The sequence below is a fragment of the Taudactylus pleione genome, unplaced genomic scaffold (genome assembly GCF_031769625.1).
Source record: "Taudactylus pleione unplaced genomic scaffold, aTauple2 ptg000170l, whole genome shotgun sequence".
Lineage (NCBI taxonomy): Eukaryota > Metazoa > Chordata > Amphibia > Anura > Myobatrachidae > Taudactylus > Taudactylus pleione.
In genome coordinates this window covers 10,853,423-11,141,780 of record NW_028284572.1, presented here as the reverse complement: position 1 = coordinate 11,141,780, position 288,358 = coordinate 10,853,423, and the positions used below count along the sequence as shown (strand labels likewise).

General features: G+C 43.1%; 1 protein-coding gene across 1 annotated transcript; it reads left to right on the top strand.

Moving 5' to 3' along the window:
• Positions 1-57,566: 57,566 nt before the first annotated feature.
• Positions 57,567-192,786, top strand: TMEM131L (transmembrane 131 like). Its single transcript, XM_088475318.1, has 35 exons — positions 57,567-57,844; positions 58,390-58,460; positions 77,217-77,260; positions 104,073-104,135; positions 107,374-107,497; positions 113,093-113,209; positions 114,126-114,236; positions 115,941-116,018; positions 116,108-116,258; positions 116,389-116,444; positions 122,364-122,469; positions 122,589-122,691; positions 124,040-124,190; positions 125,456-125,626; positions 126,303-126,372; positions 127,327-127,447; positions 127,532-127,667; positions 128,596-128,705; positions 128,892-128,964; positions 130,853-130,980; positions 131,266-131,408; positions 136,280-136,466; positions 142,686-142,871; positions 143,531-143,680; positions 152,565-153,196; positions 154,275-154,393; positions 157,644-157,768; positions 158,805-158,962; positions 159,648-159,830; positions 160,260-160,338; positions 164,506-164,588; positions 176,010-176,130; positions 178,442-178,530; positions 188,896-189,065; positions 192,055-192,786. The coding sequence occupies exons 1-35, from the start codon at positions 57,727-57,729 to the stop codon at positions 192,328-192,330; spliced, it is 4,803 nt and encodes a 1,600-aa protein (XP_088331444.1). The 5' UTR covers positions 57,567-57,726; the 3' UTR covers positions 192,331-192,786.
• Positions 192,787-288,358: the final 95,572 nt, after the last annotated feature.

Sequence of the window (288,358 nt, the reverse complement as noted above, 5' to 3'; positions counted from 1 at the left end):
GATCCGCAGGGCACCCTTCATGACGCTCCTGGCTTCTATGGGTTTATTCTCTTGGTCACTTGTTTCCTTATCTGTGTGAGAGTGAGAGTGTGATTCTTCAGTGTACCAGTCTTCCTTCTCTCCTATCCTGCTCTGCCTTGGCTTGTTAACAAAACTGAGTTGCCCTCAGGCTGTGGGCGAGGTATAGGGGGGAAGGACCGGGCCATCCTGGGATTGAAAAACCTTTACTGTTGGTGTCCGGTCCTCCAAGTCCCACCTACACCCCATTGTCTCCCTGTGGATCCTATGGACTTCGAAGAAAGAGTTAACAAGGGTAAGTTTTACCATTACTCTCCTTTTTACTTGTGGCTTATATTTTGGAGGTACATGTGTCCAGCTTTAGCTGCTTCGAGGTTCAGCTCTGTTTAAAATGTTAGCGCATTACGGTATATTAAAACATTGGTTGGACAGGGTCACCTCAATGCCATGCTTCAGTGTGTGCAATCTGCCTGTAAGATGATAGACTGTTTGTGCAGTACTAGTAGACAGCAATATTATGGTGTTTTTGATACTTACCCTGTGACTGACAGATAAACAAACTGATTTCTTTTGACAACTCTAATCATACTTCGTAGTTATTGTTGTGATACTTATTTTTGTTAATATTACAATTGTACTGTAAGTGCATGTATTTATGTGATTTCTTTGTCACCCCTTTTCCTGGTAAGGACACCCGTTTAATAACAGTGGATTCTAAAAACATTCCAGCAGGCTGCAAGCATAATAGAATAAGATGAAAGTAACAAAGAAGAAACAGTCCACAAGTCTTTATTTGGGGAAATGGAAAATGTACGCTCTTATAAGCTTTTAACTCTCATTCTTTGTATAACCATATCTATACTTTCAGTAAAAATTTTAAAATATTTGCTAATAACTATTCCGTCTCCCAGACATAGTAACAAAAGGTTTATTTTTTTTCTTACTGTATGTACTTAAGACTACGTCAATAAAGGAAAAATTTGTAAGTATAATTTTAAAATGACATGTTGGGGCACTTTTCATAATGGAGGACTTTATTAAAATACTTGCAATCAAATTGTCTTTGGATAATAAAAAAAGATAAGTGGCTTGAGCTGCATAGTGCTTTAAATAATGAAAATTATTAATTCAAAAATCTGCATAGAAAACCTCTAAATGGGTTATTTTTCTTGGACCCAGATTAATTCCTCAGCTTCTTTCCTCGTGTATATCAAGTAGAACTGTTGCATTGGTGTCTAAGTTAATTTTTATATAACAATGCATTAATGTACCTCAGATCTAGAATAATCCTGCATTTCCCATCTACATAATTAATCACACTAGTAATTTACCATGTGAACTATTATCATAGCCATACTGGTTGTGCCCCATTGGGGCTTGTATTCACATATATATGCCAAATTAGACATATACTGTCTATAAAACAGTGGGCAGTATGGTCATGACCATCAGAAAGAATCAAATTGACTTGCCAATATCAATTACAATTTAAGATGGAGGACCACCTTCATTCTAGCAAATACCACAGCTGACTTGATGTGACTTTGCTCAGTATGTAATCCTTGATTTGACTATGGGCCTGATTCAGAGCCGCTCGCTGTTTGCGAGTGCTTGCTCTGAATCAGGGCAGGGATTTTTTATACGTTTTTTTTCTCCTGCCCGCTCGCTTAGCTGTGGGTGCCCACCCACAGCTTGTGCGAGCGGGCTGGAGATTGTCACGATTATTGCGACTATCGGGCTTGCGAGGAGACCCTGCGTTAGGGTCTCGGCTCCCGCAAGCCCGAGTGGACTTCCTGCTCTAATAGAGTAGGAAGTCCACTACTGACATCACGAGTGTAGTCAGTAGGGCCGCCCATCAAACAGCAGGCGTTCCTAAGGGAACGCCTGTGTTTGTGCAGCTACCCCCCCTCCCCGCTTACAAAACGTGGTGAGCTGTCACTCACCATCGACAGCCGCCCCGTCTTGTAGCGAGCCCCAGAGCGACTGAACTTCAGTCGCTCGCTGGTGCTAGCGCACACCGGACGCGGCGCATGGGCACAACATCGACCCGCTTGCGAGCGTGTCTGAATCAGGCCCTATATCCTCACTCATTAAGTTACTGGGAGCTAAAATTACAATGTAGACAGAGTTAAAATGAGAACTTAATTTCACGTGCTTGGCGTAAGAGGTTTATAGATAGATGCACATTGTGAGATAAACCATTATGCAACCTATGAATTTGCAACAAATCAGTGGAATCACTGCATGACTAACATTTGTGATTCTGTGATTTCTAGTAAATTAATAGCTACAGTCTTATATTAGTTCAAACGGTGCCATAGAAGAGACAATGTAGTTTAAAGGTGCACTCGGTCTGTAATAAGGTTAAAATATTACTTTTATTAGTTTAATATAAAGTATAACTTATATTAAATAAAAAAATGCTTAATTTCTAGAAGGGATTGCACCTCAAAATGGGAAATCAGTGTTCCCAAACGCTGTAATACTTACTTCTACCAGTTCCATGTACGGCAGTTTTTTTCTGCGGCTTCAGCTCGCTTCATGCCATCTCTGAGCCGTGGCAGCATTCGCCTCTGCTATAGGGGCAGGTGCACGACACTTCCCTGGCTTTATCCCAGCAGTCATGTGATCACTGCCATCATTAGATACTGGTTTATTGGCTTCCATATTTATACACTGCTCTGGCTGTAGATGGTTGCCAGAGTATTGGACTAACTACCTAGCTCCATCATATTGAGACTCTGTGTATTACTCGGATTGTTAGTGATTTGCATTACCCATGACCTATATTTGATCTCCTGGTATCTTGACCTTGGCTTTGTTCCCTAATCCATGTGTCTATTCTGAGACCTTCCAGTTTACAGATCTGGCTTTGTGTCAGTAAGCCAGATGCTGGCTTGCTGACACCTTAGTGATTGCTATCTCTCATCTATCACACCATTAACCACTGCAGGTGACCACAACCTAGGTGCAGAGCTGGATTAAGGCTTTGGGGGGCCCGGGGCACTTAAGACAGGGGGGCCCTAAAGTCTAAAATTAAAATCATTCATCATCAATCACTAGAGAGAGAATTACGGTACAATTCGGTGGTAAATATTAATATTATATATAGCATATAGGTATCCTGTAGAAAGGAAAAAGCTGCACTCCACAGACTTTTAAAATAGTTAAAATTTGTTTAAATAGTTACCGATATTTCAAGACCTCTATGAATCTTTTCCTCAGGGTACATATTTACACTAATTTAAAAGTATGTGGAGTGATGCTTCTTTCTTTCTACAGGATACTGTACCTATTTGCGTCTACTAAAGTAGGAGTGCACTCCGGCATACTGTTTCTTTTCCAGAGTGCCAAACTTCACATTTAAAAAAAAGTGACTTACCGATAACCTACATCTCCAACTCATTTAGCCAACTGAAGCCATGTTACTTTTGTGGCATCATAGGCATTGTATAACACAGCGCGTTTGCTGCGTGCTGAACAGCGATGCGTTCCACCCGCGGCACGCAAACCCCTGCGCACGTGACCAGTGTGTGTTAACCAATGGGCGCTTCAAAAGAGAGTTGCTATTTAACATGATAAATACACAATCTCGGTATAAAGAAGCAGGGATAAGCACTCAAAAAAAAACCTGTATAATCCAGGCAGACTATCTTGTCCAGGGGGTAAAATAATATAGGGACTTGGCCATAGGGACACACAAACCAATCTCCAATTATTGTGTTAAAGTACAAGCATATCACTTCTAGCTATACCAGATATATATATATATATACACACACACATGTACATATACTGTGTGTATATATATATACATACATACACACACACACACACACACATCTATCTATCTCTCTCTATAGCTCTATATATAGATATATATGTATTATATATATATATATATATATATGGAGAGAGAGATTTATATATAGATTTATATGTATATGATATAGATCTATATATATATATATATCTATGTATATATATATATATCTATGTGTATATATATATATATATACACATAGATATATATATACATAGATAGATAGATATATATATAAATCTATATAACAAAAATTGAGCTGCCTAAACGAATAAGGTCTGTCACTGACTTACCCTAACACTGGGACAGACAGTGCACAGACCAGGCTCCCTGCTGTCGTTGTTGAGCCCAGTGCCCGCTCCTCAGTGGTGAATAAGAAAGGAGGCCAGAGTGGAGGACCGGCGCAGGCAGTCGCGCAGCGTCATGAGATGGGATTGAGTTCATGACGCTGACGCGGCGCCGCGCATCACATTGCCAATAGAGAGTATGCGCAGTGCAAGCATCTGACCTCTGCCGGCGGCGCCCACAGCCCATTCAAGTAAGAAAGACGGGGGCCAGGGCCGGCGGTGGAGGCGATGCAGAGTCTCCACTTGGAGCCTGGCTTTCTGCCGCGGAAACGCGGCAGAAAGGTGCTTGGTGCCCTGAGCACTCGGGGCCCCTCTGAACTTCGGGGCCCAGCACAGATGTGCCCCTAGTCCCCCCGTCGCCGGGCCTGGTGGCAGGGGGCCCTCTCCGAGAGGGGGGCCCGGGGGTACATGCCCCCAATGCCCCCCCCCTTAATCCGGCCCTGCCTAGGTGCCTGGTTCAGCAAAGTGCAAACCTGCGTGGGTCTCTGGCGAAAACCACAGGCGCATTAGACTCCGCACCCTTGTTATTGGTTGCTCTGTTTCTGGTTGATAGCATCAAATCCATTAATACTCATATATCGATGACATTTAAAAGGTGCATGTGTCTCTTCTGAGAGAGTCTAAATTCTTTTAAGATAGAGTAATACAGAGTAATACATACAGTAATGTCTAACCTTTTTACAATACAGGGTAAGCATACCATTTGATTTTTTCACAGAATAATATGTCAAGGCATAATCAATTTTATATATTTCTTAATCCAGGTGTCCAGAGATACTTTTAAACTTTCTAGCAGATATTCCAAAATAAGGATATGGATTTTTGGAGAGGAAAAGGGACTAATCACTAGGTTTTATTTTGAACAGACTGTTATGAAACACCAGAGTATATAAAGGGGCCTATCCATTACCCAACTTTGTGAACAATTTGGTCGCATTGTTCACAAAGTCGGGTAATGGATAGCCGGCAAGGACCCGCGATGCGCATGGACGCTGGGTACTTGCTGTCCCCGACTATCTACTGAACATGCCCGTCAACCTGACGACGCTTATCAGGTTCGGCATGTTTAGAGATAGGAGGTTGGGCTCCTTCACTGAATGATGTTCAGTGAACGCCGTTCAGTGCGGGCACTGCACCTCGGCGACCTGAAGGTCTTAACGCTAGACGTTCAGACTTTCAGGTCGCCTAATGGAAAAGCACCTTAAGATGCCTAAAACCATGTTACAGAGGTATTCTGCCCAAAACAGCCGCCCATTGTTCCCTTAGAGTAGAGTACACTCACCGGTACTTCGCATGCCACCAAGTTTTAAATTCAGGACAATAGGAACTTATACAATACTATAGTGATCGCAGAATAATTGGCTGGTATAGTATTAACAAGGCAATATACAGGCAAAAATAGATATAAATGCTGAAAGCACCTACAGGGTAAGTACAGAACAGGACTGATAATATATTGCAAGCAGATGGTTTAAACAGCAGAGGTGGACAATCACTGTGAATAGCAAGTGCATGCAGATGGTGATTCACAAGAGATATGAAGAAGATAAAAATACACAAAAGCTCGCGAATGTAGAGACGGTGTCAGGAATTGTGTGCTTAGCTGCCCATACAGGGATAAACATATATTCATTGCTGTGTCTAAAACCCCCAAAAGACTATCCCAGTGATTACCGCTCACCTGTCTGCTCAATTGGTCAGCCTGACCAATTACCTGTTACCACTCCCTATATATTTGCAGACCTAGGAAAGACTCATGGCCTGACCAACTGTGTGTTTCTTCCTGAGGATCGTTCCAGGCTCAGTGTCTCCTGTGTTTCCAGAGCTTTCACCCGTGGATTCTCTCCTTGCTGAAACTCAACCATTACATACTTGTACCATCGCTGTTTGCCTCACAGTGCTGCAGCTTCCATGCCGCATACAGATAACCACCGGGACTGTTTACCATTGGTGCTGTATACCATTTCAGCGCCGCATCTTCCACGACGCACACAGACCGCTTGCTGTTGTCTGCATTCCATCTACCGCTGTGTACCACCTATCAGCGCTGCAGCTCCACACTGCACACAGACCGTTTTCAGCTCCAGTTCTGCAGCGGTGAGTTGTGATATATCATCTGTAAGCACCCGCTGCCAGTGAATTTATTGGGGAGCCTGTATGAACAATAAATAAGGAATATTCTCCTCCTACTCATTATATTGGAGAAGAGATAATTTCTGCTTAGCCGGAAGCGGCTGTAGCTACATACTTCATGCTCCATAAAATAACCACTCTCTCACCGAAACGTGTTTAGTAGATAACAAGTGCCACATCCATAACATTTGTTTATTTCATTTTTCTCCTAATTGTCCTGGAAGACTTATTTCTATTTCTCATTTATGTGGACAAATGTTGACAGGAATTATTATCGGAAACATTACTGCGGCTGCAACCAAGGATACACTAAAGAACTGACAATTGTAACTTTCATATGATACATAATCACCGACACTCAATCAGACTGATTTAGTGCTTGGGTTCACAGCTTCTGAATATTAATCTTTGCATACTGTGCAATGTGTATTGGACCTACATTAGATTATGTATAAATCTTTATGATTTTTTATTTTTTAACTTTTTTAGCATATACAGTCAGGTCCATAAATATTGGGACATTGACAGAATTTTCAGATTTTGGCCTCTATTCACCACCACAATGGTTTTGAAATGAAAAAAGCTATTTCTTGGACAGGTGTGGGCCATTCCCTCGTTATTTCATTATCAATTAAGCAGGTAAAAGGTCTGGAGTTGATTCTAGGTGTGATATTTGCATTTGGAATCAGTTGCTGTCAACTCTCAATATGAGATCCAAAGAGCTGTCACTATCAGTGAAGCAAGCCATCATTAGGCTGAAAAATCAAAACAAACCCATCAGAGAGATAGCAAAAACATTAGGTGTGGCCAAATCAACTGTTTGGAACATTCTTAAAAAGAAAGAGCGCACCGGAGAGCTCAGCAATACCAAAAGACCCGGAAGACCACGGAAAACAACTGTGGTGGATGACAAAATAATTATTTCCCAGGTGAAGTAAAAACCCCTTCACAACAGTTGGCCAAATCAAGAACACTCTCCAGGAGGTAGATGTATATGTGTCAAAGTCAACAATCAAGAGAAGACTTCACAAGAGTGAATATAGAGGGTTCACCACAAGATGCAAACCATTGGTGAGCCACAAAAACAGGAAGACCAGATTAGAGTTTGCCAAACAACATCTAAAAAAGCCATTACAGTTCTGGAACAACATCCTATTGACAGATGAGACAAAGATCAACTTGTACCAGAGTGATGGGAAGAGAAGGAAAGGAACTGCTCATGATCTAAAACATACCACCTCATCAGTGAAGCATGGTGGTGGTAGTGTCATGGCGTGGGCATGTATGGCTGCCAATGGAACTGGTTCCCTTGTATTTATTGATGATGTGACTGCTGACAAAAGCAGCATAATGAATTCTGAAGTGTTTCGGGCAATATTATATGCTCATATTCAGTCAAATGCTTCAGAACTCATTGGACAGCACTTCACAGTGCAGATGGACAATAACCCGAAGCATACTGCAAAAGCAACCAAAGAGTTTTTTAAGGCTAAAAAGTGGAATGTTATGCAATGGCCAAGTCAATCCCCTGACCTGAATCCGATTGAGCATGCATTTTACTTGATGAAGACAAAACTGAAGGGAAAATGCCCCAAGAACAAGCAAGAACTGAAGACATTTGCAGTAGAGGCCTGGCAGAGCATCACCAGGGATGAAACCCAGCGTCTGGTGATGTCTATGCGTTCCAGACTTCAGGCTGTAATTGCCTGCAAAGGATTTGCAACAAAGTATTAAAAAGTGAAAGTTAGATTTAGGATTGTTTAGTTTGTCCCATTACTTTTGGCCCCTTAAAAAGTGGGAGGCACATATAGAAACCGTTGTAATTCCTACATCGTTCACCTGATTTGGATGTAATTACTCTCAAATTAAATCTGAAAGTCTGCAGTTAAATCACATCTTGTTTGTTTCATTTCAAAGCCATTGTGGTGGTGAATAGAGGCCAAAATATGAAAATTCTGTCAATGTCCCAATATTTATGCACCTGACTGTATATTCACTATTTTGTATTGATCGGTTTATTAAATTATTAACAGCACATTTGCATTTTTATATAAATTTTTACTGATTCATTTATTTATTAATTTATTGTAGTGATGTGTACATTGGATTAGTTCCACACCTACAAATAAGGGATTAAGAGATTCTTCCCAGCGCTGTGTTTTTTGTATATTGATTTGGGTCTTTTGCTGACAACTTTTATCATAGCAGCTCGGTGTATCCGTCCCTCTATTTTGTCTTTGTAATTTAAACCTCATTTTTACATATTGGTTTCCATAGCGCCATAGGTTATTTTCTTTCTTTTGTTGTCTAGTTCTTCCAGTGTACCTGCGGTACATATCATCTGCTGTTGCCACACATCTTATCATCTACTTGGATTCCACTATGCGTTGTGCAGGCATCATCTGGGCTGTGTTGCAAGTATCACTACACTTTGTGGCTATAGTGGGTTACTGCATAATCTAGGTTGAATATTTTGGTTATCCTGTACTGTGTGCTCTAGCCTTGGGCTGACATTCAGCGTTGGGGTTCCAGGTCTGAAGGGCATGATCAGGTCAGAGTCTTTTAGCATCGAGGTGTTCAGTACAGCCTTTGGTCAAATTGTAAATTCATATCATAACCACTGAAGGCTCACTGAAGCCTGCTGTAGGGGATGGAGGGCTTCAGTAATATGTGAGCAATGAGATTCAACTGATAGATGCAAAAATGTCTCCACCACACTATTAAGGCTAGTGGTGTTTGGAATGGATGACTGGTAAAGTCTCTTTAAGGATTGGTATGTGAGTTCAAAATTAACCTCGGAAACCAGCGTTTTCTGAGAGATGTCCCATAAGATGCAGATGAATACAACTGACTGAAACGAACTTGAGCACATCCCTTCAGATTGCACAAATTGCTCAATTTATAATAACTACAAGAATTTAGAATCTGTCCCTAACAGTTTATCTAATTTTAATGATCACAGTTGCAAAGTATTCAGCTTCTTTATGAGCAGAGTGATCAGTGGTTGTTTGGGCATAATGACTTTTAATACACTTGCCAGTAATAGGATGAGACAGTCACACATTTGTTTGTTTGCTTTTGTTATCCATAGAGAATTTCACTGGAGATAATTACATAGGTTGGTTTGTGCTAAGAGCTTTTGTTCTTCAGTCACACCTCTAAGTGCACTGAGCTGTGTAATAGTCACAGGGAGACTGAGGCTGAATGGGATTAGGAAACTGCAGGGACCAGTTTGTGGAGTTTCTGCTACTGTATTCCTGATGGGATTTTTGTATTTATTTCTGGTAATAAAGTCGTGCTTGTGTGTACTGTCTGCCATGAAATGATAGGGTAAGTTAGTAGTCACATACATCTGGGGATAGAAAATCAGAAATAACCATAGCCCAGTGCAATCCTTTAGATTGTAAGTTTACGAGCAGGGCCTTCCTACCTATATATCTGTCTGTTATTACCCAGTTTTGTTCTATTTATGTTTCCAATTGTAAAACGCAATGGAATATGCTGCTAAACTGTTAATAAATAAAATAAATAAATAAGTGTTCCAATCATAAGAGCAAAAAGAGGAAGATACAATGAGATGTAGTTGTTTTACATTATTTATGTATAGTGGTAGAATTGTATACTAATGGATGGATATATACATTATTTACTTAATAATAATTTAAAATAGATATATTTTAATTTGGATAAACATAAACATGCTTTTTATTATATCTAAAATGTATTTATTATTTAACAGATATTTATATAGCACATCTTTTATAATATCTAAAATGTATTTATTATTTAACAGATATTTATATAGCACACACATATTATGCAGCTCTTTGCAGAGAACATTTAGTCACATCAGTCCCTGCCCCAGTAGAGTTTACAATATATTCTGAAATATACACACATTAGGGTTAATTATTTGTCAGAATACAATTAACCTATTAAATAGCTTGGTAGGAAACTGGAGTACCTGGTGGAAGTACACACAAACACGGGGAGAACTTACTAACTACACACCAATTGGGCCCTGGTTGGAATCTAGCCCATGACCCCAGTGCTGTGAAGGAACAGTGCTAAACACTAAGCCACCGTGCTGCTCCAAATATATTTTGTGCTAATTTATTATACAGAATTGGTATACAGGTGTAGGATCTATTACTCTGACCTTAGAGTTGTCCAGGTACATTTTTTTCCCCCTAATAATGTGGAATACCACACCTAGGGCCCGAATCTTGAGTTGGATACAGATGTGGCCATGGGCGGAATGCTGATACTGTAACTTGCAGCTTCTTGAGATGTGCATTTCCATCTCAGAGCGTCTTTAGGTGCACCATCTGTGCAACAACAGACACACCGTCTAAATGTGCACCAGCCCTATGGCAGGTGCAGCTTCCCCATATGAGTATGGTCTCCTGTATGAGTGGTTCAGCGTCTTTGGATGCAGCCGATATCAGCGACATGCCCATGGCTGCTTAGCCACTCTCTTATTATCTTCCAGGAACACACACTAAAATCCACAGACCCTGCATCCGATTCTGTACTGCATCTCTGAGCGATAGAAATGCGGACGCATGCGCAGACTTACAACATTGTACGTTTGCATGTGACATCACCACGGAATCGGCTCTCTTATGTATGTTAAATTAAAAAATGAAACCAGTCCTGCTATCCCCCTTTTAAATAGTTTGACAATGCTCCTGAAAGTCACTATCGCTATATTAATCTGGTTTTCCTATCTTTGGGGTGTTTTTGACTTTCAGCATCATTTACATTTATCAGTGTGTGATAGAGTAAATGTAGCAAAGATCACTGAAAAGGGTACTTTTAGATGTTAATGCTTGTTAGAACCAATTAGGCATTTTATTTTCTATAGCTAGGCAGCTGAAGTCACTGATCCATGGATGATACTTAATTCAACTGTACAGAGGAAAACGTATAGAAACTCTCTACATAATAATAAATACAAAATGCTGTTTGGGAAGAGTTCATCCATAACCTAAGCCCCCTTTAGAAGAATAAGTAGCGCATACCTGCAAATGACATTTGTCATACATAAAACAAGGAGTTAATGTTTTCAGGTCAGCCATAAACTAGCTGCTCATACTCAAATTAAGTTATTTTGACTATTGCCATGTGTTGCCTCATCCTGATTTCAAAATCTGCTCTAGACAGGTTGGTATTGACCTGACACAGGATGAACTCCATATTTAAGGTCATTGACTGACCTCTAAGAGAGGAGCAGTGCAGAGGCCTAGTGTAATCCAGAGAGGAGCCTAAACAACTGGCCCTGTGCAATTTGTCCACATACTGTATGGGGATCGGTATGATTTACCGCCGGCCGCAAATCCTGACAGCGGAAGCCCGGCAGAGGTGAAGATCCCGGCAGGGGATTCAGGTAAGTAAACTAACCTAACCCCTCCCCTAACCCTCCTTTAGGGGTGCCTAACTCTAACCCCCCTCTAAGTGCCTAAACCTCCCCTTCCCCGCAGCCTAATCCTACATCTCCTGGGGGGGGGACCTAACCCTACTCCCCCCCCCCCTCTGGTGCAAAACCCTAACCCCTCCTTCACCTAGTCTAACCCTCCCAGGGGGGGTCCCTAACCCTAAGTCCCCCCCGGGAGCCCCTAACCCTCCACCCCGCGGCTGTCCACGCCCTGCGCCCGTCTTACCTTCGATCGGTTGCCGGGCGTCGGGCTCCCAGCGTAGCTACAATGACAGGTGTCAGGATTTCGATGCCTGTCATTAGACTCTTGCCGGGATTAGACAGTCGGGATGCCGATGGTCGGCATTTAGACTGCATACCATTGTATGACTGTGGCCATATTATGTACACAACTTGCCATTCGACACTTGGGATGAACCATGGAATTGTACTATGTCGTCTTCTTTACTCCAACGTTCACCTACAGCAGACAATTTTCTAAACTGCCAACCCTCTGTGCATAAAGAATGTAAGCATTTTAACTGGGGCTTAACCACAGCTTTGGACAACACAACAGAAAGCGACTAATTCAGAGGTGGACAAGGAAGCGGCAGTGGCTGCATCTACTGGCAGCCATCCGTCTGCTACTGTATACAAAGTCTTCCCTGCTGTACATCCTGGCGTCCGAATGTACAAGGACTAAGACGCCTACTCTCAGCATCTGTACATGCTGCAATACCGATTGGTGTCTCTTTAGACGCACCATCACCCACGCCAGGCCTATGGCAGGTGCATTTTCTCTATGAAAGGAAAATGGAGAAAGTAGTCTTTTGATGGGGGGCACAATTATCTTTTTATTTTAACACACAAAACTTAATAATAATGATGTTAATAAACATTCAAAGTAAGTGGAAATATATTACAATACAGTGAAATAAAACAAAATAGTAAAGTAGGAAATAATTAAAATAAAATCTGTGCAAAGTCGCAAACCCTTATCCAGTGTCCACCTGTCTTTATCATTCCTGATATTTGTTTCAAAAGCTTAGTAATGTGTTAGGTATTCCGTCAATATTCCAGCTGCAATGGACTATGGCTTAGACAACGTGCCCTGCCATATATTTCAATTGGGCATGTACATTTATTATACAGATTTTTATAAATGACATAAACTGTATTAAATTGGATACACATTTGTCGATATACAATTTGTTTGATCGCCGACGATATATTGCGAGTGCATTGTCGGGGGTGTATACCCGATATGTCTGAACGACGTTGTTCACAGACTTATCAGGTCGGCCGTGCAGCACAGCCCATGCCGATATATCTTACAAATATCTGGCTGTGTGTACGGGCGACCCGCCAACACCGACATCACAACTGGGCAGGCAAAATTAAATGCCTGCCCAGTTGTGGCAAGACATATGGTGCAGCCGATTGGTAAGTATGTATAGCTTACAAATCGGCCGCTATGGCAGTGTATCTGTTTACTGACCGTTCCTTCGTTTATGTGTTTACCCAGCATTAGTTACTGTTGCTACTTTACCCAATTTAGAGCCGTATTCAATTTGAGCGGACCCCCGATACTTTTCCGCCTCCCGGACTTTTTGCCTACATCGCGTGTTTTGTAGGCGGAAAAGTATCGCACGCGTGCCCGCGTATCCCCGCATTCAATTTGAAAGTACGCGAAAACAGGACCCGGCAAAACTTGAACAGGTGGAAAGTACTGTCAGATTGGGGGAAATCAGCCTGACACCCCCAAAAGATGCTCTGACATGGGGGTTAGCTATGGTTACCCCTGATTTGGCTTGCTGAAGGTATTTGTTGTTTTTAAATGGGCTCAATACCTGCTAAATAGCGTTTTTGTATAAGTGGTGCAGAATAGTATTCAGGAGGTTTTTTAACTTATCCCAGTAAATTTGGGGTATTTGAAAATGGGGGTCAGCATATTTTAAAGTTGCTAAAGTTAAGTTGAAAAAAATCATGAAAAATCCACCTGCCGCAAGCCCCTGCAATGAAAAAACACATGGGGCATACTTGGGGACCCCCCCAGAGTATAGTTTGCTAGTTTTTAACTTACTTTGTCCCCCCAAATTTTTCTTGTTCGGCCCCAAATTCAAAATGACTTTTTGGGGTGTCCTTCAGTGTTTTTAGGGTTAGGCACCACTGTGGGGAGGTTAGGCACCCACCGGGAGGCTTAGGGTGCAGGAAGGGGGGGTTAGGGTTAGGCACCACTAAGGGAGGGTTAGGGTACTTACCAGCCCCAGTTGGGATCTCCACTGTTTGGGCTTCCGGCGTCAGTATTAAGTCCGCCAGGAACACATCCGACGGCATTACATACCGATTCCATAACACTACGTCACTCAGAAAGCAGAGACTTTAACTTAGGCGTTCTAATTCCAACACTCCATTCAGCATGTTTCCTAAATATAGTGTTAGTATTAATGATGCATGTGCAGTCCAATAAACATAGTCATTCGTGACCGAATCTAAACTGCGTCCACCTCTGGATTAGCCCCTCTGTACAGACACAATCAAGATGCATGCGCAGTAGTAAAAAAAAATTGTTCCACTACGTCTGACATCAGCCGTGCGTCCACCTCTGAATCAGGTAGCAGTGCCCTAGTTCACATGATACACAGTGTCCTCAGTTCCCCTTGTGCTTGTAGAAAAGGAAAGTCTATTGCCACAGTCTAATTAGTCAACACACTGTACTGAATACACTCCACTCCACTAGTAGACTGTTTCCAATACAGTGCCGCCTGTTCTTACTGCTCCATTCAGTACTGATGCCGATGTGAACTGAGTGCAGTTGAGGTGGGGTCTCTGGGCCTCATAGCATCGGCATACCCAATATTGTTAAGCCCTTGCTATTGAACCAGACATAAGCTTTCCACTTCTGTCAATGGGATAGATAACATAATGACCAGATGAGCTATTAGATCCAACTTTAGATCCTCCTTTTTTTTGAATAGCATTATAGCAATAAAATTTTTAAGAAAATGGCTAGCAAGAGATTCAAGTACTTAAAAAAATATAGAGCAACATATCAAGCTTTACTTTGCTTAGTTTGCGTTGATCCATAGTTGTCATACTGTTGAACAGAGATTCAAACTGATCTCAATGTGCCTATACCCCTGAAGGGAAGCGGTATGAAATACCGCCGGCCGCATGGCCTTCAGTTCGATTCCCGGCAGCGTGAGGCAGACAGCTGGAGAGATCCCGGCAGCGGCAGCCCGACAGCGCTGGAAATCCCGATCGTCCTAAAGATAAGTACTTACTAACCTAACCCTCCTTAGGGGGGCCTAACCCTAACCTCCCCCCTGTGCCTAACCCTAATCCCCCCTCTAAGTGCCTAAACCTAACCCCCCCTTCCCCGCTGCCTAACCCCAAGTCCCCCTAGCCTAACCCTCCCGGGGGGTGCCTAACCCTAAGTCACCCCGGGAGCCCTAACCCTCCCCCCCCCGCGTGGCTGTCCGCTCGCGGCACCTGGCTTCCCTTCGATCGAGATGCCGGGCGCCGGTCTCCCGGCGTCGGAAAAATTACAGGCGTCTACATTTAGATGCCTGTCATTTAACCCTCGCCAGGATAAAGCAGTCAGGAAGCCGGCTGTCGGGCTTACGTCAGCCGGCTTCCCGATTGCATCCCCACCTGAAGAGTGTTCCATGCCTCCAAGATTTTGCCCGTGCTGCTCCACACGTTTGGAACTTTCTCCCCATCAGACTCTCCACCTCTCTGTAATCCTTCAAACGGGCTCTCAAAATCCACTACTTCATCAAAGCCTTCCAGCTTTCATCCTAACCCGCAACTCCATGCTCCCTCCTCCCTGTCTACCCCATCTGTGTCACACCTGTTTGTCTGTACCTCCCCTTTAGAATGTAAGCTCTTATGAGAAGGGCCCTCTACCCTCTTTTGCTTCTCCTTACTTTATTTTCATCTACTTCTTACACCAAACTAGGGCACCTAACACTTGGTTGCTTAAGCTATGTTGCTTATTTGGATGTTATGGGAAGGATACTGGATTTCAACCTCTATACGCACCTACCTATACCTTCTAAACCCTGCCTATAAACCTCTAAAATTGAAGCTATTTGCATACGCAGTCATACAATAAAATAAAGACTTTAGACCTTGAACATGTGTTTCCAAAGCACAAAGTATTATTCAAGTAAAGTACAGTCAGTTACACGCTGTGATCTAAGTACAATTTAGCGCAAAGAATTATACAGACCCAAGATACAGTTATACATACGCACGCGCTCTGGACCAGATACCGGCATCAGCAAGAAATCTCTGTCAATCAGCAAGAAGACTCCAGACTGGGGTCATAACACACACATGTATACCCTTACAGAAATAGACAACACAATAGAGAGGTTTGTTGCTGATCCCATTGGTTCCCAGTGCAGGTGCATCTGTTACAGGATATTTAACAGGTTGATTCAAATGGACACAGGTCAGCCTCCAACAGCCTATTGTCTCCTCTATTCCCCCTGCATGCAAATCTAAGCTTTTAGTTTCACAAAATACATTTTGGTGCTTTATATCTCTACGGTCCATAAGTTGAGAATGCATGTTGCGATCTTCACACCGATGATACCGGAAAGCTGTTGAGAAAGTGCATATCATTATAGTACATGGCTTACTTATCACATATTAAACCATAGCTACCAAAATAGCCTTTATTTCACAGCATTTGTAATAAATGAATAAAACTTGGATCTTATACTTTAAAGCTATGGAGCCTTTTATGTGAGTGTGCATTATGTAAGTATTAGGGGTTTGGGAAAAGACGCTAGTTAGGTTTATCTGATTTGGGGCAGATGTGCACGCATACAGCTAATAAACAGCGTTCGCATGCAGGATATTGTGCATTCGCTAATGTGCGTCATGTGATTCTATTTATGATAGACTTAATATATATATATATATATATATATATATATATATATATAGTAGAAAAAAAGAGTCAGCACATCCATATAAATCCATAGAAAAAATATCTAATAATCCAATATTCATGGCAATGTCAAGGTTTAGAGGGTCTTGTGAATAAATAAACTGTGCAGCAGCAGTTCATCATAGTAATAGCAGCAAATCATCATGAGAAATACTCATCACAAGTCCTCCCTCCAGTGTGTAGCGCCCGACAGCCGTTTCGGTGTCAATCCGACACCTTCATCAAGGGCATATCACACAAACATCAACCCATAGTTATATATACACTCAACAATCAATGCAAATCATAATCACCTGTACAATCGCACACATTGGCGGGTCACGAGACCATAGCTCAGACACAGGCCGAACATGCCGTAAGTGACTGTCCGAAACCGGAACTAGTCACTGGTAACCAAGACAACGCGACAACAGTAATAGCACTGGAAGTGACGATCCAGGACTGGATCTAGTCACTGGTAACTGGGGCAACACGACTCCCTAGGTAGTATCAACTGGTAACCATAGTATCCAACCAGCAAGCATTAAATAAATATTAAACCAACGCAGTACTCGCTCCAACAAACATAGACACTACCACAAAGAGAACACCAATCTAAAGGCGCCATAATAAAAAAAATATAATAGGTTACTCCAGCATATTGGTGCATAATGTAACAGGGCGAATAAGATCCACATTATTGGTGTGTGCATAATAAACAGCAAAAAAATTACAAAGGAAACCTAAAGAAAAAGCAGTGTGACAAAAAACAAACAAAAAAATACACAGTGAGACCACCAAAAATATAAGGGTAGCTATAAAAAACTGCTCAATGTCAATCCCTCATTAAGTCCATGTGGGGTTATAGTATTTAGTCGACTAATCCAAAAACACTTGCGTTGTAGTAACAATTTATTGCGGTCTCCCCTCCTTAGCGGAGTAATGTGGTCAATAGGAAAAAATAAAAAATCTCTCCTAGTATGACCGTGTGCTGCAAAATGTCTCGCTACCGGAGGCGTGTTAGCATCAACCACCCGTAAAGCCTTTTTAATTGATGACCGATGTAACGCAATCCTCTCCTTAAGGAGCCTTATAGTTTTTCCAACATAGAGCAATAGACAAGGGCACTTAATGAGATAAATAACAAAACGGCTGTCACAGTTCAAATGGTATCCAATATCATATGAAATGTTAGTACTTGGATTCGTAAATTGTGCTCCAGTCTGGAGAAACGGGCAATTTACACAACCATGACATTTGAAAGCTCCATTTTTCCGTTGCAACCATGTGTTAGGCTTATTAGCTCCAATATCAGTTTTGGCTACTACATCTCTAATATTGCTGCTTCATTTATAGCAGAATAAGGGTTTTTCTGTACAGAGATGTCCTATGGTGTCATCAGCCTGAATAATATGCCAATGCTGCATCACGGCTTCTCGTATATGTCTAGACGCAATGGAGTAAGTAGATGTAAACACCAGACGCGTAATCTGGTCACCACGATCACTACTGACCAATGCTTCATCCTGCGTCAAAGTTGCGCAATATGAGATAGCCTCTTGAATCTCCTTCTCAGGATAGCCCGTCTATGAACCTCTTGCCCATCTGTTGCAATGCCACAGGAACCTCATTGATATCAGAAGTAATGCGCACAACTCTCAACATTATTAGCCTGTATACTAACATTGGGCATAGAGATGGTTTGGATGCAGTGAGGGGTCTCATTACTGGCAGTCCACACTATGGAGGTCCTAACATTGAATTCTTACTACTGCTTATGGAAATAGTTTTACGTAAGAACTACTTTCTTTTTGAGAATTCCTTTTTTTGCAGTTAACGGGAACTGCTATGGGGTCTAATAAGGCCCCAGCATTCGCCAATCTGTATATGCATATGTATGAGAATCAACATATTTTTGCACATGAAGCATTTTCTCAATACATACATTTTTTTGTGGGCTACATTGATGATCTCTTTTTGGTGTGGACTGGCAGTGTGAGTCTCCTGATGAATTTGTTGATTCACTTAATGCATTGGATACCAGTATCAGATTCACTTTATCTTATAGTGAAACCACCATTTGTTATCTAGATGTCTGTGTTTACAAATCTGGGGATATGTTGTCGACTAAACTATATAGGAAATCTACAGATAAAAATACACTGTTACAAGCGGACAGCTTCCATCCTCTACCACTCAAGCAAGGACTTCCTTTGTCACAGCTATTGAGAGTTGTGCGCATTACTTCTGATATCAATGAGGTTCCTGTGGCGTTGCAACAGATGGGCAAGAGGTTCATAGACAGGGGCTATCCTGAGAAGGAGATTCAAGAGGCTATCTCATATTCCGCAACTTTGACGCAGGATGAAGCATTGGTCAGTAGTGATCGTGGTGACCAGATTATGCGTCTGGTATTTACATCTACTTACTCCATTGCGTCTAGACATATACGAGAAGCCGTGACGCAGCATTGGCATATTATTCAGGCTGATGACACCATAGGACATCTCTGTAAAGAAAAACCCTTATTCTGCTATAAACGAAGCAGCAATATTAGAGATGTAGTAGCCAAAACCGATATTGGAGCTAATAAGCCTAACACATGGTTGCAACGGAAAAATGGAGCTTTCAAATGTCATGGTTGTGTAAATTGCCTGTTTCTCCAGACTGGAGCACAATTTACGAATCCAAGTACTAACATTTCATATGATATTGGATACCATTTGAACTGTGACAGCCGTTTTGTTATTTATCTCATTAAGTGCCCTTGTCTATTGCTCTATGTTGGAAAAACTATAAGGCTCCTTAAGGAGAGGATTGCGTTACATCGGTCGTCAATTAAAAAGGCTTTACGGATGGTTGATGCTAACACACCTCCGGTAGCGAGACATTTTGCAGCACACGGTCATACTATGAGAGATTTTTTATTTTTTCCTATTGACCACATTACTCCGCTAAGGAGGAGAGGAGACCACAATAAATTGTTACTACAACGCGAGTGTTTTTGGATTAGTCGACTAAATACTTTAACCCCACACGGACTTAATGAGGGATTGACATTGAGCAGTTTTTTATAGGTACCCTTATATTTTTGGTGGTCTCACTGTGTATTCTTTTGTTTTTTTGTTTGTTTTTTGTCATACTGCTTTTTCTTTAGGTTTACTTTGTAATTTTTTTGCTGTTTATTATGCACACACCAATAATGTGGATCTTATTCATCCTGTTACATTATGCACCAATATGCTGGAGTAACCTATTATATTATTTTTTTATTATGGCGCCTTTAGATTGGTGTTCTCTTTGTGGTAGTGTCTATGTTTGTTGGAGCGAGTACTGCGTTGGTCTAATATTTATTTATTGCTTGCTGATTGGGTACTATGGTTACCAGGGAGTCGTGTTGCCCCGGTTACCAGTGACTAGATCCGGTCCCGGATCGTCACTTCCGGCACTATTACTGTTGTCGCTTCGTCTTGGTTACCAGTGACTAGTTCCGGTTTCGGACAGTCACTTCCGGCATGTTCGGCGTGTGTCTGAGCTATGGTCTCGTGACCCGCCGATGTGTGCGAGTGTACAGGTGATTATGATTTGCATTGATTGTTGAGTGTAAATATAACTATGGGTTGATGTTTGTGTGATATGCCCTTGATAAAGGTGTCGGATTGACACCGAAACGGCTGTCGGGCACTACACACTGGAGGGAGGACTTGTGATGAGTATTTCTCATGATGATTTGCTGCTAGTACTATGATGAACTGCTGCTGCACAGTTTATTTATTCACAAGCCCCTCTAAACCTTGACATTGCCATGAATATTGGATTATTATATATTTTTTCTATGGATTTATATGGATGTGCTGACTCTTTTTTTTATACTGCGTAACATATTATGTGTTTGCACTGCGCATTGTTGCAATTTTTAAGTGAGTGCTGCTGGTTTCATATGTATTGCTATATATATATATATATATATATTCTCATTTCTTACTAACATTTTCAAACTGCAATGCAAATGTGTTATGGGGAGTGAGCTTCACTCTCAAACAGGGTGGAGACCCCCAACCGTGCTGGTGCCAGCCTGTCTGACAGTGAGTTTAAAAGAGCAGATTTAATTCAAGTGTCTGGGCCATATTACAATTGCCACAGCTACACCTGAAAACATGTGGAGTCTCTCCATTTACATGCAAAAATACCCACAGTTTCTGGTGTATTGTTTTTTTCTAATACCTTTTCTCAGGAAGCTGTTTTTCTAGTTGCTAGCTGATACTGTGTTTGTTTTGGTATTTCTCTATGCAAGGTTGTCCCCAGAATGGGTCTGTCATGGCTTCTAAAAAGATTATCAAAAACATTGCCATCTGTACTTAGCTCGTGAGTTGCAACTTAAAATGGCGCTGGTCGCAAAATGACGTCTTGCAGATTCTTATTTTTAAGATGGAGTCTGGTTTCCATTCGCAAGATGGCATCGCTCCAAGCTAATTTTACACTGATTCTGTCTCAGCCACTAAACCAGCTTTGACAATGGTAGCAATGTATATTATACCTGTCCTTGTCCTCCATTGTATTTGTTTTGTACTGTTAGTCACTTTTTTGGTTATGTACTTTGTAAGGCGCTGCGACACACTTGTGGTGCCATATAAATAAACGATAATAATAATAAACCCAGGTGTTGACTAGACCTAACCAGAGGTGCGGATTCTAACCCACTTGGTGGTCTTCACCAATGACCCCTCCTATTGGGATTTGGGTTTCGCCGCAATGGGTGAGCAGGTCGCTACCCTTTGGTTAGGTACCTGGGAGTGATGAGGAGACTAGTGAATGACACTAATACAATGAATGGAATGATGCGTTGGTATGCTCTATGAAACGTTGCAGGATTCAGAGGCAGGATACACCAGGAAGTGACACAGGAGATGCAGGCACAGACTAGTTGGGAGTGATGAGGAATAATGGAAGGTCAGACACTGGTTGCTTTGGGTAACTCAGAAGAACTGGATGAAGGGTAGTGTAAAGGAAGCTCAGTAATCTAGACACAGGGTGTACAGTGAACCCAGGCGCAGGGTAGTGTAAAGACACTCTGTAGATCCAGTTGCAGAATGGAGATAACTGTGCAGGTAACTCAGTCGCAGGTTTGTGCATAGGCACTCTGTAGATCCAATCACGGAATACAATAACTGTACAGAGAACTCAGACGCAGGTTAGTGAACTTGATACACTGTAGATCCAGTCACAGAATACAAGTAACTGTGCAAGGAACTCAGGTGCGCGTTAGGGAACCTGATACACTGTAGTTCCAATCACGGAATACAATAACTGTGCAGAGAAAGCTACTGAAACTAGTGCTTAAGAATGAGGAGACACAGGAAACTGGTAAATGAGCCAGAGCTGGGTAAACACAAGAGGATTAACTGGAGCAAAACTTGAAGTTAAACAAAAGTAAGTCACTAGGAATCCAGACTCTGATATGCTCGGAATGGCACAGGTGATGGAGACGCGACATGACTCCAATAGTACTAAAGAACCAGATGCAGACTAGCTGTGGGATATGCTATGAAAGTATCCTAGAGCCTGGAACAAATACTGGCATCATAGTCACTGGGAAAGCAAAGTTGAACAGCAACTTCCTGTTCCTGGAGTCAGACTAAATACCCTTAGGTAGTTGGTCATTGGATCAGAGGATCAGCTGAGTGACCACAGGACTACCATTAGGAGAGACAAGTTGGGTTATATGGTCCAACATGGCTGCGCCCATGCCCGCCTACACGGGAACCAGGATGTACGCACTTAAGCCCTAGCAGACCCCGGGGAGAATACTCAGCCACCACTCACCTCCACTCCTGGCGACTGAACACCTAAGCCCAAGGACGCCGGCGCGGAGGGGAGTAGCGGCCGATCCCAGGCCGCATCCTCACATGCTGTTTTCATGTTGATGTAACAGACCAGTCATCTTCTGACATGCCCTGTGTATTCCTCTCATCCCAAACACTCTATCAAATTTATGGAAACAAAAGTTTGAATAGTTCACTGATAACCACTTGTGTAAGATGTGCTTCACTGTGAGGGAGGTTGGGAAGAGCTTTCTTAAATAGAACCAGTGGGTTGTACGTACTCATTTGAATAGAAATATCAGTTTTCTTGAAGAGTGAGACACGTACTGTTGTTGCTGGGTGCATTAAGCTTATGTAAAAAAAAAGCATCTGGGGAGCCATTACAGACAAATTGCTGCCTTTAGCTTACTTTTGCAGCCTGACGAAATTGAATGTAGTTCATTTGCTAAGTTTCTCCTAATTATTCTGGTGCCTCTAAATGCTTTCTTATGACCGTGTTCATGTATTATTACTTTATTTGTTTGAGAATTGTCTTAGGCTTTAATTTGTTTGGTCACCGAAGGAATGTTTCCTATTAAAGTGATCAAATATAATTATATTAAGTCTGGTTTCTTTATGAAGTGTGGTCTTGCTCCCTGGCTGTCTTCATTATTTATTACCATTTATTTATATAGCGCACAAATATTCTGCATCGCTTTACAGAGAATATTCATGTATAGCTATGGATTGTATGTTTTCAAAGTAACAGTGCAGGTTTGGTTATATTTCTGAGGCTTACCAGAAAATAATGCTATTCTTGGATTAAGTCCTGTAAAGTGCGAGGTGAGGCCTCCAAGGCTTTGGTTTTCCAGCACATCCCACAGATGCTTAATCAAATTGAGATCTGGGGAATTTGGAGGCCAAGTCATCACCTTGAACTCATGTTCCTCAAATCATTCCTGAACACTTTGCAGGGTGGCATGGCGCATTATGCTGCTTAAAGAGGCCACTGCCATCAGGGAATACCGTTGCCATGAAGGGGTATAATTGGTCTACAACAATGTTTAGGTAGATGGTACGTGTCAAAGTAACATCCACATGAATGCCAAGAACCAAGCAGAACATTGCCCAGAGCATCACACTGCCTCCATCAGCTTGCCTTCTTCCCATAGTAGTGCAGTCTGGTGCCATCTCTTCCCCAGGTAAATGACACACACGCAGGCACCCGGCTGTTCACATGATGTAGAAGAAAACTTGATTTATTAGACCAGGCCACATCTTTCAATGCTCAAGAGCCAATTTAGGCGCTTTCTGTGGTTGACAGGTATCAGCATGGGCACTCTGACTGATCTGCGGCAACGCATCCCCATACGCAAGAAAGCAGTGATGCACTGTGTGTTCTGATACCTTTCTATCATAGCCAAAATTTACTTTTTCAGCAATTTATGCTACAACGGCTCTTCTGTGGGATAGAATCAGATGGGCTAGCCTTTGCTCAACACACGAATCAATGAGCCTTGGGCGACCATGACCCTGTCACCGGTTCACCAGTTGTCCTTCCTTGGACTACTTTTGGTAGGTATTAACCACTGCATACCTGGAAAACTGACATTTTAAAGATGCTCTGGCCTAGGGGTCTATTTACTAAGCAGTGTTAGGAGACAGAGTGAAAAGTGATAAGGTGCCAGCCAATCAGCTCCTAACTGTCATCTCACAGACTGTGTTTGAAAAATGATAGTTGGGAGCTGAGTGGCTGGCACCTTATCACTTTTCACTCTGTCTCCTAAAACTGCTTAGTAAATACACTCCCTAGTCTTCTAGCTGTCACAATTTGGCACTTGTCAAAGTTGCTCAGAACTTTACAATTGCCATTTGTCCTGCTTCCGACACAACAACTTCAAGAATTGAGTGCTCACTACTGCCTAATATATCTCACCCCCTGACAGGTACCATTGTAATGAGATAATCAATGCTATTCATTTCACCTGTCAGATGTTTTAATGTTATGGTTGTTCAGCATATATATATATATATATATATATATATATATATATACACATATATATATATATTCTTAATGATCATAGCCAGTGGCGTCTGACCAGAAATGTCTGTGGTAACAGACAAGCGACACTAATCACATTCAATGCAGGTGTGCCAGACACATATACAGCAGGTCAGTGCAGCTTTCTTTAGCTTCCATAGGATATAGGAGCAGAAGACCCTTCAGAGTGCCCATGTTAACACTACCACACTGGACACAGTGCCTCACCTGGGTTTATGATGTTGCTAATTAGATACTGAAGGACTGGCAACATGTTGCGTGGCATGAACACGTCATTGACCTGTAACTGCTATATTGCATTGTTTGATGACCATTTGCAACCCTTCATGGACTTCATGAACCCCCACAACTATAGAATATTCCAGCAGGATAATGCACCATGTCATCAGTCCCAAGTTATCCAGATTTGGTTTGAGGAGCGCTCTGGAGAGTTCCGGTAAATGGTGTGGCCACCACGTTCCCCCCACATAAGTCCAATTGAGCATTTATGGGACGTGGTAGAGAGGTTCATTCGCACTCAAAATCCTGCACCTACAAATATCATAGAGCTGTGGTAATCTATCCTGGTGTTATGGGTCTCCCTCCAGAGGTCTTTCCTCCACTTGTGAAATTGATGCCATGTTGAGTTGCTACACTTCGCTGGGCTAGAGGGGGTCCCACACGATACTAGGCATCCATCCCATGACTTTTGGCACTAATTATATATATATATATATATATATATATATATAAAATGTGTATATAAATATATAAATTATGCACATACTGTATCTGGTACACGTCTATACTATAGAAACAGGGTAATACCTGAAAAATTGGATCAATAAAGACATTTCAAAGTTATCTACAAGCCTCAGAGTGTCGCCAGATTGCTGTTTTGTGTGTGTGTGTGTGTGTGTGTGTGTGTGTGTGTGTTTGTATATATATATATATATATATACATATATATACTGTGTGTGTATATGTATATATTTATATAAAGTAACGCAACCCAGGTCACCTTAATCTGCTCCCTGTCCCACTCCTGAGTCCTGCCACCATACTTACCCATGCCCAGCATTGTGAGAGGTTGAAGGGTCATTGTGCGCCACTACGCAGCATATTGTTATAGATATATATACAAATTCCTTATTGCTCAGAGGATCTACCTAATAACAAGCAGTTTTAGTTCCAGTTGCCTGTATATAAGTAACACTGGTCAGAGATAAATTTCATACCTAGTACATGTGTTTCTATACTGCTATACCTGACCTGACAGCCCTATCTACATCAATGGAAACTTGGCGAGGTGAATTTACCCAAGCTTTCCACTGCCCAACCTGACCATTTAAATGAGAACATTTAATTCAATGTTTCTGGGGTTCCCTCCTAACATTTCTTATAAGAAATACCCTGGAGTATACTACAAAATTCTAACAAAAGCTTTTGTTGGACATTTTGAAAGGTGCAAAGAAACAAAAATCATTAGACATAATAAAAATATGAACAACAAAAAATGAACACCACAATGAGAAATTCAAAGGGCAACAGCCCAACAAGATATATGGATAATAGACAAATGGAAAATACTGTAGCAATTCAATGGTATAAGTGATGACAATAGAAAATGTATGTACATTACATAAGACGGTATAAACAGTATGGTTTGAACAAATATAAAGCCAAAAACTAAAAATAGAGAAAACGTTGGCTCTAAAAGTAACATATACTAGTATTAAAGAATGACTGAATTGATTATATATATTAACACAGCTGCAGCAACTTTATAATGAGCCAGTGACTGCTCAATTAAACTAACCGAAACACCAATAAAAATAAGTAAGAATTGCGCTAATAAAAATTGGAAATGGCAGAAAATATATCAGTTGGGAAACACTTCAAATTAATATTATAATATTTGATCTGTAAAATGCACATAACATTATAAAAAATGCACAATTCAATAAAGAATATAAAACTGCATCACATCTTAGTGACAGATTGGCTATATTAGGCACGTAGTCTCTCTAATTGAGTATTCTGCACACAAAATAAATTGTGTGACTTTAATCAATGAAAAGCCAGTTATTTGTAAGTCCAATTGATATCGGCATAAACTAGCATATATGTCCACTCACAGAGCGGCAATAAGCATAGTTAAAGTGTATATAAAATAATTTTGATTGTATTATGGATAAACCTCCAGATAATTACCCAGTCTTTTCTGCTATTTCCAATTTTTATTAGCACAGCTTATTTATTTTTATTGAACAAATATAAAATATCAACAGAGACATCACACCACAAAAATCAGGGGGGGGGGAGGAATGAGAAGGTGGGATCACCTCTGGAACTCCCAAAGGAGTTTAAAAAAATAGATGATTCCAGGAACACGGTGTAGAGGGATGATTGCCAAAAAGATACCACACCTTATCAAAGTTATTAGGGCATTTGTGCTTAATATACATAAACCCTTCAGAGTCAATAGAGGGACAGTCTCACCAATACATCGGATCACTCCAGACTAGAACTCCAATACAAATGGACATGACCACAGCAGATGCCAAAAATCAACATCAGGAGCATTGCATTTAGGGCAGGAGCTAGAGGTAAACCTTACAAGCTTAGCAAAATGCACTGCGGTCCAGTAGACTCTGTGCAGTATATAAAATTGTATCTGCTGAAAACGGGCATGGGCCAAAATGGGGGAGCCAAGTACCACCATTCAGTCATCTTCCTTAAGGAGGACTAAGTCATCCTTCCACCATAATTGCAGTGATTGTAATCCCCCATCACCTAAATGTAGTATCAGGGATTAATAAACAGAGGAGATATGCTTCTAGGAAGCGAGGGTGTGAAGCAAATTATATACAGGCGACTCAGATATAACCGGGACAGCACCCCCCCAACTGAGCACAAAGAGCATAATGGAGTTGAAAATATCTATATACATACTGGTCGGAAGACCAAAGTCAATCCTAATCTGAGAAAATGAATGGTGCACACCATTCTAATACTGCTAACCCACAGTTCCATTCCATAAGACAACCAGAGGGGCCCACCCTCAAGAGCAAGGAGTTCAGAAAAAAAATGGTTACCCCAAAGAGGAGAACAATGATCAATAGCAGAGTCATACAAAATCTTGGCTGCTGACTGCCAGGCTCTATAAGCCTGCACCAAAATAAGAGAACAGATAGCAGAAACTGGACTGCCAGCCTGGTGACGCAAAGCCCAGTGTGCATCCCCATGGTCAAAGTCAACAACCCATTCCTGGATAAGTACCAAGTGAGCAGCCATATAATATAACCTCATATCAGGTATGCAATAAGAGGTTCCTTTTTCCCCCAGTAAAGGAAGTCACATATCAGGCAACTAAGGAGCATATGGAAACAGAAAGTAAACCAGAGAATGTTGCAAAATAGAGTAATTTAGGTTGTATATACATATTCAACAGGTTTATCCTATACCATAGCTGACAGAGGAAGCCACCAGACATGAGACCGAGACCTGAAATAGTCAAGCTTAGGTTGTACATTAAGAAAAACATAATCATTAGGAGAGTGAGTAACTTGAATACCTAAGTATTTAAATTGTAAATACTAGCATAAAGGGAAATTATAAGACTGGTTTAGAGCAAGTAGGCCGGACAGGGACAACCAGACACGACCAAAGAATCCTCCACACCATTATAGGCAGATAAAAAACAAAACACTTGACGAAAATTAATAACAGTCGATTTTCCTGGCATAGATCCGGTTTAATCTGGATGGATAATTTATAGCACAACTGTATTAATACATAAAGCAGAGGTTCCCAAACGCGGTCCTCAAGGCTCCCCAACAGTACACGTTTTAGAGATATCCATGATTGAGCACAGGTGGTTAACTCAAATTGACTCAGGTACTAATTAAGTCGCCTGTGTTCAACCATGAATATTTCTAAAACGTGAACTGTTAGGGAGCCCTGAGGACCAAGGGCCTGATTCAGACCCGCTCGCAAGCGCTATGCGCTCGCTAGCGGGTCGATGGCCGGGCAGTGCACACGCGAGCCCCGGAGCGAGCGAGAAATCACTCGCTCCGGGGCTCACAACAAAACGGGGCGGCTGTCGATGTTGATCGCCAGCTCACCCCGTTTTGTAGGCGGGGAGTGGGGGTGGCTGGCCAAACGGAGGTGTTCCCGATGGAACGCCTGCCATTTGAGGGCGGCCCTACTGACATCACTCGTGATGTCAGTAGTTGAGCTTCCTGCTCTATTAGAGCAGGAAGCTCACTGGGGCTTGCGGGAACGAGACCCTACCACAAGGGTCTCATCGCAAGCCCGATAGTCACCTACAGCTTAGCGAGCAGCGAGGAGGCCAGCTCCAAAAAAACCCAAAATGCCCTGATTCAGAGCGAGCACTCTGAAAGAGCGTCCGGCTCTGAATCAGGGCCCAAGTTTGGGAACTTCTAACATAAAGCAATAATTTTTGTCAGTATTTTAATATCAGTAGATAAAAGGAAAATGGGGTGCTAGGAGTCCGGACAAGCCAGATCTTTACCTGATTAGGGAAATATCACTCGGAGCCTCCGCAATAGACGGGGGTAACTTCAAGGAGCGCAGAAAAGACCTCCAACAGCTTAGGGCAGGGCTGGATTTCCCACTAGGCAACCTAGGCATGTGCCTAGGGCCCAGCAGGATCCAAAGGGCTCGTGGACGGGCCCCTTTGCCCAAAGGAGCATGGCACAATACCGCGTGACGTCACACAATCCCGCCTCCACTCCTCTGTCTGTACAGTCCTCTCTCGGTGAGTGTGTGCAGTCAGTGTGCTGCTGCTGCTGCGGCCACCTGTGCATAAAAAAAGGGTGACAGTGACACCCACGCACATCATTCTGACTCACCATCACCGGGTCCACAGCCCACTGCTGCCCTATCCCAGCTGCTCCAGCTAGCTCCGCTCGTGGCCTGTCCCAGCAGCCACTCTGCCAGCCTGCCAGGCCCACCGCTCACCAGCAGCAATCAGCAGCAGCACCTAGCAAGGCCAGGCAGGTAGGTAATTACTCTGATGAGCTGCCTGCAACTGGATGGGAGAAAGGTGCTGTGAGGGGATGGGAGATGGATCTGTGCTGTGAAGGCCGGGACAAAGAAACCCAGTATATATTCTACTATTCAAAAGGAACCCATCAATACCAGAAGCTTTGCCAGAAGGAAAGCATTTAGTTGTATCCGCCACCTCCTCCTTAGAGATGGGGGAGTCTAAAAAACCATACTATCCTCTGTCAATGTGGGGAGAACAAACTGACCTAAATAAAAAGTAAGATCAGTCAGCAAGTAACTAGCCTGAGGATCATATGTCTTCCGAAAGTAATCAGAATACCACAGCCAGGGCTGCCATCAGAGATTGTGGGGCCCAGGACTGACAAAATAAGCAGCCACCCCCCCCCACCCCCTCTGTGTTTCTGCAACTCCAGCCCCGCATTGGCTCTCCAGCTCCAGCCATCCCACTTCTGTCTCTCGAGCACCTTTTCTGTCTCTCTGGCCAGCACCCCTATTGTCTATCTGGCCGGCATCCCTTCTGTCTCTCTCAGTCAGCACCCCTTCTGTTTCTCCAGCCACTCCCTTATCCACCCCCTGCAGTTCACAGACACTTACCTTCTCCTGTGTCTAATGGCTTCTTCTCTTAGCCCTGCGGATGGCTCAACTGCTATAACCTCACGCACCATTTGTCTCATTAAAAAAATAGCTATTGCAGGCAAGCGGCTGCCCTGAAGGACCCAATGGTAATGGATAGGATAGATCCATCTATAACTGCTGCCTGCACCGCTGCAGTGATCAGCAGGGTGCAGGCAGCGGTTATATATGGATCTCTCTGTGCCCTCCAGAGAGCTGGCTTCCAGAGGCCATGGCCAGTTCCCCTTCTTTGTCTGGGCCCGTGACTCCAGTCCTAGCAGTCCCCTGATGGCAGCTCTGACTACAGCTATTGATGGGGTCTGAGCAACCTCACTGTCATGCAGCAATCTGTGGACAGTGGAGGAGGCAAGTCAACCCTAACCACATATGCCATACATTTGCTTGCCTTATTCGTCTTGATGTAGTGATTGTGAGAAGAGAAAAGAAGTTTCTGTCTGGGCTTATCCAAAAGGAAGTCAGGCCACTTCTTATTCACAATAATCTATAGCAAACTATTAGCCCACAGGCAACTAGTAATGTATCTCTCTGCACACATTTTTTCCAAATCTTCCTCCAGTTTCTTGTGAAACACCTTAATCTGAGCCACCCGAGATATCAAAGTGCCCCAGAGAAAGGCCTTAAATGTGTCCCAGACTAGTGGGGCAGACTGTCCTATGGGGTTGTCAGCAAAGAAACTATCCCAGGTCACCAGGAGTTCAGATGCACCATCTGTGATAGCCAAACGGGGTTCCCTCGGAGATTGCCAGGAGGAGAACTGGTAAACTAACAGTATGTCAATCCTAGAAAAGGAGTGGTGAGACAACAAGAAACAGGAGAAATATCTAGGACCTCATTCAGAGTCGGTCGTAACCAGCCGCTCGGTTGTACGCCTAATGACCGAGAAACTGAAAAAGGAAGCAATCGCACGACCAGTCGGTCGCAACCAAAGTGATGCCCATACGTGAACAATGCACCTCCTCTAGCTAGCGAGTGATAGGAGCTAACGATCGAGTCAATCGTAGTCAGGCGCTGTCAGTCGCTGTATGTTAATTTAGTTCTGATGGTTGCGGCCGTATGTGTTGTATTGATGGCCACAAGTCATGTTTATCTGGTCTATCGATCAGCTTGTTACTAGCTTGTTGTGAATTATGTAATTAGTGAGCTCAATTGTTGCTGCTCTTTTTTTAAACCCTCTTGCAATTTGTCAATAAACTTTATTGTTCAAATGTAATTTAGTTAATGCTGTTGTTTGACTGTGAGTGTTTATTTGTTTTAAAACAATAAATAAATGTTTATTACTTCTAAATGCTCTGATGTTATTTGAAAGTTTTAATTTGCAAATGTTTTTTCCGTTTGTTTATTTAGCCCTGTTAACTTTGCCATCGCACAGTGCGTATTTTTTTCAATCAGATTTTTTTTTTTTTGGGTCACATGATTAATGCATTGTCCAATAGAATTTTTTTTTAGAAAAGACAGTATATATTTTAGCCAATCAATTTTCATGTCACCCATGTATATTTCTTGTTTACTGTAAAACCTGCCATTGCCATCATGAGAGCGGTGGCATTTACACAGCGTGAGTTGGCCATCATGGTGTCCATTTGTGTGTGTTGTTCTCCATGTTGTGGTTGTTCAGATTGACCAGCTAATATTTGTTAAACTTGGCCTTTTAAAAAGTATGGGTGTGTGAATGTAGGCACAGTAATCATGTCACATAATATATTGATGTTAGGTTTTGATGCTGTGACCTTTCAAACTTTACATTGTTCCTGCTTTATCATGGATTTTTTGGTTTTACTTACCTGCATGTAGAGGGATTTGTTTGGAGTTGCAATTTTTAAAGGGATAAGCTAGGGATAATGTAAAGTTTATAAATGTCTATACAGTCGCCCATAATGTAACGTCACTGTTAACACTTTATACAGTGTCCATTTGAAAGCTATAGGTTTTTAAAAATTACATCGGCATCCTCATGTCTTCTCCAAGTTACCCAGTTGTTTAATAAAATTAGTAGTGACAACTTTATAGTGTACACTGTAATTGGTTGACAAATGCAATAGATTATGTAATTAATTTAAACACACATAAGTATTATATCTTGAGGATTTAGCCAGTGTTGTTAGTCACCAAACATTATTTTTGTTTCTCATTGGCCCTAAAAAAAAAAAGGAAGATTCTCTCACCTAGGCCATGCCACAGGACTTGGGGAGGTGATAGTAAACTGATTAACTTTGGGAATGTTGTTAACACTATGGGCCAAATGTAATAGGGTGAGAGTTTAGAAAATGTGAGAGTTTGGCAGTAAACTCTCACATTGGTTGAGTTTTATCTTCAAAATGGGAAAACATCTGAATGAGATTTTAAATCGTGAGAGTTTTTTAAGTCTAAAAAAACATGCAAGTTCACTCTGTTACTTTGTTTTTGGACTCTATTACATTGGCAAAGTTTAAAAAGTGTCAGAAACTCTCACTTTTCTAAACTCTCACCCTATTACATTTGGCCCTATGTATTATTTGGTAAGCAACATAGATTGGAGTCACCTGTGTAATGTGCTTCTTTAAGTAGAGGCAATTTTTTAAATTTGTGTTTTTAGAATCCAATAACATTCTGATTTTACATTGATTTAGATAATCCATCTGTTTGATGGTTTTGCAGTTTCAAGCCATCCAACATTACTACAATGTGGCTAAGCCCCTGTCCTTCAGTTGTTTTTTGCCTAGGCCTACAAATGACCATGTTTTTTTTTTTTGGGCTTAAAAATTTACATATAGGAAACACCACAACTTCATTGTGACAACCCCACTTTGTAGGGCACTTAATAATGTTGTTTTTTTCAATGTTGGATTCTGTTTTGAAATGATGTATCTAAACATTTAAAATCTCATCTCTACAGATACCCAAAGGCTCATAGAAAGCCTGAGAGAGGAGCTTCGGATATCCAGGCATCATTTGCTTGAAATGTGTGACTCTTTTGGCCGCATGATCGCCTCATTGGACTACTTTGGGGTCTAAGTTTAGGCTGACATTGCTTTTGTTAATAAAAATGTTAATACGTACTACCTTTGTCATCATTTGTGAAAATAAGGGAAAACCTCTTTTATTAAGTTGTTGTCATTCCCATAGTGTTCCATTACCCAAAATATGTAACATATGTTTACCAACCTTGATTTAATGTGTGGCCGTTTATTGCTTTGTGTTTGCTACATTTGCAACAAGAAAACACAACCTCAAATCCAGACTTGGGACTCAAAAATCCAACATATTACATGCCACTAAAAAGTGGGGACAACATGGTTTTAGGGTTGAACCTAATTGAAAAACCTTAAAACACGAATAAATTGGTATGTGTTGTGTAAAAATTACATTTATTGTTTTCTCAAACACCAACAAAACACATAAAGAACATTCAAATGTAAACAAGCACAAGGTCCAAACAAAGGTTGTTAATAACAAAATCACGAACTGATCCAAATGTACATTCACATGGTGGTCCAATCCAGCAAAATTGTGTTTTTTTCCAAAAAAACATACCGGGGTATTGGCAATGTGTTGTTAATGTTTTTTCGTTTGGAAAATTGTGGTTGGGAGAAGAAAGACAAAGTAAGAATTCAAAATTAGTACAAGACATTGTACAAACTTCAAAGTCAAACAAGGAAAAACACACAAATGAAATGCTTTAAATTTTAAAAGTTTTTTTTAAAAAAAGGAAATTTCAAACATACCTGAAATATCTAGCAACCACATCATTGCGTCTGGCCCCCCCGGACAGTCTCACACCACCTACCTCATGGGGGGTATAATCAGGCAAGGCATCCTCTGGCTGCATGGGTACTCGACTCCTTATGGCGATGTTATGAAATATCCCACACAGGACCACGATCCTCGAAACCATATCCGGCGAATACATTAGGTTGCCACCAGAGTGGTGGAGACATCTGAATCTGCCCTTCAATAGACCAATGCAGTGCTCCACCACCTGCCTGGTGGCAGTAAACGCGGCATTAAATTGTGTTTGTGCCCTGGTGTGGGTGCCAAATAAGGAGTCAGCAGCCAGGGCGTGCAAGGAAAACCACTGTTGCCTGTAGGAAAGGGGACACCTTAAGAAAACACTCTAAAAAACACTTTGAAACACTTGTATTAGAAAAACATACCAAAGAATCACTTACCCAGAAGCCACGCGTCACCAGCTTGCAGTGTGGCTAATTTTGGCCAAATCCCTGAATGCTGTATCACGTATGCATCATGTGAGCTGCCTGGAAATGTAGAATTCAGGCAGAGGCTCTGGAGGGAGGCATCATATAGCAACATCACATTCAATGAATGGTAATGTTTTCAGTTCCTATAAATGTGTTCATTTTGTGCTGGTGGCTGAAGTGCTATGTGAGTGCCATCCACTACCCCTATGACGTGTGGAAAGCCAGCAATGTCCCTAAACGGCTGCTTTACCACAACAAGGGCTTCCGTATCCAAAGGCATACTAATAAATTGAGCAATATGTTTAAAAAAAGCATCCAGCACACGCCTCATTATCCGGGAGAATAATGGCTGGGAGATGCCAGCCACCAGACCCACAGTGGTCTGGAAGGATCCTGAGGAGCAAAAATATAACACCGCCAACAACTGTGTTAGTGGTGGTATTGATGTAGGAATGTGAATTTGACTTTCTAGATCATTCTTTATTAATGAAAGAGTGTCTAGGATAATTGTGGGTGGGAGGCGGTAAGTCGTTCACACCACATCATCTGGCATTCCAAAAAGGGTGACATGTGTTTTAAATATCTTGGGCCTTGCACGCCTCCTATGCCTATGCCGAGGAGGAGGAGGTAGGTTAGGTTGTGGCAGCATGGCGACGATTAGCTGGCCCACGTCGCTCTGAAATGTGTGTTAATAAAAATGAGTGGGCCAGATAATTAATCTTTCAAAATTTATTAAAAATACTTAGCTTAGTCAAAATGAAGCAGATTCTTACAGGGTTGGGTAGGGCCATCTTGGGTAACACCTCCATGTGTTGTAAATTTTTGAAAATATCTGCAAAACACATAGAAACTCAAATTTTTCAAGGATAAACAAACAGAAGCATACTTTTTAAACCATTTTGTACAATGCTTAATTTATCTAAAACGTTTCTAAACCAAAAACATTGCAAAAACACTTACCAGGACCCACTATAAAGTGTGAAAAACAAACCACATTCCAAACCACAAAAGCAAACACCGAAACTACATTGTGAAAAAAAAAAAAAAAAGGAAAACATGTAATGGCCACTATGGAATGATGCAAGCAGGAGTCAGATACACTTACCTGGGACCTCTATAAAGTGGCCTGCAAACCGCCTTAAACCCCACAAACACAAACACCAAAACTACATTGGGTCAAAAAAATGACAAAAACAGTTTTAATATTGGCAAACATGTAATGGCCACAATGGAATGATGCAAGCAGGAGTCAGATACACTTACCTGGGACCTCTATAAAGTGGCCTGCAAACCGCCTTAAACCCCACAAACACAAACACCAAAACTACATTGGGTCAAAAAATTACAAAAACAGTTTTAATATTGGCAAACATGTAATGGCCACAATGGAATGATGCAAGCAGGAGTCAGATACACTTACCTGGGACCTCTATAAGGTGGTCTGCAAACCGCCTTAAATCCCACAAACACAAACACCAAAACTACATTGGGTCAAAAAAATTACAAAAACAGTTTTAATATTGGCAAACATGTAATGGCCACAATGGAATGAAGCAAGCAGGAGTCAGATACACTTACCTGACTCTCAAGCCAAAGATGTTTTGTACAAAACTGCTCTGCACGCAAAACACAAACCAACCAACCAACCGCCAACCACCAAAGAATGCACAAGTAATGGACCATTTAGCTTAGACTTAAATAGGTTTGCAAATAACACTTAGATTGATTAATGAAGTAAAGGTGTGCATTCTGCGTAGGGAAACCTGGATGCATGCCCATCCAAACCATGGATGCGCTCACATCTCAGCCAACCCCCGCATTGATTGATTAATGAAGTAAAGGTGTGCATTCTGCATAAGGAAACCTGGATGCACACCCATCCAAACCATGGATGTGCTCACATGTATAAATTTGGCTCAAAAACACAGTACTATTCATGCTTTCTCTATCTTTTGAACAATGGCTACCGAGGAGCATGCTAACCAGAGCACAACCAACCCAAGTAAGTTTGGTTAACAATGTTTGCAATTGTCACCTTTACATTTCAAATGAATTCAACATGCATCAGAAAGGTAATTTCAAACTAACATGTTGTAGGTACCCAAACTCTACAAACTCCAACAGAGGAGGAGGAGGCAGGCCCAAGCCAAAGAAGGAGTCGTAAGCCTCCATTTTCTAGGGCGGAGATGGAGACATTTTGACAATGACGATGGATAATTTAGTCCATGCCCCAAGAAATATGGGGGCTGGACAAAATTACAGGATATGGGATGAGATAACCAGGGCTGTCAATACTGTGGGGACCACACACAGATCCGCTAATGTGGTTCGCAAAAGGTACGTAATTGTTATTGTGAATGTTGTTTAAGAAATAATTTGAAAAATGTGCCTGGAATAACCCAAACAAATTAAATAAAAACATTGACAGATGGACGGACTTCAAATATCGGCTGAAGAAGAAGTTACGAAATAGGGTGGACCATGCCGGGGGGACAGGTGGCAGTCCCATCCCTGAGGAGCTCAGCTTAACTCCTTTGGAGGAGTTGGCTCAGGGGTGTGTGGAGGAAGAGGAGTTAGTCGGTGTGTCCACTATAGACACTGACATGGCCAACTTTAACACTCCACATGGCCGAGAAGGTACGTATTTACTGCTAAAAAGCACATTGAAAGCTAAAACATGTGTGCCTCAAAAAACAAAAAATAAAACCATAAAAATGTGTGTTTCTTTACAGACCCAGAGGAGGAAGTGCCTGCTCCGGAGGTGAGGTCTGGGGCCAGCACAGATGGAGACTCTGCAGGGGATGATCCAATTTCTCCATCTGGGGACCATGTGGAGGCCACTCCAGGGGCACCAGCCACCCCAGCATTGTCTCTCTTCACAGAGTTTGTCGGCCAAACTCAGGAGAACAGATCTGTTCTCCTGAGGATGGAGACCACTCTGGTGAGGATTGATGGCAAATTGCCGAGGGTGGCGGAGGCCCTGGAGACCTGTGCTGTGGCCCAGGTTCGTTTGGCCAATGGCCAGGAGCAGGCAAACTGAATTGCCATGATGGAGCGAGACTCCCTTCCTCCCATGACCACCACCTCTGGCAGCCCAAAAGCCACCCTCCCAAGTATGGCAAGCCCTACGCCTAGGCCAGAGGCTATTCCATCTACCTCTGGCCAGGCCAGTCGGCGTGTTACACGCCAGTCGGCTGTTCGTAACAAGCCTCTTCTGCCGAGCCGTCCAAAACAGCGAAAGTAGCCCTGGCTATCTCATCCCTCACCTGTTGATGTCCAGTCCCCATATTTCTAGTCACCAATGTCTCCATATCCGTATTTTTTTTTTTTTGTTTATTTTTTTAAGGGGTCAATATTTACAAATGTCTGTTTTATGTTTCATTTAGGCATGCTGAAAAATGACACACAATATGCATGTGTTGAATGCATAAACAAATTAAATAAAAATATAAACCTGAAAAACAAAATGTGCATTAATTTCCATTGCAAAGTATACATGTTTTAAAAAGCATTGGATCAGCAAACCCTGCTTCTGGCAAATCAATGCTAATTTGTCTTTGAAAACCAAAACAAAACCATTTACTAAGGCATACACAATAAATTTAAACTTGTAAAAACATTATTCTAATGCAAACGCACCTGAATCAGTTACCTGCCAATTAGCAGTGTTATTAGTAACAACTAGGGGTGTGCACCGGCCACTTTTCGTGTTTTGGTTTTGGATCTGGATCTTTCTTCGTGTTTTGGATCTGGATTGGTTTTGCCAAAACCACCCTTCCGTGTTTTGGGTTCTGGGTTTTGTGTTTTGGATCTGTATTTTTTTGAAAAAAAGCATAAAAACAGCTTAAATCACAGAATTTGTGGGTTTTTCTGCTCCTATGCAAGTAGTAACCTCAATAACCTTCATTCCACTCATTTCCAGTCTATTCTGAACACCTCACACCTCACAATATTGTTTTTATGGCCAAAAGATTGCACCGAGGTAGCTGGATGACTATGCTAAGCGACACGAGTGGGTGGCACAAACACGTGGCCCATCTAGGAGTGACACTGCAGTGGCAGACAGGATGGCAGTTTGAAAAACTAGGCCCCAAACAGTACATACTGCAAAGAAAAAAAAGAGGTGAAAGATGGAATTGTCCTTGGGCCCTCCCACCCACCCTTATGTTGTATAAATAGGACATGCACACTTTAACAAACCAATCATTTCAGCGCCAGGGTCTGCCACATGACTGTGGCTGAAATGATTAGTTCATTTGGGCCCCCACAAAACAAGCTGGCAATTAATGTGTCCCTGCACAAACTGGTTCTACGGAGGCAAGATGTCGTCCTCATCCTCCTCATCCACCGATTCCTTGGATAAAACAGGAAAAAGGGATTTAGGTGTCCCTGGACTGCTTACGGTCTTAGCCAAAGTTTCTGAACTTGACAGTAACTTTTTATGAACGCGCTGCAGGTGCCGTATAAGGGAGGATGTTCCTAGGTGGTTAACGTCCCTACCCCTACTTATTTCACCTTTACATATGGTACATATGGCAAGACAGTTGTTGTCCGGATTTGGATAGAAATATTGCCAGACCAAAGAGGTGGAATGTTTGGTCTTCTGCCCAGGCATGACCGTGATGGGCTTTTTCATCCCACGGACAACAACTGTCTCCCCCGGAGCCTGATTTAAACAAACCACATCACCATCAGAATCCTCCTCGCAAACTTCCTCCTCAGCGCCAGCTACACCAGTATCCTCATCCTGTTGTACTTCAACAGTGACATCTTCAATTTGCATATCAGCAAGTAGACTGTGGGTGCTCCTTTCAGCACTTGCAGGGGGCGTGCAAATGGTGGAAAGAGCCACCTCTTCCCGTCCAGTGCTGGGAAGGTCAGGCATCACAACCGCCACCACACTTGGACTCTCCTTGGGGATTTGTGATATCTTCTTAGAACGCACAGTTCTTTGCTGTGCTTTTGCCAGCTTAACTCGTTTGATTTTTTTAGCGGGAGGAGGGCTTCCATCGTCATGTGAAGCTGAACCACTAGTCATGAACATACTAGTCATACTAGTATGACACACACTAGTCATAGAGAAAGACCTTAGCCGTTCCTTGCCACCCCGTGTCATAAATGGCATATTGGCAAATTTACATCTCTCTTCAGATGATTTAAATGTTTTTTTCAAGGTCATTTTCCTGAACTTTGTCATTTGGGATTGTATGTGGCCTCTACTATGACATTGGGCATCGGCCTTGGCAGACGACGTTGATGGCATGTTATCGTCTATGTCATGACTAGTGGCAGCAGCTTCAGCACTAGGAGGAAGTGGTTCTTGATCTTTCTCTATTTTATTTTTATCGGTGAAAGTTTGGTCCTCCATTTATGTTATATCGATTTGATATATACGTGCGGCTAAGGCGCACACAAACACAGAAAATATTTTTTATTTTTGCTGGAGAGTAGTGCACTTTGTAGGTTACACCACCCTTTAAGAAATGAGCCAGCCGGCTCTTTACTTATGGTACACAGGCGCACGCTTGGCGCTGCTCCTTTGTTGATACACGTGCAGCCACAGTGTACACAATTCACAAACACAGAAAATATTTTTTTATTTTGTTTGGAGTGTACTTTGGGGGTTACAGCACCCTTTAATGGTCAAGCCAGCCGGCCCTTTACTTATGACACAGGCGCACGCTTGGCGCTGCTCCTTTGTTGATGCACGTGCGGCTACTGCGCCCACAATTCACAAACACAGAAAATATTTTTTTATTTTGTTTGGAGTGTACTTTGGGGGTTACAGCACCCTTTAACGGTCAAGCCAGCCGGCCCTTTACTTATGACACAGGCGCACGCTTGGCACTACTTTGTTGATGCACGTGCGGCTACTGCGCACACAATTCACAAACACAGAAAATATATTTTTTCTTGTTTGGAGTGTACTTTGGGGGTTACAGCACCCTTTAACGGACAAGCCAGCCAGCCCTTTACTAATGGGACACAGGCGCACGCTTGGCGCTGCTCCTTTGTTGATGCACGTGCAGCCACAGTGCACACAATTCACAAACACAGAAAAAAATATATATTTTTTTAGCACTTGGGGGGAGTACCCTGACGGACAGAGCACCCCCTGGAGAACACTACAGCACCCCTTTAGGACTGGGACACTGCACAGGACTTTGGAGTGGACACAGCCCCTATGGACAACTGACTGCACAACACAGTCCAGCCAGCCCCTATGGACTTTGAAGTAGTGGACACAGCCCCTATGGACAACAGCAGCACAGCACAACACAGCCAGCCCCTATGGACTTTGAAGTAGTGGACACAGCCCCTATGGACAACAGCAGCACAGCGCAGCACAGCACAGCACAACACTACACTACACTACACAGCCCAGCCAGCCCTAACTCCCACCCTTCCTCTTCACTGTCCACAGCCGAGTGAGAAAATGGCGCCGACGCGGGTACCTTATATAGGATCCAAAACCCGCGAGACCCGAAAGGCGGGATGATGAAGTTTTGCCTCGATTTCAGATCCGAGTCAGGCGGGAAAAGTCGAGCCTGACTCGGATCGGCCTCGGATCGGGGGGGCTCGGGGGGGTTCGGATTTCAGAAATCCGAACCCGCTCACCCCTAGTAACAACTAACGATTATTAGTTGCTTGCATTGTGTGGTTCCAAATAGATACATCACTCATAACATCAGTTACATTTGATACTATCGATTGTACTGTGTGGCTTGCGGGAGCTCCTACTCTACATTAAGATGTGCGATCAGCCAGCCCTCGAACCTGCTCGCAGAGTGACTTTTTACTACTTCCGGCCTTCTATGTTGGTCATAGCAGTGGTGTAACTAGGGCAGGGCGAGCAGAGTGCGTGCCCTGGGTGCCGTGGGACCGGCGGCGCAGGGGGGCGCCGCCGGCCACGGTACCAGCCCGCCCTAGTTAGCCAGTGTAGAGCCGAGTGTGCGGTCAGCGCTACACATTTACACAGGACCGGCGCTAGGCTTCCAGGGCCGGTCCTGTGCTGCACAGCTGAGCCCCTTCCCTCCCCCTGAGCGCTTGCCCAATAGCGCCAGGAGGAGGGTGGCAGGCGGGCTCAGACTGTGCTAACACGCACATCGCCGCCAGCATGGCAGCAATGTGTGTGTTATTCAGCAGCCAATGAGAGTCAGATAGACTCTCATAGACTGCTGCGCGTCCACTGCAAGAGCCAGCTCCCTTCCGGCTCCTGCAGTGGGTAATGTGAGAGACATCATGACGTCATGATGTCTCTCCCATAATGCAGAGCGCGCCAGCCCAGGAGGACTGACGTGGATTCAGGTAAGTGTATTTTTTTACATTTTTTTTGTAACTTGTGTGTCTGCACTACGGAAAAGGGGGGGGGCTACTACTACTGGGTACACTATCACTTGGGGGGGCTACTACTACTGTGGACACTATCACTTCAGGGGGCTGCTGCTACTGGGGACACTATTACTGGGGGGCTGCTACTACTGGGGACACTATTACTTGGGAGGCGCTGCTACTACTGGGGACACTATTACTGGGGGGACTGCTACTACTGGGGACACCATTACTGGGGGGGGCTACTACTGGTGACACTATTACTGGGGGGGCTGCTACTACTGGGGACAGTATCACTTGGGGGGCTGCTGCTACTGGGGACACTATTACTGGGGGGGCTGCTACTACTGAGGACACTATTACTGGGAGGTGCTGCTACTACTGGGGACACTATTACTGGGGGGGGCTGCTACTACAGGGGACACCATTACGGGGGGGCTACTACTGGGGACACTATTACTGGGGGGGCTACTACTACTGGGGACACTATTACTTGGGGGGCTGCTGCTACTGGGGACACTATTACTGGGGGGGCTGCTACTACTGGGGACACTATTACTGGGAGGTGCTGCTACTACTGGGGACACTATTACTGGGGGGGGGGGGGCTGCTACTACTGGGGACACTATTACTGGGAGGTGCTGCTACTACTGGGGACACTATTACTGGGGGGGCTGCTACTACTGGGGACACCATTACTGGGGGGGCTACTACTGGGGACACTATTACTGGGGGGCTACTACTACTGGGGACACTATTACTGGGGGGGGCTACTACTGGGGACACTATCACTTGGCCACAATGGAATGATGCAAGCAGGAGTCAGATACACTTACCTGGGACCTCTATAAGGTGGTCTGCAAACCGCCTTAAACCCCACAAACACAAACACCAAAACTACATTGGGTCAAAAAAATTACAAAAACAGTTTTAATATTGGCAAACATGTAATGGCCACAATGGAATGAAGCAAGCAGGAGTCAGATACACTCTCAAGCCAAAATGTTTTGTACAAAACTCCTCTCCACGCCAAACACCAACCAACCAACCGCCAACCACCAACAATGCACAAGTAATGGACCATTTAGCTTAGACTTAAATAGGTTTGCAAATAACACATAGATTGATTAATGAAGTAAAGGTGTGCATTCTGCGTAGGGAAACCTGGATGCATGCCCAAACAAACCATGGATGCGCTCACATCTCAGCCAACCCCCGCATTGATTGATTAATGAAGTAAAGGTGTGCATTCTGCATAAGGAAACCTGGATGCACGCCCATCCAAACCATGGATGTGCTCACATGTATAAATTTGGCTCAAAAACACAGTACTATTCATGCTTTCTCTATCTTTTGAACAATGGCTACCGAGGAGCATGCTAACCAGACCACAACCAACCCAAGTAAGTTTGGTTAACAATGTTTGCAATTGTCACCTTTACATTTCAAATGAATTCAACATGCATCAGAAAGGTAATTTCAAACTAACATGTTGTAGGTACCCAAACTCTACAAACTCCAACAGAGGAGGAGGAGGCAGGCCCAAGCCAAAGAAGGAGTCGTAAGCCTCCATTTTCTAGGGCGGAGATGGAGACATTGGTGACAATGACGATGGATAATTTAGTCCATGCCCCAAGAAATATGGGGGCTGGACAAAATTACAGGATATGGGATGAGATAACCAGGGCTGTCAATACTGTGGGGACCACACGCAGATCCGCTAATGTGGTTCGCAAAAGGTACGTAATTGTTATTGTGAATGTTGTTTAAGAAATAATTTCAAAAATGTGCCTGGAATAACCCAACCAAATTAAATAAAAACATTGACAGATGGACGTACTTCAAATATCGGCTGAAGAAGAAGTTACGAAATAGGGTGGACCATGCCGGGGGGACAGGTGGCGGTCCCATCCCTGAGGAGCTCAGCTTAACTCCTTTGGAGGAGTTGGCTCAGGGGTGTGTGGAGGAAGAGGAGTTAGTCGGTGTGTCCACTATAGACACTGACATGGCCGACTTTAACACTCCACATGGCCGAGAAGGTACGTATTTACTGCTAAAAAGCACGTTGAAAGCTAAAACATGTGTGCATCAAAAAACAAAAAATAAAACCTTAAAAATTTGTGTTTCTTTACAGACCCAGAGGAGGAAGTGCCTGCTTCGGAGGTGAGGTCTGGGGCCAGCACAGATGGAGACTCTGCAGGGGATGATCCAATTTCTCCATCTGGGGACCATGTGGAGGCCACTCCAGGGGCACCAGCCGCCCCAGCATTGTCTCTCTTCACAGAGTTGGTCGGCCAAACTCAGGAGAACAGATCTGTTCTCCTGAGGATGGAGACCACTCTGGTGAGGATTGATGGCAAATTGCCGAGGGTGGCGGAGGCCCTGGAGACCTGTGCTGTGGCCCAGGTTCGTTTGGCCAATGGCCAGGAGCAGGCAAACTGAATTGCCATGATGGAGCGAGACTCCCTTCCTCCCAGGACCACCACCTCTGGCAGCCCAAAAGCCACCCTCCCAAGTATGGCAAGCCCTACACCTAGGCCAGAGGCTATTCCATCTACCTCTGGCCAGGCCAGTCGGCGTGTTACACGCCAGTCGGCTGTTCGTAACAAGCCTCTTCTGCCGAGCCGTCCAAAACAGCGAAAGTAGCCCTGGCTATCTCATCCCTCACCTGTTGATATCCAGTCCCCATATTTCTAGTCACCAATGTCTCCATCTCCTTATTTTTTATTTTTTTTGTTTATTTTTTTAAGGGGTCAATATTTAATGTCTGTTTTATGTTTCATTTAGGCATGCTGAAAAATGACACACAATATGCATGTGTTGAATGCATAAACAAATTAAATAAAAATATAAACATGAAAAACAAAATGTGCATTAATTTCTGTTGCAAAGTATACATGTTTTAAAAAGCATTGGATCAGCAAACCCTGCTTCTGGCAAATCAATGCTATTTTGTCTTTAAAAAAAAACAAAAAACATTTCCTAAGGCATACACAATAAATGTAAACTTGTAAAAACATTATGCTAATGCAAACGCACCTGAATCAGTTACCAGCCAATTAGCAGTGTTTTTAGTAACAACTAACGATTATTAGTTGCTTGCATTGTGCGGTTCCAAATAGATACATCACTCCTAACATCAGTTACATTTGATACTATCGATTGTACTGTGTTGCTTGCGGGAGCTCCTACCCTACCTTAAGCTGTGCGATCAGCCAGCCCTCAAACCTGCTCGCAGAGTGACGTTTTACTACTTCCGGCCTTCTATGTTGGTCGTAGCAGTGGCGTAACTAGGGCAGGGCGAGTAGGGTGCGTGCCCTGGGTGCCGTGGGCTGCGCGGGGGGGCGCCGCCGGCCACGGTACCAGCCAGCCCTAGTTAGCCAGTGTAGCGCCGAGTGTGCGGTCAGCGCTACACATTTACACAGGACCGGCGCTAGGCTTCCAGCGCCGGTTTTGTGCTGCACAGCTGAGCCCCTTCCCTCCCCCTGAGCGCTTGCCCAATAGCGCCAGGAGGAGGGTGGCAGGCGGGCTCAGACTGTGCTAACACACACATCGCCGCCAGCATGGCAGCGATGTGTGTGTTATTCAGCAGCCAATGAGAGTCAGACAGATTCTCATTGGCTGCTGCTGCACACACAACACATCCTCCGCCAGCGCTGGCGGAGATGTATGTGAATCAGCAGCCAATGAGAGTCAGATAGACTCTCATTGACTGCTGCGCACCCACTGCAAGAGCCGGCTCCCTTCCGGCTCCTGCAGTGGGTAATGTGAGAGACATCATGACGTCATGATGTCTCTCCCATAATGCAGAGCGCACCAGCCTGGGAGGACTGACGTGCGGCGGTGGGAGCGGTGTCCGGAGCAAGAGCGTGGATTCAGGTAAGTGTATTTTTTTTTTACATTTTTTTTGTAACTTGTGTGTCTGCACTACGGGAAAGGGGGGGGGCTACTACTACTGGGGACACTATCACTTGGGGGGGCTGCTGCTACTGGGGACACTATTACTGGGGGGCTGCTACTACTGGGAACACTATTACTGGGAGGCGCTGCTACTACTGGGGACAATATTACTGGGGGGGCTGCTACTACTGAGGACATCATTACTGGGGGGGCTACTACTGGTGACACTATTACTGGGGGGGCTGCTACTACTGGGGAAACTATTACTGGGGGGCTGCTACTACTGGGGACTCTATCACTTGGGGGGCTGCTGCTACTGGGGAGACTATTACTGGGGGGGCTGCTACTACTGGGGACACTATTACTGGGAGGTGCTGCTACTACTGGGGACACTATTACTGGGGGGGGGGCTGCTACTTCTGGGGACACCATTACTGGGGAGGCTACTACTGGGGACACTATTACTGGGGGGGCTGCTACTACTGGGGACACTATTACTGGGGGGGCTGGCTGCTACTACTGGGGGCACTATTACTGGGGGGGCTGCTACTACTGGGGACACTATTACTGGGGGGGCTACTACTGGGGACACTATCACTTGGGGGGCCTGCTGCTACTGGGGACACTTACTGGTGGGGCTGCTACTACTGGGGACACTATTACTGCGAGGGGCTGCTACTACTGGGGACACTACTACTTGGGACACTATTACTGGGGGGGCTGCTACTAATGGGGACACTATTACTGGGGGGGCTACTACTACTGGGGACACAATTACTGGGGGGGCTGCTACTACTGGGGACACTATTACTGGGGGGAGCTACTACTACTGGGGACACTATTACTGGGGGCAAGCTACTACTGGTGTCACCATTACTGGGGCGAGCTACTACTGGGGGCACTGCATCAGGAGGGGGAACGTCTACTGGGGGGGACTACTACTGGTGGCACTATTTAAGGGGCTTACTACTAGGGGACCACTACTGGGGGCACTAAATAGGGAGGACCACTACAGGGGGCCCTGTATAGGGGGCACTGGATAGGGGGGATCACTGCTGGGGGCCTGCATAAGGGGGACCACTACTTGGGGCACTGCATGTGGGGGCTACTGCTGGGGGCACTATATAAGGGGCTTACTACTAGGGGACCACTACTGGGGCACTAAATAGAGAGGAGCACTACAGGGGGCATTGTATAAGGGGCACTGGATAGGGGGGGATCACTGCTGGGGGCCTGCATAAGGGGGACAACAACTGGAGGCACTGAATAAGGGGAACTAATGAGGGGCTGCATAAGGGGGACTACTACTGGGGGCATTGCATACTGGGGGTACTGTATAAGGGGAACTAATGGGGGGCTGCTTAAGGGGGACCACTTCTGGGGGTACTGTATAAGGGGCACTACTATAGGCCTGCATAAGAGGAACACAACTGGGGACATTGCATACTGGGGGTACTGTATAAGGGGCACTACTGGGGTTAAGGTGCATATGGAAAGTAATGTGATGTGTGTCATGTTGACACGCCCCATTTTTAAGTGACTATGCCCATTGTTCGCCGGCGCGTGCACATGGGGGGCTCCATTTTTACATTTGCCCTGGGCTCCAAATACCCTAGTTACGCCACTGGGTCGTAGTAGGTAATTTATGTACGCCCCTAAAACGCCCTCAAAACGCTGAGGCACGCCTGCGTTTTCAGACCACCACCCCCGTCAACACCCACAAATGGCCTTTCATGTCAATCAACTCTAGGAAGCCACTTCCTGCTCGTAAGCCGTACGATCTAACAGTATTTTGGATCTTAAAGCCTCATACGCACATGCGCACAACTAACCGTGCGCATGCGTGGTTTGGAAACATCGGATGCGTACGACCGAGTGGTCGCTTACGACCGACTCTGAATGAGGTCCTTAGTCTCAGGGAGCTTGATACCAGGCATCCACAAGACCCAGCCCCACCACTAACTGTGGGAATATGGTAGAACCACATGAAGGGGCAGCATATTCTTCCTCCACTTATCTAAAGTGTCATCTAATGCAGAATTAATGTCTACACAAATTATAAGGGCATTGAGGAAGTCAGTCAGGAAATCACAACGTTTAGAGGAAAAAGGGGGGGATATAAACAACCAATGGAATGTACCACTAAGAAAAACAATAGACTCAAAGGATCTTTCTGGTCTTTAAGGCAAACCAAACATAAAGACTTATTTATAAGAACCGATACCCTCCTGGAATTAGAATGGAAAGTAGAATGACAGGAACATTCCACACATGTTTTTTTAGGGAAAGGATTTTTCTACCCACCATGGGGGAATTCAATTCAACGCGCTATTGAATAGCGACTGGAGGGACTCCCGCAGCTATTCAATACACCCCGCTGTTTGGGCTAGCTAAGGATTTTGCACCCCCCTGGGGAGGTGAAGAGAAATCCGACCAAAGTGCCGGGTGCGCGGCTGTTTTTCTACAGAGCGGCGCTAACAGCCGTGCGCCCGGCACTTTGGTCAGAGAATGCAGGTTACCGCGCTTTAACAAGGGTGACCGCGATAAGCGGCATTCTCCGACCACACAGCGCACTGAATTGAATACAGTTTGCATTGAATTGAATTGCCCCCCATGTGTGCATCTAGGAGGCAAACAATACCAGAGACATGGGCCTTAACCTGACGTAAAAACAGTGAGCGTTTTATCTTATCATTAAGACCCTGGAAATTCCATGAAAAACTTTTAACATATCCGATGAAGAAGGGACATAGTGAACATCAATATATATACAGATTACAGTTATATATACATTTTTTAGAGATTAGGTTGTCCTCTGCGTATGTCGAAAATATAAATAAAAATATACAGTATATGTATGCATGTGTGAAAAGTTGGATAAATTACGTGATATAATTAGTACTCTATGAGGAAAGAAGAAAATATTGGATTAATTGAAAGATGTAATATGAAATTTCTATCTGTACAGTGAAGGAATAACTAAAATAAATGAATATGTAAAACAATAGATATCTGTATATACAGTCAGGTCCATAAATATTGGGACATTGACAGAATTTTCAGATTTTGGCCTCTATTCACCACCACAATGGTTTTGAAATGAAACAAAGAAGATGTGCTTTAACTGCAGACTTTCAGATTTAATTTGAGGGTAATTACATCCAAATCGGGTGAACGGTGTAGGAATTACAACAGTTTCAATATGTGCCTCCCACTTTTTAAGGGGCCAAAAGTAATGGGACTATCAACTCAAAAGCTATTTCATGGACAGGTGTGGGCTATTCCCTCGTTATTTCTTTTATAAATTAAACAGGTAAAAGGTCTGGAGTTGATTCTAGGTGTGACATTTGCATTTGGAATCAGTTGCTGTCAACTCTCAATATGAGATCCAAAGAGCTGTCACTATCAGTGAAGCAAGCCACCATTAGGCTGAAAAATCAAAACAAACCCATCAGAGAGATAGCAAAAACATTAGGTGTGACCAAATCAAGTGTTTGCAACATTCTTAAAAAGAAAGAACGCACTGGAGAGCTCAGCAACACCAAAAGACCCGGAAGATCACGGAAAACAACTGTGGTGGATGACAAAAGAATTATTTCCCTGGTGAAGAAAAACCCCTTCACAACAGTTGGCCAAATCAAGAACACTCTCCAGGAGGTAGATGTATATGTGTCAAAGTCAACAATCAAGAGAAGACTTCACAAGAGTGAATATAGAGGGTTCACCACAAGATGAAAACCATTGGTGAGCCACAAAAACAGGAAGACCAGATTAGAGTTTGCCAAACAATATCTAAAAAAGCCATTACAGTTCTGGAACAACATCCTATGGACAGATGAGACATAGATCAACTTGTACCAGAGTGATGGGAAGAGAAGAGAAGGAAAGGAACTGCTCATGATCCAAAACATACCACCTCATCAGTGAAGCATGGTGGTGGTAATGTCATGGCGTGGGCATGTATGGCTGCCAGTGGAACTGGTTCCCTTGTATTTATTGATGATGTGACTGCTGACAAAAAGCATAATGAATTCTGAAGTGTTTCGGGCAATATTATATGCTCATATACAGTCAAATGCTTCAGAACTCATTGGACGGCGTTTCACAGTGCAGATGTACAATGACCCGAAGCATACTGCAAAAGCAACCAAAGAGTTTTTTAAGGCTAAAAAGTGGAATGTTATGCAATGGCCAAGTCAATCCCCTGACCTGAATCCATTTGAGCATGAATTTCACTTGATGAAAACAAAACTGAAGGGAAAATGCCACAAGAACAAGCAGGAACTGAAGACATTTGCAGTAGAGGCCTGGCAGAGCATCACCAGGGATGAAACCCAGCGTCTGGTGATGTCTATGCGTTCCAGACTTCAGGCTGTAATTGCCTGCAAAGGATTTGCAACAAAGTATTAAAAAGTGAAAGTTAGATTTAGGATTGTTTAGTTTGTCCCATTACTTTTGGCCCCTTAAAAAGTAGAAACCGTTGTAATTCCTGCACTGTTCACCTGATTTGGAGGTGATTACCCTCAAATTAAATCTGAAAGTCTGCAGTTAAATCACATCTTGTTTGTTTAATTTCAAAGCCATTGTGGTGGTGAATAGAGGCCAAAATCTGAAAATTCTGTCAATGTCCCAATATTTATGGACCTGACTGTACATATATATATATATATATATATATATATATATATGTACACGTATGAAATGTCTATGTGTATGTGGATATACATGGACATTTGTGTGTGGATATGTGGATATGAGAATGATGGGGAATAGAGAAATAATAATAATAAAAATAATATAAATTTGAAAAGGATAGAACAATGGATAATATAGGTAGAAGTCTAAATGGATTTTTATATATATGCAAAAAAGCAGTATTGTTAACTCAATTATGGATGAGAATTTAAAGTGGGATGAATAACAGGTGGGATTATATGTATTATATTATGTATGTGAATTTAGTTTTGATTTATATACTGTATATATATTTATTTAAGTGCATGAGCATCTATTACTATAGATTTTCTATATGTTTTATATAAGATAATATGTTAATTATTATCTGAATATACGAACGATTGAGGTATATTAGTAGCCGAGAGCTTCTCTGAAGCAGTATAAAATGTAATTGAAATAATCTAATTCAGCTGATTTTACTTGATTAATTGAGAACCCTATTTAAGGGAAGGATATGGATTGAATATCCCTATCTTGAAAAAGCTCCAAGAGGGGAGCGAAACGCGTCGAAGGGGTTAACACTCTGTGATCATTGTTCTGCAACTCTCAGCACACCTTGCTGCTCACCGCTACCATCTACACACACGCAGTGAGGCGTGAGCTCCGAATTGGACTGGAGCATCAATAGCCGGCAGCTAGGATGTGGATCAGTGCTGCCAAAACACATTGCTGCCGGTAACAGGAGACCGTCACTCAGACCACGGTGTCGGACGGATGTTTGCCTTACTACAGCCGCCACTCCGCCCCATGTGCTAGGTGGATATTTCACGGCTTTTCCTACTGTTGAGTGCAATGCTGTTCTGCTGAGTCTCCCATTACATCCAGCGCTCCTTCCACTAGTCATTTCCACCAGTGAGCTCCAGCGCACTACAAGTGCCAGCTGGACGCTAACTCACATCAAGTATTTGCTGGACATTCAAAGCATTCATATGCGGAACCAAGCAGTGAGTATTTGAACTTTAATATTCACAAACTGACCCAAATCAAGACTCAATTCTTTTACTGGAAAATAATTTATTGAATGGATACATTCTAATGGCTGTATAAGTTGTTTTAACAATTGTATCATTGTGATATATATATACTCTTATTTAAGAGTCACATTTTATGATATTTTACAGTGTTATTGTATGTTTAATGAATACATGTTATTATCTTTTATGATTCAGAGAGGCTAAGGTGATTTTTGATCAATCAAGCACATGCAATTACACAGTCACAGCAGCACAACTTATTTCTTTTTATATGGTTGTAGTTTTTCATGTCAGATTGGCAACTGACATTAAGATTTGCAGCACTGTGCCTTGTGGAAGATATAGATCTCAATTTATTATAATTTATTTACAATTTATTTCATTTTTTTCTCCCAATTTTCAATGATCAACTCAGCTGTGTTCTTCTGAGTGCCAGGTACAAGCTGAGGACGTCTGATTTTCTGACTAGCCTCAGGTTATTTAGTCTGCTATAGTGAACATCAATAGACACAACACTAATCCCCAGTCAACAACAGAGGAACAAGAGGCCCGCTGGTGCCCCGCCAAGTCCAATAATACAAAAAGAGATGTGATGCGCAAAGTAAGAAATTAAACAAATCACATAAGGAAAAGAAACCTATATAACAATAAGACAAAACAATTGCTTAACCCATCACACCAGCATAACGAACCCCAACCTATATACAGCTTGAGTCTCCCATATCCAAAATGCTTGGGACCAGGGGTATTTTGGATAATGGAATATTCCGTATTTTGGAATAATTGCATACCATAATGAAATATCTTGGGAATAGGACCCAAATATACACAAAGAATGCATTTATGTATTATATGCACCTTATACATACAGCCTGCAGGTAATTTTATACAATATTTTCAATTATTTTGTGGCTCAAGCAAAGTTTGTGTACAGAATGAAAATCATTTATGTTTCATATACACCTTATACACACAGCCTGAAGGTAATTTTATACCATATTTTTAATAATTTGTGCCTTAGACAAAGTTTGTGTACATTGAACCATCAAAAAGCAAAGGTTTCATTATCTGAGTCATGCCAAAATTATTCCGTATTTCGGAATATTCCATATTTCAGAATATTTGGATATGGGAGACTCAACCTGTATACCTAAACCCTAGTAACAAACAAAACCCTAAAAATTAAATAACTATCAAAACTAAGAACAAATGAGAAAATAAAGTACCTAATATAGGGGAATTACACCTGTGTGCCTTAAGGGCATGATTCAACCAGCCCAGGAGTAAAGAGTAAGCAAATTCACCCTGAAATACTAAGCAGATAATACTCCGGACGTAGACAAATTACAAAGACAAGATAAATGAAGAAACATTTAGAATACAGAGCCTGCCCACATAACAGTGATGGAAAACGCAGAAAAACAGAATGGACTATAATAAAAGCATATACATAGGCAAAGTAACAGTGAAGGTTGAGGCAGGAAGCAGGATCCGCAGGAGAAGCGATAAAATTGGCCAGCACAGTCTAAAGACATAGGGTCTCATTCAGACCCGCTCGCGAGCGCAGGAAGCTCGCAAGCGGGTCGATGGTACCCAAATGCGCATGCGCACGATGGAGGGAGCTCCGTCGTGTGCATGCGCGAGACCCGGATAGCGACAGCCAAGCTGTCGCTCCGGGTCTCGCACCAAAGGGGGCGTGCTGTCGATGGTGATTAACAGCACGCCCCCTTTGGTGGGCGTGCCGGGGGCGTGGCTGCCAGACGGAGGCGTTCCCATGGGAACGCCTACCGTCTGGGACCGGCCCCATTGACATCACTAGTGATGTCAGTGGGAGTGATTTTGGCTCTGATAGAGCCAAAATCACTCCAGGACTAGCGGCAGCGAGACCCTACTGCAGGGTCTAGTCGCAAGCCCGATGGTCACGATGGTCTTGACCATCGCGACCATCATCATGGACGCTCGCATAAGCTGTGGGTGGTAACCCACAGCTATGCGAGCGTCCAAAAGGGCGCTCCAAATTTAAATAGGACGGCCCTGATACAGAGCGTCCGGCTCTGAATCAGGGCAATAGGCCTGATTTCATAGACGGATGGTAATGCAAACGCAACTGCACTTTCTCACAGATCACAGTTCAGTTACTAAATATGCTAGTGCTTCCCAAAGCACAGCCGAGCATAGGGACGCCCAGTGCTACCTTCTCATAATAGTACAATGACGTGCAACAGTGTAAACATCCGTACCATCGATGCATAGCAGGCAGCCATGCTTCATATATGGCAAGTCTGACCAACTGCAGACTCGGCAGCTCGCCTGACACGCAGTGAGCTCTCGTGCTGCTAAAGAGATTGCAATGCCTAATTTATGTATGCCCATGTAACATGCATTTAAACGGTCAGACCTGCCTGTGTTTTTCTAACCCCCCCCGTTACCACCCTCAAACGCTGACTACCTGTTACCACTTGCAAATGGTTCCTTTGTACAAACGTAGTTGCAAAACAATCGCTGCGCATGCACAGTGCGGTGTTCACACATTAGCAAACAATCGCTCGACGTGCATAAAAATCGCCACTGCATCCGTCTCTGAATCAAGCCCTTAAACCACATTGAGCTGGTTTGGGTCGGGATGAACTCAACAGAAGGGTGTTGGAAAGAACTTTCAAAGCAATATTTGATTTCCAATCTAGAAAGCATGCCACAAGTGTGTTTGGCGGCTATAACTGCAAAAGGTGGCTACTTTGATGAATTTTTATTACATTTTGTCAAAATGATTCCACGATTCTCCTCCTCCTCCTCCTCCTCCTCTTCCTCTTCCTCCTCCTCTTCCTCCTCCTCCTCCTCCTCCTGATGCAGGGAGAGTTTGGGATGTTGGGACCCATTTATCAAAGTGCATTTGAGGTAAATTCCCCGAAAACACCTGTTTTCGGGGGTTTACCTCAAATACTTAGTATCCCCTGGATGTTTCAAGGAGGGACCCCTCCATTGCCCTCCATTGCGATCCCTCCATTGCCGCCGGCAGCCGCCTCCCCCATAGGTTTCTATGTAGGATGCAATGCTGCCAAATGTATCAATATCGGGAATTTTTTCAGAGTACATGGAGACATTAGACTGCATAAACCTTATCAAAAACTGGAAAAACTGGTAATGTAGACTAATAACATTATTATGTTAGGAAATTACAATTTTAGCTAAACTTATGGCTAATTGCCTATAATTGGTTTTACACAAAATTTTTACCCCCTCCCCCATCAGCTTTGATTCACCACAATAGTTTTTTCTGTGAAGGATGTCAGCACTGTACTAGCAGCAATTACATTAAATTTAATATCTTGCAAGCTGGAGCTTGATATCCTTTTGAGATTTGTTGCGGAAAAGACAAATGACAGAGTGTTGTGGGTTCATTTTAGAGAATCACCAAGGCATTTGGACACCCATTTTCTCAGTTTCTCCAATATTTGTATCCTGCACCAACAGCCTCTCTTATGGCCTACATAGCTCTCCTATAGCCATGGCCAGGTGAATGAGACAGGCAGGGCTGGATTAAAGCTTGTGGAAGCCACAGGGCAACTAAGTTGTGGGGGCCCCTCCAAAACAATTGACACCCCGCCACCACTATGCCCCTTACCTTGCCCCACAGTGCCCCCCAATATGCCTCACTGTGCCCTGTTTGCTACACAGTGCCCCCCACATGCCTCCAAGTACTCTCCTCCTGTGGCATTGCCGGCTCCACTTGAATCTTTTCGGTTCTTCTGTGTTCTGCATGCACAGTCACAGTGCATACAGCGCAGAGTGGCTCTCGGGTCCCCTCATCAGTGCCACGGATGCGATTTGTCATGTGACACCGATGAAGGGACTCGGGAACCGCTCTGCGCTATATGCACTGTGCATGCAGAACACAGAGCTGCGGCTGACCCTGTGTGAGGGAGCCCAGGGGCGACCGCCCCTGTCCCACCCCCACCCTGGATACATGAATGTCCCCTCTCCCCGTTATAAATTAATATAGCCTTTGACCCCATGTTTCGAATCATTCAAACATGGGATAACTTTCATAGATTTGGATTCATTTAGCTCATGTAGTAAAGCTCGTAGCCTCTGTGGATGACTTATTTTATATAGCACTGAATTGAAGCATTCTCTGCTTACAATATAAGATTTGTTTACTGACTTTGTTCCGGGTTCTGTTTTTACTATAAATTTAAACAAGTCTCTGGCAAAGCAATTGGGTCCCTCAATTGCACCTTCTGCCATTATTTCTCTCATGGGGACCTTATGGAAATGTAGAGGTATCACTTTGGATAAAGCTTTTGTAGATGTTCAGTGGTGGCTCTTACCTTCCTTCAGGAGGGGCGCTGCCCGCCATGCTGCTTCCGGGCCCGGACTACACTGGGCACTGCAGATTGCAGCTGATGTGCGCACTGCACTGGGCATATCAGCTGCAGCCTCTGAGCCAGGTAAGGCTGGCGGAAGGGCAGGAGAGTGACTTCCTACTGGAAGCACACTCTCTGCTAATCACGCCCTGGAATGGCAAACCCAGGGGGAGAAAATACCTCCCCCTGTGAATGTCTGTCCTATGTATGATTGGCAGGTAGCGCTTCCAATGGGAAGTTACTTCTAAAAAAAACCCTCTATTGATTGGATGGCTCATAGACAAGTACAAAATACTCAGAGCTGAATTAAATTAGTGTTAACCCATTAACTAGGGTCATTTTTCGCTATTCAATTAGCCGCACACATTAACTCGCATTACCGTTCCATAGGAATTAATGTGGCTTTTTGTTCGACCTGGAGCAGGTAATAAGTTGGGGAAAATAACTACTTTAAAGTAAAAATGTTGGGACTTGATTCAGAACCCCTGGGTCTCACCAGTAATTATTAATTATGCACTTAGAAGTTTTTAGTTAGCATAATTGGGCCAATAATGAGATGTCATTTTTGATGTGATATTCTACAAAATGCAGAATAATGGGTTAAATGATGAGGGACAGGTATATGAGGGTGCTGTATTGATGGGACAGGTATTTTTAAGCTTGCTGGTGGGAATTGCAGGTGTTTATTAAAAAATAAAAAAAACTGACACAAAGATTTCCCCATTTTCCCCCACACTTAAGTGGGCTACAATTATAGAAAGTTACCGAGCAATCACCGGGATAAGCCATTTGCGATTGAATCGCGCAACTACTGGGAGTGCGCATACACAAGGTAAGTGGGATTACTATGCAGTATGCACGATAAGTCAAGTTGCGGTGAACCAAGAGTTTACTGTGGCTAATTGAATTTGGGCACCAGAGGGAAAGTTATATGGCTAGATTTATACCCCCTTTCACATATAACATGTTTTCACAAATGGACCATTTTTTTTATCATCTGCGAGTACGTATAAGTCACACTGCGCATGTGCCACGATGGTCCTGCGATGTCGGTCGAAGTGAAGAATTATTTGAAAAGTGATTGACAGGAAGGGACTGTTTGGGGGAGCAACTAAAACTCAGGCATGTCACAATCATTTTTGTGTCTCAGTCTGCGACTGCGATCCTGTAATTGCAAAGAAAGACACACACACACACAAAACATAAAAATCTTAACCTTATCTTTATTAAAAGTGACGTTTTAATTTATTCACTAATAGTACTATAAGAGTGCTCCTAGCTGGGAGTCTCCCCCCCCCCCCCCCTTTTTTGGATCACTACTGCCTGACTCAAGAGAGCATCACCCACTACTTTATCTGTTATCATTGTGTATTTATTCATTCAAAGGTTGGTTTATCATAATTATATAACACACATCAGATACCTGACTATTGCCACCTTTTGGTAATCTAGGATATAGGAGGGATATCCTGTGCGGAATCCATGTCCTGTTCTTAAGCATCATTATGTCAAATTCTGGCCAGCTGAAGGAGAGATGCCCCCAGCATGGCCACTTAGCACCCTGTGACGCCTGCAAGGGAACATAATGGCACTCATGCCTGGCTATGCTCCCTTAAGGGATCTGTATGCCTCATTAGGCAACAGACGGGTTCTCCATGATGATTTTACTACAGCTTATATCTATAAGGTTATATATGTCTTGGTTCTCTAACAGTGAGAGGGAATGAGTGAGACACTGCTAATGATTAGTGACTGGGAGCCTGGGGACAGGCAACATGTCACTCATTGATGGTCCCTGAGCACTGCTGCCACTCAGAGCCTGAGGTGCTCGGTCAGCCAGGTCCGGCCAGCGCCACCCAGCGGTGCAGGAGTGCAATGCCAGAGCCAGCAGCTGCCGGGGCGCGTTCACATACACACACACAGTCACACATACATACACACACACACACACAGCCCCACCACGTGTGCACGGGGGCCGCCCGCTTCTCCGCTGCAGCCGCCACTGACACCCGACCCGAGCACAGACAGAGAGCGCCCGAGACTCAGCAGCAGGATGGCGGCGCTGCTTCTCCCTCACCGGGGTGGCCACTGCTGTGCAGCCACGGCCGTCAACATTATGCTGGGGGTCTTCCACGTTCTGCTGCCCTGCTTTCGGCAGGGAGGGGGGCAAGGTGAGGGCAGTGCCAGGGGGTATGGATACAAAATGTGGAATGTGGGTGCCCATCTCCCAGTGCCTGCTGCAGTTGCATGGGGTGTAGGAGGTCGCACTGGGGAGGATATGGGCCTCACTCTGGGGCCATGCATATGCTATGGGCAGATAAAGCAGGCTCTGTGCTGTGCCCCCCGTGTGTTGTGCTTTGTTCCTGTGCAGCGTGTGCATGGTATTGGCTTAGGAGCTGGCATGCCTGGGCACCATCACAGGTGTAGAGAAGGAGTTTGTTGTCCTCTAGTATATACCTTGTGACATCCCAACTCCTGGATAGTATTGTTTCAGCACCTAGTAACCATTTGTATACATCTCTTGCTTGGCACATGTGTGCATGGTTCCTTAATGCCCCAGGCAAAGCTGCTAGGTTGAAGTGTTGCTGTTAGCTGCTATGCCTGTGTGCATTGTTACATATGTTACTGTAATGTTAGGACTAGGCCTTGTTGGTGTATCTCTTTTGTCCTGATTACAGAAATAAAATTAGATTCTTTTGTTTTGTGCCACCTCTAGTGATCGAGCCTGTACCCAGCATGGTGGAGCTGTGGCAAGCCGAGGATGCTGAGCTCATGCTTCCTACTCAGGTGAGAACCAGCGTTGAGTATCTGCTCACAACAAAGCTTACAGACTACCATCATTTGTTTTATAGACCGTTTGCTATAAAGCAGTTTTCCTGTTATAGTGTGACTGTTTAGCTGTTGCAATTTTACTTTTATGAAAGGGTGTGCATAATTGTATGGTGTTATTCCTGTAACGTGAAGAATAACATGTATTTGACGTGACAATGAACTTCCAAGATGATGCTTCTGTAAACAAAAGGGGTGACTTCGCTGGACACAATAGGGTCTACGTGTGCAGCAGCCTCTTGTTATGGAATGTAGGAGATTCTTCATTGTCAGCATCACTATAGAAATGTGTTTTTTTTTTTTATTTTTTATTTTATTTTATTTTTAACTTTCTTTTGCCAAGTGTGTTTGACCTAAGAGATCAGCAACGGGAGATTATATGAACAGACTGCGTAATAATTGCTGCTTGAGCCTCCTTATAAAACAGGCCAGGTCTTCTTGCCAGAATTGAATTAAGCTCACCCATGAGTCATTCCATTAACACAGGAGATGCATTTTCAATATACTTAAAGGGTTGCAAAACTATTGGGATCCTGAGCATTGTTTAATAAATCTACATGCTCTATGCTTGCATAGAATTTATTTAACATATTATATGTAGTAAAATGTAAATATAGAACCATTCCTTCCCTTATGTGTTTCTAAATAAGTGGTAGTCATTAAAAACACTTTTCGACTTGCCATGAGCCTTGATTTACGCAACCGCACCTAGCTTTCAACTTGGCCTCATAGATTTGTGGAGCAAATTGTGTGTATTTACAAAGGGGAGGAGTTGCATAGAGTGAAGTAGTTTCTAGCTATAATAATAAATAAGAAACCATCATGGTGAGGTGGTGAGGCTCTATACAAAATTATTTAATCTTTGCTGCTACAAAAATATGGGTTATAAAAACTAGTGCATTTTCCCACATGCTGATTGATTGAATACATACATAATCTACCTGTCTCCAGTTCTGTCAATGTAATCTTTACAATAGTTCCAGAAACCATTTTATTTGCAAACCGTGTAGATGTTACCACCGGAGAGCATAGGTGTGCCAACATACAGTTCTGCAGCATTACTGTTGTAGGAATATGGGGTCTTATATGTCAAGCAGTGATAACCCCTTTTTCAGGTGATTTCTCTGAAAATGGGAAGATCACCGCTCCACTGACTTCCTTTTAATTTTGCAGAGTGTCCTGGTGTAGGTACTGACTGTGATGTCTGAGAAATGTATCAAACTGCTCTGGATGATATGTATACTTACTGCCTGGGCCGCTGTCCAAACTCGTCTTCAGATGTATTGCACATGCACAATCTCCTCTCTTGCATATGCGCAGTACAGAATCCAGTACAAATTTGCTGGTCATGTGAGGCCTTATTGGCTCATACTTGCCCAATATGGAGCTAAGGAAAAATATCTGAGCATGCGTGGCCTCACAGGCACATATGGCATGTGTTAGGCCGGGGACACATCAGGCGATATATTGGACAATGTAGAATTCCATATTGCTCAGTGTGTACTATCAATTGCGCGTTCACGTGTGTCGTTAGCGACATCGGATGCACGTCAAGTGGGCCGACCAGGCTGGCGACCGCATGCAGGTGAATGCAGGATGAATGGGTATATCGCACTGTCGTGTGTATGGCCGCCCGATATAGCCCTTCATCGGGCGCCTGGTCGGCTTGGTTACACATCGTTCTAATGTGTAACTTACCTAAGTGTTTTACTTGAAATGTATATTTAATACTAGCTTAAGAACCTGGTGTTGCTTGGGTTTAAATCTTTAAGTTATTAAGTTAGGCACCCCAGAGTATTGCCACCCCGCTGTGAAGTTTTTATCCAGATGCATCCAGTGGAAGGCCCATAACAGGATCCTCGGGTCAAAGTTCTGCCCAGCGTACACCAACGGGAGGTCCGACCGGGACTCTAACCTGCCTAAAATCTGGCCAGGATCAAACTGGACCACCTCGCATTGGTTTCATTCCAATCAGTGCAGGGGTGTCTGAATGCATAACCGGACAAACAAACAGACCAATGAATTTTATATATAAGATAGAGCATAATAATTAAGGTTTTTTCTTTTTATATATTCTTGCTTTATTTAGTGGGTCCTTTTGTTTGGCGTTTTTTACGTAAATAAGTGTGTATATGCAATCGTACTTACAAACATTCATGTGGTGCCACACAGGCTTTGCACATCTGCTTTTCTTAGCTACATATTATATATAATATATATTAAAATGATGGATCTTTCAGCACTAACAAAGGGACACAAATGTATCAGACTCGTAGCATACAAATATTGCCATCACCACTTGGTTGCATCTAGCCTGGGAGGGGAACTGTGTGACTGTGGCCCAACCCAGGCAACCAGCAGCAAACACTGTGCCAGATAAGATTATAGCAGGGTGGAGAGAGGCTCGTTTTACAGAGTTGATATCTGTATGTACTACTGCACGCTGATGTTAAAATTGTGTTTTTAGATGCATTTATGACAAGTTAAATTGATTGGAAAAAAGTCTGTATGCTTGCATTAAAGTGCATTTTATTTTTGAACTCTTACTGCTGGATTTCAAAGCATTAGACATGTGTGAATGCTACATTCATTTATATGGAAGCACATTGCAAACTAAGAGAGGTGCAGTTATAAGCATTTAGATTAGGCTTGAACAAGAAAACAACCCCCTGTTTTGTCACAGATATGTGTTAGAAAATACAATATTAATGTTTTTGCAAATCTTTCTTGTATAGTAAATATTTATTTTGGAAGCCTCAGAGAGACCTTATCAGTATTTTAGGTATCCAAATTCTAGACCAGTGGCGTCAAACTTGGGCCATCCAGCTGTATTGGAACTACACATCCCAGCATGCACTGCAACAGTTCTGCTCTTGGGGCATGCTAAAACTGGCAGGGCATGCTGGGTTATGTAGTCCCACAGCAGCTGGATTGCCACGAGTTTGACACCCCTGTTCTAGACTAAAGGTGGGTACACACTGCAAAGATATATCTGCAGATCGGCTGCATTTGTACAAGTGATCGGCTGATCGCCCGTACACCCTTGCCGATGGACAGATATATCTGCAGATATATGTCCATCGGCTGTTCAGCACAGCCGACGCGATATGTCTGTGAACGACGTCGTTCACAGACATATATCGTTGGTACACACTGGCCGACTGGCACCAGCTATATTGGCCGATCAATTGATCAGCCAATATATCTGTCAGTGTGTACCCAGTTTAAGGTTTTTAGCAAAGCAGATGCCCTTTTGTGAATTTATTTTCTTTGTGTGCACTGGTATATAAAGAACTTTGTTCTTTCCAATGGCACCGAATATGGTCTGTTTTTTTTAGTGGCTTGGCAACGTTTGTCTGTGCGAGGAAGGTGGCATGAACTTAACCTAATGGGCACATTCTACATGACCGTTTTTGTCATTGCTTTGGCATAGGTGTCTGACATGATTTCAGATCACTCTCACAAAGGATGGAGACAAATAAACCAGCTGTTCCCCGAATGGCCAGTAATACAGCAACCTCCAAGGGGTAAATTTACTAAAGTGAGCGTTTTTAGAAGTGAGTTTTAAAAGTGATGTTGCCCATAGCAACCTATCAGATTCTAGCTATTATCTTCTAGAATGTGCTATTTAAATGTTAAGTAGAATCTGATTGGTTGCTATGGGCGACATCACTTTTAAAACTCACTCCTAAATAATCTCACTTTAGTAAATTTACCCCCTAGACTGTTTACAAGGAAATAAAACTTCATGGATGGTAATCCTGGATTTAAGAGTTTTTGTTAATCCCAATTAGCTGCCCTTTGTGCTAATACAGTTTTAATTGGTATAAGATGAAGAAACACTTTTCTTAGGAATGGCTGTCCAGACAGTTCACGTCTGAAGGTAAAATAGTAATAAGCATCCTTTGTGCTTGGTTATCTCTGCTAAGGGGATTTCTTTGTCCTTTTTCTAACTCCCTGACCATGCCATGACCCTGTTTAGAGGTGTGAAGCACATTGTAAAAGTAGACAGTCATCAACCCATTTTTTTTCATTGTGCCCCTATTCATTGCAGGAGTGATGATCTGTTTGTACGATCAGATTACCAGAACGATGTTATGTGCACAGAGGCTGTAGCTAGCGAGCGCACAAGCCCATCATTGGTGTCTCTATGTAATTGTGAGCGAGCTGTCACACAAAGGGAGCAGCAAGATTACTGTACTTCCCTTCCAGTTGTGGGAGGAGGGGGAGCAGATGCTAAATCCTTGATGTACTCGCTAAAATACCAACACAATGAGTAAAGCCTGCATTCATTATTATTCTGCATGGCTGCTAGAGAGTGTGAACAAAAGGTTTGAAGCTCTACTTGTATTTATTTGTTAGATAAAGCATTTAGTAATATATATATTTTTTTATTAAATGCTACTAACCACAGAGCAAGTAGGAGTAAAAATCACTTTCATAAAATGAACTGAATCCGGCTCGTATTGTTGCAAGGAAACCGTGTGAAATGATGTCACAATGACTTTTTCTTAGGTTAGGTAGATGTCGCTTCATTGTGGACATGTGCTAGCAAATGTCTTAAGATGCCTCCAAACGGGAATATGGCAGCAAGTATCTGGCATTTGGCCCGATATCTATGTATGTGTGGCTTGAAAATGTCAGTGATCTCTGATAATAATCTTCTCTCCTCTTCCTGCTGTGTTGAGAGTTTGTAGTGGATCAAGAACAGGACAATGAATGGGATCTTGTCTATTATTGCACATCTATATAAATGTTATGGTCTGTGCCATCTCCGTCATGCGCTGTGGGAGTCAAAGCATGTGCTCCTGGCTGTAGGGGAGGGAGTTAAAGTGCCTACACACTAGGCGATGTGGTCATGATGCAATATCGTGTACAATTTCACCTTGAACTCTCCCCGGCAGTCGTGGGCATGATTTGGTGTTAAAAACTGTCCAAATTGACCCACGATCTATCGTGCATCCTAACTATTTCCAGTGCTTCGTGACTGAGATTGTCAGATCTTGCCTGCAGCAGACAAGTTCTGGAGATGCTATGTACGACCAGCGGGTATGCGCATTGGCAACATGTTCGTGAGTGGACACTCACGATTAGGACCTATTTTACACAATCTCTCGTTCCAATGTATCGGAATCGGGCGGATCGTGTAAAATATTGCCTAGTGTGTAGGCACCTTAAGCAGCATGGCTGGGAGCCATGGCTTGGCAAAAAGGTGGCATGGCTGTTGCAAGTATGTGTGTGGGGGGATTATAAACCCCTCAATTGGGTGAATGACGGGCCCAATATGTTAGTTGAATAATAACACTGTTTCTCCTTCATCCACTAGGGCACACTGGAGTCTCCGTACAGTGGGGTATAGATGTGGAATAACTGGGAGCTGGCACTTTAATAAATCAGAATAATAGCTAGCTCCTCCCCCTCTATATCCCCCTACAGGCCAGTCTTAATTTTGTGCCAAGGGGGCTGGTCACATACAAATAGCTCTCTGCTAAAAATCAAGGATCATCGATCAGCAAGAGGATCAGACAGGCAGCTAACTGTCCCTGCCTGTCTGCTTCGTTGGAGCTGCTGGGGAGACCTCACCGCCACTGCTTGCGGCGTGCGCTGGGGTCTTCAGCTACAGAGACCACTGTCTTTGGGGGGTACCCAGACGCGCTGCGTGCAGCACTCGTCGCGGCCCCCCATTAGCTCAGCCCGCCGCCGGCTCCATTTGGCAGCAAGAAGGTTAGTGACTCCTGGCACCCTGAGTAGCAGGGTGGACAGGAGAAAATGACAGGCGGCCATTAAGAAGCAGCAACTAATACCGCGCTGAAAGGCGCCAGAATGGAGGGGGCGGAGCCTAACACAGTTCTGCTCCTGCCTCCCAGCTGCCCCAGCGTTTCCAGAAGAAGGCTGGTGGCCATTTTAGAAGACACAGGCTGCTGACAAACGCAGAAAAGAGACCTGTCTGCCCAGATTGTGACTGCACAGTGGGTTAGACTTGTGAAGAGCAGGTCAGACTGTGTTTACACAGCGATTACAACACACAATATACTGTGTTACACAGCGCTGGTCTCTGCATCAGCGCTGGTTGGGCTGGGTTAATAGCATAATCTCCCTCTATGCCCTTAATCTCTTCTTTCTAAACAGTCTCTCTGTGTGTGTTTGTGTGTTTCACTACATTCTCTCTGTGTGTGTGAACAGTGAATTGGTAACATCAAAGGGGTCTAAGACTGCACAAAAAGCTTTCTCCTGTAAGAATTGTGCAGAGAAGTTTACACAAGGAATATCATCCAGTTCCCTGTTGTGTGAGAAGTGTGTTTCAGAACACAGACTGCAGCATCCCCACAACACCCTATTTGGGCTGATCAAATGACATCAGTCATGTCTCAAATGTCTGCAGAGCTGGAAGCTTCTCACAGGAAGAGAGAGGTTGAAAGATCTCAGAGGTCTGCCTTCTCTGAACCAGACTGGGCGCGGTCTTTAGCCAGGTCTGTAGAAGGGCTCACAAGGGTTATGTAAGTACAGGTTCCTCCCGTGGCATCGTCCTCTAGTGTCCCTGCTAGGAGACTATTACCGAATCCCCTTATGTGGGATGATCCGGAAGAGGACGACATGTCTGATACAGAGTAAGGGGAGGTACAGAACCCTATAGAGGAACAGGCACCAGAGGAAGCGGAGCCTGTATCTCAGGGTGTAGAGGCGCTGATTGCAGCTATACGCCAGGTGTTACATGTTGAGGACATGGACCCTGTGGAAGTTAGGCCGGCTATCTTTAATAAGAAACAAAGAAGTTTGGATCAAGTCTTGCCAGGACGCGTGGGTTCGGGACATCATTATTCAGGGGTTGAAGTTGGATATTCCTATCCAACCTCCTCGTTTTTTCACAACTGGTTTGCCGGCATCTGAGGACAAACTGGTCGTAATACAGGAAGCAACAGAAAAGCTGGCTTCTCAAGTAATAGTGCATGTCCATATCCATCAGCAGGGTCAAGACTTTTATTCCAGCTTGTTTGTAGTTCCCAAGCCGGACGGCTCAGTGAGACCCGTTCTGAACTTCAAACATCTCAATCCTTATTTGCGGACCTTCAAGTTCAAAATGGAGTCCCTGCAGTCTGTCATTGCAGGGGTCGAGAGGGAGGAGTTTCTCGTATCCTTGGACATAAAGGATGCCTATCTCCACATTCCCATTTGGCCTCCTCATCAGGCATTCCTTCGGTTTTCAGTGCGGGCCTCTCATTTTCAATTTCAGGCCTTACCTTTCGGTCTTTCATCAGTACCAAGAGTGTTCACGAAGGTCATGGCAGTAATGATGGCTCTTCTTCAGATTCATGGGGTACTATCATCCCGTACTTGGATGACCTGCTTCTCAAGGCTCCGTCGGTCACTCAATTACTGCAGGACATCTGGGTAACACAGAGTCTTCTGTTACAACACGGATGGATCCTGCATTACCAAAAATCTGCATCTTCCATCTACTCATTGTCTGCCTTTCCTAAGGATGATTTTGGTCACCGTGGAGCAGAAGGTGTTTCTTCCGCAGGAAAAGGTCACCTCCATCCAACACATGGTGCAATTGATGCTGCGTCATCGCAGGGTGTCAGTACACCTGTGTATTCGCCTTCTGGGGAAGATGGTTGCGACCTTCGAGTCCATCCAATATGGGAGGTTCCATGCCTTTCCATTTCAACTGTCCCTTCTCTCTCAGTGGTCAGGATCCCACCATTTTCTTCACCAGCGAGTTCAACTGGTCACCCAGGACTCGAACATCTCTCCTTTGGTGGCTGAATTCCTCTCACCTGTTGGCAGGCAAGCGGTTTGCAATGTGGGAATGGATTCTCCTTCCCTCGGACGCCAATCTGAGAGAATGGGGGGCAGTGACTGGGGGAAAACACTTCCAGGGCCGCTGGACTCGACTGGAGGCAGTACTGCCCATAAACATTCTGGAGCTAAGGGCCGTGCCATCAGAGTGCAGTCCGACAACGCTTTGGCGTACATCAAGGCGACACCAAGAGTCCACCACAAGGGAGGTAAGCCGTATTCGCATTCTTCTCTGGGCAGAGAAATTTGCTGTAGCGATATCAGCAATTTTCATCCCAGGTGTAGAAAATTTGGAGGCAGACTACCTCAGTCAACAAGACATTCATCCAGGAGAATGGATGCTCAATCCACAGGTCTTTCAACAACTGATTCAGCGTTAGGGTCTCCCTCAGGAAGATCTCATGGCGTCGAGGTTGAACCATCAACTGCCACTTCACTGCTCACGGACGAGATCCACAGGCGGTGGAAGTGGATGCTCTAACAACTCCTTGGCGGTTTCAGTTTGTTTACCTGTTTCCTCCACTCCCACTTCTTCCTCGTCTGCTTCAAAGAATCAAACGAGAAAGGGAAAAGGTTCTGTTGGTGGCTCCAGACTGGCCCAGACAGGCATGGTATTCCAACCTACGTCCTCTACTGATAGATGACCCATGGCCTCTTCCTTTGCAAGAAGATCTACTGCAACAGGGTCTGTTTATCTATCAGGATAAACTTCTTTATTGCGGCTTAGTTTGACAGCGTGGTTGTTGAAAGGGCTATCTTAAGAAGAAAGGGTATCTCTTCCACGGCGATTCCTAGTATGTTAAGGGCTAGAAAGGAAGTTACCTCAAAGCACTATCATCTTATATGGAAGGCGTATGTCTCTTGGTGTTAACGTAAGGGTGCACCACCGTCAGAATTCAACTTAGCCAGGCTGCTTCTTTTTCTACAGGCTGGTTTATCAGCAGGTCTTCGTCTGGGATCTTTGAAGGTTCAGATATCGTGTCTGTTGATTTTCTTTCAGAAGAAACTAGCTTTATTGCCGGATGGCCAAACATTTCTCCAAGGGGTTGTCAGGTTACAACCTCCATTTGTACGCCCAAGGGCCCCATGGGATTGGATTTGGTCCTCTTTTCTCCAGTCTTCACTATTTGAACCTGACTGTGGAATTAAAATTTTTATTATGGAAAGTGGTTCTCCTTTTGGCGCTTGCACTGCTAGGCGTATGTTGGAGCTAGGGGCGCTTTCTTGTAGTCTGCCTTACCTAATTTTTCATGAGGATAGGGCTAAGCTACGTACGCACAACAGATTGTGGTTCCAGTGTTTAAAGACGATTCTTCGGCTTCCAGATCCCTAGACTTCTTTTGGGCTCTTCGGATTTATGTTGATAGGACTGCATCCCTTCGGAAGTCGGATACGCTATTTGTTCGAGATGATATGGTGCGTCCGGGCTGGCCGGCTTCTAAGACAACTATTTCTAGATAGGCTTGTCTGATTGTCAGACAAATCCATCTGGCTGCATCAAAACAACCTCCTACTTCAATCACAGCGCATTCGACGTGCTTGGTGGGTCCTTCGTGGGCGGCTGCCCGTGGTGTTTCCCTGACCCAGTTTTGTCGGGCGGCCACTTGGTCAGGCCGGCATACTTTTGCAAAGTTTTATCGTTTTGACATGTTTGCGGCATCTGCTTCACAGTATGGCCGTGCTGTTTTGCAGGGCTCTTAGCGCTCTCCAGCCCGGGATGAGAGCTCTGGGATGTCCCCTCTGTACTGAGACTCCAGCATCCCCTAGTGGATGAAGGAGAAAACAGGATTTTGGTACTTACGATAAATTCCTTTCTCCGATTCCACAGGGGACACTGGACGCCCACCCGGCGCTGTTCCACCTGCATTGGTTATTGTTCTTCCTGGTTTGGACAGTCGTTTTTTCAAGGTCTGCTTGATTTGTTTGCATATTTGCTTGTTTGTTCATGTATGTTCTAGCTTCTCTTCTCCTCTATTCTATTTTACAGCTCCCCTCGGGCACAGTTTCTTAAGACTTACCTGTAGGGGGTATAGAGGCGGAGGAGCTAGCTACTATTCAGTTTTTTTTTTAAAGTGCCAGCTCCCAGTTATCCCACATCTATACCCCACTGTACTGAGACTCCAGTGTTCCCTGTTTAATCGGAGAAAGGGATTTATCGGTAAGTACCAAAATCCCGTTTTTACATTTATAGAATGTACTACATAAATTATATATTTTTGTTGATAAATTGCCACAAAAGGGGAAATTCCATTCCTGATATCATGGAATGGCACATTGCGTAGCATCATATTCTGGGGAGCAAGGGAAAACTTGCAATTTCCACCACTACCGAAATTGGTTGATATGCAGGCGGGCAACGCAGCAATGCCCAGCAGCATATTGTGCCGAATTGAATTCTCTCAAAAAGATTACTATATTTTATTCATTGTTCTCTGATCAACATCTTATAAAATCTTGTTTTTTTATGTTGCTACTCTAAAACTTTACTTATGACTTTGTTACTTCCAGTATCTCTATAATGAAAATTAATGATTTTATTCCCTTTTTTGTTTCCATTGGGCAACTATATAGTTCTTGCATCATAAGATGTTTTGTGGCACTTTGGAGTAGTGGTCTTTGGCCCATTTCCCGTCTGTATAATACATCCTGAATATGTTCACCTGACCAGGGCTTAAGGCGCACATCCACTTGCCGAATTCTATGAGCGATTGAACGATAACAATATCGTTAACGTTCAGTCGCTCAATAATCGTGCACATTAATGTCGGAAACGACCAGCGATGTGCGCACCCGCTGGTCGTTTCCGACATCAATCATCGGCCGAACATGTTGAACAACCTGACTATAACGTCAGGTTGAGCATGTTAGGGGATGATTGATGTGCCTACACTGACCGACTGATCGTTCAGTGTAGGCACAGCACAGACCATGAAACGACTTCACGATTACAATGTCGTAATCGTGCAGTCGTTTCAAAGTCTGCTAGTGGATGTGTGCCTTTACTTTGTTAGCATGCAGTAGTAAAGCTAGGTATACATTGTGCAATCAGGCTGCTTGTACACAGAACATAGGGGCTCATCTGATCTGGTCTGCTGCATAACATTTGTCTGTAACGATGAGCAATTATCATGCCGAAATTGTATCGTGTGCATGATCGGTCCAACTTTTTTGCCCTATAGCTCATTTAAAAATTTAGTTCAGTTGAAAGGGGCGATATATTTTGTGTGCGTCGGCCAGTGTGTACAGACGAAATGTCTGTGAATGACGGCGTTCAGACATATCACGTCAGCTGTGCAGCACTGCCGATACCCAATATATCTGCAGATATATTGGTAAATCGCACTGTGTACAATTGCTGCAGAGACCGCCAGTGACTGACCGCTAAACTGGGCGGGCACACGTAAATGCACGCCCAGTTGTGACGTCAGTCACGACACATCCGGGCCAATTATTGGTAAGTGTGTATGCAGATAATTCTTCGGATCGGAAAGATAATGGCATAGTTTGTACACCGGAAATCCGATGTTCTCAGGATTGATCTCGGGGGGGGGGGGGGGAAGTTAAAATCTTTCAGGTATGTACTAGCTTACCCTTAAAGGTGCGTACACACTGGACGATTTTTTCAACGATTTGTCGTTAAAAATCGTTCAGTATTTGCCCCAATAGCATGAATGAAAACTACAAATGCGCGCTCCTGTTTGCCGTTTTCGTTCATCGTCTGAACTTCCTGTCCAACCTGACGGTATTGTCAGGTTGGACATGTTCGGGGATGAGGGAGGGAGCCCGGCACTGAACGAAATTGTTCTTGATTTCGTTCAGTGTGTGTGCTCAGTGTCACACCCCTGCTGGGGACACACGGGACGATGTTCGTTCAGGGCGCACATCGTCCTGTGTGTATGCACCTTAAGTGTACTGCATTGAGGCTTTTATCAAAGTCACATATATTTCCCTTGTAGGTTGTTTAACAGTCCATGGAAGTCTTTATCATCTGATCCTGATCCTGGTCTCAGTCTCTGTATTGTCTATGACCCAACTCCTGGACAGCCGTCCTTGTATGCTGCAGTGGTCCCAGATGAGATTCCATTGTTCCGTAGGGTTGTTGGTAATCTTCGCTACTTCACTCTCTCTGTTCTGAGTTCTCACTATCCCTAATATCTATGATTACTTTCTTCACTTCACTTCCCACTCCAGTGCTAATCCTAATAAATGACCATACCCTCCAACTGTCCAACATGACCCCTTCCACCAGGTACAAAATCCTCTGCTCCTGGACTTCTCACCTAATGTATAATTGCAGTCCACCTGTGCTAAGCTAGTTAAATGAGAAGTAGGGTGTTGTTACACAGGTCGCTGTAATCATAAATGAAGAGGGGAGCAGATTCTCTTGTACTTGGCGAAAGGGGTCATGTTGGATGGTCTGAATTACCCTTTGTGCATGTGTGTTGGTTTAACCCAGAAGTTCCCAAACGCAGTCCTCAAGGCACCCCAACAATTCAGGTTTTAGAGATATCCATGGTTGAGCTCAGGTGGTTAAGTCAAATTGACTGAGGTACTAATTAAGTCATCTGTGGTCAAACATGGATATCTCTAAAACCTGAACTGTTGGGAAGCCTTGAGGACCGCATTTGGGAACCTCTGGTTTAACCTTTTTGTTACTGTTGCTTGCACCTAGGTACTCTCGCTCTCTTTAGGGTTTATTTAATGAGGTAGGATATTACTAAACCAACAATTTTTGCAGCAGGATTTAAAACAGCATTTTTTTTGTATTCTACAAGCAACATGTTTTGTTGTGGATCTGTGACTATAGACCTGAATTCTGTTTACCCCAGCACAACTGCACTGTAGCTCATGTTTCTTATGCTTTCTAATGAGATTGCTATGTATTAAGTACATATTTTGGTGTGGGTGTGTTGAAATTGTTTGCATGACTCCTTTGTAGCAAAGCGAGATTCTAGAGTGTATTAAACTGGTTTGTGAGCAGGGTCAGACATGAGTACAGCTTCACTCTTGTGCTGGAGAGTAAACAGGAGTTTTCCCAAAGCTTATAATTCACGTGCATGTTGTAAGAAGCCATCTGTGGTTGATGTTGTGGAAACATTTAAATGCCCTTCACAGTACATGTGAACATTTACCATATAAATGAATGTGGACATTTCTACTGACAAGTTAGTCTCATACAGCTTATCTTTCTGCTTAGTGAGAAATGTGAAGCCACTTCCTGTTAATGAAGAAACCCTCAACATTGCTGGTTTCCTATGTACATCTTGTATATTGCTTCTCTTTTCTGCTCATTGGTACTGTGTCATCCACATGCATTTTCTACTCTGAAACATTTTAATAAGGAGTGGGAATATCTGGGGTAATTTTGAGAAATATGGGTTATTTTTAAATATAACTTAGCCAAGTTATATGGAAACTTTTTTATCTTGCAGACCCTAAGTTCCAAGCAGGGCATAACCTAGATCCCATACCTGTATCATTGGTAGTTACGAAAAGAAAAAAAGCTATCTCTTTATCTGCTTGCCGTTGTTAATATGCTGGGTGAGAGGATAGCTGACACAGGTAGGTGTAGGGCTGTGTATTTCATCCCCCAACCATTAATACCTCTTTTCCACCAAAAACCCAGGTCCGACCTGGGTTTTTGGACATGGTTCCAACCCTGGTCAGACCCAGATCAGACCCATTTACACTGCAGCTTCGATCTGGTTTACTCCCAGGTCAGCCCTGTTCACACTGAACTCAGGACTGCCCTGCTAAACCTGTGAGGTCATAAAAAGTGGGAGGTGAATGCCCCACAACCACCAATCAGCTCATTTTAGGCATGACCCAGGTCAGATAACCCGGGTTGAACCGTTTACACTGCACCATTACCCAGGTCCAACACTGGTAGCTACCTGGGTTGGATTGCTGGGTCACTTGACCTGGGTTATTTTTCAGGAACCCTTTTACACTGAGCTGTGATCCGGGTAGACCCAGCAAAAACCCAGGTTTTTGCTCTGGTGTAAAAGGGGTATAAGTTTTCCTAACAGGTGATGTTTTGAGGAGATCTGTCTGTGGAACCAGGTGGGATAACTCACCTGATCATGCAGCAAAGTAACTCACCTGATTAACCCACCTGTGCCTGATTAAATAAAACCACAAAACATGACCTTTTGGGGGTCCTTGAGGACTGGAGTTGAGAACAAAAACTGGTTGTGGATGTGTGATAAAGCAGAAGTAGGCTGTACATGGCTCTCATACTGTTGGAGAGCTACAAATACTAGCATGTAGTGCTTCCCTGCAGTTTGAAGAGAATCTTCTCACTTTTAGGTCTACAACTAAATTAGCACCTCAGGTTTGTGATTTCATAAATATGTATATCTTCCTAGGAAGCCTGGCACTCTGGATTATGTGATCAGCGCAGGGGTGCCTTCCCAAACAAATGCAATATCCAAGGGTCCCTTTTAAAGAACAAGGCGTCACTCCCAGTTGTTATGGTACAAATAAGTGTATTTAAACCATTAAAGTGACATTCATATAATCGACATTTCAAAGTCCTTAGAGTTTTTCATCAGGATGGGTCACACATTGTGTACCAAGACTATCAGAATCGTCAGTGCACATGTCTTAAGGACCCATACATCAGAGATTGATTGCAGCAGTCGTGTAATTTGCAATCGATTCTGTATAAAAATCTTTCCCTTTTTCAATCGATTGCAGAATTGCCACAATCGAATGAAGCTGTTTATTACGGGCGCACCGCAAGTCACAGCCTACTGCCCCCCACGTCCTTGTACAACTTACTGCCCGCCACTCTCCCCAATGCCGGATGTGTCGCTAAGCTGCGCTGATGTCATATGTTCTACCCATCAGAGGCTCCTAGTCCGTCTGGCATCTGTGTCCACTGACACAGTAGGGGTTTTGGGCGATGGGACGCGTCGCATTGAGGCGTGGGGGAGTGCCAGGCAGTAGGTTGTACGGGAAGCGGCACATTGGGGTGGGGAAGAGTGCCGGGTAGTGCAGCAAGGGCCCGTCACGATGTATGGTGGTGTCAGGCTGTAGGGTAGAGATCCCTCCCTCTGTATAAAAGCATGGGTGCGCTATTCGGATGGGAACAGTCGCCTGAACACCTTAAAGAGTAGTCCTGCGTCCACTCTCTGTCTGTGTAGGAGCTGAAAAAAATATCTGTGGGCACAGTATCTGGGAGCTGTATAAAAAATAAAAAAAATTATGTGGGGACAGTATCTGTGGAGCCTGCAAGTGGGTCACTACTCTAAAACTAATTAAAACCTGTTTAAGGAATCGCATGAAGCAGAGCACACTAAATAACCTGATGCTGATTTCACTAGAAAAGTGGTTCTCAAACTCTGTCCTCAGGACCCCACACAGGTTATGTTTTTTAGGTCACCTAGCAGGTGCACAGGTGTATTCATTACTCACTGACACATTTGAAAAGATCCACAGGTGGAGCTAATTACTTCACTTGTGATTCTGTGAGGAGACCTGGAAAACATGCACTGTTTGGGGTCCTGAGGACCGAGTTTGAGAGCCTGTGCACTAGAGGGACCAGATCCTACAGACTTTGATTAGATTGAAAGCTGCAGACGACTGGGCCTCTAAGAAGAAGAGGAGAATTAATATATAAAATGTTATCTCAAGTTTAAATTATTAAAAGGTCAGGATTTAAAACATTTTATTGCGAATGCCCCCACCCGGCTGCTACTTGATGCCACCGTGCTGGAAAATAAATAAATATATATATAAAATATATTTCACATACACACAAACCAATCTGTGTAACTGGTTAGCAGGTATTTATATGCAGAATATGCAAGTGTTACAGACTGTAATAAAGAAATCTGACATATCAATGTGACTTCTGGGTGAAGTTATTTTCCACCAGCTTCCGAAAGCTGTTTGGATTGTACTGTCACAACACAATTCTGCAGAGAGCTATATATCCATCATCTTGCTTCTGCTGTTTTTAATGTGCCGATAAGAGTTGGGGCAGAGAATAGAAGCTGGAGCCATAATGGCATTAAACAGAGGAGATGTCCAATAGAACATAAAGCAGGAATTAGTTGCAAATGAGGCTATACGTTCAGAATTTCGACATAATCTGAATGTCGACATTCAATATGTTTACTTTTACCATGTCGACCATGACAGAACGTTGATGATGTGAATGTCGACAGACTATTTGATTTGATTTTTTTAGGGTTAGGCATACTCTCCTCCGAAATGGAAATCCACATGGTCGACATTCACAGTGTTGACATTCGGGACATGTCTACTTCTTGAACGTCGACATATGCTACAACACCGTGCAAGTGAAGGTTTGGCACTGCATTACAGTGTACTGTACTTGATAAATCGTTACCATGACAAGGAGATACAAGTTAATAAGGTGTTAAAGTGTCTAAATCAGTTCCTCAGTTATGTTATTCTGTTAGAATTTCCATGCCCAAAAGTTGTACAATAATCATTAGACACATGGGAGCAATTAATTTGTTTTTTTTAAGTCGCGGTAATTAATGGGCGCGCGATGTTGCAATTCAATTGTTGTGGGTGCCCAATAATTATTGCGCTTATTGCTACAGCCACGTAAAACTCCCGTTTGGGTGCCCCAAGCCAGGACTTACTGCACATTTCTCCTCGCCTCCTCAGGAGAGATGAGCACAAATGCCGTTGGCTGTTCACGCCTGAATGAAGCAATACATGAATTGCTCTGTCGGGTGTCCCATACTGACGGTTGCCGGCAATTCAGTTGTGTTTTTTTGGGCGCCCAAATGCAATGAGCGTCCAACAGAGGAATTCAGTTGTTGCATTGTTTGGCCACCGTGCCGCATGTGCGCTACCGGCAGCTCTGGGTTTAGCCGTGCAAATCGGCTAATTCCTGCTTTTGGCGCCAAACTCCCGACTTATCGCACATTTCTGCTCGCCACCTCAAGAGGCTGCAAGCAGAAATGTGTCTACCCGCCACTGCTCGCCCGAATGGAGCAACAATTGAAATGCTCTGTCGGGCACCCATTAGTTAAGACATCCAATAAAAGAATGGAATTACCCCCATATTTATACCATGCTTGTTAAAACTGTCTGTATGCAATCTTCAAATGCACAAACAATTATAATACACTTGATGCGTGATCTACAAACTATAAGAAACAATTAAAAACACTGAACCAGATCTTTTGGGAAAGTGATCAGAAAGTTTGGAAAGTGTCTTTGTGTCACATTTTTTTCAAGTATTGAGGAATTGATTTTGTGGTTAGGGGATCAGATCACTGGCTATTTTATACAAGTTAAATTGGTCACTGATCAGCAGATGAATTGCTTGACCAGAAATCATATTTTATGGAAATCCTGGCTTTTTGGAGCCACAAAAATCTATTGTGGTTCTAATTCTGATTTATTGAGAAAATAGGTTTTGTCACTTCTTTTTTTTTTTTTTTTTTTTATTGTTCATATATTGAAATTCCTGTCTAGTTTTGAAGAGTCTACATACAGGCCAGTGAACTTTTCCAGCTTATAACTAGCTGAGATATTTATATTAAAGGGGTTTTACAACTTTATACAGCCCTTGATAACTAGGCACCTACTAAAGCGTCCCATCAATGCACCCAGTGGCTGCAGGATGAAGGGAGTGCCTACCTAGCAGGGGTTACACAAAGGTGCACAGCGTATTTAGATTAATAATTTTACTTTAGATCATAGCAGTCGACTGGAATTATGTTATTGTAATTATTATTTTTTTTAAATATTCTTTTGGAATGCCTTCCCCCGCACAACAAGTCTTTCTTCTGGTCTCCAAACCTTCAAGCATTCCCTGAAAACTCAATTCTTCAGGCAAGCTTATCAAATCCCAGAACCACCCATGCAACTTATATAAGCTATTCTACTATTACCTCCCCTCAGCGCAATTCACACAAGACTCATCTGTTCTTTACCCTGACACATCCCTCTTGCCAACATTGCTACGTGACTGGATCATATAGCCCAGGGCTCGACAAATCCCGGGGGCCAGGTCGCCATGGCGACCAGATTTTGGTGCCTGGCGACCAGATTTTACAAGGAGGGAAGAAGCAGATCTATCAGCCCCAGCTGAGATTATTGCGGTGGGCATTTCATGCAGTGATCGCAGTTTTAAAAATTGATGGTGTTGTGGCGGCAGCGCCTCCCCCCAGCCAATCGCCGCGCGGCGCCTACCCCCAGCCAATCGCCGCGCCTAGCAAACCAATCGCCGCGCGGCGTCACCCCTGCTAATTGTCTTCTCCACTGCACCTGTTTGCACAGCATCCATCAGGCAAGTGTATTGTTGGTGGTGCCGGGCCCATCTAGTAGCTGGCGCTCCTTCAGCAGTGCTGAGCTCTGTGCACGAAGGAGGCAGGGAAGGTGGACACTGCAGAGAGGAGGGAGCTGCAACAGTGACCTGGCCGGGAGCTCCCAGCAAAGGCAAGGAGTTAACCACTACCCATGTGCAGTGTAACAACTGCATAACACAATTTTAATCCTGGGGGGGTGGGGTGGTCTGGCTCCTACACTTTCGCCCTGGCTCCTAGATTTTAGAAAGATTTGTCGAGCCCTGATATAGCCCACCAAAAACCTTTTACCTTTGCAATCTGGCTGGACCTATAAGCAATATGTAGCACTTATCCTCCTACTGTATTTCAAACTCCTATATCCCTATAGATTGTAAGGTTATGATCGGGGCCATAATATGTTTTATTTTCTATATTGTTCCCAATTGAAAAGTGCAACGGAATACACTGGTGCTGTGTAACTAATGGTAATAATAATACATGTTCCTATGGATTTACAATACAGCTATTTGTCAGCTGTATTTTATTGTTTAACTATATATGAAGTTTATATGGCTTTTTTTTGGTGATGAGTCTGTAAGGCAATATTGAAATTTTTTTGTGTTGTCTTTTTCAGTCTGATTCTGATCAGAACACAGAGGAACATTTGCAGGAACAAAAGTAAGTCTGTGTGTATGTGTTGCGCAGTTTTGTTCCCTTGTCAGCCTGCAACCTGAATTACCTCGACAGCAGAGTGCCATAAACTGTTCTGTGGTGTAATGTAACTATAGACTAAATTGGTGTCGCCGGAGAAATTTGCACTTCAGCCATATCCCTTTTTTATTACATTTTATTTAACGCTAAATGAATATTATGGGACAAAAGTGTAACAACATAAGATGAGAGCGAATTGCATAATCTGAGCTACGACTGTGACTTATAAATGGCATTGTCAGATGTGACGGCTCTGCCAAGTGGACATGGAACAATTGACACAAAAATACTTTTTTCATACAACATACACAGTTTGCACTATATACTTTTATAGTAAAGACTTACCTTATTGTCCGTTATCTACCTCTGAAAAGTGTAGAATTGCTCAACTAATGAAAGAAAACATACCATGCATGGTATGTACAAATTTAAATGCTTGTAAGACACTTATAATACAATATTAACCACTGTTTTATACTTCATTGACATTCAGCGAACGGAATGATTACATTACTGTATTTTATCTCTATTTTTCCAGAAAAGTGGAACTTCTCTATGATACAAAGATATTTATTGTGATGCTCAGCATATTTGGATTAAGCAGAAATGATTCAGCAGATCTTCAGTACATGCTGCCATATTTCTAAAGCTGCCCATCCACTAGGCGATTAAACCTAGCGGTGGAGCGATAACGACGGTCGTTATCGCTCCATCGCTTGGTAATCGCCCGCAAATCGGGCAGTAAAAGGTTAAAAACGACCAGCGATGCGCGCGCCCGCTGGTCGTTTTTAACATCAATCATCGCCCGAACATAACGGTCAACCTGACGACCGCCGCATCGTTAAGTGGTTGGGCAGCATTAGAGTGGTTGTTCCAGCATTAAACTTCTCTCTTTGATTATTTAAATTTCTTTTTAATAACATGATCAATGTAATCTCCCCTTACTTTTTAATTTTATTTCTTAATTCTCATTAACTTTTCTTTTGCAATAATTAATTGCTGTTTGGCATGGGACTTATGCATGATGTGAACCATCCAGTTACACTATACAAGAGGCCAGTATCTGATTGCTCAAATGTAATTTATTAGTATCTTATGTTGTTGAACATATTGAAGAACTAAATTGTGTGTATATGGTCGCATTAACTGTTTCATTGTTCAAAAGTGGTCAATTGGTCGCTTAAAGTAATAGATGTGCCTAATGTCTGGCTTATTGAAGAAAACTGTGATCCGCTTTGTGACATTTCATCTGTGCTGCAAGAAGCCATTTAATGTATTTTATGAAGGTATTTGTAACATTGGTTCCCAGACGTCAGTGAGTGACTAGGGCCAGGGACCCAGCGGCTGTTACATTTTTGAAACTGGTTTGGCATGCGTCCGTTGCTAGCATTTCTTACAAGCATTTCCAGCTCTTACAATACATTGCACTGCGATAAATCCATGTGTATAGAGCAAGATGCTTTCTGAGAATGCTACTACCGTGCTAATAGCAGTGGTATGGTGACACTAGACACTTTCTAGTGTTATGCCTGTTCATATGTGCTTCACTAGTATTAAAGCAATATTGTATCTGAGGCGTTACTGTTTTTTTTTTCTTTTTCTTTCTTTTTAACATAACATTCAGCTGTGTAGTGAAAAGCTAGCCATATACTAGTGCAACCAGCATAAGATAAGATTCACCTTACAATTTCCATTGAACTCCCTGGCAGTCCCATCCGCACGATTTGGTGCTTATGTTCATATGATCTCCCGTACGATCATTCGCCCCGATGCATCGTGTGTCCGACCATCCAAGCGGCGTCATTTGTAAAGAAAAAAAAAAAAAAAGACTGATGCATGCATGGGTGAGGGATGTCCGTGATGAATGCATCGGTCTTTGTCTTTAATAAAATAAACACTGAAGCAGGGATGGTTCAGTGAGAACCATCCGTGCATCTGTAAAAAAAAGAGCAACCAGCCCCAGGCTTTTAGTGACCCAGTGCTTGTTGTGCAACATACGAGGGACAAACGACGTAGGGGTCCCCCGTATGTAAGCACAACCAGCATCAGGCTAGTCAGAATTGAAGTCAATGGTGAGAGCCGCAGAGTTACTAAAGGTGATCCTGCGACTTCACCATTGAATACAATGGTGGGAGCCTACAGGGACAAGAGGACCAGTCCAGGTAATGTTAGGTGAGTGTGTATGTATGTATTAAAACTATACTGTCACGGTGGGTGTGTATAGTGTTTATTTAAACATTTCTAGACTGGTGAACTATAGGTACCAGCGGGCCCTTAATGCCCCGCATGCTGGTACTTGTGGTTCTCTAAGTCACTGAACCATCCCTGCATCTGTGTTTATTTTATTAAAGACAGATGCATGCTTCACGGATCTCCCTCGCCCGTGCATCATCATCATTTTTTTTTTTTTTTTTATAAATGACGCCGCTCGGATGATCAGACGCACGATGCATTGCATGCGCAAATACACGGCACGATCTGCATACGATCACAATAGATATGATGGGCTGCACATCTGATCATACGATACGTTTTAAGAGCTGTGGGAGTGCGCTTCGGATTGTATCCCTACCTAAATGCTACACGATTTCCACACACTTCATCGTACGACGCGTCGAAAATCAGGAAATCTGCCCGAAATCGCGCTAGTGTGTGGCCAGCAAAAGAGATAAACTTGCTCTGTTTTGATTCCCTTGCACCAATTTGTCTGGAGTTTGTGTCATTAACTGAGTCATCCCATAAATCTGGCACCCAGGCTATTATGTAACAGCAGGCTCTCTGGTTTATGTGTTTCTGATTACTGTTATACAATGTTAGATGCTGCTGTTTGTCCTCAAGATGAATGGTTGTGTTCATCTGCACCTGTAGCATGATGGTTCTGCATGCAGTTTAGAGACTTAGAGCAAAAGTTACATTTAAGTGCAAAGAAAGTGCCATCCTGTAATATGTTGAAGTTGGGGAAAAAAGTATCAAATGATCAAGAAGAAGGAATAATAATAATATATGATATATAGATCTATCCCTAGCTTTATCTTTTAACTTAATATAGCCCATATTACGTGTGAGATATAGCTGCTCCTTGCATGTTTGTTTACCTCTTGCTTTGGTCACTCCTGGGCAGTACCCAGGTCAGTGGTGAGATGACACTAGTGTACTGGTGCAGTACAACCTGCAGATGGTAGAGGAAGAGGTGCCTGACCACCTGTTGATGAAATCGCACTCCTTTATTTACTCCTCCAACACTACACTTGGTTACAGGTAATAAATGATACAGTGGTGTACATGACACTTGGTTATAATCACACTGCCTCTCCATCTCTCTGGTGGGTAACGCAGTTCGCAGATACCTTGGTTCTTGTTGACGGTCAACCTGACGGCGTTACAGCAAACCTGCTAGAGCTCTGCACTGCAGCTCGCTACCCCTGCAGTCACTGTGTACTACGCTTTTCTCAGCTTAGCTAGTCTTGAGGTCAGTGCTGTCTTGAATGGCTTTTACTTGGATGCGACAGTTGAAAAGTCCTGAACATCAGTCCTAGAGGGGACTGGAACAGTCAATAGAGGGGGATCTGTGTATGATTTATCTCCCACCGTCTCCATACAAAGGATCAAAGCAGATATTTAAATTATTCTGCCAAACAAAACCTGATTTGCCCTGTGGACACTATTATTATTATTATTATTATTATTATCCTTTATTTATATGGCGCCACAAGTGTTCCGCAGCGCCTTACATAGTACATAGAACTTATAGGTGAACAAGAAACAAGTAACTTACAGTACATTACAGTGCAGGACAAGGACACAACTTATATACATTGCTGAAAGAGTGATTAAAGCACTCACAATAAGCTGCCGGGAGTTGGCAGTCACGTGTTAGGTGCCCTATGGGGAGTAGAGAGTAGAAGAAAATGTAAAAAGAAGCACATGAGGGAAGAGGTCCCTGCTCATGAGAGTTTACATTCTAAGGGGAGGGTAGCAAGTAAAGCAACTCTGGCCTACTAAAGAGTGTGGGTGCTACATTACTATGAGTCTACTATTATGTGTTTTAATTATAACGCGTCACAAGACGGTGTACAGAAGCACAAAACGCAAAGGCAAATTAGTTATATAGTGAAACAATAGTTCCATAAACAACATTCAAAATACAAATACAGGAGAGAACATCATAATGGTCAGTGGAAAGTAATCAATGTCTAGTGTAGAAAGTAAAGATCTAGCAAAGTGTAAGAAGCCATCTTAAATGCCGAAAACAAATGAATTAGAAATGATCCAGTTATAATAGGATCAGGAGGTAATTTTCACACAGACCGGTATCCTAGCAGAGAATACTTATGAAACAAAGAACAAGTTGCTCTCTAATGTGGAGTGATAAAATTGATATAAGACTTTCCCATGTAGCTAAAAACTCCTGCGTAATGGATTTTTCAATACTAAAGATAAAATACAGTGTCTGACAAAATAGAAACTTGGAAGGAGGGCTGCTTTGTATCCAGGTCTGGAGGACATTTTTTTTTTTTGTGCATCTGCCGAGACTGATCACAATAACTTTTAAGTTGGAGTCATTACCCTGACTCTTTGCGGTGGAGTTCCAAAAACGGCTAAAGTTGAGTCTGTTTATAATTCTACAATTAAGAAATAGTTTTTGATAGTTGGGTGTCTCGTTGAAACCTAAGTCCTAAAATTGCCATCATTTGGGGCAATCCAATTTAGCGCAATGTTGAATAGCTCCAAAGCTATTCAATTGACCATACTGTTAAGTCCGACTACAGGATTTCTGCTTGAACCCTCCCGGGGTGCGAGCAGAAACTTTACTTAAGTGCCGGCCGCCATGTTGTTTTCTGGCTTAGCACGTTACTAACAGCCTCGCGGCCAGCACTTTAGTCTGAGAATTTTGGTTACCGTGACCAAACACCCAGCTTGAGGCGTGGTAACTGGCATTCTCCGGGGCTATTCAGCATTGCGCTGAATTGAATCAAGACCATCGCGACCATCGGAGCTTGTGACGAGGCCCTTGTGGTAGGGTCTTGTCTGCCGCAAGCCCCAGAGAGCTTCCGGCTGTAATAGACCCGGAAGCTCTCACAACTGACATCACTGGTGAATTAATTTAAGAGAGACAATACAAAGATAAATCAAATAGGTCTCAAATCACTGCTGCTGCCGATAGAGGAGCTGACCCTCTTATACAACATAGAAAAAAACACAGAATGGGAGCGCTATCCCTGAGAACCTTAATGATAAGGTATAATATTATAAACTAAATTAGTGTTTAACACAATAGAAATGTAAATGAGCTGGTAATTAATAGACAATTCCATAGGCTGATCAATAAAATTTTTTATATAAGAAGAGAAATATAAGAACCAAAAAAATAAAAATAAATTAAAAACACAAGAAAATGAATTAAAAATTAAAGATTAAAATCCAAATGAGAATAAATACACATAAATTACAATAATAATAGTAATAAACATCAATTGGCTTAGAACCATCTAATTGATGGTGTAGCAAATTTATGCAACAGTAGCTTGCTGGATTTAGCTTAGGGGATAAACCTGTAACCCAAGTTGGAACATCTGCCTTTGGCAGCAACTAGATTGCCAAACACTTTCAATCAGCTGCAACAATGTTGCCAGGCAATGTCAATAGATGCTGAAATTTAAGTTCTGCTATAAGTATTCAATATGCTTTGATAGCCGTATTTGGCAAGTTGCAGTAGTAGCCACCGGTAGTGACGGGGTTGTAGAAAACAGGTATACACCTTTTTTTGGTTCTTATATTTCTCTTCTTATATGAAGTTTTTTTATTGATCTGCCTATGGAATCTTCTATTAATTACCAACTCATTTAAATTTCCATTGTGTTAATTAAACACTGATTTAGTGTATAATATTATACCTTATCATTAAGGTTCTCAGGGATAGCACTCCCATTCTGTGTTTTGAACCTGTAGCCATGTCATCATAAGTACTCAGCCATTGATTGAGGATTCGCTTCCGCTGGTCAATATTTACCAATCCTTGGTAAACATTGATGGTCCGTGTCCATTCCTTTTATAGAGGAGCCTTTTACTGCAGTGTTCAGCAACATAATTGGCTTTCCCTGGGGAAGATCCGCGTCAGGTGCCAGTCAAAACATCCTCGCTTGCTATGGGTTGTAAACCCCTACTCTAAGTTAAGCCTTTAAACTTGGTATTTTTTATTGGGTTAATGGTTTCAAGTTATGAGTGTTGCTTTCCCATGGTCACCACAATAACAAGCTGGTTCTGCACACGTCCGTGCCGGCAAAGCATCCCCAATACACAGTTCATGAATACATGTAACCTCACTTCAATCAAAACTCAGTGGAAAGTGTTAATGAAACCTAAGTTGTCTTAAGTATTTTTTCAAGACCAATTAAAAAAGTAACTTTGGTATCTATTTACAAAGCCTTAGATGCCAGCCAACCAGCTCCTTACTGTCATTTTCAAACACAGCCTGTGACATGGCAGTTAGGAGTTGATTGGTTGGTACCTTATCTCCGTCCAAGACTTAGTAAGTAGACCCCCTTAATGAGAACTTCTCAGCAAGTTACTCACCTCTCCTATGTAACTCAGTCTCACACATTAACCTAGTTGGTATATTCCCTATGTCGAGAGCAATTAAACTAATGAAGTATATCTACATGTCTGAGCAAGCCTGTCCACACCCTATGCAGTCTGCTGTCTTGTAATGTGTTCACTAGCAACCATTATAACTTACAACACTTTTAGATAGAAGATATATTTCATTTGTTGGATTGTCTTCACTACCAAAAATATCCCACTTCAATATAACAAGTAATGAAAACCTATTGCACAGCCACAGCTACTTAGAAAGCTGCAGCACTTGTCTTGGAAGGAAAACGCTTACCCCTTTGGCTACATATTTTGGTATTACTGCCAGATATGTACGCAAACAAATATGGATTAACAGGTAACTTTGTAGTTTGTATGTGAATAAAAATGTCATATTAGTGTGAAATATCCTCACCCACATCCATTTATAAATAACGTATGTGTCATTGCATCAGGACTAGCACATAGCTAACAAGTATGTGTACCTTATGTTATACGTGTAATATGTTAGGATATTTTTTTTGCTTCTATCAGAATTTTCCACAAACAGCTTCATGTGTACTTCACTGGGGACATCTTCTCAAATTGTGAGATAGAAATATGTAATACCGGAAAGGAAATTGAGAATCACTTACAGCCCCATGTATATGCATGTGTGTGCATATTTTTATTTTTTATTTATGTATGAAGGTGTCCTGTGATATATATGGCACTATGACGTTGGCAGATCCTCTGTCCTGTAAGTTGTGAGATGGGGCCTCCATGGCTCAGACTTTTTCCAGCACATCCAACAGATGCTCGATCAGATTGAGATCTGGAGAATTTGGAGGCCAAGTAAACACCTTGAACTCTGTCATGTTCTTCAAACTATTACTGAACAATTTTTGCAGTGTGGTAGGGCATATTATCCTACTGCAAGAGGCCACTGCCATTAAGGAATGCCATTGCCATGGATGGGTGTACTTGGTCTGCAGCAATGTTTAGGTAGATGGTACATGTCAAAGTAATAACATTCATACAACTGGCGAGACCCAAGGTTGCCAAGCAGAACATTATCCAGAGCATCACACTGCTTCTGCCAGCTTACCTTCTTCCCACAGTGCATCCTGGTGCCATCTCTTCCCCAGGTAAACGACATAGCACACGCACCTGGCCACCCACATGATGTAAAAGAAAATGTGATTCATCCGACCAGGCCACCTTCTCCCATTGCTCCATGGTCCAGTTCTGATGCTCGCATGACCATTGTAGGCGCTTTTGAGGAAAACGGGTGTCAGCATGGGCACTCTGACCTGTGCGGCTATGCAGCTCCATACACAGCAAGTAGCGTTGTACTGTGTGTTCTGACACCTTTCTATCATAACCATAATTAACTTTTTCAGCAATTTGTGCAAGAGTAGCTCTTCCGTGGGATAGAATCAAAGAGCCTTGGCCACCCATGTCCCTGTCGCCAGTTCATTAATGGTCCTTCCTTGGACCAATTTTGGAAGGTATTAACCACTGCCTATTTGGAACACCCCGCAAGACCAGCCATTTCGAAGATGCTCTGACTCAGTCGTCTAGCTATTACAATTTGGCCTTTGTCAAAGTCGCTCAGATTCTTAAGTTTGCCCACTTTTCCTGCTTCCACACACTAACTTCAAGAATATATATATATATATATAATTTATTCACAGGGGCCCTGCACTCACCAGAACAATAATAATAAACAGTGGGGTTTTGGTTCATGAATTGATCAATGCATTTAAGCTTGCAGCCCCCGTCACGGGACCCCCACTTTACTGCAAGTCCCTACTCTATTGCTCAGAATTATAACATGGAACTAGCCATCACATTAGTGTTAAACTCAGGGTATGCCATCAAGGTTTAAAGCTCACAGCAACTTTACTTTTAAACGTGAGACAGTTACCAAGCACACCTGTTACAAAGCACCTAGGAAACAGCTGACACAAGTTAGATTAAACAGCTTAAAAAGGGGTGCATGAGAAAATGTGATCACAAAATGATTAATTATAAAAATGAATCAAATAAACAAAAATCCCTAATCCACGGCACTCACCATTCCTAGATTTGGGGTGCAACATGGTATGTGACCACATGGTTTAAATAGAAATCACAGGGGCTCTGCACTCACCATAATAACGAACAATAACATTTTAACCTGTTTAATCTAACTTGTGTCAGCTGTTTTCCTAGGACAGGAATGGCCAACCTGTGGCTCTCCGGCTGTTGTAAAACTACAAGTCCCAGCATGCACTGCTTCAGGTTTGCTATTAGGGAATGCTAAAACTGTGGCAGGGCATGCTGGGATGTATAGTTTCACAACAGCTGGAGAGCCACAGGTTGGCCAGGCCTGTCCTCGGTGCTTTGCAACAGGTGTGCTTGATGAGGGGAGGGGGCTGTAATAGCCTTGAAACATTGAAGTACTGTACTGTCTTGTGAAAACCCTGGAGTGACGCTCTGTGCTTTGCGGCCATTCACCCTGCTAAAATATATATATATATATATATATATATATATATATATTATTTCCTCTTCAGGGTCCATAGGCTCCACAGGAAGACCTTGGGGTGTAGGTGATGGGAGCCAATAACGGGCATCACGCAGTTATAGATTTTAGCTCCCAGGATACATTGGGTCCACTCTCCCTATACCCTGCCCCCGAGGCACCTCTGTTTCGTTGGTGCCCAGCCGGAGTCTGTCACCATTTTGCAGGGGGCTGTTCATCAGCCCCTAAAGGTTATTTCTTTATTTGATTTACTTTACTTTTACAAAGGACTAGAGTGCACAGCAGCAGACTGTCCGTGGGACGTCTGCGCTGCCGCTCAATCACCCCACGACGCCAGTACTGATCTGGGGATCTCGGCGGGCGTTCCGGGGATCAGCGCTAGCCAGGGCCCCCGGAGAGGACCCAGACTGCACCCGGACATCAAGGGACAGGTAAGGCGAGTTGACCCGCGCGCACTGGCAGTCGATACCTCCGGTCTCAGGGGAAAGACCGGAGGTGCTGGGTGTGGCTCCATCCATCGTGTTCCACTTGACCACCAGGGACATATTGGTGCGGGAAACCAGCGTCCCAGGGGTTAATAACCGGCCAGGGGAGACAGCGTTCCTGTTTAAGCGGCTCCTCAGCTCAGCGGTCTGGCTTCCCTGCTGCTTTCCTCCACCGGACACGCCCCCTCTGAGGTCTCGGGCGGCCATTTTCTATGGTGCAGCCGCAGTTCTCCCAGGACAGCGCGTTGTCTGGTCCCCCTGTATACCTCTCCCCAGGGTCAGCGTATGTAGCACTATTTCCTGCGTCTGTGTAGTTGAGTATAGTGTCGCTTTGCAGAGTTTTTCCTGCATTGTATGTGACTTGTGCTAGCGCTATCTGTCAGCTTATGGCTATACCCTTTCTCTCATTCTGCCCTAATACAAGTGTTGTTAGAGTGGTTCATACCTGACTATAAAGGGCTCCCAGCACTCACCACAAGTATCCACAGATACCCAGGTGCAACAACCAAAAAATTGATAGACTAGTCTTAGATAGGAGGCAGCCCAGGACTTGTACAGTAGGAAACCACGAAAGCAAGGGTCTGCAACGTTTCGGTTTAATTTACAAAACCGTCATCAGGCAATAAAACAAATAAACACATACCTTAAATACCCTGCACCAAACACCCGAGTGACACAATACCCTCCTGAGCGCCGATTGATGCACGTCACGTGACCTCCAGCGTGAGCGGCGCATGCCGATGATATCACCGGCAGGTCCGTCCAGCACCTAGTAACAGGGGTAACAACAATAAGCATCAGGATGCAAAAGACAGGCCCGTGGGTGCACGGAGACACCACTAAGCGGCAATCTGTCTGGAAGCGGCACACAGGCTAGCCATAATGCATGTCTTGCAAAACACCCCTAGTGTGCTGGTCAAAAAAGAGTGACCCCATGTGCCCAGAGGAAAATACAGAATAACTGACATATTCAAATGCAGCACAATATACTGTAACAAAGACCAAAAATATAAATAGAACTGATGTAAGATAATAAAAATAATTAAGAAAAAAATGAAAAATCTAAAGAAAATAAAATGTGAAAAATGAACGTGTGTGTGTGTATATGTATATATATATATATATATATATATATATATATTAGTGTATATATGTATGAATACACACACATCCATGTACATGTTTGAAGTTTGCCTCCACCAGATGTGCATGAATTTTTTATGTACATGGATGTACATATATTATCCTCTGGGCGCATGGGCTCACTCTTTTTTGACCAGCCTGGCAGGGTGGGCCTCCCTCTGGTGGACTCCAGAGTGGGAGGCAGACTTCTTCAGTTCACCCAGTGCTGGTGTCAAACCACCAAAAATGCTTGTGTAAGAGAAGTGGTCTCTCAGGGGTATGCCCTCTCATTCCTTCGAAGGCCTCAGCACCAATTCTTCTGCACAGGCCCTCCTTCAGACAAGACCAAGGCCTTGCAGATACAGAAAGCCTTACAATCGTTGCTGCAGGCAGGGGTAATTGTACCAGCTCCACTAACTCAACGAGGGACTGGATATTATTCTACTCTCTTTTTGGTTCAGAAACTGAATTGGTCTCATCTGCCTATCCTCAGCCTCAAATCTCTGAACAAGTTTCTCAGGTTGCCCAGGTTCAGGATGGAAACCTTTCGATCCATCATACTGGCTATGGAACCTGGTATCACTGGACATTCAGGATGCATACCTACATATTCCCATAACTCTTTCTCACCAGCGTTATCTACGGTTTGCTATACTGCAAGGACAGTTTCGGGTGCTGCCTTTTGGCCTATCCACAGCTCCAAGGGTATTTACCAAAATTATGGCTGTCATGGCAGCCCACCTGTGGAGTCAGGGTATCCGGCTCCTACCATATCTGGACGACCTTCTCTTGTTGGCGAGTTCTTCAGAAGTACTTTACCACCACTTGAAACTGACAGTTGCTTGTCTACAAGCACACGGGTGGTTAATCAATTGGAAAAAGTCCTCCCTAATTCCCTCACAGAGGATGGTTCATTTGGGAGCCCTGCTGGACTCTCACCAGCAGAGAATATTTCTAACTCCAAAAAAGATCTCCACGCTGCAGCTGCGAGTACGCAGATGTCTCCGCAGTCCCTGGGTGTCAGTCCACTCGGCGATGCAGGTTCTGTGAAGCTTGGTGTCCACATTCGACATGGTGGAATATACTCCGTTCCATTCCAGGCGACTGATCCTCTCCAGGTGGAACGGATTACCCCACTGATCAGAGCTTTGACGATGGTACTTTCTCTGGAGGTGCGTCTGTCTCTCTCTTGGTGGCTACAGACATCTCATCTAACCAAGGGTCGCCCCTTTTGGATCCTGGACTGGATACTCTTAACAACGGACGCCAGTCTCTGAGGATGGAGTGCATCCTATCAACATATTGGAACTTCGGGCTGTGTACAGGGCCCTCATGATGGCAAAATGGCAAAGCACGTTCTTCACGGAAAGCCCGTGCAGGTTCAGTCCGACAACGCCACCACAGTAGCTTACATCAACCATAAAGGAGGCACTCGAAGTCTGGCAGCAATGACAGTAGTATCACGCATTCTGACATGGGCAGAATCCTGACCATTTCAGCAGTGTTCATTTCGGGATTGGGAAGCGGACTTCCTCAGCCGTCACGACGTGCATACAGGGGAATGGTGTCTTCATCAAGAGGTGTTTCAACTCCTAGTGGACAAATGGGGTCTCCCAGAGGTGGACCTCATGGTTTCCCGACACAATCGCAAGTTACTAGTGTACGGGTCCAGAAAAAGAGATGCCGAAGCAAGCCTGGTGGATGCATTGTTGATGAAACGGATTTTCCTGTTTGCATACCTATTTCCTCCAGTCTCCCTGCTTCCTTGAGTTCTTCAGAAGTTCAAGCAAGACTGAGGCACTGTCCTGCTGGTGGCTCCAGCCTGACCCAGACGCCATTGGTACTCAGATCTTCGGAGTCTATCCATCGACTCTGCGTTTCTGCTGCCTCAACGTCCGGACCTGTTGTCTCAGGGTCCCTGCCTTTACTCGAACCTGAATCATCTGTCTTTGACGGCGTGGCTCTTGAGACATCCCTCCTAAGGTCCAAGGGATTCTCTAGCTCGGTTATCAACAAGATGCTTAGAGTGCAGGCTGCGTAAGCCTGCCTCCACCAGGATCTACCACAGAGTGTGGCATACATAGTGGTGTCGTATAAGAGATTACTACCCTTAGGTGTTTTGAATTTCCAGAATACTGGCATTCCTTCATGCTGGATTGGACCTCTGCCTATGCCTGGCCTCGTTGAAAGTGCATGTCTCTGCACTGTGAGTGTGGTTTCCACGTAGAATTGCTCCGCTTCCGGATATCCACACCTTCCTCATGGCTGTCCTCCGGATTCAACCTCCCTTTGTCCCACCAGTGGCTCCTTTGGGATTTGGCAGTAGTTCTTCGGTCCCTCCAGGGTCCTCCATTTGAACCACTAGATTCAGTGGAACTTAAGTGGTTAACAGCTAAAACTCTTTTTCTTCTAACTATTGCATCTGCCAGGAGGGTGTCAAAATTGGAAGCGCTCTCCTGTCGTCCTCCTTTTCTGACACTTCACCAGGACAAGGCGGTGCTTTGTTCCTTCCTAAGGTTGTTTCTAGTTTCCATATTAATCAGGAAATTATAGTACCGGCCTTTCTATCTCCAGACCTCTTGGCAGGTGAGGCCTTATTGGATGTGGGCCGCGCCCTCAGGTTTTGTGGACCGTACCAGTTCTCATCAGACTCCTTGTTTGTGCTCTATAGATTTTCACAAGAAGGAATGGCCAGCCAATAAACAAACATTGGCTAGATGGCTTTGTATGACTGTCAGAAGCTTACATGCAGGTAGGCCTGCCTGTTCCGACTTCTCTTAAGGCAAATTCTACTCGGTCTGTGGGTCCCTCGTGGGCAGCTCGCCTTGGCACCTCGGCTGTTCAGCTTTGTAAGGCGGCCATGTGGTCTTCTGTCCAGACCCTTTCTAAGGTTCTATGCATTTGATACCTTCGCCTCTCAGGTTGCTTCCTTTGGTCGCCGGATTCTCCTCTAAGCGCAGGAGCGTCCCCACCCTTAAAAGGACTGCTTTGGGACATCCCCAAGGTCTCCCTGTGGAACCTATGGACCCTGAAGAAGAAAATGAGTTCTGGTAAGAACTTACCTTTGTTAACTCTTTCTTCGAAGTCCATAGGGCACCTACCCTGACTCACCTGGCTTCATATGGGCTATCATGCTGGTCAACTGTTTCCTCTCTCCTTCTCGGTGAGTGTAATTCTTGAGTGTTCCAGTCTCCCTCCTCTCCTATCCTCCTCCGGCCTTTGGCTTTAATGCGACTGAGGTGCCTCTGGCTCGGGGGCGGGGTATAGGGAGAGTGGACCCAATGCATCCTGGGTGCTAAAAGCTTTAACTGCATGGTGCCCGGATTGGCTCCCATCACCTACGCCCCAAGGTCTCCCTGTGGACCCTATGGGCTTCGAAGAAAGAGAGTTAACAAAGTTCCTGCCATAACTCTCTTATATGTATGTACACGTGCACACACATACATACATACATACATACATACATACATACATACATACATACATACAGGTGCATAAATATTGGGACATTGACAGAATTTTCAGATTTTGGCCTCTTTTCACCACCACAATGGCTTTGAAATGAAACAAACAAGATGTGCTTTAATTGCAGACTTTCAGTTTTAATTTGAGGGTAATTGCATCCAAATCAGGTGAACGGTGTAGGAATTACAACGGTTTCTATATGTGCCTCCCACTTTTTAAGGGGCCAAAAGTAATGGGACTATCAACTCAAAAGCTATTTCATGGACAGGTGTGGGCTATTCCCTCGTTATTTCATTATCAATTAAGCAGGTAAAGGGTCTGGAGTTGATTCTAGGTGTGACAATTGCATTTGGAATCAGTTGCTGTCGACTCTCAATATGAGATCCAAAGAGCTGTCACTATCAGTGAAGCAAGCCATCATTGGGCTGAAAAATCAAAACAGACCCATCAGAGAGCTAGCAAAAACATTAGGTGTGACCAAATCAACTGTTTGGAACATTCTTAAAAAGAAAGAATGCATCGGAAAGCTCAGCAACACCAAAAGACCCGGAAGACCACAGAAAACAACTCTGGTGGATGAAAGAATAATTATTTCCCTGGTGAAGAAAAACCCCTTCACAACAGTTGGCCAAATCAAGAACACTCTACAGGAGGTAGGTGTATATGTGTCAAAGTCAACAATCAAGAGAAGACTTCACAAGAGTGAATATATATAGAGGGTTCACCACAAGATGTAAACCATTGGTGAGCCTCAAAAACAGGATTAGAGTTTGCCAAACAACATCTAAAAAAGCCATTACAGTTCTGGAACAACATCCTATTGACAAATGAGACAAAGATCAACTTGTACCAGAGTGATGGGAAGAGAAGAGTATGGAGAAGGAATGGAACTGCTCATGATCCAAAACATACCACCTCATCAGTGAAGCATGGTAGTGGTAGTGTCATGGCGTGGGCATGTATGGCTGCCAATGGAACTGGTTCCCTTGTATTTATTGATGATGTGACTGCGGACAAAAGCAGTAGAATGAATTCTGAAGTGTTTCGAGCAATATTATATGCTCATATTCAGTCAAATGCTTCAGAACTCATTGGACGGCGCTTCACAGTGCAGATGGACAATGACCCGAAGCATACTGCAAAAGCAACCAAAGAGTTTTTTAAGGCTAAAAAGTGGAATGTTATGCAATGACCAAGGCAATCCCACTGATCTGAATCCGATTGAGCATGCATTTTACTTGATGAAGACAAAACTGAAGGAAAAATGCCCCAAGAACAAGCAGGAACTGAAGACATTTGCAGTAGAGGCCTGGCAGAGCATCACCAGGGATGAAACCCAGCGTCTGGTGATGTCTATGCGTTCCAGACTTCAGTCTGTAATTGCCTGCAAAGGATTTGCAACAAAGTATTAAAAAGTGAATGTTAGATTTAGGATTGTTTAGTTTGTCCCATTACTTTTGGCCCCTTAAAAAGTGGGAGGCACATATAGAAACCGTTGTAATTCCTACACCATTCACCTGATTTGGATGTAATTACCCTCAAATGAAATCTGAAAGTCTGCAGTTAAAGCACATCTTGTTTGTTTCATTTCAAAGCCATTGTGGTGGTGAATAGAGGCCAAAATATGAACATTTTGTCAATGTCCCAATATTTATGCACCTGACTCTATGTGTATGTGTATATATATATGTGTATATATATATATATATATATATATATATATATATATATATATATATATATATATATATATATATATATAAAAAATATATAATATATTTCTCTTTATTAACAAATAGTCCCTCTTCATTTTTGGGGAACCTCCTAGTGTCCAAACCAAAGACAAGTTCATCCCCAGGTAGCAGGAGGAACAGAATTTCATTTGTACTTTGCAGCTATAGCCTGCTGATCAGGAAACTGTCAGGTGGACACCAGGCAATGCAGTACTCCACTGTGTGAGATGTAAAGAGGTTATTCTGTGACTGCACTTCTCTCCAAGAATGTGATCCACTGCCAGTGATAACGTGCGGGGAAAAACAATGTGTTAATAGTTGGCACGCCACATTAACTAACCGAACTTATTGCATATTGGAAGGGACAGTCTAACACGTTTTTCTTTCACCCACCCAATAAATACAATGGACATTTAAATCTTACAATGGTTTAATAAAAAAAATAAAATAAAAACCTACATGTACAGGTGTGTCTCGCATGCCATGTTAGTACTCTTGCTATCCCCAAGTACGTATGAGACTGACCACATGGCCAAAACCACAACAACAAAATAAAAGAATCGAACATCACCAATCGAACAGTGATGGGCAACACACCGGTGAGCCTTTTCTCCTGTGACTCTTAGTTCTATGCCCTCACTCCAATTTATTCTTGGTTTTACGTCCTAAAGTAGAGGATATGACCTGATAGGACCAGCTGGTTTCGGCATCACGTGACCTCTTCTGTATAACGCAAGCATTTAGAAACAGAGGAGGTAGGATTGTATTATAAGCTGCCGCACATTGGCTTGGCTTGCATCCAGACTGACAAGGTAAGTGGAAGGTCTGAGCGCCAAATGGGGGAGTATTGGGGTTGGTACAGTGTCTGTGTGTTATGAGGGCATTTTGGGGCCATATTTAAAAAAAAAATTGGATTAAGGGTAATTTTGTGTCCTTTTCTGAAGGTCATATCACTACTATAGAAGACCGTAGCACATATGGTGCTAGAGGCAAGAGCAGCTGGGTTTTTAAAGGCCTTTTGGTGTTCCTAGGAAAGGATTTTAAAGTAATATTGCCACTCAAGTTTGGTCTCTCAACTAGGAAAAGCTTGGTACACACTATACACTGTATCGTACGATATATATCGTTCAGACGCGGATCAGAATGACATGTAGTACATACAGTGCATTGTGTGTGGCTGATCTATCGTTCATCGCATTGTCCCATCTGCTGTTCTGCACGGCAGTTGGGACAATGCAATGAACGATGCGGTTCTGTTACATGCAGTATGTAACCCTACATTGCGCCATTGTACACCGTATCGTGCAGTGTGTACGGCACGCGAGATGTATCATTACATTGCATCATCGCTGGGTCGCACCATCATATGGTGTGTTGTCCAGTGCAGGCTGATGAGAAGATCTCTTGAACAACACCATGGTCCTGGATGTGGCCGCTGAACGATATATCGCTTGGTCGCACAATATATTGTTTAGCATGTACGGCCGACCTATCGTTCGTGCTGTCGGCCACGATCCAGGGTCATGTAGGGTGTACCCAGTTTTAGAGGGGCAGAGATGAGAGATGGAGGGGAAGTGAGGGGGACATTGTCGATAGACAGAGATGGGGATAAGAGGGACAGAGATGGGAGACAAAGAGAAAGGGAGATGGGTTGCACAGAAATGAGACACGGGGAGATGGTGGGACAGAATTGAGATACAGGGAGTTGGGAGGTGAGGGGACTGATGGGTAGAAGAGGAGGTAGGGAGAAAAATTGGGAGTTGAGGGGGACAGATAAGATACCTGGTAACTGGAGCTAAGGGGACAGATGAGAGACTAGTTGAAGAGGAGGTAAGAGGTAAGGTGACAGGGATTGGGAGGTGAAGGGGCCAGAAATTAGAGAGGGGGGGGGTGGAGATGAGCAGCATGAGGATGAGGGGGCAGAGATGAGGGACGGGATCAAACGTCCTGCAATTCTGGGCACCATAACTTTTGATCTGGCATGTGACGTGTCCAAAATACTTATATATGTTGTGTGTACATACTTTATAAATTTGGCTGCTGATAAAAATGTTATCGTTAGTTTGGAATGTAATGACCATTGCTATGAACTCTGACACTTCCCACCTATGTCATTGATGTTACTTCCATAACACACATCTGCAATCTCCCAGAACTGGATTCGATTTTTCAGAATCGAACACAGGTATGTCCAGAGTCCAACCCAGTCTCCTGCTATTGGCTGCCACCTTTACTCAATCCACACAGCCACATATGTGCATGACAGTCCAAACGTGCTACTAGTTCCCTGCTTGGATCTACAGTTTGTCGTTGCTTTCAGTGTCCAATCGTTACCCAGAATCTCTGCTCTGTGCAATATCCAGATCGGGTAGAAGGTTATGTAATAACCACTATTACTGCATCACTATCAGTCACAGATCACAAAGAAACTTGTGTGGGCGGCGGCGCCGCCCAGCAACTACAATGCCTTGCAAACGTATTCACCCCCCTTTGCATTTTTCATGTTTTGTTGCCGCACAACCTGGAATTAAAATGGATTGTTTGAAGGTGTGCATCATTTCATTCACAGAACATGCCTACAACTGTGAAGTTGTTTTTTTTTTTATATTGTGAATCAAACAACATTTAGGACAACATAATAGAAAACTTCGGCGTGCATAACTATTCACCCCCCTAAAGTCAGTACTTTGTCGAGCCACCTTTTGTGGCAATTACAGCTGCAAGTTGCTTTGGATAAGTCTCTATGAGCTTGCCACATCTTGCTTCTAGGATTTTTGCCCATTCCTCAAGGCAAATCTGCAACAGCTCCTTCATGTTGGATGGTTTCCGCTTGTGAACAGCAATCTTCAAGTCTGACCACAGGTTCTCAATTGGATTGAGATCTGGACTTTGACTAGGCCATTCCAACACATTTAAATGTTTCCCCTTAAACCACTCGAGTGTTGCTCTAGCAGTATGCTTCTGGTCATTGTCCTGCTGGAAGGGAATATATTTGAAATAGGGATATTCCCTATCTACATAATATTTTCCCAGCGATACCCACATGTAAAATAAAAGGATATGGGTTATAAGATATACACCAGTACATGACAAACCATGATGGGAGATATCTGAACATATACTAACGAAACTGAAATTGATATATGAGAATGCCAATGGTATAGGAATTTATCACTATAAGAATAATAACAATATAGTGGAACCACACGGTGACTACATAATAACACTCTAGATCCCATTAATAGAACGATACTCTACCTGTACGAGCAGGGTTTGTTATAAACTAAAATACACTATTGGAAGTGAACCACTTAATGACCGCAATATGAATAAATGAGTGGAATATGACTAATATGAGATCATAAATCAATTGGAATGGCATTTTTTCATACGTCATAAGATATGTGATCTATATATTGAAGAAAGTACAGAGAACCCATCGTATTCTGTCATTAGTACTCTGAATTTACACACTCTTGCATAATATTTAAGTGAAGAAATCACTGGTATACACACTTGATACACATAGAAGTATATTTACCTATGATTGGATACTATCAGTAGGACGATTAGTTGATCAGAAGCGTACGCAATTTTAATTTTATCATATATATATATATTTTTAACATACATTCGCTTTCTAGTACCACTTTATTATATGTATAAATAAAAGTTACGTTTTATATATCTTTCCATGCTTAGTGCATCACAGTGGACATTTTCTTCTTTCTTCTTATCAATTTCTGGTAATGTATTATGTCCGTGATAGCACCCCCATGTGTCTTCTGATGAAAGAGAGTGATTTTTGTGGGGTACATATTAATAAATAGGGTATCTTTATTATCTAGTGCAACCAGAACCTCCTCTTATAATTGAAAAACATCCCCACAGCATGATGCTGCCACCACCATGTTTCACTATGGGGATGGTGTTCTTGGGGTGATGGGATGTGTTTGGGTTTGCGCCAGACATAGTGTTTTTCTTGGTGGCCGAAAAGTTAAATTTTAGTCTCATCTGACCAGAGCACCTTCCTCCATACATTTAAGGAGTCACCCACATGCCTTTTGGCAAAATCAAATCATGTCGTCTTATTTTTATCTCTAAGTAATGGCTTTTTTTCTGGCCACTCTTCCATAAAGCCCAGCTCTATGGAGTGTACGGCTTATTGTGGTCACATGCACAGATACACCAATCTCTGCTGTGGAACTCTGCAGCTCCTTCAGGGTTACCTTTAATCTCTGTGCTGCCTCTCTGATTAATGCCTTCCTTGCCCGGTCTGAGTTTTGGTGGGCGGCCCTCTCTTGTCAAGTTTTTTTGTGGTACCATGTTCTTTCCATTTGATGATATTGGATTTGATGGTGCTCCGGGGGATCATCAAAGATTTGGATATTTTTGTTATAACTCAACCCAGAATTGTACTTCTCAACAACTTTGTCCCTGACTTGTTTGGAGAGCTCCTTGGCCTTCATGGTGTGATGCCTCTTGCTTAGTGGTGTTGCAGCCTCTGGGGCCTTTCAGAAAAGGGTGTGTTTATACTGACAGATCATGTGACACTTAGATTTCACACAGGTGGACTTCATTTCACTAATTATGTGACTTCTGAAGGTAATTGGTTGTACCAGAACTTTTGAGGGGCTTCATAGCAAAGGGGGTGATTACATATGCACTTGACAATTTTCAGAATTGTATTTATAAAGATTATTTTTTTATATATATTTTTCTCATTTCACTTCACCAAATTTGACTATATTGTGCAGATCCATCAAATAAAATTCAGATAAAAAAAAATAAATAAATTACAGGTTGTAATGTAACAAAAAAGGTATAAAGCCAAGGGGGTGAATACTTTTGCAAGGCGCTGTATATTAGGTCGCTGGTCACAAGCTCTTTGACAACCCATTGCTGCATGGCACAGACCTCTAGAGCAGTGACTTTTACAGACTATCACCGCCCCCAGCACATCCTGACACAGAGGGGAGGAGTAGGAGAGACAGGGACAGAAAGAGAGGGGGCAGGAGAGCGAGATGAACATAGAAAGAGGAAGAGAGAGAGAGAGAGACTGTGTGTGTGGGTGTCAGGATAGATGGAATAGAGCAGTAACTAATACAAGAAGGAAACTGTGATCTCTCAGGATGGGTACTATGAGTGTTACAGAAAAAATAAAACCAAGGAAAGGGATTATATTGACTTTTACAATGTTGATATTGACATTATGTTGACATGGTCATATTGTCGACATTGTGCATGTACACAGTAAAAATGTTGACATGAAATTTTACACTATTTTTAGTCTAATACTAATTTTTGCCCTAAAATGTTCTCGACATTACGTCCATTCCAAATGTTGACATTTTGACCTGAAACCCAAGGCAGTGCCAGGCACAACTACTTTTTATATTCATGCTAATTACTGGGCTCTGCTGTTGTCATTTTATTTTTAAACTATTTAATGAGAAAGCATGCAGAATTATGTTCATAAAATATGCTTTCTGTTTCTGGCACACATCCTGCTCTTTTCATTGTCATGTTTGGTCTTTGTAAATGTATTTTTTTTTTTTTTGTTGCCCCCTTTCTGTTTTCAGCACTGCAAATAGAAAATGATAGTATTATGATACATCAGCTTACAGTAAATATAGCTATAACGTTGAGACAGCTTCATTTCCTAAATGTACTTTTTGTATTAATGTGATTTTAGGCCTGTTCTCAAGCCCCCTGCTTATTCTGTGACATTTCCTGGGAATCTAGATGTGGTATGCTTTTCTGGAAACTATTTAAATGTGTATATATTAAATCTAAAATACAGGCTTTAAATGTATCTAAAACTAGTAGAAATATAGTATTGCATAAATATGGTTTTGCTCTAAAACTTACATTAGTTAGAACTCTAAATATGATGGCAATAAAATACTTCTAAAATAAGAATACATAAAGCAGCAGCAATCTCTGTTCAGTTTCTGACCTTCCACGCAGACAATTTACATATACACCATGAGAACATGTAGAGCAAATGGAATATCCTGTACAAGTAAAAAATTCTTACCCATATAAAGTTTAAATGTTTGAGCACTATGTTACAGTGATTATTTTACTTAGTTGACCAACAATGTAAATGTAATGCATTAAAAAAGCTAGTGATGTGAAAATTGTAACAGTGTGCTGTATTCTATGTTACTCTAGTACTTTGCATCATAAAATATAAAGCTAAAACTAATAAAAGCTATTTATGCAAGCTTAAATGATTTCTTCATTGTATCTTTATATAGTGGTTAATATAAGCTGCAAGTATAATATTGTGGTTGACTTGCGGCAGAAGTGTCTGAAATTAGTGAAGATGAGGGCTATGCAGTCTGGCATGTTAGAACCATTCAGCTTCAGTTACAGGGGGTTGTAGTTTATACAAGGGTGGTTCAATAAGTAAAGGCGCATACACACTAGACTGTGTCCAGGCAGCGGCGGGCTAGGCGGGGTGCCGGCATCGGTAAGTGCATACACACTTGCCAATGACGGGGTGGGGAGACTGGTCCATGCTGCTTTCGGAAGCATGGCATTGCGAACGATATCTCCAGATTGAGCTGCATGTTCAGGCGACTGGGGATATCCTTAACGACCCGTGGGAGTGCACATCGTCCCATTCCATTTCATTCTAATTTCCCGCCAGGCCAGAGCAGCTAGACCACTTGTTCCCCTCACAGCATTAGATTGCATCTCCTATCCGTCATACTGTCCAACCATCATTTGTAAGATGGGAGGACTGGCGGAAACCTCGTCACATGGTGTGATCAGATTTCTGTGTCTAAAGGGCAGCACACATTGACCTTGTTGTGGAGGGAAATGCTGGGAAAATTACCTGGGTTGCTGCAAACATGCGTTATATAGCTGCATGATAACATAATGGCAGGCCACATTTAGCCAACCGCACGCGTGAGTTGTTACCGTGCTACCATTACCCTGACCTGGCACAGAGTGATTTCCATCTCTTTGGACCATTGAAGAAGCACCTAGGTGGAAGGCGATTCACAACTGATGGTGAAAAATAATCTGTACCAGGGCCATACTATTGATTATACGTATATGTTCGAGATTATTACATTTACGCAATAAGAGGTCTTGTTACCTTATTTATTGAACCACCCTCGTAGTGTTAAGGTGCCTATCCACCAGAAGACCGGCAAAAGACTGCACGATTACGACATTGTGATCGTGCAGTCGTTTGTCGGTCTGTGATGTGCCTACACTGAACGAGCACAATCAATCATCTGCAAACATGCTGAACCTGACGTTATCGTCAGGCTGACCAGCATGTTTGCACGATGATAGATGTCTAAAAGACCAATTTTTTTAACGATATTGTTATTGTTCAATCGCTCATTTTATTCGTCTAGTGGATTTGGCACCTTAAGACCAATAAATTACTATTACTGTGCAGTTAACACACTGGTTTACTCTATGAACATGCAGAAAGTGCTAATTGCACAGTAATGATGTATAATTAAACTGTTGACCGCAAAGTGGAATTTAGGTTTGCACCTAGCTCTGTGTTGTGTTCATTCTAGGTCTGGCACGGTGCAGGGCGCCAGACCATAACAAGGGCACTGTTAAGCGTGCCGAAGGTGAAAAGGGAGAGTGTCTTTAAGCCGCGCCCCCTTTTCATCACTCTTGGGGCGTGCCCAGCACTTATAGACATGCTGAGCTGCCCCCAAGCTCTTCCCTCCCTGTGAATAGCTGCCATGCACATGGCATCTATTCACCGACGGTGAGCGCTGCACCGCAATTATTCCCTTCCGCAGGACACTACCCGAAAGGTTGTTTTAGCGGGCTGCTGCCATAAGGACAGGGCACATTTTGCCCTCTTGAATTTGGGCAGGGCGCATCTAAAAATTTGCGTTAGGAATCTGCACCATTGCACTCTTTGTAAATTACCTGTTGGTGACTTAAAAATGAAATATTTGAGTGAAGTTTGTTTGCAACTTTTAGATGGTAAAGTTTTCTAAACTTTTATGGCATTTTAAATCTTAATTACTGTACATATACTACTGAACTGATCGGCACTTTAGCTACAGAGGCATTTTTTAAACTCCATTTTCTAGTTGTTATCAATTTTGTTGTCCTTGATCCTTGTGTATAGTCACTTAGGGCAGTTGTATAGATAAGTGACCTACAGTGCCCTAATACTCTGCTTTTTCCACCTGTTTGGCTTGGCTTAGGTTTTCTAACAGTAATTCTACTTTTTATTTTGTGCGTTCTAACGAATAAGATGGAAAATGGCAGACTAATATTAGTAGTACCAGCAGCTGTAACATAGCAATGACCGTGTGCTGTATAGATCTAATATTAGGTGTAAAACTGTGTACACACTAGACCACAGGTTCTCAAACTCTGTCCTTAGGACCCCAAATAGTGCATATTTTCCAGATCTCTTCACAGAATCACAAGTGAAATAATTAGCTCCCTCTGTAGATCTTTACAATGTGTCAGTGAGTAATGAGTACATCTGTGCACCTGCTGGGAGACCTGCAAAACGTGAACTGTGTGGGGTCCTGAGGACCGAGTTTGAGAACCACTGCACTAGACGATGCGTGTACCCAGCAACGGCAGATTCAACGGCACGGTATACCGGGCGGTCCGTGCACACTGCAGGATATATCATTCCACCGCCGCATCCAGAAGCATGTTGTCGGCCACCGGATCTTCTGACCTGCTGTACATGCACAACAGATCAGAAGATATGACTAACAACGCGCAGGAGCGCACAATAGTGCGTGCACACTGGCCGAATTGTCGTTCCAATTCACCTTAAAACGTCCAATTGTCCTATATATCGTCTAGTGCACAGGTTCTCAAACTCTGTTCTCAGGACCCCAAACAATGCATGTTTTCAAGGTCTACTCACAGAATCACAAGTGTAATAAGTAGCTTCACCTGTGGATCTTTTAATTGTGTCAGTGAGTAATGAATACACATGTGCTCCTGCTGGGTGACCTAGAAAATGTGAACTGTGTGGGGTCCTGAGGACTGAGTCTGAGCACAACTGGTCTAGTGTGTACCCAGTTTAAGGGATGAAAAATATTTTTGTTGTTTGCTTGTTTTATGAAGACCTCTAGAGCCTAAATGTGCTTTGGTTTTGAATGTAAAGGATTTGTTTTTCTTAACCACCTAGTTCTCATGCTATACTTGATATGTTAGATTCATTAAGAAGTATCAACTATATTTATAATGCATGTTTTTTGTGTGCAATAACTGTCCTATGGGTTCTGTGCTCAGTCAAGGAAAACATGATCAGGAGAAAGCAATAGGGTGAAATAATTTTACATGTGTGGTTATCTATCAGTCCATTTTAGAAAAAAGCAAGTAATTAGGTAAAAATCTTATGACTAGTATTAAATACGTTTGAAATTCTTTCTCTTTTCATGTGTGATTCCCTATAATGTGTTTAAAAATATAAATAAAGCAATCTGCTAGCATGTGTTAATTCTAATGATTGGTATTTCAGGTCTGCAAGTTAAGGTCCCCATACATCTGTGACGGTTCGTCGCGATGGGTTAGCAAACGCTGACCGGCGGCTGTTCAGTGATTCGTCGAAGGATCTGTGAAATTCTATATGTTAAATTTCACCGATCTGCCAATCACGATCATTTTTTGACCGTGATCGGCATGTCTGTGAAATCCAACATGTTGGATTTCAGCGATCCTACAATGCTGGGTTGCAGGATCGCTACATCACGGCGATCCGTGGTAGATGTATGGGGGCCTTTAGATGTGGAATAGAATGCTGTTACTGACATGGAAATGTTTCTGCACATTGAGGAACTTCTAAATTAAACAAGGTTTTTTGGACACAATCTGATGCAGAATTTGATTTTCCAACTAACCTAATCTAAGTCCTATGAATCCACATTGAATAAGGTTTTAATCTTTGTTCACTACACACCTTGTTTTCCAGCCAGCTTGAAACAAAAAGTACCAGTCCTGGACTTTTGGCATAAATGATAGTAATAATGATAATATAGGCATAGAGCAGCAATGTGGCAACAGACACGTGGTTCAGTACGTTTTCATTCCTTGAGGCTTGCAGATATCTGTGAGCATATTGCTACTGTTATGCAATCACATTAATGCATAATTGAGAGCTTTTGAAATGTGTACAAAACAAAAATGAGACACACAGGGAGTCATCTGATCTTCCTTATCGTTTGTATAGTTTGATCTTAGGATATTCCACAGAAAATGTCAGTGAACATAGTAAAACCTGTTCCTGAAAATGGACTTGGCAACTTCCATGCCTGACTCAAGTTATCAGGCAGGCCCCTACATACTAGACGATATCTTGAGCAATTTGGCCGATTCTAACGCACACTCCCACGGGTCGTCGTTCTTCACATTCTTAGATCTTTTGTACATGCAGAAAGATCTGAAGATGTAGCTAGCAATGCCATGTTGCCGCATGCACCATGGCCCCCTCTACCCCACCACCGTCGCTCCGTCACTGCCGGCAGTGGCAATTGTGTATGCACTTGCCGATGCTGGCACCCCCGACGAGTCCCTTCGCTCACGAGATTGTGCTGTGCTTAACGTCCTGCTTTTGTCTGACACTACTGGGCTTGCTCCAGTATTTGCAGAAAGACCTTGGCCAACAGAATCCCTGTAATGTTTACCCCTCTCCTGCTCCTGACGGTGTGTTTTTTTTTTTTTTATGCTCAGTGGATTGCTGGCAGGAGCTCCAAAGGTGTGTGCAAGATATTGGGCAGCTCTCAAATATAATTAATCTATTGGGGCCGCATATTATTTAGGATAATTTAATTGTCCTTTACCATGCTGTGTATTAATGTATAAAATGTACTTTTATTTTTCTTTAACGGTGATTTGTTTCCTTTTAGCATTGCAAGGCCTAGTGGGAGAGCCTTACATCTGCAGCCTTCTGTTCTGGATTTTGGAGCCCAGTAAGTATGAATTGGGGATGCTAAGCTAAGGGGAGATGTATCCAACCTTCTAAAGCAGTGATTCCCAACCTCGGTCCTCAAGGCACACTAACAGTCCTGGTTTTAGTGATATCCATGCTTAACCACAGATGGTTAAATCAAAATACCTAAGGTACTAATTAAGTCACCTGTGCTCAACTATGGCTATCCTTAAAACCTGGACTGTTAGTGTGCCTTGAGGACCGTGGTTGGGAACCCCTGTTCTAAACAGTGGATAAGTTGCCCACAGCAACCGAACGGCTTCTACCCTAGCATTACTCAAGTACATTTTAATAAATGATGTTTAAAAGCTGGTTAGTTGCTATGAGCAACTGGTTCACTTTTCCAGTATTTATAATATTTGATACATCTCTCCCTAAAGTCTCATCCATGTCATTTATTTTAATGAGGGGCATGTGCTGTAAATCTGAATTACATGTATAATGGCAGATGATTTACAGGATACGGAGATCTAGCAAGGTGTGAGGTGGGAAAGTAATAATCTCCTCACTTTATCTGTAAAACATACACTGTTAGGCATCCCTTAGGACTGGGATTGGGAAATTGTGGTATACATGTTGTAATAGTGCTGACACATACTGGAGACACTTTAAATTCAGTCTGGTTAGTTGCTGGCAGCATCAGCGGTCCAGTCAGTAGCATCTTGACTGAGCAAGGTCTTTAAGAACACAAGTATACTGAAGGGATGATTCCTTATACTACATGTAACAAGTGTGCGTTATCTACAGATGTGTCCAGGTACATCTAGCCGCCTTGCGCATTAAACAGCCCTTCTAGTATTGCCATGCCATGTACACCTCTGTAGCGCTGAGCTCTTTTCATGCAATGTTTTTCCTTAAAATGTGTCTAACTTGCATAAATTGTCACAGCCGCTGACACTGTAATGTAGCATTTTGCATGCAGATACACCCGCAGTCACACACACAATATAGGCACGCTGCATATTTTAATCAGCATAAGCTGCTTGTGCACCCTATTTGCATCACTTTGCGAATTAGACACATTTTAAGGAAAAATGATGCACAAAAAACACTTGGCGCTTCCGAGTCACATGGCACTCACGCGTTATGTGCAACGCGACTTGTAGCGCACAGAGGATAGATGTATGTGGACATATCTGTACATGTAACAGGTGTGCGTTAGCTACATGTAACAGGTGTGCGTTAGCTACATGTAACAGGTGTGCATTAGATTGTAAGCATGGTTCTACAAATGGCAGAAAAAACTACCTATCCATAAAAGCATCCTAATTACCAATTATTATGGAACCTGTATTGATGATATGCTGCCTGCCATTGATTTAGTATATATTGTGAATTCCATCTGCAGTATTTTGTAGCAGACACGTAAGCATGCATGTACATAAAGCTCCTATAGTTTCCAGAAGGACATGAAATATTTGCTGTGTTGGCATATCTCCGGGACTCTGCTTCACACCTAGAATCTCATTTTAAAAATATTTCTTGATACATGAGATCTAGCAGGTTTGCCATGTGGGAGCATATGTCTGCCCTCAGCAAGCAATACCCTCATTTTGGCAGCTCCCCATCAGACATTGCAGATTTTTGAATGCCTGTAACAAAGCCACATTTGTACTTTTTTTTTTTTTCAATAAAATGTATGTGTGGTGTTAAAAGATTAGATGGTCTATTTATCTAGCAGTGATCCACCACTTCTCTCTATTTAACAAGAGCAATACTGTGGAAATATCACTGATTCACCTGCGGTCTCTCAATTTTTGTTATCACCATAGGGAAGAAAAAAAGTCTGACTTTATCAAGCAGCCAAAAAAGCTCTTTTTTTAATTTTTTTATTTTTTTGCCACTAGGTAACACGGTTTTTAGATCGCTGACTATACCCAGCATTAGGGGGCCAGCTATATGCCCTAGAGACTTTGCTTGATCCCCACGGTGTTAATCTACTATACTACACTGACTATGCATGCACAATCTACTCTAAACTTTCGCCAACATGGAGTAAACCCTTGCAGGCAGAGCTTCAATCTGTATTCCTCTAATAATTGGCGAGACAGATTGTTTGTTAGTGCACAACTCTGATAAAGATACCCCTAAACTAATTGTCATTGCGTCTTTCATCGCTGTCGCATAACATTTTGAAGACTTTCCTGAAGTCAATGATTTTACAGTTTAAGGTATAGTTCAATATGCAATAAGTGTTTGAGTTTTGTACACTTTTGTAAATGCTATTAGCAGCTTTTCACTGATAGGTCCCTGACCTGTTTCTTAACTGTTCTCAAGAACATAAAATAATTATTATAAAAACTGAACAACATGTAAAAAGAGGTGAATATCCCGAATACCACAAACGTGCAATTTGTCAAATCTATCTGGGCACAAAACAAAACGAAAAATAAAAATAGAAACTGATTTTGCACACAAACAAGCTGAGGCGTATTAAAGCCATTCTGTGAGAGCAACTTTACAGATTAACCCCAAGGGCGCACATACCCTAGATTGCAAAACTATTATGTTAACAGCCAACAAGTACTAATGTTAACCTGCCATACACTAGCTCGCCTTAAATATAGATCACCCTATTCATTTTCAATTTTGTCTGCACTTTTTTTTTCCAAATGTCTTTCAAATGAATTTTAAATGAGTTGTGTTGGGACATAAGTTATCACAGCAGATGCACGTTTTATTGGTAACAAGACCATGGAATTCCTCACATGTTTCTGATCTTTGTAGCAGCTAGCTTAGCAATAGTAGTAAGCATCCTGTCTACTGTCCATTCATAGATTTAATATCACATTATAGCATGAGCACTTACAATAAAGTGGGTAGATAGGTCTTGTGGGATGGAAGCGTGTGTTATTATATGGTCTTTAGATTAAGGGGCACATAAGTCTGCTCCACACTTCCCCGGTCCGATTCACCGATGAAAACTGCTGATCTGCAGGCATCGATGATTGGCTATCCATCAGGTAATCAGGGAAATTCTACAATTTAAAAATCCCAGATTTGCTGATCACGATTATTTTGCGGTGTGGATCGCCAAATAAGGGAAATCTAATATATTGGTATCGGGAATTGTGATCCGTTGCTGATGTATGGGGGCCTTTAGAGAGGGCTATCTTTTTAGTCAAGCGTTTGCAAACTTACACCTGTGTATACATAATGTAGTGTTATTTTAATGTAATAGCAACTGATGGAGTTTATTTTTTTTCCTTCTGTTTTAGGTCAGTGGGGCTCCCCAAAGCCCAATCATTCTGTGCTTTCAACCCTAGTAGGGACACAGATATAGAAGTGAATTCAGTGTTTACAAGTGGCAGATATTTCCATGTGTCTCCCGTACAGAGCCGGGTGAGTGTTGCTGTGCTTTTGGAAACTATGTGCTGGAAAAGAGCCTAAGTGTTTTAGCTTTTCTTGGCTCATGTCTTCTATGTAACAGCTTCTCGCAGGACCCTTTTCCCAACATGCACTTGCACATTTCTTTGTTAAAGAGCGTTTTTATTTTCCTGTCGTTGCGCAACCAAAGTAGAAACTTTTTGGATAACTGCAAATAAACCCATTTTGTTGATTGTTACCAATGTTTCTATTCCTTGTGCAGATTCATCACAGCTGTATGGTCTTAATGGTACCAACCAGTGGAGTAGCCATGCTGTGGGCCATGACGATAAAATGATGTACAGATGTGTCCTCATACTTCTAGTCTCCGCAACTTTTTACCTTCAAATGCTTCTTATTCACACAGAGCTAGCACTAGCAGCTTCTGCTGATTAAAATGACATGCAGTATGCCTATGTTGTGTCTGTTGGTGCATCTGCATGCAAAACGCTACGTTACAGAATTACAGTGTAACGTACAGATATAGCCGCAGATGCACACATAATATAGGCATGCTGCATTTAATCAGCAGAAGCTGCTTGTGCTACATATTGCCATCACTGTATGAATAAGACGCATTTGAAGGGAAAAAGTTGCCCGAAAGACGCTCGGGTCTACCGAGGCACACGGAGCTCCCACGTTATGGACACATATGTACATACCTCTTTTCCTGAGTGCTGGTTTGCTGTTGGGCTGTATTTAGTGATGGCACATGCAGCACAGTGACGCATTGCTGTCTCGCAGCACTGGGGTCTTGAGTTTGTTTTTCCTGGGTATTTTGTAACGCTCTCCAAAGACTTAATAGGATAATTGGCTGCTGACTAAAATGTACCCTACTGTGTGTGTATGTGTTACTTGTTCATTTATGGAAGTTAGACTGTAAGCTCCAGTGGAGCATGGACTGATTTGAAAGATGAATATTCTCTGTATTAGCAGATCATGTGAAAGATGAATATTGTCTGTATTAGCAAATCAGGAAAATACTTTTTGCTCAGGCTGTAAAACTGCGCAGAGGTACCTCACCATTTTGATAGGTGTAGGTATAACAGGGTTGTAGTACATATCCCGGCGCACACAATGCTGGTGGTCGCAATACTAACGCCGGAATCTCAACAAGGGTCAGAAGCCTGGCTCGACAATCTCAGCGGCCGCGTTCCCGAAGGTATGTTTTAGGGTTAGGCATTTAGATGGGGTTAGGCTGCGGGAGGAGTGGGTTAGGGTTAGACTGCAAGAGCGGAGGGTTAGCTGCAGGAAAGGTGGGTAAGAGTTAGTTTACTTACCTGCAGGCATCTGCATTTCAACAGTCGGTATTCCGGCATCTGTATTGCGATCTCCGGCATTTTGTGTGCATGGATCCGCGTACCTAACCCGTATATCACACAAAATGCAGCTGTCTTATGTTTTCATGAGCTTTTCGATCTACATTTAAACTTTTTATTTAGTGTTCTCTTGGTTACTGCTTGTACCAAGCAAATGTCTTCTTTTTGTAAATGGATAAGTTATATACATCATCTTCTCTTCAGATCATTATCGGAATTCGCCAACTGGAAAGAATTTATGCTTACATATTTTTCTTTGCTAAATTGTGTATATTACAGGGGAAGTAATAGGCCAGACCTAGTTATATATCATTCCTCTATTCATGCTGTAAGCAAGCTCGAGATATTGTCTGCTGTATCTTTTGTCTGCTCATTGTCATGTTTTTGGACATCTGGACTCTAGTCTCACATGCGTTATACTCAGCTTCCAGTGATGTCATATTATTAATTACCTCAAAGACAAGCCATTAATTATGGTGTTGTGAGGAGAGATTGTCACAACTACCATGTATGTGTAATGTACTGTACCACTTACTGTTAATAACTGATATATACGGAAGTCACCAAAGAGTTTATGACCTTGGGTATTAACAGACAGACAGTAGCTGCCAGAACTCTTCTGACTGAAGATTCACTAGGCTGCATTGCACATCCACACAATTTACTTTGCTGCAAAGTGTGTAGTCATTGCACTACAGTATAGCTGGGCTTATTTTATGTAAAAATAAATAAATACAAACTTTCCCCATGTAGTACATAATAAAAGCAGCTTGGCTTACTGGCATCCTAAATATCCCCCGCTGCCTCACTTTCTTCCTCATCAAATATCTGTCTGTTTACATAAGGTCATTGTAAAGGAATGTGCCCTTATAGTGTGTGTGTGTGTGCGCACGTGCTATCATTTTAATGAACGTACTGAATATTCTGCATGCATAAAAAAGTAGTGAGCTTAAGATTTGAAGTGCTCCGTACACTTCTGTCTGTGCCAGCTACTGCATTTTTGTAATGGATGCCATTTTGATATCTTTAAATTTTTTCATACTAAACTGAACTTTTTGCCCCTACAATTATTTCTGGGGTTTTTAATTGACTGAACAAAGTAAAAATGATAACAAAATACACCCAGGAGCACCTGAACCGGCTCAGGAAAGGTAAAACAGCAGCTTGGGGGGTAGCTGCAAAGACTGGAATGCTGTCTATTGGGTCCAGTGGAAGTTCTGGCTGCAGAGCTAACTTTGACATGGCAATACCAGCAGAAGCGAGAAGGTGAAGGCACTTTGCAAGCCACCCTAGAGGCGGTGCAGGTCGCACATGTTGTGTAGCATGTCATCAAGGAAGAAATTAAGGAGGCTGTGAAAAGAGTGATGGGGGGTGGAGGGAGAGGAAAAAGATGGGGACTGAAAGCAGGGCTGAAACAAGGTAGACAAAAGAGAATAGCAGAGGAATGTAGAACTGGAGCAAGCGAAAGAAAGACAGAAGAGAAGGAGGGAGAAGCTCTCAGAATACAGTGGCAGGGTAAGAACCCATTAAGAGTTGATACTTATTCTACTACACCACTGAAACCTCCAAATGGAAAGAGATAGTGGTCTCCCACAGCAAGACTGTTTAAGCAATCCATGGACTGGCCCCCTTGCATCGCATAGGCTAAGCCCATCCCTACAATTTGTTCATCAACATCCTCCATAAACTAACCCAGAGGTTCCCAAACGCGGTTTTCAAGGCACCCTAACAGTTCACGTTTTAGAGATATCCATGGTTGAGCACAGGTGGTTAAATCAAATTGACTGAGGTACTAATTAAGTCACCTGTGGTCAAGCATGGATATCCTTAAAACCTGGACTGTTAGGGTGCCTTGAGGACAGATCTTTGGAACCTCTGGACTAAACATAAGAGCCAAATACAATGCTGTATGTCCCCCACAAGCTAGATATACATGTTCCATTGGATTTATACAGCCAGCTATGGTCTTAAGATTAATGCCCTGGAATGACCCTCAATGCCCTTATATGTGATTATTCATATTCCTTGAGGAGCTCTGAGATGGTCAGTGCATGAAAGAAGACTTAATATTCCTTAACTACCAGAGTTCTACTAAGAAGACTGGGAGATAACTCCTTAGCAAGAATAGAGCGATTCTTAGCTGGCAACAAAAAATGTTTTGAAGCAGTGATTTTATTTATTTATTTTTTTTTTTGCCAAAGGAGGTGTTACTAATTACTGTCTGATAGTGTGCACAACATTTTGCACATGTCACATTTGCTGTTTTTTATATTTATTCAATCTGTTAAATTCAGCATATAGTAATTATGCATTAAAATATGCTGTAATGTCATGTTTAATTTGCACCCTGCAGAGGTTGTGTCAAAGCCTTTTCATTCAGAGATTTAGTGAAACGTGCAATGTGTCCATATTTTATCATGATGTAAAATAATCGCACAATCTTTTCAGGGTAACGGATTGCTTGCAGACACTGGTGATCCATATACTATTATTACCTGTTTATTACATTTAGTGTTATGCCACAAACCTTGTAGCACTAGCTGTGATACAAGAAGAGTCCTGTCTGTTCCCCTTTAAAGACATAAATTGTCCAAGTTTATTGATTTTCATGCAAAGTAAGTTTCATCCATTTCTCGTAGTTTCAGTGACGTGTTCTGTGTTAACCCCTTGCATGGCAAATGAGGTTAGTTTGTAACTTATTTACTGCATGTGCTAGAGCATTGCTCCCCTTGTAGTCTCTAATGCACAGTATATGTAGTAATAGGGATGTGATAGTTTGGAAGCTTGAGCTGAATCGTCAGATACATGTGAATATTTCCTGAATAAATCTTTGCCTAGCTGTCAAAATGTGTAGAATAGCATTCACATTAACACAAACTGCAGTTAGAATTTGAAAACCCTTTATTTTTCCAATAACAGGGTGGATGTTATTGAAAATTAGGAGTATTATGTGGTTTTAAATAGCTTGACGGAATATTACATGGAGTAGTAAAACAGAGCAGCCGGTGTTAGAAATTGCTGATGACTGGTATATTGCCTGCCAGGCTCACCAGGTTTCCGTTCCCTCTGAAGATGAATCTTGGACACTACTCGTTCAGGGCGCGATGCATTTTCAATTTCTTTTTGTGCCACAAAAGAACAACAAAGACAGTGTTGCTTCTTGTTATGTTAAGGCCTGTTTTCTGTACGGTTGCTTTGGTCTGTACCGTTTTTCTGTTCTGTGGTGAATACAATTATAAAGTTATGGAACACTAAGTACAGGAATCTTGGATCTGTTTGCTATTGCCGAGTTACATAATACAGGGCCCTGAACTAGGAACAATGGAATTCCGTTCCTAAACCTGATCAGCTGTATATATTATGTTCTAACATGAAATCTTATATTGTTGTATGGAAAATATAAAATTCAAAATGTAGTCAGAACCAGGTTTCATAAATCTGCTCAATTCCCTGGAAAACTTGGTCTCCGTGACTATTACCTAGCAGCTACATTAAAATGTAGTACAGTACTTAATACATTGCTAAATGTAAATGACACACTATATACATTCTTCTCTAATATTAATCAGTAATGTTGTTATTTTTGGGTAAGCTGTTTTCCTAGCAGTTGTTTTTCTGTAACATTTTACATATTGATAAATTACCACTTACCACCGGGCATTGCTATGGTATAAAATCTTCCCACTTTCACTAGGTAACTACATATGCTTTATTTGCTACACAGCTTTATTTGCGATGCCATCATATCAGATACATCCACACAGCCCTGTTAGATCACCCCTGTTGACCACCTTGTTGGACTATACACAAGTAAAATCAAAATATTTTTGTTTGTCAGACAATAGTCAAAGAGGAAGCAGATTCCATATTGGAGCTTGGTCCACAGGGCTGGTGTGATTATTACTGTCCAGTCAGATCTGATGGGTAATGTATGATATGCCTGGGTGGCACCATTTGGGGTACCAGCTCGAGGTGCGCCAGCCTGTGGGACCATCATCCAACAATCGGACAACTTTAATGCATACCACACTTGTGTGAGACGGTAGTCAGACACTCAGACACACCTGCTGCACGACTGGCAGGTCTGTAACTTTGGCATGCCGTCACATGAAAAAATCACTCATGTTGCCCTAGACTTAAGTCACTTTTTGTGTGAGGAACTTGTCTTCATGAGTAGATTTATACATTTTTCATTTAGAATTTTATATTTATTTATTTATTTAGTGCTTTTTTTTTTTTTTTTTATGAGCAGGTGATTCCGGCTGGAGGGAAAGCTTCATTCACAGCTGTTTTCCTGCCAGATGAGGAAGGAAGTTTTGAAAGTTCTTTATTTATAAATACTACTTCACATGGGATTCTGTCCTATCAGGTAAGTGGAGTGTACGGAAATGACCATCCCTACTTCTTATGTCTTATATTTAATGGTTTGTGTGTGGGGATGGAGTTTTTGTAAATTAAAAAGCCAATCTCTCCTGTATACCATATATGTGTGTGTAATAATAAAAAAAGGCCTCTCTTGACCCCTTCACTGCTTGGGAGAGTTTATAACACACATTATGCAAATACCAAGACTTTATATTGGGTTATGGTTACTTAAGGTATTCGTTTGCGAGGAACGAGAACTGTGAAATAACCTAGTATTGTATTTAAAATAGATGCTCAAAAGTGTTAGATGCATATATATGTATCTGTATTTTTTTATTCTGCAGGGAAAAAGAGTGTGTTTAAAAAATAAAATGATAAAAAAATAAAATATATATATATATATATATATATATATATATATATATATGTATATTTTATATTATAATCAATATATATATATATATATATATATATATATATATATATATATATATTTTGATTATAATATTAAATATGCCCCTTGGGTACTATCAATCATTCATACTGTTGGTTTGGGTGCATGAAGTCTCAACCTCCTGAACTTATCCTGTCCCTCTAGTTTGAAATATTTTTTTAAGAATTTAGCTTTTATTAATATACATTGTATTGTAGATAGTGTGTTTTGAAGAAAAGCATTATCTAAAACTATGAAAGTTAGTGATTGTCAACCACACACATAATTTACTATTGCTTCAAAATATATTAAAATTGGTCGATTTAGCTTTAAAACCTCAGTAACCTTGTAATTGTTGCCTAGTTGGTATGCTGCGCCACGTTACAAAAAGTAGGTAAAAACAGAAGCCAATTACTAGGGGATGAAAACAAACAAAAGCGATGCTGACATAGTGGGGTAACCGTGCATTGTTTCCTGTCTGTTTTAGGTTTTTGGTGTGGGTACTTTTGCTGGTGCTTCTAAGGATTCTAAGAACTCCCTTCAGCATACAGATGTGATGTTTCCTCGGATAGCGAATATCCACCTCTCTCAGTCTCAGGTATGCCATCTTTTATTGGTTGTGCTTATAACGGAGTTTAGAATTCAAGGTATTTTATCAGGAAGTACAGAAATGAGGAGATCTCCAAGAAATGGGACATAATGGCCTGTGCTCAGTAACCTTTTATAATATAAGTCCTGTCTAGATAAAATGTACAGTAAGGCATGTCACAAAGTAGCACCAACCTATTGGGTGGGATATAATCTACTCCTTATCACTGGGAAAATAATGGCTAGGCGCCAACAGCTGGGTATGCTTGGGTAATGTTGGTTTGAACTTCGATGAAGCAAGATATACTGTAGAGTATACTTGCCTCATATACACAGTAATATTTGCTAAACAGATATTTGTTATATACTGTAGCTTATTTGTTAACATACATTACATGTGTAGTGCATTAGTCATATAGTTTCATATAAATTCGTATAAATAAATGCATTAAATAATAGAGGAAGAAGTCCATATACATATGTGTTCACATACTTATGCTCAAATTGTGCCAAATCGCTCAGTTTGGTGGGCCACAGAAAATGCGACTTTGCCTTGCCATGCGTCCCGCCTCTGAGTTTTGTACTGATTCTGTGTATTAGCATTTCTAATGCAATACAAATACAATGCAGGAGTGACCTGAATTCTACTGCTGACATTGATTGTATCAGTCGTGTGCATCTCGGATGCTAACCTGGGGAAAAAAAAGATAAACGACACATTGCTAATCCTAAATGTACATTACACTATAAGTGACTTTGGATGCAGCTACCATGCATGTAAGACACTAAATTAAGAAATGCATGTTCAGGATATTTGAGGACTTTTGCATCATCCAGGGGGTCGGAAGCGACCAGCAATGCGCATGCCCGCTGGTCGCTTCTGACATCCGACATCGCCAATACATGCAGGTCAACCTAACAATCTCGTCAGGTTCAGCATGTGCGAGGAAGAGGGATGTGCCGAGACTGAACGAGTGAACGTTCAGTCTAGGCACATCACTAGCTATACAAACGAGAGCACGATTGCAATGTCGTAATCGTGCTGTCGTTTGTATATCTATAAGTGTATAAACCCCCATTAAGTGAGGCGGTAGGTACTGGAAGAAGTGACAGGAGTGTCTATTTAAGGGATCCAGGAGTCTGGCAACCGATTCCAGATTATACAGTTAGTCTGAGTACCACAGGAATCTGAGTTATGCAACATACGCATTGTATGTTTAAAGTTTGGGGTTAGAAAAAAGGGGACTGTCCTGGGTAACTGGAACATATAGGAGCCACATCCACGTGGCTGATAAAACCAGTGGTCACATTTATCACACATTGCAGTAGTGAAATGTATGACATTTGTGGTACTAGTAGCAGGTACATTTTCAGAAGAGAGGCTTTATACTGGACATGTGTGTTATGTCAGACATTGAGATTTGCTTTATCTAAACTAAACAGAGTTTGCTTGCTGGTGTGGGCTTTAGGAAAGGCATAGCATTGGTCAAAGAAATTTTACCTTTTAATAGTGTACATTTTTGTTCTCTACATGTTATACAAGTTGCTAGTAATGTTTGTTGAATCTGGAAACTGTTAAATCTTAGAAAATGCAGCAGGCGTGTGTTTCCCTGAGACTTGCAACGATGTGCAAAAGTTAAGTTTTATCACCTGATAAATTAAGTTACTCAGTAAATTACTGATTCCAATGTCTTGCTGACTGTTCTTTCTGCAGGCAGAAGCCATCAACTCCAGTGTGTGGCAGGTTCATTTGAAATGCAGCGTTTCTTTCAAACTGCGGCAGCACTGCAGGGTATGTTACACCAGCCTGGGAGAGGGACGTACTGTGCTGTCCAGGCTACTGCTGTCTTCTAACATGTGGGCTTTTCCCATTACTCACAGAGCTGCTTCCTGTCTGGGAACTCGTTACTGCTGCAGGTCTACTTTGCTGTCAGGCTGGATGGTGGCCAACATGACCTGGAGACACTCAGGAAATACATACTGGAGAATATTTTCATGATCTTTGTAATAACTGAGCGAAAAGTAGACATCGGTAAGGCATAGCGTATAATTGTATAGAACATAAAATGTATATGCGGGTGTGACTGATCCAGTACCATGTAGGAAGCAAGATGGACATTTTATAAATGTACATTTACATTGTTTCCCATTCTTTTGCGCAGATGATTCAATGATTATGTACGTATTGAATTCTGGGAACGCTCTGGTTCACATGCAGGTAATTGCATTCTGTTGTGTTATGTTTGTCCCATGTGTAACATAAGACTGCTTGTATAAACGACCTACTAATACAGCTATATTTACAAAAGTTTCAGCTGTTTATTAGAATAGAAAACATTTGGGATATCAGCTGTTATCATGATGTGGGACATTTTTGCGCTATGCACCGCAAACTTCCTGTTAGCTAGTGTTTTGATGGACTCTGCAGCCTGTCACTTAACCTCCATTTATTGGAACTAACTGATGACAGAAATAATAGCTTAGATGCCTAGCATGTGTAGATATTGTCACACAATAATGCATCTTGTGTGTTAAAGGATTTATCCACCCAAACAATAGCAGAGTAGTTTTTAATGGTGTTGGGAAAACTCAAATAAACAGAATTTACATCCCTCCGCTCTGATTCCCCCATTGTATTAGACCAGGACATATTTTCTCAGTGTGTTGTATGTATTTTCCTGGCAGCATTGTCAAGTTTAGTGTGAATATAATGATATAAATCCGACACCTTAGTGTGCAGCTATGATTCTAGTGGATGAAAATGAATAGATTGTATGCTCGGTTGCATATTGTATTCAATATACTCGTACCTGTTCTTCAGATGCAACCTACAACGATTCCATGCATCTGTTTCCAGCCGCTTTTCCTGGTGTCAATTAGTCCGTCGCTTGCTTGTCTATCAGGTTCACTCATCAAAGAACTGTCAGATCTTGCAGCTTCTAAAATGTGGTCTAAAGTGGATGAATTATATTGTTCATAAAATGGGTGTTGGAAATGTCAAAACATATATTTTTTTCTATAAATGGTGTTGCGAAACTGCAGCTCCTGTAAGTATGATGGTATAGAGTGGGCCCACTTCCTTTCTTCATTCCCCATAGCATAGCTGGAGATCCACCCACAAGCAAGTAGCATTCCCAAAATGCTACAGCAACTGAACACCTCCAGAGCCCCACATGGTTACAGTAGCACTAGATTTATATTGTGAGACCTTTTATATGTGGCTTACAGACATCAGGAACATGCGTTTCAAGACGTGCAGTAGCTTTTTTTTTTTGCAGGATGGATATAGATAGATATATATATATATATCTATCTATCAATCCAGTACGCTGCACTCGCATATCAAGGTGTATAATCCGGGGTGCTCCACTAAAGACAATAAAGTCTGAAATACAGACAAAGGAGGATGGGCACTCACCAATCAGTTGAAGGTACTTTTTAATTACTCACAGATCACATAGTACTGGTCGACGTTTGTCTGTCAAGACAGACAAACCACCACAAAGCTACTACGTGATCTGTGAGTAATTAAAAAGTATCTTCAACTGATTGGTGGGTGCCCATCCTCCTTTGTCTATATACTGTATACATACAATTATCCCGGCACTCGTATAGGTTCTTATAGTAGTGCGCTGGTGCCATCCAAGGACCCATAGGTCCACCAGAAACTAACAAACTGGTGTCACTCAAGTGACTTTTGCAAGTGACGGTATTTATTCCGACGTTTCGGGCCGAGGTTAGCTGCATGCTGTACATAAAAACACAGTTATACTTATTAGTCAAACTAGTAGACTAAATTAGCCCCAATAGCATACTCCTGGCTCTAAATACTATACATATACTATATGTTAATGATACCACCCAAGGAGTATATCACCAACAACCTGTTTTTTACAAAAAGCATTGGAGACTCAAGGGTTCATTCAAACCTCTGGGCGATAAGGTGTCCAAAAATCCTGTAAGAGGCTTTTACTCCTATTGCCACCTCTCATATTTGGAGGAATGTGATCGATAATTCTAACACGACTATCTGCTACATTGTATTTCACCATCAGGCAATGCCTCGCTATTGGTTGGTCACTGGAACCGCTGTTGAGCGCCTTTCTAATAGCGGACCTATGGAGTGCCATGCGCTCTTTAAATTGTCTTTCTGTCTTGCCCACATAGTATAAACTACATGGGCAAGACAGCAAATACACAACGTGTGTAGTATTACAAGTGACCGGGAATCTAATAAAGAACTTTTTCCCCGTATAGGGATGATTAAAGGATTCACCAGAGATAGTTGCTCTGCAAGTGATGCAGCCAAGGCACCTGTGGTAACCATTATCCTGAGTTAAAAAGTGTCCAAGTTTTTTTCTTTAGTTTAGCCACATCTAATTACACAAGGCGGTCCCTTAGGGTTCAACCACGGGTATAACAAGATAACAACTTTGTAACAATAGTTCTGGGAGTTCTCTATCTGTATTCACCAAAGGCCAAAGAGTTTTGGCAATTTTGGTGGTTGTTACTTATTGTAGTAAATGTATTTACCCATGGGATAATTTTGGCATTTTTGTTATTTTCTCTACTTCATTTAAAGGTTTGATCTTTAGGGATAGCATTCACTTCAGTAATTCACGTCTATCATACCCTCTTTTTTGAAATTTAGTGACCATAGCGTCCATCTGCTGCTCTAATTGGACTGGGTCACTAACTATCCTCCTAACCCTTAAGAGTTGGGAATAGGGAAGGCTTAGATATATTTGCCATAATTATCTACCACCATGTAGTTTTTCAAAACTTATTGCTGATATCATTCCGAGTGCTGGGGGATACCCTCTGCTGTTTCTTACATTTATGCATTTACCTGATCCTTGAAGAACATAGGGAACAAGTTTTGATTAGTACAATAGTGATTTTCTGGAGGTAGCTGGATTTGAATATCTGTCTTCAGCAATTAAAACCTATTTTTGGCAATAATTAGCCATTGTCTTCAGCTATATCAGGCGAACTGTGTAGGAAGATAAATCTGCATGTAGGGCTGTCATATGGTCTTGTGGCTTAAAAAGGCTTTTTTATCAATCGTTTGGGACACCATGTTTACGATTAGGCCACGCCCCCTGCTACCCGGGCCCGCCACGGACCTGGAGGCAGATCACACACTTTATGGACAAAAGTATTCAGATGCCTGACAATTACACCAACAGGGACTGTAATGACATTGTATTCAAATACATATAATTTAATATGGAGTTGCTCCCCCTTTTGCAGCTATAACAACTTCCACTCTTCTTGGAAGGTTTTCCACAAGATTTTGGAGTGTTTCTGTGGGTATTTGTGCCCATTCATTCTGTAGAGCAGTTATGAGGTCAGGCAGTGATGTTGGGCGAGAAGACCTGGCTCGCAATCTCCGTTCCAGTTCCTCCCAATGGTGCTCGATGGGGTTGAGGTCAAGGCTCTGTTCAGGCTAGTCAAGTTCTTCCACACCTAACTCATCAAACCATATCTTTATAGTCCTTGCTTTGTGCACTGGGGCACAGTTATGTTGGAATAGAAAAGGGCCTTCCCAAACTGTTGCCACAAAGTTGGAAGCATAGGATTGTCCAAAATGTCTTGGTATGCTGAGGCATTAACATTGCCCTTCACTGGAGATAAGGGGCCTAGTCCAAACCCTGAAAAACAGCACCCTACCATTATGCCTCCTCCAAACTTCACAGTTGACACAGTGCAGTCAGACAGGTAACGTTCTCCCGGCATCCGTCAAACCTAGGCTCGCCCATCTACTGCCACACAGAGAAGCGTTATTCGTCACTCCACAGAACACGATTCCACTACTCCACAGTCCAGTGTCAGTGTGCTTTACACCACTCCATCCGATGCTTGTCATTGGACTTTGTGAGGTGAGGTTTGCATGCAGCTGCTCAGCCATGGAAACCCATTCCATTAAGCTCCTGCCGCACAGTTTTTGTGCTTGCATTAATGCTAGTAGAAGATTGGAACTCTTCAGCTATGGAATCAGCAGAGCGTTGGTGACTTTTACATACCATGGGCATTAGCAGTCGTTGACCCTGCTGTGATTTTACGTGGTCTTCTGCTTCGTGACTGAGTTGCTGTTGTACTTAAACGCTTCCACTTTCTAATAATATCGCTTACAGTTCACTGTGGGCTATCCAGCAGGGATGAAATTTCACGAACCGTCTTATTGCAAAGGTGGCATCCTATCACAGTACCACACTTGAAATCACTGAGCTCTTCACCCATGTTGTATGGCTAGGTGTTTGATTTTATATAACTGTGGCAACGGTTCTGATTGAAACACCTCAATTCAATAATTAACAGGTGTTAACAAGTACTTTTGTCCATATAGTGTATGTGCAGAATGCAGTATTCTGCTGCAGTTATATGACTTGGAAACCAGCTTCTCCCATATACTCCTATTCTCTTTTTTTTTGTAAAGCAGAGAATTGGGGCCTGATTTTGAGTCTTATACAATGGAGTTGAGTGATATTTTGCTATTGCGAAAATTCCCTCGTAAAGGAGTGCATCGCATGTTGTTGTACGCACAGAGGCGCGTTTGCGATTGAGGCACAAGTGTCAGAAATTAATTGGAAAGGCTGGTGGTGAGTGGGAGATGGCTATTCAAACACATGAAGACGGTCTGTTGTGGGTGTGTCGCTGAGCTGGTGGCGAACTCGAACGCTTAGCACATTATTTTCTAGGCCATACTCTGATGGACAATCTGTACCTAGCATGGGACTTGTGAGTTTTGATGATGCTACTGATGATTGCATCTTACGACGCTTGCACAGTAAGACGCAATCTTGTACACCAGGGGAAGGGCTGATACTAGCATTAGCATCAAGTTGTAGAAGCGACTAAGGCAAACGACATTGAAGCTGTCTCGCCAAAGAGCGAAATTCAGAATCAGCCGCTCAGTCTCATATGGAGTAACAGGCTGTGTGTACTACCTGACCCTAGTATGTCTGCCACAAGTGATGCGCACACCGCTAGCGAACAACCACGGATTTAAAGAAAAATATACTTTTTTTTTTTCCTTCTTTATCATGATTCGTTTTATTGACTGTTGTAAATATTTTAAATTGCGAATATTTAAAAATAAATAATTGTTACAACTTTTGGTGAATGGGACAAAATGGCCCACCAGATTGTACCAACGGTATGTGTTAAAAAAAAAATAAATAAAAAAATCTGTCTATAACTAGCCACAAGAAGAGCACACAGAACGATATTGCTAATGATCCGAATCATCGTAACGATAAATGCGCAATATCGTTCTGTGTTTTTGCAATATATCGTGCATAGCATGCTCCCGTGTGGTCGTCAGCCACATCACTTGATCTTTTGTACTGCGCTATACAGCGGGGGCCGGCATGTCGGGCACCGGATCGACCCGTGTGTAGAGAGCACCCGATATGTCGGCCCTGGGATCGCAGGTCGCATCGGCAGGTACATATCGTACCGTGTGTACCTACCTTTAGACATTTGGTATAATCATGTGAGGAGTTCAAACTACTGAATATTATTTATAAGGATTTCTCCTAAAAATGTACTCTATGCCCCTAGCTGTACAGAAACCTAGCTAGCAAAACATTATTTCCCCATTTGCAGCCTTCCCCATGTCTCGCTCACAAGCTGGCAGCTGTGTTGGTCTTACAGCCAGAAGATAAAGGGTATGACCGGAAGTACAGCAATACTCCTCCTACCAGTATGATTAGCTGATGGGGCAAGCTGGTGGTGATGGTAAAACGGTTTGCCTGGCAGGCATTCAGTCAAGGGAATTAGGAGGGAGAGGGCGTACATGGGGGAGTTTATATAAAAGAATACATTTGACATTTAAATCTGATACTTCTCCTTAGTGTAAAATGTAGTACACCAGTTAAAGGATCCTGTTTGCGCTGTGTACATTGGCTTAGATGTGTTGGCAGCCTGATTTCTGAGAAAATGAATAGTAAAATATCTCTGATCACACAGAAATACATACAGGTGATTCATATTAATATAAAAACTTGTGTGTTTGCTGTACATCTAATACTTGGAAACGTGTTAAGAAGAATAACTGCTTAAATGCCATGCAGTGTTAAAGGACTGTAAAAATTCAGTTGGTATGTACAATGTTCTACTACTTTCTTTGCAGGATATTCATCATTTTCTAGGTGACAATTTATTTGTTCATTTTGAGCCTATAATGCTGTTGAGCTCTTCGGTAAACTTCACTAAGGCGGCGACCATTGTTTGCTCGGGTAAGTCACCCTGCATGGCATTCTATTGAACTTGTACTGCATTTATTTGGCCAGTAGCAGAAAGTTTGCAATAATTTTGTTAAATAGTTATTTTTTTATATGTTTCCTCCTTACTGCAGTCTCCCGGGAATCTGAGTTTGTCTGCTCCGAAGAAAAACGCCTGAGTATTTTAGAAGCTGCTTCCCCTCCGTTCCCATGTGTTTCTCACAACATCACAGAGGGGTATGTATGGTCTGTTTATTCCCATGTGATCTGTTTGTGTATGCGTGTTAGACCGGGTTACTACTTGCTCACAGCACTAAGCTTTACTTCATGATTTGGCTTTGTTTCCATGTAGAAGATCGCTATTAAACCTGATCCTTTATGTGCACTCACAGCAAGCGCAATGAGTGATATGATGAGGGATATGTACTGTATGTTACACTAAAAGAGATTTTGTAGGGCTTTTTCTGCAAGTTTATACTGTACTTTTAATAAAATATGTGACCAAGGAAAAATAAAATTTGGGTTTCTTCTTCAGGGTCCATAGGGTTCCACAGATAGACATTGGGGTGTAGGTGGGACCTGGAGGACCGGACAACAACAGCAAAGCTTTTCAATTCCAGAATGCTCCCGTCTTTCCCCCTTGTACCCCGCCCACAGCCTGAGGGCACTTCAGTTTTGTTGGTGTCTGGCAGGAGCTGGACTACCATTATAACAGGGCTGCATTAAGTAGCCCAAGCTTTAAGTTTATGATTTCATTTACTTTTTATTTTTTACCAAACGGGCGAGCAGAACCAGACTGTCATCTGGATGTCTGTGATGCTGCCCCATCACCTTCCATGGCGCCGTGATACGCTTCGAGGGGGAGCAAAGGAGTCAGCTTTTTTTCTTGCGTTTGCAAGAATTTTTTGTATATATTGACCTTTTTTGACCCCAACTAAACTTGAACGGTAGATAGATCTCTAATCTAGGTGACTATAATATTGTTGCTTTCTTTTCATAACATTTCATAACATTATACATTGAATCTAATCCTGTGCAGAATTCTCTTCCCACTTTCCCCCTTCCTTTAAACCTGGAAAAAATATTAGCCAGTTAAGTGGTGGTTGTTAATTTGCGCATGTCCACAAATCAACAATCCAGCTTCTAGGGAATGCTGCAGCCAATAGATGCCAGGTAGGACTGCCGTAATCACAGGGAATTGGCCTTTTATTGAAAGTGCTTTCTGGTCTTGCAGTCCAGACTGTCAATTAGAACAAAGTGCTTCCAATGGTAAGCCACTGCCAGTGCAGTCACTAAGGTGGCAGATTTCACTGGGGCAGGGGGTTACAACTCCTAGGTAAATGCTGCCACTGGATAAAACTACACATTTATGCAGTCTGGTATTCAGACACTATTGGAACTGTAGTTCAGGTCAACCATTATTCTTATCGAGAACAACCGAATAGCTTTCCATTTTTGTGTCTGAAGCCATTGTATGTCTTTATAATGGTTATAGTCATTTAAATAAAATGTGATAAACACAATCCAAAAGTTCTCGCAACAGTGTTGTTGTTACAATCAAGTTCTCCTCTTTTTGATTCTTTAGGTATCTTAATTTTGATACTTCAAAAATATTGTTTTACATACAACTGCTGGACGTGTTTGGATTATGGTCACTGTGGCTGGAAAACAACCTAAACTTTCAAATAGTCATCACTGATGTGTTCGTACCAGAAGAAGTCCGGGGACTTTTCAAGGTATTGTGTTTTTTTTGTGTGAAATAATTGCTTATTCTCTGCCTTTCACTGACGTCTCCAGTTTAATGCTATGGTGAAGAATATGAAACCTGCTTGTTATAGTGTGGTGTGCTGGTCTGATTCTGCTCTTTAGTGCTATCTTTAGAAAGAGTCTAACTTATGGGGAAAAAAAAAAACACTTTGAGAGCAACAACATTGTAAAAGACAGATAAACCAATATACTAGATAGATGCATATTAAAGTGTATTCTAGAATGAGGATCTTTTGTTTTCCGGGAATTTTCAGTCTAGCACCTTCACGGGAGTAACATCTGGGTCTGGGATGCCTTTCCTTCCACTCCCTTCCAGATCTGTGGTTTCTGGGAAATCGGGGTCTTGTGTATTCCCACATACATCATATCCTCCTTCAACAGCAGAAGTTTTTTCCTTTCTTCAGCTTTTTCTCATAGTAATTAGGTTGAAAAAAAACACACCAAATCCAACAAATGTATTTTCTTTGTAAGTTGATCCCTTTTGCAGACAAATTTGAGTGTTTGTTAAATTTGATTCCCAGGATTTATTGCTGAAATGTTGCTTGTGGTTGGTTATTGCACTTGAATGATGGCATTTTGTAGTCAGTGATTTATTTTTTCCACAAACACTTTTCTTCTGTATATTAAACTGTAAATGTGTTGAATATGAATTTCCTTTCACCTTTGTGTTTCCTGAGGTGCAGCCCTGGTGTCATGTTTTTGCATTCCCAGACACGATTGGTTCTGTGCTGTAATTCGGGTTCCAGAGCTTGGGCACACCCCAATCTTACAGATAAAAAAGTGTATGTTATAATGCACAATATATTCATTGACACACAATAGATTTGATTCAAAGTCCTGATCATTGTCAGTGATGCCAAGGTGCCCTGTAAACCTTGACAATTGAGTGTAGTGAGCAGTGAATGAGTGGTCACTTAATATATTGTTGAAGCCAGTCCAAGAAACATAAGTGTGACTGTTGGTGGTTAATGATGTTGATTTATAAATGCAACAAATACGGATGTTGAGAATGGACCTCCTCTATGCTGCACACTATGAATGGATTGATGTGAAACAATAAATGACCTAGATAAAGAGGAGTTTCTTGCTTTTGGAATGTCAGAATAATATGAAGTAGCCTTTTAAGGTTTTGTGAGTAAAGCAAATATAAAATAATGTTTGGTGGCTCATTCGTGTTAATATTACTGGTATTTATAACCTTTTTTTTTTTTCCTTCCTGTTATTGTTTGCACAGATACATAATTTCACACACTTACTGGCATTGCCTCCAGGCTGCTGGGATATATTTACATTGGAAATCCAAGCCAAAGAATCGCCATTGAATTTCTTGACAAACATAATGATAAGCACATCTGTAGGTGTTACATTTGAAATTCCAGTGCTCATCCACTACACTGACTCTAAGGTGCGTTTTCTTCCCAAATATCGCTCTGTATTGATATTTATTTTAATTACCATACAATAGAGGTTTCTTCAGCAGTGGTTTTATTTTATTCCATACATACATTAGAGTATGTTTTTTGTCTTTTTTTTTTTTTTTTTTTTTTTATATTTTGTGACTGATTCTTGTCAAAACTATTTTTAATTATCTTTTTTTTTTTACACTGTTGGTTTATAGATCTGTATGTTGACTATGGGAAATTCTGTTTTTTATTTTTGTGTGCACGATATCTGGTGCTGTGGCTGTATTTCTTTTTATACACCTGTATATGTGGAATAAATGCATAGTTTATATTGTAAGGCTTTTTCTGTAACCATGGCAATCTTCCTCCCTCTTGTTTTCATTGGTATCTATTCTAAGCCATAAAAGTCCGTAATAAGTTAGAATATTTGGTGTTCTAAAGTCTCCTGAAAGTCTCATTATTTAACCACATGAAATCTAGCGGAACTTGTACACCTTGGACTGAAAGACTAAAACATGGCAAAGGGAGGACGTCTTCTATAACTGCGTGTTAACAACCCCACCCTCCATCATTATATTGTATTAGTCTGTGGGAGTCTAAAATATTTCCTTTAGCTGCAAATTGCGTACTGGAGTGTAATGAACATCATGTATGTTTTATAATCATCCTTCATTTCAGTCTGGGAGCCAACAGTTTAAGACTCATGCACATTGTGGAATTCACCCCATCATCAGGCGCTTGACTTCTGGTAAATATATATTTTTTTTATCTTAACCATTAGTTTAGTCCAGTGAGTATCATTTGCTAATTTGCTTTTCAATTTAAATATTTTTGTTCTCCAAAAAGGCAACTATGACCAGTCACTGGGGGGAAAAACATGCCAGTGCATGGTTTTAGTTGTGCTCACTTGGGGGCCTACTGTATGTATCAAGCTGATTTTTACATAAAATGATACAGAAACTGCAGTTTCTGCATAATTTTATGTATTGTGCTAATAGCACAATGCAGGAGATTTCACAGAAATCTCTGGCAAAGTGCTAATTAGCACTTCAGATCGCTGTCCACATTATTGTCAATGGGGACTACGATCTGTCCCTTATGTACTAAACTCGAAAATGCAAAGCTTTTCAGAGTTAAGCCACGGTAGTTTACTTCAACCTCAGATTTTGTAAACTACTGTTATGCTATGGTGGCTCCAGGGGCAGGAAAGAGATCTTTCAATCTCTCCACCGCAGCCCCAGCTTCCCCCGGGGAAGGCTTTCACTTCAGCGAAAGACTTCTCCTAAATGCTGGGGATTAACTCACGGGAACAGCGGTTACCGCAACCGCTGTCCCTGCGAGTTCCCCATGGTACATAGCTGGGATATTTTCATTAAAAATGAAAATATTCCCGGCGAGATAGATACATAATCGCGGCAGTGCCGCGATTATTAGCACATAGACTCCTATGTCACAGCAGTTGTCTCCAGTCATTTCTCAATACTGCCCCCTGTTGGTGGTCTCAGATATATGTAAATCACTTTTACTTTTGTACTTTCTGGTAATTGGCAAGTAGAACAACGACTGATGGAGGGCCTAAAATGCTAAAGCTTTGATAAAGTAAGAAGCCTACTATAGTGACTATAAATGAATAAAAAGTGATTTGAAAATGTTAGAATTAATCCCTACATGGACCTCCACAATTGTGACTTTGTTTCCGTAGAAGAAAGTATGCGCTGGCAGCATAGCCTGTCTTTGGGGATGTCGGCTTGGAGTATAGACTACGAGTTAGGGAGTGACCTCTATGAGAAGTACCAGAAGATGCAGGATGGGGAAACGTGTAGGTAGGTTTTGGATTGTGTTGCTGTAGACTGTATAAGGATACGTTGTGCATGATTACGTATGTAAGTACCAAAGTGTTTCTCCAGGAGGAAGAGCACTGAGTTTGGCAGCACTGCACAGCAGAAGAGGGATGTGGACCGACGTCTTGTCTTCCTGCCACAGCTAATTGCTGAGCCTGATCTTGTGGTGAACTTCACTGCAACTGCACTAAGTAAAAGTTTGGTAATTAGACTCTACTCTGATATTTCTTTCCATCAGCTGCTGCTGGGTTAGGACAAGTTTGTTGATCTCCATGGATTTCACTTGGAAGCATATGAGTGTTGTAGTGTACAGCTGAGATACACTACCGTTCAAAAGTTTGGGGTCACCCAGACAATTTCGTCTTTTACATGAAAACTGACTTCTATTTATCAAATGAGTTGCAAAATGAATAGAACATATATTCAAGACATTGGCAAGGTTAGAAATAATGATTTTTATTTGAAATAATAATAATTTTGTCCTTCAAACTTTGCTTTCGTCAAAGAATGCTCCTTTTGCAGCAACTACAGCAATGCAGACCTTTGGCATTCTAGCTGTTCATTTGTTGAGGTAATCTGAAGAAATTTCACCCCACGCTTCCTGAAGCACCTCCCACAAGTTGGATTGGCTTGATGGGCACTTTTTGCGTACCATACTGTCAAGCTGCTCCCACAACAGCTCAATGGGGTTGAGATCTGGTGACTGCGCAGGCCACTCCATTACAGACACAATACCAGCTGCCTGCTTCTTCCCTAAATAGTTCTTGCATAATTTGGAGGTGTGCTTTGGGTCATTGTCCTGTTGGAGGAGGAAATTGGCTCCAATTAAGCGCTGTTTGCTGAAAATGGACCTCTATATACACCTATGCAGATATTCCTTTAAAAACTAGACGTTTGCAGCTAGTATAGTCATTTACCACATTAAAAATGTATAGTGTATTTCTGATTAATTTAATGTTCTCTTCATTGAAAAAAGCAGGACTTTTCTTTCAAAAATAAGGACATTTCTAAGTGACTCCAAACTTTTGAACGGTAGTGTATGTACTTGATATTTAAAAGAAGTTCAGAAGAAAATATTATGTTGGTATAAAATATATTGAATTCCATATTATCTTATCCTTTTGTTTCAGGTGAAATATGTTATGCTGAGGAACCCCTCTCCCTTTCCTGTAACTGTGCAACTGCTACCTCTATCTCATTATCCTAATCCACAAGCTGCTCTGAGCCTTCTCAGCAAATGGTAGGACTGCCAGCAACACTTGGTTCTATAGTCTGATACAATGCACAATGATATATATCTAAAGGCACAATGATGCTGTTGGCTGTGACTGTACCTGCTAGTGTGGCATCATTGCATTCTGAAACTTGAATTTGTCTTGTGTTATAGATTTTTTTTTTTTTCAAATAGCTTTTTTGTGGATTTTAGGTTCGGTGTCAATGAGCAGATGGTTGATTTCACAACTGTTGAATTCAGGCTGCAAAAGGAATGTGACACACGGGTAAGTTAATAACTTTTGTTAAAGTGTTTGTTAAACGTTGTGCTTTTTGATAATGTCTGACAGTTTTTTCTTTTTAAATACAATATTGGCACAATGTAATGTTATCTGTCCAAATATATATGATCTGTACCAGACACTGCAGGGCAGCATGGTGGCACAATGGTTAGCACTGCTGTCTTACAGCACTGGTGTCTTGGGTTTGATTCTCACAAAAGCCTTACCTGGGTGAAGTTGTATGTGCTTCCCGTGTTTGTGTGGGTGGGTAGGGATTGAATAATTAGTGAATGTGTGATAGAGAATGTAGGGGCCTATTCTTCATTGCTAAATAATCAATGGAGATAATTAGGTTTAGAACTCTCATGGAGTTCTACCTAATTACCAGAGGAGTACATCATTCCTCCTCTCCATAGGTATCTATTCCGAAAAGCTGTGATTTTTGCGATTACAGCTTTCGAAAAGAGATACTATTCCCTACCTGCATGGCGCATACCCTGCCTGTCTCCTGGATCTGCCTGACTGCAGCTGCGGGAGCCCCGCTCCATCCACTGTTCTGTCGTTGGCGGGGGAGGCTCCGCCCCCTCCCCCGCGCACCTTCCCTTCCAGCTGTCATAGGCTGCATCAAGGGGACAGGACGGCCAGGCAGAAGGGCTGTAGAGCAATAGAAGTACAGTAGACTTATTTTTATTTATTTTTTTGCACTTTTCTATGCCCCCCCCCACCGCCGCAATGCTGCTGCCGCCTCTGCCGGGAAGCATCTTCTCATGTCTGTTCACCAGTGGAACTTGTAAGTGTAAGTGGAACTGTTTATAGTAAATAAACAGTTAATTGAAGAAGCACTTACAAGTGCCCCTGGTGAACAGAATGAAGAATCTTCCTGGCAGCATTTTGGTGGGAGGGACCAGGAATCAATGGAGGGGGCCAAGGAGGACCTGCTCATTCTGAAAGCAGGTAAAGTATATCATGTTGTACGCCATCTGAGAGTGGCGTACAGTTACACCATCAAATTCCAAATACTAAAGTATGGGGAGTGTGGAAATTATCGCAGACCCACTTGACCAGGAGATATCAGTGATATCTCCTGCATTAAGTGTGTTTAATACTAAAAAACGGTAATGAAGGAAAAATGTACTTAATACCGTTAATTTTGTGTTAATGAATAGGCCCCTTAGACTGTAAGCTACAATAGGGAAGGGACTAGATGATTAATTAGAATAGCGTGCCCAAGATGCCTCACTCACTGCAAATAATGTAAAGTGCTTTGAGTCCTATTGAGAGAAATCTATCTATCTATCTTAGCTGAAATTGGATTTGTATTACCCTCAGGATTCCCTTTCAATAGAGCAATCTTATGTTAAGTCTTGGCTCGAACTGAACAGTTGCTGTGATCAGTCAGTGGACATTTACATATTATGCATGTCTTCAACCTAATCAATGCTCAGTGGGTGCAGTATTGAACTGAAATTGGAGAGAATAGGCATAGAATACAAATTTACTTGAGAATTCTTTAATCCGTTACTATGGGGGTCTCTTGTTATAGCTATTAATGCCAGTGATAGGCAACTTGATACCCCCGCATATTACAATTACTCTCAGTAGTAAGTTAAATTAATAGATTTAATCAATGAGAGCTGTATATTTCTGTAATAAAATATCAGCAGGCCAATTAAGCAAGTTCTACAATCTATAGCAAACCTATATAATCGCAAAACTGCAGCAAGCGATGGCTTGGAAGGGTACCTTTTTTTTCCCACCACTTGTTTGTTAATGTTGCTTTTTATTTTCCGAAAGAAAAACATTAGTGTCTGAACAGGAACCTTTTTAGAGCCTATTTTTTAACCCAGTCAGTAGGTGTTTTCAAAAACAAATTGTACCTTTCATGTATTTACAGCAGGAAGAAGAGGATGAATGCAGCCGTGAGGTGCTTGAATTGCACTTACAGCCTTGGGAATGTCAGCAAGTTGGTGTAGTCTTCACACCTCTAGATTACAGAAAAGTTAGCTCACTTATAGTAATCAGGTAAATTTAAAATAGATAATATTCTATGTGCACATTATAAACAGAGCAACTGATGAAATGCAATGATATGGAAGCAATTAAGTAGGTATAACATCTTCCATGAGGGTGGTGTAAGGACTGAAGCTGTTGTGATAGGGAAAGATACAGGCTTGTACTTTTATGTTTATATGATTCCAGAAACATGGAAGAGCTCTGCTCATGTGTTTTCAAGTCTTCCATTACTGATACATAATTTATTACCTTGCTATTGCAGCATGTCTATAATCAGCATAACTTTCTTCACAGGAATAATTTGACTGTTCTAGACCTGATTACTGTAGAGGGTCTTGGAGCAAGAGAAATGCTACGTGTTGGAGGGAGGCTGCCTGGAATAGGGGGATCTTTGAGGTTCAAAGTCCCAGAGTCCACCCTGATGGACTGTAGACAACGTGAGTGACATATGCTATATAATTTACTTTGTTTTGCAGTATTGGACATAATAAATTGCTGTTTACATATATAGGGAACTCGTTGAGCAGAGATGTCTGGAAGAGTTTTCAATATATACATTTTCTCTGACTGATGTTCTTCCAATGCTTGATATGACAATAGCCGAGATGTTTTCTCCAAATGTCATAAAAATTAATAAAAATACACCATAGTATACTCAGTAAGGTAAATTGAGAATTATTCACCTGGTTATGATGAATATTATGCCTCTTAAAACTTAATGGTGTTTCAACGGCCCATAGTCATCCTTAGCAGTTGGTACCCCAAGGCAACAAGAAAAAACACTGACTACAGTGTATTGTTGTGGTCCTACTCTGCTGAAGATTGACTTAAAATTAATTTCTCTATAATCAAGGCTGGGGGACACTGGACCATGGGGCTGTCGCTGGCTGAGCAGGAGCTGGCACTTAACTACTGTAACTTTAAGAACATTAGCTCCTCCCCCTGCAACCCCTAGAAGGCCAGTGTCGTTTAAGTGCCCGTAGGAGTTGGGCACGTTTGGTGGGGGCTGCTGGGCATCCCCAGATTTAGTTAGTTTTATTTTAATTTGTAATTGAATGACAGCTGGACTCAGGGGCATAGTTCGCAGACTGTAAAACGGCGTCCAGGGCCGCACAGGTGTCGGGAGGTGTGTCGTTGCCAATACTTGAATGGGCTCAGATCCGGTTTGTAACTGACTTGGTGACTTTGATGGCGCTTCAGCGGGAAGATCAGCTTCGGGCCTCAGCCTTGAAAGCCTCTTCGGCACAGGGACTTCCTTCCCTATCTTATGGTGGTGCGGTCTCTTATGCAGTGCCTGATCCTCCCTAGCTCTATCCCATGGAGCGTATGGCGATGGGATTTTCAACTTATCTTGAAAGTTTTTTGGGGGATCCTCTAGTGTCTATCGTCTGTCAAGAGTTCAGCGGACGTCTCTGATTCAAAAGAGTAGGAGGGCGAGATTCCGGAGGACGTGGTCCTCTATGAGGTTGCGGATTTGGACTCTTCCTCAGGGGTACGGCATTGCAGACCTCATGGGCCACTGCGGTTGGCCATTTTAAAGGTCGGTGCAAGGTGGTCACTTTATCCACTCCCAGCGGATCATATGACTAAGTTGAAACTGTCTCCCAAGGTGTATGCCCCGGTTGCATGCTTAGCACAGCATAAGTTGCTTCCGGTGCAAAGTTCAGCTTCCTTTACAGTTCCTTTAGACTAGAAACTTGGAATATGTCTTGCGTCTATCTTTTTGGATTCCGTTATGGTTATCCTCCCCTCACTGGCCTCTGCATGGGGCCGAATCCTGGAGACTTGGGTCGACAAAATTGTTGCGGGCCTCCATAGGGTTTTGTTCTGGGATTCCTTGTTGGACTTAGCAGAGCAAATCCTTGGCGCTGTGGACTCTGTTGGTGAGGCGGTGCAAGACAGGGTTCGGATAGCACCATGGGTTTCCGCTACGGCTTTTGACACTCGTCGGGTCCTTTGGCTCTGCGCTGGGGGCCTGAGTTGGATACTATCCTTACCCAAGCCGCTGCTGGGAGGAGCACTTTTCTTCCTGGGGCTGCTTCAAGCATCAGGTCCACATTTTTGTGATCCTCCTTTCAGGGAGTGGGGTAGCCTTCTAAAGGACTACCCTCCAGAGGTGTAGACGCTCAGGAGCCAAGGCTCCTGAGATGCGTAGCGCCTCACAGGAGTCTTCTTCAGACACTTGAGCATCATTTTGAGGGGTTCAATAATCAACCTCTGGGTCCTCCACCACAGCATTTTGCCGCCACCAGTCTCCCCCACGAGGCAGAGAAGAGTAGCCTTATTGCTCCGGGTTCGGTGCTGCGTTGGAAATTAGGTTTCTACTCCACCCTATTCCTCATTTGGAAACCGAACGGCTCCTTTTTGGCTTCACTCCATGTCATGTTTCTATTTGGGCAGATGATCGCTCTCCTCTGGTTCATGGTCTGCGCAACTCAATATTGGTTCCAGGCCCTGTCATTCAGTTTAGATTTGCCTCCGACCGGTTCAAGTAGATCACGGCGGAGATGGCAAGAGTTCTGCACAAAAAATGTGCAACGGTCATTCCTTATTTGGACTATCTGCTCGTGAAGGCTTCCTGGTTGAAGGTGCATCTTGAAAGCATGGTACAGGTACTTCAGGATCACTGCTGGATCTGGATTTCGAGAAGTTTCACCTGATATCGCCAGCTGTTCCTGGAGGTGCTCTTCACCTCCCTCCAGCGAGTCTTTCTGCTAGTGTCCAAAGTTCGGACCTTCTAGGATTTGGTCTCGATGGTATTGTTAGTGCTTTCACCATCCTTCTTTCTGTGCATAAAGCTGTGTGGGGCACAGATCTCTACCTTTGCAGACCGTTCAGCACACCAGGTTCCACTCCTACTGGAATTCCAGGAGGAGATTCTCCGGAATGGGTCTGGGTTCACAAAGTCCCTCTTGTCTTGTCTCTGCTACTTGTCTACCAGCACTCGTCTATACCTCCGTTAGTGGCTGGTTTTCAATCATCTGCTCTTTGGTTGATCCTTGGGTCATTGTAACCATGGGCACAAGTCTCCTCGGTTGGGGTGCCCGTAACATTAGGTCTTCGACCTCAGGGTCTTTGGTAGTCATTGGAGGCTGCATTACCGATCTTTGTGCTCGAGTTCCGAGCCATTTATCTAGCTCTCTTGGAGGCCCAGTCTGTCGTGGCTGGCCATCCAGTTTAGTTTCAGTCAGACAATGCAGTAACAGGGGCGTATGTAAATCAGGCACCAAGAGTGAGAGAGTGTGGCTCGAATTCTGGCCTGGGCGGTGGCCTTCGTTCCGGAGGTCTCTGCAATGTTCATACCAGGCATGGACAAGTGGGAGACGGCCTTACTCCGCGTAACCACATTTCTCCCAGGAAAATGGTCACACCATCAGGTGGTCTTCCAACAGTTGGTTCAGTGGTGGGGTCTCATGGCTTCTCGTTACAATTGCACCGTTCACCTGTTATACGCGTGGTCCAGAGCCCCGAGGGCTTGCATGGTAGATGCCATGACTGTTCCATAGGACTTCGGTCTGGCTTATCTTTTCCCCCCGAATCCGATGTTGCCCCAGGTGCTCAAGCGGGTCACAGATCAACGGGGTGGCTCCAGACTGGCCGCCCAAGTCCTGGTATGCTGACGTTCTCAATCGGTCAGGAGGTCCCAGGTGGTGTCTTCCACTGCAGCCATATCTCCTGCTGCAGGGTCGGTTTCTGCGTGAGGATCTTCCTTGATTGGCTTTGGAGACCGGGCTCTATATAGTTTCCTCCAGTGATGTTGTCGCCTTTCGGGAAAGGGGGGGAGTGGGCGCTAAGTTGGTTTGAAGGCCGGTTTCCGGCTGAAGGTGCATATTTCAGAGCTGGCTGCTTTTTTCCAGCTGCAACTCACTTTTCAAGAGGTTTGGACCTTTTTTCACACTGCGTGTTACGAGTTCAGCCACCGTTTTGTCCGCTGATAGCTCCGTGGGGTCATGACCTAGTCCTTTAGGCTCTCAAGCAGGCTCCCTTGTGAGCCTTTGGATTCGGCGGACCTTCAGTTCTTTACTTGACAGCTAGTCTTCTTTATAGCTATTGCCTATTGCGTGTTTCCGAGTTGGGTGCTTTTGTCTTGCAGGCCACCTTTTTCTCAGATTCCAGGATGATGGGGCGGTTCTCCATACAGTTCCTACATCCCAACTGAAGGTGGTTTCGGCTTTCCACTTGAGCCAGGAAATTCTTTCGATATTTCCTCAATCGACAGGACGGTGATGATCTGGCTCTATTAGACGTAGTCCTTGTCTGGCAGATCTACTTGGATGGGACTTCCTCCGGACAGGTTCTCTGCTTGTTCTGTACGACATACATAGGGAGAGGGGCCCTAGATTGCACACTGTTTGACACCCAGAAATGGGGTTGGCCGGCTACAAAGCAGACCATTGCGCGTTGGATTCGTTCAGTCATCACTCGGGCTTATTCCAGTGTGGGGCGACCAGCTCCGGACCGGCTGTTGGCGCATTCTACACAGACCAGTGTCGTCCTCTTGGGCAGCGTGGCATGGGACTTCGGCACCACAGCTCTGCCGTGCAGCTACCTGGTCCTCTGTCCACACGTTTGCAAGTTTTTACAGTTTCAGGTTGGGGTATTATGGGGTATTGTGTGTAGAATTTTGAGGACAAAAATTAATTTATTCCATTTTGAAATAAGGCTGTAACATAACAAAATGTGAAAAAAGTGTAGCGCTGTGAATACTTTCCGGATGCACTGTATGTTTCTTAATCTCATGGTGGCATAGTGGTAAGCAGTACTGCCTCACAAAGCTTGGATTTAATATGTACGGAGTTTATATGTTCTCCCTGTGTTTATGTGCTCAGGTTTCCTCCCACAGGCCTAGTTTGTGTGGTGGACAATTTTCCCAATTGGGCAGGGATCGATGCAAGTTCTTGTTATCCTGGGTGGGATAGACCAAAGTGTAATTATGGAATGGAATTCTCATAATGTACACAGCAACCTGTGGATAAGTGTGTGTGATTTTTATGGTAGGCAGTAACTTGCTTAGACATGTGATGCATTAGTGAGTACAGGGCTGCTGTGAAGAGGGTAAGTAGAGATAAGCAGGGAGATACAGAGCTAGTTAAATAGTGAAAGGAGCAGGGTCCACAACAGCACATTGTATTGATGTGAGGTTTTTTTTATTAATTGAAGTGAGAAAATTCTGGTCTCGGTCGCACCTCTGATTATTCATGTACATATATCCAACTTGTTTTGTGGATGCTTTAAAGCATCTTTTATTTTATTAATTTACTGAATTATGTGATGTCCCTATTGATTTTTTTTTTCTTTTTTTGTACAGAACTAAAGGACAGCAAACAAGTCCTGTCCATCACAAAAGTGTTTAAAGTTGAAAATATTGGTTCTCTGCCCCTGACTATTGTGCATATGAAAATAAATGGATACAATTGCCAAGGTTTTGGGTTTGAAATCCTGGACTGCCATATGTTTTCTCTAAGCCAGAATACATCAAGAGAAATCAGTATTGTGTAAGTATTAGCTATGACTGTACACAGCACTGTTCATGGTTCCGCTGCCAGATGTGTGCCAGCCCTGTACCTCCCCCCGCATGCTGATATATATATATATATATATATATATATATTTGAGAAATACAGCACTCACATCCCTTAGCAAAGTCATTCAGCAGGGTGCTCCACTAGGGAGAAAGGCCAAGGCCAAACAGGTACTCCAATAAATATCCAAGGAGGCTAAAAAAAATAGCCAAATGAGGGCACTCACCGCACTAAAGAATAATGATTCAATCGGATTTATTCAAATAATGATATTCCACCATCAATATAGTCGACGTTTCGACCCCTAAGGGTCATTATCAAGACACATCAGCACTGACAAATATCCAGCATGTTGACAAAAGCCATACTGGTTATACCCCATGAGCTCACTTATAAAGCCTGGAGGATCAGCATTAGTTCAATTACACTAATTATAATGAAATTCAACTGAAGTACTGCATCACGCTCTACAACAATGTTGGCACACACCCATTAGCTGAGAGGGCAGAAACAAAGAACACCTCCCCATTGGCATTAGGAGCGCTGTCGCAATAGCGGCTAATGACACACCACGTGTGTTGCCACAAGGCTGCATCGTTAGGAAAAACACCGAACCCGGAAGTGTCCGCGCACGTCAGACACTCATATGGCTGTGTAACTAGGCAACCAATCAAGCTTGCGGGTCAAGCGGCTTGCATGCATGGTCCATATCCGGAAGAGTCTGCACGCGCTGTAGCCACACTCATATAATAGTACCACTTGGCAATGCATCTTGGTAGCCAATCGAATAACAGCACATCCATGACATCCATCATCATGGACCTGTAGCTGAATAAACTATAAAGGGGGGCATCCACTAGACGACAACGTTGAATGATAACGATAAAATCGTTCGATAATCGTTTGAACATCGTTTTTGCAGATAATTGATTGTGCCTGCATTGAACGACATATCGTTCAGTGTGGGCACCCTGCAGTGTAGTGAGCGACTGAACGATAACGATATCATTATCGTTCAGTCCTTTCACCGTCGGGTAGTGGATACCCTCCTTAAGGCTAACGAATCAGGCAACTTACATAAGTATCGCATCACCAAAACTATCAGCGCACACTGAGGCTCAATTAGTGTTATACTGTTGCTAAGCAACATATCAAACTGGCCAACCAGGCGACTGCCAAACCTAAAAATACCAATGGGTGTCCTGCCATCTAGTTATTCAGGGAACATGTGCAATAAACCATAATATATCATAAATTTTTTCTACACAGCAGCTGCATAATTAAACTATTGATCCATGAAACCAGACTTAAGGGGCTCATTAGTGTGTACCATAGTTTTCACAAACCCGCGTTTCAACACAATATTATAAAAAATACAACATAAAATTAAACACCAATATAGTGAAAAAAGAAAATATACACTAAAGTGAAAATAATAAAAAATAAATAATAAAAATTAAAGAAATCCATCGTGCTTCCCGTTTTCGAAGTATTAATCCCGATCACCACCTCTAATCAATTTTGGGACATGATCAATTAGCATATATCGCAAGGACGAGACCTGATGTCCAAGGTTCAAAAAATTTTTAGCGACTGGTTTATCACTTGTTCTAGACTCTAGGGCAACTCGAATAGAAGTCCAATGATTGGCCATCCTTTCTCGAAAGGGCCTGGTGGTCATTCCAATATAATATAGACCACACGGACATGTGAGGAAATACACTACATGATCCATTGTACAAAGAAGTTTATGTCTAATTTTAATCTTTTTCCCACTGTGTGGATGGGGAAACATATCACCAGTTATCATTGCCCGACAAGTGATGCAAGAACCACATTTAAAACATCCAGCCTTCATGGTATTAAGCCAGGACCTGGTCATCGTTTGTGGTTGCATTATAGGGTGTATCAAAATTTGCCTTCGATTAGGCCCCCTTCTGTAGGCTTCCATTGGCGGTGGGCATTTCAACATCTTTAGTGCTGGATTAGTAGTGACCAAAGGCCAGTATTTCCTATAAATCTGTCCAGAGGCTGACGATAAATGATCGAAAGTGGTTACATGTACCAACCGATCTGGATTCTTCGTCACACGATTAGAGACTGATGGCATTGAAAATCGTCGATAGGCCTTTTTAATACACCAATTGATAGTGTTTGGTGAGTACCCTCGTTCGAGAAAACGCAGCCTCATTTCTTCAACTTGTTGTTTTGCCTTAACATTTGAAGAGTTAATCCGCAATACTTGCAAAAACTGCAGAACAGGAAGACTCTCTTTAAGGGACACATTGTTCAATTATTCATAGCACCATCAGAACTCTGTGAATCACCAAAATGTTCACGTAAACGCAGTTTTCGATTAAATCTGTAATTATCGACGACCCAAACGAAAGAATTGTGAATGGTAGAGGGAATAAATGATAAACCAAGGGCCAGGACAGATTTTTCATCTTCAGTGATTTTGTGTGTAGACAGATTAAATACTAACTCAGAATTTTGGGCTTTCTGCCCCGTCGTTGTGAAAAATGTCGGCAGCTATATCCGAGACATCTTGGATTTTCTTGAAAAGGTGAAAACAGTGACATCAATTGCGCCCCATATGTGGCTTGCAACCTTAGATGTACAGTCGCTGTATACTATAATTCCACACAGACAAGGTATTAATATAATCCGTGACTGTTTGGTATTAGCGAAACAAACTAAACCACCTATTGAATTTTTTATCTCATTGATTGAGCTGATTCTTGGACAAAATTACTTTATGTATGGGTCTGATTATTACGCCCAAGTAACCGGCACAGCCATGGGTTCTAATTTAGCGCCTTCTTACGCTAATCTATACATGGTGGGTTTTGAAGAGAAATATATCAATTGCTTTAGTGATAAATTGGTTAAATATTTACGATTTATCGATGATATCTTTATCATTTGGTCTGGCACTAGGTCTGAATTTGATTTAATGATTGAAAATCTGAAATCTCTGGCAGAACCAGTCAAGTTTACCTCCAATATTGACAAGTATTCTATTGATTTTTTGGACGTATCGATATTCAAGGACAATGACCAACTTGGTTTTACACTGTTTCGAAAAATGACTGATCGAAACATGATTCTAAGGACTAATAGTCAACATCCCGTGTCCCTTAAAGAGAGTCTTCCTGTGTCGCAGTTTTTGCGAGTATTGCGGATTAACTCTTCAGATGTTAAGGCAAAACAACAAGTTGATGAAATGAGGCTGCGTTTTCTCGAACGAGGGTACTCGCCAAACACTATCAATCGATGTATTAAAAAGGCCTATCGACGATTTTCAATGCCATCAGTCTCTAATCGTGTGACGAAGAATCCAGACCGGTTGGTACATGTAACCACTTTCGATCATTTATCGTCAGCCTCTGGACAGATTTATAGGAAATACTGGCCTTTGGTCACTACTAATCCAGCACTAAAGATGTTGAAATGCCCACCGCCAATGGAAGCCTACAGAAGGGGGCCTAATCTAAGGCAAATTTTGATACACCCTATGATGCAACCACAAACGATGACCAGGTCCTGGCTTAATACCATGAAGGCTGGATGTTTTAAATGTGGTTCTTGCATCACTTGTCGGGCAATGATAAGTGGTGATACGTTTCCCCATCCACACAGTGGGAAAAAGATTAAAATTAGACATACACTACATGATCCATTGTACAAAGAAGTTTATTTCCTCACATGTCCGTGTGGTCTATATTATATTGGAATGACCACCAGGCCCTTTCGAGAAAGGATGGCCAATCATTGGACTTCCATTCGAGTTGCCCTAGAGCCTAGAACAAGTGATAAACCAGCCGCTAAACATTTTTTGAACCTTGGACATCAGGTCTCGTCCTTGCGATGTATGCTAATTGATCATGTCCCAAAATTGATTAGAGGTGGTGATCGGGAATTAATACTTCGAAAACGGGAAGCACGATGGATTTATACTCTGAACACGACAGTTCCCTGCAGTTTAAATGAGAATAATCCATTGAAAATATTCCTAAAATTATAATTTTTTTCCCTGAAGCTTGCATTTCCTTCTTGCCAGTATATTTATATTGAATATTAATATGGAACACAATGTATTCATGGTTTGTTGCTATGCTGATTTTAATTTTAATTTTGGTTATGCTATTAAGCTATATTTTTTAGATTTTTGATATTTTCTCTTTTGTGTATGTTTTATAGATTGTGGAATTCTTTAATTTTTATTATTTATTTTTTATTATTTTCACTTTAGTGTATATTTTCTTTTTTCACTATATTGGTGTTTAATTTTATGTTGTATTTTTTATAATATTGTGTTGAAACGCGGGTTTGTGAAAACTATGGTACACACTATATGAGCCCCTTAAGTCTGGTTTCATGGATCAATAGTTTAATTATGCAGCTGCTGTGTAGAAAAATATTTATGATATATTATGGTGTATTGCACATGTTCCCTGAATAACTAGATGGCAGGACACCCATTGGTATTTTTAGGTTTGGCAGTCGCCTGGTTGGCCAGTTTGATATGTTGCTTAGCAACAGTATAACACTACTTGAGCCTCAGTGTGCCATACCTCCCAACATGACCCTCTCCAGGAGGGACACAATGCTCTGGTCCTGGACTTCCCTGGTAAGAGGTGAGGCTGCAGCGCAGTGCAAAATTCAAATAGGGGAGACACACCAACTGTCATTTCACACGCTGCCAAACATCACTGGCTGGGACTCACTGGCAGTTGGTGTGACTCCCCTGTTTGAATTTTGGACTCTACTGCAGCCCCACCTCTGGTGCAGACACCAATCATAAATTACCAGGGAAGTCCAGGACCAGAGCATTGTGTCCCTCCTGGAGAGGGTCATGTTGGGAGGTATGGTGTGCGCTGATAGTTTTGGTGATGCGATACTTATGTAAGTTGCCTGATTCGTTAGCCTTAAGGAGGGTATCCACTACCCGACGGTGAAAGGACTGAACGATAATGATATCGTTATCGTTCAGTCGTTCACTACACTGCAGGGTGCCCACACTGAACGATTTGTCTTTCAATGCAGGCACAATCAATCATCTGCAAAAATGCTGAAACTGACGATATCGTAGGTTGACCAGCATGTTTGATCGATGATAGATGTCTAAAAGACCAAATTTTTAAACGATGTTCAAACGATTATCGAACGATTTTATCGTTATTCAGTCGTTCAACTTTGTCGTCTAGTGGATGCCCCCCTTTATAGTTTATTCAGCTACAGATCCATGATGATGGTTGTCATGGATGTGCTGTTATTCGATTGGCTACCAAGATGTATTGCCAAGTGGTACTATTATATGAGTGTGGCTACAGCGTGTGCAGACTCTTCCGGATATGTGACACGCATGCAAGCCGCTTGACCCGCAAACTTGATTGGTTGCCTAGTTACACAGCCATATGAGTGTCTGACGTGCGTGGACACTTCCGGGTTCGGTGTTTTTCCTAACGATGCAGCCTTGTGGTAACACACGTGGTGTGTCATTAGCCGCTATTGCGACAGCGCTCCTAATGCCAATGGGGAGGTGTTCTTTGTTTCTGCCCTCTCAGCTAATGGGTGTGTGCCAACATTGTTGTAGAGCGTGATGCAGTACTTCAGTTGAATTTAATTATAATTAGTGTCATTGAACTAATGCTGATCCTCCAGGCTTTATAAGTGAGCTCATGGGGTATAACCAGTATGCCTTTTGTCAACATGCTGGATATTTGTCAGTGCTGATGTGTCTTGATAATGACCCTTAGGGGTCGAAACTTCGACTATATTGATGGTGGAATATCATTATTTGAATAAATCCGATTGAATCATTATTCTTTAGTGCGGTGAGTGCCCTCATTTGGCTATTTTTTTAGCCTATAATTTAATTATCTTATTGTTATTTGGTACAGATCCCGTCCCTGTAAATATTTTTGGAATATTTTTGTCATTGTTATATATTCATATATTTTAAAATACAGTTAAAATAAATACTTAAATAGTTTGTTTAGTTAACAAAATTGCATAGCAAGTTTCCCTCTTAGTAATAGAACAGATGCAAATACATAATAAAATGCCAGAGCACGACGCTGAACAGTTACAGGAGAAATGCGTAGAGGATAAAATGTGCTTTCTTATTCTGGGTGTATTTTTTCCCGTTTATGTCCATGCTGAAAGCTGTCATCTTGTACTGTACAGGTTCATCCCAGACTTCACATCATCCTGGGTAATCCGCGAGCTCTCTTTAGTGAGTGATTCCAGTCTGGAGTTCCGTTTTACCCTTAACGTGACTCTCCCCCACCACTTGTTACCTTTATGTGCAGACGGAGTTCCAGGCCCCAGCTGGGAAGAGTCATTCTGGAAACTCACTGTACTGTTCGTAAGGTTAGATTTAAACATTGATAATCACTTATTTGTAAATTCCATTGCTATTAAAGAAACTGTACGGCTACAACAGAAACTCTTCTCTGTAGAGAAATACATTTGCATACAATTATAAATTATTATGAAGACAAAGAGGTAATTTATCAAATCATGGAGAGAAAAGTTGTTTATAGCAACCAATCGGCTTCTAACAGACTTGGAGAGCGATAAAGTGGATGGAAATATTGTACAAAACAATCAGCTCCTGTCATTTTTCAAACACAACCTATAAAGTGACAAATCCGATTGGATGGTACTTTATCTCCATCCACATGATCTCTTTACAAGGCTTAGTACATAGAACCCTTTATCGCTCTCCAAGATTTGATAAATCTCCCCCCAAGTGTCCACTAAAATGTTGCCATTTCATAGTGTTGAGGAGCTTTTGTAACTGTTGCTTAGTACATACATTTGGGTCACTATATTGTAACTTAGCACTAATGTAAATAATCTTCTGTGCACAGGGCTGGTCATCTCAACCTCCTTTTGAACCTCTCAGCCTGGATTGTCCCTCTAGCAAAGGGCCTTCTGCTTGTGTTGACATTATCCATGAACCATTCTGACATACATCATCTGTGAGCAGTGTTTCATTGTAAGTGATTAATTTCTCTATTTTGCAGTTTGTCACTCATTGGTGTAGTTTTAATAGCCATCCAGCAAGCCCAATATATTCTTACGGACTTTTTGAAGTTGAGACATAGAAACAGCACTAGCTCATCATCCCAGCAAATCTCTAGTGAAGTGGACACAATTACCTCTGAATCATACAGGTTAGTGTGAAATGATTTATTATAAGCACAATCGCAGTAGGCGGGATCTCTGCATGTACCTCCATATAGTTTGAGCAGTAATCAGTTTCTCAGATTTACAGATGTGACCACATACATCTAGCCCCCTTGCCCGTTAAACAGCCCTTCTATTCGCTGAACTTACCTGAACATGCTCGGTGGCGGCGCTCCCACTCCTTCTTCCTCGCTCTGACTGGATCTAGCAGGTGCGCAGGATAGGCTCTTCACGTCGCAGATGACGTCACCCGCGCAGTGCTTCACTGGGAACGCTTGCCTCTGAAGCGATCGGAGGCTTCTTTAGCCTCCGGTCACTTCAGAGGCCAGCGTTTCACACCAGGAGGCGGTGGGTGACCGGGAATGCGGCTGGGGGAAGTGCCGCATTCCCGGTCACCCACGCCCGCAGAAAACAGCCTGGGGAGAACACTGTATATATATTTTTTTTTAGATTTCTGCTTTGCTAATGTCAACCTAGCATTGTTCAGGTTATGATTATATATGCGCAGTATACATTTTGTTCTGAAGCAACATTTTATTCAATTAACAGACACAATGCAGAACAGAACTACCCAGAGGTCTAAGATTACAGCAATACGTAAAGTGAAGAATAAGTAAACATATTATGCATGGTGAAGTGAGATAGATAATATCAATCCAAAGAGAGGAGAAGAATTAAAAAAAAAAAAAATGCTAAATATTGTGAAAATCACAATAGCATTACGGGAGACGGTGATAAATCAACATCCAGTTTTCTTAAAAAGAAAAAGATGTAATAAAAAAAAAAAAAACAGAGTAAAAGATCAAAAAGCATGAAAGGGAGAACCCAAGAAAAGGTGCGGAAGGCCTTCCGCGGGGAACGAAAGGAGAGAAAGGAAAGGGAAATGGAGAGGGAGGAAGGTAGGAGGGCAGGCTCAACTGGACCCATCCGAATATTCTATCGGACTACCAAAACAAATGAAGTCCGAAAGTGCAAAGACGAACATGTAAGGAGCCTGGTGAAATATATAAAAAAAAATGCTAGAGAGGCATGAAAATGTGATATCCACCGTTCCCAAAGTTTTGGACAAACTCTTAAGCTGGGTACACACGGATCGGGCCGACATATAGTCTAGTGTGTACCATTATGCTCGCCCTCGCGGGTCGTTCATCGGCCTGCATGTACGGCCGATGGAACAACCAGGCTGCCAACGCCTGCAAGGTCAATGGTGCCGGTGAACGATCTATATCGGGCGGTCGCTCAGCGAAGGTTAGCCCACTTCAGCCCCTGCTGAAAGTTAGTTTGTTCCATGCACAAGCTTATTAAGAACCGCCTGTGTGTTAGGGTCTTTCTCCATCTCTGAAGGTGACATTGGACAAGAGGAACTAGTCTGGTCAGTGGGTTGTGCTGACTGGTCTAGTGTTAAATATACTTTGGTTGGTACCAGATGTGGATTTGTTGTTTTTATGAGATCTGAAAATAGGCAGTTAATTTGATAGAACCCCACAGAGTACATAACCATACGGTGAGATAGACATGATACAAAGAAGGCACGGATCCACTGGTAGCATCAGATAACAGGGCTCATAGTGTCTCTGATTAGGGAAATCATTGCAGAGCTAGAATCACAGTGAGAAATTTACAGGTAGTAACGAGGGCCAGCAGGTGGCGGTTGCCTTTAAGAGACTTCACAGACTAAACAGTTGGCAGAATTGCCAGGCCAAACTCCTTCCCCTATTTTGGCGACTTTCATATGTGAAGACTGGATTACAATCTGACGGAGTCCAAAGCTGCCAATGAATGGAGACCAATTTAACTAGGTGCTCTGGAGCCATATAAGTGATGGCCAATCGGTGGTGCAGCACACCTACAGTAAGAATGCAAACTGGATGCCACCAGGCTGTCGATAGGAACTAATTATGGGACAGAGAATGTCTGCCACATGACTAATTCTAATTAACAAAGAGCAATGTCAGCCAACCAGGGATGATTCATGCTAGGCAGCTCAGGGAGTGCAGCTAAAGTATTAGCGAGAAGCAGTGCAGGCTCCACATTGAAAGGGTTAATAAGTCTTTTTTGGTAGGAAGGCAGAGCTACACTTGCTGACGCTGTGTGGAGGCAACCTGTTAGAATGCTGGCAGAAGAGGGCAGGCAGGCGTGGTTTACTGATTACCAGCGCTGATATCCCTGGTCCTAGTGGCAAGAGAGGTGGCCAGCGACAGGAGTGTGCAGGGCTTGTAGCTGGAGACAGGCGTCCAGCCAAGGGGTTGGAATTGGCCATGATATGGGGAGTCAGGCACCAGGGCGTTGGGCATGGACACTCTTCCCAGGAAGAGCAGGTATGCAGGTACTTAGGGAGTGTAGTTGGCCACAGAGTACTGAGAGGCTGAGTGAGGGAGACAGGAAGCGAAGGGACAGGACAACGAAGTGCGCCAGAGAGGAGTCCCATGTGAGCCACGTCTAGAGATGGTCATCGGGAAGTTGATGGTTAGCAACGATCGATGTTTCCAATTCGATGGAAGTACTATTTCCATGGAAATAGCGAGAATTTGATGGTTGCCAGCCACCGGCTGCAGTTTTCTGATACCCATCCGATTTTTTTTTTTTCAGCTGCGGACACCTGGAAGTGGTGTCTGCAGCTCAGCTAAAGCATACCTACCTACTGTCCCGCAGTGGGAGAATAAATGCCGTGCATAGGGGGAGCCTGGGGGCATGCTGTCAGGATCCACCCCCTTTTGCCAGATGCTCCGCACCCTTTTTGGAACAGCAAGGATGGGAGGTATGGCTAGGGTGCGCATGCGCAAAACTATGACTGCTTATGGGCAAAATATAACTATCGCATCGCTGGATTTGATGTCAAAAGCCCGGTAACCATTCCATGTCGGGTTTCTGGTGTCCATCCCTAGCCACGTCACAAAGGCTGCTGAACTGCACATGTAGTCTGGTTGCAATAAATGTAATAGAGAGCTCCCCCAAATACTCCTCTTTAAGTGCATCCTCGAAGTTAGGCAGACATGCAATGCCCCCTCGCAGTATAAATTTTTTTAATGTATCCTCCCTTAAGCTGGGTTACACACTGGATGATATATATAGATTAATAGCTAGTATATTGAGAGTGGGTCGACGGATATGTACCCCTGATACGTTGTTCAGACATCGCATCTGCTCTGCAGCACAGCAGATGGCTGATATATCTACGCATTTGCTATACGTCCATACTCATGGTGCAGTTACTGCCGGTGATTGACGTCTCAGCTTGGCGGGCATTCAAATGCCCCCCCAGTTGTGATGTCAGCGGACGAACTGGAATTGCATAGCTTACTTGAAAACACAACAGTCCCTTTTCTGTTTTAATAAAAAAACATTCATCAAACTGCTTTTTTAAGGGGAAATAGAAGCTTTCTTCTAGGGTAAAAGCTAACGTTTTATATCTTGTGATAATACTTACATACATTTTAGTAATAACACCATACACCAAATTTGATTTTTGAAGTACTTTAAATGGGATGTAGTTATGAGCCCAACGGCTGCGATTGCCGCCAGTCTCCATACCTACACTGAAATCCCGACAAGGGACTTAAAATAGGTGTTGAAATCCCGACGCCTATCTTAATCCCGACGTCGGAACTCCGAAGGATGCCAGACCGAACGAGACAAGCCTGGGGCACCCTTAGCTTTAGCCGTTTCTTGGTGGTGGGAGGGGGGTAAGGTTTAGGGAGCCTAGCGGGGTTAGGTTTTGGGGGGGAAGGTTTTTGAGGTTGGGGTTAGGCACCCCTAGGGGGGAGGGTTAGGCACCACTGTCGGGAGTTAGGGTTAGGCACTAAGGGGGAGGGTTAGGTTTAGGTTGTAACGGGGAGGGTTAGGGTGCAGGGTGGGGAGGGTTAGTTAGGCTACAAGAAGGGAGGGCTAGGGGTGGAAGGGATACCAACGATCGGGATGCTGTTGTCGGCCACAATTTATTTCCTGAAAGGACAGTCCAGACCACCATTTCCTTTAAATAGGTATAAAAATTGTGATGTCTATTATTAGTTAATTGCAGACTTTATGTACCCTTTCGTTGCAGGCTGATGTTTTTATAAACTTAAATTGTTTTTAAAAAAACTAAAGGAAATAAAAACACTTATGGAACAATTGAAAATGTAATTAAAATATGTAATCCAGACTACTAATACATAAACTACTTAGATTGCGCAAAAAGATTATAATAGGTATGTACTGTAAAAATCAAGTAGTAAATAAAGTCAAACTAAAGAAAATACAAAAGTTCACCGGCAGTGTTGTATATATTACGTGCAATATGTCAGATTGTGTATTGAAGCACTTATTACCCTTTGACATGACATTTAATATTTGAGGATGAGAGGATAATAATAGATATCAGAAAAGAATACAGACACTTGAATTGTTGCACTGTACCCATTTGTTAGATTTGTGCTTGCTGTATGTACAGTTTGGTTTTTATACCTGTGATTACTGTATACCATTACTGCTGGTTTTCATGATACTGGATAACTTAAGAAAAATTACTTTTTAAAGAAAAAAAAAAAGAAAATACAAAATCCACAGCTGCCATAAAGTAGTGTACATGAAATGTGCATAACGAGAAATAATTGCTCCTTTTATTAATTATGCATGCATCTAAATTGGCCTTTAAGCCATGTAGACAAATTTGCAATTTTAGAGCAAAAAGCAGGTTCGTCGCAACATAATGCAGTTCTAGACAAATAGTATCTGTGTTTTGTTTTTGGGACAATTTACACCAAAAGGAGGAGCCTTAGGTGAACTCTTTCACTTGTATCTCTCCACACCAGTGGTGTCTCAGTGCCCTGTAATTCACACCCATTAAAGAAGTAATACTCATACAATTTTAGAAAATGGCTTCAATCATCATTTTCTGTCTGTTAGGTTTATAAGTGATCATGTACAGTATATCTGCAGGCCTACAGCATAGGCATCCAAAGAGAGACGAGTGAGGACTACAGCTTATAAGGCAGGGCTACAGCATAGGCATTAAAAGAGAGACGAGTGAGGACTACAGCTTATAAGGCAGGGCTACAGCATAGGCATCCAAAGAGAAATGAGTGAGGACTACAGTGTATAAGGCAGGGCTACAGCATAGGCATCCAAAGAGAAACGAGGGAGAGCTACAGCGTATAAGGCAGGGCTACAGCATAGGCATCCAAAGAGAAACGAGGGAGAGCTACAGTGTATAAGGCAGGGCTACAGCATTGGCATCCAAAGAGAAACCAGTGAGAGCTACAACGTATAAGGCAGGGCTACAGCATAGGCATCCAAAGAGAAACGAGGGAGAGCTACAGTGTATAAGGCAGGGCTACAGCATTGGCATCCAAAGAGAAACCAGTGAGAGCTACAACGTATAAGGCAGGGCTACAGCATAGGCATCCAAAGAGAAACCAGTGAGAGCTACAGCATATAAGGAAGGGCTACAGCATAGGCATCCAAAGAGAAACGAGTGAGGACTACAGTGTATAAGGCAGGGCTACAGCATAGGCATACAAAGAGAAACCAGTGAGAGCTACAGTGTATAAGGCAGGGCTACAGCATAGGCGTCCAAAGAGAAACGAGGGAGAGCTACAGCGTATAAGGCAGGGCTACAGCATAGGCATCCAAAGAGAAACGAGGGAGAGCTACACTGTATAAGGCAGGGCTACAGCATTGGCATCCAAAGAGAAACCAGTGAGAGCTACAACATATAAGGCGGGGCTACAGCATAGGCATCCAAAGAGAAACCAGTGAGAGCTACAACGTACAAGGCAGGGCTACAGCATAGGCATACAAAGAGAAACCAGTGAGAGCTACAACGTACAAGGCAGGGCTACAGCATAGGCATACAAAGAGAAACGAGGGAGAGCTACAGTGTATAAGGCAGGGCTACAGCATAGGCACCCAAAGAGAAATGAGGGAGAGCTACATCGTATAAGGCAGGGCTACAGCATAGGCATCCAAAGAGAAACGAGTGAGGACTACAGCGTATAAGGCAGGGCTACAGCATAGGCATCTAAAGAGAAATGAGTGAGGACTACAGTGTATAAGGCAGGGCTACAGCATAGGCATCCAAAGAGAAACGAGTGAGGACTACAGCGTATAAGGCAGGGCTACAGCATAGGCATCCAAAGAGAAACTAGTGAGGGCTACAGCATAGGCATACAAAGAGGAATGAGTGAGGACTACAGCGTATAAGGCAGGGCTACAGCATTGGCATCCAAAGAGAAACCAGTGAGAGCTACAACGTATAAGGCAGGGCTACAGCATTGGCATCCAAAGAGAAACCAGTGAGAGCTACAACGTATAAGGCAGGGCTACAGCATAGGCATCCAAAGAGAAAACAGTGAGAGCTAGAACGTAAAAGGCAGGGCTACAGCATAGGCATACAAAGAGAAACGAGGGAGAGCTACATCGTATAAGGCAGGGCTACAGCATAGACATCCAAAGAGAAACGAGTGAGGACTACAGTGTATAAGGCAGGGCTACAGCATAGGCATACAAAGAGAAACCAGTGAGAGCTACAGTGTATAAGGCAGGGCTACAGCATAGGCGTCCAAAGAGAAACGAGGGAGAGCTACAGCGTATAAGGCAGGGCTACAGCATAGACATCCAAAGAGAAACGAGGGAGAGCTACAGCGTATAAGGCAGGGCTACAGCATAGGCATCCAAAGAGAAACGAGGGAGAGCTACAGTGTATAAGGCAGGGCTACAGCATTGGCATCCAAAGAGAAACCAGTGAGAGCTACAACGTATAAGGCAGGGCTACAGCATAGGCATCCAAAGAGAAACGAGGGAGAGCTACAGTGTATAAGGCAGGGCTACAGCATTGGCATCCAAAGAGAAACCAGTGAGAGCTACAACGTATAAGGCAGGGCTACAGCATAGGCATCCAAAGAGAAACCAGTGAGAGCTACAGCATATAAGGAAGGGCTACAGCATAGGCATCCAAAGAGAAACCAGTGAGAGCTACAACGTATAAGGCAGGGCTACAGCATAGGCATACAAAGAGAAACGAGGGAGAGCTACATCGTATAAGGCAGGGCTACAGCATAGGCATCCAAAGAGAAACGAGTGAGGACTACAGTGTATAAGGCAGGGCTACAGCATAGGCATACAAAGAGAAACCAGTGAGAGCTACAGTGTATAAGGCAGGGCTACAGCATAGGCGTCCAAAGAGAAACGAGGGAGAGCTACAGCGTATAAGGCAGGGCTACAGCATAGGCATCCAAAGAGAAACGAGGGAGAGCTACACTGTATAAGGCAGGGCTACAGCATTGGCATCCAAAGAGAAACCAGTGAGAGCTACAGTGTATAAGGCAGGGCTACAGCATAGGCACCCAAAGAGAAACGAGGGAGAGCTACATTGTATAAGGCAGGGCTACAGCATAGGCATCCAAAGAGAAATGAGTGAGGACTACTGCGTATAAGGCAGGGCTACAGCATAGGCATACAAAGAGAAACTAGTGAGGGCTACAGCATAGGCATACAAAGAGGAACGAGTGAGGACTACAGCGTATAAGGCAGGGCTAAAGCATAGGCATCCAAAGAGAAACGAGGGAGAGCTACAGTGTATAAGGCAGGGCTACAGCATTGGCATCCAAAGAGAAACCAGTGAGAGCTACAACGTATAAGGCAGGCTACAGCATAGGCATACAAAGAGAAACCAGTGAGAGCTACAGTGTATAAGGCAGGGCTACAGCATAGGCATCCAAAGAGAAACGAGGGAGAGCTATATCGTATAAGGCAGGGCTACAGCATAGGCGTCCAAAGAGAAGCGAGTGAGGGCTACAGCATGTAAGGCAGGGCTACAGCATAGGCATCCAAAGCGAAACGAGTGAGAGCTACAGCGTGTAAGGCAGAGCTACAGCATAGGCATCCAAAGAGAAACGAGTGAGAGCTACATCGTATAAGGCAGGGCTACAGCATAGACATCCAAAGCGAAACGAGTGAGAGCTACAGCGTATAAGGCAGGGCTACAGCATAGGCATACAAAGAGAAAAGAGTGAGTACTACAGCGTATAAGACAGGACTACAGCATAGGCATACAAAGAGAAAAGAGTGAGGATTACAGCGTATACGGCAGGACTACAGCATAGGCATACAAAGAGAAACCAGTGAGGACTGCAGGATGTTTTAAATTCACCAAACTCTGGTTACACACATACTTGGATGAATAAATACATACAATGTAGAGTTTCAGATCTGCATATTAGATATATATGGTAGTAGCTCCCATTGTAGGTACCTCCTGTAATCTAAACTATTTCTAAATAATCATTTTCTTTCTGAAGTTATCAAAATGAGTCACCACCTGAATATAATTTCTCATTTGATATCCCTAAAGTGTTTCCCATTGTTAGCTCTCAATCACATCTGTCTTTAAAAATGTGCCAGTGTTTTAATGGATAACTTGTCTGCCTTAAAAGCATATTCTGCTTGCATGTAACATACGGCTGTTTTATTTTTTTATTTTTTAAATGTGTTAAGATTTAGGTAGGTTACCGTAACTAGTCCATTCTTGTTTATGCTTTGCTATATTCTCTGTTCTGGACAGCTTCTGCATATTGCTTTGCTATATTCTCTGTTCTGGACAGCTTCTGCATATTGCTTTGCTATATTCTCTGTTCTGGACAGCTTCTGCATATTGCTTTGCTATATTCTCTGTTCTGGACAGCTTCTGCATATTGCTTTGCTATATTCTCTGTTCTGGACAGCTTCTGCATATTGCTTTGCTATATTCTCTGTTCTGGACAGCTTCTGCATATTGCTTTGCTATATTCTCTGTTCTGGACAGCTTCTGCATATTGCTTTGCTATATTCTCTGTTCTGGACAGCTTCTGCATATTGAAGGCCTTTTCATTTTGTTTTTGTTTTATCACCTTGCAGGGGCAGCTGTAAAAGTTTTACAGACTCTTGCAGTCCGCCAGATAAGGGCAAAGGAAAGGGCTACTTGGCTGTTGCTGCTCTACCCATCCGCAGTCAGAATGCCTCCAAGAGGGCACCAGCCACATACAGCCACTCTCAGAAGAAGCACAAGTGTTCTGTGTACTATAGCATTAAACAAAAGGCCAGCACTGCATCAGCAGCCAGCAGTGTGTCAGCCTGTGACTCAAGCCAACAGTTTGGCTCAGACATGCAGCCTCCATCGCCAAAGGACTCTGCTTGTAGTGAAACGCTATCTGAAAAGTGGACAGACTTTAACTCTATAGACAGCACAGATACGGGTAACCAAAAGCACTTATCCAGGCCAGACAGTGCTCAGACTAAAGAGGAACCTGCACTGCAAACCTTACTACTTCCTCAAAGGACTGCAAACGAAAACACTTTGGAGGAGGAACCAGTAATTTGTATGTTTCCTATGGAAACGAATTTTAAAGCTTCCTCAGAAAACATATCTGAGTCCAAGCAACAGAACTTTTGTGGTTTGTCTCCACCGAGTAAAGTACCTGAAGAGCACACGTCCAGGAGTTTACTTCAGATGCGGACCCCACCGCAAGCTGCTTTCAGAAAGGTGGAGGGTAAATATGTGTTCCTTTGTTTTACAGTGGTTTACACAATTGTGCTAACTGCATGCACAGTCTTATTAATGTGTGACCCTATAAAGGCCATGATGCTCCATAATTATAGTCTTAAAGTCTATATGCTCATTACAAGGGGCATGTTGGTAAATGCGGTCTCAAGACTATGCATTAAGCATTCTTGGATTATTATATGTGATGTGCAGTAACACATGAACAGCCTAGAAAGATGAGGTTAGGAAACCAATATATTTGAGCAGTAGAAGTGTCTCTAAGACAGAGTATTACAACAAAAAGCAGCTAGAAGAAAGAGTTGTGCAATTCCCCAAACACACACAGGTATAGAGGAAAAAGGTAAGTGACTATACTCAGGTCTAAGTGAAGAAAAATCAAAAGTATAAAAGATGAGTATGTATGATAAAGACTTTAATATAAATACAGAGTGTACATAAAAGAAAATAAGAAACAAAGAGAAAATAAATATAATCTCCCAGGAGTAAGACTAAAATAAACACTGCGCTAATCTCTTGAGCCCATGGCTTTAACAAGTAGATGAAGCGGCTGGGGCAGCGGAAGCCAGGAGTATATAACTGATAGCGTATTGCCGCTGGGCTGGTAGGGGAAGTTGTAGGAGAATATTTATTATCGGCACTTTTGACATTGACCTTTCTACTTACACCTGCACCGTTCTCCTCTAAACACTAACAGCCTGTCTGCATTGTCATACAGCAGGAAAAGCGATTGTTGGAACGTAGCTATCACTATTCACTATGCTACATCTGTGTGTGGTTCTCATAACTATTGTGCGTAAAGCAGCTTCTGGAGATCTGCAGTGAAGGCATGGCTACTCTGCTATTTCCTCAGTGTTTGTATTATATAACTTTAGAAGATTGCAGAGGTTGTTTTTTTTTTTTAATTTTTTTTTTTTTTTTTTTAAAATAGACCATCGGAAATTAAAGTGACATATTTTTAAAGCTTACTGTAAATGAAAGAAAAATCTTCTCAATTTTAAATACACCTTCTGTTTCTTTAATCATATATTTCTGAGATATTTAGGACCTGTTTTGTCTTTTTCCAGGGAATAAGCACCAGGCTTTCCCAACGCTTCACAAAGAAAGTTTAGATTCTTCCAAAAAGGCATCAGACAGAGATGTCTCATCAGCAGAAAAGAATCCGCAGCACCCCGCCAGAGAGAAGGTCAGTGGGAGACACAAGTTATCCTCCTCCAAAATGCCAATATGGGGAAAATGTGGCCCTGTACATGATGAAATGCATGAAGAGGTATCAAGAAATGAATAAGACAAACCCAAAGTTACATTTCACATTTTTATTTTTTCTTTGTAAATACTGAATCAACCTGAAATGTTAAATCCAAAATCAAAAAAGAATGCTGAACTTGAGAGCAGAAAAGTTCATAAGTCTAAAGTGGACACTCTTCTAATTCTGGAATTAAAAGTTCGGGTCAGTTCAGTTTCTAATTCCAAAATCAAGAAAGTGTGCACTTTAGATTTATGCAACTCATCAAGTTGGATTTAACATTGTAGGTCAGTTCAATGTCTACAAGAAGGAAAAATATAAATTTGAAATGTAATTTTAGGGTTCTCGAAGTTATTCATTGTTGGTCCAGTGACCTATCCAGTGTCTTCAGAGCATAAGATATTTGTCAGTTACTATATTTTAAAACCAGAAAAAACAGTAGCATTTACATTTTTGTGCTCTAACCAAAAATGTATGTGCTGGACATTGGATGATACCTTGTAGGGGAATGGTTATGTAATGCCGGCAGTCAGAATGCCTCCTGCCACAATACCTACAGCGGCATGCCGATGGTTTGTATCCTGACAGGGGTCGGGTAAGTATACTTACCCTCCCCCCCTTCTCCCCCTAACCCTCCCTTCTTGTAGCCTAAGCCTAACCCTCCCCATTAGTTCCTAAATGCAAGTCCCCCCCCCCCCCCCTTCCTCGTTTCCAACACTTCCCCCTGTCTAAACCTAACTCCACCAGCGGTGCCTGACCCTAACCCTGCCCCCTAGGGGTGCCTAACCTTAACCTCCACCACCCCCCCCACACACACAACCTAACGCTAACCTCACTCAGTTACCTAAACCTAACCATCCCAATCCTAATTGAGCTTAAACAGATAGATGTGTGTATGACTTGGTCACAAACTCAGGTTTGGTCACAATAAGCTAATGGGCCTCGATACATAGAGCTTGGTTAGTATTATAGGCAAATACCAATAACTGCTCAATGATTGTGTTGCTTGGCTGATAATCTGGTATTCCTATTAAAGCTCCATTCTTGTCATTTTGGAACCACAGATATACAACAATGTCTGGAAAGTTTGGTCAAAAACTAACATTTTGCGTGACAAAATCACTGTGTGACGGCCTTTAATTATAGGGATAATAGGTTTTGTAATTAATATAAAGTAGGCTATATTAATAGGAAGATGGTGTGACCCGGTAAAACCGCAAAATAAATTATACTTTATTATAAGAAAAATGTGATTTATAAAGCACTTTTCTCTGAAAGGAGATGCATTAGTAAATAGGTCCTGAGTCTGTTTTTGAAGGGTTCTAGAGTGGAGGCCTCTTGAACTGTGAGGGGAAGCGAGTTCCATAGAGTCAGAGCCGAAAAGCTAATAGCTCGACCCCCAGATGAATTCAGGAAGATTCTAGGTACTGATAATAGTCCATCTACAGATCGCAGTAAGCGAGCGGGGCAGTAAGGTATCAGTAGCGGCTTCAGGTACCTTGGGCCCTGGTTATGTAGGGCTTTGGTAGTCGGTAAGACAATCTTGAAACATCTGCACTTTCATTTGTAATCAAAATAATTAATATTTTAGCAATGTAGCCTGTTTATTGCAGAGTGTAAGTATATGTGTAGCAATATATATTTGTAGCAATACTTCTGTAAATTAACTAAAGAAATATTACTACATACTGAAAATATTATGGTTTGCAACCTGGATTTGAATGAGATCATTTTTTTTTTCTTCCAACAATGAGTGATGGTGTTTCCTCATTTGGCCTGTAGATGGCAGGATAAGTAAAGCTGTATGTATACCTATACCAATATACATACTTTTTCTTACATTTGTGTTTGTCCATTAAGGATCTAGTAACTTCCCAATTGTAAATGGCTGCATACATCTAATAAACTTTATAGGAGAGATAGATTTAAGTCTACGTTGCTTGAGAATAACTTCTAAATTCGCAAAATTTTAAATTTACTGATGAACATTTCAAAGTTGCATAAACTGCTCATAATGAGGATTAGTACAGCTAGGTTGTGTTAGAACAGGACCATGTGTGACGTGCAAAGAGTGCAGCTATTATGGGGCCCAGGGCTGAGGGGGGCCCGTCTTCCTAGTCAAAGTTACATGTTTTATATACATTTTTCAACATTGGGTGATATATGGGGACCCTTAAAAACGTTTGCTATGGAGCCTACAAATGCAGATGTTTCCTGCTACATCTTTGCTTATCGCTCTACAAACGTGTCCACGCATTGCACCATGTACCTGCCCGCAGCAGCATACACTACGGCATGCACTGCAACCACAACATGCTTACCTATCTCGGGCCGGGAGCGAAACCAGTTCGCGTATCCACTATAGGGTACATGCCTGCGCGATTTGCTGCGAACGCAGCAAAGATGTAGCAGGACACATCTGTACCTAGTGACGCCCCTGGTGAAGAGCTTGAAGGTATGCAAAGTGTCACTAGAAAATACTTTGCAGTGTTAACTACTATCATGGCCTATCTTACAGTTATCCACATTCTGCTGTGTTCCATTTCAAATGTCACACCCCTTAATACACTATTGGTAAATAAGTCCTATAGTCTTCGCATTTATTCAGTTAGAGACAATTGTTATTCCCTCATCAGCAGCCTTCTTCTCATGCAGTGCTCGGTTTTGTCTCCTCCAGACATCCCATTGTCCCTAATGCACTATTTATTATTTCCCCTTTCCTCACCACTGGTCTGTAACTAGCTCCCAGGTAATTTACCTGTAATTAAACAACTGGGGTTGAGAAGTAAATGAGGAGGCGGCGTGCAGTGTAATGACAGCGGTACATAGAAAAAGCCTAGTGGTGACGGCAGTGACATTTTCATGGAAAAGTATGAAATGACACGGTGATCTGTAATACATGTAGACAATATATGATACATTGTTTTCAAACAGTCTATAAATGTCTTCTTTATTCTCTACTACTGCCCTCTGCAGCACAGATCTCTGTTTAAAGCCACTCATTTAAACTTTAAATCATTAAATATATGGGTATGATTTATATTTTTCTTGTTCCCCAGACACTCTTCTAAAACAAACAAGATGGAAAAAGCGCTGCCAATTGTAATAATTGAAGTGTTTTTGCTGTAGAGATTTACCTGTGAATAATTGAATTGGCCATTTATTAATTTATTTGTGATGTGTCTTTTAGCGCGAAGATATGTTTCGGAGAAAGAGCCCAGTAGAGAAGAGAGATGGAATTTTCCCAAATTTAAATTGGAGTAAAAATAGAGGTTGCTCCAGGAAAAATAAGAAGAACAGCATCTTTCCTGCAAGGTGATTCTCGCTCTCCGCTGTCCCATAGTAACGCACCACAGTTGCTTTCAGGTCATTGTTTAACGTCCATTCTGAATAATAATTAAACCTATTTTGTAATCCTGAAATAGCCTTATCTGCAACTTAATTTGTGGCTGTAGAAATAGTGTATAAAGTTTATGGTCTACAGTTGGGTCACAGTGATGACTTTTAATGTATTGCACAAATCTTCCACCTATGGAACTGAATTTGCAGTAAGTATTATGTAATTGAAGAGCAAAATCTTAATACATGATGTATATTTGTAAATATTAATCTGTGTATGGCGACCTGGACACCCTGTGGCGCCATATTAATAAAAGGTAATAATAATAGTACATACTTTAGTATTGTGCTCTAGTTGCCTAACACGTAACTTCATCAACATACTTAATTGTAGATATTTTATACATACAGCATTATTGAAACTTATTGTGAGTTTTGGTCATAATAAAGAGGAAATCTCTGACCATTCAGTTCCAAACTAGCAGCACAGAGTTGGGTGTGCCGTCTGAACAACAAGCTCCTTATCCAAGAACTTTTATCCCCAGTCCCACTGGACGTACCTTCAATGTTTTTGTCATTTATTTTCCCCAATTCTCTTGGTTTTCTTTTCTTTTTTCTTTTGGTTTTTCACATTAAAGGAAGACCAAAACAAAACAAGATTTACCTACTACAGGAAAATTCAAGACTCTGTATAGCATCATACATTTGCACAAGTTGGTGGCACATTGCTTTTTTTGTTTTATTTTTGTCTGTTGTTCCTTCTCAGCTTAATAGTGTACAAACACCCATTCTTTATATTCTGTGTATACGTGTTTTGTTACAGGCATTCTCATATTATGGTGGAAGCAAGTATTAGGTGTTAACCACTCGTCTCCAGTATTAATCTGTACAGACAAATTCCATAATATTAATACATTTTGAAAGGTTTTGATGTGGTCAATTAATTGGAAATGGGGTTTTAGGATTTGAGGAGTCCGTATCAATAAAAATGTTCATCTCCGATTTTACACAGAGTTACCGAACAAAATGCTTTGAAACATAATTACCAGGATGGTGAAAGACCGACATTAAGGACTCCAAACAGGGGAAAACTTTGGAATCCTTTAACAAATGGGGATGTTTGCAGAGGGGAACAGAAAACCGGGAGATTACCACCACGTGGGGATAGAGGTACTTTAGGTCTTCATTTTGTTCTTTTATATATTTTGCTGTTTACGCTGAACAGAGAAAATAGATCTTAAATGGTGTTAAGTTCACACTTCAAAATAGTAATGTCAATTTCCATGTATAAAGTATGCTACATTCTGGTTATTTAGTTGTCATTGAATTCCCTCTGTTTTCTTTAACTAGAGCTGTATGTGATTTCAGAGCCAAGAGTCCTGTCTGACTTTGCTTGCGCTGAGCGTCTTTTTCGCCTGAAAAGTCGCACACCGACATACAAGTGTCTTAGAATGAATCAGTGCAGTCTCAGAAAGTGGTTTGTCACATTTGTTTGTGACTATGATCCATTTTCAGTTGAAAATGACATTCGGCGCAAGCACACAGAACATACTGTACTATCTGACACATCACTGATGAGCATTTTTGTGTTTAATTCCTCCATGTGTCTGAGAATGAAGTGCAGTGTAATTTTTGGAGTGCGGTTAAAAGAAACCATAGCCTTAAAGTCACTGTTAATTCATTTGGTGGCTTTTCAATAAGATGAAGATCTGTGAGATGAATGAATTAGTGCTAAAATTTGAATAGTTACCATTATCTTTAGAAGTTAGCAAGAAAATGCAGAATGATGTTGGCAGGTGACAGAAGAGCCCCATACAGGGTCCACCTCAGTATCTGGTTCTTTGTCTTATTGCAGAATGCAATCAGATTGTAAAAAAGAAATCTGTGGATAAGTTTTCTTCTGACTCAAGTTCGGAGTGTGGCAGCTCCCGTGGCAGCGTGCGAGCTAGCCGTGGTAGCTGGGGAAGCTGGAGCAGCACTAGCAGTTCTGATGGCGATAAGAAGAATGCCCTACCTAACCGGCTTTACTTTCCACCAAGTAAGTAGTTAATGATCAGGAATGCTGTCTTGCGTTAATGTATGTAATGGTGGGAACTGTAAGCAAGTCATGTTTGAAGCTTGTTCAATAAGAACGGTTCCTCAAGATCTTGGCTACCTTTTGAGCCCAACAAATAACCAGATCTGCCCAGATGAGTTTTAAATTCTTGCCTTAATTAAAAAATTGGTGGCTTGGTGATGTGGCTGAGCAATCGCTGTCTGGAAGTTGCCACATTGGCTATTTGAATTTGTGGTGAGGTTGAGCTAATAGCGATGCTTTAAAAAATAAATAAATATAAACTATGTATTCTTCCTGTGTTCTGATGATTGGTAGTTATTGCATAGAATGGCTGTAGGTTCCTATAGGTACTCAATAATAATGATCATAATCTGATTGCACAAATGTTTTTTTTTTTTTTTTTTTTTTTAGGAGAAAACATGTCACAAAATAGTTTTCCTGCAGAAAATCCAATTGCTTTAAATCTCTCTCACAGCATTTGTAATACGAGGTAAGACTAGTTCTCACCTAATAGCTCTGCTTTTGGCCAAACTGTTAAACTTTAAGGACACAAATCAATTAAATCAAGAATGGTGTGTACCTACCTACAGGAAGCAGGATCAATGTTTAATCTTTGTAAACATTCCAGTTCATTGAGCAACAAGGTTATTTGTGTGTTAAAACATTTTTTTGTATATGACTTTTTTTTTATTTTTCAGACTCAGGTTCCCTTCTGGTACTAATGGATAAAAAAATAGCACTGCATATTGCTATGTCCAAAATGTAACTGATTGTAGTGCATTAAGAAACCTTTGTTCTTATAGTCAAATTAGGGGAGTATTGTTTATGTAAGGTTCTCTAGGACAGTGATGGAGAAGTTTGATATACAAATACTCTTTCAGGTTTTGTTTGTTGATCACTTTAGCAGTGGAACCTGTTTATTTGAGAGTCCCCTATTTTCGCATTGCGTTGTCTTGTTGTCATATACATTCTCAGACCGCCAGGGGCGCCGAGAGGGAGGGGGGGAGCGGGTACTAATTACCCGGGCTTGCTGGAGGGGCCCGGCACCCCCCCCCCCCTACCTTTTACATCACAGCAGCCCAGCACACGCTGCTGTGTGCTGGGCTGCAGTGGGAGACTGCTCGCAGCAGCTGGAGCAGTCTCCTATGCCTATGGGGAGAGGGATCACGCTGATCGCACCCACCATTGGCTGTGCACCAGGCTGAGGGGCACACACAGCCCCCCTGCTAAAATGTTTTTTAGTCTGTTTTTTTCTTTCTAAGGGGGCGTGGCCTTCCTCCCGCGATTAGGCCACGCCCCCTATCACCCCGGCCCGAAATGGCCCTGCAGACGACCTCCGTCGTGCGCATGCGCATTTGGGTACCATCGACCCGCTTGCGAGCGGGTCTGAATGAGACCCGAAGTCTCCACATTTTTAGCCAAAAATAGGGATTTTGCTATAGTTTTCACCTTCTCTGAGATGGTGAAAAAAGTTTGCTGGTTTTTGTCTATGGATATTTTGCAGGTGAAAAGGACCCAGAAACATGAATTTCAGGGAGTATATTCCTTTCATGAAGAAAGCATGCAGGGATTTTTCTAAATTCGATCCCTTAAGGGGGTGCAAAGTGGTGAAATGTTTCCTCTCAACCGAGGTGATTGGTTGACAAAGCAACATGTCCCAAGTGCTGTGGGACTATAAGATCATTGTCTGGGTGGAGTGGCAGCTCCAGAGGTGGGGCTGCAGCACTGTCCAATATTCAAGTAGGGGAGCCTCACCAACTGCCAGTGATGTTTGGCAGCAGTTGGGGTGACAGTTGGTGTGGTTCCATTACTTGAATATTGGACTGTGCTGCAGCCCCACCTCTGGAGCCGCCACTGCTAAGGAGTAAACACTATTTTTTTCCATTTGGATAAGTCACTTGCTTTGTATTTGGATTTTTATTATATTGAACATGGCAATTGAGTTTTTGAATATGTAAAAGGAGAGATGGTGCCTCACACCATTGTCCCCATCACAGGAGACTGAGCCTGTCTGTTCCGGTCCCTATCTCATGTATGACACTCAGCTAATGGCTAGAGAGGTGCGTGAGTCAATTGTGAGGTACGTGGTGGACAACTGGGAGGAGTTCTCCATCATGTCCCATGACAGCAAGGGGGACAACTACACCAGCCCATGCTGAGTACCTCCTTGACATGTCCCAATCCTTTACTTATGGTGGTTCATGCGAACTGGTGGAAGCTGGGCAACTGTTCATGTTCGAGGTTTACCACACTTTTAAAGGGATATGTACTAATCTCTGGAAGTGATAAACTCCCAACCAATCAGCACCTAACTGTCATATTACTGGAGCTGATTGGCTTTATGACTTTTCAATGCTTAGTACATATTTCTCAGTATCGCGATACTAGCACTCTCCTTTACACCAGAGGCATAAACTAAACTAAGCAAATAAGTTACCCAGGTACATCCGCTAGTATCAAATATAATCTATGGCTGGATATAAAAGCTCTGCAGCAGCTCAGTGTAGGGCTTGTCTGGTTCTACCTAGAATAATTGAAATAGAGAGAGAAAACAGCTGGGCTGATCAAACTTCACACATCCAAATTATTATACATTATAGAGCAGCTGAGTGAACATAAAGCCATCAACAATCACTACTTTTTTACGATAAACGAAAAAGTAATCCGGTAATATAGTTAAATAATGACGGAATTGTCATACATGAAATTGCAAAAAATGTAAATTATTCCGAAAAGAAGAAAGTTCCTGGTTGTCAAAGCAAAATAGGATGGAAACTGTTCGGGTACCTCAAAATTATGAACAATTAATTCTGTTACACCTGCTGATTTTAGTGTGCCCATATCAAAAGACAGCAGAGTACGTGTCTTCAAGAATGAACTGGCTGCACACTCTTGGTATGAGATCTGATAGAGCTTGTAACAGTATTGATTGATTCATTCAACACTGCCTGAGGAAGCAGCCAGGTGCTGTAAAACGGTTTTAAATTATTTGTATTTTTAATTATTCCTCTAACCATTGTTGGCTACAATAGTGAGTTGTATTAGAATGCCGTTAATCTATCTAATTAATTTTGTTGTTTATCAATTTTTGTTGGGTCATCTTTTATTTGCCAATTGATGTGGATCATGTTCGCTTCTGCTCAGGTGGTTATATATACCCCCGAAACATCCTAAATGTAATAAATAGAGTTTTCGCTTATTTGCAAAATGGGGCTTGGTGGCAGCTCCTTTATTTGGGTGTCGCTGTGCACAGTGATATACACCCCAGCATGGCAGAGCAGGCTGCACAGTGTGTTTTAGCATACCTTGGGTCAGGGCCGGATTAAGGTCTGTGGGCGCCCATGGGCAACAAACTTGTGGAGGGCCCTATATCCACCGTTTCTTGTCACCCTAGGAAAAATTTTTTTTCTTTCTATTCACTTTAATGCCCCCAGTAATAATGTCCCTCTTGCAATGCCCACTCTAGTAGTGCCCCTTATGCAGTGCCCCCAGTAATGGTCCCCCATATGCAGTGCCCCCTGTAGTAGTGCCCCTTATGCAGTGCCCCCAGTAGTGGTCCCCCCTATACAGTGCCCCTTATATAGTGGCCCCCCCTATACAGTGTTCCTTATATAGTGCCCCCACTAGTGGTCTCCCCCTATGCAGTCCCCCCTATACAGTGCCCCCAATAGTGGTCCCCCATATGCAGTGCTCTTTATATAGCGCCCCCAGTAGTGGTCCCCCTATGCAGTGCCTCCAGTAGTAGTCCCACCTCTGCATTGCCCCTAATAGTCCTCACCCCCCCTATACAGTGCCCCCATGAAGCAGCCCCCCTATAAAGTGACCCCTGCCTCTTACACACACACACACACACGCAGAAAGGAAAAAAAAAAAAAAACATACCTGAATCCCCGCCCCTTGCACAACTGCAGCTGTCCGCTCCGAGTCCTGGCCCGCTCTTCTCCTGCACCATGGGAGAGAAGTCATGACGTCTCTCCCATCACCCGCTGTGGGGGGAGCTAGAAGGCGGAGCTCATGAGTAAGCTCCAGCCGGCTCCCTCCGTTGACGCAGCAGTCTATGAGAGTCTGTCTGACACTCATCGGCTGCTATTACAAACACACAGCCGCCACTGTAGTCTGCAGTACAGTAGCGGTGGGTGCAGACAGCGGGCCCCGGTAGTGGGGGCCCAGGTACGACCGCCCCTTTCGCACCCCCCCTTGATCGGCCCTGCATTGGGTCAATGTATTTGGAGCTTCATTTGGAGGGCACTTCATCCTTGTTGTTTTCTGCTGCTTAATGTGCAGTTTCTGCTCAATCAGGGTAAGGCAGTAACATATTAGGTAACATAAAGCAGCGTTTAAGTAGGTTTGTCTGTGATTTGAATAGTGACTAATGAAAATATTTTCAACTGCAGCTGGGAGGTTCCCTGCAGTATTCTTCAGTTTCCTTATAGACCAGGCATCTGTTGTGTGCTTGAGAAATGTTTCCCTTATAAGTCAGACTGTTATAAAATATTTGTTAAGTTCCCGAATCTTTTGCAATGGGAAACCATTAGTGTTTTAGCTGTTCATTTAAATCAAAAAACATTTTGTGTAAGAAGAATTGCCCGTTTCTTTAGAATTTAAATAATCCGTCAGTGAAGGACTGCTTGCCATTATAATGTATTTCTCATTGCAGTTCTGATACAAACTCAATCTGTCATTACCCAGACATCTTTTCTTCACCTTTTCCAGAGATGCCCAATGCTGAAAAAAATAAAGGTAAAACAGCTATGTTGTTTGTATAATGTACAATGTGTTCTGATAATTGTGACCTACAGGTAGGTCTCTAAGGGTGGCACAAGTACTTATGCACAACATTAGTAATCTTTAATATTACATATGGCAGAAATGCGTGTTTTCATTTTTAATTAATGAAAAACTCTGTAATTGAAGTTTCAGAATATTATCTTAAGGACAACATTGGATAACAGTGTTTTAAAGTATTAAACACATATATTGTCAATATTCAACATTAACACATTGTCACGGTCCGGACTTTTAAAACTACTTTCCTTTTTCATCCATCTGGGAGATGCCATTACTTCTGGGTTATGCGTAGTGAGGTGTGGAGTCGGGCACTAACTAATTGAAACTGGCTCCCACCCTCTATATAACCCCTTCCCTTGCACCATAACCTCAGTCTTGTTTCTAGTGCCTTGGAGTAAGGCACTAGGTAGGTCCTAGCTTTCAGTTAGGTTTTATTTCTTTATTTTGATGTTTGGTTTGGGCGCTTAGTTCCTGGCAACAGGTGACAAGCACTAGCAGAGTGGGGGTTGGATAGTATAGAGGTTTGTGCCAACCCTTTATCCCACTCTAAAAACAGTCCCTGGGAGAGACACCAAACTACATAGTCCCTGGGCTTCTTTCCATACCAGACACACACATGAGGGGGCCGCTGGCAAAAGAAGGTAAGCTTTATACATTTATGTGTAAAATACCTTGTTGTCTGTATGTACTGCCTCCCGGCACATTGCTTTTGAGCAGAGTGGGCAGGTATGTTATTACGGGATGTAATTGATATACTGACGGCCAGGAAGCCGTCTGTCTAAATCCCGGCACCTAAATCTCGACACGGGACTAAAGACAAGCATCGAAATACCGACGCATGTCTAGATCCCGACGCCGGAATCTTGGCTTTTAGCCGCGGTGGGAGGGTTAGGCAACCCCAGGGGAAATTTTGGATAAGGCACCCTCCGGGGAGGGTCAGAGTTAGGCTGCGGGGAGGGGGGTTAGGGTTAGACACCCCCAAGGAGGGTAAGGATTAGGGTGTGGGGAGGCTTGAACGCCCCCAGGACACGGCGCTGCTACACGTGTGGGCGTGCCGTTGGTGACGTCATCATATGGGACGCGGTAATACTGTAGTCTCCGGATGGAAACGCCGGAGGAAATGCCGACTGTGTGCCCAGCCACACCTCCCCCAGGTATTTGACATTCAGCAGCTCACGTGGCTTCAGAGCCACGCACAAACAGCTGTTGAGAGAGGCTCGAGTCTGCTCAGAGAGATTCACTGCAGAGGGGGATGGCGGTGTATTAACAGATAAGCAGTTCACTGGGATTATTACTTTTGGGTACTAACCTGGTGATCTATGTTGGGCTTATAATATTGCGACATATATATATATATATATATATATATATATATATATATATCTTTACTGCAATGTTTCTCAGGAATGTAGGCAGTAACATACAGGGGTATACTAAAGATTTGTTTGCCTTTGTTTTTTTGCAATGAATTTGGACTTCAAGGTGTTTGGGGTTTTTTGTATTTAACAGGTGGATTAGTCTTATTTAGCTCCTTCTTTGTTTTTTTCTTTTCAAACAGTGCTACTGTACACTATTTCCAGAGAAATTTAGGTAGCTATCTGTATTGGTTAGACCTGTCTTTCTCTCTCAGTATGGACAAGCCAGACAAGGTTTCCAAAAAACAGGGAACAGTCACCTTTTATATTTGTACAAAATGTGAGAAAAAATTGGCAAAAGGTACGGACTCATGGTCGCTCTGTGCTGGTTTTTAACAGGGGGATTCATTACCGGGAGGTTTGGCTGAACAGCCGGTGATGTCTGATTGGGCCAGGTCCATGGTTGAGGCCATAGGTGAATTATGTCACTCTAAGGCAAATTATATGATATTCTGTGCTCATGCCCCTACTGTGTCTCGGTAGATCGCAGATGGGCCCAGGATATGGGACGATGTCTCGCTCAGATGGCATTGTCCCATAAAATGGTAATGTCGGCAGAGGCCACAACCACTAAGTAACGTTCAGGCCATTCCTCAGTGGATTTTCCTGAGAATAGGCTTCAGCTACCTCTTCCCAGGAAGAAGGGGAATTGGATTATGACTGGGTAAACACCTCAAACTGGCAGGGTGACTCCCATTCTGATACGGGAGTTTCTATGTTGATAGATGCGGTCAGGGAGACTTTAAGAAATAGCCATTCCAGTAACTAGTTCAGTTTTTCTTTAAACGTAAGAAGAAACGTGTATCTGTTTTCCCAGATTTTTCACATTTTGATAAAATATTACATAAACAAGCAGGGTGGCACACGCAGCTGGCAAGCAATGAGGGAGGTTTCTCACATCCTTCATTGGACAGAAAATTGGGTTTCAGCTATTTCGGCAATTTACATTCCAGGGGTGGACAACTGGGAGGCGGACTTCTTAAATCACAACAGTGTGCATCCAGGGGAATGGGAATTACACCTGGAGTTGTTTGCGGAAATCGTTGCCAGATGGGGATCTCCAGAAATAGGTAAAGGTACAACTCTGTCCCGTAATCCTCAGGCCTTTTTCTTGGATGCCATGACAGCACCTTGGGATACATCTTTCCTCCTCTAGTAATGTTACCAAAGGTAATTCAGCGGATTTGATTAGTGGCACGGCCGGTCATTCTGGTGGCTCCAGACTGGCCGCGCCGCCATTGGTACACAGTTCTTCGTAACAAAACAAACAAACCTATAAACAATTTTTAGAAAATATGGTGCATATATGCATTGTAAATTAACTGGAAAAATAAAACCAACATGTATAAATATCTGGAAATAAAGGAATATACAAATAAAAAAATTACTGTGTGAGCGACCTATATAAATGTAAAAAAAGTAAGTTTAATAAACATAATACAAATATTATACCAATCACAAATATATGGTTTTAAGAAGAAATATTGTAAAATGGGTATTTTAAGACAACAGAGATATGTGTCTTTGTAGCGTACGGATTCCCTGTTGGTGTTGATTGATGCACCAAAAAGAGGCTGGCCAGCCTCGAAAGGATCCATCACTAGATGGGTCACTTCTGCCATTCGTCAGACATATTCGTCCTCAAACGTGTCGGTTTCGGCCTCAATTTGGGCCCACTCTACTCGTGCTGTTGGGGCTTCTTTGGCTGTATGGCATGGTGCCTCAGTTGAGCAGATGTGCAAAGCAGCAACCTGGTCATCAGTACACACTTTTACAAAATTTTACCGCTTCCATACATTTGACACAAGGGACACCAGTGCTGGGCAGAAAATTCTTAGAGCGGTCTGTTCAGACGTTCCCCCTTCTCCCTTAATTGGCTTGCTTTGGTATATCCCAGAAGTAATGGCATCCTCCAGATGGATGAAATGAAATTTGATTTTTACTCACCTTGGAATCCATCTGGGGGATGCCGGGATCCCTCCCTTGTTTGGTTTCATACTAGATACACTACCGTTCAAAAGTTTGGGGTCACCCAGACAATTTTGTGTTTTACATGAAAACTGACTTTTATTTATCAAGTGAGTTGCAAAATGAATAGAACATATAGTCAAGGCATTGGCAAGGTTAGAAATAATGATTTTATTTGAAATAATAATTTTGTCCTTCAAACTTTGCTTTCGTCAATGAATGCTCCTTTTGCAACAATTACAGCATTGCAGGCCTTTGACATTCTAGCTGTTAATTTGTTGAGGTAGTCTGAAGAAATTTCACCCCACGCTTCCTGAAGCATCTCCCACAAGTTGGATTGGCTTGATGGGCACTTCTTGAGTACCATTCGGTCAAGCTGCTCCCACTGGGGTTGAGATCTGGTGACTGCGCTGGCCACTCCATTGCAGACAGAATACCAGCTGCCTGCTTCTTCCCTAAATAGTTCTTGCATAATTTGGAGGTGTGCTTTGGGTCATTGTCCTGTTGGAGGTGGAAATTGGCTCCAATCAAGCGCTGTCTACAGGGTATGGCATGGCATTGCAAAATGGAGTGATAGCCGTCCTTATTCAAAATCCCTTTTACCTTGTACAAATCTCCCACTTTACCAGCACCAAAGCAGCCCCAGACCATCACATTACCTCCACCATGCTTGACAGATGGCGTCAGGCACTCTTCCAGCATCTTTTCACTTGTTCTGTGTCTCACAAATGTTCTTCTGTGTGATCCAAACACCTCAAACTTCGATTCGTCTGTCCATAACACTTTTTTCCAATCTTCCTGTGTCCAATGTCTGTGTTCTTTTGCCCATATTAATCTTTTCCTTTTATTGGCCAGTCTCAGATATGGCTTTTTCTATGCCACTCTGCTTAGAAGGCCAGCATTCCGGAGTCGCCTCTTCACTGTAGACGTTGACACTGGCGTTTTGCGTGTACCATTTAATGAAGCTGCCAGTTGAGGACTTGTGAGGCATCTATTTCTCGAACAAGAGACTCTAATGTACTTGTCTTCTGGCACAGTTGTGCATCGGGGCCTCCCACTTCTCTTTCTACTCTGGTTAGAGCCTGTTTGTGCTGTTCTCTGAAGGGAGTAGTACACACCTTTGTGGGAAATGTTCAGTTTCTTTGCAATTACTCACATGGAATAGCCTTCATTTCTAAGAGCAAGAATAGCCTGTCAAGTTTCACATGAAAGTTCTCTTTTTATGGCCATTTGGAGAGTATAAGCAAACCCACAAATGTGATGCTCCAGATACTCAACTAGCTCAAAGGAAGGCCAGTTTTATAGCTTCTCTAACGAGCAAACCCGTTTTCAGCTGTGCTAACATAATTGCACAAGGGTTTTCTAATCATCCATTAGTCTTCTGACGCGCTTAGCAAACACAATGTGCCATTAGAAAACTGGAGTGATGGTTGCTGGAAATGGGCCTCTATACACCTATGTAGATTTTCCTTTAAAAACCAGACGTTTGCAGCTAGTATAGTCATTTACCACATTAACAATGTATTGAGTGTATTTCTGATTAATTTAATGTTATCTTCATTGAAAAAAACTGTGCTTTTCTTTCAAAAATAAGGAAATTTCTAAGTGACCCCAAACTTTTGAATTGTATTGTACCTGTTGGTTTCTGGGTTCTCAGTTCTTCTGTAGGTCTTTCCCTTCCTCTGTAGGGCTTTGTTAAACATAGACTAAGGTTATGGTTGAAGGAGAAGGGTTATATAGGGGGTGGGAGCCAGTTTCAATTAGATAGTGCCTGACTACGCATAAACCAGAAGTAATGGCATCCCAAAGATGGACTCCAAGGAAGAGATTTTACAGTGACTAAAAATCAAATTTTTACCTTTGCGGTGTCTGTCCTAGCTAGTGCTGAGGTCTGATTGCGCTGTGACCGCATTTCACTCCCGGATAGTGCAGAGGTCCGCTCATGTTGCACATTGCTCTCGGTGGGTACTGATGTCTGTCTGTGCTGTTCCTGCACAGTCCGCTCAGTTTTCTCTTTCTGAGTGTGGTGATGGCTCCCTGCAGTCCCTTGCTCGCAGCGTCTCCTCAGCATGATGGTACACAGGAAGCACGCCAGAGTTCCCTCCAAAACCACAGTGTGGGCGCAGCCATGTTGGACTCTGTCACCTGATTCTTTTCCTCCACTCAGAGTGCTGCTCCCAGACCAGCTGATCGCAGCATCCAATCCCTGGGTACCCACCCTTATAAATTGTTTCTTAACTGGCCCACATTGCCAGTACAACATCCCTTCTGCTTCAGCTTTGTGCTGAGCTCCCAGGTACTCTGTATCTGAACAGTTCCAGTCCGTGCTATTTCAGGCCTTGATTCAGAGCCGGACGCTCTGACAGAGCGCTCGCTCTGAATCAGGGCCGCCCTTCTTGTTTTTTAGAGCGGCCTCCTGGCCGCTCGCATAGCTGTGGGTGACCACCCACAGCTATAGCGAGCGGCCTCCTGGCCGCTCGCATAGCTGTGGGTGACCACCCACAGCTATAGCGAGCGGCCTCCTGGCCGCTCGCATAGCTGTGTGTGACCACCCACAGCTATAGCGAGCGGCCAGGAAGATGGTCGCGATGGTAAAGACCATCGCGACCATCGGGCTTGTGACGAGACCCTTGTGGTAGGGTCTCGTTGCCGCATGCCCCAGAGAGATTTCGGCTCTGACAGTGGGGCCGCCCCCAAACGGAATGCCTCTGTTTGGGCAGCCACTCTCCCGGCCTGCCCACCAAAGGGGGCGTGTTGTCACTCAACATCGACAGCACGCCCACTTTGGTACGAGACCCCGAGCGACTGTTTGCCCGTCGCTATCCGGGTCTCGCGCATGCACACTGGGCCACCATCGACCCGCTTGCGAGCGCATAGTGCTCGCGAGTGGGTCTGATTCAGGCCCTCAGTTCCAAGTCTGGTTAATGCAAGTCTCCATTTCTATCCGACATCGGCCCCTATCCGACATCTCCAAACATCGGCCCCTATCCGATTTAACATCACCAGTTCTAATCCAATTCCTCATCATCCATTCTACATCATAAAATACAGTTCTCAACTCAACTCCCAGTATAATAAATTGTTCCATATCTGTTCTCGCCTTTGGGCCATTCATCTCCACCAGTTCCTCTGCTTCCTTTCTCTCCTCAACACATGAGAAAGGGCTGGCTCAAACCACCCAATTTCATACCGCCTCTGCAGTCTACACTTCAGTCTCCCATGCCTGTTCCAGCCAACCTCAACGCTCAGGCGTGACAGTTTGTACTGGCCTATTGGAGCCAGCTGAGAATCGGGCCCAAGCTGCAGGATTTACACAGGATCTTTTTACTCGCCTAGTTCCTCCAAGAACTGACTAAATGTAGATTGGATGTTATCCAGCCGGTTGGAAGTTCTGGACCTGCTGCTACATCCGAGTCCTCAGGCTCCAGTTTCCACAGCAGCATCTCGTTTACAACTTCCTACTCCTGCAAAATTTGATGGGAACCCCAAAATTGCAGTTGTTTCTTAAATCAATGCAAGAGTCAGTTTGAACTACAACCAAACAATTTTCCTACAGACCATACCTGTGTGGCATATATCTCCCTATTATACGGATCTGCCTTAGATTGGGCTTCACCCCAATGGGAAAGTTTAAATCGATTCTATCATCTTACTAAAACGTTGTCACGGCTTTCCGCTGAATATTTGACGAGCCTGGAAGAATGTCATCTGCATCTGTGGACCTTCTACGTGTTTGCTAGGGTTCATGCTCTGTGGGCCAGTATTTAGTGCAGTTTCAAATATTGACATCAGAACTCTGTTGAAATGACAGAGAATTCTATGTAGCCTTTTGGAAATGCTTATCAGACAAAATGAAAGATGAACTTGTCACCCGTGATATTCCAGACAAGTTTAAAGGACTTGATCTCTATGTGCACCAAGGTGGACTTACGCTTTGAAGAATGAGCCATTGAAAGAGGGAGATTTGTTAATTCCAAGTCTCGGACAGCAGTCTTGCTCCAGTCTATTTCTCCTCCCAATGAGGAACCGATGCAATTCAGTCGTTATCACCTATCACAGGAAGAACGCCGAAGACGACAGTCTGAAAGACTGCCTTTACTGTGCTGCTCCTTCTCATCAGCTCAACTATTGTCCCAAGCATCCAGGAAACTCCCGCTCCTACCTCAGCAAGGAGAGGCTACGTTAGGAGTTGTTAATTTCTCTCCACAGAAGTCCGATTGCATACTCTGTTTCACTGCAAGTATCCAAGCGTTTCAAGCAAGTTTCTGTTCATTTGGATTCAGGCGCAGCTGGCAACTTCGTCACATCAGATTTGGTCCAGCAATGGGCATTGCCTACCGAAAGTTTGCTTCATCCTGCTTACCTTACAGCTGTTGATTGAAGCCACATCCAAGGGGATATAGTTACCCTTCAGACTCGACCCTTGAAAGTCAAGATTGGTGCTCTGCACTCTGAACTTTTACGTTTTCTTGTCATACCCAGGGCATCACATTCCATAGTTCTGGGCCTGCCCTGGCTCCATCTACATAATCCCCAAATTGATTGGAGAACGTCTCAAATTACTGCCTAGAGATCTTCTTGCTTTGGTTCTTTTCTTCAATGAGTTCTTCCAGTACGCTCTGCTGCTCCGTCTCATCCGGATATTCCTCCTCCTTATGAATAAATCACTGATGTCTTCAGTAAAGCTGGTGCTCATGTAATTCCTCCTCACCGCAAATGGGATTGTCCAATTGATTTAATCCCTGGAAAATATCCTCCCCAGAGGGCAAATTTATCAGCTATCGCTCCCCGAAGCAAAAGCCATGACTGTTTACATCCAAGAGAATCTGGAGAAAGGGTTCATCTGCCCTTCCACCTCACCCGCCGGTGCAGGTTTTTTCTTCATAAAAAAAAAAGGATGGAGGTTTGCGTCCCTGCATCGACTACAGGGGTTTGAATTACACAATTAAACACCACTATCCTCTACCTCTAAACACTGAGCTTTTTAGCCGTGTCAGTGGAGCCACCATCTTCGCCAAATATGCGAGGAACATATAATCTTGTACGAATCTGCAAAGAAGACTAGTGGAAGACTGCATTTAACACCTGCGATGGTCACTACGAGTACCTCTTTATGCCCTTTGGCCTCAGTAATTCTCCCGCAGTATTCCAGCACTATGTCATTGAGATTTTCTGCAAGCTTCTGTACAAGCATGTTGTTGTCTATCTTGACGATATTCTGTTATACGCCAATGATCTGGAGGAAAACCGCCAGCAAGTGAAGGAGGTTCTTTCACGTCTCCGTTCCAATCATCTCTACTTGTAAATTGGATAGTTCGTCTTTGAAGTCAAGTCTATTCTCTTCCTTGGATATATCATTTCAGGTTCCAGTCTTAGAATGGATCCAGAAAAGCTCCAAGCAGTCAGGAATGGCCACTTCCTACGACTCTCAAAACAGTTCAACGCTTCCTTGGGTTTGCGACCTACTATCGCAAATTCATAAATAACTTTTCCACCATCATTCCACCTATTACCGTCTCTCCCGGAAAAGTTGCCAATCCATCCCGATGGTCAGACGAAGCAAAGGAAGTTTTCCAAAAAATCAAACAGAAATTCATCGCAGCTCTAGTTCTACTTCAACCTGATATCACACAGCCATTCGTCTTGGAAGTAGACTTTTCTTCGGTAGGAGTCGGTGCTGTACTATCCAAACGTTCTCCTGATGGTCTTCTCCACCCATGTGGATTCTTCTCTAGGAAATTCACTCCAGCTGAGTGCAACTATACCATTGGGGATCAAGAATTCCTCGCTATTAAGTTAGCCTTAGAGCAGGGATGGGGAACCTCAGGCCCGAGGGCCCCCAGAATCATTTTGTCTGGCCCTCAGAGCTTTTTCTACTAGCCTCATTTGGCTTACTGGTTGCCTAGAATGGAACCCTGCAGCCAGAATCTATGCAGCAGTGCCATCTGGAGCGTCCTTAGGAAGCTTCAGACAGTCACACCGCAACCCTTACAGCTCCCCGGAGCATTCCAGGATGCATTGCTGTAATCACTAGCGATTATGCCCCCTTCCCCGTGTGAGATCACACAGAGGGGACACGGCCTGCGAATAATGTTATATATATCAAAATGGCCCTCGGCAGAAAAAAGTTTCCACACCCCTGCCTTAGAGGAATGGTGCTATCTCTTGGAAGGAGCTGTACATCCAATTTCCATTCTGACAGATCACAAAAACCTTTTTTACCTTAAGACAGCCCATTGTCTGAATCTGAAACAAGCCATATGGGCACTTTCCTTCTCACGCTTCAACTTCAAATTGCCTCTTCGTCCAGGGTTCCAGAATCGGAAGGCTGATGCCCTCTCTCGCTACATGGAGCAAGAAAATGTGACTACCTCCACTGAGTAGCATCTCATAATCGATCCTGTGGCTTTATCTGCAGTCTGAGTAGAAACCTCACCACCTGTTGAGAAAACTCTTGTCATGCCGCATTATGCAAGAAACTGCTACATTGGGCTTATGCTTCCAGCTTTGCAGGTCATGCAGGCATACAAAAGACCTTTGAGTTCATTTCCAGGTCTTACTGGTGGCCCTCTCTCAGAAAAGACATCTAAGACTTCATTGCCTCTTGTAACAAGTGAGCCCAGCATAAAGTGCCTCAACAATCTCTAGCTGGCCAGTTAATTCTCTCTCTGTTCCACATAAGCCATGGACACATCTGTCGATGGACTTCATTACCGATTTTCCGCTTTCAAACAAGTTAAACACAATCTGGGTGGTGGTTGACCGATTCACCAAGATGGCTCACTTCATACCTCTTACTGGTCTTCCGTCAGCTCCCAAGTTGGCACAATTATTGATACAAGAAATCTTCAGACTCCATTGACTTCCTCAGGAAATCATCTCTGACCGGGGAGTGCAATTTGTCACCAAGTTTTGGCGTTCCTTGTGTTCTTCACTTCAAGTCAAATTTCTCGACTGCCTATCACCCCCAATCCAATGGTCAGATGGCAAAAGTCAACCAAGATCTGGAGTCATTTCTTAGTTTATTTGTATCCTTCTCTCAGGACAACTGGGCTGAACTGCTTCTTTGGGCGGAATTTTGTCACAACAATCAATACCATTCTTCATCTTGTTCCACGCTCTTCTATGCCACCTATGGTCTTCATCCTCGAGTTCCTGAATTTCAGCCTCTTCCTGCCTCACAGGTTCCAGCTGCTGACCGCACCTCGCAGCACTTCTCCAACAGTTGGAAAGAGATCCGCTCCTCCTTTGTGAAGGCTTCTGAGTGGTACATGAAGTCTGCTGACAGGAAGAGGAGTGCAGTTCCCAGTCTCAAGGAAGGTAATCGAGTTTGGCTCTATACACGAAATCTATGGTTGAGTGTCATCCATGAAATTTGCGCCCCGCTACATTGGGCCATTCGCCATTGAGCATGTACTCAACCCTGTTTCATTGAAACTCAAGCAACCTCACTTCCTGAGGATATCAAATTCCTTCCATATTTCTTTATTGAAACCACTCATACTCAGCCGGTTTCATTCAACACTTCCAAAGGCACCCAAAGTCCAGACTCATCGTGGAGTTGAATATGAAGTGGCAAAGATTCTGTTCTGTACGTCTCCAATACTTAATTGACTGGAAGGGCTACAGCCCAGAAGAACGTTCCTGGACTTTTGCCTCTAATGTCCACACTCCTCAGTTGATCCGAGTGTTCCATGCCAAATTTACACAAAAGCCTAAAAGGTTTTCGGGGGGGAAGGGAGGGGGTGATTTAGGTTAAGGCTGCGGAGGGGAAGATTAGGTTTAGGCAGCAGGGAGGGAGGGTTAGGATGCTTACAGTCGGTATCCTAACCCTGTCTGGATGCCGGCATCGGAATTCTGGCCGTCGGGATTTCAAGCACTGGCAACCCGCACTCAGCCCCTAGAATCTTTACAGTAATTAGAAATAAGAAATTGTCAAACACAATGATGATTTGCATTATATCAACCTCCTTTGTCAATGTTTCCATAGGTCTGTATCCACAGGAAGATGTATGGCCGGCACAGCCTGTGTGCCTAACTAATGATCTGAACTATAACCTTGAGAGCACAGTGACCTGTGTAGCGCAGGATCCCCCACCTGTGCAGAACAAGTATGTGTTGGGGTCTGTGTGTTTTCATTCAAGTCTATGTATTAGCATCTGATTTGTTTCTTAAAATACATTGCTGTAGCCACAGGCATATTTTCTTTTCTCTTCTTAGGTTAGAATAATATACATTGTAAAATATCCTTGCTTTGTGAAAGCAGTTTAAGCTATATACGTGTCCTCATTTTTGCTGTTTGCCTAGATCTCCTGAAGCCTGAATTATGTTTAGATTTTTGCGTGGAGACAGATGTATTGCAGGGCTGGAATGTGGGAACCAACCCACAAAGTTAGGATAGATTAGCTAGTGAAATGTACTGATGAACGTGACAATTGCAGATTATATCTGACTGTATATTACAAAACCAGTTTGTCTTGCTCTGCCGGAACCACAATATTTATTAATTGAGGATCGAGAAAGTCTAACTGAGTGAGTGTATCACATCACAATATTCTATTTATATTTTGAAATAGTTAAACATGGAATTAAAATGATTAATTTAAACACAAGAGTAGTGGGCTATTATAATAATTTAATCGCTTCTCAGCCCAGCAAAAGTGGGAAACATTGTTAGTATGTAACTGTCAGCAGATACAAAGCATCTCTCACTTTGTGATATATTTGATGACTGGCTACTGTAACAATAAGAGCTTATAATTACTATCATAATTTTATCTCTCTCCAAGCTTTGATAATAACCCCTGATAGTCTGTAGAATGATCCAGATACTTAAATCCTAAAGTCCACTGAAGAGGGCAAGAGGATTGGGAGACGACCAGCAATTGGAAATATATTTGATTTGTTCCAATTAATGAGTAAACCTGAAAAACCACCAAATGTATTGACTATTCTCGGCAGAAGCATTTGCATCTTCCAAAACTAAGAGCATATCATCTGCATACAGGGCTATATCATCCTCTAGTACCCCAGCCCTAAGGCCACATATACCAGTAGTAGTATGTAAAAGATATGCCATGTGCTCAAAAGCATGCATAAATAGGGCAGGAGAGAGAGGGCACCCCGACGAGTCCCTTTGGCAAGGAAAAAAGGGGCCGTAGTACAACCATAAATCGAAACATAGGCTGCCGTGGAAGAGTACAATAACAAAATCCAGCGGATAAAATGAGGACCAAATGCGAATTTATGTAGGACCTCCCAAAGCTAGCTCCATTCAACCGAATCGAAGGCCTTGGCAGCGTCAAGAGACACCACCACACACCCGGCCCGATAAGGTTGCAGATAATAAAAAAAGCTTTAGAAGATTCTGAACCGCAGACTTCCCAGACATTAAACCCGTTTGATTCGGATGTATACTTAGTACTTGTCAGTAATCATTCTGTGCAGGACAATTTCTTAGGAAACATTGCAAAATATGTAGAGTTATTGTAAACCACTAAGGATCGGATTGAATTAACCGCGAAAAGGCACGGTTTGGCTAAAAGTTTTCACAGGTGAGAACTTTTCGCACAAAACTGCGAATAGTGCAATCCTATTGTCGAAGTTCCCTATTTTTGCTTAAAAAATGTGGGGACTTGGTTCAGAAAACCTTGAACACCCCGCTAATGACAAACTAGGCAAAAAAATATTTTAATCAGCTTAATTTGGCCAATAATGATATGTACATTTTAATGTGGAAAAATTAAAAGTAGTGGAAAATGTGTTTAAAGTAGTGGGTCAGGTAAGGGAGTGGGCTCACTCATAATTTTGCCTAAGAACACTGCCATGAATATAGAATGGTACCAAAACATCCTCCAAGAGCAACTTCTCCCAACCATCTAAGAACAGTTTGGTGACGAAAAATGCCTTTTCCAGTATATGGAGCACCTTGCCATAAGGTACAAGTGATATCTAAGTGACTCAGGGAACAAAACATCAAAATTTTGGGTCCATGGCCAGGAAACTCCCCAGACCTTAATCCCATTGAGCACTTGTGGTCAATCCCCAAGAGGCGGGGTGGACAAACAAAAACCCACAAATTCTGACAAACTCCAAGCATTGATTTGGCAAGAATGGGCGGCCATCAGTCAGTATGTGGCCCAGAAGTTGATTGACAGGAGCCAGGGCAAATTGCAGAGGTCTTGAAAAAGAAGGGTCAACACTGCAAATATTGACTTAATGTAATTGTCAATAAAAGCCTTTGACACTTATGAAATGCTTGTAATTTTACATCAGTATGCCATAGTAACATCTGACAGAAAGGTCTAAAAACACTGAAGCAGCAAACTTTGTGAAAACCAATACTTGTGTCATTCTCAAAACTTTTGGCTGTAATAAGTTGCTTTGTATGTAAAAGGATGTTTCCATTTTGTTTTGTTTCAGCTACATCAATTGGAATTCAACATGTGATGGTCAGTTTTCTGGCATGTATGGTTCGCTGGAGACAAGCGACTTTAACTCTTACACTGAAGGTAAAAGCTTATACTTGAAATATATTGGAAGTGATTTTTGTCAATAGATTGCAGGTAGTAATGAAAGGTGGATTATTGTTTTGTTTTTTGTTATTTTAAAAACTGTCCTTTTAGTGTTAATATATTCAATATACCACACAAGTCAAAATTTTGGTTTTTATGTATGTGTTTCTATTGTAGCAAACATTTTGCAAAAAAAAGTGCATCCACCTTGCTTCTACCTTAGAAAGAAACGGAACCCTGTTACTGGACTGTGCTGTGTGAGACCTCTGTGTAGCCTGTAGTATGGAAGGGTGTCTGACCCTGCACAGCAATAAGAGAGCACCATTTACAAATAACAAATATTCATTAATGTCTGCCAGAATAGAGAACTGAAACTAGAGTCTTCCTCATATGAAATAAGAAGCAGAACTATACTTGCAAGCAATATCTCACCACAGCAGTTAGGCAGATGGTTCTCATATACGGCCATTTGTAGCTAAGTCTTGTTCTGCCATCAGATTTTGAGACCTATTTTTCAGTATTTTGGCTTTGATTAGCATCATGTGTACTATGTTGTAACTTAATTACAACATAGAGAGGTTTGGTTTGTGCTTTGAAACCTGATTTACAGTAGGCACGATATATGGAAATGCAGAACTACATTCATCTTCCCACTGCAGCTCTAGTGTAAATCACAGCATTTAAGGGCTGTGTCAACAAAAGTGGTTACTGTGAAAATTTTTATCTTCTTTTCATTTAATGGGGGAGATTCAGGGGTCTATTTACTAAGCAGTGTTAGGAGACTGAGTGAAAAGTGATAAGGTGCCAGCCAATCAGCTCCCAACTGTCATCTCACAGGCTGTGTTTGAAAAATGACAGTTGGGCGCTGATTGGCTGGCACCTTATCACTTTCTTATTACTTTTCACTCTGTCTCCTAACACTGTTTAGTAACTAGACCCCTCAGTCTAAACCTGGAACGACCCGCAAAGGCACGTTGTGTTCAGTAATGTTACTAGTTTTCCCTCACACCCCATAAAGTGGGCAAGGAAATTAGTGGTGTTGGGTTGCCGTATTGTACCGTGATGTTCGCAGACAAACATCACCAAATCGCACTGCAGGGTATAGAACCTAACCCATAGGGGGGTATTCATAAATCTTGTAGGGTGAGAAAGTCTCATCCAATCAGCTCCTAACTGTCATTTTTATCACATGAATGTAAACAAGCCACACAGGCAGGCAGGAAAGAATTATATGTTTAAGAAATTTCTGTTTTAGTATATTTAGTATATGTGGACAGTTTTCATAGATCTCTTCTAAAGAGTCGAAGGAGATATAATTACAGATGTGTCCTCGTATATCTAGACTCAATACGCCACGCAGCGTGACTTGCTTGGTTGGAGTGAACCGCCAGGTCCCGTGCTACTCTGCTAGCGTCAGTTGTCTTTTTTTGCCGGAAATGTATCTGTCGCAATGCGATTTGGCTAGGATGCACCAGGGGACTGTGCTGATTAATTTGATGTGTGACACTTGTATAACTGTGTGCGACTGAGTCTGTCTAAAGCTCAACGGAACTTGGAATGAAAAAGTTGCGGTCGCTACATTGTAGCACATGGGTCTTCAACCCGTGGCACGCGGAGCCGTTCCCCGTGGCCCGCCGATGGTTAGTGTAGTGCGGATCGCAGTCGCCGATGGTTAGTGTAGTGCGGACCGCAGTGAGTGCGGTCTGCTCTACACAGAAACAAACACACCGCGTCCGGCAGTGTGTTTGTTTTAGCAGCCAATGAGAGTCAGACAGATTCTCACTGGCGTCTGCGCCCACTGCAGGAGCCGGGCTGGAGCTCACTCATGAGCTCCGCCTTCCGGCTCCCGTAGTGGGTGATGGGAGAGACGTCATGACGTCTCTCCCATAGTGCAGAGCGGGCCGGGAGGACGCTGGAAGGAGGAGCGGACAGTGGCAGGAGCGGGGATTCAGGTAAGTGTCTTTGTGCAATATATGTAAGGGGCACTGCATAGATGTGGGGGCACTGCATAGAGGAGACTACTACTGGGGACACACTGCTTAGGGGGGACCACTACTGGGGACGCAATATTAGGGCCACTACTGGGGCCACTGTATAGAGGGGACTACTACTGGGGGCATTATATAAGTGGCACTGCATAGGGGGGAGTACTACTGGGGGCACTATATAAGGGGCACTGCATGGGGGGGACTACTACTGGGGGTACTGCATAATGGGGACCACCACTGGGGCCACTGCATAGGGGGGGGGATCACTACTGAGGGCACTGTATAAGGGGCACTGCAGAGGGGGCTGTTATAGGACATAATTGTTTGAGGATGGGGGCAACTATCTGACATAATGGAGGAGGAGGGACAGTTATGGGCATAATTATAATTGTGGGAGGGGGCAGTTAAGGGACATAATTGTGTGAGGAGGGGGTAGGTTCGAAATACCGCAGTATAACTTAGTGGCCCTCAGGCTTCGTTGCATATTTTTATGTAGCCCACACTGTCTTAAAGGTTGAAGACCCCTGTTGTAGCACTTAGTATACAGATTCAGAGATTGTCGTATATAAATTTAGTAAGTGTCACACATCAAATTAATCAGCACAGTCTGCTGGTTTGTCGTAGTCGCATTGATACTTTGACACATTTTCGGCAAAAAAGACTCCCGATGCTAGCTGTCTCTCACGGGACCTGGCACACCGAGAGGGGCTTTTTAGCGCGACTGCAGCAAAGATGTGTAAGGACACATCTGTAGCTTATACACTTGTTTTTTGTAAATAAATTTGTCTGATGGTAAATTGTTATCCCGCTGAAAATGAAAGGAACCTACACTCCCTTTGACTTTTCCATTTGTTACTAGTGAGAAAGGCCATTAAAATGTGATAACCTCCATAAAATAGAAAATGTCAGTCTGCCTTATATCTGTCATGTTCCAGTTTCAATGCGTTATACCCTAAGTATCCATAACAGAAAAATCTTTATTATGCTGTGGTACAATATAATCCTTATATAGTGATTGTCTGATTTTCGTTTTGTTGTATTTTATTGCTGCAAATCTTTATTATAGGTTATCTTTTTATGGTCTATAAAGACACTATATCATATTTATTGTTTTACTTCTCTAAAATCATTCATTTCTTGATATGTTTTTTATTGCACTTTGTTTAGTTTTTTTCTTTATCATCTTTAATGTTCAGGACACACTTTGCAATGGTTTATTGTATCATTGGACGCACTACGGAGTAAACATAATGGCCTGTGATATGCAGGCATTGGCGTGATTCTGGCAGGTCTGAGTTTTTCAAACTGGTTTTACTTTTTAAATCATTGCCACCATAAAATAATGGGCAGACTCACTCAGGTGATTACATTTTCCCAACAAATGTGGCTGTAGGAAGGCATTTGTAATGCAACTACCAAGGCTATGGATAGACTAATGCATTTTCTTAAGATATTGTCACAAAACGGTGTGCTCCAGCTTTTAAATAATGTTTCATCTTCAGGGTCCATAGGGCTCCACGGGGGAGACAATGGGGTGTAGGAGGGACTTGGAGGACCGGACACCAACAGCAAAGCTTTTCAATCCCAGGATGCTCCGGTCCTTCCCCCTATACCCCACCCACAGCCTGAGGGCAACTGTTTTGTTGGTGTCCAGCAGGAGCTGGTTCACCGTTTTAACAGTGGGGCTGCTATTAAACAGCCCAAGCTTATTTTTTTATGATTTTGTTATTTTCATTCATTTTACTTCTGAGCAGCAGCGTGAGACAGTCCTTTGGATGTCTGCACTGCTGCTCCATCACCCCTCTGCGGCACCGTGACACCAGCCCTCTGCAAGGTACTCTCGGTGGGGTTCTGTGGGGGACCTAGCTAGCAAGGTTCCCGGGACTCAAGGGGACAGGTAAGGCGGATCCCCGCTTGCAGGTAACCGCGTCCAATGCGAAGTCTTGCCTCTGGTCTTGGGAGACAGACCGGAGGCGCTGATGTGGACACCGGTTCGCCTGGGACTCCACTAGACCACCAGGGAGTACAAGCACTGGCGCAAGGCACAATTTAAGGCCAGGGGACCCAGTGATTAATGCCAGCATAGGGGAGAAGGCGCTCTCCCTGCAGCCCCTCCCCCAGCTCAGGGCGCCATCCCACTGCGGTCTTGCTGCTCCCTGACCTGCTCTTCCTTCACCCTCCTCCCCCACTGACTCACAGCAGCCATTTGCTGCAATCAGGTCTACGGGAACGCTGGGTCCAGTCTCCTTGTATACCTCTCCCTAGGGCCAGGTTTTACAGCGCTATATTCTACCAGCCACTGCGGTCTGGGTAGTTAATTTTAGTGCCCACTGCAGTTATATTGTATATTCTGCATTTGTATGTGACTTGTGCTAGCTCTGCTGTATGTTTTAATTTTTCCTATTACTGTCAGCTTATTCCTTTCCCTTTATTCTACTATAACCCTGGCATACTAAAGTATAGGGGGTTCATTGTACCTCACATCTCCCTATATTTGTAAGGGCTATCACATAATATATATTGCTGTTGCGCACTACACTGTGCCATATTGCACATATATCTGAGCTGCTCACTGCACAGTGTCAGATTGTGTGTGACAATATTCTTGCAGCTATGTCTGGCAGAGGCAAGAATAACAAACAACCTGCCGCTCCCACTCTGGTGTCTTGGAAGTCCAGCTCAGCAGGCTTAGCTTCAGAGGACCACATTCAGGATGGCCTTTGTGTATCTTGTTATACTACCCCGGGCCCATCAGCCCCGGTGTCCTCTCCTCGGGTCCTACCCTGGGCTACTTTTTACAGGTTGCGGACCACCTAACGGTCCCTGTGGTAGCTCCCTTTATGGGATGGCCACAGCCGGTACTCCCTGCAACTCCCTTGCCTCTCCCATGGGTAGATGTACTTTCTACCTCAGTGCAGAGTCTGGCGGATGCCTCTACAGCCTTTCAACAAAGGTTGCTAAAGGAGAAACTCTTACCTAGTAAACCTACTAAGCGTGCTGTGTTATCTTCCCAATCCACCCAGCTATCAGATTCTGAATTATCTGGAAAGGCAGAAGACTCAGATCTATCTCACTCTCACTCCCCCTCGGGAGACTAGGAACCCGCCTCTAAATTGAATATACCTGTACTTTTGAGAGCTGTAAAATCTATTCTACAAATAGAGGGGACAGAAGCTGCTCGTAAGTGTAGTGTTACCAGAGTTTCCTCACTCTGATCAGCTATCTGATCATATGAGTGAGGCATGGAATATGCCCAGTAAAAGATTTCAGCTGCCTAAACATTTAAGTTCCTTTTACCCTCTTCCCGCTATTGATTGCACTAAATAGGAAGTTCCCCCAGCAGTGGATTCTCACCCGACGTATCTGGTGAAGAATGAGACCATATCGATCCATACTGCAACCTCCTTGAAGGAGACTACGGATCGAAGGATGGAAGCTTGTCGAAATCAATATACTCTCTTACAGGAGGCATTACTTGTCCTGCTAGGGCTATGGCCTGGGTGGCAAAAGCCATTGAGAGTTGGGCAGGGGCCCTAGAAAAGACATTTCCCTCTGATGCTTCGAGGGAACAAGCTGTCCTACATATCTCACATTAGAGATGCAGCCTTCTATTTGTGTGAAGCAGCTTATGGATAAGGGGTCTCCTACATTCCAAGACATCTCCCACTCCTGTAGTAACCCGCCGTATTGTTTGGCTCTGCTCATGGAAGACAGATTTGACCCAGAATTAGACTACCTTGGCAGCTTCCAAGACTGCGTTCCTGCATTTGGCATATAATGCGAAGCCTCGGATGTCGTCCTTTCATCCTCAAAGAAAAGCTAAAGGTCAGTCCTTTCCAAGGCATCTTCTAGGGCCTCCAAGCCTAGGATCAAACAGACCTGGGCTACTAGATTTCCACCTACCAAATCTGAGGACAAGCCTTCAGCTTGACGTCTGCCTTTCCCAGGGTGGGAGGCCGACTTCTTCAATTCGCCCAGTTCTGGCGTCAGAGCACATCAGACACCTGGGTAAGAGAAGTGGTCTCCCACTATATGCCATCACCTTGCTGAGGTGACCCTCCCAGCAGTTCTTTTGCACAGGACCTCCATCAGACTCAAGTAAGGCACTGCTGCTCCAAAAGGACATTCAGTCCTTGCTGTTCTCAGGAGTAATAATCCCAGTCCCCTCCTCACAGCAAGGGAAGGGCTATTATTCTACCCTTTTCTTGGTTCAGAAGCCCAACAGATCTCACCGGCCTAACCTCAAGTCTCTGAACAAGTTTATCAGGGTGCCCAGGTTTTGTATGGAAACCCTCTGCTCTACTATCCTGGCTATGGAACCTGGGGACTTTTATTGTGTCTCTGGACATTCTGGATGCTTACCTACATGTACCTATAGCGCCGTCTCATCAACAGTATCTCCAGTTTGTTATACTACAGTAACATTACCAATTTCAGGCTCTGCCTTTTGGCCTTTCAACGGCTCCTCAGGTCTTTACCAAGATCATGGCATTTATGGCGGCCTAATTTTGTCGTCAAGGGATCAGACTGCTCCCATACTTAGACAATCTCTTGCTGTTGGCTAGCTCCCCAGAAATTCTTCACCGCCATCTACAGGTAACCATTGCCTTTCTAACATGCACGGTTGGCTGATCTACTGGAAAAAGTCTTCCTTGACACCTTCTCAAAGAATGGTACATCTGGGATGCCCTTCTGCTCCACGGGAGGTTTCTGTCCTCCCTGAGCTCGCCTTAGGACACCTGAGGACACTCTCCGGTTCAGAGAATCTTCTTAACAGCAGACAAAATCTCGGTATTACAATACTGGGTGTGCAGACTACTACACAGTCACCGAGTGTCAATTCACTCTGCAATGCAGACCCTGGGATCCATGGTGTCCACCTTCAACATAGTGGAGTTTGCTTAGTTTCACGACAGGCCCCTACAACACCTGATCCTCTCCAGCTGAGGCGGTCTTACCAATCAACATCCTGGAACTCCGAGACATCTACAGAGGTCTCTCTCTGGCTCAGGATATTATTCAGAGCAGGCCAGTGCAAGTACAGTCCGCAACACCACGGCAGTGGCCTACCTTAATCACCAAGGAGGCACTCAAAGTCCGACAGCAATGGCAGAAGTGTCCCACATTCTCACATGGGCCGAACGCCATCTTCCAGCCATCTCTGCTGTATTCATCCCAGGAATTCTCAATTGGGAACCGGATTTCCTTAGACGTCACGACGTGCATTAAGGAGAGTGGTCTCTACATCTGGAAGTCTTTCAACTCCTAGTGGACAAATGGGGTCTACCAGATGTGGACCTCATGGCCTCAAGACGCAACCACAAACTTCCAGTGTATGGAGCCAGGACAAGGGGTCACAACGCGGCCTTTGTGGGACCCATTATCTGTGAAGTGGAGCTTCCATTTGGCATACCTCTTCAACTTCCTCTGCGGCTAGACCTGTTGTTTCAGGGTCCCTGCTACATCAGGACCTGGCCCGCCTGTCTTTAACGGCTTGGCTCTTGAGACATCCCTCCTAAGGGCTAAGGGATTTTCTAGCTCTGTGGTCCAGACCATGCTCAGAGAACATAAACCGGCCTCGGCCAGAATTTTGGCATACATTTTTTCAGTGGTGTGCTCCTAGAAACTATGACCCTCAAGTTTTTAAGGTTTCTAGAATACTTTCCTTTCTTCAGGCTGGTCTCTGCCTAGCATCTCTGAAAGTGCACGTCTCTGCCCTCTCCATCTGGTTCCAGCGCAGAATTGCTCCTGTATCGGATGTTCACGCCTTCCTGGAATGTCTTCTATGTATACAACCCCCCTTTGTCCCTCCTGTGGCTCCATGGGAATTGTCAGTGGTTATCCACGCACTTCAGGCACCTCCATTCAAACCCCTCGAATATGTATATGTCAAGTGGCTCTCTGCTCTTCTGCCCGTAGTGTATCGGATTTAGGGTCGCTCCCCCTTTTTGATCTTTCATCAGGACAGGGCTGTTCTTAGAATGCACCCTGGATTCCTTCCCAAGGTGGTTTCTCGTTTCAACCTTAATGAGGAAATTGTGGTTCCGGCCTTTCAATCATCAGACCTCTCGGCAGTTGAGGCCTCTTTAGATGTAGTCCGTGCTCTGAAGATCTCCGTGGACCGTACTAGTTCCATCAGGAAATCGGACTCCCTCTTCATCTTCTATGGATTCCATAAGAAGTGATGGCCAGCTAAAAAACACCAGATGGAGCCGCATGACTATCTCACAGGCTTACACGCAGACTGGCCTCCATGTACCGGCTTCAGTATCTGCTCATTCTACTCGCTCTGTGGGTCTCTCGTGGGCAGCTTGACGTGGAGTCTCTGCTGAGCAACTATGCAAGGCGGCTACATGGTCCTCTGTCCACACCTTTCTAAGGTTCTATGCCTTTGATACATTTGCCTCTCAGGATGCTTCCTTCGAGCGCCGGGTTCTCCTCTCAGCTCAGGAACGTCCCCGCCCTTGAACAACTGCTTCGGGACATCCACCATTGTCTCCCTTGTGGAGCCCTGTGGATCCTGAAGAAGAAAAGGAGAGTTATGGTAAAACTTACCCTTGTTTACTCTTTCTTCGAAGTCCATAGGGTCTACAGGGCACCGGCCCTGAAGCACATGGCTTCTATGGGTTTATTTTCTTGGTCACTTACCACCTCCTGTGTTAGAATGTGATTCTTCCTTCTCTCCTATCCTGCTCCTGCTTTGGGCTTGTTAACAAAACTGTGTTGCCCTCAGGCTGTGGTCGGGGTATAGGGGGAAGGACCGGAGCATCCTAGCATTGAAAAGCTTTGCTGTTGGTGTCCAGTCCTCCAAGTCCCACCTACACCCCATTGTCTCCCCTGTGGACCCTATGGACCGAAGAAAGAGTTAACAAGGGTAAGTTTTACCATAACTCTCCTTTTCTAATCCGCACCTGTCACCCAGCATTTAAGCACTACACAGCAGCATTCTCATGCTGTAAACGTTTTTAAACATCAGGCTGTAATAATATTTTTTTCTGTTTTTCATGCTGTTATTAATGTTTTATGATTCTAGACTACTATTGCAACTACAATCACATTCTTTAGTGAGTAGAGATTTGTAATGCCCAGTTGAGACTCTGTCTGCACTGCCAACTGCGTCTATGTATGGCAGCCATTTGTATTTGCCTTCAAGAGAGATTTTGATATGAGAGTTCTTTTTCTTAGCTAACCTCCCACAAATCATTATCTGATCCATGCTTAAAATATACTTTTGGTTTCCTGCTGGTAGTTTTTAAATGTCTTTAGCCAGAAGGATAATTTATATACATTTTTACTCAGATGGTTTTGATATATAGATGTACCGGAGGCAGTATATAAGGGACTACTCCTTGCCTGCCTAACGTAAAGCAGGGGAACACATCATCTTTTGGTCAGTGGGCCACATTGGACGATTGTACTCATTTGAAAAGGTCACAATGAAATTTTAACTTGCTTAAAAATTTTAAATACGTAGAAACTATTAAAGGAAAATATCCTCATTGCTGTACTATCCCTCATCACTGTTCAACGCGCTGTTGGGATGGAAGTGCGCGCGCTGGTGGCTGGTGGTGTTCCTCTTTTACACTGACATCCACTCGATGTGCACTCACTGCTGCAGTCGGGGAAATAGCTATTTGGTCGCTTTGCACTGTGAGTGTGCAATCACAATAGAAAAAGGGTAGGGGAAAGCCTGAGCACTGGTAAGACAAAAAATAATAGATTGACAAGATAGTAATACAGATTAAATCATAATTATTGATAGCCCACTAATCAAGTTGGATCCCATGGTAAATATTTATAACCAGTATCACATATGTGGGGGTAAACACCTGAGAGTAAAATATGGAACAGAACAAAAAATTAGAGATGAGGAACTCTCTCGTTATCAATTGCGTTTAAAACTAAAACGTAACTTTTAATAATTAATTTAAATATTAATAAAAACATATTCAAACCGACATATAGAAGTAAAAACAAAAGAGCTCAATATAAGAGAAGCAGCGAGAATATATATGGCAATGTAATTCAATCTGGAAGCACAAATGCTCCAATATTTGTTGCAGCAGACTGTCAGTGCGCTGCAGATGAGGATAAGGCAAGTAACCGTGCATCTACCTAATTCTTTGTAACCGGTTCCTACCCCTAATAGTAGAGTGCGTTACTATTGGGCTGGAATGGAGAGAAAACAAGACTTGGCAGTAAGAAATAGCAAGCTTCCTGCAGACCAATCACCTGGGTTGCGGATTGTACATTTTTGCATTAAAGTGTCTACAAAACATTACATTAACCAATGGCTAGACCTATTTGTTTATATTAATCAGTGATTTAAATGAAAAGAAATACAGAAATGCTTTCATGTACTCCATTTTTCCAGAAAACATGAACTACCACAATGGTTACTCGTGTCCTGAAGTACAAAATCCAGCTTTCATTGACCAGTGTCAGTCTACGTGGAACATGACTCCCCCAGTACCACCACCACCTCCTCCTCCAGCTCCTACCATGCCAAGCTCCTGGGAACCGACAAGCTACGTCAGTAATTCTGTAAGTGAATGTCTTCAAAACTACAGATGATTAAGTTAAATTGAGCAAATTGTCATTCAAGGTGCAATATAAATATATACACACACACTTACATATAGTTAGTATGTAGCGGGCAGTTTGACAGTTAACATGTTGACACTTACAGCAGGAGTAAATGACCGTGCAGGCAGGTGTATTCTCATACCTTTGGAATGGGGTATATGAGGAGCAGACTGACTTACAGAAGATAAACCAGTATAGCTTCCAAAATCACTTGAGTTTCAGAATCGCTGCAGAACAGAGGGGGTGATTCAGCTGCGGATGGATTTGCTAACATAGCTGCTAACATGCATTACTGATCTGAACTGCGTCCAAGGACTTTGCATCGGATCATCTGCAATCCCTTAGGCCGGCTGAGTGACCATGCTAAACTTTGCCAGGATGAAAGATTGTGGATTGATTATGCTGTCTGCCACAGTCTGAATGTATCGAGTGCTGAGCTACTCATGAACCTGCCAGAGTGAAGCCAGACCCTCAGCCCCAGAACCTGTCATTTAAGAGTGTCCCCATTTTTACGGATTGTGTGACAGCGTGTGGCCCTGACGAAGTTCAAACCTAGACAAAAACCTAATCCTGGTCAAACTACACCACCATGCCAAATTTGGCAGAGCTAGGTACAAAACTCTGGCCATACATAAAGGACAAACAGACGCAAACACACTTTCTTCTTATTATATATAATATACACAATACAATACACCTATCTTCAAATTTTGCCAAATAGCCTCTTTGACACGCCACAGACTTTACACTTAAACCGCACCATGCATCTCTCCTCAGACTTTTTCATAGAATATGCACCCTTGTTGCATCACTAATATGACAAAATGACAATGTACGGGCACCTTGGACTGGTGCTGGTACTGCATGCAGCTGCTGTGTGTGACTCAGACGCTAACCTGTGTAAAGGCCCCCATACATCAGAGATTGATTGCAGCAATCGTGCAATTTGCAATCGATTGTGTATAAAAATCTTTCCCTTTTCAATCGATTGCAGATTGCACAATTGCCACAATCGATTGAAAAAGGGAAAGATTTTTATACACAATCAATTGCAAATTGCACGATTGCTGCAATCAATCTCTGATGTATGGGGGCCTTAACAAGGCAAAGGATGGTGGTCCGATATGAGTGAGCTGGGAGCCATGGTTTGCACCACACATCAGTGCGCTTAATCTTCCACTTTATGCCAACTACTTTACAACCAAAATAATAATCACCAGTGCCTCGTACGCTACCAGTGCCTCGTACGCTACCAGTGCCTCGTACGCTACCAGTGCCTCGTACGCTACCAGTGCCTCGTACGCTACCAGTGCCTCGTACGCTACCAGTGCCTCGCACGCTACCAGTGCCTCGCACGCTACCAGTGCCTCGTACGCTACCAGTGCCTCGTACGCTACCAGTGCCTCGTACGCTACCAGTGCCTCTAAATGTAAGAAAGTCTGGGTAATGTTAATGCTTGTAAGTCGTGCCATGCATCCTGTACCATATGGCACTGAGATGATAGTTATATGAGCACTGCACTTTGTGTGTGTGTGTGTGTATATATGTATGTGTGTGTGTATATATATATATATATATATATATATATATTTACCAACGTATAAACATATATGTAAATATCCGTTGCACTGGAAAATTTTATTCTAAAGCTTTTAAATCACTGTTGCAATTAAATATTACACTATACGTTATTGTATCATATATACACACACCTTTGTGTGTGTATATATATGTATGTATATATATATATATATATATATATATATATATATCTCAAAACCAAACCGGCTAACCAATTTTGCGCATCCAGAAAATGTCCATATATATTCGTGGTGCATCACCCCTAATAAGCCCTTCTCCCATAGGGTATTGTACTGTATGAACAAAGATGGAAGGAGGCCCACAATAGTGAAGTATATAAATGTAATGAAATTTACTTTATTAACCTATTTTCTAGGCACGGAACTCTTGTTTTATGGATAATCCAATTTATGGAATAGATCCACCAGGTGACACTTCGCTCTGATGTATATTATAATAGCACCAGTCCTGACTTTAACAAAATGGAGGCTATATTAGTGTATGGAGATCCACAACAAAATGGCGTCCGAAGATTGAGGACACCTTTTATATTTGCAAACATTCTATGAGTGTCTCCCTATGTTTAGTTTGTGCAAACTTTATCTAGTGATTGGTCTAATGAAATCAGATGACCAGACATGCCGGTATATAAACATAGGGGAGATTGATGGCCACACCCCACTAATGAAGTCCGACTGGACGAAACATGCCTGGGCGTGGCATGACTAGAACGTGATTGTGGTGGCGTCACGGGTTCAAAATGAAACGCGGAATAACATCAAATATGCTGGTGTGATCGGTTTTCACCCACTTACTCATGCTTGATTTGTGATATTGCAATGTATCACACACTGCCTATGTCATTGTTTTTAATCCTTTTAGTAAAGTTCATTACTTTTATATACTTCACTATTGTGCGCCTCCTTTCATCTTTGTGTGTGTGTGTGTGTATATATATATATATATATATATATATATATATATATATAATTAGATATATATATAATTACCAACCGAATACAAACTTTGTGATCTATCTACCTATCTATCACAAAGTTTGTTTTCGGTTGGTTAAGAGACCCAAATATAGTGCAAGAGAAGGTGTGTGATCAGTCTATTGTTCCATAGGTTGTGACCATCACGCGGGGTCCGAGTGCTGTACTATATGCTCTTTTCCCTTTATTTTTAATCTATTTTATTTAATAACAATGATCAGAAATCAGTATACAACTTTAATAGGTTGCTTTTAAATGCCAATATCCCCAAGTTACATACGTCTACAAAAGGCTTCCCTTACCCATCTTTATATAGTGCAAGTATTAGTTGTCAATGATTTCATTTATGTGGTGATTATGTTCATTTGCAGCCTTACCTCTCCAGCACTAGAAGTTTATCCCCCATGTCCGGACTGTTTGGTTCTATCTGGGCACCACAGAATGATGTATTTGATGGTTACTGCCCTGTAAGCGAATCGTCACCCCACTCTGATCACATCGAAAGCCACTCCATGATGTGCAAGCAGGAATACTCTTCAAGATTCAACCCTTTCCATGCATATATGAATCTGGACATTTGGACAACCGCTAACAGAAATCCCTCTTTTCCAGTTTCAAGGGACTCTGGATACTGTGGAAACATGTGAACAATATACTAGTGCAAGACAATGTGATTAGTATTACTTGCGGTTTATGGTCCAGGAGTGAGCAAGTTGTTGGAATACAATGTTGGTGAATATTTTGGCACTTTTTATATGGATAATAAATTTCCTTTTGTCTTTTTTTTTTTTTTTTAACTGACTATGAACTGTTCCCTGGTCTTCATTTGCAATCCACTTTCTCCAAATTTAGGACCAGCTATTTTCTAATGAACAATTTTTTAGTCTCAGTGCCACAGCTGCTGTCTTATGCTTCTGTGTTTGCATCATCAGCTGCCTGGGTGGGAGAATTTTAATACCTTGACAACTAAATCGTGAATGCACTCAGTTGTTTTTGGAGTTTTGTAAAAAAAAAAAAAAAAAACGTTTTGACTATTCAATACAGTAAAATTTCCTATTATCAGAAGTGAATCTGATCTAGCCTCTCTACTTCACTTTACCAGTAAATTGTGAAACAGGTGATTCATTGGTATTGTAGCAAAACAGGACCCCAAAGTATTATTATTATTATTATTACATTTTATTTATAGGGCGCAACAAGTGGTACACAGCGCCGTACATACAGTACAGGGTGCACAGAACATTACATTACAATAACCAAAATATAAACAGAGCACAAGTAACAATTAGCAACACAATTCTCCATACACAATACAGCAGGGAAGCTGAAGACTGTCATTGAAGTGCTAGAGAAGAGGGCTGTGAGGCAGTAGGGAGGAGGACCCTGCTCCTAGGAGCTTACAAGGGGAGAGGGTATACAGACAGATGACATGAAATGTTCCACAAATTTGCAAACAAACTCAGAACGAAACTCAGTTTTCTGCACATTTTATTTATTTGAAATAATGTAATGGGGTTTCCATATTTGTTTGGTTTGTGAAATCAGATTATATAGTATATAAAAGTAATACACACAATGTGTCAACAGTGTCACTGTCTGCAGCAGTATACCAGCGTTACGAGCATGTTCAAATGTAATACTGCCAACACCATTAAAATGCTTGAAGTAGCATTTTAACCTTAACCACATTGTGGTGCCTTCATACTGCTGCTGACAGTGACATTGGGCTCTATTTATTAACATTATTTTTACTAAAATAAAGTGAAAAAGGGTGTTTTCACACCCTTTTCACATTATTTTAGTTTCACCTGTATTTATTACAGGGCAATTGGAGTAGAATTAGTAAAATTCTACTCCAACCCCCAGTATCACTTATTTTTAGTAAAGCAGATCGCATTTCCCATAATTGTAATGGGAAATGTGATCTGTGTGCAAGTTACTAAAAATAAATTGTAAAAAAATACCGGGGGAAGCCCTGTGATAATAACGCCACCTGGAGGTGGTGTTATCCAGGGTCTCCCCCGGTTACCGGGCTCCCACTCTGCTCTAACGGGGAGAGCAGAGGCGGGAGCCGGTACCAGTAATCAGCTATGTGGTCTAAATAGACCGCAAGCTGATTGCTGTAAAAAAAAGAAAAAAAAAAAATTAAACATTTTTTTTTTACTTACCTGAATCCAGGGACCGGTGATCGGGCCTCTGGTGATGGCTCCTCTCCGGTCAGCTGGTCTCCCACAGTGCACTGGGGCCCGGTCATCAGGTGATCGGGCCCCAGTGCAGTATGGGAGATCACCTGATCGGGAAGCCCGGAGAAGACCACCGGAGGCCAGGAGGATGCAGGTAAGTGTAATGAAGGGAGGGGGGGTCGCGGGGGATGAGGGGGGTCCGCGATCGCGGGGGGCGGGGCTTAGCGTCGGTGGGGGGGTAGTAGCGGTGGTCGGTCGGGGCATGCGCGGGCTCTTAGTCGCGGTATTTTTTCCGAAAATACCGCGACTAAAGTGCGGATGGGATCCGCAGGGACAGAGCTTTATCGCAAGCTCTGTCCCTGCAAGGGATTTATAGTAAATCCCTGTGATATTACCTGAATTCGCAATGCGAATTCACTCGGTAATATCACACTACAATCCGCATTCAATATGCGGATTGTAGTAAATAGAGCCCATTGTCACTACAGAGGAATGTGATTGATACACACATAGGTTAGTTAATACGTTACTATCTGACTTGCATTACTGTGTATAGGATTTCATTTTCTGAGGCTATTTGTCATTGTGCAGCTAGTTAGGATTGGAAGGTGATTTACAAAATGGCATTCTGACTACATAGATTACATTACACTTTATCATGTATGGTCACAGCTTTCTGTTGAACTGTACTTCCCAGGAGCAATAAGCTGCATGGTGGTTGTTTTTAAATGTGGCTAATTATTAAATCTGAGCTTGTTCTGCAGGAATCTGCAGAATAGTACATTGAAAAGCTAGAGATTACAGCACTAACTTTAGTATAAAAGTATAATATAAAAAAATAATGTCTATACCCAAGTGACAATTTTTCAGAATCCAGTTATTGAACTAGAATACTGTCTTTAATATAGACATTGTCACAAAAATATTCTGAGTTCTTCGTACAATTACTAGACAACTTAATTTAATAAGTCATAACCTGTAGATGTAAGACTTGCTGTTACCTAATGAAAACTTTTTGAAACCTTAATTTGCTTTAAATTTGTTCATGTATAACTTCCTTTACCAACAATAGCTCTGTGATGGTCAGTCCCCGGGACTCCCACTCCTTTGTGCATATAACATAGGGATGAATTCAGTTGTGTGTGAAGTCCCACCAGGTATTGCCGCAGAGCACAGCTGCGCACATATTGGCCAATTTCGGTCATGCCTACATCTCAACTTTTCACTATCGCATCTCTATTGAGTGCAAGGGAAAGCTTGCGAGACAAGTGGATACAATATGCCATTCCAGAATGGCACATACTGTAGTGTCGATACCAAGGATTTGGACTCTTCCCCCCCAAATATAGTCAAGATATGTGGAATTCCTTCATTTGTGTTCTATTTATATGGTGTCTTATATATGTTGTACCTCTTGTGTATTGTATACTGGTATATTAGGTCAACACAATAGAATTTTTAACGTGTATATAAGTATTTATACTATGTTTAAGACATTTATTTATAATCTCCCATCCATTTTTATGAAAGTCATTTTTTTAAACCACAATAAATTGCTCTAAGGATTTCCTTCAAGGCCTTCCAAAGAGGCAACATTTATATAGGAATTGTCTTAATTTTCCAGTAAAGCAGATAATGGTTAAGCCAGAGGTTCCTAAACACTGTCTTCAAGGCTCCCCAACAATTCATGTTTTAAGGTGCATACGCACACAACGATTTTTTGAACGATTATCGTTAAACGATATCGTTTAACGATAATCGTTTAAAAAATCGTTCACTTTCTGAGTCAAACGATGAACGATTATCGTTCATGCGCGTTCACGTTTGTAGTTTGTAATTTGTAGTTCAGTCAGACTTGTCAACTGAACGATTTTCAGTAAGTTAATATGCAAAAATTGTTTGTAGTTCTAAAAAATCGTTCATTACATTTAGTAAATGAACAACTTTAGTAAACGATGTTAGTTAATTTTTTCAAGGGAAAAAATCGTTTACTAAAATCGTTCATTAACTAAATCGTTGCGTGTGTATGCAGCTTTAGAGATATCTATGGTTGAACACAGGTGGCTAAATGAAATTGACTGAGGTACTAATCAAGGGCAGAACTATGGGAGACAATGGAGGCGCCTCCTGCCGGGCTCCAGCTCTGAAGGGGTACCTCCTCCATTGTCCACAACGCTTAGGGCTGTAACTATGTACCCTGAGTGTACGGTCACAGCTGCCCAATACATGGCACCTCTTCCTGACACCTGAAAAGCCACCATAAACTAGTGGAGAGCTCCATGTCAGACCATCAGCTGCTCCCTTCATCTATCTATAGCCTGTCTGCTTGCGAATTGCTACATTGAAGTTTCAGTGGCTGTGACGGGGGGGCACCAAATTATAACTTGCCTCCGGGTGTCTAGGATGAATTTACACCACTGGTACTAATTAAGTCACCGGCGATGAAGCATGGTTATACTTAAAACTTGGACTGTTAGGGTGCCTTGAGGACCGAGTTTGGGAACCTCTGGGTTAAGCATTAGTCAGTTCCCATCACACTGGAATTTTGTCTTTTGATTTATGTATGTATTTGTATTTTGTAATTGCAGAAAAAAAAACTAGTAAGTTAAAATGTATAGTCTGAATAACCACCGTGATAGGAGGATTACAGGTAAGATTAATAACTGGTGGCAATTTAAGGAAATAGTCCGCACTGGTGATTTTTTACTTATAAGGTGGATAGAGCATATATGCTAAGTTATATATACCTACTCAGTATAAGGGAGCTATGTAATTTATCATTAAACCTCCTTTGTATGCACATTTCACAACAGTGAACTTTTACTTTGTTATGCAGTGACCAGAAAGCTTAATCAGGGCCTATTAACTGATACTATTTGTAGATGAAGTTTGGGCAACACTATCGGTGGGATGCAACATTGCCTCTACCACACGTACACACAAGGGTTAATTGTTTTGTCAGAAGCCAATTAAAGTACCAGTTTGTTTTTTTGGATTGTAGAAGGAAACCCATGCAAACATGGTGAGAAAATATAAACTACACACACATTCACACCGATTGGAATCGAACCCATGACTTTCGAGCTGTAAGTTACCAATGCTAACCACTGTTTCATTGTGATGCCCGAAAAGGTGTTGTGCCTCCTACATCCATTTATTTAATCAAAGTAAAAGATCGGACATATTTAGGTTTATTTTTGTACTTGGATTAGTCTTCTGTGCCAGATATGTGCCAATTGTAAAGTTTATGTTTAGAAGTTTTAGGTTTGCATCTTAAATTTCTCTTGATCGTCAGCATTTGAAGATCCATGTCCAGCATCTCTGAGTCAAATTAAGAAATTCCTCAACCTCTTTGCTTAGCAATATTTTACTGATTTAATTGATATTGAGAGGGGTTCCACCAGGTTTTATTCTTTGTGCTGTAAGGCCAGTTTCTGTCCTCAAATACCCTCAGAAGGTCATGTTTTGAGGCTTTCTTTATACTGCACAGGTAAGTACAGTTAATGGCTTGGTAAGTATCTGCCGCTTGTTCTCACAAAATATGAGCTGTTTGGAGATACTTGCGAACTGGAGTAGGGAATCACTGCTGTAGGCTGTTGTCGCAGCCTCATTGTCTTTTATATTTGTCTGTCTTCTCAGTCCTAATCAGCTCAGTTATTATGAGTTCCCAGTGTTCTCCAGGAGTATATAAAAGGTTATTAACTGGCGGTTGCTGTCACTGTGTCCAACCCTGCTTTTCAACTTGCAGCTTTCTTGTCTTAATCTCAGTCCTTATTTTATCTTGTGGCTTTATGTCTTCCATTTTTGTATTAGACGCAGTGTCTTGTTTATCCTGTGTCTGGTTCTGTTAGCTTTGCTACTTTCCCTTAATTTTCTGACCTGGCCCTGCAACATAGAGCTTGCCCTGATTGTGTCTCAAAGCTTTATGGGCTCCTCATAAGACCAGGGAGAATCTGAGTATCCTAGGGCATTCCAGAGGGGGGAAAAACAGCTAATTTAGGCTGAGGAGCCTGCTGACACCAGGAGCACACTTCAGTAGTGGTTGACTTGCAGGTCTTTCCACATCTTTGTATTATTCCTACTTCAGTCTTGTCTGTTGTTCTGTAAGGCCAGCACGACTAGAGCTATTTACATAACCTATTCGCTATATGAATTTAAACATTATTTGTATGCCTTTCTTGCAAAATATGGTAACTCCAGCTAGTAGTTTGTGGTTGATCCAGGGAATTAATCAGGCTGCCACTTAGGGGGACAGAAAGTAATTTGGCTCAATAGCAAGGACAAATTAGCATCTGCATTGCTGGGATTTTAATTTGAGTTCTTCATGATCAGTATGGCTGGTCCGTATAAGAATAAGATTGCACTTGATGGGCAGTTTTCTTTATCAACCTACATGAACTTGTGAACCATAATGCTGGATTTTTGTGTCAATAAATATATGAAATATTGTAACAAAGATGTTAAAAAAAAATAATTGAAGTTCTCCTCAAACTTCTACGACACTGCATACATAGAACTACACCCTCGTTAAATCTACAGTTATTACAGATACACACATTTATCATATCTCCAGAAAACTCTAGTTTTTCATGTCCCAGCCTATAGTTTTATATTAAATTGGTATGAAATACCGCCGGAAGACCGGCAACCGAAGATCCCGACAGGTAAGTATTTTAATTATTACTAATCCTATTCCTCCCCCCCATAACCCCCTTTGTAAGTGCCTAAACCTAACCCCCCTTTCCCCGCAGCCTAAACTTAAGTTTTCCCCCCGGGGGTGCCTAACCCCTCTTACCCTAGCGTAACCCTCCGGGGGGATGCCCAACCCTAAATTCCCCCGGGGGCCCCTAACCTAACCCTCCCCCTCACGGCTGTCCGCGCCCGCCACCCGGCTTACCTTTGTTCGGTATGCTGGGTGTCGGGCTCCCGGCGTTGGTAAAATGACAGGCGTCGGGATTTAGTTACTAATCAGACCAAATCCATACTCTCAAAGTTAATCTGAGTACACACCTGGACGACCAGACACTGCGATGTAACGCTGTATCGCTGTACACTCTGCACAATCTGCTGTATGACATTGCAATATATTGTTACGTCTGAAAAATTGTAACGGAAAATGGTACGCTAAACATTGTGCATTGATTATTTAATTTATAATTTATATAATGTGGTATATTGCACCAGCACATCAATGCTTTTGTCTCAGAATGCATACCTTTGTATGGTTCCAATTAGTCTATTACTCCAATAAGGGAACAATTCTAGAAATCTTCCAATAAATCTAGTCAATAAATCAACATAAAATATTTATCACACTGCAGTAAATGTCATATTAAGAACAAAATAATGCCTTTACATAAAAATATAAAGCATAAGGCTTATCTGCATTCTAGAAGGTTATAGCAAATGAATTTTCCTGGCCATAAAATAATGTACAATGGGTGCAATAAGATAATTCAGTAAACAGTTTGTAGTGACAGATGCTTCTTGTCCCAGACTTCTTCAGAGAGTGAAAAAGTCTGGGACAATATAGGTTTGTAAAACACTTTTAGCTGTCTGTAATGTTCATTTCAAACCTCCCCAATGGTATTGCGCCTGTTTTTGTAGCATTGCAGGTGTGACTGGACATGCATATGGTGGAAAGAGTCCGGTCTACTGTACTGCAGCTCTAGGTTCACAGCTTTTAGTAATTAACTTTTAAAATGTTCTTCTCATACATTGCATGATCAATGATGTCTTAAAAAGAATCAATAATTTCCCTGTGGACAAGCCGCTCCGTTTATGTACTTTAAAAATGTGTCTGGTGTTTATTAGGGATGTGCGCCGGACCATTTTTGCCGGATTTGGTTCTAATTCATCATCCGGATTTGGATTTGCCAAACTGCGGTGACTGGATTTGGATTTTTTACAAAAATTGGCAAAAAAAGCTAAAATCACATAAATCTGGCTTTTTTTTTCTTCCTAGAGTTATTAACCTCAATAACATTAATTTCCAGTCATTTACAGTCAATTTAGACCACCTCACAGCTTAAATTATAGTTTTCACCATTTTTGGCCAAAGGTTGCAGTGAGCTGACTGGTTACCAAGCGTCAGAGCAGCAGCGCAGTGGCACAGACACCACAGTTTAAAGCACATCTATGAAACATTGCCACACAGCAATGGCAGAAATGAAAGGTAGTTCAAGATGGAATTGTCCTTGGGCCCTCCCACCCACCCTTATGTTGGATATTAAAAAGGACATGCAGAGTCACAGTGCTTTTATACATAGAGGGCTAGTGCCCAAAGGAGTCACAGTGCTTTTGATCAATACACAGAGGGCTACTGCCCAAGGACTCATGGTGCTTGTATACACAGAGGACTAAGGCCCATGCAGTCACAGAGCTTGTATACAGTGGGCTAAGGCCCATGCAGTCACAGAGCTTGTATACAGTGGGCTAAGGCCCATGCAGTCACAGAGCTTGTATACAGTGGGCTAAGGCCCATGCAGTCACAGAGCTTGTATACAGTGGGCTAAGGCCCATGCAGTCACAGAGCTTTGTATACTGTGGGCTAAGGCCCATGAAGTCACAGAGCTTTGTATACAGTGGGCTAAGGCCCAAGCAGTCACGAAGCTTGTATACACACAGTGGGCTTATATCCAGTAAAGTCACGGAGCTTGTATACACACAGTGGATTTATGCCCTTTCATGGAGCTTGTATAATACACACAGTGGGCTATGCCCTGTCACTGAGCTTGTATAATACACTCAGTGGGCTTATGCCCCTGTATACACACAGTGGGCTATGCCCTGTCACGGAGCTTGTATAATACACTCAGTGGGCTTATGCCCTTTCACAGAGCTTGTATACACACAGTGGGCTAAGCCCAGTCACGGAGCTTGTATAATACACAGTGCACACAGTTGGCTAAGTCCAGTCACGGAGCTTGTATAATATACACACAGTGGGCTAAGCCCAGTCACGGAGTTTGTATAATACACTCAGTGGGCTAAGCCCAGTCACGGAGCTTGTATAATATAAATAATACACTCAGTGGGCTAAGGCCCTCATTCAGAGCCGTACACTCTGAGCAGAGCGCACGCTCTGAATGAGGGCCGTCCTCCATAACTATGGAGCGTCCCCCTGGACGCTCGTATAGCTGTGGGTCACCACCCACAGCCTATACGAGCGTGCAGTTTGATGGCCGCGATGGTCTTGACCATCGCGACCATCGAAACTGCGAGCCGGAGCCTGCGGTTGAGGTTTTCAACCGCAAGGCCCGGAGTGATTTTGGCTCTTATCAGAGCCAAAATCACTCCCACTGACATCACTAGTGATGTCAGTGGGCCGGCTTCTGACGGTAGGCGTTCCCTTGGGAACGCCCCTGTCAGGGAGGCACGCCCCCGGCACGCCCACCAAAGGGGGCGTGCTGTCAATCAACATCGATCAGACACAACGAGCGAAGGACTTTCCTTCGCTCGTCGCGTCTGGCGCATGCGCACGACGGAGCTCCCTCCGTAGTGCGCATGCTCAGTGCAGACCATCGACCCACTTGCGAGCGGACAGCCGCTTGCGAGTGGGTCTGAATCAGGGCCTAAGTCCAGTCACGGAGCTTGTATAATATAATTAATACACTCAGTGGGCTAAGTCCAGTCACAGAGTTTGAATAATACACTCAGTGGGCTAAGTCCAGTCACGGAGTTTGTATAATACACTCAGTGGGCTAAGTCCAGTCACGGAGCTTTCAATAATACACAGTGCACACAGTTGGCTAAGTCCAGTCACGGAGCTTGTATAATATACACACAGTGGGCTAAGTCCAGTCACTGAGCACATAGTGGCAAGAACTACTCTCTCTAACTGTAATCTGACTAGTCTCACTTTTCCCCTCTCTATCACTAACTAACTAAGCGTGACTGTTCCGTCTGGATACAGTCATGCGAAATGGCACCGACAGCCGGGCGCTGCACCTTTTATAGAGGCTGAACGTCACCCGGCTCTCGCGAGGTCTTGCGAGAATCCGACGCCGGCCTCGAGGTGGAATCCGAGTCAGGCGGGAACACCCGAACTTGCGTTCGGGTGGACTCGGATTCCACCTGTTCGGAGCAGTTCGGATTCCTCAGAATCCGAACCGCTCATCACTAGTGTTTATGGGGAATGATATTGAAATGCCGGCGGGGCAGGTAAGTACTTCCCCTGCCCCTCTGTGTGTGTGTGTGTGTGTATGTATGTATGTATATATAATTTTTTATTATACTGTATATATACACACACAGCCATGGTCAGAAGTTTTGACAATGTCACAAGTATTGGTTTTCACAAAGTCTGCTGCTTCAGTTTTTATGATGGCAATTTGCATATCCTACAGAATGTCAATGAAGAGTGATCAGATGAATTGCAATTAATTGCAAAGTCCCTCTTTGCCATGACAATGAACTTAATCCCAAAAACAACACTTCCACTGCATTTCAGTCCTGCCACAAAAGGACCAGCTGACGACATGTCAGTGATTCTCTTAACACAGGTGAGTGTTGACGAGGACAAGGCTGGAGATCACTGTCATGCTGATTGAGCTAGAATAACAGACTGGAAGCTTTAAGAGGAGGGTGGAACTTGAAATCATTGTTCTTCCTCTGTTAACCATGGTTACCTGCAAGGAAACTCGTGCAGTCATTATTGCTTTGTGCAAGAAGGGCCAACAGCGAAGCACCCTAAGACCATTCATGTGTGGGGTTGCTTCTCAGGCAAAATTGTGAGTGAGCCCACCCCCTTGGCTAAGGTACACAGCCATGAATAAAGAATGGTACCAAAACATCCTCCAAGAGTAACTTCTCCCAACCATCCAAGAACAGTTGGGTGACGAACAATGCCTTTTCAAGCTTGATGGAGCACCTTGCCATAAGGCAAAAGTGATAACTAAGTGGCTCAGGGGAACAAAACATCGAAATTTTGAGTCCATGGCCAAGAAACTCCCCAGACCTTAATCCCATTGAGAACTTGTGGTCAATCCTCAAGAGGCGGTTGGACAAACAAAAACCCACAAATTCTGACAAACTCCAAGCATTGATTAATCAAGAATGGGCAGCCATCAGTCAGTATGTGAAGTTGAGTGACAGCATGCCAGGGCGAATTGCAGAGGTCTTGAAAAGAAGGGTCAACACTGCAAATATTGACTCTTTGCATAAACCTAATGTAATTGTCAATAAAAGCATTTGACATTTATGAAATGCTTGTAATTTTACTTCAGTATACCATAGTAACATCTGACAGAAAGGTCTAAAAAAACACTGAAGCAGCAAACTTTGTGAAAACCAATACTTGTGTCATTCTCAAAACTTTTGGCCATGGCTGTATGCAATATGGCCACCATACTGGTTGTAAGAGTGGGCCTTGCTTACATTTAGTTAGGGATGCCCCAATCTGCTCATGACTTTTTAGAATGCTCAGTAGTGCACCCACCCACTGTACACACCACAGTTTTGAATTGTGAAAGTATTCCAGTCAATAAGGTACATATAAGAAAGTACTTATTGAGGAGTAGTAGATTAATTAATGTTTTTGTAAGTCACTATACTTCCATTGTCACTGTAATTATGATATATAATGCAGTCAAATCCCTACAATAGCATTACCTGCTCTTTGCATCCAGCAGTACAAAGTTCTATATTGTGAATTACTGTTTGGTTGTATTTTTACAGATTACAAACCGAAACAATTTCACAGTTGAAATCCTTTCAAAAATTACCAGATGTACAGGAAACTAAGTAACAAACGCCCTATATACAAATAGGACATATAGTTATTCCTAACAGTATATGTTAGCCCAGATTATTAAAACAGTTTTATAGATGCAAAAGTAACAAAAGTTCATTACAATGAAAAAGCACTGTCTAAAACTCATTTGTGTGTGTTACTTAAAGAACTGATACAGAGCTTTCTTAACCCGTCACTGAGCCTCTTTTAACACTTTTTGGGCTGGTCTCTTTCCAACCTCAATATCAGTAATTATTTATTGTATTTATGCAGTACCCACACAAAATGAGGCTAATTTTGAGCTGTGAACAAAGCAAAAAAAACCAAGTAACTTTGCACCTCTCTGATACCATGCTGCACTGCAGGTGGGGCCGATGCTAAATGTGCAGCCACAAAATTTGAAAAAGGGGATTCTTCTGTCCATCTGCCTTGGCTAAAATTGGAGCCTGCTTACACCTAATTGCTTGGAAAAAAAATCCCTTTTACAACACACCTGGAGTCTGGATCCAAGCTCTGGACTGCTCTGTGGCTGGTGCTGATCTCGCTGACCACTGTTCCTGCTGTAGCCAACTGCAAACCTGTCCTATGGCCTTCACCCATGTATTCTGATCCAGGATTACCTGGGCACAGTTATGTGCTGCTCGGAACAGGACCTGAGGCATCCTCTATTGCTCTTGATATGAGCCTGTGGTGCATATATTTTAGTCCCGGTATATTGTTGATTGTCCAATTGACTGCAAAACCTTGCTCAATGGCTGTTTGAAAACCACCATTGCCTCTACTTTTTTGGCCTGCAGTGTGTTTGAAGTTCTCCACAGATATTTTTACCAGGCTGTTTCCCCTTTCTTGCTTCATCCTTCTCGTCTGGTTTCCTCTTGGAGCTGGCCCTGCATAGCTGGCTGGGTATTGCTGTTCCCTAGAACCTAGTTCAGGGAACGATTTCCTCTGCCTTTTGCACAGTCCTGTTCCATGGGATCTCGTGTGCACCCATATTGAGCAGGCTTATGCATCTCCTTTTGCACATTGACCCTGGACTTCCAGAAACTCTGGATTGGCTTCCTCTAGCCATTTGGCCCATTGGTTGTCTCATGTGTGGCTGGTGCAGTTGGACCATGTTTAGGCTGCCTTTTTTATACTGGTTCCTTTGTCCTAGATTAGAACTTCACTGGTCTTACCCTTGTTCACCATAGTTAATTCTAGACCCTCTAGGATTTTATCTTGTGTTTTGTGTGTGCGATTAGTTTGTGTTGTACTATTTGCCCCTCATTGCTAACAACTCAATTCAAAACTGTCTGTTTATCTTAAGGAGTTTATGACCTTGCCATTATGTCTCATACTCTTGTGGTGTTGAATGACATGTCAAAACAGGTCTGTAAATTTTAAGTCTGTATATTTTCTATGCTTACCGTGTATAAATATGTTGATCAATCCTCCAGTGGTAAAACTATGCAGGCCAATATGAGATTGCAGAATCCTTTCCTCTTTCCCTGGTCACCTCAGGACTCCTGGCTTCTTTGTCTATTGAGTAGACTGTGAAGTGATATTGAAGATAGCGATGCCTCTAATTGAGAAGCAGTTACAGACTTAGGCCCTCATTCAGAGCCGTACGCTCTGAGCAGAGCGCACGCTCTGAATGAGGGCCACTCTCCATAATTATGGAGCGTCCTCCTAGACGCTCGTATAGCTGTGGGTCACCACCCACAGCCTATACGAGCGTGCAGTTTGATGGCCGCGATGGTCTTGACCATCGCGACCATCGCCACTGCGAGCCGGAGCCTGCGGTTGAGGTTTTCAACCGCAAGGCCCGGAGTGATTTTGGCTCTATCAGAGCCAAAATCACTCCCACTGACATCACTAGTGATGTCAGTGGGCCGGCTTCTGACGGTAGGCGTTCCCTTGGGAACGCCCCCGTCAGGGAGGCACGCCCCCGGCACGCCCACCAAAGGGGGCGTGCTGTCAATAAACATCGACAGCACGCCCCCTTTGATCAGACACAACGAGCAAAGGAAAGTCCTTCGCTCGGCGCGTCTGTCGCATGCGCACGATGGAGCTCCCGCCGTCGTGCGCATGCGCAGTGCACAACATCGACCCACTTGCGAGCGGACAGCCGCCCGCGAGTGGGTCTGAATCAGGCCCTTAGGTCGGTTATTGCAAATGCTATGTGTCAACTTGTTTCCAATATCAAACGTTTTACAGCTGTTCATTAAATTAAGTCCATTTCCTCTTTAACTGAGAAAATACCACAGTCAAAGGTTCGTTGGGGCTCCGGAAAGCAGCATTGGCCCTAATTTGATGTAATTTATACAGAAATATGTGGTTGCTGCATTAGTCCTCCAGGTAATGTTGAATATATTATATTAGAGAGAGCCCATAAACTGGGTTCAGATCATAGTAACACTGTTTAGATACCTAGGGCGGTTATTGCCAAATGTCTTAATTAGAGATTGAGAATCTCTAAGATATAGGGATGCAAGTTTTTGTCAAGTTAAAGTTCGTGGCATTTTGATCTTTCAGGACTTTTCCATTTCCAAAACATAGTTACCAACCATCCGGGTTTCCTCTGAAAAGTCCAGAAATCACGAGATTTACGCAGCTCCTGCGGCCCATCTCCACCTGCCCAATGACCCATCTCTTCATTGCTCCAGCATCCGTAGTGGTATAACTAATATAAAAAAATTCTACAGCGCTCCAATATGGCAATAAATGAATGGCCATAGTGTTATACATATATCACCATTCAGTATATAAATGTGTGTGTGTGTGTGTGTATATATATATATATATATGTATGTATATTATATACAGTGTGTGTATGTGTATATATATATATATATATATATATATATACATGCTTTGTATTTAGAACTGCTGCAATAAGTACTTTTGTACTTAGAGACATTTACAAAGTATCCATAAAAGATAATATAGCCACTTTACGGAGGACCCTCATTGGTTCCGGCACTTGACACTGACCATGCTGCTTTGCCGAGGGAAGTTTGTGGCTGGTGTGTCCGGCATCAGCTATATCTATCCACTGGAATATTGATGGTTACATTGTCAGCTCTGGTCATGACCTCTGCCACCACAATGCCATCATTTCTTGCTGTGTGGAGGTGGACATTTCCCTGGTCTGTAAGTCATCCTAGTATATGACAGCATGTGGTTCCTGGTTGCAGGGCGCGAATAGCCGACTTCTATAAGTGGCAAAGGTCATTTACTTACTGGAATATATATGGTAGATCTGCCTCGTTAATTTTCATTCCCATAATATCCATGGAGGTTATACCTACACGGTTGGTATAATAACAATGTATACACTGCATATGAATGTTATAACCAAAACCTGCAGAACATTTCAACCATCTCAATTTTCCAGGCAGAAGTGCTGGCACGATCAATTACAGTGGAGATTTATCTACACAACATTTTGGACATTTGAAACTGTCCAGTTATCTAATTTCCAATTAACTATACATTCAGTTATTGTGGCCTCATAATCTCACTTATATGTATATGAATGTTTTATGTTAGGTATAGTACATTTTTATGGTTCAATTCGTATCATATATATGATTTTATATAATTTATATATTTTTAACTCTAAATCATTCATTTTATGAACATATTGGAGTGCAGTGGAATTTTTATAATAGACATTCTTTGGGTTGGCTAACTTTACACAGCTGCCGAATTTGGTCATTGAAATCTCCTCCTTCTCAGCACCTGGTACATATTGTTATCTGCAGTAGTATGACCCTCTCCTATTGGCGAACACTATTAGTGGTCACAGATGGATGTACTGTAATCACGACACAGACAAAGGAGCCAACCTGCAGGTAGCAGAACACCTGCTATACCCACTATGTTTTGGGGAGAGGGATTGTTGCATTGTGTTGTATTCCGCTAACTATATTATATTGTAACCACTATGTGTTATTTGCTGGGGTTGGGTCTGAAACAAATTCATTACTGTGTTTGTGGTATGGGTATTATGGTGTGTGTGTTTGGAGTGCTGTTGCATGTATGTTGTGAAACAAGTGTATTACTGCATTTCAGGCATGCGTATTTGATTATGCTCCACAGATGGTCTTAAACAAATAGGTGAATGCATTTGTATTATGGATATTTACAATGCTCCATGTTACTATAATTAAAGTATTGGTATTTATTTTGTACAAAAATGTGGAGTGGCACTATCTTGAAAAAGTACTGGTGGGCCTGGCAGAGAGATTAATTTGGAGTTGTACTGCTGCCTGGACTGCTGGCATTAGGGGGCTCAAGCATATAAGGAGTATAGTGGTGATGTGATGCATATAAAGGGGCACGTGGGGGCCCTGGTATATAAAGCTTCATGTGGATAACATGGTATATAAAGGAGTATGTGGATAAGATGGTATATAATGGGGCCTGTGGAGAAGATGGTATATAAAGGGGAATGTGGGTGCCTGAAATCTGAGAGATAAAATGGTTGTAACCCTATTGTGGATTTGGCATACTTGCCAACTCTCCCTGATTGTCAGGGAGACTCCCTGAGACAGTAGCAATCTCCCTGTCTCCCTGAAGAGTCTAGCAATCTCCCTGATTGCACCTTACCACTATTATAAAGATGTTATATATAAAAATAAAAAGAGATATTTACATTCAACTGGGATCATTAGTATCATTTCACCACATTGGTTATAAGACACAATGATCCCTATGGCTACATACATTTTCTTTAATGTATCAGTGTGTTTTCATAGAAAAATAGATCTTAGTAACTGCTTTTGAATCATTTACATTTGTATGTAAAACAATGTTATGACATCCCTCTCAGATGTAGCTGTACACGTCCACTTTACTGCCACACTCATAGGTGCTGCTTTCACAATCTCCCTGAAATGCTTTTTCAAAAGTAGGCAAGTATGGGATTTGGCCATGTGCCTCCTTTCCTGGAATCTGAAATTGAAAAGGTGGTAACCTGCCAAAACAGGAGGGAATTCTCTCCAATATGGATTTCCCTGTGTTTACAACATGTTAGATTTGTCCTCCTGTATCCGGCTAGGCTCCAGTTATGGATAAAGGCCAGTGGCCAGAATGATTCTTCCTTGGTTAGAGAGTTTGTTCAAAATCTGCATATTGCTGATGATATAACACACTGATCTCCTCCCTAAATTGTACTACTTGTTTGTTTTGTGTTTTTCTGTTGCACTGCTGTTGTGGGTGGGATCGTATGTTGTAGCTGGGTATGTTTAATATTCTGGAGATAAATTTAGAAAAAGTGGTTTATAGAAGCGTAATTATGACTCATGGTTAGGTGGGATGCAGTTTGAGTACAATCCTAGTGTTTATGCTCTATGTATCTTTCATTTCTGATCACATTTCTACCTCCTGTTACTTATGCTGTTGTTGCATTGCATGAGCGCATCTATGATGGATGCAGGGTGTGCGGGCCCAAACCACACACCCTGAACCCATACATTATACTCAGGCCTGGATTAACAATGGGGCGGGTGGAGCTGCAGCTCCAAGCCTCCCACTGAAAATAGGCCCACAGGATACACTGACTGCAGTGCAGACAGGAAAAAAAAAAATACATGTTTTTCCTGTCACCACCAACAGCTCACCTACCATTTTTATTCGGTTCTTATCGCCAAGTTCAGATTTCTCTCATTGGCTATCCAAAACACATGACAGCCAGATAGCCAATAAGATGCAGTTTTTTAGATCTGAACATATCCGATTAAAACTGAACCGCACATCTCTACCCTAAAGCTGTGTCCACTAGTTGCCTAACTCAGGATGGGAAGCAGGCAAGCACATCCAGGTTAACTTTCCACAGGTCTACAGATCAGTGTGTGTATATGTATATGTATATGTATATGTATATATATATATATATATATATATATGTGTGTGTGTGTGTGTGTATATATATATATATATATATATATATATATATATATATATACACACACACACACACACACACAGGGACGGTTCTATGGTTATGCAAGGTACGTGGCCGCGCATGGCGCTACATAGTGAAGGGCGCCGCGGCCGCAACCATGCATTTCATTTAATTTAACACTAGCCAGCACCCAGCAGCGGACAGGCTGATATATATATATATATATATATATATACCCCCATGCACAAGATTCATGTAGTCCTACTACTATATTCTTCTGGCTCAGTCTGCTGTGGCTGTGGATTGGTGGGTAATTTGCACTGTATGTGCTGTGTATATGTGATCTCTGCATGTTGTACATTGCACGTGTATGTGTATAGCGTAATGCACAGTAATGTGTAGTATAGTACTGCTCAATGCTACACTACATTGAGAGAGAATGGGTGACTGTGTGAGAGAGAGAGAATGGGTGACTGTGTGTGTGAGAGAGAGAGAGAGAATGGGTGACTGTGTGTGTGCATATGAGACAACATCTGACTGCTGTGTGTGTGCATATGAGACAACATCTGACTGCTGTGTGTGTGCATATGAGACAACATCTGACTGCTGTGTGTGTGCATATGAGACAACATCTGACTGCTGTGTGTGTGTGTACATATGAGACAATGGATGACTTGTGTGTGTGACAATGGGTGACTTCTATACACCTTCTTAGTAGCCATATCTATCCTCAGTAATTGCCGTGCGCATGCTCGCCGTATCTATACACTGGAGAGGGAGTCTGGGGGCATGCCCAGTAGCTCCCGGAGTGCTGGGCATGCATCCAGTGTGACAAAATGGGGTTTGGCTCATGGGTATGGCTTTTTCCTTGAGACCATTTTTTCTGGTGCGGGCAACAATATGCCTGGGGGCGCCAAAAAATATATTTGCTTACCATAAAATTTGGGCTAGGGCCGGCCCTGTGTGTGTGTATATATATGTATATATATATATTTAATTGTGGTGAGAGGGGTTGTCTCTCACCTGAATTGCCCACATTCTGGTCCCTCCAAGGGAGGCTGGAGGGAAACCTGTGTGTTCTGCATTAGCAGTGGAGGTGTGGAATTCCAGGTTTTCGCATTTACACAGACCCAGCTGGACTAATCACTGGAGCACAGGAAGGGTTTAAAACTCTCACACACCTGATGTTCCTTGCTCCTGATGCCGGACAAACTGACCAGGCGATAGGCTGGGGGTGGTGGTTAGAATTAGGGTGCCAGGACCTGGAAGGTCCACAGACATTGTAACTGCTGATTGTTAAGCACAAGGAGTGCTAGGACATTTACTTTTATATTAATTTGCTCATCTTCTGTTATGTGCCTGTGTGTATCCAGGCGCGTTAGAATTGTTTGCTATTTAGTAACTTCAATGGGCACCTGACATTCCAGGATTTTCTTGGCAACCAAAGAGGGCTGACCAGCGCTCTCTTTCCAGGGTTTTAACAGGTTTACATGGTAGATTTGCACTTCTTTCCTTCTACCCTCCTGTCGAACCTTATAATTAACAGGTCCCACTGCCTCTATAACTTCATAAGGGCCTCGCCACTGGGCATACATTTTGCTTTCAGTGGTGGCTACCAGAACCAGTACCCTGTCTCCTGGTTTAAAAGACCGATTAACCGCGGTCACGTCATATCAACGTTTTTGCCACTGTTGTGCCTATCCATGTGCTCGTTAACGAGTGGCACAATTTGCCTTAAACTGCTATACAATTGGGTCACAAACTGAACCACGTTAGGCTCTTGGCATGACTGTTGTTCCCACCTTTCTTTTAATTGTAATTCTCCATCTTTCTGTGTGTTTTCTTGTATTGTCAATACATTTTGTGAACTTACTACACTTTGAGAGTGCTCCCCTCCTTTTTCTTATTTTACTGTATACTTTGAGTGTATGCTTTGGGCTGTAGAGAATCATCCCTGCAAGTAAAGACAAAAACCCAATGCTTATTGTTTTGGGTCAATACGGTACGCATTAAATTAATGTTAGTGTGCCAGGTTGTATTAATTACTACACTATAAGGCGCTCCTTCTCACCCTTCTGTTTTTCATAATTTCAAGACCACACAACAAGTGGTTTATTTGGAGAACCTACAGCTGCCTCTGTGAAAACGGGACTACAGTGCAACATATATCTGTCTTTATAAAGCAATCTACAGTTTCTCAGAATTCTACAGGATTTAGCGCTGCTTCAGTACCATCTTGTAATATATATATATATTTTAGTGGTGTTTTGAGGGAAGGACAGAGAGTGGTGGGTTTCCATTCCAACTAGGGGTGTGCCCCGGCCACGTTTTGGGTTTTGGATCTGGATCTTTCTTCGTGTTTTGGATCTGGATTGGTTTTGCCAAAACCACCCTTCCGTGTTTTGGGTTCTGGGTTTTGTGTTTTGGATCTGTATTTTTTTGAAAAAAAGCATAAAAACAGCTAAAATCACAGAATTTGTGGGTTTTTCTGCTCCTATGCTATTATTAACCTCAATAACCTTAATTTCCACTAATTTCCAGTCTATTCTGAACACCTCACACCTCACAATAGTGATTTTATGTCCAAAAGGTTGCACCGAGGTAGCTGGATGACTATGCTAAGAGATACGAGTGGGCGGCACAAACACGTGGTACATCTAGGAGTGGCACTGCAGTGGCAGACAGGATGGCAGTTTGAAAAACTAGGCCCCAAACTATACATAATGCAAAGAAAAAAAAGAGGTGCAAGATGGAATTGTCCTTGAGCCCTCCCACCCACCCTTATGTTGTATAAACAGGACATGCACACTTTAACAAACCAAACATTTCAGCGCCAGGGTCTGCCACACGACTGTGGCTGAAATGATTGGTTCGTTTGGGCCCCCACAAAACAAGCTGGCAATTAATCTGTCCCTGCACAAACTGGCTCTACGGAGGCAAGATGTCGTCCTCATCCTCCTCATCCACCAATTCCTCACCCTCTTCAGTGTTGTGTACATCCTCATCCTCACAGAGTATTAATTCGTCCCTGCTGGAATCCACAACCACAGGTCCCTCTGTACGTTCTGGAGGCTGGTCTCCCTGGAAGAGTTGATAATTCATTTTATGAACATCATCTTCTCCACATTTTGTGGAAGCAACCTCCTACGCCTTTCGCTGACAAGGTTCCCGACTGCACTAAACACTCTTTCGAAGTACACACTGGAGGGGGGGCAACTCGGGTTAAATAGAGCCAGTTTGTACAGGGACCTCCAAATTGCTTCTTTTTCCTGCCAGTACAGGTACGGACTGTCTGACATGCCTACTTGGATGCTGTCACCGATGTAATCCTTTAACAGACAGACGCACGCTTGTCGCTGCTGCTTTGAGGATGCAAGTACGGCTACAGCCCACACAATTCACAAAGACAGAAAAAAAAAGAACAATATTTTTATTATTTGTGTAGCACACTTTGAGGGTGTCACCACCCTTTAACAGACAGACGCACGCTTGTCGCTGCTGCTTTGAGGACAGTATCATATGCAGTGACAGTAGACTTGTCAGAAATTGTTGGCACGTCCTTCAGTCCGGACCAGATGTCCAAACCAGCCCTTGACTTATGACACAGGCGCACGCTTGGCGCTGCTACTATGTTGATGCACGTGCGGCTACATCGCACACAAGTCACAAACACATTAAAAAAATATTTTTTTATTTTTTGGAGCACTTTGAGGGTGTCACCACCCTTTAACAGACAGACGCACGCTTGTCGCTGCTGCTTTAAGGATGCAGGTGCGGCTACAGCCCACACATTTCACAAAGACAGAAAAAAAAAAATATTTTTATTGTTTGTGGAGCGCACTTTGAGGGTTACACCATCCTTTAACAGACAGACGCACGCTTGTCGCTGCTGCTTTGAGGATGCAGGTGGAATCTAGACGGGATTTGGAACCGGGGACACACTACCTCCATCAATTGTCTAAATCCCACTGCACTAATGGCGGATACTGGACGCACGTCTAACACCAACATAGCAGTCAAGGCCTCAGTTATACGTTTTGCTTCAGGATGACTGCTGTCGTACTTCATCCTCATCGCTAGGGACTGTTGGAGGGTCAATTGTTTAGTAAAAGTAGTGATGTTCCTACTTCCTCTCTGGGATGATGAACAACTCCCAGCAGCAGCAACAGCACTAGGAGGAAGTGGTTCTTGATCTTTCCCTATTTTATTTTTATCGGAGAAAGTTTGGTCCTCCATTTATGTTATATTGATATATACGTGCGGCTAAAGCGCACACAAACACAGAAAATATTTTTTTATTTTTGCTGGAGAGTAGTGCACTTTGTGGGTTACACCACCCTTTAAGAAATGAGCCAGCCGGCTCTTTACTTATGGGACACAGGCGCATGCTTGGCGCTGCTCCTTTGTTGATGCACGTGCAGCCACAGCGCACACAATTCACAAACACAGAAAATAATTTTTTTTTTGGTTTGGAGTGTACTTTGGGGGTTACAGCACCCTTTAACGGTCAAGCCAGCCGGCCCTTTACTTAAGACACAGGCGCATGCTTGGCACTACTTTGTTGATGCACGTGCGGCTACTGCGCACACAATTCACAAACACACAAAAAATATTATTTTTTTTAGCACTTGAGGGGAGCACCCCTGATGGACAGAGCACCCCCTGGACAACACTACAGCACCCCTTTAGGACTGGGACACTGCACAGGACTTTGGAGTGGACACAGCCCCTATGGAGAACTGACTGCACAACACAGTCCAGCCAGCCCCTGTGGACTTTGACGTAGTGGACACAGCCCCTATGGACAACAGCAGCACAGCACAACACAGCCAGCCCCTATGGACTTTGAAGTAGTGGACAACAGCAGCGCAGCACAGCACAGCACAACACAACACAACACTACTCTGCACTACACTACACTACACAGCCCAGCCAGCCCTAACTCCCACCCACCCTCTTCACTGTTCACAGCCGAGTGAGAAAATGGCGCCGACGCGGGTACCTTATATAGGATCCAAAACCCACGAGACTCGGAAGGCAGGATGATGACGTTTTGCCTCGATTTCAGATCCGAGTCAGGCGGGAAAAGTCGAGCCTGACTCGGATCTGCCTCGGATCGGGGGGGCTCGGGGGGGTTCGGATTTCAGAAATCCGAACCCGCTCACCCCTAATTCCAACATAAGTAAAGTGTGAACACATCTCTGGAAAATAATGTATGTAACCAGTGATGTGTAAAACATTTTTTATTTAAATAATTACTTTTTAAACATCTAACTGGTTGATTTTGTCACTGTCAGGTGTTCATCTGGTATGAGGGGGTGCCTACAGGTACTACCCCGTCATCAATCTGACTGTGTATTAAGGGGAGTGTATTGGTTTCTGAGCTACCCTTTGCTGTCATTCTCTGAAAAATTGACTTTCGCCAACATCTAATAGAATAATAATAAATATCATTAAGAATATATACACACACAATTGGTAGGTCAGCACTCCTGTGCAAAGAATGGTGCTATGGTATCTGGTGCCCTCTTAATTACCTCTGCCTGTGAAGGTAGAGGACCATGTTGCAGTCGGAAGGGCTGCACTCTAGACAGCTTGTATAAAACACACTAAAATCTGTTTAAGTAATCAGCATTTAAGAACTTACTGTATATTTGTCCTTTCGGTAATCCTGATACAAGTGAAGTTCTGAAACATAAAAGGATTTTAGTGTGTTTTATACAAGCCGTTCAGAGTGCCGCCCATTCGACTGTTTATAGCACATTTTTGCTACAGCACTCAAATGGAGCAACAATTGAATTGCTCCATCGGGCTCCTTAAAAAAATAGCTACCTTTTAAACAATTGAATCGCCCCCACTGAGCAAGACATTGCTCAGTGTGTATGGATTATTGGATCTGCATCAATTATCATATATTGTGTACCCAGCATAAGTTGTCAGTTAATTAATGTGTCCATTTACTGCAGTGGCTAGGGTTGTGGGATGTACACTTATAGAAATATGCCAATAATTTTGGATTTGTTTTCTTTTTTTTTTTAATTAATCTACTGTAAACTATTCTAGCACTCAAGGAAAGGCAGCCAATACAGTTTACATCCTTTCACAGGGTTGAAGGCAGGCAGGGCTGGATTAAGTTCTTTGGGGGCCCCTGGGCAACAAACATGTGGGGGCCCCTATTAAATGTGACAAACTGGAGGTATGCGCAGTGGGCAGTGGCGTAACTATGGAGGGTGCAGGGGGTGCGGTTGCTATGGGGCCCGGCGGCTTAAGGGGCCCGCCGGCCCAGCGATCGCACCCCCCATAGGCCGGGCGCCCGCTGAGACTGTGTTACCAGCGGACGCCCGGCTCCTACTCAAACCCCCGGCGGCAGCCGGAGGACGGAGCTCACTCCGTCTTCCGGGTCCCGCAGTGCACTATGGGAGTGACGTCATGACGTCACTCCCATAGTGCCGAGGAGCGGGCGCCGGGGTGGACGGCGGCTTCACAGGAGCGGGGATAAAGCAAGGTAAGTGGTTTTTTTTTTGTGTGTGTGCGTGCGCGGGGGGAGGGGAGGCAGCTACAGGGGGCTCACTACTGGGGGCAGCTACTGGGATCTCACTACTGGGGGCAGCTACAGGGGGCTCACTACTGGGGGCAGCTACAGGGGGCTCACTACTGGGGGCAGCTACAGGGGGTCCCTACTGAGAGCAGCTACTGGGATCTCACTACTGGGGGCAGCTACTGGAATCTCACTACTGGGGGCAGCTACAGGGGGCTCACTACTGGGGGCAGCTACAGGGGGCTCACTACTGGGGGCAGCTACAGGGGGCTCACTACTGGGGGCAGCTACAGGGGGCTCACTACTGGGGGCAGCTACTGGGATCTCACTACTGGGGGCAGCTACTGGGATCTCACTACTGGGGGCAGCTACAGGAGGCTCACTACTGGGGGCAGCTACAGGGGGTCACTACTGAGGGCAGCTACTGGGATCTCACTACTGGGGGCAGCTACAGGGGGCTCACTACTGGGGGCAGCTACAGGGGGCTCACTACTGGGGGCAGCTACAGGGGGTCACTACTGAGGGCAGCTACTGGGATCTCACTACTGGGGGCAGCTACAGGGGGCTCACTACTGGGGGCAGCTACAGGGGGCTCACTACTGGGGGCAGCTACAGGGGGTCACTACTGAGGGCAGCTACTGGGATCTCACTACTGGGGGCAGCTACAGGGGGCTCACTACTGGGGGCAGCTACAGGGATCTCACTACTGGGGGCAGCTACAGGGGGCTCACTACTGGGGGCAGCTACAGGGGGCAGCTACAGGGGGCTCACTACTGGGGGCAGCTACAGGGGGTCACTACTGGGGGCAGCTGCTGGGATCTCACTACTGGGGGCAGCTGCTGGGATCTCACTACTGGGGGCAGCTACAGGGGGCTCACTACTGGGGGCAGCTACAGGGGGCTCACTACTGGGGGCAGCTACAGGGGGTCACTACTGGGGGCAGCTGCTGGGATCTCACTACTGGGGGCAGCTGCTGGGATCTCACTACTGGGGGCAGCTACAGGGGGCTCACTACTGGGGGCAGCTACAGGGGGTCACTACTGAGGGCAGCTACTGGGATCTCACTACTGGGGGCAGCTACAGGGGGCTCACTACTGGGGGCAGCTACAGGGGGTCACTACTGAGGGCAGCTACTGGGATCTCACTACTGGGGGCAGCTACTGGGGGTCACTACTGAGGGCAGCTACTGGGATCTCACTACTGGGGGCAGCTACAGGGGGCTCACTACTGGGGGCAGCTACAGGGGGCTCACTACTGGGGGCAGCTACAGGGGGTCACTACTGAGGGCAGCTACTGGGATCTCACTACTGGGGGCAGCTACAGGGGGCTCACTACTGGGGGCAGCTACAGGGATCTCACTACTGGGGGCAGCTACAGGGGGCTCACTACTGGGGGCAGCTACAGGGGGCAGCTACAGGGGGCTCACTACTGGGGGCAGCTACAGGGGGTCACTACTGGGGGCAGCTGCTGGGATCTCACTACTGGGGGCAGCTGCTGGGATCTCACTACTGGGGGCAGCTACAGGGGGCTCACTACTGGGGGCAGCTACAGGGGGCAGCTACAGGGGGCTCACTACTGGGGGCAGCTACAGGGGGTCACTATTGGGGGCAGCTGCTGGGATCTCACTACTGGGGGCAGCTGCTGGGATCTCACTACTGGGGGCAGCTACAGGGGGCTCACTACTGGGGGCAGCTACAGGGGGTCACTACTGAGGGCAGCTACTGGGATCTCACTACTGGGGGCAGCTACAGGGGGCTCACTACTGGGGGCAGCTACAGGGGGCTCACTACTGGGGGCAGCTACAGGGGGTCACTACTGAGGGCAGCTACTGGGATCTCACTACTGGGGGCAGCTACTGGGGGTTACTACTGAGGGCAGCTACTGGGATATCACTACTGGGGGCAGCTACTGGGATCTCACTAGTGGGAGCAGCTACAGGGGGTCACTATTGAGGGCAGCTACTGTGATCTCACTACTGGGGGCAGCTACTGGGATCTCACTACTGGGGGCAGCTACAGGTGGCTCACTACTGGGGGCAGCTACAGGGGGTCACTACTGGGGGCAGCTACTGGGATCTCACGACTGGGAGCAGCTACAAGGGGCTCACTACTGGGGGCAATTACAAGGGGCTCACTACTGGGGGCATTACAGGGGGCTCACTACTGGGAGCAGCTACAAGGGGCTCACTACTGGGGGCAATTAGAAGGGGTTCACTACTGGGAGCACTACAGGGGGCTCATAACTGGGGGCAACTACAGGGGGCTCACTACTGGGGGCACTGCATAACTGGTACCATTTCAGTGGGCATTGCATAAGGGGCACCATTACAGTGGGCATTTAATGATTTAGGGGAACTACTGTGGTTATTGTGTAAGACCTAAGTTAGGGGGGCCCCTTAAAAATGTTGCTATGGGGCCCAATAAGTTCTAGTTACGCCCCTGGCAGTGGGGATCTTATGCAGAGCCCCCAGTAGTGTCAGTGCCCACAGTGGTAGTGCCCCGTATGCAGTGCACCCAGTAGTAGTGCCCCCTATGCAATACTCCCATTAGTAGTGCCCCCTGTAGTAATGCCCTCTGTATAAATGCCCACAGTAGTAATACCCCTGTAGTTGTGCCCCCAATAGTAATGCCCCCCAGTAGTAATGCCCCCTGTGTGTGCCCAATAGTAATGCCCTAGTTGTACTACCCCCTGTATAAATGCCCCCAGTAGTAATACCCCTGTAGTTGTGCCCCCAATAGTAATTCCCCCAGTAGTCATGCCCCCTGTCGTAGAGCCCTCTGTAGAAATGCCCCCAGTAGTAAATCCCCTGTATTAGTGCCCCCAATACTAATGCTCCTTCTGTAGTAGAGCCCCCAATAGTAATACCCCCCTGATTAAAGCCCCCAGTAGTAATGCCTCCCCAGAGTAATGCCCCCTTTAGTAATGCCCCCCCAGTATTAACCCCAGTAGTAATACCTCCCCCCACGACTAATGCCCCAGTAATAATGCCTCCCCCCCTCCGAGTAATGCCCCCATTAAGCCTCTTGCAAAAAAAAATGTAAAGCTCATACTTACCTTAAGCTGAGCCCCGTGTCCGCTGCAATCCGCTCGCCTGATTCTCTGCCCTTAGTGCACTGCGTGAGCCGGAAGCCAGAGCTCAGTGAGCTCCAGCCTCTGACTCCGGCTGCCGCTGCGGGGAGGGAACTGGTTCCGTCTCCTCCTGTCCACTTTAACCCCGATGGGTGTGGGGGCTCTTCATGTGTGGGGGCCCAGGGACTGTCGCCCCCCCGTTATCCGGCCTTGAAGGCAGGCGCCAGCTATACCCTCCATGGAACTAAAAACCCACATACCTATGTATACCACACTGGTCACGACCCTACATTATCAGTCTGCAGCACTTGTCACACTCCCTGCATCGGAGCACAATAGGCCCTTCATAAATTTCAGCTCCAGGCCCATGTGGATATTAATCTGGCACTGATTATACTTGCCTAACTGAAGGCCAGCACTGCAGAAATCAATGGGAAAATCTCGTGGCCGCTATTTTCCCGAAGGTTTGCTAATGTGCAGGAGAGGAATCACTGGCAACATGTGTACTCTGCAACTAGGCTGGTGAAGGGTGGAAGGGGTGCATGGGAAGATGCACACGATCACCCTTATCCCTTAAATCGCCCGTGTTGCATTGGTGAAATAACTATGTTCGTGGACCCAGGTACGGATGCTTGCCCTGCAGGATTAATTTGGTCTCCCCCTTGGACTAGCTGACAGATTTTGGTCTTGGCACAAGAACACAAGACTGGCCCTTGGTCAGCAGTCCTTCTCAAAAAGTGGTAAGTATTGGAAACGGGCTGATGTATCAAATGTATGTAATGTAATCAGCATATAAGATTACGGGCACGTTTATGAAGATCTGTAATCCATTCTTCCTGCTTTGCTGACTCCATAAAACCTCGGTTACACTATAGCGGCTACTAACACATGCACAGGCTATTACCTGTTACCACTACAATCAGATGATTTATTAAGAGCAAGTTTCTAGAGGGGATTTCTACCAATTTATCTGGTACATTTACACTATTATGACCTTTTTACCTGAATGGTGTTTTGGACCACCTTTCACCATGAGACTGGGGACAAGACAGGGCCCACTCATCTTGCTTCTGTTTGTTTGCTATTTGATACCTTGCTGTTAGGAATGCTATACGTCCAAGCATTTCCAGGATTGTAGCGGAATTGGGCGCTGTGCCCTGGAATTCTGAAAAATGTTTTCGGGGGGCATGAATGTTCTGCTTTCAGTGAGGTCCTTGGGGAAGAAAGCTGCGCAAAGAGCGTAGGATGCTCCTGCGTGGTCTGGTGACCGTGGTCCCCAAGGCGGGCCTGCACCAACCAACCAGTCAGTGTCCTGGCCGGCCACATCTTATGATGTAAACAGAGGTCGGTTCTCTTTCTTCCTGTCATCCGCGGCACACAGGCACTGTTGTTCTTGACGTTGGTATGGAAGGATCATTCCCTTCCATCCTTCCAGACCCCGCTGTCCCGCTGCGGAACCAGTCATTACTCTCACATGAGCGCCAGAGAGACAGGCTCCGGGATTGGAGCCTATGAATCTTGCAGGGCCGGCGCAAGCTCGCTCCTTTTTTTTTTTTTTAAATTACCTTGACTTGACTCTGAGTTTGTCCATTAATTTTCAAATTACTAATGCTGGGCATACACGTCCAGATAAAATGCCTGTCAGACCGACAGACATTTTATCTGGCAGCCTGCCAGCCGCAGATGAGATTACACAGTGTATTTGTCTGACATCTGCGCTCCGCCCCCAGGGGAGGAGACATTTCCCAGGAAATGTCAGTCTGTCGGCCGCGGCTGGGCATACGCTGGGCCGGCAGTTTACTCCCTAAATATCGCATCAGACGGGCATGCTGGACAATCCGGCATGCCTGACGGAGCAATATTTAACACTCGGTTGCTCGCACACACGCTACAATTATCGAGGCGATCCGCAGATATCGGGGGAATGGCCAGCTTTAGTGCTGTGCTAACAACTCCACACAGAATATATATTAATGAAATCTTCCCTTGCAATAAGGGAATATATATATATATATATATATATATATATATATATATATATAATATATATATACTGGATACCTTTAAAACAAAGCTGCACTACATGGGTCTAATTGGTGTGTGTCTGTGCGATGAGATTTGAGGGGAAGGTGCTCCTGATGCTGAATTAGTCGGCCAGGTGATAGTGAGCTGCTGATGTTTAGCCTAGTGTCAGGGAGTCATATGCTGGATGTAAATGTGCTGAGTGCTGACATAACATTTTTATCAGTAAAAAAGCCAAATGACAAGAACAACTGCTTTCAAAAGAATATATATATATATATATATTAGGGGTGAGCGGGTTCGGATTTCTGAAATCCGAACCCCCCCGAAGCCCCCCCGATCCGAGTCCGATCCGAGTCAGGCTCGACTTTTCCCGCCTGACTCGGATCTGAAATCGAGGCAAAACGTCATCTTCCCGCCTTCCGAGTCTCGCGGGTTTTGGATCCTATATAAGGTACACACGTCGGCGCCATTTTCTCACTCGGCTGTGGACAGTGAAGAGGGAGGGTGGGAGTTAGGGCTGTGTAGTGTAGTGTAGTGTAGTGCTGCTGTTGTCCACTACTTCAAAGTCCATAGGGGCTGGCTGTGTTGTGCTGTGCTGCTGTTGTTAATAGGGGCTGTGTCCACTACTTCAAAGTCCATAGGGGCTGGCTGGACTGTGTTGTGCAGTCAGTTCTCCATAGGGGCTGTGTCCACTCCAAAGTCCTGTGCAGTGTCCCAGTCCTAAAGGAGTGCTGTAGTGTTGTCCAGGGGGTGCTCTGTCCATCAGGGGTGCTCCCCCCAAGTGCTAAAAAAATAATATATTTTCTGTGTTTGTGAATTGTGTGCGCAGTAGCCGCACGTGCATCAACAAAGTAGTGCCAAGCGTGCGCCTGTGTCATAAGTAAAGGGCCGGCTGGCTTGACCGTTAAGGGTGCTGTAACCCCCGAAAGTACACTCCAGTCCAAACCAAAAAAAAAATTATTTTCTGTGTTTGTGAATTGTGTGCGCAGTAGCCGCACGTGCATCAACAAAGTAGTGCCAAGCGTGCGCCTGTGTCATAAGTAAAGGGCCGGCTGGCTTGACCGTTAAGGGTGCTGTAACCCCCGAAAGTACACTCCAGTCCAAACCAAAAAAAAATTATTTTCTGTGTTTGTGAATTGTGTGCGCAGTAGCCGCACGTGCATCAACAAAGTAGTGCCAAGCGTGCGCCTGTGTCATAAGTAAAGGGCCGGCTGGCTTGACCGTTAAGGGTGCTGTAACCCCCGAAAGTACACTCCAGTCCAAACCAAAAAAAATATTATTTTCTGTGTTTGTGAATTGTGTGCGCAGTAGTCGCACGTGCATCAACAAAGTAGTGCCAAGCGTGCGCCTGTGTCATAAGTAAAGGGCCGGCTGGCTTGACCGTTAAAGGGTGCTGTAACCCCCAAGTACACTCCAGTCCAAACCAAAAAAAAAATTATTTTCTGTGTTTGTGAATTGTGTGCGCAGTAGCCGCACGTGCATCAACAAAGTAGTGCCAAGCGTGCGCCTGTGTCATAAGTAAAGGGCCGGCTGGCTTGACCGTTAAGGGTGCTGTAACCCCCGAAAGTACACTCCAGTCCAAACCAAAAAAAAAATTATTTTCTGTGTTTGTGAATTGTGTGCGCAGTAGCCGCACGTGCATCAACAAAGTAGTGCCAAGAGTGCGCCTGTGTCATAAGTAAAGGGCCGGCTGGCTTGACCGTTAAGGGTGCTGTAACCCCCGAAAGTACACTCCAGTCCAAACCAAAAAAAAAATTATTTTCTGTGTTTGTGAATTGTGTGCGCAGTAGCCGCACGTGCATCAACAAAGTAGTGCCAAGCGTGCGCCTGTGTCATAAGTAAAGGGCCGGCTGGCTTGACCGTTAAGGGTGCTGTAACCCCCGAAAGTACACTCCAGTCCAAACCAAAAAAAAATTATTTTCTGTGTTTGTGAATTGTGTGCGCAGTAGCCGCACGTGCATCAACAAAGTAGTGCCAAGCGTGCGCCTGTGTCATAAGTAAAGGGCCGGCTGGCTTGACCGTTAAGGGTGCTGTAACCCCCGAAAGTACACTCCAGTCCAAACCAAAAAAAAATTATTTTCTATGTTTGTGAATTGTGTGCGCAGTAGCCGCACGTGCATCAACAAAGTAGTGCCAAGCGTGCGCCTGTGTCATAAGTAAAGGGCCGGCTGGCTTGACCGTTAAGGGTGCTGTAACCCCCGAAAGTACACTCCAGTCCAAACCAAAAAAAAATTATTTTCTGTGTTTGTGAATTGTGTGCGCAGTAGCCGCACGTGCATCAACAAAGTAGTGCCAAGCGTGCGCCTGTGTCATAAGTAAAGGGCCGGCTGGCTTGACCGTTAAAGGGTGCTGTAACCCCCAAAGTACACTCCAGTCCAAACCAAAAAAAAATTATTTTCTGTGTTTGTGAATTGTGTGCGCAGTAGCCGCACGTGCATCAACAAAGTAGTGCCAAGAGTGCGCCTGTGTCATAAGTAAAGGGCCGGCTGGCTTGACCGTTAAAGGGTGCTGTAACCCACAAAGTACACTCCAGTCCGAACCAAAAAAAAATTTATTTTCTGTGTTTAGCCGCACGTATATATCAAATCGATATAACATAAATGGAGGACCAAACTTTCTCCGATAAAAATAAAATAGAGAAAGATCAAGAACCACTTCCTCCTAGTGCTGAAGCTGCTGCCACTAGTCATGACATAGACGATAACATGCCATCAACGTCGTCTGCCAAGGCCGATGCCCAATGTCATAGTAGAGGGCACATACAATCCCAAATGGCAAAGTTCAGGAAAATGACCTTGAAAAAGACATTTAAATCAGCTGAAGAGAAACGTAAACTTGCCAATATGCCATTTACGACACGGAGTGGCAAGGAACGGCTAAGGTCGATCCCTAGTATGTTCATGACTAGTGGTTCAGCTTCACATGACGATGGAAGCACTCCTCCCACTAAAAAAATCAAAAGAGTTAAGCTGGCAAAAGCACAGCGAAGAACTGTGCTTTCTAAGAAGATATCACAAATCCCCAAAGAGAGTCCAAGTGTGGTGGTGGTTGCGATGCCTGACCTTCCCAGCACTGGACGGGAAGAGGTGGCTCTTTCCACCATTTGCACGCCCCCTGCAAGTGCTGAAAGGAGCACCCACAGTCCACTTGCTGATATGCAAATTGAAGATGTCACTGTTGAAGTACAACAGGATGAGGATACTGGTGTAGCTGGCGCTGAGGAGGAAGTTGGCGAGGAGGATTCTGATGGTGATGTGGTTTGTTTAAATCAGGCTCCGGGGGAGACAGTTGTTGTCCGTGGGATGAAAAAGCCCATCACGGTCATGCCTGGGCAGAAGACCAAACATTCCACCTCTTTGGTCTGGCAATATTTCTATCCAAATCCGGACAACAACTGTCTTGCCATATGTACCATATGTAAAGGTGAAATAAGTAGGGGTAGGGACGTCAACCACCTAGGAACATCCTCCCTTATACGGCACCTGCAGCGCGTTCATAAAAAGTTACTGTCAAGTTCAGAAACTTTGGCTCAGACCGTAAGCAGTCCAGGGACACCTAAATCCCGTTGTCCTATTGTATCCAAGCGCCTGCAAACCACACCGTCAACTCCCTCCTCGTCAATTTCCTCCTTAGTCAGGATCGGAAGTAGTCCTGCAGGCCATATCACTGGCATGACTGACTCTCCTATCCGGGATTCCTCCGGAGGATCCTGCATTGCTACGCCTACTGCTGCCGCTGCTGCTGTTGCTGCTGCTGCTGGGAGTCGTTCATCATCCCAGAGAGGAAGTAGGAACACCACTACTTTTACTAAACAATTGACCCTCCAACAGTCCTTAGCGAGGAGGATGAAGTACGACAGCAGTCATCCTGAAGCAAAACGTATAACTGAGGCCTTGACTGCTATGTTGGTGTTAGACGTGCGTCCGGTATCCGCCATTAGTGCAGTGGGATTTAGACAATTGATGGAGGTAGTGTGTCCCCGGTTCCAAATCCCGTCTAGATTCCACTTCACTAGGCAGGCGATACCGAGACTGTACAGAAACGTCAGAAAAAGTGTCCTCAGTGTCCTGAAAAATGCCGTTGTACACAATGTCCACTTAACCACGGACATGTGGACAAGTGGAACAGGGCAGACTAAGGACTATATGACTGTGACAGCCCACTGGGTAGATGTATCACCTTACGCAGCAACAGCAGCAGCGTCACCAGTAGCAGCATCTCAGAAACGCCAGCTCGTTACAAGGCAGGCTACGCTGTGTATCACCGGTTTCAGTAAGAGGCACACCGCCGACAACCTCTTAGAGAAACTGAGGGAAATCATCGCCCAGTGGCTTACCCCACTTAGACTCTCCTGGGGATTTGTGATATCTGACAACGCCACCAATATTGTGCGGGCATTACATCTGGGCAAATTCCAGCACGTCCCATGTTTTGCTCACACAATAAACTTGGTGGTGCAGAATTTTCTGAAAAGCGACAGGGGCGTGCAGGAGACGCTTTGGGTGGCCCGAAAAATTTCTGGCCACTTTCGCCATTCAGCGACTGCGTGCCGAAGACTGGAGCGCCAGCAAACACTCTTGAACCTGCCCCGCCATCACCTGAAGCAAGAGGTTGTGACGCGGTGGAACTCAACCCTCTATATGCTTCAGAGGATGGAGGAGCAGCAAAAGGCCATACAAGCCTATACATCCACCTATGACATAGGCAAAGGAGGGGGTATGCACCTGACTCAAGCGCAGTGGAGAATGATTTCCGTGTTGTGCAAGGTTCTTCAGCCCTTCGAACTTGCCACACGTGAAGTCAGTTCAGACACTGCCAGCTTGAGTCAGGTCATTCCCCTCATCAGGCTTTTGCAGAAGCAGCTGGAGAAAGTGAAGGAGGAGCTAAGACGGAGCGATTCCGCTCGGCATGTGGGACTTGTGGATGAAGCCCTTCATTCGCTTTGCCAGGATTCCAGGGTGGTCAATCTGTTGAAATCAGACCACTACATTTTGGCCACCGTGCTCGATCCTAGGTTTAAAGCCTATGTGGTGTCTCTCTTTCCGGCCGACACAAGCCTGCAGAGGTGCAAAGACCTGCTGGTGAACACACTGTCAGCTGAAGCGGAACGTGACACGTCAACGGCTCCTTCTTCATTTTCTCCCGCAACTGGGGCTGCCAGGAAAAAACTTAGGTATCCTAAGCAACCCGCTGGCGGTGATGCAGGGCAGGCAGGACCAAGTTTGGACATCTGGTCCGGACTGAAGGACCTGGCAACAATTTCTGACATGTCTACTGTCACTGCATATGATACTGTCACCATTGACAGAATGGTGGAGGATTACATCGGTGACAGCATCCAAGTAGGCATGTCAGACAGTCCATACCTGTACTGGCAGGAAAAAGAGGCAATTTGGAGGCCCCTGTACAAACTGGCTCTATTTTACCTGAGTTGCCCCCCCTCCAGTGTGTACTCCGAAAGAGTGTTTAGTGCAGCCGGGAACCTTGTCAGCGAAAGGCGTAGGAGGTTGCTTCCACAGAATGTGGAGAAGATGATGTTCATCAAAATGAATTATCAGCTCTTCCAGGGAGACCAGCCTCCAGAAGGTACAGAGGGACCTGTGGTGGTGGATTCAAGTGGGGACGAGTTAATACTTTGTGAGGATGAGGATGTACACACTGAAGAGGGTGAGGAATCGGTGGATGAGGAGGATGAGGATGACATCTTGCCTCCGTAGAGCCAGTTTGTGCAGGGACACATTAATTGCCAGCTTGTTTTGTGGGGGCCCAAACGAACCAATCATTTCAGCCACAGTTGTGTGGCAGACCCTGGCGCTGAAATGATTGATTTGTTAAAGTGTGCATGTCCTGTTTATACAACATAAGGGTGGGTGGGAGGGCCCAAGGACAATTCCATCTTGCACCTCTTTTTTTCTTTGCATTATGTACAGTTTGGGGCCTAGTTTTTCTAACTGCCATCCTGCCTGCCACTGCAGTGTCACTCCTAGATGGGTCACGTGTTTGTGCCGCCCACTCGTGTCGCTTAGCATAGTCATCCAGCTACCTCGGTGCAACCTTTTGGACATAAAAACACTATTGTGAGGTGTGAGGTGTTCAGAATAGACTGGAAATGAGTGGAAATTAAGGTTATTGAGGTTAATAATAGCATAGGAGCAGAAAAACCTACAAATTCTGTGATTTTAGCTGTTTTTATGCTTTTTTTCAAAAAAATACAGATCCAAAACACAAAACCCAGAACCCAAAACACGGAAGGGTGGTTTTGGCAAAACCAATCCAGATCCAAAACACGAAGAAAGATCCAGATCCAAAACCAAAACACAAAACACGAAAAGTGGCCGGTGCACACCCCTAATATATATATATATATATATATATAATTTGTTTACATGGTCACTACATTGCCTGTTTGTTCAGCGCAATATCCTTTAGTACTCTGTCCTCAGGACCACACACAGTTCACGTTTTCCAGGTCTCCCAGCAGGTGCACAGGTGTATTCACTGCTCACTGACACATTTTAAAAGATCCACGATGGGAGCCAATTATTTCACTTGTGTTTCTGTGGAGGAGACCTGGAAAACATGCACTGTTTGGGTTCCTGAGGACCAAGTTTGAGAACCTCTAATTTAGATGATATTGCATATTCTTAAATTTTTTATTTTTCCAAATGTAAATGCTCCTCAGACCTCCTAACGGGCCCCCTTTTATGTCATCTGGCCCCTCCACATGCCCCTTTCTAAACTGTTTCTGTTGCATAATATCCCCTGGAGTGTAATATTGTCCTAGTGTGTATGACAGCCTGAGCATTAGCACATACTATAACACTTTTTTCCCACACAGATGGTATTTATCCTTCTACTCCACCCCTTATTGAGGTTCACCTTGGAAAAAGAAATACATTTACCGCCTGGTCTGCCTCAGTGCAGCCGACAAGACTACTTATTCATTTGTCAGCCCATCATAAAGAGAAGAGGACAAACCTCATGTGCTGTAGTTAGTTTTCATATAGAGCCGGTGCTCTCTCTAGCCCAAGGTGATAAAATGTTAAGCTACAGCTCTGCTGACAAGCAACCAGGATGAGAGTGCAGTAGGGACTGCTGCTGGGAGTGACGACTGTATGCTGAGAAGGGCTGAGCTTCCAGTAATTCCTCTAACTACTTAACACACCTTGCTGCTGTCACTGACACCTACAGACACACACTTCACTGCCCGCAGCTTGGAGGCAGACAGAGGATATCCCTCAGCCACAATCAGGGTGTCTAGGCAGTATTCTGCCTGCCTCCCCGCAGTTAGTGATGTCCGGTCCACACTCCTCCACTCCTATTTTTTTTTTTTTAGTTTTGGTTTTTCCTTAAGATAGGGTGCAGAAAAAATTAGATGTGCATTTTTAAGTCAGCCAAGTTTGCTTTTTTTGTTTTGGTGCAGATGTCCTGCAGCACACAAAGGGTCCCAGAGCAACCTACAACCCAATTAGAACAAATGTGTTCTGCTTTTGTATAAAGGAGCATTGACAGCGCCTGTCCTATTTTCGTCTGCATATGCGCCCGAGTACATGCATACTGATGGTGTTAATACAGAGTTGCAGTACAGACAGGCGCATGGAGAAGTGTATTAGAAATGTGTTGGGTGGTCCTAGATGGTTACAGGGGGTTGGCTAATCAGCCGCAGATGTAGCATAGTATGGGTGTGTTATTGGAGTGACACAGGTCTGTTGCAGAAAGTGGTTGCATATACAGATGCTGAATTGGTCACATTGGAGACCATACTCAGACGGATGATCTGCACCAAACATAGGGCTGGTGAAAGTTTCGATGGTGGGACTGATAGTGGCATCTAAAGATGCACCAAGCAATACTGCAGTGTCTGTAGACTCTGAAAGTAGGCTTCTCAGTCCTTGCACATTTGGACTGATGACTCTACATCCTGCAAGGGGTTTGAACTCAGAATCGGGCCCTATAAGGAGGCAGTATCCCTCCCTCGCAACAGACCCCGCTGCTTCCAAAAATTTCCTGGGCTGGTCTTCCATCCCAATCCGCCCCTGCTTCTGACCTGATTACAGGTTTGATTACTTAAGTTCTAAACAATACAAGCTGATGGAGCATATTACATACCTCCCAACATTTCCATGTTAGAAGGAGGGACAGGTTGCGCGCCTGAAAAGGTGGCGTGGCCTAAGTAAAAAGTGGTGGAGCATCGCGGCTTCCCCCGTTTTCGTCACTTTGGGGGCGTGCCCAGCACTCTCCGAGATGCTGGGCATCCCCCAGGCAGTCCGTTCACACGAGAACAGATGCCGTGCGCACAGCATCTGTTCTCCTCCTGCTATGCAGAGCAGCGGTATGTGCTCTCCCCAACTCCCCCCCACCGCGGTGTGGAAGGCTGTGCTGGGATCACGAGTTTGATCCCAGCATCAGCCGACGTGCAGGGGCAGGCAGGAGGGATGTGTCCTCTGCGGGACACATCCGTTGCCGGCGCTGGGACAGTAATGTCCCTAGCGTCGGTGCAGATACCGCGGGCACCTGGTGAAGGGACCGCCTGGGAGAAGCTTGGCTCCGGGCGCAAGCTCAGCGGAGCTTGGCGCCCGGCAGCCAAGAGGCGGCGGGTAGCCGGCGCTGGGAGAGAGTACTTGCTCCCAGCGCCGGTCAGGCGTTGGGCGCGGCGGGCGTTTGGCTCTGGCCGCGAGCCAAACCTGGCTCGCGGGCCAGCAGCCAATCAGAGGCGGACGCGACGAGCCAATCGCGGCTCGCCGCGTCATAGCCCCGCCCACTCGCGCTGTCTTGTATTAGACGGCGCAGAGCGGGAAAAGTCTGTTCGGCGGCGGAGAGGGAGGAGAGAAGACCTCCCGAAGAGTGGAAGATCGGCGCGGCAACAGGGGCGGCGGCCGCGGAAGAGGCCAGAAGACGCCGCTGTCAAGAGAGAAGACAGGCGGCGCCGGCTGGAGGAAGAGAAGAAGAGGCGGCGCCGCTGGCCAGGACGGGCCAGCGGCAGAAGAATGCGGCTGAGGACCGGAGAGGACTGCGGGGGTGGGAAGTGAAAGAGCGTCACGAAGCTCCCCCCCGCAGCCTCTTCCAACGTAGCAGGTAGGCCCTCCGTGAGGCCCACCATATACCCCCTCCCTAGACCGCCAGGATTGTCGGGCGTTAGGCCCGTGGAGCGTTGTCGGGCACTAGGCCCGTGGGTAATTAGGCGGGCACAAGGCCCGGGGCACTATAGTGGGCATTAGGCCCTATAAAAGGATTGGCCCGTAATAAGGTGTGAGTGGCCTGGGTACTAGGCCCAGGCCACTAAATGATCGAGTAGGCGGGCACTAGGCCCGTGGCCATAAACCAGGCGTAGGCCTATACCCATACAGGAGGGCACTAGGCCCTATATCTGAGCCCCAATAAAAGTGGTCTGGACATTAGGCCCAGGCCACTACCAGAGCCCACCGTTAGGCAGGCCACTAGGCCTGAGCTGCAAAATAGAGCGGGACTCTGGGCAGTAGGCCCAAGTCCCTTGAGTACCCCACAGTAGGCAGGCATAAGCCCTGAGCCGCTGGTAAGACCCTGGGCGTTAGGTCCAGGGCCCTGAGCCCATTAGGTAGCCCCCGCATAGATGATTAGAGGTGTGAGCAGTGGTGGAGAGCTGTGCGGCTTCCACCCATGAGGTAGTGGTTTCCCCAGTCACCGAGAAGAGGAGCTGGCCAGCTCCGGATAGGTAGCAGACATTTAAAGGGACAGCACTGTGTTTTGCTCTTGTGTATTTAGTCTGTGTTTGGTGTTCCGTGCAGGACAAATGTTTAGTTTTGTTATATCTGTCGCACTACACACACTGTAGGTTGAGGGTGATGCCGTTTTAGTATGTGTAGTTGCTTGACATAGGTTTAGGCCCTGCACGGCTGTGTTGTGTATCTCCTTACAGGGACCTGTAGGCGAGTGAGCGGACGAAGAGCAAGAGTGGACACGGTGAGAAATATCTGTGTGTACTGTCTCTCCCTGTTTGTTTGTCACTACCTATCTCCTTCCTTCTGGGCGGACGGTGAACCTTGCAACCCGGTGCAAGGACGGATCTTCACCTGGTGCGTGAGTACCGATAGGTGAAAATTCGGGATCTGAGGCCAAAAGTGCCAATGATGATCTTCACTTAAAACCTGAATTTATCCCCCGGTTCAGTAGGGCGCGTCGGTCGACGTGAGGAAGGACGGTACTCACCTCGTCTCCTTCCCCCTAGGTCATCGTGTCCGTGTTCTATTCGGAGGTTCCAGGACCGTCTGCTCAACACACGGCCTGAAGGTGAGAGGGTGCGACGCAAGGTAAGTAACAGACGTACACCTGCACGGCAGCAGGCATTGCACCGCACCCGCCCCTCACAGCGGGACACTGTGGCCCGCGGGCGGACAGTCCCAGAAAAACGGGACTGTCCCGCTGAATGCGGGACAGTTGGGAGGTATGATATTATCTGCAGATAATGCTATAATTTTAACACTAACTTTGGAGGAGTGACATGTGGGGGAAAAGGCAATGTTTTTGTAAAACTAAAATCTCATTTAAAAAGGAACAGTTTTGGAATAAGGTGTGTTGCTCACATTTTACACAACAGTATTCAAAGTGCCACTGATGTGTTACCAGCTGATGTAGAAACAATTGTATGCAAGATATTTTCATATATATACTGTTTCTGGGACAAGTCTACAAGAATTTTAGATTTTGCTGATGTACAGTACAAAGATATTTTCCGATATTCCAAAACAGGACGGTTGTCGTTGTTTCCAGCAATTGACCTCATAGTATCTATGTGAAATGCTGTGAAATCTTCCTTTCCCAACCAACATGTCCCAAAATCCTGAAAATGTTCTCCAGCACTTCCATGTTGTGGCTTACACTCCTACAGTGCCAGCTCAACGTGTTCCACAATTGCATTAAACTAACAGAGAACAGGAAAATGACAGCTATAGAACTATTAGCCAGTCTCAACAACCTTGTTCAGATAATTTGTGACCGAAGAGAAGAACATTTTCTACACACAGAAACCCACTCACTGCTACAAGCATTGCAAAATGAGGGAGATGTAGTTTAAATCCCAGCGGTCGGGATGCCGGCACCAAAATTCCGACTCCAATCAGAATCCTGGCACCAGCATCCCTACGGTAAGGGGGTTAGGCACTAGGGGGGGAGGTTTAGGGTTAGCATGCAGGGGGGGAGAGGATTAGGCTTAGGTAGCGGGGAGGGAGGTTTAGGGATAGGATTAGAATATTTACCAACCGGAGTCAGTATCCTAACCCTGTCAGGATGCCGGTGTTTGGATTCTGACCACCGGGATCCCGAGCCCTGGCATCGAGGGAATGAGGGAAACTAAACCAAACAATGTTTCATAGCCAGTGTGATGAGTTTTACAATGCCTGTGTGGACTATAATAAAGTGGGTAGCTCAAAATATTACAGAGTAATTAGCTAATTTTTCCTGGCTAAAGCTGGCCATCCACTATACAATTATCTGTCAGATATCTGTCCAATCTGGCTGGTTGGAATGAAAACCTGGTAATGTATGGGAGCAAATGACAATTGTCCATTTGCTCACAAACACTGGAAAATAGCCAAAAATGGTTGTTCAGACAAACTGGTTAAAACACAAATGTAACCAATTTAATCAATTTTTTTTACCTTTTTTCAGTGTTTAAAACCATATGATCGATTGTCATTTGCTCCCAGACATTGCCAGGTTTTCATTCCAACCAGCTAGATTGGACAGATAACTGACAGAAAAATTGTATAGTGGATGCCCAGCTTTAGGCTACCCTCAAAGGAAAATCTAAGTTGGTCTGGTGTTAGATCATATTTAGTAGTTGTTCAGCAAATTTCTTGCATTACTATTGATGAAAAACAATGTTTTGAACAGTATAAAATAGTTGAAAGGCAATTACATTGGGAGAAGTGGACTTCTATTTCATAAGCCAGTCTATCCTTAGAAGAAAAATGGGTTAATCTTTTTAAAACATTGAGGAAGGAATTGCTGTTTCAGTGTTTTCATCTGTGGTGGAATTTCTATTCTCACTTCCTACAGTGAGTCTTATGAACTCACTATGGACAGTCGAGAGAAACCGATAAGACCAGTGGTTCCCAAACTGTGTGCCGTGGCACCCTGGGGTGCATCAGGGCACTTACAGGGGTGCCTTGGGTTGGTGGTCCATTACCACATAAAATTATTTTTGTCAATGTGATAGGCAAAACCACTGCTAATTACTGTCAATCAAAAAATGTTGACAAAAAGAAGTGCAGCCCTGTCAACCACCACGTAACTGAACTTAAGGGTGACATATAAGCACAATTTACTAAATAAGACACTTTCGGCCCAGGGGGGCTGTAGAAAAAATGCTGATACCCTGGGGTGCCGTGATTCGAGAGAGTTTGGGAACCACTGGATTAGGCATTGATACAGTAGTAGCCAATCTGATTCTGTGTGAGAAGTTGCCCAAAGCAACCAATCTATGACTGTCATTTATCTAGCACAGTCTTTTAAATGACTGTTAGAAGCTGATTGGTTGCTTTGGGCAACTACTCTACTTTATCACTCTCCAAGGCTTGATACATCTCCTCCTGTAGGAGGCAAGATTTTCCTGCTTTGGTATTACAAAATTCCCTTTTATCCAAAGTGTGGAGGCTGTGGGATGCCGTCAGAATCAATAATAGCAATTTTTTTCTTATATTTCCCCTTTATTAGTAATCATAGCCTCCAAGGTGATGTAGTTAACATACGTACAAACGGCATCCCTGCTGATGAAATCCCGGCGCTGGAATGCCTCTACCCGGCCAGAATACCAGTGCCGGAATACCGACAGTAGTGGAAATCCTGACGCCAGAATCCCAACAGCCAGGATGCCGATCAGAAGTAAGTATAGTGGGGCTGGTTTGGTCTTGGCCGGGGAGGGGGGGGGGGGGGGGGTGAATGGGGTGTTAGGTTTAGGGAGGGAGAGGTTAAGGTTAGGTTTAGGATCCACTGGGGGAGGGTTAGGTTTAGGCACTAATGGGGAGGGTTAGAGTAGGGGGGAGGGTTAGTGTTAGGATGTAGGAACAGAGGGTTAGGGGGAGAAAGGGGGGGGCGGTTAACATACTTACCACACCCTTGTCGGGATCTTGAGCATCAGGATGCCACTGTCGGTATATTGACAGCAGGCATCTCGAGTGCTGGGATTTCATACAGACTTCATTCCACAAGGGTCGTACTACTGTCCCATGTCAGTATTGGAGATCTGGGAGTATAATGTCCCTATTATTCTGGGTTCTCTGTGATTAGTGTTCTTCAGTGGTCCTCTATAGGGGTACTGAGCTGTGACCATTGCTGATCATCTCATGCTCTGTGGTTGTTCTCACATGGGTTCTAAACTTCTCTTCCTGTGTGTTTTCTTCTTTGTGCTGCCATCTCATTTGCTGTATATATTTCCTTTCAGTCTTACTTTTTTTTTTTTTTGTGCTTCAGTGAAAACTCCAAATATTAGCAATAGATCAAGTGCAAATCACACTAGAACTTCGTTTTTGCAGCATAGAAAGCTTTGGGTACGTTAGGCAGGGCCCTTATCTTGTAGTTATCTGGGCTGTTCAGCTGGGGTAAGATATAGCATACTGGGAACTTTAGCTAAGAAGTAAGCAGATAAACTAATCACCCTGAGCCAATATGCATCCTGCAATGTGTTCCAAATTAAAATGAATGTTTTCCTCAGACAGAGAGAAACAAAGAAAGAAAATAAAACCAATTGCTCTCCTCATAAATGGTGCAGTTCATTAATACTTATTGGCAGGCCGGCCGAGAGCTGCTGTGGGCCCGGGTAATGGGGGCGTGGCCTAATCGCAGGAGGCATAGCCGCGCCCCCTTCCCGGAAAAAAAAAAGGATTTGCAGTGCCGACAGGGGGCGCTCTGAGCCACCTCAGCCCGGCGCAAAGCCAGGGGGGGGGGGGCACGATCAGTGTGATCGCTCCCCCCCACAGGCATGGGTGACTGCTGGACTGTTGTGAGGGAGGGGGCGGCGCCGGACGAGGGTCCCCGCCGGGCCCCTCAGGAAACCCGGGCCTGGGTAATATATATGCACTCCCCCGCCCTCTTGGCGCCCCTGATTATTGGCACAAAAGAGCATTGACAAGTGCCAGTAACAGTTTCTGCATAAGCTCTGTACAGGCACATAAAACACAGTACAAAGCAGCCTTTACATCTATATACTAAGCAAAAAAGTGTGTGTGTGTGTGTCTGTCCTTTATGCACGGCCAGAGTTTTTTCCCTAGCTCCACCAAATTTGGCATGGTGATGTAGTTTGGCCAGGATTAGGTTTTTGCCTAGGTTTGAACTTTGTCAGGGCCACAAACTGTCTCACAATCCCATAAAACGAGACACTCCTAAATTACACAGGTTCTGGGGTTGAGTGGCTGACTTCATACACACTCTGGCAGGCTCATGAGCAGCTCGGTACTCGATACATTCAGACTGTGGCAGACAGCATAATCAATCCACAATCTTTGATCCAGCAGGGGAGATTGATCGCAGCCATGCAGTGCCCCTGCGGATGGGCCCCCTTCTATTTGGGAATGGAACATCAGTCCTGGCATTCCTGCACATGCGCCTGACTTGTACTGTGAATGTGCAGTATGGGTCTGCGATCTCACACACAGTCCAGCAGCAGACTGTCCATGATTGACAGTCTGCTGCCATTTCTGGGTTGGGAAAGGGTGGCAACGGCCTCCATTTGTAATATCGAATAATAACCAAAACCTTCGTTTATTTTGAAAAACTTTGCTTTGGTCCCTGTTACAATGTTCAATAAATATTCAAGTTTTTGAATTACCATATAAGGAGAAGCGTATTTTAGTAAGTAAGGGAAGGGGACAAGCAATGTGTAACTATTCAGATAGCTAAACCATGTCCATCTCTCAGTGCACAGACGATGATTTCTGGAACTGTAAACCTTTTATCAATACAGACTGGAATGATTGTCTATATAATATAGCTGTAGTTCTGCAGAATAGATCATTGTACATGTAACAAATAAGAGAATAAACCATGCACAGTAAGACGATATAAGTCTCTGGGGTAGAGGAGACTCAACACAGCCTGTCAGCAACTCATGCACAGATAACTGAGTAGTAACAAAAAAGGAGGATCTAACCCTTTGACCTGTCACTTGGCAAAAGGCAGCTAAGCATAGACAAACAAATTCAGATCTACACAGAACAGAGTAGACTTAACTAGCAGAGTGCAGAACATTAATTTGTCACATGAGATCACTAACAACACAATATATTTGTGTGACGCTAGGTCCAAAAAAGGCCTCAAGAAGTTGTAAACACGATGTAGACTAATTTTGCTATATTTGTGGCAAATTTATCAAAACAAGAGATACAAAATTAGCTTTGACTACGAATTTAAAGCTTTGTGAAGCCTATGAAACTTATTTTAAACTACCCAGTCGAAGTCTAGATAAAAACTGCATCTCATTTCTCATGTAATAACTGCAAAAACAATTTAGAAGGTAAGTAGACACAATACATCTTTTAAGCCAATTGAAACTATATATTTCATATTTTTACATTGCTTATGATAGATTTTTTCTTTATAGCCTGGTATCGGTGAGAAAAAAAAATTGAGGTTTGCAGTGCAAAGAATATGGAGGGAACCCACTGATCACGTTCAAGATTGCTATTTTTGTATAGTTAACCCAAGTAAGCATTGGGCTGGCAAAAATGCCAAGAAGATTTTTTTATACAGATCTACCTTCAACATCTGCTCCAGTGCCCCACAGTGAAAATGTTCCTGTACCTTCTCATCCAGAGCTGAAGGATTCCCAAGTGCCTGCATCACAAACTTCTAGTGGTAGCTATGACAGCGAAGACTTCATCATCAAATCATCAAGTTGTGAACCACGCCTCATTAATTCAAAAGAGCTAAACGACTTAGAGATCTGAACCTGCCCAAAAGTAAAGCAGAAGTCCTAGCTTCTTGGTTGAAACAGTGGAATTTGCTTGAAACAAATGTTAAAATAAGTGCTCAAAGAAAGCGTCATGAAGCATTTTCTTGCTTTTTCACTAAAGAAGACGGACTTTGCTATTGTAATGATGTGAAGGGCTTGTTTGAAGAAATCGGAATCCCATGCATTCCTTCCGACTGGCGTCTTCATAGACAGTTCTACAAAAAGCTTAAAAGCTGTCCTTCACTATGGAAATAAATTTCCATCTCTTCCTTTGGCTCATTGCATAATGCTCAAAGAAAATTACGAGAGTGTGAAAATGGTGCTTGTGAGTTTAAAGTATAAAGAGTACACCTGGCCAGTGATAGGGGATTTTAAGATTGTTGGCTTTCGAATGGGAATGCAAGGCAGGTATACTAAATATCCTTGCTACCTTTGCTTATGGGAAAGTAGAGCAGACACAGCGCATTACCAACAGAACTCATGGCCTAAGCGGACCAAGTTCCAGTTAGGAAAACATAATGTCATATAGGAACCAATTGTGGAGCCTAGACACGTATTGATGCCTCCATTGCATATAAAATTAGGCCTTATGAAGCAATTCATAAAGGCTCTTTGTTAAGATTCTGAAGCTTTTCAATATTTTAAAGAATTTTTTTCCTAAGTTATCTGAAGCCAAAGTTAAAGCCGGTATGTTCGTCGGACCACAAATAATTGAAATTTATTACAAATTTATCAGAGTATGTTTCAAAAGGGACAGATTACAAACAGCTTGTTAGATCTGTGCTGTTATGATGGAAACCAGGAAGAAAAGTGTCAATCGCATTCGTCAAATGCAGTCTTGTAGCCAGTGGCTTCAAGGGATGTGTTGCAGCCCGAAAACCATTGCTTAGGCCCATAAATAAAAAAAGAGGTGCTTGTGGGCTAAAATAGTACAGGAGCTGAACCACTAGTCAGTATAAGAAGGTTATTTTCACAGACTAATTTAAAGTTTGAGGTGTTTGGGTCCAAGAAGTGGACGCACGCTCATTGTGCGACAGGCGAGCACATGCTTCCCACTTGCTTTCAGCCCACAGTCAAGCATGGAGAAGGTTCCATTGTGGTCTGGGGATGTTTCAGAAATGGTGCGGTTGGTGACTTCGTAAAAATCAAAGGAATTTTGTACTCCAAATGCTACCACAACATCCTGGTGCACCATGCCATTTCTTTTGGCCACCCACCTTATTAGTCTTGGTTTCACACTACAACCAGATAATGACCCAAAATACCTCCAGTGTTTGTAAACAGTATTTTCAGTCAAAACAACGACAACAGGTGCTGAAGATCATGGTTTGGCCACCCCAGAGCCCTGAATGCAATCCAACTGAACTTCATTGGAATCATCTGGACAAGTTTGTTCGAGATGTGCAAGTAATGAGCTAAAATCGCCTATGAGAGTTGCTATAAGACAGTTGGGCTGAAATCTGAGCTGAAACTTTAGACAAGTTGACCGACAGAATGCATTTGCACTGCTGTGTTTGCCGCTAAGGGTGGAAACTTTGATGAGAGAAAAATTTAAGGAAATCAAAACTGAGTTTATTTGTAAACAATGTACAAACATTTTTATTTGCCAAATAAATATAAATTCATCACAAACTAGCTTTTGGTCATTTCTTTTTGAAAAATCAAGGATTTGTGTGTTGTTTTTTTTTAATTAATGTAGTGTAGATGTAAGTTTAAAAAGATGTTAGAACAATAGTATATATATATATATATATATATATATATATATATATTTTGTTTTTTTTTTTTTTATATAAACCAGGGTCACCATCTGTGTGCAACTTGTGTTTTCTCAATGTGTTTGTATGGATTCTTCCAGGAATTATAATTTCCTTCCACAAATCATAAATATTCATGTAAGTGAACTGACAAATGGACAGTGTGTTTTTGTGTAGTACGCCAATTTTGAATATCTAGAAATTTAATAGGAAACTTCATAGTTTAGATCTTTTCTGTTTGCTATGAAAAGTATAGATGGATAGAATACAGCCCATCAAAGTGTTGAATTTGTAAATAAGCCTTTTAATATATTCCTGCCTATAAACCTCTAAGATTCACCTGCCTAGAACCTCTAAGACAAAACCTGCCTATAAACCTCTAAACACAACGCTAATTGCGTACGCAGTATGACCGCAAATAAAGACAATAGTGGAATCTTGTGGTTCCAATGCACAAGTATTATTCAGGTAAAAGTACAGTCAGTTACACGCAATCTATACATACATAATTTAGGCGTAAAAGGAAATAATACAGACCAAGTACGGTAATACATACGCTGCGCCTCTGGACCCAGAGATAGACTTCTGACTAGATATCCTCAGTTCACCCAAAATTCAGCATGAACTGGCAAACCAGTGTTTGGACACGTGTATTTATTCCCCCCCCCAGACTGAAACAGGACAAAGGGAGAACTTCCTGCTGATCTCATTGGTTCCCAGAGGAGAAGCATATGTAACGACACATTTAACAGGTTGTTTCAAATAGACTTTCCCTGCCTCTAACAGTAGGAGTCTTTCTGGTAACGCCTCCTGTAACATTCCATCAACTAAAACATTTTGTTGCTTGTAAGTTCTGCGATCCGTAACTTGAGTTTGCATGATGCGATCTCTCCACCGATAACACCGGGATTCTGTAAAAAGCGTACGCATCAGAACGAGACCAAACATACCTTGCTTATCATGTATAATACCTTAGTTTAAATGCTAAGAAATAGAGGTTTTTGATATCTAACTTAACCAACTTGAATCATACAATTTGATGCTAATGGAACTTTATGTGCGAACATGTAGTGTGTGGGTATTCGGGGTTTGGTAAGGACGCTAGTTATTAATGGGTGAGATTTAAGTGCATAATCTCTCATACACGAAGTGAACATCCAGCAGTGTGGATGGCTGAGGGTTGAAATTCTACATGCCCTCTGTCAGCAGGCTCCCACCTGCTGTGTTCAAAGGAAAACAAAAATCTCTTTTGTTCTCACAGACTCTTGTGTGAAATGCAAATGTATTATCACCTCAAATTGTGGGATTTGGAGACATCCTGTCTAGGATTCAGGCAAATCCAATTGTGTAGATATTATATTACAATTGCCACAACTATACTTTATCTGCATCCAGGGATTCCCAATTTGTATGTAAAAATACCCATTGTCTCTTCTTATTTACTTCTACTCAGACAGCTGGTTTTTCCCGTTGCCCTTGGTAGGTTAACAAAAACATTGCCATCTGTTCTTAGCTCCTGGGTTATAACTTGAATTAATGCTGACCACACAAAATGGTGTCTTGCGATCTCATTTCCAACATGGAGTCTTGCGGCCATTCGCAAGATGGCGTCGCTGCGATTAAATTTTAAACTGAACTTGTCTCACTCAATTATTCAACTTCGACAAAAGGTTGCAGCATTACGCTTCTTTTTTCCCTGTAATGATGCTGCTAGCAAAGGTCACACTGATTCAGCATTTATTATTAAGGAATTCAGAAACTGGCATAAGCCTAGTGAACGTTTAAAAAGTCATCAACTGTGTAAATCTCCTGTATTCAGCCGTGCATCATGGACATGTTTTAATGCAGTGAAACCCACTGATGTAATGTTAGATGAAGGCAAGCAGACTTGTCTGCCTAAACAGGAAGAACTACGGTGCCATAACTGAAGTGTAATAAAGCAACTGACTGCCATAGTTCTGTGCTTGGCAATAGGTGGAAACCTGTCAGGGGTCAGAATGAGAAATGTGATAGTCTTGAAAGAGGTTTATTTCCTAATCTTGTAAATATGCTGAAAAATATGACCCCATGATGGCAAAACAATGTCTGGAAATGCTTCCTATCTGAGTAATCACATCCAAAATGATTTAATTGTGGCCATACACAATGTTGTACTACAAAACCTTGTGTCCTCCCTAAATAGAAAAGTGCTTTCTCTAATTACAGATTACACCACTGACTGTCACCACATTGTTATGCTGTCCACAATGATGAACATAGTCCAGTTGAATTTTTTTTGTCTGTTCAGAGACTTTTCACAGTTGATGCTCAGTCTATTTTTAATCAGTTGAAGGAAGTCCTTGGCAATCCTAAAACAGACTGGTCTTCATTATTAGCAGCCTAATGGTGTTTCTACTATGTCTGGATGGCCAGCAGGCTTTCAAATTTCTATGTGCACTGCTATGCACATTGCTTGAATCTCATCCTAATACTTTTGTCGATACATGCACTTCTAGTACTCCTCTTCCTAGTAGTTTAGTAGATACATGCACTTCTAGTACTCCTCTTCCTAGTAGTTTAGTAGATACATGCACTTCTAGTACTCCTCTTCCTAGTAGTTTAGTAGATACATACACTTCTAGTACTCATCCTAGTAGTTTAGCAGACACATGCACTTCTAGTACTCATCCTAGATTAGTATCATGCACTTCTAGTACTCATCCTAGATTAGTAGATATGGTACATGCACTTCTAGTATCATCCTAGATTAGTAGATACTTACACTTCTAGTACTCATTCTAGTAGTTTAGTAGATACATGTACTTCTAGTATTCATTCTAGTAGTTTAGTAGATACATGCACTTCTAGTACTCATCCTAGTAGTTTAGTAGATACATGCACTTTTAGTACTCATCCTAGATTAGTAGATACATGCACTTCTAGTACTCATCCTAGATTAGTAAATACATACACTTCTAGTACTCTTCTTAGATTAGTAGATACATGCACTTCTAGTACTCTTCCTAGTAGATTAGTAGATACATGCACTTCTAGTACACATCCTACTAGTTTAGTAGATACATGCACTTCTACTATTTATCCTAGTAGTTTAGTAGATACATACACTTCTAGTACTCATTCTAGTAGTATAGTAGATACACGTACTTCTAGTATTCATTCTAGTAGTTTAGTAGATACATGCACTTCTAGTACTCATCCTAGTAGTTTAGTAGATACATGCACTTTTAGTACTCATCCTAGATAAGTAGATACATGCACTTCTAGTACTCATCCTAGATTAGTAAATACATACACTTCTAGTACTCTTCTTAGATTAGTAGATACATGCACTTCTAGTACTCTTCCTAGTAGATTAGTAGATACATGCACTTCTAGTACACATCATAGATTAGTAGATGCATGCACTTCTAGTACTCATCATAGAGTAGTAGATGCATGCACTTCTAGTACTCATCCTAGTAGTTTAGTAAATACATGCACTTCTAGTATTCATCCTAGATTAGTAGATGCATGCACTACTAGTACACATCCTACTAGTTTAGTAGATACATGCACTTCTACTATTTATCCTAGTAGTTTAGTAGATACATACACTTCTAGTACTCATTCTAGTAGTATAGTAGATACACGTACTTCTAGTATTCATTCTAGTAGTTTAGTAGATACATGCACTTCTAGTACTCATCCTAGTAGTTTAGTAGATACATGCACTTTTAGTACTCATCCTAGATTAGTAGATACATGCACTTCTAGTACTCATCCTAGATTAGTAAATACATACACTTCTAGTACTCTTCTTATATTAGTAGATACATGCACTTCTAGTACTCTTCCTAGTAGATTAGTAGATACATGCACTTCTAGTACACATCATAGATTAGTAGATGCATGCACTTCTAGTACTCATCATAGAGTAGTAGATGCATGCACTTCTAGTACTCATCCTAGTAGTTTAGTAAATACATGCACTTCTAGTACTCATCCTAGATTAGTAGATGCATGCACTACTAGTACACATCCTACTAGTTTAGTAGATACATGCACTTCTACTATTTATCCTAGTAGTTTAGTAGATACATACACTTCTAGTACTCATTCTAGTAGTTTAGTAGATACACGTACTTCTAGTATTCATTCTAGTAGTTTAGTAGATACATGCACTTCTAGTACTCATCCTAGTAGTTTAGTAGATACATGCACTTTTAGTACTCATCCTAGATTAGTAGATACATGCACTTCTAGTACTCATCCTAGTAGTTTAGTAGATACATGCACTTTTAGTACTCATCCTAGATTAGTAGATACATGCACTTCTAGTACTCATCCTAGATTAGTAAATACATACACTTCTAGTACTCTTCTTAGATTAGTAGATACATGCACTTCTAGTACTCTTCCTAGATTAGTAGATGCATGCACTTCTAGTACTCATCATAGAGTAGTAGATGCATGCACTTCTAGTACTCATCCTAGATTAGTAGATGCATGCACTACTAGGATGAGTATTAGAAGTGCATGCATCTACTAATCTAGGATGAGTACACTGGTTGCAGGGACACTGTCCACCACTGCGCTACTCAGAGCGCCGCAGCGCAGTGTGATCCCTGTCGACTGCTCCAGCCAGCCATCCTTGGACCACAAGAGGACTACCCCGGGCAACGTACTGACTTTGCAGTATATCAACCACACAACACAGGTACCCTTCACTGAGATAGCGGGACGCTGCCATAACTCCACAATAACATTAACTTTTTCACCTCTGGACTAAGTAATCAGTGGTGCGACACAGGTTGAGATCGGCTCTAGTGCATATTCCTCCCTTTAAACACAATATATCTATATATTGTTTTGTTTTTTTGTATTTTGTTGGACCTTTTTCTTAATATTTTTTCATGTTTATATATGATTAGCAGTGCTTCATATAATTACCGTTATTGTGTTTGATGGATCTCCATCAGAATATGCTGGCATCAGTTCTTTTTGAGCATTATAGACACCCTTGTTGACAGTGTGTCTGCCATTATCAGTAAAAGTTATATTGTAATACATTCTCATTGTGCATAATCATCTGTCTATATCAGTGTCACACGATCTATGACCTTTACCTATATATATATATATGAGTTACAGTTAGCAAATAATTAGCAAGAGTAAGGTTGTGCGCAGCATCTGGTCCTTTTATCTAATTATTCCACTGGATGAGGTCAGACATCCTCCAGTGCAGCAGCACACCTGTGGTAGGCAGTACCATTTACACAATTTGCGCAGGACCTATAATCCCTATATACTCATCCTAGATTAGTAGATACATGCACTTCTAGTACTCATCCTAGATTAGTATCATGCACTTCTAGTACTCATCCTAGATTAGTATCATGCACTTCTAGTACTCATCCTAGATAAGTAGATACATGCACTAGTAGTACTCATCCTAGATTAGTATCATGCACTTCTAGTACTCATCCTAGATTAGTAGATACGGTACATGCACTTCTAGTACTCATCCTAGATTAGTAGATACGGTACATGCACTTCTAGTACTCATCCTAGATTAGTAGATACATGCACTTCTAGTACTCATCCTAGATTAGTATCATGCACTTCTAGTACTCATCCTAGACTAGTAGATACGGTACATGCACTTCTAGTACTCATCCTAGATTAGTAGATATGGTACATGCACTTCTAGTACTCATCCTAGATTAGTAGATACATGCACTTCTAGTATCATCCTAGATTAGAAGATACATACACTTCTAGTACTCATCCTAGTAGTTTAGTAGATACATGTACTTCTAGTATTCATTCTAGTAGTTTAGTAGATACATGCACTTCTAGTACTCTTCCTAGTAGATTAGTAGATACATGCACTTCTAGTACTCATCCTAGATTAGTAAATACATACACTTCTAGTACTCTTCTTAGATTAATAGATACATGCACTTCTAGTACTCTTCCTAGTAGATTAGTAGATACATGCACTTCTAGTACTCATCCCAGATTAGTAAATACATACACTTCTAGTACTCTTCTTAGATTAATAGATACATGCACTTCTAGTACTCTTCCTAGTAGATTAGTAGATACATGCACTTCTAGTACACATCCTACTAGTTTAGTAGATAGTACATGCACCTCTACTATTTATCCTAGTAGTTTAGTAGATACATGCACTTCTACTATGTATCCTAGTAGTTTAGTAGATACATGCACTTCTACTATTTATCCTAGTAGTTTAGTAGATACATGCACTTCTACTATTTATCCTAGTAGTTTAGTAGATACATGCACTTCTACTATGTATCCTAGTAGTTTAGTAGATACATGCACTTCTACTATTTATCCTAGTAGTTTAGATTAGAAAGAAAGGGATTACTGCGCTTATAGAAAATACCCAATAGAAAATAAAGGATGAATATCTCATCAACACTTACACAGTATATTTGATATTGTTCCTAGTATTTAAAATAGATGCCATATACAATAAAAAAAAACTAAATCTTTTAATAATACTGAAAATAATATAGAAAAACAATAATTACATATAATGTAGCACGATATTGCTTTCTTTAAACCGTTAAGCATAAATTAATCAGAGTTTATAGGCAGCTGTTAAGAGCTCTCTATGTAAAATGTAAAACAAAGTTTCTCTCTTTATATAAACCGTGTTTCTCTTCTCATGTAAACATATTACATCTCAGACATAACCACTACTAGTTCTTCAATAATAAGGAAAAATAGTGATTTAATATAGCCGCATCCGGCTAAGTAAAAAATGAATACAATTTTTTTTTTGTATTTTAATTCCCCCTCAACAGTTCTCAATCGTTGTGGTAGTTAATAAACTGTATATCTGGCTACCAAGGATCTTATTTGATATCTGTGTAAATAAGTAGTGTAGGACCCGTTGGTATTGGTAGTCCCTGTGCAAATGGGAAGTCACTTAGTGCTTGTATATGGCTGCACTTTATAGTGTTCCACAGAATGTCAATTCCTTTGTATAGGGTGCAATTTTTAAAATATCCAATAGTTGTGAGAATATTAAAGGCACGTACCGTAGCTTAACTTAGAGAATTATACAGTCAGCAAGAAGCAGGAGTAGGGTACTGATCGTAGTGTTGGATCGTACCTCAAATGAAAATTTAAATTAAACATTCGGCATGGAGCAGGAATGTAAATACTGTCAGTAAGAACTTTCAGCCGCTGTTTTACTGGATGTTCCTTGGACCTGTGTAGAGACTGCAAGTTGAGAGGGAGACTGGGGCCTCCCGAGCCGTGTCTCTGAGTCGGGAGAACAATCTGCCCAGACTCTCACCTGATGTCCACCGTCCTAATAGTTACCCGCTTCGTTGCCGTGCTGAGAGCTCCTGTGTATGTGAGTAGCAGGGAGCTGATGCTTTCAAGGCACTTGTGTTCACAGACTTGTACTGGTAATTAGGGACCACAGGGTTGTTAGGAGGTCATGCAGATTTTCGTAAGTCCACCGGAAAAGGCACACACTGTTGAGGAAAAAAAAATGGTATTCTCTAACGCGTTTCTTCCGTTCAGGATTTCTTCATAGGGGTGCCCCTCTCCAATCTTAACTTCCCACATCATGCCATATGTAACACTAGACTGAACAGTAAGCAACATTCTAATCATCTCTAAAAAGGCCAGGCCATTACATTCAGTCGAGAAAAGAAATATGCCCATGCTCGGCTTTACCCACATATGGTACACTAGTACTGCAAATCTGTGTGTATCTAGTAAATAAAACATGGAGATTTGGTTTATATTATGATCAAAACATTTTAAGCTTGCAGTCCATCATCAAGGGACTCCAAATTTCTGCAAGTCAGGCTGCTTTCAATCAAGGCTATAGTAGGTGTAGTTGTTACTCTCTGTGCCTGTGAGGTGAGTGCATGTATCTTCAATTTAATGGTGTGTTGCTAGTGTAGGGTCTAGTAGAAATCGGGGTTCCTTGATGACAGCCTACTGGCTTAATTTGTTTTTATAAAAATATGTAGACCGCTACGGCTTGGAGTGCTGGATCACTTCCACTGTTGCTCACTGGAGAAATCACTGAGGTCATCACCTGCTATATTGGGAACCCCTGTAGGCCTTGCCCATGCAGAGTAGGCCTCTCCGCCTTGGCAGACTGGCATAGTTCATTTAGTACCTGCCTGCTTGTAGTCTGTTACCTTGTATCCTGATTATTGCTATTTACACACTATGGCCCCTAAACGACCAAAGATCTCCAGAGATGTTTAACTGGTTTCCTTCTTTAAACCCTCCCCCAAGCCGCCAGTTCAGAAGGGTCAGGAGCTTCAGAGATTAAGAAGAAGTGAAATTCTCCCTCTGCCTAGGCAGGCCCCACTGCTTCTATCCCAGACCTGGTACCTGATCTGGTGGATGATGTTGACCCTCTTAAGGTAGGGACAGTGAAACATTTCTCACTTTTCAAAGCTGAAATGACAGGTGAATTCCAAGCTTCCCTCCTATCTTTTCAACAATATATTGATGATTTGGGGGGTCACACAGATCACTTGGAGACCAAAATGGCTAAAGCGATCGGCATGCATTATGACCAAATAACTTCACAAAGCATTGCAGATGATGGTTGTGGATCTAAGAGACAAAGTTAGTGACTTGGAGGACAGATCACATCACAACAACATCAAAATGCGGAGCATACCTGACTCCATCCTCTATACTGGTCTCAAGGATGTTGTGACAGACCTTTTTCAGAAGCTTTTGCCAACTACTCCTATTTCTTGATATCCTCATTGACCAAATCCACCGCATTCCAAAGGTTAAGGATGAGCCAGAAGGTGCATCTATAAATATGCTCATGAGGATGCACTACTTCCATTTTAAAGAAGCAATTCTTAGAGCAGCTTGGGCCTCCTCAGAATCTGTGTTGACCCTAGGAGATCTTCAGGTCTTTGATTAACTTTCTCCAGCTACCCTTGCTAAGTGTTGATCTTATCATCCTGTCACTAATTCCCTGAGTAAGACAAATATTTCTTACAGATGGGGATTTCTGATTAAGTTGTTTGTCTCTTACAATGGTACCACTGTTATTCTCTCTACTCCTGAGGAAGGTGGAAAGTTACTTGACTCTTAGACTATTCCTGGGACTTCTCTGCAGAATCACTCTAGCCCCATGAACCAGCAGGATTGGTCCATGGTGGGGTTGACGTGATGACTTCATGATTTTCCATGTAGATATTGTTTGTTCCTCATAGTTCTCTCACAGTTCTCATTGTACTGTCATATTGCATTCTTCCAAGGTTCTTTTTTTGCATGTAACAATACTGCGTTTGAACCTCTATACACCCCTTCCAATACCTTCTGATATCCTGCCTATAAATCTCTAAGGATGATGCTATTTTGCATATGCAGTTATACAGTAAATAAAGACTCCAGACCTAGAATCTGTGGTTCCAGAGCACAAAGTATTATTCAAGTAAAAGTACAGTCAGTTACACACTAGTTGTAAGTATAATTTAGTGCAAAGGAATTATACAGACCCAAGTAAAGTTATACATACGCAGCGCTCTGGACCAGATGTAGGCATCAGCAAGAAACCCCTCGTCAGCACGAAGACTAGAAACCCAGGATCAGAGCACACATATTTATACCCCCCCCAGAAATAAACACAATAGAGAAGTTTGTTGCTAATACCATTGATCCTAAAGGAGAGGGCATATGTTACAAGGCATCTAACAGGTTGGTTCAAATAGACACAGTCCAGCCTCTAACAACTGGTGGTCTCTGGTTTCCCCCCTCATGCAAATCCTAACAGTTGGTCATATAATGTACATTTTGTTGCTTGAAGTCTGTGCAGTCCATAAGTTGAGAATGCATGTTGCGATCTCTACATCGATGTTACCGGAATACTGTTGAGAGAGTACGCATCAGTACAATACCAAACATGGCTTATTTATCACGTATAAAACCTTAGTTACGAAATAATCTTTATTTCATAGCAATTATAGTAAATGTGCATACTTGAATCTTATACCTTAAAATTATGGAACCTTGTATGTGGATATGTAATGTGTGAGTATGTGGGGTTTGATGTAAAGACGCTAGTTAACTTGGGGCAGATGCGTGTGCATGAAGCTAATATTCGACGTTTTCATACAGGATCTTATGCATTCGCTTATATGCGACTAGTTAACTGCGCAATTGTGCGTATTAATGTGTGTATGAGAAATGGTGTAAGATGCAATCGCATGATGCTAATAGTAATATCGCCACATGTACTAAAGTGTGTTTATCTAAAATCGCGCTTGGGCGGCTATTCGCAAACTGGCGTCTTGCAATTTAATTTCCAAGATGCCGTCTTGCGGCCAGTCACAAGATGGCATCGCTGCGATTCAATTTTAAACTGATCTTGTCTCAGCCAATAATTCAGCTTCGACACACGTCTCTATATGTGAACATCTGCTAAGACCTATGGCTTCTTAGCATGGTTATTTTTCATAAAACAGCTGGTGTATCTATTCTCTGTGTTCAATGAGGTCTCTACAATAAGATGCTTCTCTCAGAAAATTCTAGGAGCTCACATTGTTGCCCTTCCAAAACCGGTTAAGAGTCCTACTTCTGTTTAATTATTGACCTATAATTTTGATAAAGACGGACATTAAACTGTATGCAAGACTAGTTGACATCAGATTGGGACCCTTGCTTCCCTCGTTGGTTCAACTGGACCAGGTGGGATTTATAATGGGTATACAGGCCCCAGATAACACCCTCGAGTGTTTAACATCGTGGAGACTGAGGGCCTGATTCACTACCGTACGCAACTGCAATTACGTACGCAATCAGCTTATTGTTTTGCATCGCGCATGCATACGCATCACAGTGTGTGTGCGCAAACCAGCCGCTGCAATCGGGATTGCGATCGCAGTGACTATGCAGTTCCATCGCAGAGTGATTGACAGTATGCCCCGTTTGTGAGAGGTGATGGGGGGTGGTCTGTGAAAAGCGGGCTACCCAGTGTGTACTGACGCCATTGCAGGGGCGTGCATAAATTAGCCATTGCAATGCCATACGCAGTCTGAGGCCTCATAGCATGCGTGGAATTTAGCAATTCCTGAGTAAGGTCAGAGCTTGTGCAAGTGTGCGTGAGGCTGCGATGGTATTCTATTGTACCGACGATTTTGCAGTCTTGCTAAACATTACGGATGTGTGCTAAGTAAAGTGGGCGTCCTTGTGTAGTGCTGGACGGGATAGCGATTGCAATGAATTAGCATACTATTGCAGTTGAACTGCATGCATAATCACTATTGCATTTGCAGTTGCGATCCTTAGTGAATCAGACCCTGAGTCACGGAAGAAAGCCTTTGTTGTTGCTCTCACTCAATGCCAAAATGGCATTTGATAGATTCCATTAGGGTAATATAACTGTGGTTTTGCTACATTTTGAATCCGGGATAGGTTTCTAGCTTTATACTCCTCTACCTCAGCAAAAGTATTTGTCAATGGATTTCTCTCCTCTACCTTCAGCATTGCAAATGGTACCTGCCCAGGATTACTTACTTTTCCCCTTGATTTTTGTGTTCGATATAGAGCCTCTAGCTGAAGAAATTAAATGTACAGATTCTGTCTGTGGACCTATTGTGTGTGATTCTTCTTAGAAGATTTGTTTGTTTGTGGAATATATTTTGATAGATCTGTCCAGCCAGAAGGCCTCTCTCCCTTCCTTACATAATGTGCTGGAGGAGTACTCCAGAGTGCCATTCTACAAGTTAAATACTGCTAAAACTGAGGTGCTTCCTTTGTCGCCCTACATTGCTATTAAAACTACAGCTTAACTATGTATATGCTTGGAAATCTCACATTCTTAACTATTTGGGTGTATGACTCCCTATGTGTAAACAAGCAGAGCCGTAACTAGACTTTTTGGTGCCCTGTGCCAGAGAGAGCATTGGCGCTCCCCCCCATTTTTTAAATAGGGACAGAAGATTGTGCACCTGAAAATGAGCCATGGCCTCATGGGGAAGGGCCAGGGAAGAGATAGGGGAGGCCAGGATATGCTGGGGATAAAAGAGGAGGAAGCTACAAGTGGCAATGATAATAAATACAAAAATTGACAGGCCAAAACAGCGCCCCCTGCCCTGCGGTGCCATGGCACTGGTCGCACCACCCTAGTTACTGCCCTATGAACAAGACATATCTTTAGAGTTCTTTCTTAATGATGGCATTCTATCTCCATAGGTACCCTTCTAAATTATTAGGTACACACCTAACTTACACAAACATGGGTGATAATCAACTCATAGAGGTTTCTTTCCTGGGTGAATATGGCAATTTCTCCCCTATTCCTTGAGTGAACTGTGGACAGTAGGAATGGTATGGTACGTGGTAGAAAATGTTGATGCGTACCCATACTCACAAGTGGCACGGGGTTGGTAGGTGCATCTGGGTTTCTTTATCTCATATTACAGAATACCAAGATTTAAAAAAAAAATTCTTTGTTTTCAAAAAGTGTACATTTATTTTCACATCTTCATTAAAAAATGTATAAAACATGCGGTCAGCAAAATATAAAAATAGAAATATCCAGGTCGTGAATCGGAGTCTGCACCAGTGTATAATGAGGTAAGTGTGATAGAGCTGGTAAAAAAATCCTAGGTTCGCTCCATGCACAAAAAATAAAATAAACACATACCTCAAAATACCACTGTGCAGAGTCCTCCTTCCTGTGCTCCTCCAGAACCAACGCGTTTCGAGAATAGTCTCTTTTATCAAGGTGTGGAGATTTCAAGCCAGGTTACTCATAATATACTTCTCCGGTGTTGCGTCATACCATCGTCACTTCCGGTTCTAATCTGTGGGTCTCAATCCCCGAAATATAGCAGTAAAATAATCCAGCAGGTCTCCCATCCCTTCTCTGTTCCCATCGCTAAACTCCCATTAGTCTGAGTTCTGGGAAGTACAGAAAAAGTCTATAAATTCGACTTTACCGATCTTTACACAGAAACCGGTGCTTGGGATATGTAGTCTCTCTTGCTTGTGGAAAATGTAAGACCTTCGTGAAGTGCTGTAAGAGTCCATAGATTTCACTCACGATCTCTACACAGAAACCGGAAGCGGAAATACCGGATAATCGCAAAGGTGCTTGGAAGATGTAGTTTCTCTTGTTTATGGAAACTGTAGGACTCGTATCAAATACACTAAACCAGCAAGGATCCTGGGAAATGTAGTCTTCGAATTACTGGATATAAATGACAAGTCTTAGGTTTTGGAAATAAACGGACAATATAGAACCTTATTGTGGTAGTAATTCCTATCAAATGAAAAAAAACAATTAATAATCTAATCTCTGAAAAATACATTAAAACAGACAGATGGGTCTATATAAATACGACAATTAGTATAGATAATAAAAAGTATCAATGATAAAATCTTTATAATTAGATCAATAACTCTGTTGGAATATGATAAATATTAACTGGATATTATTATAGAAATTAAGATAAATATAAACTCCTTATTAAACATAAATGTTAGAAGTGGATAAATAATCTACATTTAAACAACAGACAGTCCCACATTCAAAAAATATGTGGGTTTGGAATCTCATACAAAGAAGGTAAGTAATTCCAAAGAGGTGCCAAAACTTAGTAATAAATCAACAATTGACTTCTACAAGTGAAGTATGCATCCACATATATTCCTGAATAAACAGGATAAGAGTTATAGAAACCACTTTAGTTCGAAATCCTGATTCAGACCCTTGGGGTACAGGGTTTTTAGGTTAAAAATGGTTCTCATCTCTGATTTCGCAAGTTTTCTTGCTATATTTTTATCTCTTGATGAAGTTTTAATGTGTTGAACTCCCATAAATCTTCGAATGTGTGAAGTTGAGCAATTGTGTTCCATCTTGAAGTGGTTAGATAAATGGTGAGTTGGAAGACCCTTCTTAATATTACGCAAAAGTTCCGATATCCGGATTTTAAGTGGTCTGGTGGTACGTCCAATATAAAAAAGCCCACAAGAACATTCAACTAGGTACACCACATTTGCAGTGTTCCATGTAATTAGGTCTTTAATTCTCATTTTACTTCCATTCACTTCTACTTCATTATATTTCGATTGTTTATCTGGGACATTTCTACATCCAATACAAAGTCCACATCTGTGGAAACCCTTCGTGCGCACTAATTGTCTTGTTGGAACTGACAATGTGCTTTTTACAAGATGTGTTTTAAAATTTTTCGATCTTCTATATATAAAAAGTGGTTTTTCAGGGATTATACCTCTTAGGATTGGGTCCCTTTGTAGTAGGTGCCAATGCTTATGTACAAGTTTTTCAAATTGCTTGTGTTGGGCATCGTAGTTGGTAATAAGGGCCCATTTTTGTTTGTCCTTACTGTTTCCTTTCCCATTGTCGGTCTTCTTTTTTGGTTCAATTAGCTGTGATCTTTCCTTTTCCGTGATCTCTTCCTTTATTCTTTCCAGATCTTCCAAATTATACCCCTTTTCCACAAAGTCCTTCTTCATCATATTCATTTGTTCTTGGCATACTTCATCTTTGCTACAATTTCTCTTCACCCGGAGAAATTGACTTCTTGGAACACTTCTCAGCCATTGGGTATGATGTTGACTGTCCATTGTGCACCAAGCTATGCCAACCTCTTTATGAGTTATTGGGAGGAAAAACATGTTTATGGTGGCATAGCTTGGGGCACAAGTCTAATGAAATGGTACAGATATATTGATGACGTTATAATTATGTGGAACGGGACGGAAGAAAACCTGGAAGAATTCTTCATTAACTTGAATACTAATGAGATGAATATTAGATTCACTCTCACACACAGTCGTGAACAAATTAATTTTCTGGATTTGACCATTTATATAGAAAATGATACCATTCAGACGAAGACTTTCAGAAAACCCACAGATGTTAATACCTTTATACCGATGGACAGTCAACATCATACTCAATGGCTGAGAAGTGTTCCAAGAAGTCAATTTCTCCGGGTGAAGAGAAATTGTAGCAAAGATGAAGTATGCCAAGAACAAATGAATATGATGAAGAAGGACTTTGTGGAAAAGGGGTATAATTTGGAAGATCTGGAAAGAATAAAGGAAGAGATCACGGAAAAGGAAAGATCACAGCTAATTGAACCAAAAAAGAAGAAGACCGACAATGGGAAAGGTATAATCCCTGAAAAACCACTTTTTATATATAGAAGATCGAAAAATTTTAAAACACATCTTGTAAAAAGCACATTGTCAGTTCCAACAAGACAATTAGTGCGCACGAAGGGTTTCCACAGATGTGGACTTTGTATTGGATGTAGAAATGTCCCAGATAAACAATCGAAATATAATGAAGTAGAAGTGAATGGAAGTAAGATGAGAATTAAAGACCTAATTACATGTAACACTGCAAATGTGGTGTACCTAGTTGAATGTTCTTGTGGGCTTTTTTATATTGGACGTACCACCAGACCACTTAAAATCTGGATATCGGAACATTTGCGTAATATTAAGAAGGGTCTTCCAACTCACCATTTATCTAACCACTTCAAGATGGAACACAATTGCTCAACTTCACACATTCGAAGATTTATGGGAGTTCAACACATTAAAACTTCATCAAGAGATAAAAATATAGCAAGAAAACTTGCGAAATCAGAGATGAGAACCATTTTTAACCTAAAAACCCTGTACCGCAAGGGTCTGAATCAGGATTTCGAACTAAAGTGGTTTCTATAACTCTTATCCTGTTTATTCAGGAATATATGTGGATGCATACTTCACTTGTAGAAGTCAATTGTTGATTTATTACTAAGTTTTGGCACCTCTTTGGAATTACTTACCTTCTTTGTATGAGATTCCAAACCCACATATTTTTTGAATGTGGGACTGTCTGTTGTTTAAATGTAGATTATTTATCCACTTCTAACATTTATGTTTAATAAGGAGTTTATATTTATCTTAATTTCTATAATAATATCCAGTTAATATTTATCATATTCCAACAGAGTTATTGATCTAATTATAAAGATTTTATCATTGATACTTTTTATTATCTATACTAATTGTCGTATTTATATAGACCCGTCTGTCTGTTTTAATGTATTTTTCAGAGATTAGATTATTAATTTTTTTTTCATTTGATAGGAATTACTACCACAATAAGGTTCTATATTGTCCGTTTATTTCCAAAACCTAAGACTTGTCATTTATATCCAGTAATTCGAAGACTACATTTCCCAGGATCCTTGCTGGTTTAGTGTATTTGATACGAGTCCTACAGTTTCCATAAACAAGAGAAACTACATCTTCCAAGCACCTTTGCGATTATCCGGTATTTCCGCTTCCGGTTTCTGTGTAGAGATCGTGAGTGAAATCTATGGACTCTTACAGCACTTCACGAAAGTCTTACATTTTCCACAAGCAAGAGAGACTACATATCCCAAGCACCCCTGCGATCATCCGCACCTTTCCGCTTCCGGTTTCTGTGTAAAGATCGGTAAAGTCGAATTTATAGACTTTTTCTGTACTTCCCAGAACTCAGACTAATGGGAGTTTAGCGATGGGAACAGAGAAGGGATGGGAGACCTGCTGGATTATTTTACTGCTATATTTCGGGGATTGAGACCCACAGATTAGAACCGGAAGTGACGATGGTATGACGCAACACCGGAGAAGTATATTATGAGTAACCTGGCTTGAAATCTCCACACCTTGATAAAAGAGACTATTCTCGAAACGCGTTGGTTCTGGAGGAGCACAGGAAGGAGGACTCTGCACAGTGGTATTTTGAGGTATGTGTTTATTTTATTTTTTGTGCATGGAGCGAACCTAGGATTTTCTTTACCAGCTCTATCACACTTACCTCATTATACACTGGTGCAGACTCCGATTCATGACCTGGATATTTCTATTTTTATATTTTGCTGACCGCATGTTTTATACATTTTTTAATGAAGATGTGAAAATAAATGTACACTTTTTGAAAAAAAGAATTTTTTTTTTAAATCTTGGTATTCTGTAATATGAGATAAAGAAACCCAGATGCACCTACCAACCCCATGCCACATGTGAGTACGGGTACGCATCAACATTTTCTACCACGTACCATACCATTCCTACTGTCCACAGTTCACTCAAGGAATAGGGGAGAAATTGCCATATTCACCCAGGAAAGAAACCTCTATGAGTTGATTATCACCCATGTTTGTGTAAGTTAGGTGTGTACCTAATAATTTAGAAGGGTACCTATGGAGATAGAATGCCATCATTAAGAAAGAACTCTAAAGATACCCATACGAGTAAGACCTAACACGATTTACCTGTAAGTCAGGTGTGTCTTCGAATGTATCACATAGGAGAGTGTGTACCATCCAATATTTCCACATAGATCCCAGTGCAGTTTTGACGGGGAGGATTGGGAGTAATATCATTTGCATCATAAAGGATACTACACATTGCTTGTTATAATTTTATTTGCATATTTGGAGTACCGTTGGGGTTTGCTGGACAACTAAGGGACCGAAAAGGCAGAACATCGCTTTTGAGATAAGTATTTATTTCAAAACTTCAAGAGCACTTCTTGTGTATTATAAGAGATATTGCCCATTTCTCCATACTTTTTTCCACTCCGTTACCACTTACAGACTTGTTATGGCTTCCTGTATCTAGTCGTTCTAATGACTTTACTTCTTCTAAGGTGATTCAGCCACCATTTTGGCATAGCTTACTCTGAATTAAATGAGAAATTCTGAGAAAATACAGCTACCTTCAAGCGACCCATTCTTTGGCTGGGACAGGTAATTTAATACCAAATGTACTAATTGGATTAGACATGGCCTCCCTACCATAATAATGAAGACAAAGAGGAGTATCTTGTAAAACAGAAGGAGGCTAAGAAAGTAATCAGATGTGCAAAGGCAAAAGCTGAGGAGAAAATGGCACAGTCAGTGGGTAAAGGGGGCAAAACTTTTTTTAAGTATATAAGCGAAAGGAGAAAAACAAAAGGTGGAATAAAAAGACTAAAGACAGAAAGAGGGAGTCTTGTTGAGGGAGACAATGTAATAGCTGATCGTCTTAATTATTTTTGTTCAGTATTCACTACTGAGAGAGAGGGTAAGGGGCCACAGTTAAGTTGCAGGTGTAATCAGAAAAATGAGGTAGGAACAAGCACATTTACAGAGGAGAAGATCCTATCAGAACTCTTAAAACTGAAAGTGGATAAATCAATGGGGCCAGATGGGATACATCCAAGGATACTAAAAGATCTTAAAGGGGTGCTGGTAACACCATTAATAGAATTATTCAACCAGTCACTAGCTACTGGAGTAATTCCAGAGGACTGGAAAAGAGCAAACGTTGTCCCACTGCACAAAAGTGGAAGCAAGGAAGAGGCAAGCATGTACCGACCAGTGAGCCTTACATCAGTAGTAGGGAAATTGATGGAAACACTCTTAAAAGAAAGAGTCGTAGATTATGTCAAATCCAACAATTTGCAGGATCCCAAACAGCATGGATTTACTGGGGGGAGAGCATGTCAAACAAATCTTATTGACTTTTTTGACTGGGTGACTAAGGAAATAGATAAAGGGGGTTCATAGATATAGCTTATCTAGACTTTAGTAAGGCTTTTGACACTGTTCCACATCACAGACTGTTATATAAACTGGAAAGCATGGGATTGGATACAAAGATAGTTGAATGGTTAAGATCATGGCTGCAGGATAGGAAACAGAGAGTTGTAGTAAATGGAGTGCAGTCTCAAGAGAGAAATGTTACCAGTGGGGTACCTCAGGGATCTGTACTTGGACCAGTGCTTTTTAATCTCTTTATTTGTGACATTGCAAATGGTATTGAAGGGAAACTATGTCTTTTTGCAGATGACACAAAGGTATGCAACAGGGTAGACACACCAGGAGGGGTAAAACAAATGATTGATGATCTAGGTAGACTAGAGGAATGGTCAAGAACGTGGCAACTACAGTTTAATGCCAAAAAATGCAAGATCATGCACTTGGGTCTCAAAAATCCAAAGGCTAAATATAGTATTAATGGCACTATACTGGAAACTACTGAAGAGGAAAGGGATCTAGGAATCACTATTTCAGGTGACTTAAAGGCAAGCAAACATTGTAACAAAGCAATGAGGAAGGCAAGTCAGATGCTTGGTTGCATAGGGAGAGGAATCTGTAGCAGAAAGAAAGAAGTGATAATACCACTGTATAGGTCATTGGTACGTCCTCATGTCGAATACTGTGTTCAATTCTGGAGGCCATATCTCCAGAAGGATATTAATGCATTAGAGACTGTACAAAGAAGGGCAACAAAAAATGGTGCAAGGTCTACACCACAAAACGTATCAGGAAAGACTAAAAGATCTTAATATGTATAGTTTGGAGCAGAGAAGGGATAGGGGGGACATGATAGAAACGTTCAAATATATAAAGGGTTTTAACAAGGTAAAGGAAGGAGACATTCTTCAAAGAAAGAGAAGTATTAGAATAAGAGGACATGTTCTTAAACTGGAGGGTGATAGGTTCATGGGAAATTTGAGGAAAAATTAATTCACAGAAAGGGTAGTGGACAAGTGGAATAGCCACCAATCAGAGGTGGTAGAGGCTAAGACAGTAGAGCAATTTAAACATGCATGGGATAGACATAAGGATATCTTACAGAAGAAGTAAGGATCAAAAAAGGTAGAGGTAATAATATGTTTTGAAATGGGGCAGACTAAATGGGCCAAGTGGTTCTTATCTGCCGTCAAATTCTATGTTTCTATGTTAGGGGAGGTAATGTCTGATAGTGGTCCGGTTCCTTTCTCTCATTTACAATTTGCCTTTGATATTCCCTCCCGAGATTTCTATAAGTATTTGCAACTGAGGCATTGGCCACAGAGTCAGGGGCATCTTTATAATGGGTGCAAGATGTGCAGTGCACACGGGCCCCTGGTTCCAGGGGGGCCCACTCTGCACACCTTACACCCATAGTTAATTATACTTCCCTTTTGGCAGATTCCGGTGTGCTGCTCCACAGCCCCGGATGGGCGCTGCAGAGCAGCAAAAAAAATCACTGGGGAAAATGGCAAGGGCCATTTTCCCAGAGACCCACGCATGCACAGAAAAGATGCTGGCATGAAGCCAGAATCTACTGCACTCAGTGTGATGACAGAGAGGAGGGGGCCCCAACAGAAGCTGCACACAGGCCACCTCTCTTAAAAAGCCCCTGCACAGAGTATACCTTTTCCAGTATCCAAAAAACCTACTTTGCCCCTGTAGATCTTAGCTAAGATTTCATCTACTACTCATTGAGGTGGAAGCACTTGGTGGTACTACATGCTACTGCTAGATACTAAGATGGGTAAATTCCCTGTCCAACTCAAATAAAAGACTTATCACAACCACTGTGTGAAGAGTTATGGGCAACAATTTTTCGCAGTTGCTTCAAGGTGTCTTACTGTATCAATCACACTGAAATGTTCTATAAATTGATACATAGATTGTACCTCGCCCCGGATTGGCAGCACAAAATCTGTCGATCCATATCTAAATTCTATTGGAGAAATTGTGGGAGGAATATTCAATGTATTTTTGGAATGTCCACTTATCAGAGCTATTTGGGTGGAGGTTTTCTCCTTGATTAGAACAGTTACGGAGGTGTCAGTGTTTCCCGACCCATTGTTGGTCCTCTTCCATTTTCATTCGGGCAATATATACTCTGTAGATAGGTACATTATAGCTGCTAAAGCAGCTATTGCACAGCTCTGGTGAACTGCGTATGTGCTTAGCCTGTTTGTTGTTAAAAATAAGATGCAAAAACATTTTTAATTTGAAATGTCGGATTGCGGGTACTCTATCTCAGCCTCCTCCACTTTGATGAGGTGGTTTAGTTGGAGTGAATATTGGTAGGAACTAATAGGTAATAGCAGAGTCTAAGGGGTAGATGTACGAAGCCTCGGAGAGAGATGAAGTACTAACCAATCAGTTCCTGTCATTTTTCACACATAGAAAAAAGTACCACTGCGCACTGGGGGCTGTCTGCATTGTTTGGAGTGTGCTGCCGGTATCTTGAAGGATGTCCTTCCCTCTATTTAATCACAGTCAAGAAAGTGTTGATCCTTCACTCAACCCCATGGTCTGTGTTTTGAGCGATGTAGAATTGAATGTGTTTGACCCCTATACGCATGGCTAATGAGTGATATGAGGGACCACCTCAGATGTAAAATAACTATTCAGAGATCACAAGCAGGTGTTATCTCAATGCAAATAATTTACTGATGATTTCCTTAAAAACAGAGTAGCAACACGAATTACCCTTCTGCTCCACGGGAGGTTTCTGTCCTCCCTGAGCTCGCCTTAGGACACCTGCATTACGGCTTGACAGGTGTACAGCCCCATAGCACCCCTGTAATTTACCGCCCAAACCCCCAATCAAACATGGGGGAGAAGCGGTAGAGCACATAACGTGTGCTGATGCCGCTTTGGCGGTTCATACATCTCCCCCTTAGAAAAAGCAACAATGTATGGTAGCAGCTGGCGTGGCATGATAGCATAGGCAATATCCGTATATGCTGACTTTTCAAATATAACCTGTAACATGATAGTTGGAGCTGATTGGTTGGTACTTTATATCTCTTCAAGGCTTAGTACATCTCCTCCTTAGTCTTCTCAGGGTCTTCATGACAAGGTTAATGCTACTTGATAGTCTAAAAATCTTTTTTTTTTTTTTTATATCCACGCTATGTGATTCTGTATGATGTACTGTATGCCAGATCTATTTTCTGTTATTATTGTTTTTATATTCTTTTTTTGTACCCTATTTTCTGTATGGGTATGATTCAATAAATACTAATGTTTAAGAAAATATCATTCTATATTTGTATCTTATGTAATTCCCTGTGTCTCATGTTTTTCTCCCAAGTGTTAAATCATGCCGGAAACACTAGGTACTGTATCTCCTGAAATCCAGCCAGAAAATGAGTTATACAGGTTATTATGTAGTTACACAATGGGGATTTCCATGCATTAATTGCAAGGTTTTTCCGTGTCACATTTCATCACTTGGATTCAGGCAGTCAGCATCAATTAACCAGAAAAAACTCAAAGCAGCCCAAAGCCCAGTCCATTAGTCATGTAAATACCAAGTTGGCATCATTAGTGGCAAAGCACATCATTGATAGATGCAGACATAGCACTGCTGTCTATAGATCCACAGAACATAGGGCCTGATTCCTCACGGATCACAACTGCAACAGCGTATGCAGATCGGCCGATGGTGCATACTGCATATGCGTTGCAGTGCGCATGCGCCGGCCAGTATTGTGATCGCACTGTGATCATGTACGCTATTGTAGAGTCAGAGACAGGACGTCGGCATTTGGGGGTGGTGACAGGGGAGAGGTCAGAGTAACGCAGGCATGCCTCTCTGTTTGAACTCCGTTTCCTGGGCGTGCATAAATTAGCCACTGCGATGGCATACGCAGCTTGTATACTCACTGCGTGCGATGAGAGCTACAATTTCTGAAACAAGTTAGACCTGCTGTAATTGTGCGTGACGGGCCGATGTTCTCCGATGGTACTGATGTATACACAGGACTGCGAGGTCTTACGGATATGCGGAAGAGGTAGTGGGCGTCTCTATGCCAGGTGAGCAGTTGCAGACATTAGCATATTTTCGCTGCAGAACTGTAAGCAGGCCCGCCAAGAGCCGTGGCGGGCCCCGGTAATAGGGGGTGTGGCCTAATCGTGGGAGGCGTGGCCACGGCCCCTTGCTGAGAAAAAAAATATTTGCAGCGGCGCTGCGCGCTGGAGAGGGGGGGCGCTCTGAGCCCCCTCAGCCCGGCGTAAAGCCAGGGGGGCGCGATCAGTGTGATCGCTCCCCCCCACAGGCATAGGAGACTGCTGTGGCTGCTGCTCAGCAGCCACGAGCAGTCTCCAACTGCAGCTCAGCACACGCTGTGTGCTGAGCTGCTGTGAGGGGGGGAGCGGCGCCGGGCCTCTCAGGAAGCCCGGGCCCAGGTAATCTGTACCCGCTCCCGCCCTCTCGGCGCCCCTGACTGTAAGTTAGTCTGAGAATTTAAAACACTTTCTACTTAAACATTTTTTTTTTAAATAAAACCTCCATTAAACAAGACCAATGAGAAAGCGGCAGCATATGCACTGGATTGACACCATGAGAAAACATCCAGTGACTCCCCCTTTAAAAATCAAATATATACTTAACTACCATAGTCTGAATGCAAATATCAAGCAATATGAACAGATGGCTATGACTGATATAATATAGCAGCCACACTAATGATTCATATATTGTAATATATTTTACCACTGGTTTGTGGTATTCTTGCATTCCCAAATAAAATCCCAGTATTGACTGTGATTATAGATATTAGAGATACTAATCTGTACCCCAGTGAACCTTCTGGAGGTAGTATACAGTGCCAGATCAGTGTACTTTGGTGCCCTGTGCTGGCCCCTGAACACGTGATGTCATGGTAAGGTCTGCCAGCAGGAGAAGTGTGTAGAGCTGCCAGTATACTCTTGGTAGCTCTACACACTGCCCATAGACTTCAATGGATAACTCCATCTCTAGATGAAGTTTGCTACCATGGCCAAGCTCTGGAATGCTTAGCATCCAGAAGCTTAGGAAATTCTGCTTGTATGGGGGCTGCTTTTGCAGACGAAAATGGGGGATCTACTAGATACATCCAGCAGATATAGTACACCCTTCCTGCAAAGATTCATTGATAAATAGGCCACATATAATAGGCGTATTATGAATATAAATTTAAAATACAGTATAGAGCCACAGTGCTGGACAATCTTCAGCTCAGGGTCCCTATCTCAACATGGAGCCAATGGATTTGAGTTCTATTTGCTACCCTCCTGAACCCAGAGGGTACATAGCAGCTCATGCCATGGCTGTGAGTTGCTGGATTGCTAGCTTAATCCTGAGGCTTAGTCTCTCAGGTCAGCTCCCCCCCCCCCACTTCAGGTTTTCTGTCCAGGATGTGTGCAAATCCTGGGCCTTCTGGAATTATTCTTGGCCTGCTCTCCAAGGTGGTAACATAATCCCACACGCACTTTCCCAAAGGTTGACACTGTTGAGTTTTAAACATACATTTATTCCTCGTCAGACAGCATAATAAGCACAAATGTGAGATTAGAACAATATAAACAGAACAGTGACATTAATTTCCAAGAAACTTGGACAGTTCTCAGAAATAGACGTCAGTTGACAATTATGCTCCAAGCTTGAAATATAAACTTTTCGCTTTGTTCACCTACTTCAGTCAAGAAGCGGTAATACATTTTTCTTTGTTGCATAGAGTGTTTAAGTAGTGTGAAATGCCATGTTGGAAACAAGTTATACAGGTTTTCTATTCATTAAATATATTTACAGGAATACCAATTGTATAACTGGTTGATGTTCTCTTCATTGCCGCTGAAGGTGAAAGATGAGAAGTTCTCACAAAGTATGTTTATGCACAGGGTGTAGCCAGAACTTTGAAAGGAACGTCTCAGTTTGTGAAACCACCCCCCCGCCATGCCTACAAAACGGGGCGAGCTGTCGAGCAACATCGACAGCCGCCCCTTTTGTAGTGAGCTCCGGAGCAAGAGAATTTCTCTCTCGCTTCGGGGCTTGCGCACGCACAGTGCGGTCACTGCACGTGCGCAGGGCCTAAACATCGACCCGGTTGTGAGCGCTCAGTGCTTGCGACCGGGTCTGAATGAGGGCCATAGTCTATTACAATAAAGTGTAAGGGGAAAGAGACGGTACTCTCCTTTGTGGGGCACTAATCCAACATATGAAATCAGTAAATTTCGATATTTGCTAAAACTGAACTTTTAATGAAATATATCAAAGATAAAAAGAAAGAACTCACATATATTACAATGAAACAACAACACACAAACAAATAATGGCACAAATCAGTGGTACTGTATATCGTCAAAAAAGAAATTCTTGGGCCTGTAGGAATGCAAAGGCATATGCTGCTAATATAGGAAAGCGATCTCTAGACTCCTGGAACATGAGAGGTTTTTTACTGGACCTGTTGACGAGCAGTCCTATGTTGCCTATGCCATGAGCATGCATTCGGTATGAAATGTCGCCTGCTGCATGGCCGGCAGTTCGATTCCCGGCAGTGGCAGCCTGACAAAAGAGCAGAGCCCGGCAGCGGAAGCCCGACAGCGCTGGAGATCCCGATCGTCAATAAGGTAAGTACTTACTAACCTAACCAACCCCCCTAACCCTCCTTAGGGGTGCCTAACCCTAACCTCCCCCCCAAGTGCCTAACCCTGACCTCCCCCCTCTTAAGTGCCTAACACTAACCCCCCCCTTCCCCGCTGCCTAAACCTTGGTCCCCCGGGGGGGTGCCTAACCCTAAGTCCCGCCCAGGGGTGCCTAACCCTAACCCTCCCTTCCTCTAGCCTAACCCTAACCCTCTCGGGGGGTGCCTAACCCTAAGTCCCCTCCGGTGCCCTAAACCTAACCCTCCCCCCCCGCGTCTGTCTGCTTGCGGCGCCCAGCATCCCTTCGATCGGGATGCCAGGCGCCTGTCTCCCGGCGTTGGGAAAATGACAGGCGTCTAGATTTTAGACGCCTGTCATTTAACCCTCGCCGGGATTGAGGATTCGGGAAGCCGGCGGTTGGTATTGCAGCTGCCGGCTTCCTAAACGTACCCCCATGAGCACACCAGATGTTAAATGGATAATGAGACCTGTCTGTTCTGAAACTCTGGGTTAGAAAGGAAGGGGTGATAAAGTTATTTGTGTGCATTTCACCCAAATTTGTGTCTGAGAATATCCCACATTTTCCTAGTGTGCCAAAGCAGCGGCTTGTCTCGCAAGGTCTGAGAAATTTGCTAGTGATGAGTGTGGAGAAAGCTAATAAGGTCACCGCCTCCCAAAAATTCTCTCTCAAGAGGATGGGTACAGGATGCCGGCAGTCAGAATCCTGATGCCGACATCCTGACAGGGTTAGGATACTGATATCTGTAGGTAGGTATCCTAACCCTCCCCCTCTACCTGCCATAACCCTCTCTCCCCAGTACCTAAACCTAACCTCCCCCTCCCCATATCCTAACCCTCCCCCCTTAGTGCATAACCGTATCCCTCCCCCTAGAGCCTATCCCTAATGCTAACCCTCCCCCCAACCCCGCTACTGACCTTTGCTATTCCGGTGGTTGGGATGCCGGCGTCTGGATTCTGACAGGTGTTGGGATTACGGCGCCGGCATTCTGATCGCTGGAATCCCCACCACATCCCTTTCGAGAGACGTATTAGTATATAAGTCTCAGTCGAATAGCCTTCTAGGACTTTTTTAATCAATTCCAAAAATCCTGTCACGGCCTGGCCCTTGAGGTTTCCAGTCACAGGACTGGGAGTCGGGGTGACTAGGTGGGGAGGCAGCAGTAGAGGAGGAGGAAGTATATACGGCTAATTCCCAGTGTTGATGAGACCTGACCAGAGGCGCAGAGTCTAACTCATTGGTGGTTTTCACCAGTGACCCCTCCAATTGGGATATGGGTTTAGCTGTGCCGAATGAGCAGGTCGCGGCCCCCTGATCAGGGACCCAGGAATTAGCAACTGACAGAGAGATAGGAAAGACAACTGAGTGGCTTGAGATTAGTAATGGAGAATATCGGTAATCACTGTTGTAGTATAATATTGAAGAATATCGGTAGCGACCAATGTAGAATATCACTGGAGAGTATCTGTAGTGACCGATGTTGAATATTCTTGAAGAATATTGGTAGTGACTGATGTTGAATATCACTGGAGAGTATTGATAGTGACTGATGTTGAATATCACTCAAGAATATTGGTAATAACTGATGTTGAATATCACTGAAGAGTATTGGTAGTGACCGATGCTGAATATCACTGGAGAATAACAGTAGCGACTGAAGTTAAATATCACATAGTGAGGATACAACAGCGTTGAGCCTGGAACAGCGATCCAAAGCTAGCAGCTACTGGAGAAGATAAGTTCTTCAGGTGACTTCCTGTTTCCTGGAGTCCTGCTTTATACCTTTAGGTAGCTATCCATTGGAGGAGAGAGTCAGCTGAGAAGTGACCAGGCTACCATTGATGGAGGGTCTGGTTGGGTGAGACAGACAATATGGCTGAGCCCATGATCGCCGCCGCGGGAACTGCAATATGGAGGATTGTGTGAAAGTCAACAGGGCCCGGGGAATAATACTCAGCATGTCACTCGCTGCTGCACCTTGCGTCTGACCGCATGGCTTGTCAGGGGAAACTGGCGCCACAGTGAGTAACGGCCGATCCCAGGCTGTATCCTGACAAATCCTTTATCAGAAGAGTCTGAGCAGCTGATTAGACAGAAGTAGCTTATGTAGTTTATCAATGACGTAACAAATAATCACAGAGCACTGGTCCTTTACAGAAATGTCCTGGGTAGTGTCTAACTGCATGTAGTACTGTACATTCCAGCTTCTTGGACTTCATTAGAGATAAACTGTGTTAGTAAACATGGAACAGCAACTATGATCTGGTTCACTGTGGTCTTTAATAGAAATGTCACAAGATTTCCTCTGCCTTTGCTTCCTGCAGTATGTGCTTTTTGACTGCTTTTAATAACCTTATCTAGATGGGTTTTCAGCAGTGGGTCATACTTGCTTAGCAGAATAATTAGCTCTAGAACGTTACCATGATCTAAAATACGATAATTCTTCTGCAGTCTTACCTCGGTAGCTCAGACCTCGTTTACCAATAAGCATTAATAACACAGGTAGGTACCTAGAAATGTGATTAAAATCACAAAGGCCAACTTTCCCGATAAGAGCTGTCCTTTGCAATAGTAGGACTTGCGTGTTTATGACCCGGGAGTCCTTCTGTGCATGTGCAGAATAATACGCGCTCCGCAGGGGTCACTGATTGGATCCCTCTCGAAAAGAAAATGTGATAAGCAGCCCATAGGTTTCTATTAGGCAACACCATCTATTAGGCAACACCACCGGGTCCAAGTACTGGAATCTATCGCATTCCTGAGCTTTGTACATATGGCAATGCGGCCAAATCTCTGAAAACATAATTTTCAGAGTTTTGGCTTTATTTTCAGCCTTAGTACATCCTGCCCCTTGTCTATTACCTATCACCTCTTCTCTACTTTGTTTTTTGTACAGAGAATATAAGTTGTCCAACATCTCATTACCCTATACATGTGGGCTTCAGCACAGTAATTGTGATGCTTAGAGTTTTCATGCTCATTAATTCTTTGATAAACATGTGACCTTGACTTCATACCTACAATGAATACATTGCTTTCTGTTTCTTTGCTATATGCTACACATACTGAACAATACAGAGCATTTGAAGCTTTGTCATAAGTAACCCAAAAATTATTTTTTCTTAAACACTTTTTTTTAGATGCAAATGAGAAATCAGGGTTGCCAAATGGTTGAATAGGATGTTTTTGAAAAAAAAAAAGGTCTCTCACCTACCTGTGGTCTTGCAAATAGATCACAGTCTTAACATTACCCTCACTACATGCACATTCTACTGGCCTGGCAGAACATTCAATATTCTCCCCACTCCCCATTATAGGTACAGCAGAGTGTACAGATAACATCATGTCACTTTGATCTGCTGATTGGCCATGATTATCAGGATGCACATAGATATCTAACAGAGATGAGGAGCTACTTGAAGCTTCGGATTCAGAAAGTCTAAACAATAAAGCGGCAATAGGGTCAGTCAGGGATGGACTGGGGCTGTACATCAGCCCTGGCAGTTCGCCCTGTGCGAGCGCACTTACAAAGGGGGCATGGTTTCGTTTCAAGGGAGGTGCCCCCTGTCTTCCTGGCCCACTGCCACCGCCTCTTCCCTTTTCTGTAGCTAATAGCATGTATCCGTCGTCGTCCAGTGGAGAGCGGGGGTATTTCCACCCTCCTTGAACCGGCCCCGAGACCATCGGCCCTGAGACCATCGGCCCTTCTGGCAAATAACAGAAGTGCCAGATGGCTAATCCGGCCCTGGGACCAGTTGATGGCTGTACACATTCCACTTCAAGTTCATTGGTTCCTGCCACTTCCACTGACTGAACCGACTGAGTAGTGCTAGATGTTTTACAGTAAAACAATCTAACATAAGCATAACACACTGATTAGCAGCTTCTAGCAACTTTCTTCTTTTCAGTTATCTTTCTTTTTCTGCTTCCCCTTTAAATTTACTTGATTCCTTTTGAAGACATTATTTCAATATTTTTTTATACAATGAAAATGAATTCAATGTATAATAATGTACTTTAAAGTGTATACTGTCCTATGGGCCTGATTCATTACGGATTGCTTTTGCGGTTCCGCACTCAGACGGCTAATTGTTGCGTACTGCGCATGCATATGCAAAGGCATCACTGCGATCGCAGAGACCACTCAGGCCCATTGCAGAGTGATTGACCAGAAGTGAGCATTTATGGGTGTTGACAGGGGGATCGTCAAAACGGAGGCGTGGTTGTTCCGTTTGAATGCCGATACAGAGGCGTGCATAGCCACTGCAATGGCATACGCAGCTTGAGCTCTCACTGCGTACAGGAAGGTTAGCAATTTCTGAGTAAGGTCTGACCTTGTGCAATTGTGCGTGAGGCTCCAATGTTTTCGCAGACTTGCACAGTAATGGCTTAGCTCCTCATTTGCGGGGTATATTTACTAAAGTGCAGGTTTTTAGAAGTGAAGATGTTGCCCATAGCAACCAATCAAATTCTACTTAACATTTCTTTAGCACCTTCTAGAAGATAATAGCTAGAATCCGATTAGTTGCTATGGGTAATATCTCCATTTATTAAATATACCTCTTGGTGCAGTGTCGTGACTCATAATTAGGGTATTTGGATATTTGGATCCCAAGGCAAGACGAAAAAAAAAGCACCCCCCTCCCCAAGTATGTGCGCGGGGCAAAAACGTGGGCATGGCCAATGCCACAAGGGGCGTGGTCACTGAAAAATTGGGGCAGGTCAATCTGAAGATATTGTCAAGAACTGCCTGTTCGGTGATGTTGCAGGATGACATCACTGAACGATATCGTTAACTATATTGTTCAGTGTGTACACCCAATATCGTTTGTCCTGCACTATGGAAAGTTCCAGGGAAATCTTTCACCAATATCGCTCATACAGCACATCGTCTAGTGTGTATGAGCCATTGGGGTCTATTTATCAAGCAGTGAAAAGTGTGGAGAAGTGAACCAGTGGAGAAGTTGCCTATAGCAACCAGTCAGCTTTGAAGTAGCATTTATCAAGTACATTGTATAAAATAATAGTTAGGAGCTGATTGGTTGCTATGGGCAACTTCTCCACTGGTCTACTTCTCCACACTTTTGACTGTTTGATAAATAGACCCCTTTACTTCTAAAGCTGCATACACACGTAAAGATTTTCTATCCAACCATCCAACTAGGTGATTGGTTGGAATGAAAATCTGGTAACGTATAGGAGTAACTGATGATCAGCAATTTGCTCCTAAATGCCAGAAAACAGATGAAAATGGTCGTCAGACAAGTTTGTTAAATGTTTGATCTAAACAATTCGTTCAAACAACAGTTTTTGTTCTTTTTCCGACATTTGGGTGTAAATTTCTGATTGTCATTTGCTTTCATACATTACCAGATTTTCATTCCAACCAATCAACTAGTTGGATGGTTGGACAGAAAATCTTTGTGTGTACCCAGCCCTAAGCTGGCCATCAACTATACAATTATTTGTCAGAAATCTGTGCAATCTGGCTGTTTGGAATGAAAACCTGGTAATGTATGGGAGCAAATGGGTGTGGTATAAGAGATAGACAGTAATTAGATAGACAATGTCTAGATTGACCCCAGATGTTAGACAGTTAATAGATTGACAGGTACAAAAGGTCGACACACTAAAGGTCGACATGTTAGAAGGTCGACATGTACAAATGGTCAACAGGGTCAAAAGGTCAACATGAAAATGGTCGACACATGATTATTTTTTTTCCCGTAAATACCATTTGCCCCCTTGTGGGCTCACTTCGCTCACCACGCTGCGGGCAAGGTGGATTTGTTCCCCCTCCATGCCCACTTGGATGGTAGGGAATGACACTGGCTCATCTTAAGTGCCTAACCCCAAACCTAAACCTAACCCTAAAAAAAATAATAAAATCATGTGTCAATCATTTTTGTGTCGACCATTTTCATGTTGACCTTTTGACCCTGTCCACCATTTGTACCTGTCAACCTTCTTACATGTCGACCTTTAGTGTGTCGACCTTTTGTACCTGTCGATCTATTGACTGTCTAACATCTGGGGTCGATCTAGACATTGTCTAACTAATTACTGTCTATCTACAGTCCGGCACCCGAAAGCAAATGACAGTTGTCCATTTGCTCACAAACACTGGAAAATAACCAAAAATAGTTGTCCAGACAAATTGGTTAAAACACACAAATTTAACCAATTTGAACAATTTTTTTTGTCCTTTTTTTTTACAATGTTTTAAACCAAATGATTGACTGTCATTTGTTCCCATACATTACCAGGTTTTCATTCCAACCAGCCAGACTGGACAGATATCTGACAGAAAACTGTATAGTGTATGCCCAGCTTTAGCAAGCATGAACTGATATACCTATAATTGGTCACACCTGATTCCCAGACACACCCACAGCCATACACTCACCTGTAAAGGAAAATTAACTGTCTCCCTGTGGTTACCATTTGCAGCGTGTACAATTCCAGCACCTAGAAGTGCCGCCTGCATTCCAACCACGCTTGCATACCATTAGCCAGAAGTCATTACCCAGCTGTGGAACGTCGGGATTGTGAAAAGGGCACTGTACTACATTATCTTACTAGTTAATTAAATAACACATTTTTACACAGTCCTGCAAACATAGAGGGGGGTTTCCAAATGCTTGATTTTAGAGTCAGTGTGGCCAGTCCATGAAGAGGGCATAATTAGGAATTAACCAGCTTTAATATGCGTCATACAAAGTATATTGTGTGTCATAATTCCAGCATATACAGGACCAGCGATCACAGTAAGCCATGATATGCGGCAGTAGGGCAATCCTGCCTGAACTGTATGTTTTTATTTTAGATGTGGGCACCACTCCAGAGTATTAGAGCAAGTTCGGGAGTCTGGGGGAACAGCAGAATAACCTAGCACTGCTCTGGACATATATGTACATATTGGGCTCTATAGCAGCACATCCCTAACAGTGCATGATTTCCAGATCTACTAGTTGGTGCACAGGTTATTTATTACTGACTGATGCGTGTTAAAAGATCCACAGGTGTTGCTAATTATTTCATTTGTGATACTGTGAAGAACATGCAGCACTAGTAAAATTCTAATATATTACCATTTCTATTGTGGTCATGGTGTAGGCTGGGGAAGGGGGTTTCCAGGCAGTCGGAAACCCCCCCTGTATTTGCCTATGATAAGGAACAATCACCACAAGCCTTAAAAACAATGGGTGACAAATTCATCCAATGAAGATAAGATGAGATTGAAGTACAGGAGCCAATACAAAAATGTCGTAAACTGGATAGTGCTACACATTAACAGAGAATAAAGGAAGTTGGAATGCTGTCCATATGATTTTTTCTACATTTTTTTCCATCAGTTCAAATACTGTATAATAAAACGTACAAAGCTGTAACACTGGCATATTATTCAAGCCAACCCAGTTTTGGATAAATTATGTGAAGAACCGCCTTCGTTCTGCTAGATCAGGGGTTCCCAACCACGGTCCCAAAGGCACACTAACAGTCCAGGTTTTAGGGATAGCCTTACTTGAGCACAAGTGACTTAATTAGTACCTCAGTTATATTGATTTAACCATCTGTGCACAATCATGGATATCACTAAAACCAGGACTGTTAGTGTGCCTTGAGGACCGAGATTGGGAATCACTGCCCTACCAGTAGCTAAGCACTCTGTGGAAATGGGACACAATATGCTGTACTTTAAAGTGATGTCTATTTATCATATACCACCACTTTTAAGTGGGGGGTGATCGCAATAAATGTCTGCTACAGCATGATCACGAATGGATATACAATTTACATACAACTGCTCTAATAGGTCTTAATGGAGAACTTATTTTCACTTGTTAATGTGTTATGTGCTGTCATGTTGTATACTTGTTTGGTTCGCCTTAGCCCATTCACATAGCACCCATTCACCCCTTTTTTTCTTACAATAATTTAGTTTTGATTTTAGTGACCAATATGATCCAGCATTATGTTTGCAGGCAGGGGTGTATCTTGGGGTCCAAGCGCCCCTGGCAAACTAAGGGACTGGCGCCCCCCTCGAATGACTGCTTCTACTTGAAAAAATAAAATTACACAGACTGGGAGTAGTTTAATTCAGACACCTGTAGAAATAGGGAGAATATTTTTTTTTCTCTTTTTAATATATATATCTTTTACAGAACTTACTCTATTGCAAACCACTATTTACTAATGCCAAAATACACAGGAAAAGCTTGAAAACATAGCATCAAAAACAAACATGCATTATGGGTAAAATAATTTACATATATTCAAATTGGACTGTATACTGCAATATGCTTTTTTAACTCTGCCTTATAATTCACTGGTAAAACCAGCCACATGGGTCCATTGTTATCTCACACACAATAATAAAAACAGCCCATAAGGATTATATTTTAATCCTGACACCTGAGTATCCACAATCTATAAAGATCATGGTCAATTCCCCATACTGTGGAAAAGATAAATTTATTAGTACTTACACTGGGGGTAGTTCAACTTACACACCTGTAGAAATAGGGAGACAATATATATATATATATATATATATATAAATATATATATATATATATACTTTTTTTAATATATATATTTTTATATTTTTTCAGTTATAACACTTACTACATGCAAGCACTGTTTATTAATTTCTATATGTCAACAACACAGGAAAAGAGGGCATCAATAACAAACAAGGTGCATTATGGGCAAGATAATTTGCATATATGCAAATTATCTTGCGAATAGAGCATTGTGGTTGATGTGGTGCTTACACTCTTTTCCTGCAAGGTTGACACATGGGAATTAGTGAGTGGTGATTGGTATGTGGTGGGTATTGTGGGAGAAGAGATATATTAGAAAAAAAAAATTAGTTTTAAATGTTTCTGATATAAAGGGACATACAAGAAGCATGATACAAATTAGCAAACAATGGAAGACACTGATAAGAGCAGAGGAGACAGAAGCAGAGCAGGGATCATTTACTAATGACAGCTGTCTGCGGCACACTGTGCAGAGCAAACATGAGACCAGTGATCATTTGTTAATGATGTCGGCTGGCAAGGGCGCCCCCCCTCGGCCGGCGCCCCTGGCGAGGGCCATCCAGGCCAATAGGAAGATACGCCCCTGTTTGCAGGACTGTGTAAAAATGTGTTCTTTTGAAGAGAGAAGTTCTTTAACTAGAATTAAGATAAATGGAGGTGCAGGTTTAAAAGGCCAGACGTTCCAGGGCCAGGTAATGAATTCCAGCTTTTGGTATGCAAGCGTGGCTGGAACACATGCGTCACTTCTGAGTGCTGGAATTGTACACGCTACGAATGGTAACCACAGGGAGTCAGGTAATTTTCTTTACGGGTGAGTGCATGGCTGTGTCTGGGCATCAGGTGTTACCAATTATACAGGTATATCAGTTCATGTTTGCTAAGAGGTAAGACTGTTTTGCCCCTGGATGAAGGTCATCGGGCTGCCAGTTTACTATGTATCACATGGCTATTGATAAGTCTGTAAGCCTATTTGTACATTTATGCACGTTGTGGACTTTTTTGTGAACAAGTGGCATTTTTTTCTTTTTTTTTAAATTTTAATAGTGAGGTCACATGCCAAATGCATTGCAAATGCTTGAGTGTCATGGATTGAAGCCAGTCTTGTGTGTGTGTGTGTATATATATATATATATATATATATATATATATATATATATAATTATAGCCGTTTCCAGGGGCAGGCGACCCGTGCAATCGCATGGGGCGCTCCGCCCTGACCAGTGATGGCAATAGACGTGCCGTGCTACAGGCAGCGTGGGACTCAAATTAAAAAGATTACCGGGTCCTGCATCAGCACTGTCAGCAACTGCCTAACCTATCATCACGGCGGCAGTAACTTCGTATCCAATTGCCGCCTTCCTTCCTCTCCTCCTGGGTGTCACATGACAGGAAGGGGCGCTCACATCAGCCGCATTGACACTCCGGATGCTGGCTGAGACCTCTTTCACTTCTGCTCCCTGTACACTTCACAGTCGCACTCTGGATGCCGTTCTGTCCCCTCTGTGGTCTCACATGGTGGTAGTGGTAGGGGCCCTCCGGCAGTCCGCTGCCCAGTACCAGATTAAGGCCCACATGGACCTGGAGCTGACCTTTATGAAGGGCCTATTGCGTGCTGCCGCAGGAGGTGTGACCAGCTGATGTGTGTACATGGGGGTGTGGCCTGTGCCATGGGGTGTGGCTATTACCCTCTTTGCTTATATGAAGCATTACACCTCCTGTTATACTATTGACCACTGATTAAAAAATGTAAATAAAAACTCACAAACTATGGTTTATTAACAAAATGCTAATTATGTGCTTTAATTCTATTTTGTTATGTTTATGAACATTGGAGGACTGGGGTATGAGGGGGCCACCAGGGGAATTTAATTGTTTGGGCCCACGGCGGCACTGGACAGATACCAGTTCAAGGATATATATATATATAAAAATGCTGACATGAACGCTTCTGAGCTTCTGAGTGCCATCCTGGATGTCTTTTATTTATACAAACCTCACCCACATGTTTTCTATTTCTAAGAGAATTGGCACCAGCATATGTGCAAGTTGAAGTGTGAATAATGAAGCACCTGTGTATGAAAACAGTTTAGTGACCACCATGAGACAGACCATTTTTTTGCGCACATTACTAGCCACCTCCCAGGAACGCCTGGCACTTTTCCAAGACATTTCTGATACTGTGCGTCTCAATCACAACAGCGTCACTATGCATACACACTGTGTAACACATGCGCCGTACACGATTTTAGTGATTTTTATGCATGTGCAGTAGCAAAAAAATTGCCTAACTATGTGAACATTGGCTTTGCTTGTGGCTCTGAATCAGGCCGATAGTGCACGTGTATTATGTACAAATATCAGCTAATTTTAATTATTCTTGGTATAAGAAATAGTACAATTAACAGCGGCCATTACCAGCCAGCCATTAATGCCAGATAACCACCTTGACAGAAATTAGGAATTGTTTTCCAATGGGTATTATAGATAAAAAATACATACACACACATCTGCTGCATTACCGCTAATACACTACACTACACCACTAATACAATTCTGACCCATGCTGTCTGTCCCAGTCTACGCTGATCCTCCTGTATGTCCCGGCTGTCTACTGTCGCCTATCTCCGGCTGCAGAGAGCTCCCCAGTAGTAGGGTCTATGCATGGCCAGGGATTGCGGTGCGGTTTCAGAGGGATAGTGGTGTGACCACGAGGGGAGGGGGGTTCTGTTGTACTTTCTGGCACCATTGTTTATATGAAATGTGGTCCGTTATTACTGGAGGGTGGGGGTTGAGCAGGGGAGCTGTGCAGAGCAGTGAGGGAGCCTCCATGTTACTATATCCATTCAAATGTGACCATTTTGTGGACTAGTATAGTGTGTATAACAGTTGCATAACACACAGAGCTGTGCTCCTCAATCACTCCTGTAATTTTTTTGGGGGGACAGTGATCTGGCTCCTACACTTTCATCCTGGCTCCTAGATTTTAGAAAAATTTGTCAAGCCTTGTAATAGAAGATGGGTCTAAGGCAGTAGCGTAACTATGGAGGGTGCAGAGGGTGCGGTTGCTATGGGGCCCGGCGGCTTAATGGGCCCGCCGGCCCAGCCATCGCACCCCCTGCACCCTCCATATGCCGGGCGCCCGCTGAGATTGTGTTACCAGCGGACGCCCGGCTCCTATTCAAACCCCCGGCGGCAGCCGGACGACGGAGTGAGCTCCGGGACCCCGCAGTGCACTATGGGAGTGAAGTCATGACGTCACTCCCATAGTGCCGAGGAGCGGGCGCCGGGGCGGACGGCGGGTTCACAGGAGCGGGGATAAAGGTGAGTGTTTTTTTTTTGTATGTGTGTGTGTGTGTGTGTGTGTGTGTGCGTGCGTGCGCGCGCGGGGCAACTACAGGGGGCAGCTACTGGGGGCTCACTACTGGGGGCAGCTACAGTGGGTCACTACTGGGGGCATTACAGGGGGCTCAATACTGGGGGGAGCTACAGGGGGCTCACTACTGGGGGCACTGCGTAAGGGGCACCATTACAGTGGGCATTTAATGTTTTAGGGGAACTACTGTGGTTATTGTGTAAGACCTAAGTTAGGGGGCCCCTTAAAAATGTTGCTATGGGGCCCAAAAAGTTCTAGTTATGCCCCTGGTCTAAGGGCCTGATTCAGACCCGTTCGCTAGGATGTGTTCGTATGCAGCCGTCAGCTGCCAAAGTATTCAAATCCCACGATCGCTAGCAAGACATTAGCACACCCACTGTCTTGCCGTGCAATCGCGGTATGTATTTAGATGCCCACCAGCTTGATACAAGACACCCACTTTCCCTTAGTGTAACACCCTTTAATAAGTATGAGAAAGAGGGATAATCCATATAGGGTGTAAATATGTAAAATAAAACAGAACTATATGTGTGTATATTACATCTTTAAGATAGTATTGTATCTGTATGTGTTTAATATGACTGTGTATAATTATTATATGTACAGTGTAAAGGGGTGAAACATGGCCCCAGTGTAAGTGATTTACTGCACCTCATACACTGCATGGAGGGATAGTTCTAGAAAGAGCACATGGACAGGTCAGCAAGGTTATAAATGCCACTGCAGCAGCAGTAACTGCCAGTCTAGTAACTGCCAGTCTGGTAACTGCCAGTCTCCTGATCCCCCTCCAGAGCGGACTGACCTGACAACCTCCATGCTGTCTGGCTTAAGAGCTGAGGTGACGGCAGAGATGGAGTAACAGGCTCAGTCAGGCCAGTGTGAGCAGAGCAGCATATACCTGAGCTGCAGAGCAGCAGCGTCAGATCAGAGGAGTAGTCGCAGCAGCATCTGGCCACTGAGATAGTGGAGTTCAGGCAGGGAGCTGTGTGACGCAGGAGCTCAGTGCAGCTAAAGGAAGGCTGTGGCCAGAGTAAGCCAATCAGCAGTGGAGCAGCCCAGCTGAGAAGGCAGGAGGCGGAGGCAGCTGCTAGAGATTTGCCTGAGTGACATAAGGAGTCAGCTGGGAGCTGCTATACGCGGAGGTGGTGAGCCCAGTTAATAACAAACACTAAGGAGTCACTCTTATAAAACTTTTATAATAGCCAAATGGAGAGAAGTGCTGGGGGAGAGATTGGATTAATTTAGACCTGCAGTGATTGCATTTACAGAGATATTACCTTCTGGCTTAGATTACCATTATTACACTAACTAACCCCTGGGGCCATGAGACATCCTTAAAAAGCAGACTGTAGTAGCAATATTATTGAGGTTCTGTTTTCAAAAGGAAATAACTTTAAGAGGTGATTCGCTACAATAGTTGCCAATATTAAACGGGATTCTGGACTTGAGACAGGAGAAGCACATTTATTGTACTAAAGGCACCCATCCTCAGGATATGATATAAAACACTACCCGGAACATATAGTTCAGGCAGGGAGCTGGTGTGAAAGGAAAAGTGTCCCCCCACTGAACTGCTTAGCCCTAGGGGGGAATCTGAGCGATGTTCGGAGTGCTCAGATAGTATTAGCTGTTGACAATTTGTACGGTGTCAAAGAGCCGCGAGTGGTAGATTATTGGGAAAAAATTGATGGAGTAGTGTGCGCTGCATTAGTAGTCACCAAGGAACCGCTAGAAAGGGATATGATTCCTGTTAGGATACCCACTCCTGATGGAGATGGACAAAAGTGGAATATTATTTGGCCAGTTGAAAAGCCAAGCAGTGATATAGGGGCAGGGGAATCTGTTCATAATCGTTCCAAACCCTTTAATGGGGAGAATTTACAGAATATTGGGAGTAATACTCAAGACCAAGGATCTAATGCTGATACAAACCAGAACAATGCGATGGTGACTGTTGTAAAGACCATAGTAGATGAATTTGGGAGAATTCATCATGAGGGAGGGTATAGACGCTTGAGGATTTTTTCTGGGATTCGGCCGGTACCCACTGGAGAAGATAGCTATGAAGCTTGGAAAGACACCGTACATCAGTTGTCGGAAGAGTGGCAGTGTTCCGATACAATAAAAAAACAACGAATAGTAGAAAGTTTAAGGGGCCCAGCTATGGAAGTAATAAATGCCACTAGGAGAGATGACCCTACTGTAAGTTTCCGAGATTATCTTGCAGCTCTAGAATTAGAATTTGGGACAATGGAGAATGTAGATGATCTTAAGTATCGGTTGCGGCATACTTACCAAGAGGTGGGGGAGAAGTTGACAGCCTATCTGTATCGCATTGACAAAATCATTCATCAAATTGTTGAAAAGGGGGGAATGACAACAGAAGAGGTTAATGTTAAAAGGATGCAACAGTTGATAGAAGGGGCTCTTACCACTGATCCAATCGCTCAGCGGCTGAGATACACTACAGTCAGCAGACAACCTCCTTCCTTTATGCAATTAATGAGGGAAGTTAAACAGGAAGAAGCTCTAGTTGAAGCACGAGAGAAGACTGTAAAAAAAGTTAAAATGGTGACACCTAAAATGGACGAAACAACAACAGCTCCTATTGAACATTTAGCTAAAGTAGTAGAAGAGTTACGAGGGCAAGTTGGGCAGCTAGCATTTCAGTTGAAAGAGGAGATAAAGAAGAAAGATGACGCAGCTAAAACATCCACTGGAACTACGCCCATGAATACTGCTGAAACAGGAAGGGTTACTAGACAGCAAAGGTGTTTTCGCTGTGGAAGACTTGGCCACAGATCGTTTGAATGTGATCAGAGATGGAACAGTGTTTTAGAAGGCTCTCGGGCTAGTCGAGGCAGGAACTCATCGGGAAACGCCAGTGGGAGACCGATGAACCCCGCATCGGCTCCCTAAAGAATCAGCAAGAAGTGATGGGGAGTTACAGTGGCAGCTACTCTGTGCCTGAGGGATTGATGGGACCGGCTCCACTGATACCAGCATTTGTTAATGGAAACCCATGTACTGTTTTGTTAGACAGCGGATCCCAGGTATCCATCATATTCGAGGACTGGTATAGACATCATTTGGCTGATATTCCTATATTACCCTTGTCAGGTCTTATCCTATGGGGATTAAGTGATCATAGTTACCCATATCTAGGGTACATACCTATTACATTAAATTTCCCTTGGAAGTAGCTGGAGTGAATGGAGAATTACATACCATGGCTTTAATTTGCCCAGAATCAGATGGAGAGGAAAGAGAGGCTTCCGTCATTCTGGGAACCAATGCAAATTTATTCAAAACTTTGGCGCAGTGGTGTTGAGAAGTAGGAGGGACAGCCTATGCCAACTCCTTACATATACATCCTTCCTGCCTGGAGGCATATCAGAAAATTGAAGAAGTGCAGGCCAAGACCAAATACAGCCCACAACATGACTTTGAAGAGTGCTTTTCAGGGAGTGATATCCCACATGAAAGTAAATCTAAGTTGGTGAAGGATCTCATACAGCGGAATGCTGCGTTCTCACAGCATGAGTGGGATCTGGGTTTATCCACCAATGTGTCCCATCAAATTCGTTTAACCGACGAAACTCCCTTTAGGGAAAGATCCCGTAGATTGGCGCCAGCTGATTTAGAAGATATGAGAGAGCATTTGAAAAAATTATTAGACAGCCGAGTAATTCGGGAGTCGGAAAGCCCTTTTGCTTCACCCATAGTGGTCGCAAGAAAAAAGAATGGAGAGGTACGCATGTGCATTGACTACCGTAAACTTAACCAACGGACTGTGCCAGATCAATACACAGTACCACGGGTGGACGAGGCCTTGGATTGCCTACAGGGTAGTCAGTGGTTTTCAGTGCTAGATCTAAAAAGTGGATTTTATCAGATCTTGATGGATCCTAAAGATGCTGAGAAGACTGCATTCATCTGTCCGTTGGAGTTTTTGGAATTTTTACGAATGCCCCAGGGAACCAAGGGAGCTCCTGCCACGTTTCAGAGGAGTACGGAGAAGACAGTTGGAGATATGCATCTCCGAGAAGTGGTCGTGTATCTTGATGACATCATTGTATTTGGTAAGACATTAGAGGAGCACAATCAGCGGATTTTAAAGGTGTTAGATCGTCTCATTGCTCACGGGTTTAAGCTATCTTTAGAAAAATGTAAAATATGTCAGAAAACTGTAAAGTATATTGGCTATATCGTCAGCCGAGAGGGAATAGCTGCTGATCCGTCTAAAGTGGAAGCAGTGAAAGAATGGCCTAGGCCGACCAAACTAAAAGAAATACGTTCCTTTTTAGGATTTTGTGGATACTATAGGCGATTTGTGCCAAAATTTTCTAAAATAGCAAAGCCCTTGACTAACTTCACTAAAGGGTATCCTCCTTTAAAAAAATCTTCTCTTAGATATATGAAAAGTGAGCCAGGTCCTTACTATCGGATTAACGAGGAGTTTGGTGAGCGTTGGACTCAACATTGTGAGAAAGCCTTTCTAGAATTGAAGGAACACCTTACCAATACACCAGTCTTGGCATACGCTGATCCATCCCGACCTTATGGTCTACATATAGATGCATCCCTTGAAGGGCTTGGGGGAGTTTTATACCAGCTGTATGACACTCAATTGCGTCCGGTCTCTTATATCAGTCGAGGATTATCACCTAGTGAGCGGAACTATCCCGCTCATAAACTAGAATTTCTAGCTTTAAAATGGGCGGTGGTAGACAAATTACATGATTACTTGTATGGTGTGGCCTTTGAGGTCCACACCGATAATAACCCCCTCACGTATGTTCAGACAACGGCTAAATTGGATGCCACAGGGCATAGGTGGTTGGCAGCCTTGTCAGTATATATTTTTTGTTTAAAATATAGACCAGGGACAAGTAACATTGAAGCAGACGCATTGTCCAGATTGAAACAAGAACCAGATGGTACGCAAGAAGAAGGATGGATAGAGGTACCAGCCTCTGAAGTAAGAGGATTATGCCACCAAAGCTCAGCTAAACAAATAGCTAAGAATTTTATTGAAGTATTAGGAGCCACAGGAAAGGCACTTCCATTAGCTTATTGCTGGCTATCTAAGGTAGAGATGGGAGATCTCCAAAGAATAAGCCGCAGTCAACTAGAAGTTGAGCAAAAAGCGGATCCGTATATTCAAGAAGTTAGACAAGCTGTGATAAAAGGTCTAAAGCATCCTCCACTGATATCTACTGATAACCCCCAAGCTCGATTACTCTGTAGACAGTTTAGCCTTCTCAAGATCAGGAGAGGACTGTTATATAGGGTGAAAGTTTCCAAGGAGGGAAAAGTGAAAGAACAGCTAGTGTTACCAGAAGTTTACCACTCCATAGTACTTAAATCTTTGCATGATGACCATGGCCATTTTGGGATAGACAAGACCTTTGCATTGATTGTAGATCGGTTTTATTGGCCTAAAATGGCAGAAGATGTGACTCGCTATTGTAACAACTGTGGCAACTGTATTCTCCGTAAGACTTTGCCTACAAAGAGTGCAATGCTTAAGAATATCTCATCTGATGGTCCATTAGATTTGGTATGTATAGATTTCCTGGCTATAGAGTCTGGAGAGGATAGAAAGTCATCCATATTAGTGATCACTGATCACTTCACTCGCTACACGCAAGCTTATTTAGCGAGAGACCAAAGGGCCATTACAGTTGCCAAGATCTTGTGGGAGAAGTTTTTCCTTCATTATGGGTTGCCAGCTCGTATACATTCGGACCAAGGACGTGAATTTGAAAGTCAAATCATACGAGAAATGTGTGACATATGTGGTATCAAGAAATCTAGGACCACCCCATATCATCCCCAAGGAGATCCACAGCCAGAGCGATTTAATCGCACCCTCCTCAATATGCTGGGTACCTTGGATCCTAGTAAGAAATCTCAGTGGAGTTGGTACATTAGTTTGCTGGTACATTCATATAACTGTACTAAAAATGAGGCCATGGGGTATTCCCCTTACTTCTTGCTGTTCGGAAGAGAAGCCCGTCTTCCAATAGATGTCTGTTTTGGAACCACCACAGGAAGAGCTGGCTGTATTCCCCATACAAAATACGTGGAGCAATTAAGGAGAGATTTGCATGAGGCACACCAACTTGCACAAAGAGCAGCTAAGAAATTAGGAGAAAAAAACAAGGTGCACTATGATTCTAAAGTTCGTGAACATTTACTGTTACCAGGGGATAGAGTTCTGGTTCGGAATTTAGGACATTCTTCCCAACACAAACTGAGCAACCGATGGAATCCTGATCCATATGAGATTGTGGAACAGCTTCCAGGGACCCCCTCTTACAAGATTAGGCCGGAAGGGGCTTCTGGCCCAATTAAAACCTATCATCGGCAACATTTATTGCATATAGGTCGGGAAGTTAGACTTCTCTTAGATTTTCAGCCAGGGCTTGAAAGTAAACAAAACTCTTCAATCCCTGTTCGTCGTAGCAAAAGAGGGAAGGATAAGGAATGTGTTACAGAAAGTGACCTCTCCCACAGTGAGGAAGAAGGAGGTTATTACTACTGTGATTCCCCATTTTCAAGGGATGTCAACATACCTACTGATATTGAACAAAGAAGAGAATTGTTTTCTCCTGAGCTATTAGGGAGAGATAATGAGAGTGAAGATACCAATGAGTCCTCAATGGTGACACTCTATGAACTTTCTCCGTTAGAAGCGCCTCAGTTGGAATTACAGGATTCAGGGAGTCTGGGTGAGGAATCCTTTGAAACTGAAAATGATTTAGGGAAGGTAGAGACCTTTCTACGACCAAAGAGGAATGTTAGGCCTCCGATGATGTTAACCTATGACACTTTAGGACAACCCTTTGATGTACCCCGCATAATCCATCCCAATATAGTCTTTTCGTGGCCTTACTTTGGGTGGATGAGGAAAATGTAGGGTGGAGATAGAATGTACAGTAAATGGGTATAAGAGGAAAAAAATAGTACTGTAAAAGGGGCATAGTTACAATACATGAAGTTGTTGATGCACTCACATGATTCTTTTCAAATTCCTTGTTTGTGCATCAGGGGGAGAGTGTAACACCCTTTAATAAGTATGAGAAAGAGGGATAATCCATATAGGGTGTAAATATGTAAAATAAAACAGAACTATATGTGTGTATATTACATCTTTAAGATAGTATTGTATCTGTATGTGTTTAATATGACTGTGTATAATTATTATATGTACAGTGTAAAGGGGTGAAACATGGCCCCAGTGTAAGTGATTTACTGCACCTCATACACTGCATGGAGGGATAGTTCTAGAAAGAGCACATGGACAGGTCAGCAAGGTTATAAATGCCACTGCAGCAGCAGTAACTGCCAGTCTAGTAACTGCCAGTCTAGTAACTGCCAGTCTGGTAACTGCCAGTCTCCTGATCCCCCTCCAGAGCGGACTGACCTGACAACCTCCATGCTGTCTGGCTTAAGAGCTGAGGTGACGGCAGAGATGGAGTAACAGGCTCAGTCAGGCCAGTGTGAGCAGAGCAGCAGCGTCAGATCGGAGGAGTAGTCGCAGCAGCATCTGGCCACTGAGATAGTGGAGTTCAGGCAGGGAGCTGTGTGACGCAGGAGCTCAGTGCAGCTAAAGGAAGGCTGTGGCCAGAGTAAGCCAATCAGCAGTGGAGCAGCCCAGCTGAGAAGGCAGGAGGCGGAGGCAGCTGCTAGAGATTTGCCTGAGTGACATAAGGAGTCAGCTGGGAGCAGCTATACAGGAGGTGGTGAGCCCAGTTAATAACAAACACTAAGGAGTCACTCTTATAAAACTTTTATAATAGCCAAATGGAGAGAAGTGCTGGGGGAGAGATTGGATTAATTTAGACCTGCAGTGATTGCATTTACAGAGATATTACCTTCTGGCTTAGATTACCATTATTACACTAACTAACCCCTGGGGCCATGAGACATCCTTAAAAAGCAGACTGTAGTAGCAATATTACTGAGGTTCTGTTTTCAAAAGGAAATAACTTTAAGAGGTGATTCGCTACAATAGTTGCCAATATTAAACGGGATTCTGGACTTGAGACAGGAGAAGCACATTTATTGTACTAAAGGCACCCATCCTCAGGATATGATATAAAACACTACCCGGAACATATAGCAAACTAAATACTGCTCAGTCTAAGCGGACTATAGCAGAGGACATCCTTCTGTTAAATACAAATTGGGATTACTCCCTGATGCAGGACTAAAGGCACGCCACAGGCTGCCTATTGTGTGATAGACTCATTCATAGACTTTTCAAAATAATTTCATATGTGATGTTTTTCAGTGTTTGTATGTAATAATATACAGGCTATTTATCCTGTTAACTATTTGCTAAGTATCATATAAATTGCTATAGTAACAATAAGAGTATGGTTGATTGTATTACAACCACTATTCTAATATATTTGCAACATAAACATGTGTTATTCAATATGTTAGTAGTACGAAACCTTTAAAACTCTGTTTGAAAGTTATCACAAAATATAGAAAAGAAACTTGTACTGTGGTGTTATTTACTTAATAATCCTTAGGTGAGATATTTCAAAGAGTGAATTCAGTGGAGAAGAATTATACAGATAGCAGGTAAATGATGTTTCTATGTAACGCAACACTAATTTAGTAATTAGGTGGGTTTTGCCCAAGTGGACCCATACTACATTATAACAGTAAATAGCTTGGGTGGAGGCACTAAACTTAACCAATCTGCAGTCACAAACAGGGTTACATTAGTAACATACGTCATCTCCAGGTAGTGTATTAAACAATCGGTAACATCAGACCCATACGCAGCACTTGTGGCTGACCATACTCTACCGCAAGCACTGCAAGTGTTGTTGTGTGTAATTCAGCCATGTGACGTGTATGCTGACGCTGCGTCATAATTTTGCACGCCTCTGAAACGGTGTTGAGATGCAAAGACACGCCTGCGTTCGCACCACCACACCCCTGTTTCCATCGACCACCCCGTCACCACCCACAAACAGCACGTCCTGTCACTCATTCTAGCGGAACGTCTGTGCACAGGGTGCGATCGTGATGGACTAGTTCGCGCACTGCGTCTTATACGCAAGCGCAGATTGCAAAAATCAGTAGGCTACGTGCGAACGCAGCCTAGTGAACAGGTCTGAATCAGGCCCTAAGACCGAAGCTTCCTCACGTTGTGATAACATAGCAAGCTACTTAAAAAATATATATTACATATATACACTATATATATATATATATATAGTATATATACAGTGCACCAGGGCACTGCAATCCCATAACAGAAGTGCATGTGTGTGTGTATATATATATATATATATATATATATAGTGTTCCCTCTAGCTCCGGCGGCAGGCAGGGCGCCGGAGCTAGAGAGGGCAATGTTGTGCGCGCGCCAAAAGGCGCGCGCGTCCGAAAAGGGGGCGTGGTTACGAAAAGGGGGCGTATCTATAAGACGCGTCCCCTTTTCGTCATACTTGGGGGCGTGCCCGGCGCTTACGGACAAGCCGGGCAGCCCCCAAGCGCTGCAGAAAGGGAGAATAGACGCCGGGCGCATGCGCCCGGCGTCTATTCCCCGGCGGTGACCGGGTCACTGCATGTTTGTCCACCCGCGGGACACTGCGTCCCGCGGGTGAGAACGGCTCCCGCAGGCTGTTAGGGCAGGGCGCTTTTTGCCCTCCTCCTGGAAGGAGGGCAGGGCGCCGCGCCCCGCTAAAACAGCCTAGCGGGAACACTATATATATATATATATATATACAGTATATATGTATGCAATATACATTTATATATATATCTATAAGGAGAGACAAAGAAACATATTATGTTACATACATGCAATAAACTTACATATAAATATCAGTCGCTTAAGCTATTAACTATGAAAAATACATACAAACTAACTACATATAATATATACCATAGACTAGAACAGCTATAATGATAAACTACAGGTAAGTCATCCTAACCACACTTTAAGTGGTTACTCAATACAAAGTAGTGTCTGAGGCGTAACGATTGTCTTTACAAAAATACATTAAGAGACAGTTTCTCATTAAGTCCCGCAGGATGGATCGTATTTAATTTGTGTATCCAGGACGCTTCGAGACGCAGAAGTTTTTCGCCTCTATTTCCTCCCCTTAACGTTGTTGGAACATGATCAATTAAAATATGTTTCAAAGCAGACAAAGGGTGGTCAGCTAGCAAAAAATGTCTAGCCACAGGTTGCTCAGCCACTTTTTTTAGTAGGGCTGATTTAATGGCCGATCGGTGTAAAGCCATCCGTTCTCTCACTGTCCTGATGGTCTTACCGACATAATGATATCCGCACGGGCACATTATCAAATAAACTACGTATGTTGAAGTACAGGTGAGGACATGTTTTAAATGATATATATGGTCACGATGGGGATGTTTAAATGTTGATCCTGTCATCATATATTGACACGTGGTACATTTTGTACATTTGTAGCAACCTGGTGCTTTTGCCCGTATAATTTGACCTTCCTGACTGGGATGCACGAATCCAGTTATATCCGTATGGACCACCATGTCCCTAATATTTCTGCCTCTTTTGAAGCACGCCATCGGTCGTTTGCCTGTGAAGCAAGGTAAGTCTTTATCAGTTGAAACTATGGGCCATAATGCCCGTGTGGCTCGCTGGATCACTGGACTACTGGTTTGGTATTCAAGTTTCCAAGGGATAATGTTACCTTTGTCTTTATTTGTAGATTGTAATAACGTGTCTCTTTGAAGTAGCAGGACCTCATCTCTTTGCTTCCTTAATTGGGTTAAAGAATATCCCCTTGTCACGAACTTGTCTATTATTTTTTCCAACTCTTGTCGAGTATGATCAAGGTCACTTGAAATACGTGCAATTCTCATCATTTGTGATTTTGGAAGCCCTCTCACAAGTGATTTAGGATGATGACTATTGGCCGCAAGTAGGGTATTACGATCCGTAGGTTTACTATATACCCCTGTTTTAATACTACCATTTTCGATAGTTACTTGAACGTCAAGATAATTCAATGTAGATGTACTACAGTTATAGGTCAATTTAATAGGTGAGTCACGGTTATTAATTTGTTGCATCAGCAACTCAAATGCCATTAAGCCACCAGTCCATAACATAAATAAATCGTCTATGTACCTCGTGTAGATAAGTATGTGTTTACTAATTTCTACATTGGAGAAAAACATATCATATTCTTCACTAAACATATAGACGTTTGCGTAGCTCGGGGCTACGTTACTGCCCATGGCACAGCCGGACACCTGTTGATAAAACTTCCCATTGTATAGAAAATAATTGCGTGACAGCGTAAGTTCTAATAACTTTAAGAAAAAGGTTTTATCCAGAACAGTCATACGTTGTTGTACAATAAATGTTTTCATGATCTCTATTCCCTTGTTATGGGGGATAGATGTGTATAGACTTGAAACGTCCATCACACAAATTAAGGTATCTGGTGGAACCATCGTTACCGTTTTCAATGCCAATAAAAAGGCTGTGGTGTCCTTAATATATGATGGCTGTATAGACACCAAAGGCTGGAGAATTGTGTCTAGAAACATAGAGATGGGCTGGTATAAGGAGTTCCTAGCCGATATAATCGGTCTTCCCGGGGGTGATTGTAGATTTTTGTGAATTTTGGGGACCAAATACATTATAGGCACCACTGGGAACTCTTGTATTAAGGACCGTCTCACCTTGTCACTAATTAAACCGTTATCTTCTGCTTGTATTAAGATCTGATCCAGCTCTTTTTTATAATCACCAGTGGGGTCCTTAGCCAATTTCTGGTAGGTGTTTATGTCGGCTAGTTGTCTTTCGATTTCTCTCATGTAGTCCTTCAGATCCTGGATCACAATCGCACCCCCCTTATCGGCGGGGCGGATGATGATATCTCTGTATGCACTCAAATTATCTAGAGCTTCTTTTTCTTTACGTGTTAGATTGAAATGTTGAGTAGTCGATGCTTGAATATACCTAGAAACAGAATCATCCAAAAGACGGTTAAAAGTCTTTAACGATGTATTGGTGGATTGGGGGTCAAACGTGGAGGTGCTGCGTACTTGCAAAAATGATGAAAACGGGTTATTGGATTCCGATGGTACCTTTGTTTGAAAAAATTCTTTCAGTCTAAGGTTGCGAGAGAACCGATGTAAGTCTACCTGCCATGTCAAGTCCTTGTGAATGTTGGTGGGGACAAAGGTTAAACCTTTGTTAAGTACACTAACCTCCATATCCGTAAGGGTTCTAGATGATAAATTACAAATTAAGTTTTCTTTTTGGAGGATAGACCTTTTATACCTCGTGTTTTGACCCCCCCGGCGGGTGGCAGTCCTTTTATGGCACTCTCCCCTGTTGCCATAGCTGTTGAATCTAAAGGGACTGATTGTCTAT

Bases quoted from the DNA above. Each gene is read 5' to 3' on its own strand.
- TMEM131L (XM_088475318.1), top strand. From the start codon at position 57,727: ATGGCGGCGCTGCTTCTCCCTCACCGGGGTGGCCACTGCTGTGCAGCC. The intron at 131,409-136,279 runs GTGAGTGACATA...TTTTTTGTACAG, and splicing joins CCTGATGGACTGTAGACAAC to AACTAAAGGACAGCAAACAA. The intron at 154,394-157,643 runs GTCAGTGGGAGA...TGTGTCTTTTAG, and splicing joins AGCACCCCGCCAGAGAGAAG to CGCGAAGATATGTTTCGGAG.